The 276,467-nt window shown below is 40.4% G+C and overlaps 3 protein-coding genes, 1 long non-coding RNA gene and 3 other non-coding genes across 8 annotated transcripts; 4 read left to right on the top strand and 3 right to left on the bottom strand.

Moving 5' to 3' along the window:
• Positions 1-19,341: 19,341 nt before the first annotated feature.
• On the bottom strand, positions 19,342-23,232 carry LOC144381571 (uncharacterized). Its single transcript, XR_013446950.1, has 2 exons — positions 23,151-23,232; positions 19,342-22,187 (listed from the first exon to the last, which is right to left on the bottom strand). It is a non-coding gene; the product is annotated as an uncharacterized LOC144381571 (long non-coding RNA).
• A 99-nt stretch (positions 23,233-23,331) lies between these two features.
• TPT1 (tumor protein, translationally-controlled 1) lies at positions 23,332-27,231 on the top strand. Its single transcript, XM_036071695.2, has 6 exons — positions 23,332-23,501; positions 23,774-23,847; positions 24,400-24,590; positions 25,012-25,117; positions 25,916-26,032; positions 27,018-27,231. The coding sequence occupies exons 1-6, from the start codon at positions 23,474-23,476 to the stop codon at positions 27,018-27,020; spliced, it is 519 nt and encodes a 172-aa protein (XP_035927588.1). The 5' UTR covers positions 23,332-23,473; the 3' UTR covers positions 27,021-27,231.
• On the top strand, positions 26,821-26,950 carry LOC118522596 (small nucleolar RNA SNORA31). Its single transcript, XR_004910701.1, has one exon. It is a non-coding gene; the product is annotated as a small nucleolar RNA SNORA31 (small nucleolar RNA).
• A 786-nt stretch (positions 27,232-28,017) lies between the features above and the next one.
• LOC118522597 (small nucleolar RNA SNORA31) lies at positions 28,018-28,151 on the top strand. Its single transcript, XR_004910702.1, has one exon. It is a non-coding gene; the product is annotated as a small nucleolar RNA SNORA31 (small nucleolar RNA).
• A 27,945-nt stretch (positions 28,152-56,096) lies between these two features.
• LOC118522598 (small nucleolar RNA SNORA46) lies at positions 56,097-56,227 on the bottom strand. The gene has a single exon (XR_004910703.2). It is a non-coding gene; the product is annotated as a small nucleolar RNA SNORA46 (small nucleolar RNA).
• Positions 56,228-61,448: 5,221 nt separating this feature from the next.
• GTF2F2 (general transcription factor IIF subunit 2) lies at positions 61,449-210,476 on the bottom strand. 2 transcript variants are annotated; one of them, XM_078070336.1, is made up of 9 exons: positions 210,238-210,476; positions 197,277-197,350; positions 186,591-186,609; positions 184,623-184,767; positions 143,914-143,952; positions 128,199-128,280; positions 91,760-91,859; positions 78,469-78,612; positions 61,449-62,115 (listed from the first exon to the last, which is right to left on the bottom strand). In XM_078070336.1, the coding sequence occupies exons 1-9, from the start codon at positions 210,301-210,303 to the stop codon at positions 61,996-61,998; spliced, it is 789 nt and encodes a 262-aa protein (XP_077926462.1). In that variant the 5' UTR covers positions 210,304-210,476; the 3' UTR covers positions 61,449-61,995. The 2 variants fall into 2 exon arrangements, with proteins under 2 accessions (XP_077926462.1, XP_035927591.1); XM_036071698.2 differs by lacking the exon at positions 143,914-143,952 and having other exon boundaries at positions 61,552-62,115.
• On the top strand, positions 132,764-142,863 carry KCTD4 (potassium channel tetramerization domain containing 4). Its single transcript, XM_036071697.2, has 2 exons — positions 132,764-132,895; positions 141,248-142,863. The coding sequence occupies exon 2, from the start codon at positions 141,433-141,435 to the stop codon at positions 142,210-142,212; it is 780 nt and encodes a 259-aa protein (XP_035927590.1). The 5' UTR covers positions 132,764-132,895; positions 141,248-141,432; the 3' UTR covers positions 142,213-142,863.
• Positions 210,477-276,467: the final 65,991 nt, after the last annotated feature.

Genomic DNA, 276,467 nt, shown 5'->3' with positions numbered 1-276,467 from the left:
TTTCAGCCTCAGCCCCCAGATTCGACACTCGTCCATCACCCTACACTGCCCTCTAGGCATCCCTAAGGAGTTTGTGGTTTTATTCCAAGCGCAGCGAGCCATCTCCATCAGCTCTTACGCAGGGGCTCTGAGCGATCTCTTATGTTTTAGCAAGATTGTGCTAAATGGATAACAGATCACAGGAGGGCAAGAGTAGAGGGGCAAGGTGGAAGGCACGTGCAGCGATCCAGGCAAGGAATAACTGTGACTTAGACAAGGTGGGGCGCGGTGGAGATGGGGGAGAAGAGGGCGGATTTAATACAGAAGGGACAGGACTGGGGACAGGTCAGGTGCGGGGTGCACTAGAGGAAACTATGAAAGATGGCACCTGAGCTCAGGAAACTGGACATGGACCACTGACTGGGATGGAGGTGCAAGCAAATGTAGGAGAGTGAGTACGGTTCGGTTTTGCACACATTCAGTTTGGGATGCTGGTGATCCATCTAAGTGAAAAATCAAGTGGGCTCTTGGAGACTCACAGGCATCTCAAACTTAGTGTGTGTAACCGAAATTCATTCTGAAATTCAGAGAAGACATCTAGGTTAGAAATGGAAATGTGTTGTTTTTAGCATAATAGGCGCTATTTAGAAATAGATGGTGCTGCCTAGGGAAGGGAGAGTTCCAAGGACCAAGCCCTCTGGAACTCATGCATGTGGAGGCTGGATCTGGGAAGAGAAGGAGGTGGAAGGAGGGAGATAGTCAGTGATTGAGGAGAGCCAAGAAGGAAGAAAGAAATGACAAAACAAAAGCAGCCTAGGACTGCCCTCATAGTGTCCTCTGAAAAAGAAAGAGACCCCTCCTTCCTGTTTCCTTACACATGGGGAAGATTTGGCCCAGACCTAGAGACAGTCAGCAACTGAGTGTAGGCCAGCGTGTAGGCAGCCCATGTGCTTGGGTAAGTCCAGGCATCAGTCTACACTAGGAAGCAGTAGGTACACCCCGAAATAGACCCAGTGTCGCGTTCCCTGTAACTGCTCAGTCTCCTGTTGGGCTCACAAGGCTACACAGAGCAATAGACAGGCTGTCAGCCCCGGGGGGGGGGGGGGGGAAGACGCCCACAGACCTCTAGGATTGGGATTCCACCTTGAGGCTGGGCAGGGCTCAGGCATTATTAGTCATATTCCCGTTGTCATTTCCTGTGGTGGTTAGCTTTTTTTTTTATCTTTCCCTGCCACTGCCCCTGATTTCACTCACTTCTCTTTCTACTTTATTATCTTCACCCAGAAAGCATTACGATTTTGTCATAACGACAAATCGTCGTAAAAAAATCGTTTTGTCCCCATAATCCCATGATCATAATTTCATCATTAATTAATATGGTGATTAAAATGTTCTCTTTTATATCCCTTTTGGGTGCTGAGAATTGCTGCCATAAATGTTTAAGAGGTTCTTGTCTCTAGTAGGAAGAAAGGCAAGATCAGTCTTCACCCCGAGGCCTCACCCTGTGAAGGAAACACAATTCTACACCGAGTGCTCTCCAGCTTCTAAACTGACAGCCCAGAAATAGGGGTAACTAAGAGCCACTGGGGAAGCTCTACCATTTTTTTTAAAAAAAAAAACCTGTCATTTTCTTAATTACAGAAGTATATTTTACCAAGGAATTGGGCTTCTCAAACTTTAATGAGCCTATGAATCACCTGGGGACCTTGCTAAACTGCAGCTTCTGACGTGGGAGGTCTGGTGGGGATGGAGATGCTCCCTTTCTAACAAGCTCCCACGTGATGCTGAGTGCTGGCAAATGGACCACATTTGAGTATCAAGGATTTGCCAAATAAACAACCAGAAAATAGGAAAACACAAATGAAGTGTGAATGTGTCTCCCTGGATGAGACATTCTGCTTCCCATTCGTGCCCCCGTGCTGAAATAGCGCAGGGCCCAGCTCCTTCCCCAACAACATCCAGAGAACCTAGAGAGAGGACAGATCAAGAGGAGGCCAGGAGCCCCTGGGGAGGCAGGAGGCTGTTTGGAAGGTGGCTACAGGGTGGGGAGAGGGTGGCCGGGGAAGGAGTCTAGTCCTGCCGCTGCCCCCCCCCACCACCACCGCCTGAGAGGACTGGGGCTTGGCCTCCTCACCAGCTGCGTCAGATGCGGGGATCCTCAGGTTCAAGAGGAAAGTCAGTGAAGGGCAAGAAGCTGCATAAACAGGTGGGACTGACCAGACCCAGGGACTCACCCCCCCTCCCACCCCGCCCAGGCCCGAGCAAGGCTGGGGGACTAGATTCTAAGGGATGCCGCCTCCTAAGACTGCCAGCACTCAGTGTGGGTGGGGAGAGCCTTGACCTTGACTCAGGAGTGAGAAATCCTGTTCCTCAGGGCCTGGGATTTTCCACCCTAGGGTGCATGTGCCCTCACTTATCTCCTCACCCCCGACCCCGCTGGAAACCCCTAACAAAAATGAGGCAGCTACCCTCCTGAACGTGGGATGGTTAAGCTAGTTGACTGCTTTGAGCTCAGCTCACAGCCCTAGAGAGATGGGACAAGCTGAGAGCAAACCAAGGGCTACGAGTGAACCAGGAGACAGACAGAGAGAGTTGAGCAGGTGCATGGCGGGGAAATCAGCAAGAGGAGAGCTGCTACAGCTCTGCGGGGGGCTGCAGGAGCACCCCCAGCTCATCAGGAAGGAGGTTGCCCTATCCCATCTGTATGTTGCCTGCCACTCTAGGCTCTGGAAATGCCGTGCAAAACCCGGTGGTCGGGGACTCCGCCCTCTCGGAGCTCCCCTTCCAGGGGAGCCAGAGAAGAAGGGAACACACCTGCGAACGGTGAGGTCACGACAGGCTGGCTTAACAGGCCAGGGAGCAGCCTCAGTGGAGGGGGTGGTCAGGCGGGCGGCCCGGAATAGGGAGCGTCTGCGCTGTGAGCTGGTGGTGAGGAGCAGCCCGGGGAAGGAGCCTGCACACCAAAGGGCCAGGGCACGCCGCGGTCTGCGGGGAACCAGAACGTGGTGTGTCTGGCAAACAGACAGGAAGCAGGGAGGCAGGGAGGAGCAGCTGGACGAGAAACGAGGAAAAACACCCACTTATCTAAGTGATGGTGAATTCAAGACGATCCAAGACCAAGAGGGGTTTGGAGAGAAAGAGCAGGTCACCGGCACAGACGTAATGTTGGAGAGGAGCCCCCCCATCAGAAGGGACCTGTGAGGCCACGTGAGGAAGCTGGCTCTTATTCTAAATGAGGCGTGAGCCATGGAAGGAATTTATTTTTTTTATTATTATTATTATTTTTTTTTTAGAGAGAGAGAGAGAGAGAGAGGCAGAGGCAGAGGCAGAGGCAGAGGGAGAAGCCGGCTCCCCGCCTAGCAGGGAGCCCGATGCGGGACTCGATCCCAGCACCCTGGGATCATGACCTGAGCCGAAGGCAGACGCTTAACCATCTGAGCCACCCAGGCGCCTCAGGAATTTATTTTTTTAAGTGTACATTCAATTCTCAATTCAGTGGGAAGTCACTTGGAAAGCTGTGAGTAGAGGCGGGACTTCGGCACACTCAGGTTTACTAAACAAGCCGCCGCTACCGCACCGGCCGCAGTGATGGAAGCGATGGACCGCGCAGGGGCAGCCCCGGGGACCGCACGCGCTCCGTGACGGCTGGGCTGCGGGCCTGGCGGGCAGCGGCGGGGACCTCACCAGGGCGGCCGGGGCAGCGCGCACACAGAAGACCGTGGCGCTGAGATACACGTCCGAGGCATAAGCAACAGGACACGCTGAAGCCCCAAGACGTAGGCAAGAGAGAGAGGCCATCCAAGGACGACTCCTCATCGAGGGCAGGTGCAACCGGAGGGGGGGGGGGTCAGGGAGGGCTGTAATGCCATTGACTGAGATGGGGAAGTTCGGGGGCGCCCGTTTTGCTGCTTATTTGTGGTATCATTTCTCATCAATTACCTCCTGGACTGCTGGCTGGGCCACCGGCTAGGCTATTAGGCTTCCAGCCACACTCTGGTGAATCTATAAAGAAAAACGGCCGACAAAAAGGATTGTTTGTGGGCGCCTGGGTGGCTCAGTCGGTTAAGCATCTGCCTTCGGCTCAGGTCATGATCCCAGGGTCCTGAGATCGAGCCCCGCATCGGGCTCCCTGCTCAGCGGGGAGTCTGCTTCTCCCTCTGTCTACTGCTCTTTCTCTCTGACAAATAAATAAAATCTTAAAAAAAAAAAAAAAGTTGTTTGCTGTTGTAATTGTAGAATTATTCATCCCTTTGAGTCTTTTTTTTAATTAATAGACTTCAAATAAGAAAACTTCAAAAAACATAAAGCTAAGCAAATTTATTTCAGAAGCTAGCATTTTAGCCATGTGCCTCCTTCTGCTGTGCTTGCTGGTTGGCTTAGTTGTTTATTAATCAGGAGACTCACAGCAAAGATGGGCAGGGAATCTCCCAGGACACGGAAGGCTTGCACATCAGACCAGCTGATGCCCACCTGGCCTCCTGAGTTACACCTGCCCTGACCTACAGTGAGCCTTTGTGGGCCTATTTCCACCTCCGTGGGACTTAGACGTGGAACTGCCAAGGCCACAAAGAGGATGAAGAGGACTTTGGTTCATTTTAACGACTGAATCTGGAAAGTACCAGGCAGGGAAAGCCAGAGGAGAAGCAGGCTACCTCCATCTGGCAGCAGCCAGAACTGTGTGGCTCTTTAGCAGTGCTAATGAGCAGAGCGTTCTACTCCCACCCCGGCCCGGAGCCTGGCAGGAAGTCAAGCCCGTGTACCCACGGTTGTCAGCTTGGCCTCCCATGGGAACAAACAAAACTTCCCTGCAAGTGTGATTCAGAGCTCCGTGTTTAGTGAGACTCCGGTAGACCTGATAACAATCTGAGAGGGGGACACCTTACTTGCTCTCTCTTGTGAACATCCCACCAATCATAGGAAGACATGCGCTTTTGACAAATGTGTCAGCACAGGAATTCTAAACATAGGAGTGAGTCATGGTTAAGATAGTCCGTAAACATTTAATATTGTGTGCAAAATGTGTGGGTATGTGCGCTTTTCTGGGGGGAAAGATCTATATCTTGAATCAGATTCTCACAGTGGGCCAGGATCCAAAATATCATGAACCATGAAAGGAATAAGCCCTAGGCTACTTGGCTGCTCTAACAAAAATCGTAGACCAGGGGGCTTTACACAACATTTTTTTCTCACAGTTCTAGCGGCGGGGAAGTCCAAGATCAAGGCATTGGCAGGTTTGGTGTCTGGTGATAGCCGACTTTCTGGTTCAAAGTCCTCACCTGGCAAAAGGGGCAAGGGGGCTCTCTGGGGTCTCTTTCATGAGGACACTAATCCCAATCACCCTTATGACCTAATCATTTCCCAAAGACCCCACCTCCTAATACCATCACACTGGGGGTTAGGATTTCAACATATGAATTTTCAACACAAACATTCAGTCTATAACAGAATCAATTCCTGAATAGTATGACACGGGGCTCATTTAACTGAACACCAGGCATTTCCTGAGTGAGTAGATTCTCTTCTACCTGCACCTTAATTGAGCCTCTGTTCCCCAAAATGAACACATCATTTTAGGAATATACTTGGCCACTAATTCAGGAGTCAAGGCCATGTACCATGTGTTTAAAGTTTGCACATTAAGCCCCGCTCATCAGCCCTGAGGACCCAAACACTCATATGGCACACCAAAGCAGAGGTCCTCTCCAGATTGCCCCTGGTCACCTGGCTGAGGGCCCTGGAGCGTTAAGTCAGGACATTTTGGTTTTTTGGGTTTTTTTTTTTTTTTTAAAGATTTTATTTATTTATTTGACAGAGAGAGACAGCGAGAGCAGGAACACAAGCAAGGGGAGTGGGAGAGGGAGAAGCAGGCTTCCCGCCGAGCAGGGAGCCTGATGTGGGGCTCGATCCCAGGACCCTGGGATCATGACCTGAGCCGAAGGCAGACGCTTAACAACCGAGCCACCCAGGCACCCCAAGTCAGGACATTTTGATAATAAGATATGTCACAGATATCACTGGTAGAGAAAACCAAATGAGATAGTCTGAGAAACTAAAACCTATACCTTAGATTTAACTAAGTAAAACCCCATAAACGCATGAACTGGAAAGGCCTTTGATATACCCTTCAACGAGCAGCCGAACTGGTATGTGTGTGTGTGTGTGTGTGTGTGTGTGTGTGCATGTGTGTGAGTATGTGTGTGTGTCTCCTTTGTTAAAGTCAATAAGGAAGATTCTGGGAAAATGGCAGCGGGGGTAGGGTAGTTTTTTTAATCTCTCTGAATCCCCAAGTGAAAAAATAGAGCAACTTCAACAAAGCCAAAATCTTATGGATGACACTTACAACAAAATTAGGAGTAAGAAATCTCCATGACGGGGCGCCTGGGTGGCTCAGTCGGTTAAGCATCTGCCTTCGGCTCAGGTCATAATCCCAGGGTGCTGGGATCGAGTCCTGGGATGGAGTCCTGCATCAGGCTCCCTCTTCTCCCTGTTTCTCCCTCTCCCCCTGCTTCTGCTCTCTCTCTTTCTCTCTGTTAAATAAATAAATATTTTTTTAGAAGTGGGGGAGGGGAGCAGAGCCAGGAAACCCCAGATAGGAAGTTGCCTACGTATTTGAATCCTACCCAAAAATACCAGAAGAGGAAACCCTGTGACCACACAAGCTACTCTAGAGCACACCTCATTCCAAAGGCTGAGGGAAACGAACTTTCCCACAATAATAGACAATAGCAAAGCACTGAAGATTCAATACATTATTTGATGATATCAAAAATATAAAAATTTTAAAAAGAGCAACAACCAGACAATATGGGCCCCCTGATGAGAGAATTCAACCTTGCTATGGTCTTGCCAAAGGGATGGAGTCTCCTTAAGCCCCTGAATCTAGCAAGACAACTTTGGGGGAAATACAGAGGCCAGAGGAACATGAACCACACAAAATCCAGACCATGAGAAACAGGTCAAATGATGTGAAATCTCCAACAGATGAAATTGAGGGAAAGAATTGAGAGGAACCGTACAGACTAAAAATAAACTTAGAAGACCAAGCAAATTTTTCAAAAAGGCAACACTAAACTCTTACATCTAAGGATGCTATTTGGCTGAGAAAGCTATAAAAAAAGGAAGGACATGATCAGTATAAAATCAGGAGAGTATTTACTTTAAGGAAAGGGTAGGGTTGAAATGGGATAGGACTCATTTGAGGGCTACAAAATGGTGATACTCTAATTCTACGATTTCTTTTCTTATATAGTGCTAAAATATACATAGATAAAATTAACCATTTTAACCAGTTTTAAGCACATAATTCAGTAGCATTAAGCGCATTCACAATGTTGTACAACCATCACCACTATCCATCTCCAGAATTTTTGTATCATCCCAAACAGAAACCCTGTTATCTACCACTTCTTTTTAAAAATGTATTTTTACATTTCTAAAAAGATGCTTTTCTGCATCTATGATTTGGTTATCCGGGGGTAGGGTTCATATGGAAAGGCAGGATAAAGGCTTGATGGGGATGGGGCATGAGGGGCAGCTTCTGGGGTGGCCCCAGCCTGTTCTGTTTCTTGTCCTGGGAAGTGATGACAAGCATGTTTGCAGGGCGCTGAGATCACTATATAAGTCTAAGGATGAAGAGAGGGAGGTGGGAGAGCCAGGCAAAAGAAGGAAGGAAATTTTCTGCTGCCACAAAAAAGTACATACGATATGATAACATTTATGCATCTCCTCAAATGAATTATGTGTGGTTCTGTACCCGAGAAATAAATTTAAAAAAAGGGAAAGTGTCCATCTATTAGGTGGATTTAGGCATAGGCCTACTTACGGGCAGATGGATGTATAAAATAACTTCTTAGAGGTCCTTCTGGGAGCAAAAGGGGCCTCTGGGGTGCTGGCCATGATCTGATTATAGATCTGGATGTGGCTGCATGCATGTGATCAGTCTGTGAAAAATTATTGAGCTGTATACTCACAATATACGCATTTTTCGGTATGTATGTTATATTTTCATAAAACCTTTTCTTAAAAAAAACCTTTTCTTATAGTCCTAAGATCCTATAGGACTTTAGGGAAATACCCAATCCTTATTTAGGTTGTTAGAATTAAAAGAATGCATTCCGACATGTAAAACTGGAATTGTAGTCCTTTCTACTCATTAATTATCCACAAAGATGAAATTAGACCTGACTCATCAGCCTGCTTGTTCTTGACTGAAGGAGGGAGCCTACACCTCTGGTCACTGGGCCTAGGAATGGCTTAGCAGCACCCACACCTTGGTCCACTGCATAGGACCCAAGCATAGCATAGGACCTATAGCATAACTGATGGCTGAGTCTGGTGCCAATGAATGGGCCCAAGATGGGAGTTGAACAATATCTCACTACTGGCAGACTCTGAGAAGAAATGGAGGGAGGATGAAGAGGGGAGAATGAAGAGAATCTAAATAAAAGTGTTTCTACTTCATGCCTACTATAATAATGATCTTTGGGCTATAGGCTACAATAATCCTACAAAGCATAGATCACCCTGTGTTTTATACCTGATGGAAATGAAAACTAATACTTGAATGAGATTTCCTCCTAAATTCTCTGGTTCCCATGAGCTCTGAGATTCTAGATTCTCTTAAAGAAATATTTACCTAATGGGAATTGCTCTAACTACCATCCTTGATTCCTAAAGACTAGGAAGCCTGCCTGGAAGGCGGTGGTAATTCTTGTTCCCTGAGAACATTGATTGGTACAGTCATTTGAGCTCCTTGGCCAAAAAGTACTTTGGAAATACCAAGTCTCTTAAACAAATGACTTGTAAGAAGATGATGTCCCCTTACTGTGAAAAACTGACTGCTGTTTTTCTACAACTATGAAGTATTATTCTACCACAAAGCTCTAGACACAATGTTCTGGCAAATCATCCTACTGAAGGAGAAGAGAGTATTGGCAATTTAAAGGGAGAAAGACATAAAAATATACAGGACTCGAGGCACCTCAGAACTTGTCACTTTACAAATGAGCTTCACAGAAGTTCCTTTTAGATGACAGGCACTTTTCTGTATGTATATTAGTCAATAAAGCAAAACAGTGGATGATCCCCGATGCAAATTCACTCACAAAAGCAGGGAGGGAGCCAGCATTGGATGAACGCACAGAGTAAGTCAGGCAGCGTGGTAGTTGCTGGGTGTTTTTGTTTTACTTTGGTAAAGTATACATAACATAAATTCGCCGCTCACCACCATCAATCTCCAGAACTTCGCGTCATCCCAAACTGAAATTCCATACCCAGTAAACAAGAATGAGGCAGAAGGGACACCTTTACTGTGTGCCTTAGAGCCCCCGGCAGGGTCACATAGGTAGTATTAGCAATTCTAGGTCACTGCTAAAAGACAGTTATTAAAGGTAGTGTACAAGTTATAAAACTTGCTTTGGGTATTATCTTCAGAAACTTTTGTTACCCTTTAAGGAAACTGATGTTTTCATTGACTTACCTGCCTTAGGCGCTACCCGCAGCATTCCCATCTTCCCCTGGGCGGGGCTTACCGCTCTATTGCAATTCGCATGTTTAATCTCCCATCTGTTCCACTTTCCTTCCGGGGAAGGGCTCTGTCCTGTTCATGTTGTACATCTAGCAGCTGCTAATGTGCCTGGCACATATTAATTGTTCCATACACATGTGCTGAATGAATGAATACAAAATTAATACTACTCAATTCTTACCAAAAGCTCAGGGGCAAATAAAATTTTTTTCCCTTTTGGGAAAGAACTGCCTTTGGGAAAATAATAAATCACCTTGTAATAGAAGTCAGAGACCTTGAAGGCAAGAAAAAGCAATGGTTAAGCTGCCTCTGTATGACAAAATGAGGGATTTGTCTTTTTTTTTTTTTTCCCTGATGGGGAAGGGGGGCACCAGGTCCAGGAATGGAGAAAAGAGAGGGCAGCCAGTGAGCGGGTGAGAGATGGGGGATCATGCAGAGTCGTGGTGGGTGATTAGGGGTACTTTAACAACAGGAACACCCAGACTTCACTCCAAAGCTGCATTGCTGTGATGTAATACGCGCTCTTCCTTCCCATGTATTGTCAGTGACTAAAATAAACATCGACAGAAATCTTGGAGAGGGTTTTGGATTTCCTCCGAAGATATGCGCCAAACTTATCTGGATTTCATGGGGACAGGAGAGCCCGGCAGACATTTGTGTTACAGAAACATACTTGTGCTAGATTGCTTGAAGAGAGTTCTAGCCATTCCAGATCATAATAAGATATTTTTTTTTCTTTGGATGGGTCCTGGCCTTGGAAAGCTGTAAGGCAGGATCCCTTTGTTCTGCCGACTACTAGAATTATTTTTATTGAGTTGAATTTGAAGATTGGGCCTACACTGAAGGAGGTCACACAAAATAAGCCCCAGGAAGCCCATTACTGAATTTACTGTAGGGGTATTTACTGATGAGGGCTTGTGTGTCTCATTATCAGACACTAAAAAAAAAAAAAAAAAAAAAAAAGTCTTCCCTAGGAAAAACACAAAAATGAGGGCGAGTCTTAGAACTAATTATATTCTCCCTTCTCTTCAGTTGTGAAAAAGCTCCTGACCAAATTCAGGGCCCACCTCTAATGACTGTGCAGGACTCGACACACCCAGGTTGATACCATCCCGACCCCTGGCTTCATATTCTTATTCTCATTTTCAGTTTGTACCTATGGCCTCACTAATTTTTGAAGGTGCTACATAGAACGTCATAAGTTGCTACCAGTAATTTTTTAAGTTTTTTTAAAAAATTTTTTAAGTAAGGTGAAGTGGAAAGAAAAGAAATTAATATGCTCTCCAAATTATATTCTGTCTAGTTCCCACCCCATCGTGCATCTGCACTTGAAAGAGTGGAAAGCAGAAGATAAGCTATCTTCCTCCCACAGCCTGATGGCAGGCTTGGCCCATCCCTCTCCATTCCTCCCTTTAAAGTACTGGCTGCCATTTCTAGCAAAATTATTTATGGGTCAGTTTTTTGGATCAAAATCAAGCTTTCTCTCAGGCACACACACACACACACACACACACACACCCCTGTGCCTATTAAGTGATCAGAAAACTCACTGCCTCCCAGCCACACAATCTAGAGGTAGAACTCCCTTCGCTCTTCTCAGGTGTAATATGCTTCTTATTTCTTTAGGGCATTTTCCTTATAAATTGTCTGTATATGACAGAAATATTTCCCCCATACTTCACTTGTGTTACTATAATACGATGTTAGGTAACTGCGAGAAAAAAGAGCTTTAGAAACTAAATGTGAAGTTGCACACGAAACGTCATTGGGATAAATCACAAGGCGAGTGATAATAGCACTAAAGTCTCCCTCGACCCCACTTTCCCTCGGCGCCCCTGCCGCCCAGAGTTAGCCACTGTTACCAGGCTGATGCACGTCCTTCTAGACTGTTGTCTGTGCTTTTGCAAATATATACACGTATCCACAGCAATACACTGCTTCTCTTAGGCGTGTCTCTGTGTTGAATGGGTGGTATGCTATATGTGTTAGCTGCTCTGCAACTTGCTTTTTTCACAGAACCGTATGTCTTCGAGCCCATTTCCTGCTCGGAGGGAAGAGCTCTTGTCTCTGTTAACTTATGCAAACAGCCTCTTCTAGTCACGAGAGGCTGGTCTCCATCTTTACTGTTCAGTGACCAGCACGGCCAAAGACCTAAGTTGCAGGTCATAAAGGAATTCAGAAAATCTAACTATACAAGGAGGACCACCTCATAGCTGCTGGGCTGGACTATGGTGCTAAACCTATAATTTGTCTCAGTCGCAAGCTCACTCATTTAACAATTTTTGACTGGCTGTCCACTACCCACTGTTCCAGGCACTGGGGATTTATCTGTGAGCAAAAAGACAAGCTATACCTCTCTGGTGCTTACAGAAGATAAAATAATAAGTAAAAGAAATAGCGTGTAGGGGCGCCTGGGTGGTGCAGTTGGTTAAGCGTCTGACTCTTGGTTTCGGCTCAGGTCATGATCTCAGGGTCATGAGATCGAGCTCCGCCTCAGGCTCTGTGCTCAGTGAGGAGTCAGCTTTGTATTCTTTCTCCCTCTCTCTCCCCCCAATCCCCACCACACCACTCTCTCACACTCTCAAATAAATACATCTTTTTTTTTTTTTTTGTCAGAGAGAGAGAGAGCACAAGCAGGGGGAGTGGCAGGCAGAGGGAGAGATAGGCTCCCTGCCGAGCAGGGAGCCCGATGTGGGACCCGATCCCAGGACCCTGGGATCATGACCTGAGCCAAAGGCAGACGCTTAACGCACTGAGCCACCCAGGCCTTCCAATAAATAAATCTTAAAAAAGAAAAAGAAAAAAATAATGTGTTGGTTGCTGGTAGGTGCCACAGAGAAAAATTAGGGAGAAAAGAATAGGGATTTCCAAGAGGAGACCAGTGATTGCGATTTTAAACATGGTGGCCGTGGAGGGCCTATGGAGAAGGTCACAATCTGAGCCAAATTATACCTTTAATTTGTGCAGACAGGAGCTTCTTTTTCAGAGAGAGAGAAAAGGCTTAAATGAGGCATTTTCAGCAGTATCTTTCCTATCATTCGGCCCTCCCACAGCCGGTTCACCTTCTAAAACTTGACTGTTGAGCGATGCCCTTGTGAGAGGGGTCAGGAAGATGACACTTCCGTCAGCCTGCCGACAGCACACCAGAAAACAACCTGGCTGTTTTCTCTTTCTGGCTTCCTTTATCCGGCACCTGCACTTTTAAAAGGTACCAAATTGCAGGGCACCTGGCTGGCTCAGTCCTTGGAGCCTGCGACTCTTGATGTCTGGGTCATGAGTTTGGGCCCCATGCTGAGTGTAGAGATTACTGAAACAAAATGTTTAAAAGGCATCAAATTGCTTCTCTTCACTACTATTTTGAAAAATCCTCTTCTTGTTAATCGGAGATTAACGGAGATTCTGGGGGCGCCTCGTGGCTCAGTTGGTTGAGCGTCCCACTGGGTTTCAGCTCAGGTCATGGTCTCAGGGTTGTGGGATTGAGCCCCGATGTGGCTCTGTGCGCAGCAGGGAGTCTGCTTGAGATTCTCTCCCTTTGCCCCTCCCCCCAGCCCCACGTGCGCGCTCTCTCTCTCTCAAATAAATAAATAAATCTTAAAAAAAAAAAGACAAAGATTCTCAATCTTGACTGCATATTGGCATGACCTGGAAAGCTTTAACAATTTCTGCTGCCTGTGTCCCACCCAAGAGGTCCTAATATCTTTGATCAGGAGTATGCCTGAGCATCAGGATTTTTTAAAGTTTTCCAAGTAATTCTAATGCACTACCAGGGATGAGAACCACCGTCTTACAGGCCACTGGCCCTAGTGATAACCTGTTCAACAAATGACCACAGGTTTCCAACTGAAGGCCCCGTCAGCCAGAAACTAAGACCGGGGGATCCTATAATTAGCCAGATGTCGGTACTACTAATTATTCCTTACTTCCTTATACACAATTTCACACTTTTGCAAAGTGTTTTCCAATATATTATCTTTTTTGAAATATGTATTGTCGTCCTTAGCTCCTAAGATCTTTGTAATTTCTTGAGCGATAGGAGCATCTGACACAGAGCTCTGAAATCCCTTAGAATTTCCTGGGTGGGGCGCCTGGGTGGCTCAGTGGGTTAAGCAACCAACTCTTGGTTTCAGCTTAGGTCATGATCTTGAGGTTGTGGGTTCGAGCCCCAAGTTAGGCTCCCAATTCAGTGCAGAGTCTGTTTCAGATTCTTTCTCCCTCCCCTTCTCCTTCCCCCCCACTCATGTACTCATGCACACTCTCTCTAAAATAAATAAGTAAAAACAAAATCTTAAAAAATGGGGGTGGGGTGTGCCTGGGTGGCTCAGTCGGTTAAGCGTCTGCCTTCGGCTCAGGTCATGATCCCGGGGTCCTCGGATTGAGTCCCACATCAGGCTCCTTGCTCAGTGTGGAACCTGCTTCTTCCTCTGCCTGCCACTCCCCCTGCTTGTATGCTCTCTCTCTGACAAATAAATAAAATCTTAAAAAAGAAAAAAAGAATTTCTGGGGTGATTAGGAATGTCTTCTGAGCTAATGAGGCAACTCCTGATGGGCTGGATAGCTTCAGCATGGAGGGTGGTCATCAGAAAAACCAAGCTATGATTAACCATGGAACTTTCAGCCCCACACCTCATCCCCCGGGGAAGAAAAGTGGTAGAGACTGAGTTAATAATCGATCATGCCTACATGATGAAGCCTCCATAAAAATCCCAGAAGTACAGGGTTTGAGAGCTTCTGAGTAAGTGAATGCATTTACGATGTGCTGGGAGAGTGACATACCCCAAATCCATAGGGACAGAAGCGCCTGCACTTGGGGCCCTTCTGGATCTTAATCCTATGGATCTCTTCATCTGTCTGTTCATTTGAATCCTTTAAAATATCCTTTATAATAAATCAGTAATAGTAAGTGAACTGTTTTCCTGGGTTCTATGAGCTGTTCCAGCAAATGATTAAACCTGAGGAGGGAGTTGTGAGAGTCTCCAGGTTACAGCCAAGTCAGACAGAAGTGGTGGGTAACCTGCGGACCTACTACTTGCGATTGGCATCTAAAGGGTTGGTGGGGGGTAATGTTGTGGGACAGAGCCCTTAACCTGCGGGATCTGAGCAGTTAGTGTCAGAAGTGAACGGAATTGTAGGCCATGCAGCTGGTGTTGGAGAATTGCCTTGCTGTGTGGGGAATCCGGTGTCAGAAGTATCGTGTGAGAGTAAATGAAAACACAGTCCGTTTTTCCGTGGGCGCCTTCACAGAACTGTGAAGAGCAAGGTTTCTTGGAAGTATATTTCCTTATCAACATAGAAATATTTGTTTCAAATCTAATTCTCATCATATGGGGACAGTTTTTGAAAATGGTAGCCACCTCCATACCTATACTAAAAGATACACAATACAGGGTAGGACAAAAAGTGGGCCAATAAAAAATTATATTTGCATGTTCATGTATATTCCTATAAACATATTTATATTATATATATGATGTGTACAGGAATATACGTGACATATTTATATTTTATTGTTATAATTATATTTCACATATTTATATATTTCAGATTATATTTTAAATATATTTTATATTTATATTTACATCATATATACGCCTATATCCCTTTCTATAATTTTATTTTTTTTTAAGATTTATTTATTTATTTGAGAGAGCGAGAGAGCGAGAGCACGAGCCGGGCGAGGGGCAGAGGGAGAGGGAGAAGAGAGAGAGAATCTCAAGCAGACACCCTCCCACATCCACCCCTGCCCCCCCCCACCCCGGGGCACAGAGCCCAGCTTGGGCTTGATGCCAGGACTCTGAGATCATGACCTAAGCCGAAATCAAGAGTGGGTCGTTCAACCCACTGAGCCACTCAGGCGCCCCTCCATTTCTATAATTTTGGTTCTTGCACTTTTGAACAAATGTTTACATATCTGATGTCTCAAATAGAATGAACACTTTGCTCTAAAAGCAATAATAAGTTACTGTGCACCAGCATGCCCTATGAGATCTGAGAAAAAAATTCCTTCCTTTTCCATACTTAACATTCCAGTGACCCCGCTAAGGCAGCCCTGAAAAATAACTGTTGCCATACCAACAGCTTAATGAAGAAAGTCTGCCATCGTTTTCTTCCCTGTTTGTCCTCAACTGTGTGATAAATTTCAAAGATGAATTAGAGCAATTAAATTCTGCCTCCAAAGGGTACCACTGGTTATAAAACTAAAACTAAAAATCTTTCTAATTCTTATCTCCACATTAACCCCAATCACTATTCCCACAGTAATCACTGTGAATAATTTACGAAACTTCGGAAAAGTTTTAAACAGACACAAACAGATGTATATTCTTTGCCTAAAAGGAATACTGATTCTATCTACGTGACTCTATTTGCTCTGTTCTCATAACAAAATTTAATTATCTTCAGGCTTTGTATTTCAAATTCTAAATTTTCTTTGATATTCTGAAATTGCATTCAGTTCCTACTCTAAGCTAATTTCCATGACTGTTATAGGGAATGGTAGGCAGCTGGGCAAGATGCACCAGCAAAGGAGAAGTCATGTAGAAAAGAAGAGTAAGCCAGCCAACAAGTCAGCAATCTGGAAGGGAGATAGAAATAAGTATAGAGATAACTCTAATATTTATTTATTCATATGTTTATTTATTCATTCCTTCATCCATGATGATGAAGTATTTATACATCCAATAATAATTCCATAGACAAGATGGAGAAACTGAGGCTAAAGTCAGTCCTTACTTCACAGCCATTAAATTTTCTTTGACTCAATTCTGTGCTTTCTCTCCTCCCCTATGCCACAGAGCATGGAAGTACTAATATAGCTGTGACTGAGACTGCTCACTCTTCCAACTCCCTATCCATCTGCCACCCTGAATAAAGAATATACTTCCCAGCCGCCCTCAGAGTTAAAGGCTCTGTGATTAGGCTCTGGCAATAAGATAAAAGAAGTGATAGGCATGACTGCTAGGGCCTGCCCTCTGATTTCTGTTTATCCCTTCCTTACTGGGATGTGGACATGGGTGGTGTGGGTACCTGAGTGGGTGTTGGTGGGGAGGGTGGATGGACCTCTGGATGTCCACAAAGGAGGATAAAGTGGACCTCAATGTGATCAGTCATATTTTTTCATTCATTGAAAAAAAAAACTTGAAGCAAATATGAAAAATGTTAGCAGTTATTTATTGTGATTGGTGGGTACCTAAATATCTTTAAAATGTTTATTTTCCAATGTTTTGGATCTATGATTTAAAAATAAATTCCAACATTCATCAGTTGGACTATTTATAATAAAAATTTTTTAAAGTAGTTTCCATGCCCAATGGAGGGCTTGCACTCATGACCCTGAGATCAAGAGTTCCATGCTCTACTGACTGAGCCAGCCAGGCATCCCGGAATATTTATAATCATTTTTATTTTTTATTTATTTGTTTGTCAGAGAGAGAGAGAGAGCACAAGCAGGGGGAGCGGCAGGCAGAGGGAGAAGCAGGCTCCCTGCTGAGCAAGGAGCCCAACGTGGGGCTCCATCCCAGGACCCTGGGATCATGACCTGAGCCGAAGGCAGACGCTTAACTGGCTGAGCCACCCAGGCGCCCCTATTTATAATAATTTTAAATGACATTTTAGATGAACGGTTAATGATATGGGAAAATATTCATGATAAAGGAAAAAATACTTGAACAATTTTCTGAGATTAAGAGTTGCCCACCCAGCTGACTGATTAGTCTAATCATCTTCTACTCATTTTTAAAATCCAGTCTAAAAATGATTAAAAGTAGTCCCAACCAAGAAATCTTCAAATTGGCTTGTTTATAGATCTGTTAGAGCAGTCTTAAAACAATAACCTATGCTTAAAAGTCTTAAAAGATGGAGAAGTCACTTAGACATTAGGATTCCTTCCACCCTGTTTTTTGTTTTTTAATATAGGTAATATGTTTATTTATTTTTTTAAAATAAGCTCTACACCCAATGTGGGGCTTGACCTCATGACCCAGAGATCAAGAGCTGTAGGCTCTACTGACTGAGCCAGCCAGGCACCCTTCCCTCTACCCTGCTTTTTAAAAAATTTACGAATATTGATGGGGAGAACATTAACGTGAAGATTAGTTATCTGTGGTTTTCTCTATGGTTTATAAATGCTCTTTTATGTGTATTATGATTTTTTAAATCAGAAAAAAGCCCTATTTTTCAAAGTTAAAAGAAATATTCAAATATCTAAAAGTATCTTAGATTCTAATGATCACTTTACATTCATCAAAGACACTACTGGAAGTTATATTAGTTATGTTGCTTGGTTTCACTTAAGAGAAAGGGAACGGGTATTCTCAGCTAGACCTAGATATTGCCAACAACTGGCCTGGCAGTCCCAGTTCCAGGTAGGGCTTGGTATTCTGTTGAGCATAAACAAACGCATAGAACATTAGCACCAGATAAGGCTACTTTGTGACTAAAACATGAACCTTGTCCAAAAGGGCTACAGAGTCAAAGGGGCACATTAAAAAAAAAATAATAAAATTATCCACTGAAATTGACCAGTTCATGCTGCCAAGAAATATATTTGAAGAGAAAATTTGCTTAAGTCAATGGCTTTCAAACCTTTTTGAACTAGATCCACATGAAGAAATACGTCTTATGTTGGGATCCAGTACATATATACATGTGTAAATCTAAAACATAAATTTCATGAAACAATAGTCACCTTTACTACATATGACTCTATTTTCTTTTTATTCTGTTTCGTTTTTAATTAAGTTGGTCACTATTCACTAAGTTGTTTTTCAGCTCTCAGTTTGAAGAGCACTGTTACACTAGGTCTTGAATATATACTGAATCCTATTAATTGAGATGGGATTTGACTTAATTCAATTAAGAGAAATGAAAACTTTTTTCGTCCATTCATTTATCAACAATTATTGAGTCAGGCCCTGTTAGGACTCCTGAGGTATAGCAATTAACAAAACAAAGTCCCCCACTCATAGAGTTTACATTATAGGGCTCTGCGGCCATGGATATTTAAATTTAAATTAATTAAAATTAAATAGAAGTACATACTCAGTTCCATTGCCACACTAGCCACATTTCAGGTACTCAATAGCCACTTGTGGCCTAGAGGCTACTGTATTAGAGCTGATACAGAACATTTCCATTATCAAAGTAATGCTCTTTTGAACAGTTCTGCTCTAAAGGAAAGAATTTGCCTTGTAACTTGACTAAAGTAATGATTTGTTAGCAGAGTATGAAAAGTCTGGGTAAAAGGAGCAAGAGAATTCATTAATGGATCTCAGAATGAAGGGATTCAGACCATGGACCAGAAATAGTCCAGCTGGACTGGTTCATTCCGAAATCACCTTCTGTCACCATCATAAACCACATCCTAACCTCCCTGCCCAATTCCCTCTTTAAGTACATTTTCTGCAACTTGACTGTCTACACTATACGTAACCAATTAGGAATTCCTCATTCTACATTAATGATATTGTTTTGCAAATCAATCTCATATATATGAGTTTGGTAAATACTAATCAATTTCCCTGAACCTGACCCCCAGTGAGTAAAGGTGAAAAACGTCCAAGCTGAGAACCAGACCCTTTGCACTGTGAGTACAGCAAGGACTACTAGCTGCCTACATTCTTCCTTAAGAACAAAATCCTGATTTTTAGGGTGGCAGTCAACCAGTGTCCATGAGCTGGAAGACTAGTTTGCAGCCTTCACTGCAACTGGATAGATCCATGTAATTGTTCAGTGGGATTGTAGCCAGGGCACTGGGGTACAAGAGCACCTGGCCCTGGGGGTTCCAAACAGTCCAGGTTCGGCCATTCGCCACTGATAAAATCCGGAGGCAGAGAGATGAGTGGTGGTGAAACAAGAAAGTTTATTTCAGTGAGGCAGATGCTGGGAAGACAGAGGACTACGGTCTCAAAGACGGTCTCCAAAGCGCTGAAAATACTTGCAGGTATATATAAGGAAAATGTGGGCCAAAGGTGGGTGGGTAAGTGCAGGTGGGCAGTGAAGGTCAAATCCATCCTCTTGGAGTCAATCAAGGGTGGTGTCTTGCTAACTCAGGGCAGTCCTTATTGCTTGAGGGGGTAGTTTTGATTCTTATCAGGGGATGCTTAGCCTTCAGGCTCTTCCACCTGAGTGGAGACAAGCTGGAAAGACGAACCCAACTAGAAAAGTTTGAGGTCAAAATGGAGGCCGACTAAGTCCTCTTTTAGGACTTCTAGAATTGCTCCCTAGGAGGGAAACACATGCTAGAATGTACCTCTGTTGTCCTTCCCCTTTTCTTGCAGCCTGCAACGTGGATGTGATGGTTGGAGTTCCAGCCTCTATTGCAGACCATATAGGTGGTGAAGAAAGGAAAATCCTAGGCCCCTGATGCCCATGAAGCTACCACATAAGTCTGTACTGCATATCCCTGAGTTTTATTTATATGAGAGAATGAATAAACCCGTTTAAGCTATTGTAGTCAATCTGAAAGTGATAAAAGGGGGAACTCTTCTGAGGTGCTTTTCTCATGTGAGGGCCTGTGTGCAGAGGCCAGAAAACATTGTCTTTTAGACCTCTTTAATTACAAGAGATACCAAGTCATATTCAGCTGTAAAATTTAGGACAATCTTAGATTTTGTTAGAAAACACTGAATAAGTAAGAAATAAAATGTTATAAAAAAATTTCAGCAGCGCCTGGGTGACTCAGTCAGTTAAGCATCCGACTTTTGATCTCAGCTCAGGTCTTAATCTCAGGGTTATGAGTTCAAGCCCCACACTGGGCTCCACCCTGGGCATGAAGCCTACTTAAAAAAAAAAAATTCAAATGATGCCAAAGTAAGAGCTAATTAGCTGAAGACCAAATCCTTTCAATTTTGTCAGTGGCTTGCAATTAGTAACTTTCCCTATTTGCATTGCTGGTGTTCTAAGTAGGTATTTTCAAGATACAGCACAAATTAAAAAAAAAAAATTCATTCATTCATTCATTCATTCAGTGAGTGAGTGAGTGAGTAAAGTGATAGAAATTTATTAAGTGAAGATACAGAAAAAGCTCTCAAGAGTGAGAGGAGTCCTGACAGGGTTGCTCCAGCACAAATTTTTTATTTTTTTAAAAACATTTTATTTATTTATTCATTTGAGAGAGCGAGAATGAGAGAGACAGAGAGCACACATGAAGAGGGGGAGGGTCAGAGGGAGAAGCAGACTCCCTGCTCAGCAGGGACCCCGATGCGGGACTTGATCCCGGGACTCCAGGATCATGACCTGAGCCGAAGGCAGTCGCTTAACCAACTGAGCCACCCAGGCGCCCTATTTTTATTTTATTTTTTAAAGATTTTTATTTAATTGACTAAGACAGAAAGCACAAGCAGGGGGAAACAGTAGAGGGAGCGGGAAAAGCAGACTCCCCTCTGAGCAAGGAGCCCATGATCTCAGGACCCTGGGATCATGACCTAAGCTGAAGGCAGATGCCTAACCAACTGAGCCACCCCTCCCCGCGCCCCCCCCACAAATTTTTTAGATGACAGGGTGGAGCTTACAAAATATCTTGAAGTTCAAATCAGACTTTCCTAAGATTTTTTTTTTAGGATTTCTAGTTTCTGAATTACCATGAGCTATTAAACATGAACCCAAGACAGACATCTCTTGACGCAACTCGAATTCTTTCAGTGAACAATTAGTGTTGTGATTAAACAGAAGAACGTCTTTAATACAACACATATCCACTAAATCCCTACATATTTCCAAATAACGTAATTAGAGGATTAATGGAATAGTTTCAGGAATGTTTTGCAAAGTAATAAAATGTGGGGAAAAAAAAGTAATAAGATTTGGAAAGAATTATGCATCCAAATTCAACCAATATTTATTAACCACCTACTGAGGACACCAGACATTTTTTCATTGCCTTATTTAATATCCCCAAAACCTTTTAACTCACAAAAATTCCGTTTTATGCTTAGGCTTAGGGAGCCTGGCTTTCCCAAGGTTAAAGGACCAGTAACAGACAAAGCCAAGATTCAACCTAGGGTCCTTTGACTCTTAACTTCAGTACTTTTTTTCACTATGGCTTTTATAAAACTTGAAAAAGTTTTTAATTGAACATAAAACTAGAGAAGAGTGGAGAGAGCAGTTTAGGGATACGATATCAGCAGATGGAAATATTTCTAAAAAATTTGAAAATGTTGGGGCACCTGGGTGGCTCAGTCGTTAAGTGTCTGCCTTCGGCTCAGGTCATGATCCCAGGGTCCTGGAATCGAGCCCCACATCAGGCTCCCTGCTCAGCGGGAAGCCTGCTTCTCCCTCTCCCACTCCCCCTGCTTGTGTTCCCTCTCTCGCTGTGTCTCTCTCTGTCAAATAAATAAAATCTTAAAAAAAAAAAAATTTGAAAATGTTAAAGCTAAGGAAAATAATTGAAGATCTTCCTGGGATAACCTGTTCCACTCATATATCCCAGAAATAATCAAGAGGTTTGAGAGATCCTTCACAGACATTCTGTCAGAAGATGTCCATTTGTTTTCAAATTCCCTTCATGCCATTTTTTAGCTTCCTCCCAGTTACCGGGGGTCCTCTAGGGTGTCCGGTGCAGCCCGGGACGACATCTTTTTGGGAGCGTACTATTTCCTGGCTCTTTTCCATTTTGACTTCTCCATCATCTCAATTCAGTTTTGCGCTCGGCTCTTTCCCAAGTTGCTTTCTCTTACTGTGCAGAATGCTTCGTTATTAGATTTAGAAAAAACCAAAAACGTTGGATGTATTATAATTGCCTGATTCTTAAGAACAAAAATTTATGTGATGATAGGACTGGTTTTAACTTGTTCACGACTGGGAGATCCGTGCAAAACCCGGTGCTAGGGATCCCGCAGAGCATAAAAATATTTGTTGAATGTAACAAGCTCTCCGGTTTCACACAAAAAGGGAAACTGTTTCCTTTAGTGTTTGTTTTGGACCTAATAACTGGGTCTAAAGCCCACATAACATTTAGGCAGGTAGGAAGCTCCCTATTTTTAACTCTCTAGCACTTAGGACATAATTTCATTGTCATCTTAAAGTGACACTATATCCCTTTTTTCAAACAGAGGACATAATTCAAGACCAAGTGCAAAACAGAAGGGAAAGTTCTTCAGCTGTTTGCCTGAGGAATCCGCAAGCTTTCAAATACGAACTCCAACTGGGAGATGGGAAAGCTGTGCAAACTCCAGAGACACCTTACGTCCTCCCCAAGACCTTGCGCCCCCCACGACTAACCCCAGAGGGCAGCGGGACGACCTGTAGCCCCGTCCCCGGACTCAGCTCTGCCCCACGAAAGCGTCCGAAAGCTACAGCTGGGGTAGCGCCTGGGCCAAACGCTAAGAAGTCCTCCGACGCCTCCCGAGAACCCAGAGCGAGGCCAAAAGCCCAGTCCCCTACCCTCATCCTTTGTGGACAGCCTCGCGGTCCCCCCAGGCCCCGACCCTCCGTAAACGCGAAGTTGACATTTTTGTTCCCAGAAATGGGTGGGAGCTGCGCGGCGCGAGGCGTAGGGCGGAAGCTTGAAAAGATTTCATCTAAGCCCCACCCAGGCCCAGCACCTCCCAGGGCACCCCGGCAGGGTAGGGAGGGGGCAGGAAGCCTGCCCCGCTTCCCCCACTCTCCGCACTAGAGGCCCGGGAACCCCTTCCTCCCCCTTTCCACCTACCACCCCGTCGCGAGCACCGCGCAACGCGGCATTGTGTCCCCGGGCCAAGTCCCCGGATGCTCGCCTCCCCTCACCGGCCTGCGCCGTGGCTCCACCCCTCGCGCGGCTTTGCGTGCCACGTCACCGCTTGCGGCGCTTCCGGAGGCGCAGCGGGCGATGACGTAGGGGGACGTGCCCTCTATATGAGGTTGGGGAGCGGCTGAGTCGGCCTTTTCCGCCCGCTCCCCCCTCCCCCCGAGTGCCGCTCCGGCTGCACCGCGCTCGCTCAGAGCTCCCGGCTTCTGCTAAGGTAGTGCCGCCGTCGTCTCTCTCCAGCCGTCGTCATGATCATCTACCGGGACCTCATCAGCCGTGAGTCGTGACTGCACTACCACTACTGCCGCGCGCAGGGGACAGGGGTGCGGGTGGGGGCGGGGAAGAAGGACGCCGCCGCTGTCGTGGGCCTAGGGGACGCTGGCGGCCTTTCCGGGAGCGAGGAAGGGTCGGTGCCTGGGGCACGCCTCGGGGTCTCGAGCGCCCGGGGAGGAGCGGGGGCCGCGTGCGCCTGGCCCGCGCGGGAAATGGCGGCGCCGGTTCCAGACCTTCGGGCGCGCCGTGACGGGCGGGTCTGTGTCCCCGAGCAGATGATGAGATGTTCTCCGACATCTACAAGATTCGGGAGATCGCGGACGGGCTGTGCCTGGAGGTGGAGGGGAAGGTGAGTCGGTCGGGCCGCGCGGCGCGGGGGAGGCAAGGCCGGGCAGGCTCGGGTTTCCGCCGCTCCCCCGCCCAAAGTTGTGCAATCCTCTCCGCTGCCTCCTGGCGGAGGAGACGCTCTTTCCGGGCTCGGGTTTTTCTAGAAAAGTGGAGGCGGAGCTGAGCCTGGAAATAGGTCCGCCGCCTTGGCGCCCATCCTCCTCCCGGGCCATCCGGGACAGGTAGGCTCCGGTTAGGGAGCCCCAAGCCCTTCAACGTTTGCTCTACATGTACTTGCTTATCCCAAAAGCCCACATAGAACCTCTACTTGGATGTAAATGACCCCGTTTTCCTTCCGGTCAACAAAGAATTCTTAACTGAGTTAACGATGTTTCAGGAATTGCAGGCGGCTTGAGTTTTTTCTCCATAACAGTGTTTTAGTGGTTTTGGCAAGAGTCAAAAGTGTTTTGGTGGGAGGATGATGGATATGTGAACTGCTGACACAAGATTTGGGGGATTCCTTTAGCTAAGGTCAAAAACGTCTGAAACCGAACTATTTTCTTTCTTAATGCAGATGGTCAGTAGGACAGAGGGTAACATTGATGACTCGCTCATTGGTGGAAATGCCTCCGCTGAAGGCCCAGAGGGCGAAGGTACCGAAAGCACAGTAATCACTGGTGTTGATATTGTCATGAACCATCACTTGCAGGAAACCAGCTTCACAAAAGAAGCCTACAAGAAGTACATCAAAGATTACATGAAATCGTAAGTGCTGCTGGCGCCGCCCACCTACTGCCCGCAATCCTGTGGGATTCGGGGATAAGTTGCCTTGGAGGGTCTTTAGCAGCAGGCTTACTTGTGAAAGGCCTTAACCTTTTCTGTTGTGAGCTCACAAGGACAGGTGCTTTTCCATAAATAAACTAATGTGAACATACTGGAGCATGCAGTGTGGTTTTAGCTTTTTAGAAGTGTACTTTGGGAATAACATGAAATCCAAAATTTGAAGAGTCTTGAAACTTTGATCCTGTGAGCTAGTAGTTTCTTGATTGTGCCATGTTAATCTGGCCCAGTGACAGCTAGTTGCCCTTTTCAGTGCTTGCTTCTTTTCCTTTGGATTTTTTTTACTGAAAAAATTCGTTTTGCTGAGAACTGAGTACTTTAACCTATTAATAAAATACTGTTTTAGAATCAAAGGGAAACTTGAAGAACAGAGGCCAGAAAGAGTAAAGCCTTTTATGACAGGGGCTGCAGAACAAATCAAGCACATCCTTGCTAATTTCAAAAACTACCAGGTAAATACCGTAAATGTTTGTGTCAAAGATGTGTGCAATTTAGCTGCCAGAGCAACAAATTACTTGATGAATCGTTGGTGTAACCTGGCTGTCTCCTGGGTCTTTTGAGCAGTTTAAATACTTCATAGATTCAATTCCAGTAGCCTAGGCTGTGGAAAGTAGCCTTCCCTGCTCCTAAGTTTGTTTCTAGATCTTGTCTGCTTGATTCCAGAATCTCATCCCTACTCACTTCCCAGAGGACATTTTTCATTTCTCCCTGTCTAGAATTGCTTGTTAATATCCTAAGTGGTCTTCCAATCTTCTTTTTATTTCCAACTCCAGTGTCTCATTGCCACTGGAGTTCTTTCTACACTTGTTCTGTTGGGGAAACTCAGTGACTTTCCCTTACCTCTATAGGAATAAAGAAAAAACTCATTACAGCCTGGCTCTTTGATTTTCCAACTTTCACATGTCCTCTGGTCATAAAGATAACTTTATCCATATGATGTTCTCTCTTCGTTGTATGTTCCCTATGCTTGATGATGTAAACAGGCTTTTACAGAGTTTGGAATTGTATATGTGGGGTTGAGAGAGTGTGTTTCCAGAAAGTCTAAAGTGTTCTGGATTGCTCTGTACTTTGGTCAATTGTTAGTGTTCTCATTCGGTGAACAGAAGTTTGGTTAGAATTTTTTTTTTTCTCCTGGTGAAAATCTCTTAAATTTTGGTGTTTTGAATCCTCCTTTGATTGTTTTATTGTAGTTTGTTTTGATACGATCTGTATATAATGGTCTAATTCTGGGTATTTGTTTGCTTCCTAAGTTCTTTATTGGTGAAAACATGAATCCAGATGGCATGGTTGCTCTGCTGGACTACCGTGAGGATGGTGTGACCCCATATATGATTTTCTTTAAGGATGGTTTAGAAATGGAGAAATGTGTAAGTATAAGGAAGTGGGTTGAAATCCGTAATGTAAAAATGGAGACCTCTTTGGTGTGATTCCTTGTTTCCTGCCCCTGGGATAGTTAGAATGGGTTTTACAGCAGTCTTTGTAAAGCGTAGGTCTAGTTCTTGTTTCTTTTTGGAAGTCTAATAGAGTTGTGTTTCACATGTAAAAGATTTTTATGGGACAGAAAGGGACTTAGAATTTTTATATACAGAAAGTTTTTCTCGTAGGTGGCTTAAATCACTAAGCTGGAGATGAGAAACAGCACCCTGTGTTGATCTTCCCCCCTAGAAATGGTCCTTCTCTTCATATTTTGCCAAGCATACGTGAATGGCATGTATGGCATGTGAAACCTTTTTCACTTTGGTTTACTGATAATTGACAACTGGTCATTGAAAGCCTTGATGTTACTAGCTTTTAGTAAATAAAGTTAGAGGTGGCTGCTTACCCAATATGCAGAATCCTTTAGTAAAATTAAATGAATGTCTACTATGCAAGGAATTTCTGGAGGCAATACAGGAATGAAAGCATTCATTATCCCAGCTTTCAGAGGCTTCCATGTAAATTAGGAGTAAGATCAAGTTAAGGCTACACTAAATAAGATCAGAGGCAACAGTGGACAAAAATGTCTTAGGATGGTACGGATGATTTGCTAAGGGGATTATTCCAGGAATATCTGTGGTTTTTGTTAGTAGAACAGAAGTATATGTAGTATGAGTGGGGCTTGCTTCAGAATGAGATTTCTAGAAAATGTGCTACCCCCGCTTTGGTAAGGATGGTTGTGCATCCACTGATAGACCTTGAACAATTGGCTGTTGTTCTTTTGGTTTGCACTAGGATGCGAGAGAAGAAAATCCCTGCGCTTTCTGTCTGTCTTTGTGGCAGCCCAGATTGAATAGGGGAATACATCTGCAGCATAGAAATGTTAAATATTTTCATACCGGGTAAAAGTGTTAATACAGTCTCTCGTTTTTACAGTAACGAATTCGGCCATGACTTTGGATGTGTCACCTGTTGCCGTAATGGGCTGCTCCTCTTCATCCACACGACACCAGGACTTAGACAGATGGGACTGATGGCATCTTGAGCTCTTCATTTGTTTTGACCCTGATTTATTTGGAGCGGAGGCATTGTTTTTAAGAAAAAAAACATGTCATGTAGGTTGTCTAAAAATAAAATGCATTTAAACTCATTTGAGAGAATGCCTCTTAGTTTAACACATATTTAAATCCATCCGGTGTAGTGTCCTGGAGAAGCTAGAGCCTGGTCGTAGACAACTGCTAGAAAGCATAAGACTGCCTGCAGATAACTTCTACCGTGAAAAACTACTTCTGGGACTGGAATATAAAAAACAAGAATCCAAAAATCGTAATTCTGAGTTCAAGTAAAGGGAAAGACCATGCTCATAGCTGGGCCAACATTTGAAGTGGATTCCTTACACATTTCATCACCTACCAATGGAAGTAGTTAACTCTGGAGGAGATTACCAAAAGAATGAAAAGAGACTAATGACAGTTGGAAGCAAAGTATTGTGTGATCTTATTTGGCATAAGTCAAGTAGAGCCAAGTTCTAGAGAAACCTAGACGTCTCCTGGAATGCTTGTGTCAAACACCCTGGAATGGCTTGTCCTGCCACCTATTTTTGTGACTTCAAGGTGGTGGTTACATTTTTGAATGGTTGGGAGAAAATAGGTTGTGGGATGTGAAAAATACGAAACCTAAATTTGTGTCCAGTTTTATTGAGCCCTGCCATGCTCATGTTTTTATGTATTGACTGGCTCTTCACTGTTAAGAGCAGAGTGTGACAGAGACCTTAAGGCCTACAAATCCTAAAACAGCTATGTGGCCCCTCACAAGACAGGTTTGCCTGCCCCTGCTTCCAAAGATGAAGTTCTAGATGGAGTGTGGGCCGAGGAAAATGCTGCTGTTGTGTCCTGTCGTGTCTGAAAGGGCTGTGGGTGTCAGGAGAATAAGAAAAATGCATCCGTTTGACAGACCTGGAGCAGTTCCTGTCTGCTGCTAAGGTTTCCACTAGAGATGCAAGAAAAAAGTGTCCTCGCGCTTTCTGTCTGTCTCATTATGGCAGTCAAGATTGAATGGGGGAGTACACGGAAAAACCAGAAGAATTTCTGCAACTCAGAAGTAACCTTGTCAACAATGAAATCTTGTTTTACTCCAAAGTATCTGAAATTTGAGTTTATGAGAAGTGTTGCAAAAGGATTTCCCAGACCCTTGCCTTTTGATTAATTCCACTTTTAAAAGCTTAAGGGTTAAAACTAAATAGAAGGCAAGCCAGTGAGTCATCTGGTCCTATGACAAGTGAACCCAGGGCGAGTCCAGTGATTTGGGAATTTGCCCTAGAGGTTTCAGAGTTAATGCTGTGTGATTCAGAACCTGAGACACTTAAGGTTGATAGTGCCCCCTGGTGATGAGTGGAAGTAAATCCAAATACTGGAAACTAGTCAAGCTGGTGGCAATTTTAAGCATTCTGATCTGACGTTAAAATAGAAAAAGTGCCAGTTGCTGGTCTGGGAGGCCACTTGGCCCTCTGAAACATTAGTGGGGAAAGAATTTTGGGGCAGCGGTCAGTACTATGAACATGACCACCTGATTGTAAAGTCTTGTACCATCTATCCTGAAACCTGATTGAGCAAGCCATGGAAAAGACTGGAAGAATAGGAGGTGCAGAGGCTTTGTAGGAAGTGAGTCCAGATCAGTCCAGCCTAGGAATGCTTATTTTCAGTCTTTCTGGTTACTCCCAGTTAAGAGTCTAGTTAAGATACTCTGTGCAAGAATAACAGGTGATGTGTACTTTGTGGGCATGTCATTTTATGTACTTAATTGGTGTTAAACTTGATGAAGTCTTGTTCCTAGTGCCCTTTAAGCTCTAGGCTTTGTTACACGTTTGGACAAAAATTGTAAAAGGACTCTGATGGTGTCTGGGAAGGCCTTTGTAATGTGATTTGAATAGGAAAGCAAATAGGCTATGTGATACCTGGGGGCAGAACAGTCCAGGCAAAGAATAGCAAATACAGAGTCTGAAGTGGAGTGTGTTGACATGTTCTAGAGACAAGGTGGCCGGTTTGCTGGACCCACGATGACAAGAGAAAGGGTTAAGGCATAGAAGAGTATCCAGGAAAAGAGAAAACCAAGTCACGCAGGAAGGCCATAGGGTTTTGAGCAGAAGGGTGACATGATCTGACCTAATGAACTGTACCCACTTGAGTATTTTACTTGGAAGGAGAGGTCTAAAGATTTAAAGAACTATTGGGAAAATCTCAGTGCATGACGTTTGAAGCCAAAACAGTGGGTGAGATCACCTAGAAAGGATAGACTCAGCCCTCTGACTTGGAGCTTGAGATGGTCAGCATGATGACCTGGCAAAGTGATTCAGAGGAACTGTCCCTGAGATAGGAAAATCCTGGGAGTGGTCTGGAAGTCAAATGGACAGTGTTTCAGGATTAGTCTAGATGAGGACCAAGTAGGCGAACTTGACAAGTGTGTGAATAGTAGAGGAAGAAAGGAAGACTATAGTATATAACATATAAAATATGTGTTAATAGGCTGTCTGTAAGGCTTCTGGTCAGTAGGCTATTAAAATGGGGAGTGGAAAGTTATGTGCAGAGTTCTTACTGTGGGGAGTTTGCAGATAAAGTTAAGAATCATAATGATGGTAGTTTATATTTATCCCACTGAATTCCTCCAAATCCATCCCTTAGTGCAGCAATGGTGTGTCTGATTATAATGCTTGGCAGTCCAAAGCAGGTTTTTTTACTATTGTGGGGGCATGTTTTTAACTACTGGAACATTCTAACATACTTTATGAGAGCTTGTAGATTATGGATTTGTACTATTACACATGGTTTCCTATTACAGCCTGGAAATTGGCATACAGGATTCCTCCGTACACTGGGCTATGTGAACCTCAAGTGGATGTTTTAACAGGAGTCATACAATTCAGTAGAAAAATGTCAACCATGGGCCTAGGGGAAAATTCTTTCCAAAATAATTACTTGTTCAATGAGGTTCCCTTCAATTACGCCTCCTTCACCCCCTCCAGGATACACTTGACATCTCCCTTTGTTCATATATACATAGTACTGAGCTAGTGGTAAAGCAGGAAGCATGGAGATGGGGCAATACCTTACGGAGTGCTTTTGCATGAATGCATCACAGTTTGAGGTGAAAAATGAGAATTCAGACATCAGGTGACTGACTAGAGGGGTCCTCTGGGGGGAGGACACAGACCACAATTGGCTAATCAAGAGTGCAGTACTATTAATAGTATTGTAGAACTACTAGACATTCGGTCCTGAGTTTCTAACAGTTTGATGCTAGAAATCTAGTCTTGTACTTGGTGATTTTCTTTGTATGTAAAGACAGCAGATAAGTTCTAGTTTATTTTCAAACGCTACTTGCACATGGCCTCACCTAGAGCATAGGAAAATAAAACCACTCTACCCAGAGTGGTAGAGAGCTGGTAAGTCACAGAGAAAGTTAGTACTATGAGGACAAGTATTCAAAACAGCTATACATGTAATTTCCATTTTCTTAGGTACATTAATTTAGAAGTCTCCCTCAAGAACTGCCAATTTGTCCTGTAAGTCAAATAGCCAAACTAATAGTCAACCTTGGGGGTGGGGGATTGGCAAGTGAAACGAGGAAGATTACTACACAAGAAATTTAAAACGTGAACACCTCTTTTGACTACCTTAAGGTGGAATAATGCGTATCAACAAATGGCAAGTATAAAATCGGAAGCTAAGGAAACTCCCCTCGGTGGCCTGCAATCTGTGTTTCTCCCCATCACTTTCCTAGCATTCCACCCTTCCAAAGTGTACTCTGACAAATCAACGTGATGGCAATCCACATTGATGGATTTTGTGAAGTGGAGCATGGGCAGGGTGTCCCTACCCTTGGTGACTGCCATGAACCAGCAGGACGGTAAATGCCACCTGCTGGCATCTATTAAAATCAAAAGTGACTTAGCTTTTGAAAACTGGTTAAGTAATGTGCAAACTGTTCCACTCTGTTCTACAGACAAAGGAGGAGGGCTGGGTGTGAATGTGAGAGCAGCTGATTTTAGCATCCCAAGAGCAATGTGAAGGCTTCCTTTTCTAAGGCATTTGCTAAACCCTCTAGTTTATGGGGTTGTGAGAGTTGTGCAAAACTCCCAACTACCGTTTAGCTTCCCCTATCACTAGCCTGTGGTCGTTTTGCGGACTATTTTCTAACCCCTGGGGTTGCCTGCATCTGAAGCCCCTTCCTACACCTGCATTTAACCTGGCAGCCCTAACCATGCATGCTTCTGCTCCACAGCCTTTGCCCTGGCTGTTTTCTCACCCCAGATGCTTTTCCCATGTAGCCACGTGGCTTGCTCTGACAACCAAGTCTGCTCAAAGGCCATCTGGTCAAAATCAGAGAGGCCTTTTCTGGCCATGCCATTGAAACCTACACATCCCCCCACCCTCTTATTTGATCTTTTCCTCCATGGCACTTCTCACCATCTAACATACTATGATTTTACTTGCTTACTGCCTTATCATCTGTCTCCACTCCACGCAAGCTCCAAGAGGGCTCAGCTTTGAGGCTCAGTGCTGTATCCTGAATGTTCAGAATGGTGCCTGGCGCTCAGCACTGAGGTGTGTTGGTCACAGGATTAAAGGAATCGTGGGAGATCCTACACACGCTGCTGAGCTTGACCTGGATATGCTTCTTTTAAAAAATATTTCATATCCTAGTCTAAACTGATACATTTAGTGATCACAGCGAGAACATCAGTCCCTTGCCCCACCTCATTCCTGCCAGGCTATTTTTACTCTCCCAAGACACATTCTGCATATTTGCTGTTTTTCTTTTTTAATCCTTATTTCTAAATAACTTTCTTCAACTATTATTTCTTGTTTTTTTCAGTTTCAGAGTTTAAAAATTACCTTCTGACTTTCTCTATGGAAGATGAAGATTACGCTTTCTTGGCGCTGGTAACTCCCACCTCTTCTCTCCCTTGAGCCCTGTCGCTTCTCTTTCTGCATCCTCCCATGCAGTTATTTCCCAATTTAAGTTAATAATTATGGTATGTCTGTGTATTTTTTCCAAATTGAGCCATATAGTACAATTTCTAATTTTTATTTGTTTTATATTTTGCTGGAGTTAATTCATTCCCTACTGCTTAGTTTCCTAGGTACTCATCATTAATTCATCCCCTAAAATCTAGAAAATAGAACAATTCTCCTAATTCCAATGTGTGGAAGTTTCCCCCACACCAAGCAGCTGGTTGTTCTACAATTTAACTCGATTCTGACACTATCTGGAGACAGCATCAGATTCCACAGGTGAAGGAATCAGTCCTACTGTACTGCGCCCACCTCCCCATTTCAGATGCCAGTCACAAGTCCAGGTTACCTGTGCTTCTAGAAATTGGAGATTCCCACACCCCCTCCTCAAGTTGGATTAATTTGCTAGAGCGGCTCACGGACCTCAGGAAAACATTTTACTTACTAGATGACCAGTTTGCCATGAACGGCTAGGACTCAGGAACAGCCAGATGGAAGAGATGCATAGGGCAAGGTATGGGGAGGGAGTACAGAGCTCCCATACCCTCTCCAAGCTTGTCACCCTCCCAGCATGTAGATGTGTTCCCAACCCAGAAGCTCTCCGGAACCTGGAGGCTTCATTACATAAGCCTCATTGACTAAATCATTGACCATTGGTAACTGAACTCAACCTCAAATGCTTTGCCCCTTCCATGGGGTATGGAACTGAAAGTTCCAACCCTTTAATCACGTGATTGGTTCCCTTGGCAACCAGCCCCTATACGGTGGGACTTTCCAAAAGTCACTCCATTAACAAATCAGATGTGGTTGAAAGGAACTTGTTAGGAATACAAAAAACACACATTTCATTTTATCTTCGGGAACTATTTCAGGAGCTGGGAACAAAAGAAGCCCTTATAACTCTTATCGCTTAGGAAATTATAAAGGTTTGAAGTGCTAAGTGCTGGGAACCCAGGATAAAGACAAAAATATTTTTTTTTAAGTTTTATTTATTTAACTAATCTCTACACCCAACATGGGGCTCGAACAAGAGTCAAGAGATCAAGAGTCACATGCTCTTCCAACTGAGCCAGCCAGGTGCACCCCCCCCCCCACTTTTTAAAAACACCTATTTCTTATTATGAACCACATATCACAGAAAAAAAACCCAAAAACATACATACTACAGTTCTAAACTCTTGTTTATTAGATTTTTAGATTATACTTTATACACAACAAACAAAATTATTCTGTTAAATTGCCTTTAAAAGTTTCTAAATCCTTTTAAATTAACTAAGCAATGAGGCCAGTAGACCGAAGTGGCTCTAGCACCTTAGCAGCCGACATAAGCGAAGCGAAACCTACCACCTGTCAATGCCTCAAGGCGAGGAAATCAAACCGTAAGGCCGACCAATCACAACCACCCACCTAGGCTTTCCCAGAGCGCACAACCACCCAAGCTACAGCTGATCAAATAATTTCCTTGCTTCGTTTCCACCTTCCCATAGAAAAGTCTTTCCCTGAGCTCCTGTTGGTGGAATGCTCCCAACCACTTCTGGTTTGGCAGTGCCCAAGTCAAGTCATTTCTTCACAAATAGACTCCAAAATTTGTTTAGTATGCCTCGGTTTATCTTCTATCAACTCTCAGTTTCTGCCCCAGGCTGTGGACCACAGGTTGAGTAACTGTGCTCCAGGCAACACTGGACTGAATGTGACCTGGTTTTGAATTCTGAACATTGCGATCCAAGCGTTTCACCCTTTCTTTTCAAAATCTTACAACACTCTTTAGCCTTTCAAAAACCTCCACAGTGTGTCCCAAATGTACTTTTTTAAAAACACCAAATTTTACTGAGGTATACTTTATACACAAGCAACGGTATCCTTTTCAGGTGTACAATTTGATGAATTTTGATGGATGTGTATACCCTTGAAACCACCACCACAATCATGATACAAAGCGTCTCTGTTACCTCAAAGAGATTCCTTGTGACTCTGTGAACCCAGTTCTAGGGCCAAATTCACACTACTTCTGTCACTAGAGATTCGTTTTGCGTTTTCCTTTCATTGTAATGATTCTGAGATTCATCCACGCTGTGGAGACAATCAGTAATTTTTTCCTTTATATTGCAGTGTGATGCTCCATTTGGATCCTACTGGTGTTTCTAGTTTGGGGTTACTGTGAATAAGGCTACTGTGAACATTTGTGTATTAGCCTGTAAGTGGATATATGTTTCCAAATTGACAGCTCTTGGATAAATACCTAGGCGTGGAATGGCTGGGATGTACCATAGGTCAATGTTGAACTCCACACCCACTTTTCTCACTATTTCAATTTCCTACCATTCCTCCTACCCACCTTGGAGCCAAACTGAACCACTTTCTTTTTCTCAGACGTGTTCTAAGATCTGCCTCCGAACCTTTCTTCAGGTTAATCCTATGGCCTGCAACAGCGCTTTCCAGATCATTCCATCTACCTTAGCTGGGTTCAAGCACCAACTCCACAAAGGCCTCTTTATTCTTCTTGATTAGAGGTGACTGCTCCCCCTTGGAAAGCCCACAGAGCTACACCATTCTTTTCATCTTAGAGCTTGTCTCCTCTACTAGATCCTAAGTGTCCTTGATGGCAGGGTCCAGTTTGGAGGCTCCCCACCCCCACAGGGCCTATTCAGTTCTTTGCATAGGGTAGGCACTCAGTAAATATCTGTTGAATTAAGGAACATAATTTGTAAAGCAGGGAAAGGCCAGCGTATATGGTGTTTGAGAAAAGGGAATAGATAATTACTTGGGGAGAAGAAAGCTAATGGTGGTTACAGTAGCTCCTTTGCAACAACCTTATTTGAAAACAGACTCAGAACTTGTCTACCTTATGTGATGTGAGGTGTTATTCCGAGGGTGGCAAGATATCCTGGTTCTCTGTACCCCAAAACAGCCCTCCTCCAATTGACCTGCTTGCAGATCTGAAATTCCATCATTAAATATCCACTCCTATCTAGAAATTGAGTATCAACAATTGGTAAGATCACAAAAAAGAGACAACCGGACATTAAGTGCCTCCTGATGAAAAGACACAATACCAGCTACGAAATGGTCTTGTGAAAAAGATCAAACCTGAATCTAGTTGTCAAGCAACTACCAAAGTACCACCACTCCAGGGACAGAGGTTGTATTAAACTCCATTACAGTGATGCCATCCCCCAAATCCTGGCTGGTGGTGGTGATGGTGGTGGAGAGGGGGGACTCTAAAGAACACATAACTGGGTTTCTTTTTAAACAAATAAATTGAAAGAAAAAAGAAAGAGGCAAACTATAGATTAAGAGACTAAAAAAAAACAGATCAGCTCACTGCAAGTTATGGACCTTATTTGGGTCCTGATTGAAATAAATTATAAAAGAAAAATTATGACATTGATGATATTATGGGATTTTTTTTTTTTAGTCTTACTCTTTTAGAGAACATTACAGAGCAAGGGAGAAGTGGATGGTGATAATGATGAAACCAGATTGGCAATGAGTTGATAATTCCTGAGGCTGGATAATGGGTACAGGAAGGTTCGTTATATTATTGAAATTTCCATAATCAAAAATTAAAAAAAAGACTGCCTTTGGGTCAAATTTTGGGGGCTCCAAAAGGTCTTTTTTAAAAATGTAAGTCTTGGGACGCCTGGGTGGCTTAGTTGGTTGAGTGTCTGCCTTCGGCTCAGATCATGGTCTCAGGGTCCTGGGATCAAGTCCCTCATCAGGCTCCCTGCTCAGCAGGGAGTCTGCTTTTCCCTCTCCCTCTCCCCCTCCCCCTGCTTGTGCTCTCTCTCTCTGACAAATAAATGAATAAAATCTCAAGAAAAAAAAAAAGAATATGGATTTAAAAAAAATTGTAAGCCTTCCCAGTAGGTTACCACATTAACAAATGATACATCATTAACATTTTAGCCCTTGATGGTTTCCTGTAGCTGACATGAAATGTTCACCTTCCTCAAGCCAGCCTTTTACCACCTCGGCCCCTACCTTCTCTAGCTTCTCCCTCACTGAACCCCAGCCAGCCCCCCACATACCCTCTACCTTCCTGCATCCATCCCCTTCTGTTTGTCTCCAGGAATGCTTCCTTCTCCATCCTCTACTTGGTCAAACCCCCCCATTGTGAAAGATCCAGATCAATGTCAGTTTCCCGGAGTGCCCCCTCATCCTCCTCAGTCAGAACATATCACTGCACCCCCTGTGCACCCCGAAGAGCATCGATGAAACTGCTGTTTCCAAATACTCAGCATATTGTGTTCAATTGTAATGGAGAATTCTGGGTTCTTCTCTAACTCGAATCAAGATAGATGTTTTTGGTGGATTAATTATTTTGGTTCATCTCTTCTACCAATTCTAATCCCAGTCAGGGCTGGACAACCTTCCTTGAGAGGCCCCATTAAGGCCTGTCCTCTAGCCAGAGGTAAGCAGGCCATACTCAGGTGTGACGCTGGGCACGGCTGCCAATTCAGATAGCTACAGGTACTGACGGGTCATAGGTCTGAGGAGAGCAGGCTGCAGAGAGACTCTGGCAAAATGGAGAGCATGTGCCTGGTTGAAAAGCGTTTTTATCACCTAGCTCCAGTGGACTGTGGTCCCCAGGGCACGAGGGCCCAATATTATCAGGTCATCTGATTTGTCAAAATCTAGGAGTCTTCTCTTGCATAGGCTCCTTCCAAGGCCCACATGTTTTTGTTTGTTGGGTTTTTTTTTTTTTTAAAGATTTTATTTCTAAGTAATCTCTGTACCCAACATGGGGCTCGAACTTACAACCCTGAGACCAAGAGTCACATGCTCTACCGACTGAGCCAGCCAGACGCCCCCCAAGGTCCAACTGTTTTTATAAAATTTGCAAAAATAAGATATTGTATCTGTAATCAGTTAAGACTGCTGTCTCTTTCCACTTTGATTTCCTTTCTGTCTCCTTCTATAATTGGGTGGCACTGGAGTGACTATAGACATTTTTAGAATCCAAGTACAGTAGAGGGAAGCTGACTTGGGGGTACATACAGGATGCTGGCATAGGAATAACTTCCAGAAATTCTTCTACCACCCACTGCACAATTCACCTGGAATTGTGATGTGTGACTTAGAGATGAAAAGTCAGAGGTGATACGCTATAACCTTTGAGTGACCAACATTAGAATATGTAGGTGGTGGAAAAGAAACAAGGTATAAAATGAATGGAGCCAGAAGCTAGTCTATGGAAAAGTCATCTACTCCTTAGATGAATAAAACTCTTTATGAAATTATGTTATAAAGCCATTTTGTATCAGTAGTGGGATGAGAGTCCAGCACTGACAGATCTTTTGCTTTTTTTTCAAGAGTAATCAAATGGCCCATATATTTTGGTAAATATCTGAAGAATGAAGAGGTAGCCAATAAAAAATATATATTTTTGCAATATATGTATATATTGCAAAAATATATACTGGGAAAATACTGAAATTGACAGGCAATTAATAAAAATATATTATTTTTCTGACTATCAGCTTTTTGATTTTTAATTTTTAAAAATATGTTATTTATTTATTTATTTATTTATTTATTTATTTATTTATAGAGCATGCACAAGAGTGGGGGGAAGACAGAGGGAGAGAAAGAATCTCAAGAAGACTCTACTGAGACTGGAGCCCACATGGAGCCTGAGGCGGGGCTCGATCCTACAACGCTGAGATCATGACCTCAGCCAAAATCAAGTCAGATGCTTAACCAACTGAGCCACCCAGGCACCCCTGTCAGCTTTTAAAAATTAGAATATTTTAAATTTATTTTTTTATTCTAAATCATGGGTTTTTAGCCTTTTTTTTTTCCTATGGCCCTCTGTGGCAGTCTGGTGAAGCCTATGAACCTCTTCCCAAAATAATATTTTTAACACCCAAAGAACAAATAATCCAATCAAGAAATGGGCAGAAGACATGAACAGACATTTCTCCAAAGAAGACATCCAAATGGTCAACAGACACATGATAAAATGCTCAGCATCACTCGGCATCAGGGAAATCCAAATCAAAACTTCAATGAGATACCACCTCACACCAGTCAGAGTGGCTAAAATTAACAAGTCAGGAAACGACAGATGTTGGCGGGGATGCGGAGAAAGGAGAACCCTCCTACACTGTTGGTGGGAATGCAAGCTGGTGCAGCCACTCTGGAAAACAGTATGGAGGTTACCCAAAAAGTTGAAAATAGAGCTATCCTACGACCCAGCAATTGCACTACTGGGTATTTACCCCAAAGATACAGATGTAGTGATCCGAAGGGGTACGTGCACCCCAATGTTCATAGCAGCAATGTCCACAATAGTCAAACTATGGAAAGAGCCCAGATGTCCATCGACAGATGAATGGATAAAGAAGATGTGGTGTATATATGCAATGGAATATTACACAGCTATCAAAAAAGAAATCTTGTCATTTGCAACGACATGGATGGAACCAGAGAGTATTACGCTAAGTGAAACAAGTCAATCAGAGAAAGTATCATATGATCTCACTGATATGTGGAATTTAAGAAACAAGGCAGAAGATCATAGGGGAAGAGAGGAAAAAATGAAACAAGATGAAACCAGAGAGGGAGACATAAGAGACTCTAAATCTCAGGAAACAAACTGAGGGTTGCTGGAGTGGAGGGGCGTGGGGCGATGGGGTGGCTGGGTGATGGACATTGGGGAGGGTATGTGCTATGGTGAGCGCTGTGAATTGTGTAAGACTGATGAACCACAGACCTGTACCCCTGAAACAAATAATACATTATATGTTTGCTTGCTCTCAGGTGCTTGCCCCTAGGACATATTTCAAGACCTTTGTGGGGAAAATAACCATTATTATAGTGATATGTAAAGGTGTTTACCTGTCTGCTTTTGGTGCAGTGCCAAATCTTCTGGAAACATTCAGCGGACACACAGACTTTTTGGAGTGACTTGTGGTTTGGACCCCCCTGCAGATCATCCTAGGGAAAAATCAAAGACCGCTGTTCAGAAGCACACCCGCGGCCCTAGAGAGGACTTGTGTGTGCCGGAGATGGCTGGGCGCCCCTCGGAGACGGCCAGACACCCACGACCCGCGGCCCCCCGCCCTCTGTTGCGGCCCGGGGCGTCCAGGAGTCCCCGGCGCGCGGCCGCCCTCTCCGCCCCGGGACCCCCGGCCGTGCCACCTGTGCCCGCCGCGGAGAGCACAGGGACCGGCTCCGGGAGCAGGGGCCCGGAGGGATCGGGCTTTCCCCGGGAGATGAGACGGCTCGGCGCCGGGCTCGCCTCGCCCTGGAAGGCCGGGAGCGCGAGGCCGCCGGGAACAGGGACGCGACAGGAGTCCCCGGGGACAGCAGCTCGCTCCGCGCGGTGGCTTTTAACCGGAAGGCGACTGCCGCTCTGGAGGCGCCTCATCTTTCCAGCCTCTCCCGATCTGCCTTTTCCTAGCAGAATGCACTCGAACTTGCCCAAATTAAACAACAAACTCCAGCAACTCATCCGCATGACCCATCTCCTGCCCCGCCCCCCGCCCCCCAGCCCCGTTTTCCAGGGACTGTGACGAGAAGCGGCATTTCCTGATGACACAGCGCGGGGCATCGCGGTTGCAGCGATCGGGTGAGCCGAGCGGCTGCTCGCGTTAGCTTGGGAGAGTGAAACCGAAGGGCCTTGCGTCTGGCCTCTCGGTGCGAGCACGGGTGGGAGATGTCGCCTGGAGGGGGCGCCTGCTGCGCGGCTGGGACTCCGCGGGGTGAAGGGCCAGCGTGCCCGCATCGGGAGCGGTCCAAGGAAAGAAACGGCGCGTCAGAACCCATGAAGAGTATCTTTCTGCTCTGGTGAACTTTCCTTCGGAACCAGGACTAAGCAGACATTTGTCTAGCCTCATGGAGAAGAGCCCAGACTCGGCTCATTGCTTAGCAACATAAAATGTTAATAAAAATGCAGAATAAAAGGCAGGTGGTACAGAAGTCCATGCATACTGCTGCATCTCATTATTGAAATGCTTAACGGCTAAGCGTAGGGGGGAGAAGTAGTTTTGCTTCTAGATGTCTTTGCAGAAAAGATACAAAACATTCCCTTGGGAATGAGTGGAAATGACACTGTTGGTACATTAAGTTCAGTCTAATTCTGTAATTAATTTATGCTGTGGGCATTCTAAGGTGGCCAAAGTGGTTAGCCTGAGGTTTTATGAATTTATTCTTTCCGAAGATAGTAAGTACTACTGTGCAAAGTTCATGTGCATCACCATGGAATTTGATTTATAGAAAGCTCTTCATATACACATCTACTATCACCCTTTTGTATCTTTTTGTGACTATTTTGCCTCCTCTATTCCTGCCCTTTCCTAACCCAAAGAAAGGCAAAGGCAGGTAAAATGATGACATGGTGGGGGTGCAGAGTGGGAAGGTAAACAAACTGATAGTTAATATCTGAATTCTTGCCCCAGGGTCTTCTGGAACCAACAAAAATTAAAATATAAGAGCAGCTGAGTCAGTCATTGTTATTCTAGCTCTCAAGAAAAATTTAACCAACTTTGCAAGAACTTCTCCAAGACTTGCCAGGGGAATTAGATGGGGCGGTGAGATTGCTATGCTTTTATCAAAATTTGTACAACCGATAACCATAACCCATTAGTTGCTCCACTAAGGTATACATACATGTGGGAAAGAATGAAAAATATCTGCAACAGGTTAAAAAAAGGATGTAGGTAAAGTTTTTCTTTTTTTTAAGTTTTTATTTTTGTAAATCACACTGCCCAGCTGCTGCATCCATAGCATATGTATAGAAAAGGGACTTGACTAGATTAAACCCCTATATGGCCAATGTACTTGAAGGGCCCAGTAATGTTTGGGTGGTGTAATTCCTGGTAACGCCACCAGAGGGCGGCCAAGTTTGCTTCCTACAAAACTTCAAGTTGTAGTTCAAAAGACTCGTGAAACAGCCCAAGACTATTTCAACATCGCCTTCCTGGAAAGCGGTGTGGGATGCAGGGCTGGTAACCCTAGACCCACTAGTGTGAACTGGAAGATGTCTGTGTCCTGTCTTAAATAATATATAATATATGATATCTCACAACTATAAAAACTGATGTGTTAGGGAGAAGTTGTCCACTTTCTGGTTGGGAATGTTCTCATTTTTGCTGCATTCAGACTTTCTAGCAAATGACAAGTTATACTAATAAAATTCAACTCAAGTCATTTAGGGAGTTGCTGGATCACTTTGCTTCATAATTAACAATCCCACGACTTTTTTGGTTTGACCTGACATTAGCCATTCCTGAATGGTACCTGGAATGATTCTTATATTCTCTTTTCACAAATAAGGGCTCTAAGGCAGAGAGGTTTTAAGCAACCTCAGAAGTGGAGAATGGCTGAGAACTTATAGCTTCAACTCACAGTGACCCTGGATGCCATTAAAAAGTTAAGAGGAGAATGACTCTCATGCAGCAGAGAGCCTCCATTTCTGTCAACAGCAGAGGCTGTGCCCAGGTATCAAATAGCATGTCACTGATCTTCACACAATATGGATGCTGCGACAGTTCCAACAGAGTGTCTCTTGGCTTCAGACACATACTTGTGTGCAATGCCCTTTGCAATGACCTTTAGTGGGAAAGGGCCTGAAAGGGTAATCCAAGAGTTTTATGTGTGTCAAGAAAGTCAAACTTAATATCCAGGGAATCTGGTTGTTTCTTCTGAGGATGAAGAATAGACCTAAATAAAGGCTAAAAGCAAAGCGACCTTCTCAACACTAGGTCCCTACAGTTTCTATACAGGGGCTCCTGGCTGGCTCAGTCAGTAGAGCACGTGACTCTTCATCTCGGGGTTGTGAGTTCAAGTCCCATGTTGGGAGTAGAGTTTACTTAAAAAAAAAAAAAAAGACTAGTAACAAAGATCCTTCTATAGGGGTTAGGGGGGAAGCCTTTGTACCCATTTTACTGGATCATCCAGGACAGTTTATCATAGTGGTTAGGAGCATATGGCTTTTGGAGTTAGAGAGACCTGAGTTTAAATTCTCCTGTCACTTTTCATTGGCTGTATGACCTGGGGCACTTTATTTGTCTCTCTATGGTTCAATTCAATCCTCTGGAATACAGAGATAATTGTATTTACCTTCCTGGGTAGTTGTGAGGTGACGATCCAACAGTCAATTGATCTATATAAAACATAACATGACATTACATAGCATTTTTCTCTTTAAAAAACTGAATAAACTCTGGGGGAAAATTAGGGCAGTGAGAATATGTGATGTCCCAAGTTTAGGTCCTCCACATGCTGGCATTTCAGGATCCCAGAACCATGGCCAGGTTCCCACCTGCTCACCACAAAGCAAAGTCTGTTAGTTGACAAGTCCTGCCCACACATAGAGCTTCTAATCAAACATCCAATTCCCTCATTTAAAAAATGTGAACAAATAGGCAAGAATCATCAAGAAAGCCTTCAGCACAAAAGAGAGAGAATTCACAACAAACAGAAACCAGAAATAATTCAGGGGACAGAAAAGAACAACAACAAACAATACCCTCTAATTAGTATCCTCAGAGAAAAGAAATTCACAAAGGTAGAGCATCTAAAAAGGATGCCATGAAATAAAAAATCAAAGAACAGAGCTTTTGGAGATGGAATAATTTTAATTAAAAATCTTCTTAGGGGTGCCTGGGTGGCTCAGTCATTAAGCGTCTCTGCCTTCGGTTCAGGTCATGATCTCAAGAGTCCTGAGATGGAGCCCCGCATCGGGCTCCCTGCTCAGCAGGAAGCCTGCTTCTCCCTACCCCACTCCCCCTGCTTGTGTTCCCTCTCTCGCTGTCTCTCTCTGTCAAATAAATAAATAAAATCTTAAAAAAAAAAAAATCTTCTTAATTGGGGGTGGCTGGCTGGCTCAGTTGGTAGAGCATGTGACTCTTGATCTCGGGGTCATGAATTCAAGCCCCATGTTGGGCCTAGAGCTTACTTTAGAAAATTTTTTTAAAATCTTCTTAATTGAAGGATTAGAAAATAAAAATGGGGCCATTTTTTGGAACAAATTTTATTATAAGGCAAAATGAAAAATTGAAAGAGAAGATTAGACACTTAAACAATCAATCTAGGAACCAACCTCTGATCGATAGTAGCTCAAAAGAGAGAGAATAAAAATATTTGAAAGAAATATAACAAATAATTTCCCTGAGAAGAAGGGATGTCTTCAGACTGAATGCAATATTGAGTGTTAAGTCCAGGAAACGTAAAAAGGCCCACACTAGGACACTTCAGGTATTTCACTATTACATATCAGATATGACGATGTGTCCCAGCATGGGTCACACTTAGTAATAACGTCAGAACACTGAAGAAAAATAAAAAGCTCCAATAAAGAAAAATATTAATATTAGTCCCAGGAAGTATACACTATGTACCAGGAATTCTTCGAAGCACTATTCTATTAAATCACTGCTTCATTAACAACAGCCCTGTGAGTAGGTGTTATCATCATTCCTACTTCACAGACAAGGAAACTGAAGTCACAGAGCCAGCAAATAGCAATAGAGCCAGGTTTGGAAACTCGGGCAGTCTGTGGGTAGAGCCTGCACCCTAACCGTTACACACTCTGCCTCGCAACACTTCACCCACAAGGGAGGAGGTGCAGATTTCTCCGGCAATACTGGATGCTGAGACAAAATGGCTCAATGCCTCAGTATTTCTGAAGGAAATTACTTCAACCTGGAATCCTATCTCCAGCCAAATTATCAATGAAATATGAGGGAGAAAAAAGATATTTTCAGGCATTTCAGATGGGGAACACTTTCTTCCTATATATCCTTTCTTAGGAAGTTATTTGAGGGCGGCTGGGTGGCTCAGTTAAGCATCTGCCTTTGGCTCAGGTCATGATGCCAGAGTCCTGGGATCCAGTCCCACATTGGGATCCCTGCTCAGCGGGGAGTCGGCTTCTCCTTCTCCCTCTGCCCCTCCCCCCTGCTTGTGCGCGTGCTCTCTCTCTCTAATAAATAAAATCTTAAAAAAAGGAAGTTATTTGAGGATGTAATCCTCAAAAATGAAGGAGAAAAAAAAAGAGTAGTAAGAGAACTCCCAGAATGACAGACATATAATCCAGTTTAAAGCAAGATGACTGAAGTTTCCAGAGGGGAAAGAGGAACTCTATAGTATTGCTAGCATTATTGAGAACTTGAGAAAATTTGAGTGTATGTATGGACAGCTATGGACAGCCAGCAAATATAGGTACACCTAGATAAATGTATAAATAAAGGTATGGCTACATAAAGACACAGAGGGGAAGAAAGGTATATTTAAACAGGAGGGACTCTTGGCTGGCTTAGTCAATAGAGTGTGTGACTCTTGATTTTGGGGTTGTGAGTTTGAGCCCCATGTTGGGTGTAGAGATTACTTAAAGATTTTAAAAAATCTTAAAAAACAAACAAAAAACTCCAGGAAAACAAAAAACTCTAGAAGAAAGTCATGGTCTAGATGAAGAGAGACTGGAAAGGAGGAGGTAGACATGGCATAGGTAGTTTTCGCTTTTCCTCCTAAGTCCTCTCTGCTGGTTGATCTGTTAGCCACAGACATGGTGCTTTGATGTCAATATTTATATCTGTATGTATGTATAATCTTTTTAGGGAGTTCAGCGTTCATAGTTGAGTGGGTTGAAATAGGGAGAGGCTGATTTCTTCATGCAGGAGTTGACTCTACAGCAAGATTCTGAAGCAAAACAGAAACAGGCAACCAGGAATAGGAAGACTTAGAGCACATTTAAACTCTGAGAAGAAAATTCACAAAGTAGAAATCTGACCTTGAATAGGTAGAAATAAACCTGTTCAGTTATCAGAAAAAAAAAATCTTTAAAGGCAGAGAAAATTCACTGCATGTGTATTTGAAACAAAGGTAGGCACACTGGGGGTAGGGGGGCTGGTGATCCCTCATGTTTACGGAAGCCTGGCTCCTCATGAGTTTTCATAGATTTGCACGCTGTATACACGCCAGCTCTGGAAGTACGAGTGGAACCAGGGTGGACATCAGGCCTGCACACACCGTGACTGCCGTGGCCTGACACTCATGAAGACGCTGGCCCCTCCCTCAAGGCCAGGGCCCCCTAACCAGGTGTGGTCGCAAAGAGCACAGGGATCTACAGGCAAGGATGCTGGGGGCAGTACTGTATATAAAGTGAGGCAGAAGAAAACAAAACCCAAGCCCGGGAACACCCTACGTGTATGTTAGTAGTGGAATATTTCAGTCAAATCAAGGTACAGCCATATCGTAAGTCCCATGAAGCTGTTAAAAGGAGGAGCCTGGGCAGTATCAGTTTATTCACTTAACATTTATTTATTTATTCAAGATTTTATTTATTTATTTGAAAGAGAGAGAGAGGGAGAGAGCACAGAGGGAGAGGGAGAAGCAGACTCCCCGCTGAGCAGGGAGCCTGATGCGGGGCTCGATCCCAGGACCCTGGGATCATGACCTGAGCTGAAGGCAGATGCTTAACGATTGAGCCCTCCCAGGCGCCCCCTTAACAAATACTTATTGAACATCTCTTGTGTGCCAAGCACTGTGCTAGATAAAGAGTCAAACACTGATTCCAAACTCCACCTTGGCAGGAAGAGCAGCAGACGTGCGGCCCTCACACATGGCAGCATGGGGTCTCCCCACCAGCTCCCTGCCTCCCGCACCCCGCTGACCGGCCAGGCCAGGCAGTCCGCGCTTCACGAGCAGTTCCCACCATACACTTCTTCTCAAGGGCCTGAGAGCTTTAACAGTGCCCTCACTGCATAATTTTCATGTTCCCTCTGAATGGTTACTCTAGCACCTTTCTTGAAAGAGGAAACTCAAAATATCAGCAAGAAGGATTCTCACAAGTCCCCTTAAAACCTGTTTGCTGGCAGAGCAACACCACTGGACATGGGGCTCCTAAAGCTCAGAGACTGGAGAAAGACAACGAAAGAGACACAATAATCACCAGGTCTACAGGTTCTGCAAACTCGGTACTTGGACTGAGTCAGTCTCAGAATGTGGAGTTCTGCAGAGGATGAGCTTAGTTCCTGACTGATAAGCCTTCAATAAATCATAACACCGCGGAATGAGTGCTCAAGAAATGGGTCTCTCAACCACAGCATTACACCACTGCACTTTTATCCCTTATATCTGGCCCCATGGGGCAGAGTCATTCAATTTTTTGTTCAGCCAGGTTGACTTTCTGTCATTTGCAACTTCGAGGGCCCACAGTAATAAAATGACATTTGCATATTATTTTACAGATTACAAAGTGGTGTTTTTACGTCTACAATAAAGAATGCAAGGCAGGCACTTTGGTCTTACCCTCTATCAGGAAGAAGAAATGAAAATGCAAAGAAACAGAAGCTGTCCCCAAACAGCTGAAGTCTGAGCCCATGTTCCCATGGAAGAGCCTATGCTCCTTCCAATCAAACTCCCTTCCCCTGCACGGGAAGCTTTAAGTCATCCTGGATGGTCTGAGAATGGGTGTGGTTCATGTTGTTTATACATGATACACGGATCATGCATAAATGGCACAAAAGACCAATCGCATGAATCACAGTGGATTAAGAGTTCTGTTTTCGACAATCATTAATTTGAATACTTCCATTGTCCAATTTCTTTTTTTTTTTTTTTAAAGATTTTATTTATTTATTTGACAGAGAGAGACAGCGAGAGAGGGAACACAAACACGGGAGTGGGAGAGGGAAAAGCAGGCCCCCCGCGGAGCAGGGAGCCCGATGCGGGGCTCCATCCCAGGACCCTGGGATCATGACCTGAGCCCAAGGCAGACGCCTAACGACTGAGCCACCCAGGTGCCCCCATTGTCCAATTTCTTTAGGTCCTTCTAATTTCTTTCAAATTCTAGACAATGGGGCCTGAAGAAACGTTGCAAGACCTCAGACTTCCCTTCATGCAAGTGGCCAAAAGCCTTAAAGGTGATGGCTAACTTCTCAGCTCAGCAAACCCCTCCCTCCCTCCTTTCCTTTCTCCTTCCCCACTCTAAGGAATGAGCTGTTTCTTCACCAATTATCAAGTCTCTGAGCAGCCAAGTGAGGGGACAGTGCCAGGAGAACTGGCTGACATTGCTGCAGGTCTGACAGAGCTACTAAATTTCCTTTGTCGGGTCCTCGAAAAATACGCTTAAAAAGACCGCCTGTAGGCTGACCCCACTGCCTGCTTTCAACTGTATAATGCGATTTTTCGCCAACCCGGGGTCCGAAGTCAGTCCCAGTGTGTTCAGCCAGCATGCTAGAATTGCTATTCAGCCCAATTTAAATTAACTTGGCAAGGGAGCCTTCATGAGCTATGGCATCACCACCCTCTCCAAGCCCAAAAGTAGATCTTGAGTAGGTGTAGTCTCCACTTTGATAAATGACAGAGTTGTGCACTCATTTTATCTGAGGATGGAAGGCAGCGAATAGTTGTTTTCAAAATAAGGTTTACTCATCATTTAAAAAAATCTGGAACAAGTTCTCCTATCAAGCTGGCTCAAGGTCTGAGAAACCAACTGTTGCACCAAAACAAAAATGTGCCCAGACTCCTCGTTACCCAACAAGGTGAGGGTCTCACTGGTTTAGAGAGGTCTACATGTCGTGTGTCATGAAAGCTAATTAAGGCACAGCCCAGTTAGAACTCTGAGCGTCACACACCCTTCTACTTTACCCCAAACCGTGTAGGACTCAAGGGTGCAACTGGTGTGACCATGAAGAGGCATTTTGTCCATCCATTCTTTGCGTTCTTACCTCCTCAGATGCAGGAGCCAGACCTCTCAGGGCAAGGAAATCAGGGCAGACACTGTAAGAGAAGAAACCAAGGGACCTAAAATCCCGAGTGACTGGACTGGTATTTTGAAGGTAAGTTTACGCACACTGGGGTGAAAAGTGCTTGCTTCCTCCTCTCATAGTCTACACCAGGACACTCACCCCAAGGACTGGAACCTCATCGGGAAAACTGACAGGGGGTGGGGGGGGGCGGCGTCTAGGGCTTGCTGGGCTGGGGGTGGGCAGCACAGCTTGCCAGCTCCGGTGACCTGGGGGTGAGAGACCTGGTGTTGGGTCTGATCCCACAGCTCTAAAACAGTTCAAGGGCTTTAGGGCTGGCCAATATTTACCTTTGTTTTTTCCCAAACTGGAGTTACTATTTGGTCTGTTTGATAAAAGCAATTTGCCATTATTCCATATTGGCTTTCCTCTGTTCTCAGCTTTTCATCCCTGTTAACAGCTTTTGGCCCTTTCCTGTGAAATGGCTAGCAATGGAAGATGAGAAATGCAGGCTCCTTTTATCAGTGACAGCCGCTCTGGAAACACGGTCAACAAGAAACTTTTATTGAACATATACTACGTGGCAGGCATGGGGCCACTTTACAAACGCTTCTCACTTAACCCTTCAGTCCCTATTGGGAACGTGCATCCTCATCTTCGGGCTTCGGGGGACGGCAGGGAGGCCTCACAAGGTGTCTGGTCACGCTGTTGGTGTGGACTCATTCTCGGGTTCTCAGGGTAGGCTGTGGGGTGCGATGCGTGAGAGGTAGATACCACTGTGTATCAGGAAAAGCCTGACACCTTCCTTCACACTATTCATGGCCAGGAAAACACCACCATCCTTCTCAGTTACTTTTGCAATTGAAAATTTTGACGAGTGCAATTGTTCCCAGAAATACCTTGGAGCTTTAGAGGCACCTGGGTGGTTCAGTGGGTTAAGCACCTGACTCTTGATTTTGTCTTGGGTCACAGGATCAAGCCCCGTGTTGGGCTGCTCACTCAGTGGGGAGTCTGCTGGAGATTCCCTCTCCCTCTGCCCCTCCCCCGTAAGTTCTCTAATAAATATATTTTTAAAAAAGGGGGGGGTGGTGCCTGGGTGGCTCAGTCGGTTAAGCATCTGCCTTTGGCTTAGGTCATGATCTCAGGGTCCTGGGATCGAGTCCTGCATCAGGCTGCCTGCTCAGTGGGGAGCCTGCTTCTCCCTCTGCCTGATGTTCCCCCTGCTTGTGCTATCAAATAAATAAAATCTTAAAAAAACATAACTTGGAGCTTTATAAAAATACAGAGCTAGGGCTCCCTCCCAAGGGCTATGTTTCCGTTCTCCCAGGTACTGCCTCGCAATCTGCTTTTTACCATGTCTGACACCACCACCCCCCTATCCCCTTGACTCCGATGGATGACTAGGTGGGTTTGAGAATCCTGAGAATCCTGGGGCAGGAGAGAGGTTGTGGTGCCGGCAGTGAGTGCACACTGGCCCCAGCTCAGCCACTATCAGGCTGCGTGGTGTGAACGTTTACCTTTCTGTGCCTTTGTTTTCTGTCGGCAGAACGGCGATGGCACTCGCTGTTGAAGTCCTTGATGCTAAAAGTGCTTTCTCCGTGCTCGCTGCCATGCGGAAGTACAAGCATCGCCTCAGCTTTCTCAGAACTGGAGAGCAAATCTAAATTGTTGCTGGTAGTATGTGTAAAATGGTAGATCACGTTGTTCTCTCTGCAATGTAGGTTCTTTCCCCTTACGATGCACCCGATAGAGGAGTCCTTTATACAGCCGGCTTTGTGTATGAGGACGCTCTTCTTTTCTTCTATAGGCTCAGTATTCTATCTTTCCATGGGAATCCTAGGAATTTTAGAACCAGAAGGGCCTCTTCCTCCTAATTTTCACCATTACCTTGAAATCCCTTGGTGGGGCTTTTCCCCAGTGCTCTATTTCTTTAGTTGTGGAACTCAAGGCCCAGAATCTTAGAGAAATAACACCGAAACGATGACCTCAGGATTCTTTTATTCCCAGATGTGCATTCGTGAGTAACTGAGCCAGTTGGAGGGTACTGTGGTTACTCTCCAGAGTGCTCAGCTAAACGTCAGCCCTTCCGTTGGAACCCCCCGTCCCTGCAACTACGGCTGCCATTCATGCTTCTCCCCACTGATCAGATTAGGGGTGGATGCCTGACCAGAAGGCAGCCATCAGATTTTTCTGGGAAATCTGGAGATGGGATCCAGAATTAGAGTCAGTCAGCTGTGAGCAGCTGAGGTGGAAAGTCATGTCAAATTGACGCCAAAGCCGGCACTGTGTTAAGACAGAGCAAAATGCATGCTGAAGTTCTGGGGGACATGACCTTGTGAAGCCAGGGGAGCCAATCTGCAGAGAACAGGATGGAGCAGATGCACAGAAGCAAGCCAACAGCAAGGACCATGTGGCTTCTGAGAGAGGAACGGAAGAAGGGCCAGTCCCTGGGAGGGCTGTCCTTTCTGCCTTTGAGCAGACTTAAGTGGCTTTCTCCTTCTTACCACTGAAACAGCCTTTAGTAGGAGGGAGCCGGGTAAGAACTGGATGACAGACAAGTATTTCCGGGTGCAGGCAAGAGCGTGTGTCCTGCAGCAGGGGCAGGTGATGCTGGGAAGCCAAGAAGTGAACGGTGTTTCCCCAGAACACACAGGCCTGTCCACAGCGGGATGCTTATGCGTACAACTCAGCTGTGCGTTGTAGCTGGGTCTGTGCCAGGTACAGAAGTGAGAACAATAAAAGCAAACCTCCAAGTGAGAACAATAAAGCAAACCTCTGTCCAGTCTTGGGATATGGACAAGATGAACAGGCAAGCCTGGCCAGGCTCATGGCTTAGAATTATAGAATCTTAAAACCAGAAAGGACATTAGGGCTCATCCTTGCCAACGTCTCACCTAGTACAGATACTCTCTTTTCTGCCGACCAGCCTCTCTGCAGCCACCACCCCTAAACCGCAACAAATTTCTCCACCCTAGATTACTGGTGACAGCAACTGCCTACAAAGACCTGGCAAAAGTAAGTATTAGGTGTGATGGAGAATGTGGAACCCAGTTCTAACATGCTGACTCGTACTTTTCTAACATATGCGATGCCCTCGCCGATCGACATACTCAATTTTTTCTGAGGAAATCAACCTGGCCCAACTGAAGATTTATTTATTAAGTAATCTCTACCCCCAACTTGGGGCTTGAACTCACAACCCCGAGATGAAGAGTTGCGTGCTCTTCCTACTGAGCCAGCCGGGAACCCCAACTGATGGGGTTTTGTTTTGTTTTAATGTGATTTGAAATAATCCCGTTTTTCTTTTCTGTCCTTTCTCAGTTGATTACTTGGTATCCATCTGCAACCGCATGCAACTTGACATCCACAGGCTGAGATGCTTTCATTTCAGCATACTAAGCTTGCAGGCTAGGGTTTGTGGGCTTACAGGTGAGTCTCTGTGTAGGTGGTTAACAGAACGTGATCTCAGAGATGGCCGACACGTTCAGGTTCACTTGACAATGCTGTCTGAAGGTGATTAAGAATTTTAGTTTCTAAGAGGATATAAAGGCTCGGTGAATAATAAGGACTCCCTGCCTCCACAAGCTGCCACTGAAGGTCCATTTGCCCGAGTTCAGCGCAAGGCTGGCCCTCGCCCAGCACAGCACACAGCCCAGGAAAGGCACACTCACTCTCCTCTCCAATCTTGGCTCCATGAAGAATAAGACTCCTCATCCAAGGGCAGGAGACTGAGCCAAGGAATGTGGGGCTAGCAACATTAGCAAAAGCTGACTTGAGTTCTAGCCACAGTTCCAATGTGACACAGTTAAGAACTTACCTTGGTTTTCTCTGCTTTAAAATAGAGATCTCTTACCTCCCCTACTCCAGCAGGAAATCGTTGTTCAAACTGGCTTTCTCAAACATTTAGCCAATCAGTGATGGGTTTCTCATTCCTCAGGGACACTCACTTCCCGAGTTTGTTGTGGGTATATAAATGACTCAGTCCACTGTTGGCTTTTTGGGGACCCTCTGCCAATGGACTTAATCCAAGGCCTCCAGTGCTGTACATACTGGGTTTGCTTCTCTTTCAGAGATGGACTTTACCTCTGTTAACGCTTGGAGATTTGTCAGGGCAACAGAGCAGGCCTCTAGCACTGTTACCGGGCTCTGAGCACAGTCCCACCTTTCCCTGACGGGAGCAAACTGCACACTCCTGGGCTGTGTGGTGCAGGCAACCAGACCCCAGCGCCTAGGGTGGCGCCCCGGATGCAGCGGGGTGACATTCATTATGGCCTGATACAGTCTATCCTCTCCCACACAGAGTCCTCTAGGGAGAGGCTGTTCCTTGCCGGCAGGACTGAAGGTGTTTCCTAACACCAGTACCCAGGGGGTAGAACTGGAGCATTATGCATCTTTGGAGTGGCCTTAACTTCATAAAAGGTGTGCTCTCCCTTTGGGCTTGATTTTCACACATATATATTATATATATATTTCACATATGTATTATAAACATTCGAATCATTAACATATCGTCCTTGTAAAAATGTACACATAAGGAGAAATCCCCCCTTGCCCTGCCTCCCTATCCTAGTCTCCTCCTGATGTTTTCCTGTGTGTTTATAGATGTATGTGCTCATGTAGGAATACCTATTTTGGGGGCACCTGGGTGGCTCAGTCTGTTAAGCGTCTGCCTTTGGCTCAGGTCACGATCTCAGGGTCCTGGGATCGAGCCCCACGTTGGGCTCCCTGCTCAGCGGGGAGCCTGCTTCTCCCTCTCCCTCTGCCTGCCGCTCCCCCTGCTTGTGCTGTCAAATAAAATCTTAAAAAAAAATACGTATTTTGTGGGGTGCCCAGCTGGCTCAGTCAGTAGAGCATGCAACTCTTGATCTCAAGGTTGTGAGTTCAAGCCCCACATTGGGTATGGAGCCTACTAAAAAAATGTATTTTGTTTTTATTAATATAAATAAGACCTATTAAGTTTTGAAACTTGTTTTTTTTTTTTTTTTTTAAAGATTTATTTATTTATTTGACAGAGAGAGACACAGCGAGAGAGGGAACACAAGCAGGGGGAGTGGGAGAGGGAGTAGCAGGCTTCCTGCCAAGCAAGGAGCCCGATGCGGGGCCTGATCCCAGAATCCTGGGATCATGACCTGAGCCGAAGGCAGACGCTTAACAACTGAGCCACCCAGGCGCGCCTGAAACTTGCTTTTTATATTTAATGAAACCTTTCCAGTCAACATATTCATCTAATTTTTAACTGTTGCAGACATTCCATTATACAGATGAGTCATAGTTTATTTACTTTTTCCCTGTTGGGACATTTGTTTCCAGTGTTTACTCTAATTTTTTAAGCTAGGTTTATTGATGTATATTTTATATACAGAAGTCACTTTTTTTTTTAAGATTTTATTTATTTGAGATAGAGAGCAGGTGAGCACGAGCTGGAAGGAGAGAGGGAGAATCCTCAAGTAGACTCCCTGCTGAGTTTGAAGCTGGACTCGGGGCTCGATCTCACGACTGGGAGATTATGACCACAATCAAGAGTCAGCTGCTTAACCATTGGAGTCACCCAGGTGCCTGGAAGTCACCTTTTTAAATGTGCAAGTTTCAACACACACACACACACACACTCCTGTAACCACCACCACAGTCAGGACTGCCATCACTGCCAAAATGTTCCCTTGTGTCTGTAGTCAATCCCCCCCCCACCTGTGTTTTTATCCCTCTAGTTCTGCCATTTCTGTAATGTCCTACAGATGGAAGCATACAGTATGTAGCCCTAGGAGTCTGGCTTCTTTTACTTGGCACAGTGCAGCGGCAATTCATCCAGATGGCCGTAGCGGCAAGCCCTCCATTTTCATGGCCAAGGGGCATTCCAGTGCAGGACGGCACCACTGTTTATCTGCTCACAAGCTGGTGGACACTGCTGGGGTGGGGGGCGGGGTCCAGTCTTGGGCTCTTAGGATTAGAGCTGCTACAGACATCTGTGTACAGGCTTTTGTGTGCACATATGATTTTCATTTCTTTGGGGGGAAACACCTATGAGTAAGATTGCTGGGTTGTAGGGTGGTATGTTTAAGTTTACAAAAAACTGCCCACTGGTTTTCAAGGTACCTGTATGATTTTGCATTCCTGTGAGCAATGTGAGAGCGTTCTGGTTGTTCTGCAAGCTCATCAGCCTTGGGACTGTCAGGCTTCGGAAACTGTAGCCGTTCTGATAGGTATATAACATTATCTTGCAGTTTTATTTGCATTTCCCTCAACTAGTGATGTTGAGTAAGTAGCTTTTCATGTGCTTATGTGACCATCCGTATCTTCTTGATGAGGTCTGTGTGTACCTTTACTGCCATTTTTATACTGCCTTGTTGCTCTGTTATTGAACTTTGAGAGATCTTTATACAGCCTAGATACAAGTCCTTCATATGTGTTTTATAAATATTTTCTCTTCTGTAGGATTTTTAAAGGCTCCCTTTCAACATCACTGATGATCGTTATTTCTGAAGTGCTATCAGGAGTTTCATGCTACCCTGGTATCTCTTTGGAGATCCACATTTGACAAGTAATTTTATTATTATTCTTTTAACTGCAATATATTTGACGTCTAATATCTTATTAATTTAGGTATACAACCTGTTGATTTGATACATTTATATATTGTGAGATGACTGTCATTGTAGCAACAGCACCTCTTACATCACAGAATTATTTCATTTTTTATGGCTGGATTATGATTTAATGTCTTAGCAAATGTGATGATTATAATATTGTTGTCTACATTCACTACACTATGCATTAACTCTAGGACTTATTTATTACTACGTGCAAGTTTGTACCCTTAAACATTTCTTCTATCCCCCCACTGCCCCCAGTTCCAGGGACCGCCATTTTACTCTCTGCTTTTATGAATTTGACTTTTTTGATTCCACATAAAAATGAATGCCACATTTAAGACTATTTGTCTTTCTCTGATTTATCTCACTTAGCATAATGTCTTCAAGGTCCATACATGGCAGGATTTTCTTTTTTCATGGCTCAATAATATTCCTGAAGATATTTTTCTTATCAATATATATGTATCTCACATCTTCTTTATCCATTTATCTGTTGATGGGTACTTGAGTTGTTTCCACCTTAGCTATTGTAAATAATGCTGCAATAAAATGGGCATGCATATACCTCTTTGATATCCTGTTTTCATTTCATTTGGGTACATACCCATAAGTGAAGTAGATTTTTAATTTTTTGAGGAACCTCCATATTGTTTTCCATAGTGACTGAAACAACTACATTCCACCAATAGTGTACGAAGGTTCCCTTTTCTCCACAGCCTTGCCAACGTTTGTTATCTCTTGTCTTTTTGACCTTAGCCATTCTAACAGGTGTAAGGTGGTATCTCATTGTCATTTTGATTTGCATTTCCCTGATGATTAGTGATATTTAGTATCTTTTATGTACCTGCTGGCCATTTGGATGTCTTCTCCCAGCTGTTCCAGGTTTTTCACCTGCACATGGTAAGTTAGGCCAACTGCCTACCAGTGGTCAGCCAGTCATCACCAACTGAGGAGAAGGATAAGGAACTCTCTCTTCAGCTCTTAGCTAGGTCCTCTAGTCCAGCTGGGAGTTACCGGGCCTCTATTAGTAAGGTGCATCTGACCTCATTTAGCTCCTGCTCCCTATTTATCTCTACTAATTAGAGTTTGCAGTGGTGGAAGGATAAAGGATTGGGACTTCAAACCTCTAACATGTAATTCACTAAGGTTGGTTTCCACTGTCACTTCAATTGGACTATATTAAAGAAATGTATTCACGGATGAATCAAAGTAGAAAAGCATGCTGCAAATAGGGAGCAATTAGGTTATTTGCATCACTGTGAACTTGTGTGTACGACCAAAGGAGGCTAGTCCTGCCTAGCTGCTCACCCATTCCACCTGGTCCCAGGCAGCGATGACTTGCCCTCCACATTCTTCTATCAGACTAAGACTGGATGCGACATGTCGAGCCACACTCCTATACTACACCAAGTGGTACCTAGGAGTACACTGAAGGTGTGTGTGGGTTCTCACTCCAACCACCTTGTGAAGTAAGACCCATGCACTTGGTCTTTCTGTACATTCTGCCCCCTGAATCTTGCTGAACTCCTAGACCCCGTTCAAAACCCACTTCAGGGGCTGCTCGAGGAACACTTTCCTGACTCCCCAAAGATGTAATTAATCATTTCATTCTCTGTGATACTTCCATATTTTACATATTTTGTATATGATAAAGTACTTTCTACAGGTCACACAGTGTTCTAAGTGCTTTACATATATTGACTCTTTTTAAAAAAAATATAGTTATGTTCCTTAACCCCATACAGCAACAGCAGAATGGCACAAAGTCAGCTGTGCAACAGAAAGAGCCAGCAATTCTTCTGCACTACAGCCTCACCAAGACAATTCCCATCCACAGGTCTAAATACAGCGCGGACATACTGACTCATTTAACTTTCACCACAGTTCTGTGAGGTAGATACTTTTAACTTATCTATTTCACAGATGATGAAACTAAGAGGCACACAAAGCAAACAACTTGCTCTAAGTGACTTACTTTGAATCCATGTAGCTCTTAAAACATTCTGCCATGTGTTTCTATTGCTGCACTTGATACACTATGTTGGCTATTTGTTTGCCTCCAAGTCCTCTTCAATACTGGGAGTGTCTGGAAGCAAGGGCCTGTTCGTATTGAGCTCTGTATCCCCATTACTCAGCAGTCCCAAACCGATGGGACTTCCTTTGTGCTTACGAGGCCATGGCAGAGACCCTCAACTGTGACCAGCCAAATCACCAACTTTCTCATAAGCCTGGGTGGTCTAGAATGTAAGTAAATCAAGTACACTGGCCATCTGCAGTCATTCCTGGGAAATATCTCATCTGCATCTAGAGCCAAGAAAAAAAAGGAACATCATTCCGTAAGAAACTCCAGAACCTCAACAAAAATTGGAAACTAGGGGCGCCTGGGTGGCTCAGTTGGTTAAGTGTCTGCCTTCAGCTCAGGTCATGATCCCAGGGTCCTGGGATCGAGCCGGCATCGGGCTCCCTGCTCAGCGGGAAGTCTGCTTCTCCCTCTCCCACTCCCCCTGCCTGTGTTCCCTTTCTCGCTATGTCTCTCTCTCTCTGTCAAATAAATAAATAAAATCTTAAAAAAAAAAAAAATTGGAAACTAACCTCTAAAGGCAAAACAACTCAGGTAGAATCCAGAATTAACTCTCTTTGGATTCAAGAAAGATAACTTGAGACTTTGCTACCCATTAGTAAGAAGTCAAATACAAAAGAGTTATAGGTCAGTTACACCTCAATAATATTAATAACAATAAAACAAACAACAAAAAACCAAACAGGAGACTCTGGGCAGGTGAATTACAGCTAAGGGCAATCAGCAGCATGGGACCCATAAAAGTACACTTAATACACATAATAGTAACTAAGAGCCTGCACTGCTGTGTTCTTCTGGGATTTGAATCTGGCTCTGCCCCTGACTACCTTGGTTATGACCTTGGTTAGGTTCTTCAACCTTTCAGGACCTGATGTTCCACATCTATAAAACAAAGGCAAAAAGAGACCCATATTTTAGTGCTGTTGTGAGGATTAAATGAGGAATAGCAGTCAAATGCTTTTAGCACAGTGCCAGGCATACAGCAAGGGTCCACTAAACAAAAGCTATTATTCTTCCTGCTTTTTTAGTAACATAGGCAGAGAACCGCTGGCATGTAAGGCACATTATTACAGACACCCATCAACCTTTGCTCCTGGTGCCTGGCACACAGGGGGCATTTTAGTGGGTTTTCACAGAATGAATGAATGAATGGCCAAAGTGCTTCCCAGGCTTTTGTTCAAGGACAGAAAATAGAATATAAGAAGAAGAAATAAGAAGAAGTAGAAATGTAAGTAAGAAATATAAAGTAGAAATAAGGCTTACATGTCACAAGGACTAGCCCAGTGAGCCCTTCAATTTAGTATTCTATTAACGAGATCGATGTATTACAGACATCCACTGTATGTGTTCATAATAATGATCCTTAGGCATTGTACAAATCCTCTTGTGTTTTAGGAATTTTCAATGGTTAAATTATATTCAAAGAAGTTAAAATTAGATATATATTACTGCATTCAAATGCTTTAAAAATTGGAAATTCATGTAGAGCATAAATGGCAACAATGAATTGACTGGAATATTCTGATTGATTGCAACACTCAATTCACACTTCTCTACCCACACAGTGTTGTATCCGTCTACATTCTCTATTTCCCACTAGACTGTGAACGCCTCTTATGTCTAGCACTTTAGTATCCACAGTGCCTGGGATATAATCATGGTCAGTAAATACTTGCCAATAAACCACCACTGTGCTCCATGACCATGCCACACTATGGTGTTTAGTCCAGCAACATATCTTCTGGTGTACTTAGATTTCCACAAGACAATAAAAATCTCATATCTTAAGATTTTTAAATACAAATTTCAACATTTAAAAATATGGTGCACTTCAAGAAAATCGTTCTTTAAAACCCTAAAATTTGGGGTGCTTGGGTGGCTCAGTCATTGAGCGTCTGCCTTCAGCTCGGGTCATGGTCCCAGGGTCCTGGGATCGAGCCCCGCATCGGGCTCCTTGCTCTGTGGGAGGCCTGCTTCTCCCTCTCCCACTCCCCCTGCTTGTGTTCCCTCTCTTGCTGTGTCTCTGTCAAATAAATAAAATCTTAAAAAAGAAAAAAAAAACCCTAAAATTTAAGACTAACTGATCTGACAGAATCTAGTTTAAACTGGAAGCTAAGGCATCTAAAATGTCCTTGTTAATTTAGATGATTTCTTTCTTTTTTTTTTTTTTTTAAAGATTTTATTTATTTATTTGAGAGAGAATGAGAGAGAGCACATGAGAGAGGGGAGGGTCAGAGGGAGAAGCAGGCTCCCTGCTGAGCAGGGAGCCCGATGCGGGACTCGATCCAGGGACTCCAGGATCACGACCTGAGCCGAAGGCAGTCGCTTAACCAACTGAGCCACCCAGGCGCCCTAGATGATTTCTAATAAAGCCAGATAAAAGCTGTTGATTTTCTTATAATAAACTATTAAAGGCTTATGCCGCCGTCTATCAGATTTATATGGTACTACTGTACTATGGATGGTGGTACTTGCTCAAAGACCAGGAAGTAGGAAGAAGAAAAGATGGAAATATGTGAAGAAAAGGAAGATTAAAAAGCAATCTCTGATTCCTCCTACACATGAAAATATTAGGCTTAGGAACCTGCTCTGACCCACTTCAGAAAGAAAACTGAGTTGAAAAGAAAACGAGCTTATCATCTCCTGGACTCTGACACAAATGCTAGGGAAAATGGCCAATGTATTGGGATGAAAGGTGGGTGCCCAGCCCCCATGAAGGCTGACTATAAGGCAGTGCCCCTTCAGCCCAGTGCCCCCACCTCCTATCACCTTCCACAGGGGTCCTTAACTCCTATGGAGGTCGAAGAAGGCCACTCTTAAGCTGTGCACCCTACCTGGGTACTTGAAGTGTAGCAGGGATGAAAATTTTAGCAAGGGGATCTTGACTTTAAAGGAGGGAACTCAGTTTTCATCCTGTGTTTGTATTAGAGATGCCAAAGACAAACTCCTTTGCTCTCACAACTTCTTCTGGGGTCTGCATCATTTTCCTGGAGGAGAGGATTTGTGTGTGGGGGGAAGATTTCTGGAAAAGTAAACTCTGGTATTCACTTTGGCCAAAGGTAGAATTCTCCTCAAAGAGGGATCAGGTCTCATGACAGTGTGTTGGGAAGGAAATGGTTCTATAAAATGGTCATTGTCTACCTCTCAGAGCTATTTCTGAGCATAAAATGAGATATTTTAGAGCATTTAACACACTGCCAGCCACATAAGGGCCTGATAAGTGTTTACTCTTATTTCACTGATAAGTACCAACAATGATGAAAATAAGCTCCAAAGAAAATTTGTTCATAGACCTTTAGGAACAACTCCAACTCTGCTCAACTCCTTTAAGGGCTGCTTATGATACAACAGAGCAAAACCTGTTTTCTTTTTTAAGATCTATCATTTTAGAAGTTACTGTGGCAACACGTAATTTCAAATCTTTCCAATGCCCAGCAACCATAATATATTTATTACAATTTGTTGGTTAAAGCATCCCTTAAGTGTGTGTAACCAGCGGAGTAACTAAATCACCTATGAAGCATGGCCCTCCTGTGCTCTTATGATGTGACATCTTACCAGATGTGTATCTTTCTTACTAGCTTTCCTCTCTCGATCTCACAGTGGTTATAAGGGCTTAGGACTCCTCCTTCCTGATAGTTGGCTGTCGAAAGCATGTTTATAGAGCAAGAGAGTTCTGAAATAAAAGAATAAAGGAACCCAGAGAGAGTCTCATTACCAGTAGCCATATTTTAGTATTAAATAGGAAAGCAATTTCAAAAAATCTAATCAGGAATGGTACCAGTCTACCGCCTAGATTAGCTATGCCACTGAACGGGTAACAAGTGTTTAAGAGACTCGAGCAGATACTGTCAGGTGTGATGAGGTAAAAGATACCTAAACTAAGCTGAAGACACCAGATCTGCAGAAATACCAGAGCAGAGCCTCAGAGGAGACACAGCTCGGCTAGCAGCTACACAGTTCAATCTGGCAGCCACTGTCACCATAAAAACTAAAGACAGAGGGAGAGCACACAGAGGTCTGTTTCAGGGCAGGACCAAACATCAAAAAAAGACAAGGTTTTGGGGGAAGATATATGCTATGAACCAAGCATATGACAGATATCCAAGATTCTCAGTTCTCTACAGATTTGTCACACCATTATCCATCTGCTTCCTGACACTCAGTCTCCGTCAGAAACTGAAAGGTAAGGGGGATACATTTGGTTCCTGCACCAGAACAAAGTAGAATAAGACCACCCTCCCTCACCAGAATTTTATTTCACAGTGGGAATGCAAAGATAAACATTTTCTCAATGCAGTAGTACTCAACCTCAGCATGGTGTTCTCCTGATGAAAATCAAATAATACGGGAAAATATTTATCTCAATGGATAGGTTTCTCCTTGATTTGCTTTAATTATATAACATTTTCTTAAATTTTTGGCATTTGCTACTTCTTGGTTGCAAGCATACAGAAGCAACTGACAAAATGAACAAATAAAAGCAACTTTTTGTGTTTAATTTGTTAAAGCTTCTTTTGTTTTGGTGGTCTCGCTTGTGGGGATGCTTGTTTCTGTGCCCGCCTAACACATATCAGCCTCACCCCTACAACCTCTGTTAGTCTGTCAACATCATTTGTCAGGCGAGTCAATACCTGCCAACTGAGTATGCAGCAAAATTCTGGAGCAAAGTTGGTTTCTGAGAAGCTTATAATCTGGACGGGGGAGACATATCTTGAATTACTGGAAAAATATTTAATTTCTAATTCTTTTAAAAGCAAAATTAAAGAGGGGCACCAGGTTGGCTCAGTCGGTAGACCATGCAACTCTTGATTGCGGGGTTGTGAGTTCGAGTCCCGTGTTGGGTGTAGAGATTACTTAAATAAATAAATCTTTTAAATACATTAAATAAATAAAAGCAAATAAAAGAAATACTTATTGGCCAAGATTTTGTCCATTTCTCATGTCACTAACACTAGGGTAAAATATGCAAGCTAATGATGAAAACTGCTATCTTAGGTACAAACATAAATGCTCTCTTCTTTATTAATGGGTGTAACTATGAAACATGATCACCTGTAAAAATAAATAAATAAAGACAGCTTTGTTCTTTGACAATTTCAGAATAAGGAACTTTGGCTTTTTATTCCTTTTAAGACTTTCTGTAGTTGACTACTTTTTTCTTGCTTTGCCATTCACTTTGGATTTGTATCACCTCAGATCCTCAGAGATAAAACAAGGACAGAGAGTCCTCATTTAGAAAACATTTCCTAGTTTTACATTTAAAAGTCAATAAAAAGAAAAACCTTCTTAACCCCCCCAACCCCTCACCCCATTCTGAATAATCTAGTTTAATGAAAGCCTATAAATAAATTTTTTTCCCTCAAAAAAACACTTGAGTAACTTTACAAGAATTATTGTTTAAAAAATTTACCTAGGGAAATTAAAGTTCCAGTCATTTTACCCCTACAACAGATGGTACTCAAGTATTTGAGTATCAGTGGTGCTTCCTCAGCTCATCACCCTTTAGTTGTTCTGTTAGCATGCTGGTTAAGAGTCTTCTTAATCACTCTTTTCTTCTCCTTGATAATGTCTATACTCTGGCTTCAGCTCCCATGTGTTTTTGTGGGTCCCTTTTACATTCTGAACGCCAATTTCTTTCAAGATTTCCTTTAGGTACCCCTAAAAACAAAACAAAAACAACCCAAGATGAGACCATGAAGGTGAAACAAAATTTAAAGTAAAACCATACACCAAACCACACTCACGAGTAATACAAATTATGATCTTGAAAGCTCAACAAGATTTCTCTATAAAGATGTTCAATAAACTGCCTCTTGGTTCTATACATGCAGTACATGATAACTGTGTAAAATATACACTCATTTGCATTAAAGGGATTGGAAGTCTGGAATGCCAATGACCTGAGAGCTTAAAAAAAAAGTCTAGAGAAAAATACACTAGAAAGTTACTGGTGCTCACTGTTTACTAAGATGACACAGTATACCACATGTGATCTTCCCTTGAATTCAGTGGCCTCACTCAGTTCACAGTTGGATAGGGTTATTCTTGGATTGGAGCCAGTCATTCCAGAAGCAGGAGCATATATAAAAAAATAACAAATATTTTTGGGACGATAATATTCTAGAAAGCAAGCACATGACAGGCATCCAGAATTCTCAATTCTAAGGTGACTTTTCAAATTTGCTATCAGGCCACTTGTTTTTCCTGTGTAATAAGGAAGGTTATTACTCATCTTTAGTATTGTTTTGATCTTGGCCAAGCTTGCCAAGACAGGGTAAGAAATAAGAAGTGATAATAAGACATACTAAAATCCATGGGGCCTGCAGTTTTCTCATGCTTGGCTCCTCCAGAGGAAAGAGGTGAGCAATGACATAGGGCAGAACTCTGTTTTATGTCATTTTAGGTCCCTCCAAATTCAATACACACTAACCAAATGATTACTATATTCAGGGAAATGATGGCTATGACAAATATAATACCAAACCCTACCTTTACTTGCCAATGCCCAAGGCCAAAAAGCATTCCACTATAAATTAACCCATTAAATTATAGTACTTCCTTCTTGGCGATAGAGAGAAAAGTTAATTATTTATAAGTGTTTTTTGGGGCTCCTGGGTGGCTCAGTTCATGATCTCGGGGTCCTGGGATTGAGCCCCACATCCTCGTGGTTGGGCTTCCTGCTCAGTGGGGAGTCTGCTTCTCTATCTGCCCCTGCCCCTGCTTGTGCCCTCCCTCCCTCTCTCTCTCATGCGCTCTTTCTCAAATGAATAAATAAAATCTTTTTAAAAAAAGTGTTTTTCCCCCTGCAGAACCAATCTAGTAATATTTTGTGTATATGCTTCAGAGAACCAGTTAAAGTACTAGTGACTCACCCTGTTGATGTAATGGAGATTGTAATATGTAAATATGTAATATGTAAAGGAGATGTAACATTTTTTTATTTATTGAAATGAGGCACTGATTAGAAAAATGGTTGAGAAGCTCTTACAGAGATAATGTTTAAGGCAGTGCTCTTCCTGGGGCTGGACTACTTGCCCTAGAACCTCATGGGAAACTTGTTAAATAAACCTCTCATCTTAGGCCTAGTGAATCAAAATCTCTGGGGCCAGGCCTGGGAAGCTGCATTTTCACAAGCCTCTAAGAGACTCTGATTTAACTACACTAAAGCTCCAACGCATTTGCTTTAAGGTTCATCCAGCTCTAACACTCTAGGATCTTGAGTCCTCAAAGTGTTGCTTAGTTCTATGAGCCTCACAACTGCTGGGGATTCTGTGTTAATGAACACAATCGAATACCACCTTACACTGACTGGTATAATGCTCTACTGTTTAGATCCTTTCATTTAGGGGTGGGTTTTCACCTAGCTGATTAACACTGGAACTACATGGCCCTGGATGGCTTAGCTTCCCATTCCAGGGGCCACGGCCCAGCAGGTGGCAGCAATGAATCAAATGAGGCCTGGGTTTCCCCAGGAAGAAGCCTGCTTGCCTCCCACACTTTCTGCAGTTGCCCTCACTAAGGGATCTGTGCCAATGAGTAAGCATAAAGGCTCAAGCCATCCAGGTAATATGCACATCTGCTATCTGCTACTTCAAATCACATTTTTAAAATGAGACACTGTTCATAAGCTACTTTCTAATTAAACAGTATTCATAAAGGGAAAATGATGTGCTGGACACAAAGGGTTTTCAGTTTAGATGCCAAGAATGACATCTTTGTAAAATTCCAAAGGATGAATTATTGTGAGGCTGGCTACGAACCTGCACACAAACAATCGAACAACTGGCTGCACTGCTCTGGGTCAAAACTGAAAAGAGCAATTGCTGGGAGTGCTGTGGTTGTGAGACAGGAGCTCTCTGGACTCCAAGTCTAGCGTGCCCATTCGGAAGCCAGATACAGAACACGAAAAGCCTCAAAAGGGTTAAACACAAAATAGTGAAGTCTCAAGTGTACAAATTCAGCTGCTTTCATGTATAGTCCACACTCATTTTGTTAAATTAGTATAAGGCTATGGAAATTTTGTTTTCTTAATGAAAAGTCACTATTTCCTTTTCAACAATAAGAACAGAATGAGATGATTCAGTCTGTCAGTTTGTCAGGTAACGAGATGGGATTAGGGTCACAGTATCTAGCCATGGTACAGAATTCTTTTTTTTTTTTTTTTGGTGGAAGGTGGGGAAGGGGACATTTCTGGAGTTTCAGAATGTTCTAAACTGCAACCTAAAGTCATTTTACTCTAACCAAATGAATTAATTTGGCACAACTCATTAGTAGAGAAAGTAATAGTAATGATAGGGTAACACAGGTCACAAAAGTCCCTGAAGGAAAGACACAGGTAGGGAACAGTGAGACCATGTCATTCTCTGTTGAAAAAAAAATTTTTTTAAAGATTTAATTTATTTGAGAGAGAGAGAGAGCATGTGCACAAGTGGGGTAAGGGCAGAGGGAGAGGGAGAAGCAGACTCCCCGCTGAGCAGGGAGCCTGACACGGGGCTCATTCCCAGGACCCTGGGATTGTGACCTGAGCTGAAAGCAGACACTTAACCTGTTGAAAATTTTTTAATGACTTCCCCTTTGGCCTACAGGTTAAATTCCATACTCCTTCACAGGCATCCATTCAGGCCTGCCTTTTTCCTTTGGCCTCAACTTCTAAGAATTCCCTGAACATGTACTTGTCACTTCTGTGTCTACACGCTTCTAGTTTTCTCTATATGCTATTCCCTTTCCCTGTCATGTTTATCCCCTTCCCTCAAATCTGAACTTCTCATCCTTGAAGACTCTGCACGAATGTCACTCTCTCGGACCACCTTTCCCTAACAGTCCCACCTCTTAGATCTATATTTCACACTGTATGTACTTCAGTGATAGCCCTCATACTACACTATAACCCTTGACTCACATGCCTCTCTCCCATCAAACCATGTGCTCCTATTACAGTGGCTGCCTGCACATCAGAGTCTCAGTGCACTTACACTGAATAAATAGGGTATGCTTAAGAGTAAACAAGGGAACTAAGAGGATTTAGTGGGGGAGGTATTTGAGGTAAGATCACTTAGAAGGTCCATAGGACTAAACTCTAGTTCTTTTCATTTTTAGAACTCAGGCTCTAATTAACTTACAGGGCAATGAGAAATACAAGTTGACTGATTAAATTGTATTATCTGAATCTGAATGACATTTATTACTAAAAATCTTATTATAGTGGTAAAATATTGTTGGGAACAAAGCCATCTGAGGGGGAAATTTTAAATATTCTAACAGGATTGAAGATCAATTGGCAATCTAACTTTCCTTCTATAAAAATTCATATACTCTAGAAATATTTATTTTAGAACCTACTACGGGCCAGACAGAGTGGCAACACAGTCAGTCTTCATCCTCAGGAGTTCATGATTTAAGAGTAGGGTGTGTGAGCGGGGAGGCAAAGGCACAGGGCCGGCAATCACAAACTCAAGCGCAGAAATAAGGACATATATATACAGGATATCATGGGAGCACTGAGAAGGGGCATTTAAGCCAGCTGCAGTCATGATCTTAGGTTTTGAGGATGTGTATTTGATCCTTTGAATTGAATGGCAATTCTGTGCGGAGATCAGGAGATACTAGTTCTTCTCCTCTCATACTAAACAATGACTTTCCAATTTAGTCTTTTGCCTGACCACCTGCATTTTAAACAAAGGATTCTAGACCTCGGTAGATCACCTTTATGTGACACAGGATTGGAGAGATTTCTCATTACTGCTATGTGCAGCGCTGCAGAACAAGATCTGAAATAATAAACTGGCTCAGGTCCAGCAACCCTTCGTCAAAGGCATGTGTGGGAGAGTATTTACAGCAAGTCTGAATTGCAGAGAAAAAAGGGTAGAGCATAACAGCTTCCTTGGAAGGAAAAGGCAAAGCAAATACTGGACCAAAGAGGTCAAGTGATTAGGATGTGATTTGCATATTTGTGGGTCAAGATTAACACTGTGGTGGCCCAAAAGCCAGAAATCCACAGATCAAATTCCTACCCCCCCCATCACGACAAACCTACGTAGAGTCACAAGGCACGTAGCCTACTACTGCAGTCTTTCTCTTTCTCCTCCCCCCACCCACCCTTTCCGTCCACCCCCACCATTTCTCGTATCATCTTTTCCTCTACTGCTCTGCCAACCAATTCCCAAACCAGGAATTTCGGTTAAGTGTTATGTATATAATAATGAACTAACTGTATCTAAATTCCTAGAAATTGGTCAAAAACATGTACCTTTGACAAAGAGCTGATCACCAACTATTAATGCTTTAGGTGAGCAAATAATATGACCCTGTTAAATGTCTAGTCACAAAATCTCCCCAGAAAGGTTGGACTGAATAGACAATATGCAATCTATACCAAAGATGGCACTGGTTAATGCCAGTCACTAAAGGAAGTCATTATATGCTTTTTATAAAGTGATCCAACAAGGCAAGAGGGACATTATCAGAAAACAGTGTGGAAGTTCCTCAAAAAGTTGAAAATAGAGCTACCATACGATCCAGCAATTGCACTACTGGGTATTTACCCCAAAGATACAAATGTAGGGATCCGAAGGGGTATGTGCACCCCAATGTTTATAGAAGCAATGTCCACAATAGCCAAACTGTGGAAAGAGCCAAGATGTCCATCGACAGATGAATGGATAAAGAAGATGTGGTATATATACACAATGGAATATTATGCAGCCATCAAAAGGAATGAGATCTTGCCATTTGCAGCAATGTGGATGGAACTGGAGAGTGTTATGCTGAGCGAAATAAGTCAATCAGAGAAAGACATGTATCATATGACTTCACTGATATGAGGAATTCTTAATCTCAGGAAACAAACTCAGGGTTGCTGGAGTGGTGGGGGGTGGGAGGGATGGGGTGGCTGGGTGATAAACATTGGGGAGGGTATGTGCTATGGTGAGCGCTGTGAATTGTGCAAGACTGTTGAATCACAGATCTGTACCTCTGAAACAAATAATACAATATATGTTTAAAAAAAAAAGAAGAAGAAGATAGCAGGAAGGGAAGAATGAATGGGGGGGAATCAAGGGGGAGACGAACCATGAGAGAGGACGGACTCTGAAAAACAAACTGAGGATTCTAGAGGGGAGGGGGGTGGGAGGATGGGTTAGCCTGGTGATGGGTATTAAAGAGGGCACGTTCTGCATGGAGCACTGGGTGTTATACACAAACAATGAATCATGGAACACTACATCAAAAACTAATGATGTAATGTATGGTGATTAACATAACAATAAAAACCCAATTAATAGTACCAAAAAAAAAAAAAAAGAGGGGCATCATCAGTTCTGTATAATTTCAAAGTATCATTTCAAGTGATTTGTGTGATTAAAACACAGGACTTCTTGATAAAGATGTTAGTGGCTCCAAGGCACAAAATTCTTTCATTAAAAAAACAAACTACACATTAGGCATAAGCTGTTAACAAAGGCAACATATGTTTTCACTCCTTTAGATAGAGAAAACTGCAAACAGGATAGGGAAGGGGACATTGGGGATTCTCTGGGACATGCGCCATATTCGTATTTTTATCCTCTTTTCCTTCTGGTTTCATCCCCACCTTCCTACTAGACCCCACTCCCCATCCGTCTCTCCGTTCACACAGGCTGCATTCCTCCCCATGTAAAACTCTGAGAAGCAGAGACAATGGGTAATGAAGTGGTTGAGGCACAAGCCCTATCTTATGGCTTAATCCAAATTCTGGAAAAGCAATTTATTATTGCATGAATATTTGTGTGCTGGTAAATCATCTCACTCTTATTAACACTTTATCTGCCTAGCATGGCAAATGATTCCTGTTTGCATATATCAGATGAACAAAGTTTACCTCCTATGGGCCAAAACTTTTAATTTAACTATTTGTTTAAAGATGTGCTTTCTAAACTGTTTTTTTTTTTTTTTAATGGCACCTGGGTGGCTCAGGCGGTTAAGCGCCTGCCTTCAGCTCAGGTCATGATCTCAGGACCCTGGGACTGAGCCCTACATCAGGCACCTGCTCGACAGGGAGTCCGCTTCTCCCTCTACCCCTCCCCTCTGCTTGTGATCGCTCTCTCTCACTCTCTCAAATAAATACATAAAATCTTTTTAAAAAAACCCTGTATTTGTTTATTTGTATGCTAAACATAACTTAACCTTGGAATACTGCAAGATATTCCAAGGCTGAGATATGATGACTTTCAACTGGGAAAAGTGTATACATATATAGCTAATGTTGAAACTGTTATAATTAGGAAAATACAATCAGAAATATCCAAAATGTAACAAAGTAGCAAAAACTAAAATTCCTTTTGAAATTTAAATATGTGGAATTTAAGAAACAAAACAGATGAACATAGGGGAAGGGAAGGAAAAATAAAATAAGACAAAAACAGAGAGGGAGGCAAACCATAAGAGACTCTTAATTATAGGGAACAAACAGGGTTGCTGGAGGGGAGGTGGGTGGGGGGATGGGGTAATTGGGTGATGGGCATTAAGAAGGGCACTCGAAGTAATGAGCACTGGGTGTTGTATGCAACTGATGAATCACTGAATTCTACCTCTGAAACTAATAATACAGTATATGTTAATTAAATTGCATTTAAATAAAAAATAAAATAGAGGGGCGCCTGGGTGGCTCAGTCGGTTAAGCGGCTGCCTTCGGCTCAGGTCATGATGCCGGGGTCCTGGGATCGAGCCCCGCGTCGGGCTCCCTGCTCAGTGGGGAGCCTGTTTCTCCCTCTCCCTCTGCCTGCTACTCTGCCTACTTGTGCTCTCTGTCAAATAAATAAATCTTTTAAAAAATAAAAAATAGGGCGCCTGGGTGGCTCAGTTGGTTAAGCAACTGCCTTCGGCTCAGGTCAGGATCCTGGAGTCCCGGGATCGAGTCCCACATCGGGCTCCCTGCTCAGCTGGGGGTCTGCTTCTCCCTCTGACCCTCTTCCCTCTTGTGCTCTTTGTCTCTCATTCTCTCTCTCTCAAATAAATAAAATCTTTAAAAAATAAAAAAAAATAAATAAATAAAATAGAAAAAGTGAAAAAAAAAATTTAAATATGAATTCTTGCATTTAGAACCATGGCAACTATCTATTAGTGCATTTGGTGTGAAGTATACTTTCAAATGTACAAAAATAAGAAGATATCAATTGGCATAGTTATTATTAGTCTATTTGACTAATAATATGGCAAGCAAAGAGACCTTAGGTATATATTTTACCAACAGAGAATTTTCTGTAAATTAGCTAGCACTCCCAATGCTGAAGTATTATTCATCCTTAAAATATTTGGAATAGAGAGTAAAGTTTTACCTTAGGACAACAGCAGATAAAAGTTTTTGCTGGCTAAGGATTAAAAAAGGATTGATGACAATCTGGCAGTTAGTTCCTCAGGTTAAACAGAGTTATGAAGTGACTCAGCAATTCCACTCCCAACAGAAAAAAAACAACAACCTATGCTCACATAAAAACTTGTACATGAATGTTTACAGCAGCTTTATTCATAATAGCCAAAAAGCGGAAACAACTCAAATGTCTATCCATGAGTGAATGGATAAACAAAATGTTAATGTTGTATATCTCTCTGTAACAGTATACTAGTTGGCAATAAAAAGCAACAAAATACTTATACGTGCCACATTGGGATGACATCTGAAAATATTATGCCTAGATGAAAGAAGCCAGTCATAAGATATCACATAGTATATGATTCCATGTATATGAAATGTCCAGAGTAGGCAAATCTACATGGATAGAAAATAAAATTAGTATTCACCTAGGGTAGGGGTGGGAGAAAGGGAAGTGACTGCTAATAGGTATGGGGTTTCTTTCTGAGGTGAAGAAAATGTTCTAAAATTGATTGTGGTGATGGTCATACATCTCTGTGAATGTACTAAAATCCTACGAACTGTAATACAGTAACAATAACTGAAAATACAGATTTTATTTTATTTTTTAAAAAGATTTTATTTATTTATTTGAGCTTAACTGACTGAGCCACCCAGGTGCCCCTGAAAATAAAGATTTTAAATTGGTGTGGGTGGTGGGGGGAGACCTACCTAGCTCATAACAACAAATTAAGATAACACCATTTTAACTCAATCAGATATAGACAATTATCATATGATCTCACTGATATGTGGAATTTGAGAAACAAGGTAGAGGATCATAGGGGAAGAGAGGAAAAAATGAAACAAGACGAAACGAGAGAGGGAGACAAACCATAAGAGACTGTTAATCTCAGGAAACAAACTGAGGGTTGCTGGAGGGGGGTGGAGGGGAAGGGGTGGCTGGGTGATGGACACTGGGGAGGGCATGTGTTGTGGGGAGCTCTGTGTTGTGTAAGACTGATGAATCACAGACCTGTACCCCTAAAACAAATAATACATTATATGTTAATAATAATAAAAAAAGTTTTTGGGAAACTGGAAAGTAAACTAAATTCCATAACAAAGTCCGTATAGAATATGACATTAAAAAAAGAAAACACCATTTTTTATTACCAAATTATGATGGTAACATTTCCAATAAACAGGGGCTAGCTCTGTGTATCGGTCCATATGTACTGGAAAATATGATGGAATTAGAATATCTATCTTGGGACATTCTAGAAGGAATGCCTCTGTAAAGCTGCAATACAGAACTGACAGTACAAGGTTTTCTGCCAACAGGCTTATCCTCTGGTATCTCAATTCTCCTGTGAGATAGAGAAACTGGGATGCTGTGAACACTTATCTTAATCCACAGAGTCATGCTTTCTCTAGTGCTGAGACCAATGCAAAGAAAATTACCTTTCCTGAGATAATTTCCATAAGGATGGCAAGCCTAAAAACAAGTCCTCCTAACTTGTTCAGGGACTAAATAAAGAAATCAGAAGGCAGTTAATAAGCTTAAAACTTACTTTAACCTTTCTTCAAATCAAACGATGCTGGAAGGTAGGGAAGATTTTATAACTAATGACATTTTTCAGATTAAATATAAATTTTGTGGCCTACTGCTTAATTAAAAATTCTGGGGTGCCTGGGTGGCTCAGTCGGTTAAGCGTCTGACTTGAGCTCAGGTCATGATCACAGGGTCCTGGGATAGCCCACTTAAGGCTCTGCACTTAGAGGGAGTCTGTTTCTCCCTCTCCCTCTGCCTCTCCCCCTGCTTGTGTTCTCTCTCAAATAAATAAATAAAATCTTAAAAAAAAATTCTATGTAAACTTTGTATATAAATAAATGCCCAATTTTATCTGGTGCTTATGTTAAAAATATTGCTTTTATCTACATAATATTTCATGTAAAATCTGGACTCAATTGGTTATGTTAGTAAATTCACCTCAAATTTTACCACATTTAGAAATATGGTAAAAAAGGTGAAACAAAGCATATAAGTTAAAGGAGGAAATGTTACTATCCTATATTAAACTTGGTAGTAGATCTATTATTAAAATCTTCTACAGGTAAGTATTAAAATTTCATATGTTTACATTTCATCCATCATTCAATACAAATAGTTAATTTATTTTAGTATGACATTTCATATCCTAAAGCATAACAATAAATTAGGTTCTACATCATTAATTAGCAAATAATTATTTTTTTAAAAATTTTATTTATTTTTCATTTTTATTTATTTATTTGACAGAGAGAGACACAGTGAGAGAGGGAACACAAGCAGGGGGAGTCGGAGAGGGAGAAGCAGGCTTCCCGCTGAGCAGAGAGCCCGATGAGGGGCTCGATCCCAGGACCCTGGGATCATGACCTGAGCCAAAGGCAGACACTTAACGACTGAGCCACCCAGGCACCCCGCAAATAATTATTTTTTAAGACAGAAGTTTCACAAAAGGCTGTCACTAATATGCTCTGTTGAGAAATTGGTGGTCTTTTTTTTTACTAGTATCATTCAAAAATAAAAACTTCCATTTATAGGAAAAATGAACTAAAAGGGATTAAGTGAACAGAAAGGAAACGATAAAGATTTCAGAAAAGAAAAAAAATGAAGAAAGGAAAGTGTATGTCAGAACAAAACATCATATTAAAAACACCACTTATTAAGTAGTAAATTAGGGAATAAGTTTCAAACATTAAAAATACCTATTTTGGATTAGGAACTGAATGAGCTAAGATAAAGCTTAGATCCCATTCTCTTTAATTTAAAGATTTTATTTATTTATTTGAGAGAGAGAGTGAGTGAGTGAGCATGAGCAGGGGGAGGGGCAGATGGAGAGGGAGAGGGAGAGGGAGAATCTCAAGCAGACTCCGCACTGAGCACAGAGCCCAACTCAGGGCTCAAGCTCACGACCCTGAGATCATGACCTGAGCTGAAATCAAGAGTCAGATGCTTAAGTGACTGTGCCACCCGGGCACCCCAATGATGATTCTTAATGAGAAAGCCTGCTGAGAGAGACATTAGTTTTTTTTTTCCCTATTAAAAAGGGGTTTCTATTGTCAGAAAAATATTTTCCTTGCTTGTCTACGTATACATGCACATGTCTGAATACATAAGAGGCAATGTGGTAAGAGATATTCCTAGACTGAAGTCAGCACAACTGGGGTCAAGTCACTAGGCAACTCCTTCTCTGGGTTTACAAGTGAGAGAGACTAGATAATCTCTAAGATCACTTGTACCTTAAGATCCTGAGTCAGATATACTCACATACACAGATATATGTATATATGCATATAATTTATATGATATATATGTATCATAATTTGTAGTATCCATGTCATGAAGAGGAAACAGGAATACAGTTGTCTGGCTTGAACAATTTAGGGAATGATGGTGTCACTTACTGAAATGGGGAAGTCTGGGGGAAGTCTTTGGAAAGGAAGAGAAATTAGAGTTCTGTTCTGAACATACAAAATTTGAGATAACAATGAAATGACTAACACTGACTAGGTGCTAACTCAGGCGGCACGGCACAAATGTGGGCAAGGCAGTGGGCCCTGGCTGGCAGTGTACCCCTAACCCCATCTCCTTGGTTCAGGAACGGGCATACCAACCCCTACCAGGTCAATTAAAATCTTCCCCGGGGTTTTTATTTAAAAAATCAGGACAAATACTCTCTTTTTGCTTAGGGGTTGCTAGCTGTGAGGTGTTTGAGGAGGTCATTTTGGCTACCACATGGCAAGATCCTGCCTAAAAGTAAAGACAACACACAAGAAAGAATAATGAGGAGAGATATGGAAAGATGGGAAGGGACAGTTCTAATTAAATAAAATTAGCAGCTGGATCTAGTCATTGCTAAAGCTAGATGCATTCCTGAACTCCCTAGCTACACGAGCCAATAAATTTTATTTTTTCTTTTTATGAGAGAGACAGAGACAGAGCGGCGGGGGGGGGGGGGGGGGGAGGGGGGGAAAGAGAGAGAGAGAGAGAGAATGAATCTCAAGTGGGCTCCACATCCAGCGCAGAGCCCGATGTGGGGCTCAATCTTATGACCCTGAGATCATGACCCGAGCCAAAATCAAGAGTCGGACACCACCCAGGCGCCCCACAATAAATTTTATTTTTGTCCAAGTTAGTTTGAGTTGCATTTCTTTTTTTTTTTTTTTTTTTAAGATTATTTATTCATTTGAGAGAGAGAGAGAGAGCATGAGCAGGGAGAGAGGCAGAGGGAGAAGCAGGCTCCCCACCGAGCCAGGAGCCTGATGTGGGGCTCGATCCCAGGACCCCGGGATCATGACCTGAGCCGAAGGCAGACGCTTAACCATCTGAGCCACCCAGGAGCCCCGTTTGAGTTGCATTTCTATTCTCTGCAACTGAAAGAGTTTCAACCAATTCACAGATCTATAATAGCACATACTTGTGTGTGTGTGTGTGTGTGTGTGTGTGTGTGTTTTAAAGTAAGCTCTACGCCCAACATAGGGCTTAAACTCATGACCCCAAGATCAAGAGTCACATGCTCCACCAAATGAGCCAGCCAGGGGCCCTTATAACAGCATATACTTATAAATAAAATTTTGTTTTCTGACAGGGGAAATATTCAGTAGGTCAAATTGTCTAGCCATTTTATCCTTTAAAAAAGCCTATCTTCTTGTATCTTACTGAAGCCAAATTTTGCTTAAATTATTTCTACTCATGCCTTTATTTAAGTCTATCTGGAAACAAATTCTGAGGATTAGGTTAACATTGCCTTATTGCTGCAATGGCTTTGTTTATTGAAAGCCCACTTTGTGCAAATAAAACTGCCTATTGAGCATTATTTAGTGCTGAGGAACTTGAGATATAGATACTAATTGCTTCAAAGTCAAAGCCACCCAAATCTTTGCCTAGTTCTTCCTGTTAATTTGAACTTACTTTAATAAAAAGCATGCAAGTTGCTCAATTACATATTTGAATTAAGCAATGGATCTGAGGGACTCACATGATAGGGGATTGTTCATTTAAAAGGATCATCAATAATTAAATATAAACTTCCCTGGATCATGCCTAGAAATTGGGGGGATACAAGGAAATTAGTGGTTTGCTTATAACCAGGACTAATTTTCAATGACACTTTTAGCAGAAAGATGTGGTTCAAGAAACACTGGAAATGGCTGCTATGCCAGAGAACAGGGTGTCAGGGCTCAAAGTGGTCTTGGCAGTTTGGTGTTTCAAAGGGAGCAATTAGATAAAGTTTCGAATGATTTAAGTTTTGAAGGAAATGCTGTGTATGCTTCTATTTTACAGATACAATAAAATATAAAGACTAGACATAACAAATTCAAGGTGAAAGATCAAAGCCTGCAGGGGAGAAATAATGGGCTTCTTCTGGTATTTCACATTAAGGAGGGCTTAAAAGCCCAAATTTAAACCACATAAACCCCCCCCCCTTTTTTTAAAGATTTTATTCATGTATTTGACAGAGAGAGACACAGCGAGAGAGGGAACACAAGCAGGGGGAGCAGGAAAGGGAGAAGCAGGCTTCCCGCCAAGCAGGGAGCTTGATGCGGGGCTCAATCCCAGGACTCTGGGATCATGACCTGAGCAGAAGGCAGACGCTTAACGACTGAGCCACCCAAGCGCCCCATAAAAACACCCCTTTAAATGGGTATCATATTTCTGACTTTACATCAGTTATCAGAGCTTGGCCTTTTAAAATCAGCTTATTTGCCCTTAATGAGTAACTTTAATTCCTTGATTGTTTATGCAAGTCACATACTGACCAATGAGAGAAAAAGTCTGCCCATAAGGACAGTTTCTCTGATCAATAATAATTTTGCTTATAGAAGTGAAGGTTTTTAGGAAGAATACAGAGAGGAAAGAACTGCAAAAACAAGAATAATACCTCAGGTTCCCTCAGAAAGTGTCAAAAATGACATTCTAGGGACACCTGGGTGGCTCAGTCGTTAAGCGGCTGCCTTCGGCTCAGGTCATGATCCCAGGGTCCTGGGATCGAGCCCCGCATCGGGTTCCTTGCTACGCGGGGAGCCTGCTTCTCCCTCTGCCTGACGCTCCCCCTGCTTGCACTTACTCTCTCCCTCTCTGACAAATAAATAAATAAAATCTTTAAAAAAATTGACATTCTAAAGGTCAGAAAGCAGATGGTAACTTAAGAATATAGTAGTCGTGTTAATGACAAAGAGGATGTGTTAAAGTGATAGACTTCATGGTTAGAAATCTATTACCAAAGGGGGCACTGGGACCATCAGAAAATGAGAGAAAGTCTTTAAATACATATACTAAAGAAGTGTTTAATACAAACAAGATGTTTTTTTTTCCTCTTTTACACGGGGGCTCAAAAATTTCTTTGTATTAAACATTAAATGTATTTAAATACCCTGTTCAGGACTATTTGTCTAACTGGCAGGGCTGGGACTTGAACTGAGATCCCATTAATCCAAATCCACTGCTCTTTCCATCATACCAAGAAGCCCCTTTCCTGGATCACTGATCTTCATGCTCTACTCTCCTTCATTCTCCTGGTATTGCTCAGATTAAAATCAAATTAGTAAGGGTGTACTGATGACCAGGAGTATAGACTCACTTATGTCCTGAGAACGTTTTAAAGGGGATAGTTACCTACACAGAGGAGAGCTGGCCTTGGGCCACTTTCTAGGTGAGATCTGCCAATTCAATTCAAAACAAGAGGAGATGAAACAGGAGAGGGAGAGAATCACACATTTAGGGCTGGAAGGGAGCAAAACAATTATCCAGTCCAATTTCCTCAATTTCAGGAATGGAAGGAACTTTCTCAGATTCCAATGGGGTAGGTAAATGGCAGAACTGAACCCATGCTGACCACTTCATGCCCCCTCCTCTAAGGGGAGGTAACTGTAACCCTGTCATTCCACACTTCCTTGAGACTGGCTCTCTGTCCCCCTCTCCTGCCATAAGTGATATGAGGCCTGTTGAATCCACCCAAGTAAAAATGGTAGTCCTTGGATAATGAGGATGGGGCCATTTCCTTTTTATCAAATCAATTCCTCTAATATTTACTGAATTTCTACTATGTTTATGATGTAGAGTGTATAAATATTTAAGGATATGACTAATATACAACCCTGTCTTCAAGAACTTTATGCTTGCTGAGGCAATTTAGTCTCTAAATAATAAGACTATTATAAAATAATTTAGTTTGTAGATTAGTGGTTAATAAGCTCCTTGAGGTTCCCAGGCCCTCTATGAGAATCTGATATTAACTATGGATTTGCTCCCCAGAAAAACTCACATATTTTTGCACATATTCAGGAGATTACTGGATCTCATAAAACCCACCTACTGACCATGAGTTAAGCTCTGTTTTGAGAGATTCACTGTGTACCTCTACATAAAAATTATCTGAAAAACCAAATCTTCAGTATCAAAGCCTTTAAACAGCATTTCAAACTAGATTTTAAAAAAAATTGAAATAGAATAATTCATTAGGTAAGCCATGTTTTTTCTGCCTTTAATGAAGTTTATCCCTGTGAATGTAAACTTCATATATATTATATATATGAGTGTGTGTCTGTGTGTATGTATGTGTGTGTGTGTGTGTGTGTATGTCTGTGTATGAAAAGGCCATTCTGGAAACTGAATGCAAACAATATATTCTCACGGAATAACGTACACACAAAAATTAGATTTGGGAAAATAAGTATTTGTAGAAGGGACATTTAGATGACATCAGAGAAAGCAATTTCTTTGCTTTCCAATTTCTTAACAGGGAACAACATATTGTTTTTAAAGTTTATTCATTTTGCATCAAAGGAAAGGGATAACTAGTATTTCTCTCAATTAAGAAAGTTGAATGGAAGGGAATGTGACTTGGAGCTTGGAGAAAAGGGGTTTAGATCCCTTATTTGTTACCCGTATTTTAAATGGATTAGAAATAACAAACTGTTAGCAAATAGGCACAGAAGTCTGGCGCAGGGATAAAAATTGATCATTTATAGAACAACCATAAACTTTCTAAAACATCAATTTATTAAATTTTTCCTTAAAAATCCCAACCACAACCTCAACAAGCACTGTGGGGCAGTGCAGCTCAAGTTGAAAAGGACCTAATGCTAGGGCTAGGAAATTCTGATTAAAAAAAAAAATCCATTAGAGAATAGCCCACATGACACGATAAACACCCTCATCATGACAGATCAGTATGGCTCTTAAAAGAATACAGTTCTTTTAGGGGGCACATTTTCAAATAAATAAAGGAAGTTCTGGAGGGAGCTAGGGGAACAAAAGAAAGACTAGAAATGATATCAATACAGACTTCAGGCTTAATGTCAATGATCAGTATTAAGACATCTTTTCTGAGTGTTGAAAATAAACCCTGACGTTAGCACAGGTGCATGTGAACTACTTCATATATGATACCCTTCTCTTCAGTAACATCCTCTAAATGAAGGACTTATTTATTTATTTATTTTTTATTATTATGTTATGTTAATCACCATACATTACATCATCAGTTTTTGATGTAGTGTTCCATGATTCATTGTTTGTGCATAACACCCAGTGCTCCATGCAGAACGTGCCCTCTTTAATACCCATCACTGGGCTAACCAATCCCCCCCCAACCCCCTTGAAGGACATATTTAAAGGATCAATGTGAGCAAATACATACCACAGGCTGTTTTGTGATGTCCACCAAGTCCTTAAGATTATAATATTGATGTTTCTCAAATGCAGAAAATAGCATGTCTAAAACGTGTTGTTTATCAGCTCGAGCTCGTTTTCCATCTTCTTTCTTTTTCCTTTCATATTCAATCTAGGTGCAAACAGCAAAATAATAAAGGCATCAATCCAACATGCCCACTCTAAAATACAGGCATTCTGTTTTTAGTCACCCCCCCCAAAAAACGATTAATTTCAAGTTGCAAGGCAGCAGATTAAAGAGCAGTCAGTGGGTTCAGAACCTGGGTCTTCACTGCTCCCAGGGCTCCTCAGACCTTGAAGGATCTTGAAGGTATTAACAAGCCTACCCATAAACCACCTTCATTCTTTTCTCAGGCTTTATATATAATGTCTCCATTTGCCCCCAGATAGCTTTTGTTTGCCAAATTAGAACAATTCAGTGTGGCTACTGATTAGGTCATGTTGATCAGAAAGTCCAACTTGCAGTTTCTTTTGTTTTTGATTACCCCAAATACAGTAAAATAGTTTCTCTAACAGATGCAGTTTGGTAGGTGACATCTTTCAAAATTAAGGTTTTTTTGGGACAGGCAGGGAATTAAAAGGAGGGCAGGTTATAAAAAAGGTTCTCTAGGAAGTGCAAAGTTTGAGAAGCACTGGTAAAAATAAAAGAAGGAGGGCAGTGAGGCATATTCCCCTCCCGACTCTGTGTGACCTTGAACTTGTTTCTTCTATAACATGGAGCTTACTAATAGAAAAGGGTAAATACATACTCAGTACTCAGGCACAAGCAAACTGTTTTTCCAAAATCCCCATTTTATCTTAAAATTCATGTGAACTCTAAATTCACCTGCATAATACACCTTTATTTGTAATACAAAAATAAGGGGTGCCTGGGTGGCTCAGTCGTTAAGCGTCTGCCTTTGACTCAGGTCATGATCCCAGGGTCCTGGGATCGAGAGAGACACAGAGAGAGAGGGAACACAAGCAGGGGGAGTAGGAGAGGGAGAGAGAGAAGCAGGCTTCCCGCTGAGCAGGGAGCCTGTTGCGGGACTCGATCCCAGGACACTGGGATCATGACCTGAGCCAAAGGCAGACGCTTAACGACTGAGCCACCCAGGCGCCCCAAATAAATAAAATCTTTAAAAAAATAAATAAAATATCTCTCATTCAAATAAAAATGACACTCTAGGAGCAAGTGGTATTTGTCCTGTAGTTTTGTGTACCTCTATGCACCCCAGTTTGAAAGCAGTGGCACTTTTCAAAGAGTGTATAAACCCTCTCCTAGAGATGTGATCCAGAGATTTGATCATTTGAAAAAAAAATTTACTTTTTATTAAGGCAACCTATTGAATGGGAGAAGATATTTGCAAATTATATATCCAATAAGGAGTTAATATCCAAAATATATAAAGAACTTTTACAACTTAACACCAAAAAAACCCCACCCCAATCTGATTAAAAAATAGGAAGGAGACCTGAGTAGACATCATTCCAAAAACACATGGTCAACACACACAAGAAAAGATGCTCAACATCACTAATCATCAGCAAAATATAAACTAAAACCACAATGAACTATCACCTTATACCTGTCAGAATGGCTAAAATAAAAAAGGCAAGAAATAACAAGTGTTGGCAAGGATGTGGAGAAAAGGGAACTCTCACGCATTGCTGGTGGGAATGTAAATTAGTACACTGTGAAAAACAGCATGGAGGTTCCTCAAAAATTAAAAATAGAAATATCATATGATCCAATAATTCCACTACTGGCTATTTACCCAAAGAAAAGGAAAACACTAAATCAAAAAAATATATGCATCTCTATGTTTATTGCAGCATTATTTACAATAGCCAAGATATGGAAGCAACCTAAGAGTCCATCAATAGACAAATGGTTAAGAAAAATGTGGTGTGTAATGGAATATTATGCAGCCATAAAAAGGATGACATTGTGCCATTTACAACAACACAGATGGACCTAGAAGGCATTACTGCTGAGTGAAATAAATCAGACTAAGACAAATACCATATGATTTCACTCATGTGGAATTTAAAAAACAAATGAGTAAACAAATAAAAAGAATCAGACCTATAAATACAGGAGAGCAAACTGACGGCTGTCAGAGGGGTGAGGAGATGGGCAAAGGGGAGTAGGAGATACAGGCTTCCAGTTACAGAATAAGTCATGGGAATAAAAGGCACAGCATAGGGAACACAGTCAATGATACTGTAATAGCGTTGTATGATGACAGATGGTAGCTACACAAGTGGTGAGCTGAACACAGCATAATGTACAGAGAAAGTGAATCACTATGCTGTACACCTGAAACTAATGTAACATTGTGTGTCAACTACACTAAAATAGAACACTTTTTTAAAAACGTACTCTTCACTGCAAACATGCAACTTATATTCACTCCAGTTGGTTAAGCTTTTAATTTTAAAAGAAACACTTCATTTTGATAAAGCATAAAGTATATTAGAGGAAATACATATAAACCGAAGCAGCCCACCTGATAAATAAAGCATCAGAAGGCTGGGTGAAAGCTGCCAGAGAACAATCTCCTGTGCATCAAATGGAATTAACTATAATCTAGGGACTAGCTTCAAAAAAAATTAAATGCACTTCAAAACCTAAATTACTGCATAAATTCCAGCCTGATAATTAGGCTTACTCTCTATATTTTAACAATAGAGATTTGTTATAAAAGAGATAAAATTTAGTTTCTATTGATGTTAAAACTAAAAATATATCTTATACATAATCAGAGACTTTCAAATTAGTGGCACAGATAACGGACAATGGTGAGTATCCTTCAATTAAAATTAGGAGATAGGGAGAAAGAACTTAATTGTCTTGATTTTTTGGATATGTGATTCTTGGGAATAAAACTCAAAATCCATTAATCTCAACAGATTAAGCATGGACTGTGTGCTCGGATGCACTAAAATATAGGTGAAATAAGATTGTCTCTTTTGAAAGGCAGCCCTTTCTTAGGGTTCTTATATTAAAATATATAGAGGGGACAAACATTGTAATAGCAGAGCACAGAGCCACCTTTGGACAAGATCATGATGCTGAGAAAGGTGCAAATGCATGACAAAGGGCTGTGTTGTTGGGGAGGAATGTGGGTGGATTCAAGATTCTCTGGGTGGCATGAAAGAAACAACATGGACAGCTCCAGGGGATTTATTAGAGAAATGCAGAGTGACTACAAGAGCTAGAAGCAAGACTGGAGAGGAGAGAGACCAGAGCAACCCATGACCGAGGAGAAAATCCAAGTCTTCCCAATGTGGGGAAGATGGAAAAACAGATGAAAACATGCATTTAAGTACGAAGGCAGAAGTAGAGTGGCTGTCCCAATTCAGTGAGAAAGGAGGCTAAAGAGATAGCAAAGACTCAAAGGGATGGACCTGAGGTCCATTCAAGAATTTTCTCTCTCTAGGGTCAAAAGAAGGATAGAAGTGGGGTGGCCGGCTGGCTCTGTCGGTAGAGTGTGTGACCCTTGACCTTGAGGTCATGAGTTCAGGCCCCATGTTAGGTGTAAAACTTACTTTAAAAAAAAAAAAAGAAAGAAAGAAAAAGAAGAAGGATAGAAGCAAGAGAACATCAGGGAGAAAGTAAGCATGATAGGCCAGGACAAAACCCACAAATCCAAGCAGGAGGGTCTTTGAATTAAATACAGAAATATCATGGAATGCCTTAAGGGATTAATATTTTAAGCCCTGCTTTGCTGACCAATATCTAAAATACATATTTTCACTGTTTACAATTGTACTTAGTTTGCATTCTGAAACCTCCTTCCACTGTTGCACCTCATTTGAATAGTTTCATGTTTTGTATTAAGATGAACAATCCAGAAAAGGCGACTGCTAAAAAAGAGAGAAAGAGAAAGAGAAGTTTGGACCAGGAGGTAAGTTGTTACAACCCTTTACTCTAGTCAGATGTGGGATAAGAAAAACTTGGATCTGGAAAAATAAAGGGAGCCAGAATCAGATTAAGGAAGGGTGAGGAAAGCCTACAGCCTTCCCACAGGCTTAAGTGGGATGTGGGCCAGAGGCCACAGGTCCTCAAGAAAAATAATACAAAGGAAGTGAGGACCTCACAAAGGTCCAGTGTTAGGCTTTTATACTCTGCATGAAGCCACGGTTGTATGATATTCTGTGTGTCCTCCCGTCCCAGCTTTAATTTATGCTGAGAGAAAGAGGAAGAGTTAAATTCAGGAAACAGTAAAGAAAACTGATGGTATATTCAGCTTCCACCCTTAGTAAACTCTTCCTTGTGTGAAATGCTTGGAGAAGCTAGGAAGATTAATAGGAAAAATGTTTTCGAATACAGATGATCCCCAACTTCCAATGGTTCAATTTAGGATTTTTCAGCTTTATGATGGTGCGAAAGCAATATGCATGCAGTAGAAACCGTAATTTGAGTTTTGAATTTGGATCCTTTCCCGGGCTAGCAATGTGCCGTACGATGCTCTTCCGTGCGCGTGGCAGCCAGCTGCAGCTCCCGGACAGCCACGCTGCCACCAAACAACCCGTACACTTAAAACCGTTCTGGTTTACTTTCAGAACAGTACTCAATGCATGTCGTGAGATCTTCAACACTTCATTATGGAATGGGCTTGGTGTTAGATGATTCTGCCCAAATGTAGGCTAATGTAAATGTTCTTACCACATTTCAGGTAGGCTAGTCTAAGCTATGGTGTTTTGGTAGGTTAGGTGTATTAAATGCATTTTTGACTTACGATGTTTTCAATTTTGACTGAAACCCCACCAAAAATTGAGGCAGATCTATAAAGAAATCTGCTGATAAAGCAAGATGGCCTACTTCAGAGAGGGCATACACTCTAATTGGTAGTGGAAAGAAAAGCCTTCCAAGTGTTTGTTATCAAGTTGTCCAACCCGAGAGCCAGATGCCAGATCCAAGAGGGCCTGAATCAAAGGTAAGAATTTAGAATAAGTTGGAAAGGAACTTTGCTTCAATCTCAAAATTACTGTATTCAACACTGGTGCTTTCCTACTTTAAATCTGGGGGAAAGCAGACTAGAAATGTTCTGTGTTAACTGTGTTTGTTGATGGCTCAATTCCTGGGGGCAGTGCAACCTAACTTTACTTTTGATTAATGGAATAAAAACACTTAAAAGTATAATATGAAAACCCAGGCATATAAAATAATAACAGCAACAACAAAATGGCAATATTATTCCTTATTAGAGAAACTGAAGTACTAGAAATTTAATTCTACACTTATTTAAAAACAAAAGGCAAATGGCAAAATTTGATGTCCTCAGGGCCCATACTGCAGGATAACCTAGACAACTGTTTTAAAACAAAATTTTTTATAGTATAGCATTAGTTAAATCTTTTTTGATAATGTCCAAGGCAGACTCATAATTTAAATTCTGCTCTGTAGTAGCAAGTAGTTCCTTGCTATGGATATATGTATAATTAAAATTATATACACACACATACATGTATATATGCATAACTATTTAAAAATTGTCATTAAATTATCAATGACTAACCTTATACTTAGGAAAAAACTAAGGTCCTGAGGTAGCTTTTCTTTTTAAAACTAAACAGTATAGAAATGGTCATCTTAATATTGTACTTACAATGTTGTACTACTGATAAAATTAATTCTACAAATAAACTACAAATGATATGAACTAGTTTATTAAGGAGAAGATTACAGTGTTGCAATAATGTTAATTCTCTTTTTAGCTCTTTTCCTTTTAGGCATTTTGTTTTGCCCTGGTGCACCAGCATGGTAGGGAAATGATGCTACTCAAAACAGTCACATATCTAACTTTTTAGCAGCCACCACAAAATATTAGTAGGATAGTTACTGGACTAGAAATGGCTATGTGAATTTTAATTATCGCTATTATATCTGCCCCAGTGACCACAGATCAACTGCATAATCAGCTGCACAGAAATAATTGTCAATTCACAAAGGACTTTAAATTTAGTCTCCACTTAAAAATTTTACAATCCAAAAAAATCTATCATACACAATAATTTTTCTTTCACAACAGAAAACAAATTATTCAGGACTAAGATGCAACTAAATGTTGAAATCCATTGTGGTGTGGTATAGAGATACTCAACCATCATTACCGAAAACTTAATCATTGACTAAAATTATAAAAGCCACCCACCGCCAATTAAAATATTATATTACAGATGTCTGTAAATTTCTAGATTGTTGTTTGTAGAAATACTTTGATTGCTTTGTCAAGGCAGTCCTTGTGGAAGCTTTTAACTTTTGAAAGGAGCATGACAGCCTTGAGTATCATGGTTTGCATTTAAATTCTTACAAAAGATCCTCCTCACCCCTAATGCTTCTATTTCTGCCTAGTGTGTTGTTATATTTTGGGAGGAAATTAATTCTTTAGAGTCACTCAGTTCTTGGTGTGCAAATTCAAATGGACAAAGCACGTAGCATACTTCTACTAATACTAGGCAAATATTGCTGAAAAGCCTTTATGATCTAGTCCTGTAGGCATCTATTATTCACTGATCAAAATTCCAAATTTATACATACATATACTAAAAAACCAAAACCACCACAACAAAAACAAACCCAACAACCTTTGTTCTGAAGACTAACAAAGTTGGTTGCCACACTGGAGGAAACAGTGTGTGCATAAAAATAAATTTTCTTTCAGGGCGCCTGGGTGGCTCAGTTGTTAAGCATCTGCCTTCAGCTCAGGTCATGATCCCAGGGTCCTGGGATCGAGCCCCGCACTGGGCTCCCTGCTCAGCGGGAAGCCTGTTTCTCCCCTTCCCACTCCCCCTGCTTGTGTTCCCTCTCTCGCTGTGTCTCTGTCAAATAAATAAACAAAATCTTAAAAAGAAAAAGAAAACCTCCCTTAAAAAAAATAAAAAATAAATAAATTTTCTTTCTAGTTTCTGGAGATTTACCTCAAGATTTTATATAATCATTCGACTCCCTCCAACAATAATTTTCTAGTTAAGCTCTTCTAATTCTCTATCACTTTCTAACCAAGAGTTCTTGCCAGGAAAAGGAAGGGAAAGAGAAATCTTTTTTAAAGCTAGGGGACAGAAAGGATGATAAAGACAAGAAAATATTAATTCTTTTTAAAAACCTTAGGTTTAGTGGAGACTTTCTGGTCTCCTCTCAGGTATCATTTTTGCCCCTACCCCCAATAAGATGGCAGAGAGAACTATGAAGTTCCCATTTCTGTCAGTGGCTGCATGCTACAATTACCCAGGGAACGTGAAAAATTTTAAGATAGTTGGCCTTCACAGATAAAATCAATCTCTGGGGACACCTGGGTGGCTCAGTTGGTTAAGCGACTGCCTTCAGATCGGGTCATGATCCCAGGGTGCTGGGATCAAGTCCTGCATTGGGCTCCTTGCTCAGCGGGGAGCCTGCTTCTCCCTCTGCCTGTTCTGCCTGTTCTGCCTGCCACTCTCCCTGCTTGTGTTCTCTGACAAATAAATAAAATCTTAAAAAAATAAAATAAAATAATAAATCAATCCTGGAGGTTATTTTTCTCTTTAAAAAGCTTCCCAGGGGATTCTAGTGTATAGCTAGTACTACCAAACACTATCTAGATAATAGAAGATAGAATTCCTTATGAGTAAAGTCCTAAGAGTGTAGACAACGTCTGAGAATGCTTGTGAAATTTACACATGCTAGATGATGATGTACACAAAGCCAATAAAACCACATACAGAAGTACCTTTACCTGTAATCGGAGATGGAGGGAGTTGGAAGGAATCTTAAACATCAGCTAACTCTATGTATATCAATAGGTAAACTGTAAAAAGGTACTTCTATATTTATATGCACAGATATTTTAAAGCACACACAAACAAGAAATTTAAAGAGATGAAATAAAAATAAAACATTATTTTAAGATTAAGTTTTAATTTGTCAAAATTACAAAATACGTTTTAGTTTTGTTCTCAAAATACAGCAATCTGCTTCACATTCTGGATGCTTAGTTTTTAAGTGAACTGCAAACCGTAGTAGCTTTGTACCAGCAATAGCTAATATGACTTAAGGTCCAACACACACAAAAGGTTAAGGGTCACTATGTCAGTTATCTCCAATAAGCCAAGCCTCCAGGCCTTGGCGGTGGTGGCAGCAGGGGACCTGCAGGCTATATTTCCAAGAGTCCCTTCCTAGCTGGTTTCCAGCTGGGGTTCTGCCAATGGGAGAATGAAAGTAGGAGGAAAGGCGATTTTTTTTCTTTTTGTGTGCATTCTGTACACCTCCGGCAGCAGCAGCTTCCTTATCTCTGGTAACCAATCCCCCTCTCCAGCCCTTCCATTTTGTATTCGTAAAGCATGTGTAACCAATTCCCTACAGTTAATCCCTTTCTGCTTGAAAATCTAGAGTTGTTTTTGTTTCCATGATAGACATTAACTGAATCATCACTAAAGATGGGGGATGACAAGCCACATTTAAAATGAGATTGCTAATTTCCCTTTTGGAAGGGCCAAGAGTACTTGTCACATCAGATTACATCATCACTGCTTCTACCTCACACAATGACCGAAAAAGAGGTCATTTTAGAATAGAAGTGTCAGTTTTTCCACTTTCTTGTTCACATATATTTGCTTTATTAATATATTTACAGTTTCTTTGCAGGAACATTTAAACCATTTGTTCATTTTTTAAGATTGAATTTAGCTAATAATAGGTACTATAATCTATAAACCTCTGAATTTAGCACCAAACCTAAAAAGCTGAAGGCAAATGAAAACGTGAGGTGTTGGAAGTACCAATGTCAATCCATCAGTGCTGCAAAATTTCTACTCTTCTGTTGAAAATGGCTGACTAGCACAGGGGCTGCATAAGGGTGCTAGGGTCAATCCACACAGTATTTCTAAAGCTCAATTTCCTTCTTTTATTATGTGAAAAACAAGGTAAATACAAGTTTCAATATTCCCCCCCCTCACTCAATGGGTCCTCCTGAAAAATCCTACTTTGACAACCCATTATTTCCCAAAGTTTGCTTTTACTACTACAAAGGACAGGGGAAGGGGAATTTAATGTTCAAATGTTTGCAAAATACAGGATTAAACAAATTCCAAGGTCCCTAATTTCAATATATTAAAGTGTCCATTTTGAAGAGGATACAATCAGAATCTACAAGTTTTTTTTTTTTTTTAAAGATTTCATTTATTTATTTGAGAGAGAGAATGAGAGACAGAGAGCACGAGAGGGAAGAGGGTCAGAGGGAGAAGCAGACCCCCCGCTGAGCAGGGAGCCCGATGTGGGACTCGATCCCGGGACTCCAGGATCCTGACCTGAGCCGAAGGCAGTCGCTTAACCAACTGAGCCACCCAGGCACCCTCTATGAGTTCTTTTAACTCCTTTTTTCAAGAAGACTCTCATAAGATTGGTGTTTGTTTGTTTTTTTAAAGATTTTATTTATTTATTTATTTGTTTGTTTGTTTGTTTGTTTGAGAAAGAGAGAGAGCGCATGAGCACAACCAGGTGGAGGCAGAGGCATAAGCAGATTCCCCACTGAGCAGGGAACCTGACCTACCCAGGGCTCAATCCCAGGACCCAAGGATTATGACCTGAGCCGAAGGCAGATGTTTAACTGACTGAGCCACCCAGGTGCCCCAAGATTAGTGTTTCAAAACTTACTTTGGTAAATGCTGACCTAGATGAACCAGTAGTTTCAGAAATGTAATGAAGATTTAAGACAGAAGAAAACCATTTACAGAGAAACCTAACAGGTCATATCCTATAGGTAAGGCAAGAATTTTCAGGGCCAAGCTTTCAAGGAAGGAGCATTCTAAAATAAAATGCTAATCATATATTCTGTTTGGTCCAATAAATACTTTCTGAATGGCAAGTATGGTAGGTATTACATCCCAGATAGTCTGTGAACTAAAGAGATAAATTTGAATTTAATGCTTAGAAGAGCTCCATGTACAAAGTGGGAGTTCAAATATTAAGAGATGATTACATATATATTCTACATACAGTTGACCCTTGAACAACACAGGTTTGCACTGTGTGGATTTTTTAAGTTTATTGCCCCAGCGTGTTTTTTTTTCAATAAACACAATACAATACTATAAATGTATTTTCTCTTCCTTGTAGAAGAGAATTATTTTTTAATAACATTTTATTTTCTCTAGCTTATTTTATTGTAAGAATATAGTATATAATGCATATAACATTTAAAATGTGTTAATTGATTGTTTATATTACCAGAAGGGCTTCCAATTAAGTTAAGTTTTTGGGGAGTCAAAAGTTATAACATGGATTTGACTGTGTGTGTGTGTAAGCGGGGGGGCCAGAGACCCAAACCCCCGAACTGTTCAAGGGTCAACTGTATATGTAAATTTATTTATGTGCCATAGGTGGGTGGAAAAGGTTTTGGGGGTAAACGCAAGGTGGGTTCTTTCTGATCAAATGCACGGATATAGTTTTACAAATACATATGCTATTTTCCATGCCCTCTTTCAATTTTTGTAGAAATTTTTTTCCTTACGTTTATCCTAAACATTGTATTCAAAGAACCTCAACTGTTACAATGAAATACCAGGCTTTATATATTTCACCTGGTAAAACTGAAAACATTTCAACATTTAACGACTGAGCCACCCAGGCGCCCCAGATTTAAAATTTTATAGAACGTCTTGATTATGTAACCTCTAAGTCATCCTCATTGAATTATGTTGATGTTTCTCGATCTTTTAATAAATCAAAGCCTCCTTCTGATAAAAATAACAAAAGCTTTATACTCTTTCTATAGTTGATATTATACTATAATAGTGAATATGTTTTTAAAAGCGATGCAGGTGCCTCCATTCATTCTGATACACTCCCATGGTGGAAAAAATTCACAAAACATTCAAATAATGCAATATGATAAATTATAGTCAATCTTTATTTTTATAAACAAAATCTTTTGAAAGATTACTGTATGGCTCATTGCTAATAACTACATTAGTATAATGACTCACTGATGCAATGACAACCTTAACCTGCCACTTAATGTTAAAAAATCTTTAGGGCGCCTGGGTGGCTCAGTTGGTTGGGTGACTGCCTTCGGCTCAGGTCATGATCCTGGAGTCCTGGGGTCGAGTCCCGCATCGGGCTCCCTGCTCGGCGGGGAGTCTGCTTCTCCCTCTGACCCTCTCCCATCTCATGATCTCTCTCTCATTCTCTCTCTCTCAAATAAATAAATAGAATCTTTAAAAAAAAAAAAAAAATCTTTAAAGTGGATGGTACAGCGTTACATCCTAACATGGAGTTCAGAATACAATGTATTCAAACTTGTTTTAGTAGTAAAAAGAAAATATAAAAACATCCTAAAAATATGAGATTTGGAGTTTATCTTCTACATCTGCCAACTGGATATAGTGCGAGGATCACTAAGAATATGACTCTGATACTAGCTAATGCCAGCTTTGCTTGACCCAAGACAGATTTTCCTTTTGCCTCATCAATGGTGGGAGCAGCTCATCATGGCCCGGCACTACCACTCTTTCCTAGCTTTCTTACTTTTCTTATTCCAACAAAAAAGCTTTACTGCCCACTGTAATGATTCGACAATACATACTCACTATGATGATTCCAACAGTTCAAAAAGACTTTATAAAGAAGAAAATTAGGATAAAATAATTCTAGCTCCTATCATCCAAAAATACTGTTAAAGTATTTAATCTTAATTTTGGACATTCGTTTCCAATCTTTGCCTGTCTTAAACAACAGAGAGAAATGCTACTGTATATCTACCTTTGGGCCCTTGTCTTTCTGTGATACATTCTTAGATACAAGACTGCTGGGTCAAGGATATATTCTTTATAGTGCTTTCGACACAAATTACTAAACTTCTCTCCAAAAGGTTGTATCTCTTTATAGTTTATGGAAAGTATGGTCTTTCTTGTCCTCACTGTGATAAAGAAGAAGCCAAAAAGGTAGACTTTTATCTTTACCAGAGGCTGTAAAATGAAAGCCTGGCTGGATGCAAATGAACTTTGATTTACTTTATGTAATCCACATAGCATAGCAATTTAAAAAAATCTGAATGTTTTTAAGAAGGGGCATGTGCACTCCAGTTCATCATTCACCAGTCCCTTCCATTTTACCTTCTTAAATTTCAGCACTCTGCTCACCAAAGATGCCTGCTTGGCTCTGTAGGCATTTGCTCTCATGTAAAATAACCATAAGAAACTCAAATATCATAAAGTAGTGGCCTGACAAATACTAATCTGTGACACCTAAATCTGGATACTCAAGGCCAGTCTTAAAAAGGGATTATTTCTTCCTAAACATTGTTTCAAGAAGAATATTAAGCAACAAAATAGGACACAAGATATTAACTGTTAATTGTTACTTGACTTAACTCAGGTTTCATTGTATTTTCAGAAAATCATCGCATTTTTCCTTACATTACAGGTATTTCAAGACCCCAAATCCTTAGCCCTTTTAGTATTTCTAATGACCTGCAGCAACGCACCATAGTGGTTAATTAAGAGCATGGCTCCTAAACCAGACTACCTGGGTTCAACAATTGGATTGGTTAATTACTGGCTCTGTGACCTCAAGTAAGCTAACCTCTTGGTGTCCTTATTAGTTACTCCATCTGTAAAATGAGGATGACAGTGGTAGCTACTTCATAGGATAGGTATGAAGACTAAATGCATCATATGAAGCACTCAGAACAGTGCCTGGCACATAATATGTATATATGTGTGTATTGTATATTATAATATATATAGTTATATGTAAGATATACTTCAATAAAAATGGTTTAAATACCTATACAGGCAGTCCTCACTTTGCATGGTAATGTGAGACCACAAAAATGCCTGTGAAAGTTGAAACTATGCAAAGCAATCTTAATAATCACTGGGAAAAATCACTATTTTTCCAGGAAAAATTACTATTGTTCCAGACTTACAAAATTTGTCAATACATTAAAAATCCCCAGCTATAAAGGTATGGAAAAATGAAAAAAAGTATTAAAACTAGTATTTATTAAGGACATCATAATTTAAAACATTAAAAACACCGAAAAATGAAGTGTTTTATTTCTTTGAAAAATTTATCAAGAGTAGTTTGAACAGTGGTTGCCTTCTTCTCATTGTTTAACTTAGGATACAGAGTGAACTCTTCTCCACGCTTGGTAAATCATCAGATTCCTTACTTAGTCTAGATAACTCAAGCATTTAATAGCAGGTGTGTGGCTAAGGTCCTTTTAAAACCGAAGAGTCTATGAAACAGAAAAGAATAAAGATATAACAGAGTGAAAAAAGACATGAAGACTTACATTGTACTGATGATTAGCAACAGGTTTATAATTGGTTGTCACAACTTTGTCCAGTTGTTGTGATAACCTTACAGGTTTGGAAGATTCTTCTATTTGCAATCTGAAAAACAGAAGGCATTATTAACAAACTTATTTATTAGAGTGAAACCTGAAGAGTTATTCCTATAATTCTTCTTACTCAATACTTAACATATAAAAAGTAACCTCAAAAGCTCTACCAATCTTAATATAATACTTCAAAAAAACACTGAATGTATATGATTATAATGCAGAAACCATAGCATAAGCTAAACATATAACTATCTCATTATAATTCTATGACTTGTTTCTAATCCTAGCCTACACAGTCAAGTCTTAATTACTAAAACCAATGAAGCTAACCAGCCTTAAATTTCTGGAAAAAAAAATCTGCATGTAAAAATGAATTATCTTAAATTATATGGTATAAACCTAATCAAGTTATTAATTTAAAATTCCATTTGCTTGATAAGAGATAAAGATAAAAATAATATGCTGACACTCAGGTCTAATGGTTTCTGTATTGGACAGCACAGATACAGAACATTTCCATCATCAAATAAACTTCTACTGGACAGCATTGGTATGGAACTATTGCAGACCTCCATCTAAATTAAAATGTAACTCGGGGCGCTTGGGTGGCTCAGTCAGTTAAGCGGCTGCCTTCGGCTCAGGTCATGATCCCGGGGTCCTGGGATCGAGCCCCGCATGGGGCTCCCTGCTCAGCAGGAAGTCTGCTTCTCCCTCTCCCACTCCCCCCTGCTTGTGTTCCCTCTCTCGCTGTCTCTCTCTCTAATAAATAAATAAAATCTTAAAAAAAAAAAAATCAAAATATAACTCAAAATACTACCTCCAGGGAAAAGCCATAAATGTATTACTTTAAATTCTCTTGTTCAATAGAACAGGAACTAAAAATAATTTTCATTTAAAATTCCTTTAAAAAGCCCAACTTGCAGTATAAAAAGTACCTTTTTAAATTTTTTAAAATTTATTCATTTGAGAGAAAGAGAGAGAAAGCTCCTGTGAGGGCAGGAGCAAGGGGGAAAGGTCACTGGGAGAGGGAGAAGCAGACTCCCTGCTCAGCAGGGAACCTGAAGGGGGGGGGGGTTCGATCCTAGGACCCTGGGGATCATGACCTGAACTGAAGGCAGACACTTAACCGACTGAGTCACCCAGGCGCCCCAAAAGTACCTGTTTTTATAACATTATTATTTTATTCCTTGCATGAAGCTAATTATCTATTTGCTTCTGCCTATTTTTAGGTACGTAACACCAAAATACTCAGATGAATTTAGATATATAGCAACTGCTTTTTTAAATGTAAAAGTTATAAATACTATAGGTTTTGGTTTTACTGTGATCCCCAAATTCAGTATAGTCATTCCTGTGTTGAAACATATTTAAATTCTTCTAATTATTTATAAATCCGTAACATTTCAACATATGATGTTGATTGTAAGTATAAAATGATAAGTACTCTGGAAATGTCTTCAGAAACTTACTGTATATGTAACCATAAATCATACAGATAATGTTACTTTGCTTTTCATGAGCCAAATATCCTTTCTGTGAACCACAAAGAAAGTACTAGCAAGAGGTCTTGGGGACATCTTGGGGATGTCCACCCAAAGATGGACTTGGACTTATACTCCTTCAGTGGTCTTTTAACTGTTCTTGGATGAAGCACAAGCTCATTCATGACTTCATATCCCTCTGGAATCTAGTCCCTGCTTATCTCTCCAGCTTTATCCACCATTCTCCCACATCTGCTTCAGATTGCAGCTGTGCCATGACCAGATTTTAGTAGAAGCCTCTTGTTGGCAATCATCCAGCAAATGTTTACTGGGTGCCTATCTCTGCCAGGCACCGGGTCAGAGGTTGGGAATGCAGCAATAAAGAAAAGACTTGCTTTAGTGGAAGACAAACATTAAACAAATGCTTATCTGTAACTAATAAACTGCAGAACGAAAAAAGAGCAGGGGGTTGGTATTATGACAACTGACGGCATACTGCTATGAAGTAAACATTAACCCTGGTGTGTGCACTTCAGGATAAGCTGGAGCAGGACTGCCCATGCTTTTAACAGGTGGGGCGAAAAAATCAGGTGGAAATGACTCCTCCAAGCTGAGAAGACATCTCAAGGTGACTAAGAAAGAAACAAGTGAGTGAAGACAGGTGTAGGAATGTTTACAAAGGATTAGAACTAAGCATGTACAACTACAACTCCCTGAGGGGAAAAAAAAAATCAAGTGGCAGCCTGTTTCTGAACACCTCTTTGTGTTCTAATCTTAGCCCTATCCCCTATCGGAATCAGTTCTCAGGGATTTGGCCTTCTAAATGGTAATCTATCTGTTATGCTTCCACTAAATTATCTTCCCTGTTTCAATCATCGCACTCCATAATTTGATCTTATGAGACATTCAAGGAGGGAGGCATGTACTAGCTCCTTCCTCCCACATTAAATGATTGTTCCTATTACTTCACAATTTGAAAATTTCTTGGGGTTTCCGTTTGTTTCGGTAAGTGCATCTTTATAAGCGGTAACTTATTCTTGTCATACTCTTACACTTGAATTCATCTGCAGGCACTGCATCCTGATTCAGGTTCAGGTGGCATACTTTCATTTCCTTTCAATTCTAGTGCAACAGCTCTAAAAGCCAATGCTGTCATCCATAGTGTCATGCCATTTTTATCCTCAAAGTAGCTCATCTTTTAAATTTAGAAAGGAAAACACTGAATTAACTTTTTAAAAAATAAAGAGCTCATATAAAAATGTAACCTTTGTATTATGGATTTAAAACATCAACTTCAAGAGTTTTGTTTTAACTAAAAGAGGATACCTTATGATTCAAAACTCAAAAGGTTAATCTTGGGGCTGAAAATTATGACATTTTTAAAGAACTAAATCTTTTTTTTTTTTTTTAAGATTTTATTTATTTATTTGATAGAGAGAGCACAAGCAGGGGGAACAGTAGAGGGAGAGGAAGAAGCAGGCCCCCGCTGAGCAAGGAGCCTGAAGCGGGGCTCGATCCCAGGACCCTGGGATCATGACCTGAGCCGAAGGCAGACGCTTAACCATCTGAGCCACCTAGGTGCCCCAAAAGAACTAAATCTTAAAATACTTTAATAAACTTTGAATAGTTTAAAATAGGTTAGCAGGGATCTTAACACAAATAAATTCATTTAACATTATCTCATGAAGTGTCAGAACAATTTGCAACTCCATTTCACCACTGAACAGTGTACTTAATTAAACATCACTTACCTCAACATGCCTTCAAAGTCAAAATAAGGTTTATCTGCGTTTGTGCAAAATAATAAAATTTTGAAATATTTGGTTTGTAAAGCTGAACAGCAAAGTACATACAGAGGTTGTAGGCTGGACTGAGAGCAATCTAAAAGTTTCACTGTCCAGACCATTTAAAAAAAATGGGTCTCAACTTTTTCAGAAAAAATTTTAAATATGGTGTTATTTTCAAGAAACTGTAACACAAAAATCATATCCTGTGATTATTTAGGTGCAGCCAAACACCTAAAAAACACCTAAAAAAAAAAAAAAAAGGTGTTTTACCTTTGTTTTATAAACCATTAAAAAAAAAATACTTATGGGATGCCTGGGTGGCTCAGTCGGTTAAGTGTCTGCCTTCAGCTCAGGTCATGATCCCAGGGTCCTGGGGTAGAGTCCTACGTCAGGCTCCAGGCTCAGTGGGGAGCCTGCTTCTCCCTCTCCCACTCCCCCTGCTTGTGCTCTCTTTCTCTGACAAACAAATAAATAAAATCTTTAAAAAAAATACTTAGTGCTAATTACTATCATCACTTCAGGACAATTTAGACTATACTTCCATCTCAGAAATTACTAGTCTTTCTGGAATTATTATCTAAAGAGCCAATTTTATCTCTTACTTCTTCCCATCAAAGAAAAAGCTCAAAGGCTACGTGACCTAAGAGCTGAAATACTAACAAAACAGTAACAAATTTATACAGACATTTAAAGAGCACTTACTATGTGCTGGAAACTGTGTTAAAAGTTTTACCTATATTATCTCAATCTCACTTCTTCCCTATCTCAATCCCACTTTTTCCTTATAGTAAGCAAAAAGAGAACTGGAACTCAGATCTTCCCCCCCCCCCCCCCCGCTTTTACCTCAAGTTTCAAGCAGTTAATCTATAAAGTCCTTAACAGCATATGGTCTCTTCTATACAGTCTCCTAAAAGGCCATATAGCAGAATCAAACCTCTAATTAAAATCTCATTGATATAAAAATTAAAAAAAAACTCATTGCATTTAGTTCAAAATAAGTAATTCTCCTTAACACCCATCAATCTGCCTACACCTAGCCCAATTACATACATACAGAAGGGCACACTTTCCTTTTCAACACTGAAAAAAAGATTCCTATTAAGTTAATGTCACGAGTCATTAGGCTACAATCATGGTCCATAATCACTCTTATCAAAATCACTTAAAGATCTTCTTCATTATACTTTATTAAGATTTATGTACTATACTGGGAATTTGATTTTTAAATTATTTAGAATATTTCAGAAATACAAAATCCATGTAAAAAAATAAAAGAATAGTAGCATAAGCAACTCCAAAATACTTTAAAGGATGAACACTGGTAAAATCTAACAAAAAGGGAAAAAGTCAAATTCTCTTGCTCTAAAGATATTGGCAGATTGCAGAAGAGAAGTCTACAAATTTTAGTCAATAGATCCTCCATTCACCTCCTTGGTAAGTACAGTGCATCCCATGTAAAAATAATTCAATAAATATTTGTTAAGCAAATGAACAAATGATACCACTATTGGACAATTAGATCACAAAGGAAAAGGGCAAAACCCATATTAAAAAATCCCACATTAATGCCTGACTTTATACATGCAGGCTATTTGCTTAAGCAGAAAACCCTAAGTAACACTGCCTTGACTAATCTGGTTATCAACTATAGAATTACACAACTACAAAAAAACACTGAACAACAAATGTTTCCACCAGCAACTGCCAATGTAGGAGTCATTTGTGTTACAGCTGCATTTGATTGCAATTTATGCTATTCTTAAAATGACAGGTTTCACAAAAGAATGTGTATTTTCTTAAGATTTTGATTTCATTTTTAAAGGGAAAAGTAAAGCAGTGAAAGAGGTAAACAGTGCCTCCAGGGGGGAGAAGGAGGCTGACATTTTGTAGGGTGAGAGAAAGAAAGGTCTCAAGGCAAGGAGAAGCAGGAACAGCAGTGGAGCAACGGAACTGCCTATGAGCGAGAGCACGTACAGTTGGCCCAAAGTCAGGTGACAAAAGAGAAGTTTCAGAAGAAAGCCCAGCTTGGGAGCAGGCAGACAGAAGGCTGGGAGAAAGGCCAGGTGTGGTAATAACAAGGTGCCCGTGGAGCTGATTTACTAATATGAAAGGTTCTGGTGACATCTAGTTTTAACACAGTCCACTTACAGGAAGTTTCAATGTTCTGAGACTAGGACAGGAGAGCTCCTTGGAGGAACTGTAACAGCAGCACACGTTAATCTATTAGAATGTGGATCTGAGTGGCAATGAGGAAATTTTACATCTTGCAATTGACGAGTAATTGAATTATATCCTTATCTGGCAGGGCAATTGGAAGGATTAAAGATAGCAAATATGAAATTAAGTAATTTAAGTGTCTCTTACAAATATTTATTATTTGTAAGCTTCATGAAAACAGGAACCTTGCTCATATCCCTAGGGCCTAGAATAGGCATGCAGTATAACTGTGATGAGTAAATGAGAAAATAAAAGAGAAGAAAAGTTTTAGGCTGCATTCAATCGGAGAATGGCAATCTGGTCATCAAATCATAAGATTTGCAGCAATATACGCTAACATTTAGATTTGGCATCTGAGAGAAGAGACTGTAAAATATATTAAGGTTTAATTTTCACTCTGTAGGAAACAGACTCTCCATATCTACTTGCACTGCCTAATATAGTAGCCACTCGCACAATGCAGTTATTTAAATTAATTTAAATTAAATTAAAGCTTAGCTCCTCAGGCACACCAACCACATTTTATATTGGACAAGACAGATAAAGAACACTTCTATCACTGCAGGAAGTTCAATCAGAGAATGACGAACCCAAAAATCTACAGGAACTTGTCAAGTAAAGTAGGAAGTACCAGTGAGAGATGGGGGCTGTGGTGAACTGGAAATGGAGCAAATGCTCCATCCCAAGTGGGCAATAAGTCCTTAGCACTTACTTGACTGTTAGTCCGTAGGAATACAGGCAGAGTATTACCAGATCTTCTTTTTTTTTTAAAGATTTTATTTATTTGACAGAGAGAGACACAGCAAGAGAGGGAACACAAGCAGGGGGAGTGGGAGAGGGAGAAGCAGGCTTTCCCGCTGAGCAGGGAGCCCGACACGGGGCTCGATCCCAGGACCCTGGGATCATGACCTGAGCTGAAGGCAGACGCTTAACCGACTGAGCCACCCAGGCGCCCCCAGATCTTCTAATTACTCAAGAAAATGCAGAGTCAGGTTTTGGTGTGAAAGCATTTATTTAAACACTGCCAAGTAATTCAATTTTTATAAAAGGCAAACCCCAACCCCCAAACAAAATTAACCCTCAGTACCAAAAAACATATACCAGCTATACCAGGTCACTAGTTTGCAGCCCTCTGACCTCTAGATCCCAGGAGTTTTGTTTGCTTTTTGTTTTAAGCAAAGCAGCAGCAAAGAATTAAGAATTATTACTAGAAGTAGGAAAGTCATGACAGAAGGTGTAATAACCACCTGCATCAAGACTCTAGTCTTGGGGCGCCTGGGTGGCTCAGTTGTTAAGCGTCTGCCTTTGGCTCAGGTCATGATCCCAGGGTCCTGGGATTGAGCTCCACATGGGGCTCTCTGCTCAGCGGGAAGCCTGCTTCTCCCTCTCCCACTCCCCCTGCTTGTGTTCTCTCTCTCTGTCAAATAAATAAATAAAATCTTTAACACCCCCCCCCCCCAACCAGCAATTCCCTCCAACTCCAATCCCATGTTCCTATCCTAAGGAGAATCCCTGAACTGGCTGATAGACTCTCCTAGTTTGTTCTTTGGGGAGTGCATTCCAGCCAGTAATCAGACTAATAATCAAAAAATAGCTCCTAAACAATACAGAAATTAGATAGTTCTTTGGCTTTTTATAAAACTAACAATTTCATATGATTCAACCTAACAGCTCCCACTAGATGAAAGACTTAACACTGAGTTGAATTCTTCTACAGGAAAATAGAACTCAAATTGCTAATTAAGTCCTATCATAATGGTGACTTGCCCATGATCATACAGTCTGTCAGAAGCAGGGGGAGAAGGGGTGATTCAAGATTCCTTGTCCAGTGTTCTTCACTTATATCATAATTACATCTTAAATATAATGAAATAATCCAGATGTCTCAAGTTGGTAAGCATATATATACTATCCCAATTTAAAATATTTATAGCTATTTGAGAAAATATACTATGTCCCAAAATACATCCATTACATTAGCTAGCAAGGTATTCAGAAGGGGCCTACACTCAGCAAGTGAATGATTGACACTTGGACTCTGTTTCCTCCTAGATTCTTATAGGAACAACAGCCACTGACAAGTTTTGGGTATGTGTTGAGTAAGGTAAAATAAATGACACTTAGTGTAATGAAGACATTTTGTAAGGGTCTTGTTTTTGTAATTACTGCCTAATTTCTATTTTTCACTGGAACACTGTAAGACTGTCAATCTATTACCAAATTTTCACTGCTCCAGGAAGAGTGTGTCACCAGCATTTCAGAGAGTATCTATCTCTGCTAGCTAACCAACCCAAAATCCCCACTCAACAGTCCAAAATATAAATATCTTGCCTCCTGCCAAAACACCATTATCTTACATAGTTTCTCCTTTCTCTTATATTCTTTCCTTATGTAATATACTTATTATCTCGAACTTGAAGGCAAGTTCGTTCAGTGGATACCTTTACCCAGAGCAGTGGCATTACTTCTAAGTCACTGGGGCTCTGGTTGCATGGAAGTACAGCAGACACCCACATTGGAGGAAGGGGGCCAGGAAGACAGCACACACAACAAGTTCTTATGAGTCTAGAAAACAACAGGATGTCTAAGGTATGCAGTGCCTGAAGGTTTTGTTCAAAAAATTATCAATTTTGGTCATCTGAAACTTATCCATGATAATTTTTTTTTTCCTTAGTCCAAGTCAGGCATGCTTTTTTATACCATCTCATTAAAGCAAATTTCTTTTCACCTTGGAAAATTTGGATTCCAACTTAAGTGTGTGTGTGATGGGGAAAGGGAAGAAGGAGAGGGGCAGGCAGAAAGGAAAGAGGGGGCAGAAAGAAGGGATGGCATTTATTGGAAGAAACCCTTTGCTGCTTATGCTTTTCCTGTTAATCAGATACTCTAGTCATTATTTTAGTATAGGCATAAAGTAGAAATACATGAGAGGAAAAAAAGGTTACCTAATCAGGGACCATTTATTACTTCTCAATACATGACCAGCTAGCTATTCTTCCTATGCTAGAAATGAAATTATCCTAAACTCCAATGGATGATGAATGACAAAAATACTTAAATTTCATTCTTTAAAAAGTTTTCATTTTATTTCCCTTCTCCAAATTCCAGTCAAAGTAAAAAGCCTAAATAACTTGGTATAGTTCCCAGGGGTGTGGGCGAAAGCTTATCTATCAAAAGGACCACTAATATTTATAATGCAATATATAAAAGAGCAATGAAGAACTACCTTTTGTATTCAGATTCATGCCAATATTTTGCATTTAAAAAATCAGAGATTGAAAGCAAACCTATGGCATACTGCAAGACCTTGAACAATGCTTAGTCTAGAAAGAATGTATCATATCATGCATGATATGGCAGGGTCTGAAACCAGACTAGTCTGAAGTTCCAGTCCTACCACCAGGTATGACCTCAGACAAGTTAGTCAACCTCTTTAACACTTTGGTGCCCTCATGGGAAAAACTGAGGATTATAAGAACAGAAATAAGGGAGATGATCTTTATAAAACCCTGTCCCTTCGTGTATATTCAGTACACTGTAGCTATTATTATAATTATTACTCCTCAAGTAGCCACACTGAACAGAAATGTATGGGAGTTATTTGAAAACAACTTTTAATAATTATCTGGTTTACCAAATGGATTTTAAAATCAAGACTTATGGAATCTGTGTCTATCCTTTATTCTAATAGGGGAAATTTGGCTACATCAGATTAAAAGCACTTTCTCTGATCTCCTCTGATGTTTTCAAGGATAAGAAAATTTCTTCCTAAATGCCATTCGGCATCAGGTAAAACATGTAATGCTCACAGAAGTGCTAATTTTAACTAATTGTAACTTAACCGCAGCACCAAAAGACATAAAAATATGGTAGCTTACAGTTTTGGGTAACTATACATCTGATTTGAAAAATTCACTAAATTATTAGATTAGTCAAATATTTTTGGATTTAATCTTCAGGGCACTCAAATAAATGTCTCATATATGACTTTCACCCAGTAGTGACTAGAACATGTACCTAAGTAGAAAACTACATTTGAGCAGAACATCTCTTTAAGTTATAAAGATAACTCATAGCCATTTTTAAACAGTCTCAAAAATTATCTTTCCCCATCTTACTCATCATATTAAATGTGATTCAAGGAGGTTTTCTAATTTTCTTCCCAGAGGACAGGGCCACCTTTAGAAAAACTGCACAAGGGGTACAACTGCATGGAGTAACGATTTTATTCCTCTCCTTCCTTTAACATCAGTGTCTATTTTACTTTGGCTAGTGTCCCTGTTTTTTATTTCCTTGACCTTTTTAGCTGATTTTCTCTAGATTTTTTACCTAGCTCTGGATTATTTCATATACATTATTTTACCTTGATGACCAAATAGGCTAATGCCTCAGGAACATGAAACAATAACACTTAGGCCCCTTTCCACCCTGTAATCTCTAAGGATTAGTTTAGATTTTTGTATCCTAAAGGATTCTTTGCCCAACGCTTAACTACACTGACCGTCATAAACTTTTGTGTATGCGGTGGTTAACTTAGCTCTTAGAAATCTTCTTGACATCACCATTTTACTCAAGCAACTCAGGTTTCACTATCCATTTCTTCTCCCAGATTACTTTCATAAATAGAAACTGAGTTTTCCCTAAGTAATAATTCTAGAGGCTCGTGCTGCTTAAACTCTCCCACCCAGCTAAGTAACAGGCTCCAGCCTTCTGCTTCCTTGCGATTCCCCACGTACAAGAGTCCACGGACTCCCACAATGACGTATGACTCAGAGGACTGACTGGATGAGAGAACTGCAGGCCAAGCAGTCACTGTGGCAGTTCAATGTGATATACTGGGACTGCCAAGCCCCTGAATATTCTTGAATCACATCATACATATCTTGATTGAAAATACTTAAAAATATAGTTTTTAAAGATTTTATTTATTTATTTGACAGGGAGAGACACAGCGAGAGGGAACACAAGCAGAGGGAGAGGGGGAGGCAGAGGGAGAAGCAGGCTTCCTGTTGAGCAGGGAGCCTGATGCGGGGCTCGATCCCAGGACCCCAGGATCACGACCTGAGCTGAAGGCAGACGCTTAACGACTAAGCCACCCAGGTGCCCCGAAAATACTTAAAAATATTTAATCAATAGGATGTGAAAGCTTTTTCTTTCCATCGAAGATTGAGATGTATTCATTAATTTAAGGCTGCAATTTGATTTTAAGAGCTTCAAGCCTCACACAGGTTTTACCTTTGTGGATAAAATTCTTTCAAAACTAGAAGAGAAATAGCTAGAAATTACCATTAATGTAATAACATTAACTCAGTTTCACAACAGAAACACTAATGCTTATATGTTCACCATTTTGAGAAAGTGCTGAGAGTAACTATTACACTAAGATTTTCTATTTTCATAATTTTATCTGTTCAAGTTGCCAGCCCTCTCAATAGGCATTCAACTCCAACTACTTTTTTGGAAGCTCCCGAAACTGTTTATCCATTGACTGATAAATAGGTTTCTGATTTGCTATTGTTTGGTGGGGTATTATACAACACTGACATAAAGTTACCTGGCCATCAAGCAAATTTTCTTTTATATAAAGCCTATGGATAGATTTATTAAGAACTGAATATATCATTTTGAATATAATATAAATTCTTTTTCTTGCTATTAGTAGAGGGAAGAAGGCATTATAGAAATGTTTTAATCTGGGTTTTCTAAATATATAAAATACTATCTGGTTCAATTCAAACCTAGGATTTTTAACAGCTGGTAGTACAAAGTACAAAGACAACAAACTTGGCATATAGGGAAAGGGTTTCTAAACAACGTGAGGGTGAAAACAGTCCTGATGCTTTACGGATTTAGACTGTGTGTTATTTTATTTGCATTGTTAGCTCTACTTGAAAGCAGCTTCATCTTTTAGTCATTCATTTTATAGCCTGTAATTCCTACAAGATGTTAGGGATATCAGACTATTCTTCATGGAGCTCTGGTTAGTCACAGAATGACTACTATTAGAGCCCAAAACAAATGTATCAAAATGTTTTCCACATCATCAACACGCATGGATGGCACAAATTATTAGATACGCTACTTGGCCATGATGCATATTTGAAAGTGATGAACAAAATTCACTTCATTTTGCTAAGCTTTTGATATGATAATCTGGGTCATTTATCTTTGTAAACGTCACTTTGGTAGACATCTTTGATGAGGCCAAACACCAGTAAGATGATGATGAGGATGAATACCAGTAAGAAAGCATAAACTCCTATGTTATTTTTTCCAGTTGTGGTAATGGTTTTATACCAAGCTCTTTCCCCCAGTTCCCTCTAGTATTGCTAGCTGAAAGCTAGCTGTGTCCATGGAACAGTCCAAGGTAATACACTCAAATGGCAACGGACCCTATGACTTTGGTCTCTCAGCACTATCCATTCAACAACTGTGGAACAGATGAAAAAATCGGTACGTATGTATGTATGTATCTGTACATATATATTTGGATGAACACATTCTAAAAACACACCCATGTTATGTTTCTCCCAGTTCAATATTTAGAGCCAAGAAAGAAATTAATAGGATTTGAGCTTGCTGTATTTTTATACAGATCAAAATAAGAATATAGATGACTAAAGGGAAGTAGGCGTCTGTGGGTTTAATTCATACACAAGGTAGGGGTTAAAGTATGGAGTATGTTTGATAAAAGCAATTTAGATGTGAAATGAACCTGATGGTTTAAAGGAGCCTTTACATATTTTATAACAGATGGTACAGCAACAATCTTTATATTATTTAAGATTAGATCCGATTCTTAAAACTGCGAACTCTATTACCACGAACAGGCTATCCTATCTTCTCCAAATAAAGTACATTATAGAACATGTATTTTCTGTAAGGTACATGTTCACATTATGTGAAATCGGAAGGAGACACATCTTAAAAATGAAAATAAATTTATGTAACTGTTATTTTAAGTAGTGAGTAAAGGAACTTAAAGTGAGTGTGTAGAAGGGGAAATGAGTGAGGTAATGTAGTTCGAAGAGGCTGACCTAATAGAAATTAGACAATAAAAGATTGGAAAAAAGACTGTGACAAGAAGTACTTCCCAATTTTCATATTTGTTTTACTATAAATTGAAGGCTTATAACCCGAATTCTTTAAAATAGTTTAAAGCTAAGCACCCAAGATTATCAAGCAGCCCCAACTGCTCACCTTCTGATCAATTTCTTTGACTCCTAAAAATATGCAGGCTAGGGATTAAATAAGCTGTTCATGGTGACAGAAGCAATGTTTCTCTAGCCAGCCACTGTGATATATACTGCAAGTATGAATCATTCTTCCAAATTAAAATTTCTATGATCCTATGACTACGTGATGGGTGCTAAGAGAATATACCAGTGGGATCAAACAACTTCTATTCAGCAAATTTAAAAATTCCATTCTGCAAAATTCCAGTTGCCTTGGAGTAGAAATCAGAATTATTAGCAGCATATCATGTCAAACTGTAGGAAGCTACCCAGGCGTACGCCAACCAAGACACTGTTGCTATGGTGACTAAGCAAATATAGCAAATGGCTACTTCATTAGTGACTCCATGAAAAGTATAAATGCTGGAATAATGGATGGGAAATGTCTAACAGGGTGTGGCCACAAACGTGTGCTGAGATTCAGAAAGACTTTTTTAAAAGATAAGGTGAATTTCAATATGCTATTTTAGCAACCTTCGAAAAATTAAGAAGAGAGATTCTGGTGCTAATTAAAACCAAATCAAGCCGGGGCGGGGGCGGGGGGGAAGATTACAGAAGGAGTGATAAGGCTCAAGGGAGAATGCTCCATTTTGGACCAGCTGCTGTGATACTGATACTGATATTAGAGACTGTAAGTCATTTAGACTGTCCTTTAGGACAGCAAAGAGAGAAGGAAGGACTTCCGATCGATTCACTGCTTCAGACTTTCCACTGTGAATGGGGTTTCAGGCCATATGGTCTCATTTTCCCTCCATCAAGAGGATGAATAGAGGGGTTGAAAGAAGAATTCTGCACATGTTTCAACTTTGAAGAATTCAAACTTTACATTCAAGAATGATAATGAAAGCTAGATACAAACTTCTGTGGTACAGTGACAAAAGATCAATGCTAGAATTAGACTTCTCTCAAAGACGTTAAATTTATCTAACACTCCATATACTCTTGCTCCAACCTCATAAAATCAAAGGCTAGAAACTAAAAAAACCCCAAATGCTATCTTCTCCTCATACATTTACACTGCCACTAAGAACTTGTAGCTGACACAAACCATATAGGAACTAACCAAAGTTATGCTTAAGTTTTAGTATCTACTTAATGTTATTAATTAAATATTATGTTAATATTGTTAGTTATAAAAATGTCAGTTATGTTACTGTTATGTTACATAATTATGTTATATAAATGATGCTAGTTATTTTGATGACACACTGCCACAACAATGAAGTCCTAGTTCAAAGTAAAGTATTATAATTACAAGACATGTAGCTAGTTGTGTATAGCATATTGTTATGGAACAATTACAGCAGTTCAAGATGCACAAGGACCCTGGCAATACTGGCTCCAGTTAGTTGTTTTTTGTGTGTTTTTTTTTTTTTTTCTTGGCAAAACTACCATTATAAGAAAAAAGACTAGCAATATACAAAACTGTTTGACTTCTATTAAATATTAAATGCTATGCTTGTTTTTGTCCTTGTTTTGATCAGTATAAACATCAGAGTGTTAAAAGCCATGCTTACTAAGCACCTCAATTTATCCTCCCAAATTCCTGTTAGGATCTTTTAACACACTATAACCACAAAAGACTCTTCTCTTACTTCCTACCTGAATGGTTTGCTTATCAGCATTGGTTAAGACATACAAATTCTTACTGGAATTACCTCTCCTACCATACTCAGGTACCCAACCACACACACATTGCCATTATTAAACTTTTTACTCCAATTTCTTATGTATCTATCTTGCTTGTCAAATTGAAAGTTGTTTGTTGGGGGGGGGGCCAGCTAGCCTGTATCCCACACACCTTTCTTTGTACAGTTCAGAAACCTACCTAATTAGGTGCTCTTTTTCTAAAATAAGAGATGACCAAAAAAATTCCATACATCACTATGTTTGCCCTTTTGACCAGGTTCCTTTCCACCAATAGCTCTCGAACATCTTCTCACCTTCAACATTCTGATGTTAACACATAAATCTCTTTCTCACCCCTCCTTCATTCTTCCTCACACTGGATTAATAAACAGTATCTCCAACTTCTGCTAAATATGTATGTTTACACTATCTTCTCACCAGCCACCTTCCAACCCCAACAAAAGCCTCTATTTCAAAGTGATATCACATCCCTATCATCTCTCAACAGACTGTGAGAGGCAAGTCACCCTGTATCCTACAAGTGCCTGCTCTTAATTAACGGAGAAGACAAACATACAGAGAGGTAAATAACAGTGTACAGTAAAAGCTAGAGTAAAGTACATGGGGAAGATAGGGCAATTGCCTGGAGGAGCAAGGAAAGGCTTTTCTGGGGAGGTGAAGGCCTAGCTAGGAGTTTGTTGTACAAAGTGGGGCAGTTTGAGGGGCAGAAAAGAAGGTGGCAAATTCCAAGAATGGAGAGGATGTGAGAGGAAGAGTGGGAGGGAGAAGGAGGAGGGAAGGCGGAAGGGGGATAATGAGGGAGAGGAGGGAGGAAGAAGAGGTGAAAAATAAGTGGTAAAAAGATGGTTAGGTCAGGCTACAGCTCTCTTATGCCAAACTAAGCTATTAGGAGTCAGCTGTCAAAACTGGGGAACTATGGGAAAGGGCTCACTTTAAAATGAAAACTAACTCTGACCACAAAAAGGAGAATGAACCAGGGTAAGGAGAGACTGGTGTCAGGGAGAACAATAAACAAGGGATGAAGAGAAGCTACACAGTACCCGGTACCAGTGAGTAGAAGGGCAGAATGATATGTGTGTATGGTAAGTATACCTCTGATGCTGAATTCCAGAGGGTTCTGGAGACCTAATACAAGCCAGACCCAGAACCAGGTACTGTGAAAGAAACCAACATGAAAAAGCTACAAGCTGGTGGAGTGGGCAAGACAAATACCAGAACACAAGAGCTTCTTGAACTTCTAAGGATTCCTCACCATTCCTGGAATGTGCCACCTTCTTTTCTATCCTTCATTCCCAGTGTACATGGCAAACTCCTCCCTGGGCCATCACCTCCCAAGCAAAGCAGCCCCTTACTCCCTACGTGGTTGCTCTATTTCCCTCATCCTTCACTCATTTCTCTCTCCAGCGGCTCTCACTGGACTACAGTACTCCCACAGCCACCTAAAGCCAGTGCTGCAAGCGTCGTGTTCAAGAAGGAAAACAATTCAATATGTTACTCAATTACAGGCCATCGAAGACATTCAGAGTGTCTATTACCTGTCAGGTACTATGTTAACTACTCACTCCTTTTAAAGCCCACTAGCAAAAACTATAATAGAAATCCTCAATGAAAGCAAAAAAAGGCAAGACTATCAGAGAGGAAACCTAACTCAAGCGAAAGTTTTGTGATATTTTAAAACAGTTTTACTGAGGTATAACCGATTTAAAGGAAGCTGATCTCTATTGTGTACAATTTGATAAGTTTTTACATATGCCTTGCAACCATGTGACACTTGTTTTAGAAAAACTGCCCAGCCTTATAACCTAGGTTCCTCAATGCTCAACTTTGTTTTTTCCATGGAAGAGTTTTAATAAACCCAAACTGAGTATTTTTTTTTAAAGTTATTGTGTGTCTCTGATCAATAAGCTCAGGAACTTAAGGACACATAAGTTTTATTTCACATTTTTAATAGGATAACAACTATAGATATGTACATTTATATAATACTTTTCTAAATTTCATATGCTAATTAAGTACTTTTTAAATATCTGGATACATCTGCAAACAATACAATTATGTACTTTAAAAAAAAGAAAATGATAGATTAGAAATAGTGCAAATATACAAGAGTAGCCTTCCTATATTCCAGCTACATTTTTTTGAGAAAAAGCATTTACCGTAGCAACAAAAATATAAATACACAGGGCAACCCTTGCCAAAAATGTTCAACCTTCTAAGAAGAAAACTACAAATTATTATCGAAATATATAAAAGAAGACTTGAATAAATGGAAGAAGACAACTGTGTTTTCGAACGGGAAGATTAACTATGCTAAGAAGCTGATTCTTCCCAAATAACAGGTTTAAAATAAAAAAGGATTTACCGGAAATTGACATGAAAGAACAAATGGGTAAGAAGAATTAAGAAAAAAAATTTTTTTGAAGATTTTATTTATTTATTTGAGAGAGAGAGAAGGAGAGACAGTGAGAGAGTACAAGCAGGGAGGAGAGGTAGAAGCAGGCTCCCTGCTGAGCAAGGAGCCCCATGGGGAACTTGATCCCAGGACCCCAAGATCATGACCTGAGCTGAAGGCAGACGCTTAACCGACTGAGTCACCCAGGCGTCCCAAATTAAGAAAAAATTTTAAAGGAATAGTGCAGTTCATAATATTCTAGGCATTAACATACACTATTAAGCCACAATAATTAAAATGGCACCTTTCTCATATAAAACTAGAACAATGAAGTAGAAACAGACTCTAGGATGTGTAAGAATGAAGTTTATGATAAGGTGGTATCACAAACCTCTGAAGAAGGGAGAGTTATTCAAATAAAGAGCTCAGCAGAGGAAAGACTCCACCCTCTAGGATATGCTGATAGGGAAGGTATCAAAAAGAAAGGTAGGCTCAAGAGACATCTATAGTGAAATAGTAACCAACAGTATACTTTTAGACCTATGGTAACACCATGACATACACTCTCGAATTTATTTTGGATTAGGTAATACAGTCACATGGTATAAAATGTGTAAGGTACAAAAGCATACAGGATTAAAAATAAGTCTCCCCCAGACATCTAGATCTTCTCCCCGGAGGCAACCACTGACAAGGATTTCTTGTGCATTCAATGACATTTCATTTTTAAAGAAGTTGTTGGGAGGAAATGTTTTGCCTTTGCTGTAGCTGTCAAATATCCGCGGTCTTTGGGAGACAGCTTGCCAGAGGGCAATGTTATTCTTATGGAAAAGATTAATTTGTTGGTGGGTTATTTAAGAGATAAGAAATTACCATGCTTAGATTTAATCATAGTTTCCAGTCATTTCATCTCAACATAAAGGTAATAAGTAGAAACATAAGCCAATGATTTAAAAAATACTTTTGAGATAGTTTACAGATGAAATAGCAATCAGGTTAAATACAGCATTATATTGTTTGTGTCCATATGTTATTTGAAAACTGTACTCCCTGTTAGGAATTCCTCATCTGCGAGACCAGAATTTCTCAAAATGTGCTCGGAGGACCATTACCTCAGAATCATCAGGTTGCCCGTTAACAGTGCTTATTTCTAGTCCCAACTCAAGACCTATTGAGGCAAAAACTCTGGGGCCTTGGCCCAACATTTTTAATGAAGTTCTCAGGTGATCTGTATACACATGTTAAAGTTTAAGTAAGACCGGGTACTATTTAAAGTCATAACTACAGAAACCCTGTCTTTCTTATTCATCGTAGGCATAGTACCTAGCACAATGCCTGACAAAGAAGGTATGACAGAATATATGTTGAAGGTTTAATGAATGTACATTGGGACTGACTGTATAATATATTGCTATGTTGTTAACACTCGACTGATTTTTAAACTGTACGCTTCACCTGTGACAGAAATTTGAATAAAGAGCAGAGAAATAAGCTTTGGCAATTAACAGCTTAATAAAGTTCATTTAGTTGCATGACTCAGTTTCATAGCAAAGCACTTGGAAAGATGTCAGGGAATTTAATTAGCAATACTTGATTATATATCTGAGTTTCAGATAGATGCTACAAGTATCATGTTAACAAAGACGAGTGACCCAAAGGAAAGGTCCCAAAATGAGATATTCTACATATTTTCTATTTATTAAGTAGTGACATCTGCCCTAACCAGAACTAGGAAAGATGCAAAAAAGAACATCTGAGCAACCAAAACAGATGTCACAAGGCCAAGCATGACAGCTCTGGGCACTTGACTCATAGTCAAGCCCATTAGACCTTCACTCAGAGTCTATTCAGTCTACTTTTGCACACATTATTCATTTTAATAGAATTTTAAAACTGGTTTCCTGGCTCACAGGAAATTAAAAACACTAAATCAGAATGGAGAGAGGGGCTGCAAGAGATAGTAACACCATTAACATGACAAAATGAGAGCTGCTAAGAGGGGAGTGAAGAATATATATAAAACAAGCAAAAGAACTCACAAAGCATAATACTTTGTGGTCATCTTGTGAAAGGGTAAATAATCCCACTCTTTTTGACAGGATCTGAAGGCATCTACTATAGAACTCAAAACAGGTGTTCAAAAGAAAAACGAAGTTAAACAGAAGGCTAGATTACATTCCCAATAGACTTTGTATATGAGGTATGGATGTAGATATAATATGTAACATATTTCAGAAAGATTTTCATTCATTAAAGTTAATCAAAAATTGTTTAAAGTGGGGCACGCTGGGTGGTACAGTTGGTTAAGCATCCGACTCCTGATCTCAGGTTATGATTTCAAGGTCGTGAGATCGAGCCTTGCGTCAGGCCCCATGTTCAGCGCAGAGTCTGCTTGAGATTCTCCCTTTATCCCTCCCCACTAATGCTCTCTTTCTCTCTTCAAATAAATAAATCTTTTAAAAAAATTGTTTAAAATCACAAACTTTTCAAAAGAATGGAGTAGTAGCTATTTGGAAAACTCAACTATTAGAAGCAACTCATTCCTCTAGCATTCCATGAAGGAAAAAGAGCAAACTAACAAGAGACAATTTTCAAAACAATATGTTCTTGAAAAAAAATAATTTCAGTTACCCGTTTGTTGGTATATTAGCAATATTCTTATTTTCTATATTCAGGGGACTATATAGCACAGTACACTGTCCTTTAGTCACCATTTAGAATCCACGTGGGGACTATTTCTAGAAAAGTCATGGTGCTCTATTTTATAAATTATGTTCATCTTGAAAGATAATTTTTTTAAAAGATTTTATTTATTTATTTGACAGAGAGAGAGACAGTGAGAGAGGGAACACAAGCAGGGGGAGTGGGAGAGGGAGAAGCAGGCTTCCCGCTGAGCAGGGAACCCGATGCAGGGCTTGATCCCAGGACCCTGGAATCATGACCTGAGCCGAAGGCAGACGCTTAATGACTGAGCCACCCAGGTGCCCCGAAAGATAATTTTTTTTATGAAAAAGGGGTATCTAAAGTATATAGTATAAAAAACAGTGCTACTGAACGGCACTAAAGAGAACACAAATAGAAGTATAAACTTCTTGTAATTTAATGAGCTGCAATAAAATGCCATATGGCACTCAATGTAATTATGTGGTAAGTATTGCAAATTCTGTGAACAATAGCATTTGGCCGTCACCACACCCACCCTCTCCAAAACTGTTGTGTGTACCAGACAGTACTGGTAAACAACAGATTTGTAAATTAATTTTACAATATTTCATATTCATGTTAGCGTCAAAAAATTTATGTGTATGAGTGTTTCTCCTATAACAAGTGAATTATTTTGGTTATGTGTTAAAGTTTTAAAAGCTAGAAGATCAAGTATAGTTCATGAAGCAGACTGAGTAATTTTTTCTTTTTAAAACTACACAGAATGCTACATATCAAAGAACAAATTATCTACAAAGAGCAACTCAAGGGCAGGAAAAATGTCTTACTCACTTTTTGTTTCTGAGTGTGTGGTACATAATAGGTGCTCAGTGGTTACTGAATGAATGGATTTACAGACATTTGTGAAGCTCTGGGCTGTGAAACCTTTGGTATTATGGTGTATTATGGTGTAAAATATTGATTGGGAGGGGAGAGGAACTCTGCTTACTCTTTAGTATTAACTTCAGTTTCAGTGGGCAATAGCATCTTTATTGTCCAAGCTACAATACATGTAAGTATGTGTCATTCCAGAAGTATGCCATTTTAAAGAGAAAATAATTTGGTATTTTAAAATTAACCTTGGAATATTTGTAAATTAAATATAAGTAATTCAATTTTATAAGAATTCAACAAATAAAAGATTACTAGAATCTAACAAAGGAAAAATAAACCCCTGTCACTCTTCAGATAAATCTCCAAAATATAAGAGGCTAAAAGGATTATGAAAAACATTTATTCATGAAACAACCATGCTAGGTGACAGGAATACAGTCAACAAGTAATAATTAATGATTAATAAAGATAGTGCCACACAGTAATAAATGCTAAAAATACAATAAAACTGAGTCACGGCATGCCAAGTAACTAGGCAGTGGTGGTGGGTGGGGAGATGGCCCTACTATTTCACCTAGGAGTGGTCAGGAGAGGCCCATCTGAGGAGGTGACATATGACCTGAGAACTGCCTCATGGAAAGGAGGCTAAGATCTGGTGAAAGACTTGTACTTAGACTGAAAGAGGAGCCCAGAGATGGGGCCGTTCTTGTTCTGAGGGACCCAAAAGGGGCCATTTTGGCTGCTGTCTAGTGAATGAGAACAGGAGTGTGGTGGGAGAAGAGGATGAAGAAGCCTCAGGGTCAGAGCGCACGCAGTTCAGATCCTGTAAATTCTCAGTAGGGAAGGGGTATGATCTCATCTATGCTGATGACCGCTGTGTGAAGAATGGCCCAGAGGGGGATGCGGGGAGCCATCAGTTAGGAGTGACTGCGGTAGCAGAGCCAGGGGGAGGGGCAGGAGCAGTCTACAGTGCACTGGGCCCACACCCTGAAGGGTCTTACACTTGATCTGATGCAATGCTGTCACTGTTTTGAGATTCTTAATCTATTAATAAGGGACTGTGGAATTTTGTTTTGCAACAGGCCCTACAAATTATGTAGTTGGTCCTAAATTTAGGTGAGTGAAGAAGGCAGCTTAGACTTGTGTAGTAGTGGCAGTGATAAGTAGGTCAGCATGTGTAGTGTTGCGACAGCTGACAGAATGGAAGATGGACTGGATGTGTCTCGTCATGAAAAGTGGAATCATGGATAATTCCTAGGTTGTTTTTATACCTGAGTAACTGAATGGAAATGGGGAAGACTGGAGAAAGAACTGCATTAGGGGTGGGAAGGTGGGTAACAACCAAGAATTCAATTTCAGCAATGTTAAGAGGCCTGTGAGAAATCCAAGGGGAGCTTTCAAGTGAACTGTCGTAAATATATGGGTATGAAGGTCCAAAGAGAGGTCTGAGCTGGAGATACAAATTCCAGAGTTGTTGTGTATATATATTTTTAAAGGGTGGGATCACTTAGCAAAACAACGGAGGAGGGCTAGAGTTCAAGAGATAAGCAGAAGCTACTACTAAGGCCAGAGGAAAATTAAAGAGGATCACAGTAACCAAGGGAGGAGAATGTGCTAAAGACAGAACCCTGAAGGACACCTACGAACCTCCCTCAGAGTGAAAGATGCATAATCTGTGACTCATTGGATCATCCACCTGTTCAGTCTAACACTAATATCCTACAATCAGCCCTCTGTCTATTCAGCCTACCAGGCTGATTGACTGCGTTTCCTAAAACACTCCTATTAACTTATCCCAGATTGTGATGTGCCCATTCCTCCTAGAATCTCTCCCTCCTGCTCTTTATCTATTCAAAGCCTATGACTCTTTTCCCTGACTTCACCAAATCAGCATTTTCCAAATCTTGGTATTTACCGCCTGTGACAACCTCTCAGATTGTATACCATAATATACTACCCTAAATTATTATTTAATACCCATCTATGATCCATTTCCCAAAACAGATAAACTCTGGTTTCCTTTTAATGCTACACTGCTTAGTATAATAGATGCATCAGATGCCGAATATAGATCTGTTGAACAAATGAGTAACAAATAACACCTTGAAACTATGAAATATGGGGAAGTAACAGAAGTAGATAAATCAACTTGGCATGTAACAGCTTAAATAGAAATGACTCATTGTGATCAAAGTCCTGGGCAGCCTGCACGACAAAAGGCATAAAACCTAAGTCTCTTACCTTTCATTCCTTCTTCATTCAACAAATATTTATTGTGCACCTACTAGGTGCCAGGTACTCTTCCGGTTATTAGAGATACGCCAGCCAATAAAGTAGACAAAAAGTCTTGTCCTCAGAGAGCTGCAGTTTAGTGGAAATACCATTCACTGGCATGTTTTGTTTTATATAAGCTTATTAAGCCCACACCTTCCTCTCCTGTTTTCCCTACATGCCTACTATTTTTCAGTCTGAAAAGTTTTTGCCTGAACATTATCATTATTATTATTAATTCCATCCTTCCAGTTTTCCTCAAATATATAACACATTATAAAAAAGAGGTTTTAGACAGTCTGAGGCCCTCAAAGGCCTAAAAAAAAATCAGTACACAGTACGTGACAACTGTCATACTAGGACATATTATAGAGAATTACATCTTCAAAACAGCACAACTATTAGTGCATCAAAACTACCCAAGTAGGGGCGCCTGGGTGGCTCAGTTGGTTAAGCGACTGCCTTCGGCTCAGGTCATGATCCTGGAGTCCCAGGATCGAGTCCCGCATCGGGCTCCCTGCTCGGCAGGGAGTCTGCTTCTCCCTCTGACCCTCCCCCTCTCATGCTCTCTCTCTCTCTCTCATTCTCTCTCTCAAATAAATAAAATCTTTAAAAAAATAAAATAAAATAAAATAAAATTTAAAAACAAACAAAAAAAACCAAACAAACAAACAAAAAAAAACTACCCAAGTATTACAGATTTTACATAAACTTCCCAAAAGTAAAATAATAAACTCCACGGACATGTAAAATCATTGAATATTCCACCTCTCTCCTGCAGATATATGGAGCTTCGAAATTAAATTATGCTATCAAAGTTCATTTTTAAGTTGTAGGATCTGAAGTTTGATAAAAATTCTAAAATGAAACAACAAAGCAGTTACATATCTTATATAAATCCTGAAAATGTTATCCTATTTATTTTATAATGTAACAGAACCATGGTACTAATAATATTAGTTTAAGTAGCAGGGCATTAGGACAAAGATCATCCTATACAAGAGAGAGAGAAAGAGAACAAACTCCCTTCCCTTTCCTACTGATAAGCCAGGCAATCTCTTGAAAATATCAAGGCCGGAAGAGGTACCCTGTCATCTAATGCACTGGAATCAACTGAATCTGGGTTCAAATTTCAGCTTTGCCATTCACAAATTGTGAGCCTGGGCAAATCACTTAACTACAACTCAGTTTTTTCATTTGTGAAAATGGAAAGAAGATTAAAAAAAAAACAAAAGAATTAATTTGAACATCTAATAGAAAGTGAAGCCATTTAAGAGTGGGAGGCCTAGGGTGCCTGGGTGGCTCTGTTGGTTAAGTGACTGCCTTCAGCTCAGGTCATGATCCTGGAGTCCTGGGACTGAGTCCTGCACTGGGCTCCCTGCTCAATGGGGAGTCTGCTTCACCCTCTGACTGTCTCCCCTCTCATGCTCTTTCTCACTCTCTCTAAAATAAATAAATAAAATCTTAAAAAAAGAGAAAAAAAGAGTGGGTGGCCTACCATGCACGCTGAGCTGTCCTGCCTGAAAATCAGTTCCCCTAGGCAGACTTTTAAAAAAAAAATTTTTTTTTTTGAGAGAGAGAGGGAGAGAGGAGCGACCAAAGAAAAGAAAAGTGCATGAACAGGGGAGGGGCAGAAGGAGAAAGAGAGAGAGAGGGAATCCCAAACAGGCTCCATGCCCAGCGCAGAGCCCAATGTGGGGCTAAATCTCATGACCCCGAGATCGTGACCTGAGCCAAAATCAAGAGTTGGACGCTTAACCAACTGAGCCACCCAGCCATGTCCCCCCACCCCAGGCAGTCTTTTAAAAAATTTTTAAACAGTCTTCTCTTTCTCTACTTATATCTAGAATTCTTTCTTAAATCTCAAGTTTTCTTTTTCTTTTTCTTTTTTTTCTTTTAAAGATTTTTATTTATTTATTTGACAGAGAGAGACACAGCGAGAGAGGGAACACAAGCAGGGGGAGTGGGAGAGGGAGAAGCAGGCTTCTGCCAAGCAGGGAGCCCAATGCGGGGCTCGATCCCAGGACCCTGGGATCATGACCTGAGCCAAAGGCAGACGTTTAACGACTGAGCCACCCAGGCGCCCCAAAACTCAAGTTTTCTTTACAATACATCCCATGGCAGCTTCATTAGAGTCTTGAGCAAGAAGGATAGTCTATAAGATGTTTATAAGTAAGGTCTTCTTGTACTTTACAAACTATTAAGAATATTTGAAGCCTGGTCATCCCAAAGTCTAAATTAGTCCCTCCTAGTAGTAAGTTAGACTTATCATCATTCCTGCTGATTCAATGTACTAAATGGTAAGTGGGACCCTGGTTCCCTAATAAAGAAACATGTGATATCTTTTCTTATTCTTGAAGTGCTTCAGGAAACCACAGACCAAGGGTTGAAAATTTCAGTGCCTACAAGGACCAGACAAGCAACTTAGATTTTAAGCCAACTCATAAGAAAAAAAGACATCTAGGCCTGCAGCAAACAAGGGAATGCAGTTCATTCCCAGGCTGGTCTCATTTTGCAGTGCACCATAGTGTCACACTGACAGAGCACATTCAAAGAGATGGCAAAGATTTGTATAATTCTTGTGACAATTTTCTGGCAGATGGCAATAATGTCTTGTTCAACAAAATATGTAAATCGCCATGATTCCCTGACAGACAAAAATAAAAACACTTAAGGAAGGATCACCTTTTACAAGTTTGTACAAAGACACTATATGGACTAGTGATGGTCCTAATCCTGGCTAAGGGAATTTGACCAGTTCTGTGGGTCGCATTCAGCAGCAAGTTTTAAATCCTTGGAACAGATCTTCAACAAATGTAGGCAGGCCAGATCTACCCACTCGGCCCAGCAAGCAGAGATGGTTGTCCTGGTGACAAGTCCCACCACAAATTAAAAGGACTACTCAAATTTTGTGTTTAGGGCCAACCTATACACGGTGTAATTTCAACGACTTTTCTTCCTTTCCCATTAAAAAAAAAAAATGTGCCTGCTCAAATACCTTGAACAGGTAATCTAATGGCTATTATTCACATGTAGTAATAAAAGGTTTAAAATCAAATACCCAGTTTGACTGATGCCTATTCATTCTTAAAATGATTCAGAACTGAGAGAACAGAAAAGATCAGAATATGATAAAAAGTAGGTGCCTAAAGATAGACATTACTAAGGGGGAAAGGAGTGATAAAAGGAGATGCCTGGATAATAAAGATAAACTTTCCCTACTTCACAGTTTCACCTAAGGTTAGCCCTGTTGATTTTCAACTGTGAGTGAACAAAGACAAATTGTGTACTGAGGTATTTTTATCCTGCAAAGCTGTGAGGCTTTGTACAAACATCACCACATGCCAGTACTGCTTCTCGGGACTTAGAATTTAAATTTAAACACAGCTAAATGCATTTTTAAAAGAGTATTAATTCTTAAGAGATTCATTAATCATGGTATAGCTATAAATCCGTAACTTCAAAATTTTGATTTTTGGTCACTTATGAGAATTTACTGAACATAAAGCTGTTAGAACAAAGATAAATGAGATATACTCCCTGACCTCAAGAAGTTCACTATCTAGTAGAGATAAATAAAAGTAATGAAAAGTAAAATAAAAAGCAAAATGTGATCAGTGGTTTATTAGAAAAAAGCGTAGCAGGAGCTTGGTAGAGATGGTGATTATCCTATGTGGAGAAAAATGGTTGGTGACATTTCACATTTGAACTGAATCTTAAAAGGATAAATAGGGAGTTTGGCAAGCAGAAAACCAAGAACAGAGCACAGCAGACAGTGGGAGAAGAATGCACAGAACACATTTGGGAAGCGTGAAAGTGACCGGTTTTGATACAGTGCACACTTGAGCTGGAATGGCAGAACACGAAGGGGCCGGAACCCCAAGGAACACCAAGAGAACAGGCAGAGGGGGTATGGAACTCCAAACACAAGAGATGCTTAGGGTGAGACAAGACCCAGATACTCAGAAAGTTTCTCTCCTCTTTCTTCCAGTGAAAATGCCAGAGAACTTGAAAGAAAGAAATCATATGAAAACTTTGTTGTTTAATTTTGCCAATGCGGGGGCGCCTGGGTGGCTCAGTCGGTTGAACGTCTGCCTTCGGCTCAGGTCATGATCCCAGGGTCCTGGGATCGAGTCCTACAGGGCGGGCTCCCTGCTCAGCGGGGGGCCTGCTTCTCCCACTCCCCACTGCTCATGCTATCTCTCTCTCCCTCCCTTCCTCAAATAAATAAATAAAATCTTTATAAAAAATAATAAATAAAATAAAAATTATGCCAATGCTTTAATTCTTTATATGTATTCCCAATAGCTTTTTACAATCATTCGGAACTCCTTCTTTCATCAGAATACTAAATCTTCAGGTGTAGTCTATAGCTCAAGGGCCGTGGAGGACAGCTGTTCTGGCTCTTCAGAGGAAATGGAAGCATCCTTACCATCAATCTCCCTAAGATTTTTTTTTTTTTTTTTTGAAAAGAAGATTCTTATGATGGACTAAGAAGTCTTCCTGCACCAAATAACATTCCCTATGAGGAACTGTTTTAGTCTTTTAAAAAATTCTAGGTAAAACACCTTGCCTAGCTTTTTAGGGTAGTTTTATTATTGCACTGGTATTTTTGCACTTTTACTACAGCTATCTATTTATAATGCATTTAAAAACTGTATTTAAATGATGACCTCAGCCCCTTTCACATAATGCTTTACTTAAAGTGATAATTAAAAAGGAGCAGTACAGGGGTAACAGCATGCTTAAGGCAAAGAAGGCCAGCTGCCTTCTTGGGTTAGCTCTTCAGAAGGACTTCCTGTTCCCTGGCCCTTTAAAAAAATCTTTGATTAAAAAAGATATACAGTTTCACATTTTAAAAATCACACATCTGGGTGTCTTAGGACAGTCAAGCTGGAGAAAGACCCAAGAACATTAGAAGCAGAGCTACAGCACTGACGTTGAGGACTTCTAGATAAAGCATGGCTAAAGCCCACAATACCACTGGATTTTATTTATGTGAGTCAATGAATTTCTTGTATCTTTAAGCCAGTCTGCACTGGGTTTTCTGGTACCTGAAAATGAAAGTATCCTAACAGTATCCTGATACAAGTATATTAATCATTAACCTCAATATTCACCAAAAACTGTTTCAAATGAGACTACCAGAAAGCTAAAAACTAATATTATATTTCCCTGGTCATGAAATTATCTTTATAGAATTCTGAGTTGCTGTTATGACCTCAAATTTTATTGAGGATTAATAGAAAAATGGCTTTTAATAAAACTATTTTTAGCTTATTACCGATTTTCTGTTTAATAAACTTCATATAAAAATTTACATGAAAACATTATCACAGCACCATTGTATGCCCAACTTTGGGTGGCTTCTGGAAAGCACACACAGTTTTGCTCAGCCATAGCAGTTTCACCTAGTCTAGAATTCCTGGTACTGTACACATTTCCTAACTGCCAGCACTCTCATTATTTGACTCTAATCTTTTAGTTCCCATTTTAAAAGGTTAGCATTTCAGTGTATCCAGGCTATTCATATTGACCTTACATCCCAATTATATCTGGGACAGTTTAGACTGCTGTCTCAGGGTGTCATCTTCTCTGTTTAGTGGCTGCTTTCTTTCCCAAAAGTATCCTGTTTTAAATGATAAATTATATGATTACCCTATCTGTCATTCATCCTGTATTTATTTTTTAAAGATTATTTATTTGACAGACTGAGAGAGAGACAGAGAACAAGCACGGGGAGAGGCAGAGGGAGAAGCAGGCTTCCCGCTAAGCAGGGAGCCCGATGCAGGACTCGATCCCAGGACCCTGGGATCATGACCTGAGCCGAAGGCAGACGCTTAAACTGAATGAGCCACCCAGGCGCCCCATCCTGTATTTATTTTTTAAATATAAAGGGACACAGTTATAAGATAATCATCCTAATATATAAGAAAAATCACTTAAAAATAATTATTCTTTATGAAATTTATATACAGAGAAGAGTCAAAATTACAAGTACTAAATATATCCACATTCAGTGCTGTAATTGCATTGAGCAAATATTTTATTTGCAGAAACTTCTTTGGGCCTGAATCTAGTTCACCCACATGAATCACATCACCCATAAATTACATAAAGATCTACTGAGTGAGGAAGTCCTTTTCCTCTTCCCTTATAATAACACATTCTAAGACATCTTTTACCATAATATTAAACATCAGAGGGGCGCCTGGGTGGCTCAGCTGGTTAAGCGACTGCCTTCGGCTCAGGTCATGATCCTGGAGTCCTGGGATCGAGTCCCACATCGGGCTCCCTGCTCAGCAGGGGGTCTGCTTCTCCCTCTGCCCTCTTCCCTCTCGTGCTCTCTGTCTCTCATTCTCTCTCTCAAATAAATAAATAAAATCTTTAAAAAAATAAAAAAAAATAAAAAAAAATAAACATCAGGAATCTAGGCAGGTATAGCCTGGTAACCTCTCCCCAAGAAAGAAAGTGAATCACAACTTGCTTCCTACTATCTGGTGTCTTTGCATAGAAAAAAGACTGATTTTTCTCTTCTCCACCTTTCCACAGTCTATGTTCTGTTCCCAAAGAGAATGGCTTTTCTTAGGTTTTTGATGAAATCCCACAAACACTGAAAAAATTAAAAATAAAAACTTTTGAGACAAGTATTTTGAGATGAGTTGGTGACATAAACATGTAGAAGTTAAAAAGCCACATATTTTCCCATTACTAGGACTTTCCTACAAGAAAACACACATTAGGGTGACTGTCTTATCTTTATGTCCCTTTATATTTTAAAGAGTACAACATGACAGGGCACCTGGGTGGCTCAGTTGGTTGGGCGACTGCCTTTGGCTCAGGTCATGATCTCAGGGTCCTGGGATCGAGCCCCGCATCGCATCGGGCTCCCTGCTCGGTGGGAAGCCTGCTTCTCCCTTTCCCACTCCCCCTGCTTGTGTTCCCTCTCTCACTGTCTCTCTCTGTGTCAAATAAATAAATAAAATCTTTAAAAAAAAAAAAAAGAGTACAACATGAATTATAAGTGGGGTGAATGTATATAATTTATCATTTGACTACTAAAAAAGCCTCAAGGGGGCACCTGGCTGGCTCAATCGGTGCAGCGTATAACTTGATCTTGGGGTCATGAGTTCAAGCCCCATGGTGGACACAGCGATTAGTTTAAAAAAAAAAAAACAAAACCAACCCTCAAGATGCTTAAAGTTACACTTAATAAAACACAAATTAAATAATTTTAAAAATTTTTTAGAGAGGGAAAGGGAGGGGGAAAGGGAGAGGGATAGAATCTCAAGCAAACTCCCCACAGAGCACAGAGTCCAAAACACAGTGCTTGTTCCCAGGACCCCTGAGATCATGACCTGAGCCAAAATCAAGAGTCAGACGCTTAACCAACTGAGCCACCCATGTGCTCCATAAATTTTAATCAGTATATCAAATGTGAGTTGATATTGAGTATATTTACATTTACCAATTCAAAATAAATTTCCTCCTAATAAAATATCATTAGATCCAACCAAATTTATAGAGATAAAGAAAAAGTAATAGAAGCAACGCAATATTTTTTCCCTTTTGTGTTTTAGGTTTTCTTGATGGCTAAATGGATGCTTGCAGGATTTTATATTATGTGATGGGATTGGACTAAGGAAAATTACAGCATAGGATTAATTTCTTTCTTGGCCTGAGTTTTATTGACTGAAGGGTTCACATATTCCTTGTGTTTACTGCAATACTTATTTCCACCTTTATCTAAATGAATAACAGAATCTTACAAATTAACAGAATCTTACTTATATTTGATTAATATGGCAGTTATAATTCTCATAATATGTGGCTAATTCATCAGCTAAAATTTAATAGCAGACAGCTATAATAAGCACTTATTACTAAAATCAAATTCCCACTAAAGTAGCACTAATCATTCTTAAAGATTATTATATATAAATACACAATACACTTTGTAAATATACCCATTTATGTTGCTAAGAGTGTAGTTCAGCCACTATCTGCAAATATAATACAGTAAAAACACATTGGTTAAAGAAAAAAACCTCACTGACTTAGGGAAAGGTCTTCTTTGATAAAAAGGCTTTCTCTTCCAGTCCTCTGTAAATGGAAAACTATTTAATTCTAACTTTATATTTTGAAAAACTTTGTGTTGTTGATGAAATGTTTCTGTATTTGTTTTATCAGCACGTTCCCCTTCTCAAAGGAAGATACATATGTATGTATTTATGAATGTGCATGTGTGTGTGTGCACATATATATGTGCATATGAATTGAAAAATCAATTAGTCCACGTTTCAAGTGCAGCTCTGAGTAAAAAAAAAATTAAAGAAGCTGAATGCTGCGGATTCCTACATTTCTATACCTAGTTTTGCCATTCCTTTCTATTTCAACCCATCAAATACTTCTGGGTATTTATCATTTGTAACACACTATGCTAAGTGCTCAGAATACAAACAGGAAGGGAGTAAGAGAGAGTGAAAAAGAAAGAAAAAGAAAATAAAACCCACAGTCCCTGTTCTTATGAAGTTCATCATCTTGTAGAAGATGCAACCATACACGCTTAAACAACAGAAAACATAGACATTTATATGTACTGTTAAATAGAATAAATAAGTATGTGGGAATGTAGAAAAGGGAGTAGCAGATCCTAACTGGAGTGGGGAGTGGAAGACAAGAGAAAGTTTCACTGAGTAAGTAACACCTAGGTTGGTTTGAAAAGCTCAGAAGGATCCTGGCAGAAGGTAGATGAGGTATTCTAGGTAGAGGATGCAGCATAAAACTTGAAAGTGCCCAGCACATCCAGGATAACAATGTGTAGTGTGAAAGAACTAGCTGATGTCTGTCAAAAGGAGAACAGCTAAAAATAAAGCCAAAAAGTGAGCCAGATTATCCAAAAACTCAAATATCATTAAATGGGATCAGGCAATCAGAAGGAGGCCCTGAAAACCCTGGAGCGTATGTGTGAAATATCCAGATGCTGGATATCTTAAGTACTGACCTGCCAATTCTGTTTTCAAACACTTCTACTTTGATGTCACCTCCATCGGGAAATCTGCCTTTCCATTTGATCAACAGCACCACCCTATTTCTATTTCTTCTACTATATGGTCAGTAAATAGATGTTTTGGACAATCTGGTGTGTGTGCTTTCCTTCAGGTTCAAAAACTGTAAACTCTCTGGAGCAAGAACAGTAACTAGTGATGGTGTGTGTGTGTGTGTGCGCGCGTGTTTTCTCCTTCATGGTGTGTGTGTGTGTGTGTGTGTGTGTGTGTGTGTGTTTTCTCCTTCATGTTCAAAAACTGTAAACTCTATGGAGCAAGAACAGTAACTAGTGATTTTTTTAAAAATTGAGCCTTACCTCAGTGATCACATTAGGCATGTGAAAATGCTGAATAACGACAAATAAAATACAGGTTGATCCTTGAACGGCACAAGTTTGAACTGCACAGGTCCACCTATACGTGGACTTTTTTTTTTTTTTTTTACAGTGGAGTACCATAAATGCATTTTCTCTTCCTCTCTGATTTTCTTAACATTTTCTTTTCTCTAGCTTACTTTATTGTAAGAATACAGTAATAATACATATAACATACAAAATATGTGTTAACTGTTTATTGGTTAAAGTTTCCAGTCAACAGCAGGCTATTAGTTTTGGGGAGTCAAAAGTTATACGTGGAGTTTCAACTGTGCAAAGGGTTGACACCCCATCCCTCTTGTTGTTCAAGTGTCAACTGTACATGAGATACAACTTACGGCTTATATTATTTTCCTATTTTGATTAATTTACCCATCAGTACTCTTCTTGCAGTTTAAGTACTGTCTGCTTTTTTAAGTTTTAATGTAAACTGTCAACCAGGATTTACATTAAAGTGGACATGGGAACTATAAGGCCTCTCCTATCCCTCTCCTTTTATCAGTCTGAGGATTCGTAACAGAATGCACCCAGGCCACAACACAAGAGCCACCACCATCAGTCTGGTCCTAGAGAAATCCCCTGTCCCACAACCACTTAAGTAGGAGATGAGTTCATTAAGTCCTATTGATTCTATCCTCAAAACCTTGTCTTTCGTTTCCCTTCTGACTAGAACCACTTTGTTTAGTCATTTAGACATTTTGTACCTGGGTTATTACATCAGCCTCTAGCTTATCTCCCTGCATTCAGTCTTACATTATGGCCAGGATGACCTACCCAAAACAGAAATCCCTTTGCTTTCCATAGAGCTTAGAAGTCTTCAGTGCCTCCCTAACAGCCAAAGCACAGAGTCCAAATTTCTTACTAAAGCATATTAAGACTCTAACAGATAATTTAGCAAGAATATAAAGGTCTTTAATATTTTAAACCTTATCTCCTGCCATTTATTCACTCAATAAATACTTACTGACCACCTACTACATGTCATGAACTATTCTTTAAAAAAAAAAAAAAAAGATTTATTTGAAAGAGAGAGAGAGAGCATTGGTGGGGGGTGGGGGGAAGGGCAGAGTGAGAGGAAGAAGCAGACTCCCTGCCAGACAGCCAGATGCAGGGTTCATCCCAGGACCCTGAAATCATGACCTGAGCCAAAGGCAGATGCTTAACTGACTGAGCCACCCAGGCACCCTGTCGTGAACTATTCTAAACACTTGGGTGTGTGTGTGTGTGTATAAGTGAACAAAATAGATGATTGTGTGCATGCACACACATACACACCAAAGAACCAACCACAGAAGTTTAAACTAACACTAGGGCAAAGCTGGCAATAAATATAAGTAAGTTATATAGTCTATTAAGAGTGATATGGTCTATAAGAAAATACAAGTATAGAAAGAAGTAGGTTGGTCAGGATAGGCCTTATTGGAAAAGTAGAATCTGAGAAGAGACTTGAAAGAGGCAAGGAGTGAGCCATGCAGTTATCTGCAGAAATGATGTTCCAGGCAGAAAAGAAAATCTGGTGTAAAGGCCCTAATATGGAAGTGCCTAGAGTGCTCAGGACTGTTGGGAGCTCAGGGTGGTTAGAGAAGAGTAAGTAAGGGGGAGTGAGGGGAGAGGAGGTAAGGATGGGGAGAAGTGGGAAAGAGTAGGAGGGTGATCACGTAGATCCCTGCAGAGAACTGGAAGGACTCGAATTTTACTCTGAGTAAGAAGGAAGCACTGCACGTGACCGGTGAGCAGAGGAATGGCATGACGTAACCGATTTTAGAAGAACTGCTCTGACTGCTGTGCTGGCAGCAGACTGGAGTGGGGCAGGGACAGAAGCAGGAATGCTGCTAGGAGGCTACTGCAGTGACCTAGGTGAGACTTCATGGCGGACCACATGGGTGGTGAGAAATGGTCACACTGTAGATGTGTAATACTTTCAAGGTACAGTCAGTAAGATTTTTCTGACGCATTGGATGTGAGTGTGAGAGAGGACTCAAGAATGTCACCAAGATTTCTGGACTAAGAAAACAGGAGAACAGAGTTTGTACTAACTCAGATGAGAAAGACCACTGGTAGAGCCAGTTTTGGGGGAAAGCCTGGGAGAACAGTTTTTCATATATTTAAAATGTCTATTGGACATTCAACCAGGTTTTTGAATATACAAGTTTGGAGCTCAAAACAGAGGTCTAGACTGGAGCTTCTGTTTGCTCTGCCTCAAACAAATCCCGCATTCCAGGCTCGCAGAGCTACACACAGGTCTCCAATGTCTTCCCCAAGTCTTTATGCGTGCATATCTCTCTCTGTTTAGAGTGTTCTTACTCCTGTCTTTTTCCACTTGGTCAAAAAAAATCTCAGGGCTCATGACATGTCACGGATCATCTATTTTATGAAACTCACATGATTATCGGTCTCCTGAATCACCCTGTTTCCTTAAGTCACTTAAGTAACTGAAATATGTAATGGCTGATCTCTTAGCACATTCAAAAGACTAAACATTTTTTTTATCTTTTGGTAAGAAAAAAAAAGCAGCCATTTCATTAACACAACAGGCCAACTTGCCTAATCTCATCATCAGAAATCTTTAGAAACCTTTAAAGAAAATTAGGACCACAAAAAAAGATCTTGGCAAGTAGCTCAATAACCAGATTTTGCATTTTGCAATTTCAGTGGCTATCTGAAGAAGGTAAGTCTTCAAAAACACACATTGTATGATCAACTTTATAGGCTAAACACAAAGAGAGAAACACCTCCTGACTGTGTTCCAAAGTTATTTTCAGTTATAAAAAATTTTCATTTTGATTATCATCCTTTTCCTTGCCCTGGGAAGCCATTTAAATGAGAAGAATTACTGGACAAGAAAAGAGTCTTTTTGTTTCCTTCCTGAGAGACACACTCTAATCTAACTGAGAAAGGAGGGAAATTAAAAAGATGATGTGACATTAGAGAGGATCCAGCTCAAGCAGCCACTTTTTTTTTTTTTAAGATTTATTAATTTTGGTGGGGGAGAGCATGTGCACATGCATGGCGGGGGAACAGGGGCAGAGAGAAAGGGAGAGAGAATCTTTAAGCAGACTCCATGCTGAATGGGGAGCCTGATGTGGAGCTCGATCGCACGACCCTGAAATTACCGTGGAAACCAAGAGCTGGATGCTTAACTAATTGTACCACTCAGGTGCCTCTCAAGCAGCCACTTCTATCTGTGAGAACACTGATATCCAGGCAGGCTACTGCTACCACCTGAACAGTGTGTTCCCCATTATGAACCCTGTATAGGTATAATCCGCTAAAATGTAAGTTCCATGAGGGCAGAGAGTTTTGCCTGTTTTGTTCACTACTCTTTCACACAGTTAAGTGCTGAGTGAATGAACAAACTTGTAATTCTGAAGTACATAGGGTTGAAATACATTCAATATAAAGTATAAAACAAGGGGTGCCTGGCTGGCTCAGTCGACAGGGCACGTGACTCTTGATCGTGGGGCTGTGAGTTCGAGCCCCACAGGTGGTGTAGAGTTTACTTAAAATAAAACATTTTTAAAAAGCCTTTCCTCAGGATTTAAATAAAGTGCTCTTTTAAAGTCATAAAATTTGGAGTATCAAGAATTTGCAATCATCAAATTAATTACAAAATGCTGACCATGTACAACAGTGGCGGAGGAGAGACCTTATGTGAAGTCTCTAACAAAGTAGTAAGTTTATAAAAAGTTCTCTGTAAATCAAGAGAAAAGGATGATATTCTAGCAACTATACTTGCTTTATACTGTAGAGTATTTTAGAAATGTTCATTATGGGAAAATTACAGCCTTTAAAAATAAAATAGTACAAATACCTTATTATAGGTCTTTAAAAAATCATGATCTATAAAGATGATTAGAAAAAGAAGTATAAAAAGTTTGACTACAGGTTTTAATAAGAGAGTAGCTTCAAACATCCCAAATAAACAGGCCAGGTTCTGAAAGTTCCCTTGCCAAAGAAACTCTTACCTGGGGTTTTTTTTTCTTTTAATTGAAGTATAATTGACATATACCATTATATTAGTTTCAAGTATACAACATAATGATTTGAAATATATATACATTGCAAAATGATCACCGTAATAAGTCTAGTTAACATCTGTCACCATATTTACAAATTTTCTTCTTGTGATGAGAACTTTTATGATCTATTCTCTTAGCAACTTTCAAATATGCAAAACAATAATATTAATTATAATCACCATGCCGTACATTATATTCCCGGGACTTATTTATTTTATAACTAGAAGTTTGTTCTTACTTAGTTTTAAAACAAAACAGCCTTTGAAGAAAACACTTGCAACATAACCACAGTTTTCATACAGTTAATAAACAATCTAATACATGCATTTCAATCCCCAAAAGGAATTATCAGGTATTATTTTAAAGTTAAAGAACACTAACCTCTTTAATCTCATGTAGTTTTCACTGGCAGCAGGTCGGCATTCAGCTCTTTGTACCACTATTCCTTCCAATGAAAGTTTATCTTGAATGGAAAAGAAAAAAAAATTAATATATTCAGAGATAACACTGATCATTTTCAAGAATTTACTTTGACATATGAGCCACAGTAATAATGATTAGAATTAAATGTAATAATAAAAATCAAGGAAACTTGTAAGTTTATAGTAGCATCATTAGTCAGAATAGAGAAAAACCTTACTCTTGGCTAGTAAAAAAATTGAGCTTGTCAAGTTTGTTTACTGGGCTGCTGCAGCCCCTTGCCAATAACAACTTTTATATACTATCTCTTTCTAAAGAGGGTGGCCTAATAGGGCATAAAGTCAAATTTCAAAAATTTGAAGGGAGTGGAGACTACATATCTTTGGCAGAGAAGTAACTTCTGAAAACCCAGCTAGTCTAACCCACTAAAATCAAAGATAATACATATCTGTATGTGTGTGTGAGGACACACACACATATGTATGCAAATAAAATACTAGGATACACTGTGACTAGAATAGCTAGTCTAGAAAATACTATAAACTGGGCAGGTCATTGTCTAGGCTCTACTGTGTACCACTTCTGCCTGCTAGTTGCTCTGACTTCTATTTTCCAGCAGATTTATTAACTTGGGTATGTCCAAATTAGAACTTTAACTGCTATGGATATTTGTCCAAACAGAAGGGCAATTTTTCCTACCATTAGTAAGAATTCTTATGGTGACCCTGACACAAAATTCAAGAGAAACCAAAAAGGTAAACAAAAGTTAGCACTTACTACATGACTACTAGGCACGAAACATTGTGGTAAAGTCACTTTACAGACCTTATTTTGATAGTACATATATTATCCCATGATGGCACCAGCTTTCCTATAGTCTGGAAATGTACAACTATGGTTAGGAAGCTATGGTTCAGTCTTAATTCCATGAGAATTCACCCAGGTTTTGAGAAGAGATTCAGGAAATCCTTTGGCTCATCAGCAATGCATTTATGACTAATCTCTTCAGGGCGAACGACTTCGTGCATTCCCCTAACATTAACTAAGTGCCTACTATGTAAAGGGCACCATTTAAGCATTTGGAATCAAAGATGAGTAAGACATGGTACTCTTTTCAAGAAGCATACAGTTTGTGTGTGTTGGGGGGGGGGATAAAGATAAACAGATAAATGGACCAAAATGTAGAGTACAAATAGTACCACACCCACATGATTTATATTAGAAAATCTTCCTAATGGTGACTGTTCTTGATTTTGTCTCTAAAGTCCAGGAGACCCCTTACTGTAGCCCCTAACTGTGAATGCATGGGTAATCCAATTGTTGAAGAGGCCCTCAATGCAACATATACAACTAATCTCAATATATGCTATCAGAGGTCTGGAAAAAGCAATGATGAGAAGCATGCCTACCTTATACCAAAATGTCAGGAAGGAAACAAAGCCATAATTATTTTATATTAAATTTAAATGTCTAAAAATAATTTCATCTTGTTAATCAATTTAGTAAGATTGAGATTAAAATTTGACTTTCCCAAATCTTATATTTGAGTTTGCCTTTCCACTGAAGCTGAAAGTTCTATCTAGAAAAATTATTGTCATAACAATAGCAAGATATGTATAAAGTATCTTAAATGCATGCGAAAGTCCTCTATTAAAACATAAATTAATCCTTTTTAAAGAACTAAACAAACTTAGAATACCATACCATCCCTGAAAATAATTTACTTATATATCCAGGTGTTTCGTTGAATACTAAAAGAGCTATCTGTTAATACCATCTGTGAATGTTTCCCCACTTATTTAAAGCAGTATCTCCTTCAGGAAGATAGGTTGAATTTAATTTTTAGTTAAAGGATTCTGCTGTCAATGTTCTCCATATAATACCTAAAAGAGTAAGAAGTTTCCAAAGCACCTGCCTATATCAACTTGGCCACTACTCTCATCACTATTCTTCAATCAAGGCCACTCTCACAAAGCAATAAAATTCACTTCTCCAAACCATAATTTCCTGTCCATGACATTCCCTTTTCAAGCCTAAAATAGCTTTCCAATGCTTCTCAAGTGAAAGAAAAGTCATAATCATCTGCAATGAATTTTCCCACTGATTGGCTGCTCTTAAATAACCCCACATCTCTGTTAGCTCATTCCCCTTCTCCTTTTAAATAAATTTTAAAAAGCCAATTTACTTATGATAAAGCCTCCTATTCAAGATTTAAAGCCTTCACACACTTTTTAAAGCCTCATCAGAAAATGTTTTCATATTCTTTCCACTAATCATGCTTCTTTTCTTCTTCAAAACGTTGCTTAAGATTTCAGGGGAAAGGTATTAAATACTGCATTATACCTTAAAGGCATCTGAAAGCACCCATTTGCACACCACTGCTGTTTATTACAGATCATATTCATTAATAGGGGAACTCTCACTTAAAAGCACTTTGTTGGCCCAGTTTAAAAGACCACAAATACTTGAAACACATCAGGAATAACAAAGATGAATAAAACATGGCTCCCATCCTTAAGGAGTACAGAGTCTAGTGCAGCCATTCAAATGATTTCTGTGACAGAGATTCTTAAAAAGTACTGAGGGCCCCCACAGAGCTTTTATGTGGGTTTGGATCTCTTGCTATTTATCATATTAGGAAATAAAACTAAGAAATGTTTAGGAAATCAGAACTGAAAAAGGCAAAAAGGCTTGGTATTATTATGAATAATAGTTTTGATTTTACAGACCCCTTGACAAGGTCTCAGGAATCCCTCTACCCAAAAGTGTCCAGATCATGTTTTGAGAGCTGCTGGTCTAGTAGGAAGCTATGACAGGTATATAAATCATTTTAATACACTAGAATCACTTTTAATAGACCTCTGCTTACCCCACTTCTAGATTACCAATGCTCTCAAGTCCCCTCTTTTAAATATAGTGACAGATGCCCATAGCTTGCCCATAGTGGGTAGTTAGGTTCATCTCTAGTACTCCCACACACTTCTGCTCTAACTATATTAGAACTTGTTTATGCTAGTTTTACTGTTAGTAATTATGCAATTTGATTATATATTATATAATCCCATTAATTATGAGTACCAGGGAAGGAGATGTTTCTATGAAAACCAGGTTTAATGCTTTGGCAAGACTTAATATAAAAGTAAGTTGCTAAAAAAAAAAACTGTCAAAGTAGGTACTGGAGAGATAACATGAGACTAGAAGAGAAACATAAAAGTCTAGAAGGATTCTGCATTCGTGTTGTTTCCGTGTCTAAATTCTTGCTCCTTTCTAAGAAGCCAAAATTGTAAATCTAGATTATGGGTTGAATTTTCTCAAGAAAGAGAAAGCAGATGCTCAATCAGCATATTATACTGAAATCAAAGGCCTTATCCTACATGTACACTGGTAGCTAAATGTACATCTTAACTCTTAAGGTAAAATGTTTAAGGCAGTAGGAATGCATATTAATATCATTTTATGATTCTCTACTTTGAATCTACCTGACAGACTACTGGTCCTTCCCTATGGGCTGTGGGACTCCACTGCACAAAGAAAAAATTTTTAAGGGTTATAAGACAGACACACAGGTGAGGCAGAAGGACACTGAAGGTGGTGGGAACAGAGTGAACAATAGCTTTTGTCTCCTCCCTCTTTCTCTCTGTGTGTTTATCCCTCTCTCTGAATTTCAAACTAAGGGACCCACACCAGAATTGGATTCTGGGAATTATTCCAGAATCTTTTCTAAATTTTCTCTCCCCTCCACCCCCGCCTTTTTTTTTGCTAGATCCATTTACTTACTGGTTTCTGTTACTTGTAACCAAAAGAATCTTAATGAGTATGAACACACACCATTGGTAATAGTATTTTATTTATCTATACCCTACCCCCTACTTTCAGAAAAAAATTGAGAGAAAATTTTAAAGGGCAAGTATACAAAACACATACCATAAAAAAAGAGTTTCTAGTTCTGATTCTGTCTCTAAATAGTGATAGCATTTTGGCGAGTCTACTTCATATCTCTCAGCATTGGCATCTACATAATGAAGTTACTGGGATATCTCAGATCTAGTTCCAATTCTTTCACTTAAAAATCTGGCCTTCTCTTCCAACTGGAGATGTTTTATCATTTCATTAGTGTTTACTTTGCACTTATATTTTCTAAAAGACTTAGATATAATTAAATTTTCTTTGAAGAGAAATTAGAAACTGTTTCTGGGAACAACAACAACAAAATGTCGAGAAACTTCTGCTCTAAGCTAGACCTTCCTGCTCTTTATCTCAACTGAGATAGACTATGTTGAAGAAGTCAAGAAAAATAACAGGCACTTTTTACAAATTTAAGGGCATGCTTAGTTGAAAACAAGTTATACTAATAAACAAGCAGGGAGGGTATTTATCAGCATTGGCATGTAATTAATGATAGCAGGTATGTTAGGCATCAGGAAATTATAGGCATTCATTTCCACAAGGCCAATCTGGATCCAGTTCAATGTGGAGGGCTTTAAGAACACTTCCAACTCCAGTTAAAACACAGATAAGTGGGCTAGGACCAAGATTTTGGACTGTTCCTTATGACTTTTGAAGCTACTTTCTTGGTTCTTATTTATATCACATCTGTGTCTATCGTCTGGAAAATGACTGAAGAAAAAATATTTCCACAGAGCAGGTGAATTTAAAAGGTAAACCATTTTTAATATTCCTACTAGTTTCCAATCTTTTCATTTAAGATTTTAAATTCATGGAAGTTTTTTTGCCTGTCCTTCACAGGCAAGTAAGGCCTATCAATATAAACTACTTGGCATCTTAACAAACCAGTTAGGCAAACTTGCAATCTCTTTATTATTAAGAAGGTGATCCTTATTCTATTCAAATTTGTGAATTGATGTTCTAATCTCCATTTAACCTTCAAAAATTTTAGGAATAAAAGATCATGTTCAGATTTCAGTAAGACTACAGAGTTAGGATTTGGTTATCTACCTCAAAAGTAACAAATGAGCAATCATATAAATATTCTCCAAAGTTATCTCTTTATGTAATATGTTTTCATATAATAATTCAAATTACAAATATGCCTAATACACTGGAAGTTCCCAATTCTAACCAAATACTGAAACCATATTTTGAGGACTAGACCTAAGATTTAGAAAACATCTCAACTTCCTCACTCATAGTACTACTCAACTGTTCACCTATGGACTAGACGAAAGAAGGCTGTATTACATTCCTATACAAGGGACACTGTAATGCTGATAAAAAAGTATCTGTGAATGACAAGAGTGGTTGCCCAGGAGTAGAAAGAAAACTGGTTGGCTAAAGTACAAAATCAAAGATGAAGGCCTTGGGGCACCTGGGTGGCTCAGTCAGTTAAGCCTATCTGACTCTTGATTTCGGCTCAGGTTATGATCTCAGGGTCATGAGATTGAGCGGCATCAGGCTCCGTGCTCAGCGGGAAGTCTGCTTGAGATTTTCTCTTGCCCTCTACCCCTCCCTGCCACCCCCACTCTCTCTTTCTCTCTCAAATGATAAATAAATAAATCTTTAAAAAAAAAAAGATGGAGGCCTTAAAGGCACAAAGGAATCTGGACCGTTCTATCAGTCTACAGAAGCCATAACAGACTTAATTAAAGAAATAACTTAGTGAATGAGCTTAAGAACAAATATTTTTGTTTTAATGTTTACAAAGCAAGTCCACAAGTTATTTATTGCTCCTCCCATACCTCAGATTACAGTGTCCTTTACGATTGTTACATCATGTATATAATTAGCCAATATAAAAACCTCTTCAATACAGATGTGGGCATGACATTTTAATGTAAAAACAGACATAACCCCTAATCTCAAAGTTGCTTTCAAGAATAAGGGGCTGGATAAAACCTGGAAATAAAATACAGCTTTATAAAAAACATGAAATAATGCTGTGTTGTAATAATGGAAAAGGGCAGGAAAATCCTAATACCATAACATTTTATTTTAGTTAGACTTTCATCAAAGGGTGCAATCCAGCTTTGGCTGCTGCACTTGAAATTAGGGATAATTTAAAAACAATAGCAAAAGTGATTAAATGGATAAGAAAAACAAATCCTTCCAGGAAAGATTAAGTCTCCAAGAGAACAGACTTTCACTATAATGCTCTATTATTAAATAGTGCCAAACACTGTACTGGTTAAGATGAGTGATACCAAGAAAGAAAAATACAGACCCTTGCACTTAGAAAGACTGCAATATATGGTTGAGGGATACAATATTAATGAAATACTTATAGACAATCCAATGGCACATATTTTTAAATCAACTAATATGATTCAAGTTTCATTAATTTCAGCTTCAATAACTCCTGTTCTCTTCACTATGTTTAATTGGTAACAGTAGTGATGCCATACACTAGTTTAGTTCTTTATGAATTTCAAGATACTTTGTTAAGTATCCTCACAACTACAGGGTAGAAATTATGTCCCCACCACTAAGAACTCCTCTGAGATAAGTTCCCTTTCCTGAACTCATTGATTTCCTTAATATGGTGGTTCTTCAACTCTGCTTGATCATTAGAATCACCTGGGGAGCTTTTTAAAAACTACTGGGCCCAAAGCCAGAGATTCTATTCTAACTGGCTTGTGAGGAGGGCAAGAGATGGTGATGTTTTTATGTCAGTAGATAATTCTAATATGCAGTAGCCAGAGTTTAAAACTGCTGCCCTAATATTGTTCCTCACCTCCAGGCCCTCTTTCTTCCTCTCCCTGCATCTCTATTATAATTTTATTTTCTGGTGGTATGAAGATAGTAGAGCTCACAGAACTGCTCAAATATTTCATCAACTCTAAGACAGCAACAGCTATAATATACATTATTTTATATGTCACTAAAACAAACCACTGCCATGATTTTAAGACATAAGATTTTAGAAATGTTAGGGTGCCTGGGTGGCTCAGTCGTTAAGCGTCTGCCTTCAGCTCAGGTCATGATCCCAGGGTCCTGGGATCGAGTCCCACCTCGGGCTCCCTGCTCGGCAGGAAGCCTGCTTTTCCTTCTCCTACTCCCCCCGCTTGTGTTTCTGCTCTCACTATCTTTCTCTCTGTCAAATAAATAAATAAAATCTTAAAAAAAAAAAAGATTTTAGAAATGTTAGATGGGAAAAAATGTGCAACATGGAAGACTTCTCCATCCCTAATTTACAATCACTGTACTCTCTAAGAAACTGCATTTGCTCGTACGAACCATCATATCCTGTCCTACTGTTCAGGCCCCCGTCTCTTTCCTCCACACCATCTCACCAATAAAGACACAAGAGGATCTAAAGAAAAAAGGAAAAAAAAAGGAATGGTGACTGGTAGGGGACAGCATTTAGGAACAGAGATTTTTTTGGTCACGGATTTCTTTTCTTTTTTTTACAGATTTGTTCATTTGAGAGAGAGTGTGTACAAGCAAGGGGAAAAGGTAGAGAGAGAGGGACAGAATCTTCAGCAGACTCCCCACTGAGCGGGGACCCTGACAGGGGGCTCCATCCCACAACCCTGAGATCATGACCTGAGCCAAAATCAAGAGTTGAACGCTTAGCCCACTGAGCCACCCAGGCACCCCTGGTCACTGATTTCATAAAATATTACCTTTACAAGTTTTCAAAGTCATGTCCCTCATTTTGAGATTGTAGACAGTGGTTATTAACATTTTAAAAAATATCTTCTTCCCAAAGAGAAGGCAAAATTCCATTTTGCCAAACAGCACTATAAAAATGAGTTCTATACAATAATATAATTTCAATGTTCATTTGATGGCTCATGAAAATGCTTTTTGCTCATCTGGTTACAAAAGAATTTTCCAGTGAATAATAATGCATAGGCTACACTTGAAAAAAGAGAAAATTCATTTTAAAAAACTTAAATGACTTCTGCTTATGCAATTATAAAACACTGCTTTCCCTGAAACACTCATCTCTCAAAGTATATTTAAAATATAAATTAATAGGATTTGTAAGTTGTTTTCAAAGTCATCTCTGTAAATTAATGAAAAGCAAAGAAATGTGGGATGGAATTTTGCTTGAAGTTCTCATTTATTCTGTCATTTTTATTTGTGCTCCTTTTAATACATAGTTTTTATTCTTTTCTATACTCACAAATGAGGCTTAAAGGTTTGCCAATATAGCAAAGATTCCTGGGCTTCTCTGAAGACTCAGTTCAGCACTACAAAACATTCACAAACATATTTACCTGACTAGAATTACCTATCCACATCACCTTCCTATCAGAGGTTATATCCAATGATTCCTAGGGGGAGTCATGCACCCTGCATAGTTGGTTAGATACTGTGGCCAATCAGCTCCATAAGGCAGGGGAGGCAGCACTTGTATTAGTACAATCCCAGTACCAGACAACATCTAATGCAGATGATTTTGTATTTCGAAACTAAACTAAACTTTTGGCATTCAAACAGAATTAGATTAACATGGAAAAATCCTTGATTCTTAAAATGTTAATACATTACATTGTAGTTTATTTTTATTTTCAATTAATTTTTATTTTTTAACACAGAGGCTAAAGTAAAAGTCATAGCTGAATATCGAAACAAATGTTTCTCATATTAAATGCTATTAACAGAAGACTATGAAAAAGAGGTAAGCCACACATTAAAAAAGAGAAACTTAGCTTGTGAAAGCCACAGTTCAAAGCAAGGAGGAATCAGAGGACATAAAAGTAAGATGGCCAAGGGTTAACCAGATTTGGGAACATGAACAGATTAAGCTATCATCATGGAGTCAGGTAGAGGTGGGCATCATATTCAAGTGAGAAAGAAAGACCCAGATCAATAAGCTTGAAAAAATGTGGCAAAGTCCAGGACACAGAGTCCCAGATTTAAGTAAAAAATGACAGCAGCTGCACTAGCTGTAGTTGCTTTTACTTTCTTTCTAAGGTAATAGGAACTAATCTTTTTTAAAAGATAGGCAGAACACATGGAGGTAAAATCAACCAAAAAGATCTGGTATAGGTGGAGACTGTAGAGGCAGAAGCACAATGTTCCTATTTTATTTTATTTTTTTAAGATTTTCTTTATTTATTTGAGAGAGTGAGTGAGAGAAGGGTGTGTGGAGAACACGAGTTGGGGGAGGGGCAGAGGGAGAGGGAGAAGCAGACTCCCTGCAGAGCAGGGAGCCCAAGGTGGGGCTCCATCCCAGGACCCTGGGATCATGACCTGAGCCAAAGGCAGACGCTTAACTGACTGAGCCACCCAGGTGTCCCCAATGTTCTTATTTTAAAGGCAGCTCCTAAGACCAACCCTTTTCCTTAAAAAGGAATGTTTGAATTTCATAGAGGAGTGATATGTTGAGCTTAGAGGGGGATCATCAAATCTTGTATCTTCCAACCAAGAGAGATTACCTTCTTGGTGAGGTTCTACTTCCTTCCACGGCATATAAATGGAGCAAGCATATATTATGATGACATCCTGTGTCAATCATGGCAATGACAATGACCTCATTTTCCATCAGGAGCTGGTAGATAAGATGGAAACTCCTCCCACTGGCCTGGAGTAAGTTCTGCCTAATGCAGGTAGTGGAGGATTTAGCATCATCATATTAGTGGAAGATTTTGCTAGAATTTGATTAGGCACTGGCCCTAACTAATGGATTGACTTATACCAAGAACGTAACAATGGTACTGTTCAAATCCTCAAAGTTGGCTAAAGGGCTCTTTTATTTGTGTGATTATAGATGTTTAAGATAAAGGTGCTCTAATTCTAATAAAGGTCTAGGATGCTGAGTGAAAACAGGGCCCCCCTACTCTTAAAAAACAAAAAAACAAAAAAACCTTCTGTCTGCAAAGGAGACGCAATCCTCAAGTCCAGCGGTCAAGTGGATCTAAGTGAGCTAATCTTTGACATGTGGGTTAAGCCTTTTTTTTAAAAAAAGATTTTATTCATTTGAGACAGAGAGAGCAAGCATAAGCAGGGGAGAGGCAGAGGGCGAGGGAGAAGCAGGTTCCCTGCCGAGCCAGGAGCCAGACATGGGGCTCGATCCCAGGACCCCGGGATCATGACCTGAGCCGAAGGCAGATGCTTAACCATCTGAGCCACCCAGGCGCCCCTGGGTTAAGCCTTTTGCTGAAACTGTTGAACTGATTAACTGCAGTTTATATCTGCAGCAATGTGGAGAAAGATGATCACACCACGTTTTCCCTGGCATAGGTACTAAAGCACGATTTTTATAGTCTTAGGGCTATGTGGACCTGACTGACAATGTCCAGGACAAGCTTTCCCCACCCTCCACCCACCCAAGCAGGCAAATACAAACTTAGAATAGAATAGAATAAAGAAACAACATGGCTTTCTTGTAAGGGTCAGGTGTACCACAATAGGCAGCAGTGATAACAAGCCCCTGCCACTTCTGTAAGATGCAATCATGTTACTTTAAAGGGGATGATGTGGAGTAACGGGGATAAAGTGAGGCCTACCGGGAGCCATTCTTCTTTTTCTAAGACTGCAAGTTGGGGGCAGCAGTACACAAAAGAAAAGTGCGATGGATTCCTATCAACTTCTAGTCAGGCACTAAGACAAAGCCTCTGTTACACTCTTGTTGCCTGGCCATGGGGGTGGCAAACAAATCATACATGTCAGGTGTGCAGAAGCCAAGAACACCAGAGTGAAGTCGAGTGAGAAACAAGGGTCAGGGGCACACACGGGTGGTTCAGAGTCTGTCAAGGCAAGCCAGCAGAAACAAAGAATAAAAATCAGGGAGCAGAAGCCAGAAGTGAGTTAGCAAGTGTAAGGCAGCCCTGGACTGATGACTGTAGAGGCAGCAGTCCAACCTGCAGCAGCCCTGCCTCACCTTCCCATCCTGGGAAAGCCCATCTTCTGGCAGCACTAGCTTTATTTCCCCATGACGGCTTCTACAAACGGGCCAAAGAGGACGTAAGGAAGGCCTAGTATTACATGGTATTCTACTACATCACTTGATTTAAACACACAAAACCTGGGTTCCATCACTATACTAGTTATGTTCTATTGATTCTGATGTTCATAAAGTTCATTTAAAGAGGACTAGGTCTATCATTGAAATTATTATGCCTTTGTTGATTCTGCTTATAACATGGTGCAGTGACTATAAACATATGAACCCCATGCACTTCCAAAGTTGTACCAAAAAAATATATTCAATATTTCTTAAGTCTGATCCATAGAAAAAGACTTGAATCCAAAACAACACAATCAACACACACATGAAACTGTTAGAATATGGGGCTCCTGGGTGGCTCAGTGGGTTAAGTGTCTGCCTTTGGCTCAGGTCATGATCCTTTCGGGCTCTTTGCTCAGTGGGGAGCCTGCTTCTCCCTCTCCCTCTGCCTGCCGCTCCCCTTGCTTGTGCTTGCTCTCTGATGAATAAAACAAAATCTTAAAAAAAGAGAAACCGAATATAAGAGTAAACTCTTCTTAAAAGATGCAGGACTGAGAGGAAGGTTTAGTTCAAGTGCTGGCTTACCATTAACAAGCTGTAAAGTTCTAGATAAAACACTAAATAAAAACTCTCTAGAGTGTAATTTTATTTTTGGTAAAATGAAGAGGTTGAATTTTATGGTTTCTAAGCAAAAACTCAGCTCTAAAAATGTTTATGCATTAGATTTCTAGTTTAATTTCAATGGACTTTTGATAATCTCAATGATCAAGATATTACCTGCTATAATTAAGGATATCATTTTTTATATCTGAAGAAAATCTAACATTGTTTAGAGAAAATACAAGGTAATAAGCATTTTTAGAAGACTCTGCTCCAATATTTCCACCAACATACAGCTGAATAATTTAAAAATACCTTTAATGTAATAGAAGTCAATTTAATATTAAATCTAATTTAATTCTGATAATAATGTAGTTCCTCAGAATAATTTAGCAGATAGACCAGTCAAATAATAGTGTACAGGGGAAAATGTTCACATTTCTTACCACTGGGCCTTTAAACTCTAGAAATAAAAGCTCAGATCTCTAAAATGCTTTGGAAGGCAAGTTACAAGGGAAGGAGGAAAGAAAAAAAAAAAAAAGAAAGAAATGGGAAAAACACCAGACTCAACACTGTTCCAGTTCCCAAGTTAAAAAAAAAAAAAAAAAAAAAGCTGTCTTTGGCCCTTTCTCTTGCCTTTTGTGAAGACTGGGCGGGGAAGGGAGGGGAGAGACCAACAATAACGAAAAAAAAAAAAAACAGTGAAATTTACCATGACACTGTTTTATAGAAGGTATTCTGAATCTTTTATCTTCTGAAACACATGCACGTGTGTGAAAGCACGCACGCACGCACACATGCACGTGCACACGCGTACACACGCAGTTACAGTATTTCCTACAGCAGCCCAAGTCTTTGTTCAGCACTGGAGCAGCTTTAGGGCAAAAGAAGCTTATGAATTTTCCATAGGAAATCTTAACCAAAAAGAAATGTAAATGATTACTGCAAAGCCTATATATTTGATGTTTTCCCTTTAGGGTAATAAATAAATAAATTAACTAATTAATTAACACATTAATTAACTGACTCTTCTGTTAAAGGGCTTTAAGAAAATTTCTTCTCACATGCTAAAAATCCCCAAATCAGAATTACATGCAAATTCAATTAAATTCAAGTGCAATATCACAAATAACAGGTTTAAATATTCTCATTTGGGTCTCTAAAATGACTACACCACTGTGAAATATGTGACTTTTTATAGGAGAAAAGATTCTATACACCTACTTCCTTTCTCTTTAGATTTCCTGTTTATGATTTACTTTAAAAGATGTTACTAATTCAATATACATTACTCTCCAAAAGTTAACAATATTATTCAATATTAACCTTGCCTGATTGAGCAATAACTTTAAAGACATTTAGAAATGGAAACACACTCAAACTCAGCTGGAGAATTAAATGTTTGTAATTGCTTAACTGCTAAGAGGAAATTCAATTTATTCTGAGTAACTTTTATTATTTCAAAGAATATACATGAAAATCTTTAAACAACAAATTCCTTCCCCCATACAGTTAAATGCAAATTATCTTTTTTTTTCCCCCTGTCTTACTCCAGAAAGCTCCCGCACACGTAGCTGATACGCCACCTACTGCAAAACCGAGCTGACAGCGCAGGCGGCGCTGCCCGCATTTCCATTCCATCACCAGGCTGGGGCTGAATAAAGGCGTGCTTGTGTGGTAGTGTTTCTTTTTTAAAAATCTCAAAGCCAAGAAGAACAGGCTGAAATAGCATTTTCAAAAATGGAGCGTAAAATAAACAGAAGAGAAAAAGAAAAGGAGTATGAAGGGAAACACAACAGCTTGGAAGATGCTGACCGAGGAAAGAACTGCAAATCCACACTGATGACCCTCAACGTTGGTGGATATTTATACATTACTCAAAAACAAACACTGACCAAGTACCCAGACACTTTCCTTGAAGGTATAGTAAATGGAAAAATCCTCTGCCCGTTTGATGCTGATGGTCATTATTTCATAGACAGGGATGGACTCCTCTTCAGGCATGTCCTAAACTTCCTACGAAATGGAGAACTTCTACTGCCCGAAGGGTTTCGAGAAAATCAACTTCTTGCACAAGAAGCAGAATTCTTTCAGCTCAAGGGACTGGCGGAGGAAGTGAAATCCAGGTGGGAAAAAGAACAGCTAACACCCAGAGAGACTACTTTCTTGGAAATAACAGATAACCACGATCGCTCACAAGGACTGAGAATTTTCTGTAATGCTCCTGATTTCATATCAAAAATCAAATCTCGCATTGTTCTGGTGTCCAAAAGCAGGCTGGATGGATTTCCAGAGGAGTTTTCAATATCATCAAATATCATTCAATTTAAATACTTCATAAAGTCTGAAAATGGCACTCGACTTGTACTAAAGGAAGACAACACCTTTGTCTGTACCCTGGAAACTCTTAAGTTTGAGGCTATAATGATGGCCTTAAAGTGTGGTTTTAGACTGCTGACCAGCCTGGATTGTTCCAAAGGGTCAATTGTTCACAGCGATGCACTTCATTTTATCAAGTAATTACCTGTGTCATGAACAAAGGCAACAAGCATGCAGCCAGCAAGCTTCGGAAAACCACAGCATCAAAGGCATCCCGAATAACGTGTGCCGGGCCAGCTCTGTACTCAGAGCCCTGCTGCTAATCAATTACTGTGAGCTAACGGTATGTAAATTCTATCACTAAAGATGTCCTTCTCAAGGGTGTTCCTGCTGATCAGACTCTTATAATGAAAACAATAATGTTCTACATATTGTAAATAAAGACTGAATGCTTTGCTATTTGTTTATTTCTCCTGAAGCTGTCTTTCAATCAGAATGTCTTGGGTACTTGCACAATGAACAAGCATGTACATTATCTATGATTCATTTAAGTAAATGGTAATAAAATATGTTAAGGGGCTATAAGATTTAAAATCTTTTCTATAAAACTACAAAGAAACTGAACTGGTAAAAATTAACTACTGAGAGCAAAAGAAATGTGCAGATGTACTAAGAGCTATAGTGAAACCAAATGTAATTGTAAGAAGGTATTAAAGTTATTGATTTAATTTTAATGGCAGGCACCAAAAGCTTATTCATAGTTCCTGTATTTCATACTAGAATTATAGCTGAATTGACATATTGCTGAACATTCCTAGAAAACTGCGTAATGACAATAAAAAATAAATAAAAGCACTACTAGCTTCTTTGCTTGTATTAATAGTTACAATAAAAAGTTACATGTATCACTTTCAAAACAAAGAGTACCACTTGATGATTTCACACAGTACTATGCATTGATGTAGTCAACTGGCAGGCTACAGTAACCCTCGCTGGTCTTGCAAGTGACAAAAATCAGTAAATTCATTTCTTTGCAGGCTGAGCTCCAACACAGCATGGATAACTTAGCCTTAACAGCTTATGTGGTATCAAAATAATAAAGGAGTTCATTTTCAGAACCATCCTATGAATCTATTTTTCAAGCTCAAAAATATTAAATGAGCATCACTAAACATTATTCTTATGAAAGAACTTTATTCTTTTCAATACCTATTTTGATGCAAATCTCAAACTCACTGAGTTGTGTTAATTTCTTTAACCTCATGCTAAATAGGAAGTTGTAATTGTTTTATTTTGGCTTCTCAATGAAATAATGCAGAAACTTAGCTCTAAATGTGAGTGCATTTCTTCCCTCCCAAAGAGCAGCTAAATAATTTCTACACCTCTCATTTTCTTTAGCTTCTAAGAATAAATTATATCTTAAATTTGCTCCTTTAAAATCTAACCATTAAAACAGGTAACTAAATCTTAATCTTAATAAATTTAAATCCTAACTGAGGTTACATAAATTAGCATATATGCCAAAAGTTTGCTTACACATTAAAAACTTAGAATAAATTAGCAGCAAAGCTAATATTCATTCTCAGAACTCTGACTTCCACTTACAAAATCAAAGGTAATGCAAAAGTTGGCTGCACATACTAAAGGAAATATTTTAAAATCTATTATACAAAGAAGTCCTTTAAAAAATCCACATTAAAAAAAAAACAAACAAACCAAAATTCCATATTAACCACACAATCTTCTTTTATGTATAACGGGAAAAATGTTTCTAATAAAACATCAAATTATCTCTTATGTGCTTTAACATGGCTTAATCAGGCTTTAAAGGAACTATGAAAATGGAAAAATATAGTAAAATCTACTTCAGAACAGTTCACTGTAACTGAACTGTTTACATACCTCTCCAGCTTGTGAGTTGACTTTTCCTTGGCATTTGGACTTTGGTAATGAAAAAAATGAGAATGATTTAATGTCAAAGCAAGATTTTCTCTAACAAGATTTCATTACAGATAATGAAAATAGCCCTGACATATCTTTTTACAGGAGATATCACTGAACAAATCTCCTTAGAGGTAGTGTAAGTTTTTGCATGAATTCACAAAAAGAATTTAACTGTCGTAACAAATTATTACTGATGGAAACTACTACTTAAAGAAATCTGTCATTCATTTTAATGCATGTCTCTAAAAGAAATCATAGCTGGATGCATTTAACTCATCCTCACACTCTTGATAGATCATAATATTCTAAAACAATTTAATAATCTAGAAGGATATTTGACTAGATTAATTACTCCTGTATAACTCTTTATACATGTACCTTTTTAAATTCAGTTAGTTGCATTTGGACTTACATAGCCAAGTGCATAAATACTATATTGTTAAGTATACAGAAAATATCATTTTCAATTTACCCATTTCTTAAAATATTTAGAAATACTTTCCATTAAAAAAGACTCAAGAAATCATACAAAATGCCAACCATAAGTCAGAGTGATGTTGTCATATTTTTCTTTGCAGTCAATGAAGAATTTCTTCCTTAAAATTCTTCTCACAGAAATTCTCATTATTCTCATTGCTTTACAGAATAAATCACAAAGTGACTCTTAATCTTCTTTTTCAAAAGAAAAGTAATAAAAAAATAGTTTACTTGCCACAAGCCAAACATACACACTCTTGTATTTGGAATTATCCCATGCAATGCCTCTAGCACTGTCTTTAAAATACGAAAAATAAAAAAAATAAAATACGAAAAATAAAAATATAGTGTACTATATTTCTAAAATGTATATGGCTGTGTGCAGAGCAAATCAAACACTTACTGAGACTTTGCAAGTAAGAAAAGATGACTACCATCCCAGACTGAAGCTAATAATACTAATGAAGCTTGTTATTTTTTAAAAGAAATTTCTTCATAGTTCAATCGCTATTTTAAAGAGGATATTAAAAAGTAACGCTTATTGTTTCATTACGTGCCTGATACCAACACTACGAACCTACGTGATCTCAATTAATCCTCACAATGACCCTAAGAAAGGTGCTATAATTCTTTCCTTCTTTCAGGTGAAGAAACAGAGACTTACGAGGGCTAAGAACCTAAGGTCATACAGTTATTAAGAGGTAAAAGTGGAACCAAGACTTGAAACCCAGGTATACTAGCTCCAGAGCCAGCAGGAACTGTGTCTGCTTTTGCCAGCCACTGACACTCTAACACTTGGAACCTGGCGTAAAACAGGCGTTCATGAAGTATGTGCTGAATACAGAGGGCCAAAACCCAGGTCTGCCTCACTTGATAAAATCTCACAACGCAGGTACTCGTAAATGTTGAGTGACAAACTGAACTATGGGAAAGCAAATAATATTTTTAATGTCATGTTGGGTCATTTAAAGAACATGAGATGAATCATCTCACAAGAGTAAAGGATATCCCAAATTTGTCTATTAGTAAATCTAGATTTTCATCAAGTTTGCGGAAAAGGAGGTTAACTTTTTAGGACTTGTACAGTCCGCAGAATGGACATATTATGAAGAAAAAATACGGCACACATGAGCACTGGAGTCAGACCTGGATTCAAATCCAATTAACCTCCACTAACCTGCTTACATGATGTAAGCAAGATTCTTAACTTCTTTGAACTTCAACATCCTCATAACAAAATGGAGATAATGATTAGTTGACACACCTTTTATAAGACTTAAATGAAATTCTAAATTATACATAAAGTGCCTCACCCACTATAGACTTTCAATAAGCACTGGTTATTATCTTATCCAGTATAAAGATATCTTCATGACATAACCATGAATACCATGCACAAAAAGGCACATTTACATTAATTAGGCTTTCAACTCAGACACGAACAGAATGCAGAACTTTTAACAAATGCACGCTTAATACTTTGATGAATACTATAAATACAAGAATACACTTTAGATTGCTACAGGCCAACACAGTTTTCATTTGTATTGGTTTAAAAATACATATGGTGAGTTTCCTGGGACTTTTATATTCTATCTTCATTTATAAAATCCTCAAGAACAAAATAATCATTGCAGCTGTTTCATCAGCAGTATAAAACCAGTCAGCAGTAATATATGTGATAACACAATCTTAGAGATACTCCTATCTAATAAATTCTGGTTAAATGTCTTGAACTGCAATGATGTCAGTCAAGGTTAAAATTAGAGCATCTGAATCATAATTATCCTTCCTAATAAAGCAGAGATGTAACACGGACTATCCAAAACAGCATGTAACTTAGAAATTATTTGTATTTAGCTCTGAAATATATATGGCTACTTCCTCAGCAGACTGGTCTTCCTAATCGTATTTTGCTTAAGCTAATACTAAAATTAATTTGCTTCTGTTAACAAGCACCAAGGGAGTGGTGATAAAGGAAAGTGTGCTGGGCAGAGGAAAACATCTAGGATGAAATTTTAAATTTACCTAAAATAATTTATGAAAAGGTGACGGTGTTCCTACTTCTTGATCAAAACACGCAATGGTTCAAGAGTTTCTCTCAAACAAAAATCACTGATATAAATCTTATAAGCTGCTATAAATGACCTCCATTTAATTAAAAATTTCCAACAATGCAAAAAAAAAAATACAATGTTAACGATATTGTATATAAAATGTGGAACCTCTAGCTTTATTTAGATCACTATTTCAGAAAAAAATACTGAATTGGATATGAAAGAGTGAGGCAATCATAATGCACTTCTTTATTACAGGTCTTAAAAAACTGTTCCCTACCATAAAGTATAACAGTCAACCAAATAGCACAACAGGTTTTCCCAAACCCAAGATTCCAGAGTATTTAGGTACATTTAAAAGCAACATTTAGTAGTTTGGTTTTTGTTTTTTGAGTTTTTTAAAAATCTAGTTAACTTTGGAAAATTCCTTTTTGAAGACAGGCCCAACTTTTCAAAAAGCAATTTTGATTACTGTCCTCTAAGATGTTTAGACATATTTCTACATCATTAAAGTGTAAAACCGAACAAGTCTGGTTTCTTCCTAATTCCACTCCACTAATTCTGCCTTGTAATAACAGATGTTTGTAACTAATTTCTAAGGTTAAGAATTATTGAATGATACTAACTTTAATTTCAGTGGTTTCTTGAATTTAATAACCTGACTTTATGCAGTTGCATAAAAAACTAGACCATTTAGCATTTACTTTAGGCATATCATTTGATGAACTGTTATTTTTATTTATATATTTATATATTTATTTATTTTATTTTATTTTTAAGTAATCTCTACACCCAACGTGGAGCTCAAATTTACAACCCTGAGATCAAGAGTCACGTGCTCTTCTGACTGAGCCAGCCAGGTGCCCCATTACTTGTTTTTTTAAGAACATTAAAAATAAGTATGAATGCAGATACCTATGATCCTATAACCTAACAAAAAAAAATTTTTTTAAATAGGCTCCACACCCAGTGTGGAGCCCAACGAGGGGCTTGAACTCACAACCCTGAGATCAAGACCAGAGCTGAGATCAAGAGTTGGATGCTTAACCAAGTGAGCCACTCAGGCACCCCCTTAAAGAACTATTTTGATTTTTATGTATTTTTTCTATCCGTGTGCATGCATATATATATATATATATATTTTTTTTTTTTTAAGATTTATTTATTTATTTGAGGGAGAGAGAGAGAGCGCACGCACACATGTGAGCAGGGCAGAGGGAGAGAGAGAGAATCTCAAACAAACTCCCCATGGAGCATAGAGCCCCACCCAGAGCTCAATCTCACGACCCTGACATCATGACCTGAGCCGAAATCAAGAGTCAGACACTTAACCAACTGAGCCACGTAGGTGCCCCATATCCATGAATATTTTTATAGAAACCCCTACAGAAAGAAAAAGGAAAGACTATATATAGCTATGTGCAGGAATAATTTATTAATAAGGGTTGGGTGACTACTGGAGAGAAACACCAAACAAAGAATCTAAAAGTCACAGGTGATTAATTTATAAAACAACAAAACCAAAATATACAACCACAGGCATTTATGATACATATATGTTTACTTGTTAAACGCAGCCTTGAAAATGGGCAAGATAATGTTGAAGGATGGTTAGCAGCTCCCCTCATTAGAGTAGGCCAAGACTTGGCTTAAGATACCGGAAGGCGCCGAAGTTAACCAAAAGGGAATCCAGCCAGTCTGGTGAGTTTGCTGCAAGAAAAACCTAGGATAGAGAATCCATTTCTGAGACATGTTGAGCCACAACCACAGAAAGGAAAGGAGGTGACTGATAGGTCAGGGAGTAAGTCTAACCAGGAAAGAAACCTCTGTGAGCCAAGGAGATTTTCCTCATTCAGGTACAGAATAATTACTGAATAATTCAGAAGAATAGCTAGCTCCCTGGGAATAACCACCAAACTGATTGCTAAAAATGAACTAAAAATTCTTCCTTGGGAACATCTAAGAAAAAGTAGAATATCTTTAAACAACTGGGGGGGGGGTTGGGAGGTGGAGAGGGTATTTATATAAAGTAAGCAAAGGAACAACTTCACAAATTTCTGAGTAAAGTCAACTTTTGTACTATACCCTCCACCCCCACTTAGGGGGTAGAGGAGGAGTAAGAGGGTGGACAGAGAAAAGCATAATTCTCTTCTGCTTCCCAGTAGTATCAAACAATTAAAAAAAATACTTAGGATTAAAAAGCTTCTTGTATGCTCTGTTTTAGAGTCTTGAGAGGAAGTGAAGTAAAAAAACTGGGAAGGAGAAACACAGTCTAAAAAACTGAACTGGTGGAAGCCGGCAGACCAACATGGCCAATTTCTTAGGAGCAGTAAGGCATGAATGAAGCGTTACATAAGAAGCTATCTCCAGACAGGGGCCTGAGGCTTTAACCAGCAGGGCAGCCATTTATTCCCTAAGGAGCTAGTATTCTTATCTTCAGTTTTCCAAATTAATAAACTTGTGGTAAACTACTCAAATAATTAGACACTTCCCCAAGAACGTGTCAACAGAAGGATCAAGAAGAGCAACTGCTGGCTTTTTTTTACACTGAAAATACTAGAGCACTGATGCTAAAGCTCACATACTTTTTCTTAAAAAATCAGATAAAAAGTGACCCAAAGGCCAAAAGTGGTGCATTTCTGTTCAGGTCATACAACATGATCTGTTGATCTTTAAAGAGCAACACCCACTCACCCACATATTAATAGATTTTATATTTACTTCTAACTACATAGAGTTTTTGTATTATACAGCTTTAAAAGATAAAATATGAAGTTATTGTTGCTTAATACCTTATTTTACATAGCTATCTGAGAGGCAAATTACTAATAAATCCTTAGAAGATTTAAACACAAGAATACACATGTTAAGATTCCACTGGAAAAAGTATTTTGAAAATTGGCAAACTAATAAGCAAAAGATGTCAACTAAGATTAATACAGTTAAACAGTCCCAAATACTGCCTTGAAACCCAGGCATCTTTTAGCTTCTGGTCACTTATATGTACTAAATATAACCAAACAGGATGACGACAGATTGAGAAATATTCTTATTATAAAGCAATCAAGGAAAATGCCTGCTAACGTAGTCCCCACCAATCTTCTATAAAATCAAAGAGAAGGATAGGATCAATGGCATTGCTTGGTCAATCTTTCTGAACTGAACACACACCTAACTAAAGCTGCTATTAATAATATCTTCTGCTTGGCTTCATATTAATGATAGATTTCTTTTAAATTTTATTTTAAGTTACATTATAATTTAATTACCATAGCAATTCACTTTCTTAGACCCTTAGTTTAAAAACATGTTTACAATGGACATTTATTTAAAATTGTCTCTGCAGGGGTGCCTGGGTGGCTCAGTCGTTAAGCGTCTGCCTTTGGCTCAGGTCATGATCCCAAGATCCTGGGATCGAGCCCCGCATCAGGCTCCCTGCTCGGCAGAAGCCTGCTTCTCCCTCTCCCGCTCCCCCTGCTTGTGTTTCCTCTCTCGCTGTGTCTCTCCCTGTCGAATAAATAAAACCTTAAAAAAAAAAAAAAAACCCTGTCTCTGCAGCCTAAGACTCTCACCTTTGAATCTACTGCTCATCTCTATTCAAATTCCTAGCTCATATTACAAATGAAAAATAGCAACAATAAATAATATAAAAATAAAAGAATAAAACAAGGAAGAATAAAAGGACTGTTTACTAAGCATTAACTTATGCCAGGCACTTTTCTTATTGCTATGTCTAATGTACAAACGGAGAAACTGAAGTTTGGCCAAGTATGTCTAAGATTTCAGAGCTCCTAATGAGAGATTTTCTTTTCTTTTTTTTAATATTTTATTTATTTATTTGAGAGAGAGAGAATGAGAGACAGAGAGCATGAGAGGGAGGAGGGTCAGAGAGAGAAGCAGACTCCCTGCTCAGCAGGGAGCCCGATGCGGAACTCGATCCCAGGACTCCAGGATCATGACCTGAGCTGAAGGTAGTCACTTAACCAACTGAGCCACCTAGGCACCCAGAGAGATTTTCTTTTTAAAGATTTTATTTATTTATCAGAGAGAGAGAGCACAGGCAGGGGGAGTGGCAGGCAGAGGGAGAAGCAGGGTTCCCACTGAGCAAGGAGCCCGAAGCAGGACTCAATCCCAGGCCCTGGGATCATGACCTGAGCCGAAGGCAGATGCTTAACGGACTGAGCCACCCACCCAGGCATCCCTCCTAATGAGAGATTGAGGAGGGTTTTAATTCAGCAGTCAGGTTCCAGAACCCACTCTCAACTACTACAACATAACATTGTCAATCTAAATTCTCCCCCTAGCTTTGAAAAGTAGAAAATTGTTTTTTCCCCCTCCATCTATGAAAAAGAGTGTTCATCAAACAACCTTATAATGTAAATGTGATTCAGAGGTAAGATGTTCAACTCACCTGGAAATTTTTAAGAACAGCAGAGGGGCATCTAGGTGGCTCAGTCAGTTAAGCATCTGCCTTCGATGCTTTAATGATCCCAGGGTCCTGGGAACGAGCCCCACATTGGGCTCCCTGCTCAGGTCATGATCCCAGGGTCCTGGGAACGAGCCCCACATTGGGCTCCCTGCTCAGCAGGGAGCCTGCTTCTTCCTCTCCCTCTGTCCACCTCCCCCCACTTGTGCGCTCTCTTTCTCTTTCTCTCTCTCAAAGACATAAAATCTTAAAAAAAAAAAAAAAAAAAAAAGAACAGTAGAAAGAAATGTTTACATATGTAAGTAATTGATACATTTAAAACACTCAGCTATTCATTCAAAGATTCCCCAGAAACCTCTCTGGGCCAAGCTTTTTTCCTCTGATTTCTTATTCTGAAGTAGTAACAACTCTCCTTAAAACCACTACTAATAAGAAAATAAATTCCAAGCTGTCATTAGTTGAAATACGTGACCCTTTCCTTTTTGAGGCAGCCAGCAAGAAGGGAAGGAGGTATATAAAGAACTGATGGCATATCTCTTTTGTTTTTTAATGACTATATATGGCAAGGACCATTAAAGAGACTGACAATCTACCAATACAAAAATATAATTTTAAAGAAAAAGTCATGCTTTCCACATCACTATATCCTTCTAAAGAAAATATTAAGATGTGAAAAAACAACTGAATAATTTTATTGAATTTCTTAAAGCAGTACATTAAAGTAATTAAGAGGCTTCAATTATATAAGCACACAGAAATAATAATTCAATCCACTTCACTACAAACACATAAAACTAAAAAAAAAAAATGATGAATCATTTTTCACATGATTTAAGCCATACTGACCAAATTAAATCAGAGCTTATAAATTAAGACAAAATGTACTTATTAAAAATTATATTTCAACATCAGAGGAAATCAAGATGCATGGAGAGAAAACTGGTCCAATAAGTAAATCAATTCTTCCATAAAAGTGTTTAGTCAGCTTAAAAGTAAACTTTCATTAATTGCCTAGAACTCTTTGAGGAATAAAAAATATATGTAATTTATCTTCTATATATAAAATTATAACTATATATCTAAAACAGACACATAATCTTGAGTCTAAAACGGAGACAAAAATTCTACAATGAAACTGGAAAAAAAACTGCATAGTTTTTAAAAGCCATGCATGAACCCTTTTTAAAAATAAAGGGATCTAATTTGGAAATCTAGACAATATACAGACACATGAAAATAGATAATTCAGGAATAATATGGCATGATCAGAAAACTAGAAAAAAGCACAAAATCTATTTACAGCTAATACTAAGGCTAAACAGCAGTGGAATTAGCTGTGGAACAGAATGTTAACCTTTAAAGCCTCAATAAAGTGAAAAAGTAAATGATAAAAATTGAGAAATTGCGTTTTGAGGGAAATAACTTCCTAATTTTTCATAAAAAGGAAAAACAAGTTTGTCAAAAAGTGGCACCTGGAGTTAAAAAAACAAACATAATGACTCGAACCCCTTAATTCCTCCCCTCTCACACCCACAGCCTCATTCCCCAACTACAGAAGCAGCTCTTGGGAACTCATATTTTTTTTGTGGAAAAGAAGCATCTGTTTGACATTGAACAATTCTTTCCATTCTCTTTCTTCTGTTACTTCAAGTAAATTAACCACAATTGTTTCTATTCCCTATAATGGTGGCCTAAGTTACTTAGATCAAAGCTCCCACTGAAAACAACTATAAAAGCTGAACAAAATCTTAAAAGTATCAAAAAGACCACAAGATAATAAGTAATCACCAATCTCCAAATATAGGGAAAACAAGAATCTGTGAGGTCATAGGTCAATCCAGAGAAAATGAGACACCCTATTTAGACAATCTCCCAAAGAAAGCAGTGGGGGAAATAAACAGAACTCAAAATCCAGAGCTGCACAAGGTGGAAAGCGTAACAGGAGTCTCTTACCATAAAAACTTAAAATCCCAAAGGACCATACCCTCAAGGTGAGGGTAAACAGGACGTGGAAAAGTCCACGATGAATCATAACTAGGATGACCACAGGTCCTAGTTTCCCAAGACAGTCAGGTTTATAACAATTTTTTTTACTCTCAAAAATGTTCCAGTTGGGCGGTACGTTACATGGTCACCCTAAAGATCAACTGGTTTCAATCCTCTGGCGATCCTACCAGAAAAATGTCAAGCCTTGAACATGGTTTAAATGTGGTCACCTGTCTCTGCAGCTGACTGTCAAAAACTCCTCCATCCCTATATAAGGAAAATTCTCAGGGTTTCAACAAGAACCAAACAGGATATCTAGAAATAAAAAAATATAAGTAAAATTTAAACCTCACTGGATGAGACTAGACATAACTGAAGAAAACTTCAGTGAGCTGAAATATAGCACAACACAGCATGAAAAGAATAAAGCTGGAAAAATCAGAAAAGAGACATAAAAGGTAGAGTGAAAAGGCTGAACATCTATTTAAAACATTAGTTTAATCAGAATCTCAGAAGGAGGGTAGAAAAAGAAATGGAACAGAGGCCACATTTTAAAGGGATGGTGTCTGAAAATTTTCAACTGCAGGAAAATAGCAATCAACAGATAAAAGAGGCTCAGTGAATCCCAGGCAGCTTATGTAAAAAGAAATCTCCATTTAGATATCAAATTAAAACTGTAGAAATTAAATATAAAGAGAAAAATTTTAAGTAGCCACAGAGAATAAAAAGATTACCTTCAAAGAAGCAGCAGTAAAACTAAGCAGAATTCTCCATGACAAAAACAACTGAAGGCTGTGACTATCTTCAATGAGTTGAATGAAAGTATCTATCAGCCTAGAATTTTATACTCAGCAAAAACACAAATTACCAGTATCAGGAATGAAAACGAAGGCATTATTACAAATTTTAGGGACATTTTAAATGAAAACGAGTGGAAATTCATTCCAATAATTTTGACAACTTAGATAAGATGAAGTCAAAATTCACCAAAAGACACCAGAAGATACAGGAGATACAAATAGTCCTTATAAATAAATCGACTTCATGTCAAGAACAGAGAAGGGCCTGACATTTCACCCAAGTTACTCACAAACTAACAAGTTATCCTGCCACAATTTCATAGATGCCAACAGAAGACAGGAGACTTCCTAGGCCAGGGGAAAAGGATTTTATTATTCACCACAAAGCAGACAGCATGATTTTTACATTTGTATCCAGTTCCTTTTGCCCCTGCTATCTGCCCATGGCAGCAACCTAGAAGAGGCTCAGGTAGATAATATATACACAAAGGGTTTGTGTCACAGCTGAGGAACCCCAAGCTTAGAAAACCACCAATCTCATATGGAGGCTGCCCGCAAACCTAACAAACTTTTGCCCTGTAGAGAGACCCTATTTCTGTATTTCAAGGCTTTTTGTTATACATTCTTAAAAGGATAGTCTGAGATAAAAGTTGTCACAAGAGGTGTAGAAATGCTATACAGATTTGCTCCCCAACTTCACAATTTAAAAATTGCCCACAAAGAAAATTCCGTTTCCAGTTAGACTAATCAGTGAATTCTGCTAAATAGTTAAGGAAGAAATATACCTGGTCTTACAAAAAATCACCTTCGTAACAAGAAAAGGATCACTTCCCCAACTCATTTTATGAGTACAGTATAACCTCAATACCAAAACTTGATAAAAACATTAGGTGAGGGGCGCCTGGGTGGCTCAGTCGTTAAGCGTCTGCCTTCAGCTCAGGTCATGATCCCAGAGTCCTGGGATCGAGCCCCACATTGGGCTCCCTGCTCGGTGGGGAGCCTGCTTCTCCCTCTCCCTCGCTCCCCCTGCTTGTGTTCCTGCTCTCGCTATCTCTCTCTCTGTCAAATAAATAAATAAAATCTTTAAAAACAAAACAAAACAAAACAAAACATTAGGCGAAAGGAAAATTATGGGCTAATTAAATTCATGAACACAAATGTAAAAATAGAAACAAAAGATAAGCAAACTGAATCTAGCAATATTTGAAGTATTATAAATCAAAGCCAAGTTAGAGTTATTCCAGGAATGGAAGTTTGATTAGCAATTTTAAAAATCAATATAATTTTCCACATAAATATATTTTATAATATCAACAGATCTCGATACAGAAAAAATATTTGATTAAATTCATCATTCATTCATTGGCATGCTTAGCAAATCAGGAAAAAACAGGAATTTCCCTAATCTGATGAGGAATGCCTACCCAAAACAACCAACTAACTAGAATCTACAGCAGACGTAAAAATGAAATGTTAAACAGACATGACCCCATCACTACCCCCAACTAGTACAATAAGGCAAGAAAAAGAAAGAAAAGGTACAGTATTTGGAAAGAAAGATGCAAAACTGAGATTTTATTTGCAGATTTTACGATTACATAGGTATGAAGTTTTTAAAAATTTATAGATAAACTATTAGAATGAATAAGGCAGTTGAACAAGGTTGAAGAGTACAAGGTCAATATTAAAATTCAATTGTATTTCTATATACCAGAAACAAAGTGATGACAATCTTTTAAAAGAGATACTTTATACAGTAGTGTCAAAAATATCAAATATCTAGAAATCATAAAAGTATGTAACTCTTGGTTTCAGCTCAGGTCATGATCTGAGAGTCCTGAGATGGAGCCTGTGTTGGTCTCTGTGCTCAGCAGGGAGTCTGCTTGAGAGTCTCTTTCCCTCCCCCCTGTCCCTCCCCATTGTGTGCTCTCTCTAAAATAAATAAATCTTTAAAAAAAAAATTAAAGACCTCACAAATGTTCATATATTGCAAAAGTCAATAAAAGATGTTAATTTTTCGTAAGTTGCTATACAGAATGATACAATTCCAATAAAAAATAAACCAATCAAGTGCTTATGCAAGGTAAGCTGATTCTAAAATCTACATAGAAATGTAGACAGGCCAAAAATAAACAAGATACTCCTAAAGAAAAAGATGGCAAGGGGCTTCCTGTCCTGGATATCAAGACTTAGTATAAGGTACAATTGTTTGGTATAGCATAAGGATAAATGAATCAACTAATGGAACAGATAGGGGAGTCTAAAAACAGACTTCTGCTTCAATAAATACCTATGGCAAAGGTGGCAATGCATAACAGTGAGAAAAAGACAGTCTTTTAAAATGTACATGATATTCGTCAATACTGAGGAGAAATAAAATTTGACCCCTATCTCACACCATACAGAAAAAACAATTCCAGGTAGACTATAGATCTAAATGTGAAAGACAATACAAAAAAGCTTCTGGAAAATGATGAGAATACCTTTATGATCTTGGGCACTGCAATGGGACACAAAAAGCACAAATCATAAAAGAGTAATAAAGTGGAATGCACCAAAGATAATAACTTCTGTTCATCAAAAGACACCTTTAATAGAATGAAAAGGTGAGTCACAGAGTAAGACACTTGCAACCCATATAACTAAGGGTTATACCCACAATTTATAAAGAATTACAACTCAAAAAGAGAAAGTCAACCCAATAAAAAATAGGTAAGAGATCTCAACAAGCATTTCATAAAACAGGAAATCCAAATGGACAATAATGAAAAGGACTCAACTTCATTAGAAATCAGGGGAATGTCATATCAAACCACCATAAGAAATCACTACACATCCATTTTTAACAGTTAGCCTTAAAAATAAAAATTGGACTATACTACTGGAGAAGAGTTAAAAAACTCACACTGTTGATGGGAATATAAACTGGTATAACTCCTTTGAAAAACAGTTTAGCATTATCTACTTGAAGAAAAAATAAATATGTCCTGTGACCAAACAAAGCCCACACTTAGGAATATGCCTTTTAAAAATGTATGAACCGGGACAACTGTACAAAAATGTGATAGCAGCACTGGTAATGAGCCACAAATTATAAACACCTCAAATATCCACCAACAGTAAAAATGGATAAACTATGTTAAATACACACTTTGGAATACAGAAAAAAAATTAATAAGCTACTGCTATATACAACATGAATCAGTCTTAGAAAATAGTGTTCAGTTAAAAAGCTATGCTAAAAATGAGTGCATTTTGTATCATTCTTTTTTAACAATCAAAAATGAAGAAAAATATATTGCAAAGGAATGAAGACTTAAATGCTAAGAATTATGAAAGAAAAATAAAGTGATTATCATAAATGTTAATGATAATGGTTACCTCTGTGGAGGAAGGAGTGCGTTACGATGGAGGAAGGATACGATACCCAGCAGCTTCTGAGGGGCTGGACATATTTCCTGTATTTGTTAGTGCTCACTTTTTAAAATATTTTTAAAATTATCTATACTTACTTTTAAAAATAGCCATTCTGGAAAATTTTCGCAGCTTCTTATAAAATTTAACATGGAATTATCATATGACCCAGCAAATGCACTCTTGGGCATTTATCCCAGAGAAATGAAAACTTACGTTTACACAAAAATCTATACACAAATATTCACAGCAGCTTTATTTGTACTAGCAAAAAATGGGAAACAACACAGAAATCCTTCAATGAGTGATTATACTGTGATGCCTCCATACCATGGAAATACTCAGTGAGAGAAAGAAATGAACTATTGATACATACAAAACCTTGGATGAATGTCCAGGGAATTTAAGTGGAAAAAAAGCATTTACATAATATTTTTTTAAATGATAAAATCATAGAAATGGCAAATAGATCAGTAGTTACCAGGGGTTAAAAATGGGGTAGGGGAAAGTAGGGGATGGGACTGGTAGGAAGGGGCATGGTTACAAAAGGCTGAAACAAGGGATCCTTGCGGGAATGGAACTGTCTGTACCTCGAGAGTGGTGGTGGGTACAGGAAAGCACACGTGATAATAAAATTGCATGGAACTAAACACATGCATGCATACACATCAGTAAGTACAAGTAAAACTGGGGAAATCTGAATACCAGTGGACTGAATGGATGTCAATACCGATGGCAGTGGACTGTACACTACTACAACGGATTGTACTATAGTTTGGCAGTATGTTAGCGTTGACGGAAACTGGGTAAAGAAAACAAAGGGTCTCTGTATTATTTTTCAGAGCTGCACATGAATCTACGATTATCTCAATATAAAAGTTTAACCAAAGTAACTGAAAAAATAGAACACACATAATTTCTCTCTCTCTCCCTACACCCTTATTTCTGTATCTATGTACCTTTATGATGTCTAGTTGCAATAATAACCAAATGATAATTATTTACTTCTTGGTGGTGGGAACTCTGGGTGATTTGAATGTTTCTGTACTGTTAAAATATATATATATATATATATATATTTTTAATGAACATCTCTCTCTCTTTTTTTTAAGGATTTTATTTATTTATTTAAGAGAGAGAGCACAAGCAGGGGGAGAGGCAGGCAGAGGGAGAAGCAGGCTTCCTGCGGAGCAACGGACCCGATGCAGGATTCGATCCCAGGACCCTGGAATCATGACCTGAGCTGAAGGCAGGCGCTCGACCAACTGAGCAACCAGGTGCCCAACATCTCTCTTTTTATACAAATAACAAGTCATTACTTAATTTTTTAAAAGAATATAGTGCAAATCTTATACTCTAAAATTAGAAAACACAGAAAAATTTTAAAAGAAATAAAGACATCCGTGTTCATGGCTTGGAAACAATACTGTTAAGATAATAATATCCTCCAAATTGATCTATAGACTCAATACAATCCTTACCAAAATCCCAGTTGGTCCTTTTTGCAGAAATTAACAAGCTGATCCTAAAATTCACATAGAAACTCAAGGGACCCAGAAGAGCCAAACAATCATGAAAAAGAACAAAGCTAGAGGATTCTCAATTTCCCAATGTCAAAACTTCCTACAAAAGCTACAGTAATCAAGACTGTGTGGTAATGGCATGAAGGATAGATATATGGAGTGATGGAATGGAACTCAAAGTCCATAAACAATTTCTGATCAATTGATTTTCAACAAGAATGCCAAGACAACTGAATGGGGAAAAGACAGTCTTTTCAATCAATAGTGCTGGGACAACTGGATATCCACATGTAAAAGAATAAAGCTGGACTCCTACTTCATACCATATACAAAATTAACTCATAATGGAATATAACTTGAATGTAAGAGCTAAGACTACAAAACTCGTAGAAGAAAATATAGGTAAATATCACCTTCAGTTAGGCAAAGCCCTTTCAAATATAACAAAAAAAATAACAAAAAGAAAAAAACAGACAAGTTGGATTTCATCAAAATTAAAAGTTGTATACTTTAAAGAATACCATCAAGAAAGTAAGAAGACAACCTCGAGAATGGGAAAACATGTTTGCAAATCATCTATCTGACAAGGGACTTGTACATATATACAACTCTTATAATTCAATAATAAAAAGACAAACATCCTAGCGAAGGATCTGAATGGACATTCTCTAAAAAAGATATACATGGGACGCCTGGGTGGCTCAGGCAGTTAAGCGTCTGCCTTCAGCTCGGGTCATGATCCCGGCCAGTCCTGGGATCACGTCCCACACTGGGCTCCTTGCTGAGCAAGGAGCTTCTCCCTCTGCCTGCCGCTCCCCTTGCTTGTGCTCGCGCTCGCTCGCTCTCTCTCTCTCTCACAAATAAAATCTTAAAAAAAAAAGGTAAAAAAAATAAAAAAATTAAGAAGATATACAAATGGCCAATAAACACAAGAAAAGATGTTCAACATCATCAGCTATCAAGGAAATGAAAATCAAACCCACAATGAGACTATTTCACCCTCACTAGGATGGCTATAATAAAAAGGACAGACTGGGGCGCCTGGGTGGCTCAGTTGGTTAAGCGACTGCCTTCAGCTCAGGCCATGATCCTGGAGTCCCGGGATCGAGTCCCGCATTGGGCTCCCTGCTCGGCAGGGAGTCTGCTTCTCCCTCTGACCCTCTTCCCTCTCGTGCTCTCTGTCTCTCATTCTCTCTTTCTCAAATAAATAAATAAAATCTTTTAAAAATAAATAAATAAATAAAAAGGACAGACTGTATCAAGAGTTGGTGAAGAGGTAGAGGAAATCGGAGCCCTGCTAGTGGGAATGAAAAATTGTGCAGTTGCTGTGGAAAACAGTCTGGCAGTTTTTCAAAAGGTTTAACAAAGTTACCATATGATCTAGCATTTTACTCCTATACTATATTCTGTATATATATTCTACTATATACTGAAGAGATTTGAAAATGAAAGTTCAAACAAAACAAAAAACTTGCACACAAGTGCTCTTAAACAGCATTGTTCTTACTAGCCCCAGAGTGGAAACAATCCAAATGCCCATCAACTGATGAATGGATAAAGAAAATATGGCATATCCATATGATGGAATATTATTCAGCAATAAAAAGAAATTAAGCATGATTAATGCTAAGTCACGGATGAACCCTGGAAACATGCTAAGTGAAAAATGCCAGTCTCAAAAGATCAAATATGTACTGTATGATTCCACTTATGTGAACTGCCTAGAATAGTTAAATATAGCTACAGAGACAGAAAGGAGATTAGTGGTTGCCTTGGTTTGGGAGACTGGGATGAGACTAACAGGTGACTGCTTACATATGGGGTTTCTTTTTGGGATGATAAAAATGCTCTAAAAAAGACTGTGGTGCTGGCTGCAGGTCTCTATGAATATACTAAAAACCACTGACTTGTACACTTTAAATGGGTAAATTGTATGGTGTATATGAATTTTACCTTAATAAAGCTGTTATATAAAAAAAGACAATATAATGCAAATACTCCTTTTCATTTTTAAGACCACTAAATAATATCAAGTTTACTCGTAGATAAATTAGGGAATTATAAGCTTCTCCCTCTCGCTCTGCTGCTCCCCCTTGCTTGTGCTCTGTCAAATAAATAAATAAAATCTTCAAAAAAGGGGGGGGCACCTGGGTAGCTCAGTCGGTTAGGTGCCTGCCTTCAGCTCAGGTCATGATCCCAGGGTCCTGGGGTCGAGCCCCACATTGGGCTCCCTGCTCAGTGGGGAGTCTGCTTCTTCCTTTGACCCTCCCCCCTCTCATGCTCTCTATCAAAAAATAAAATCTTTTTTTTTTTTTAAGATTTTATTTATTTACTTGACAGAGAGAGAGAGACAGTGAGAGAGGGAACACAAGCAGGGGGAGTGGGAGAGGGAGAAGCAGGCTTCCTGCTGAGCAGAGAGCCTGATGCGGGGCTTGATCCCAGCACCCTGGGATCATGACCTAAGCCGAAGGCAGCCGCTTAACTGACTTGAGCCACCCAGGTGCCCCAATAAATAAAATCCTTTTTTTGAAAAATAAAAATAAAATAAATGGGGAGCCAAACCATGACTCTTGACTCCAGGAAACAAACTAAGGGTTGTGGAAAGGGAGGTGTGTGGGGGGAATGAGGTAACTGGGTGATGGGCATTAAGGAAGGCACATGATGTGATGAGCACTGGGTGTTACATGCAACTAATGAATCACTAACACTACACCAAAAACTAATGATGTATTATGTATTAGCTAACTGAATTTAAATTAAAAATAAAATATAAATGAAAATAGGGATTTATGAAAAATTCAAAAATACTATGCTTAAGCAGAAAATAGACACTTTTTATTTTGGAGCTATTTATGATTTTATAATATTTTTTTTTTTAAACGGGAGAGAAAAGAGCAATCCATAAAGAGAGAGTAGGATCTGAGAACCATACTAACATATGCACAGATGAAGTGTTATACCTGGAATTTGCTTTAAAGGAATCCGGCAGTGGATAAGGCAGGTAGGAAAAGGAGTAATAGATAAGTATATAGAGATTCATATATTATTCTCTCTGTTTGAAAATTTCCATTTAAAAGACTCAAAGTATAACCTTATTAAGCACCAAACTTCCAAAGAACTATAACTTCCAAAGATTTAAAATATTATAAAATCAGTTTTACAAAGGTATCTATAGTTCTACAGAAATAGTATAACGATTGGGGTGCCTGGGTGGCTCAGTCGATTGGGCGTCTGACTCTTGATTTCGGCTCAGGCCATGAGCTCAGGATCGTGAGATCAAGCTCCGTGTCAGGCTCTGTGCTGGGCGTGGAGCCTGCTTAAGATTCTCTCTCTCCCTCTCCCTCTGCCCCCCACCCCTCCACTCACTCTAGTTCTTGCTCTCTTTCTTTAAAAAAAAAAAAAAGGAAAAGGAAAAGAAATGGTATAGCAATTGATTTTCAAATAAATCTGATTTTCTAAAGAGCTTACACAGCACTAGAGTATCCTTCAAAATAAGGCCGCGCATGGGGCGCCTGGGTGGCTCAGATGGTTGGGCATCTGCCTTTGGCTCAGGTCCTGATCCCAGGGCCCTGGGATCGAGCTCTGCGTCGGGCTCCCTGCTCAGCGGGGAGCCTGCCTCTCCCTCTGCCTCTCTCTCTCTCTGTCTCTTATGAATAAATAAATAAAATCTTTAAAAAACAAACCAAAACCAAAACAAGGCTGTGCACTTTATAACAGAAATTAACGATTTGTATCAAATATATATCACTTGACTAAATCTAAAGCAGATAAAATTTATTTCTCCAGAGAGGGAGACAAACCATAAGAGATCCTTAATCATAGGAAACAAACTGAGGGTTGCTGGAGGGGAGAAGGGTGGAGAGATGGGGTAACTGGGTGATGGACACTGGGGGATGATATGTGCTTTAATGAGCACTGGGTTTTGTTTTGTTTTGGTTTTTTGTAGGTATAGCCAACTTTATTTTTTCCCATGTTTTTAAATTTAAATTCAATTAATGAACATATAATGTATTATTTGTTTCAGGGGTACAGGTCTGTGCTTATGAAGCTTCTGTCTCATTCAGGATAATTTGGTTGCTTCCTCTTTCGCTTCCACTGAACCCCATCCCCTCCTTCCCCCGCTTTTAGACACTATTTGAGGATAGGAACTGTGTATCTTTTCAAAACACTGGATTCTCAGGGCATGGAGTAATAGTGATCCTATAGTTGGTGGCCAAATTAAATCTGCCCAACCCACATCATGTTACCTGTTTTTCCTCCCAGAGTTCTTGAGGGTCATGTGGTAGTACTACAAAAGTATTTTGTAAGACACCGTACAGTTGGCTGCAAGTGAGGACTAATAATTAATGCAACTGAAAAGACCTTATACAGAATTATAAACATTATTAAAGCTAATTCTTTCCACTGAAGAGTAACTGCATGGAACAATGATCACAAAATGCAAGATCCTTCACAAAAGTTATTTAAAGCAAATTAAATTTAGAATGACAAATATTCAAGTGCTAAGGTATGAGAAGTACTGTGTACTGTGTGAATAAAAGTAATGGGAGAGAATAAAAAAGTCACTAGTAGTGATTGAGGCATTTGCCTGCTAGAGTGAATAAAGCTAATAGCTGTCTTTTAAAAACTACTATACCCAGAAATGATCAAAACATTCCTCATTCTTCAGTATGAGCAATAAAAGACAAAATAAAAACGTATATAAAATATTTATAGCTGCGTGACAATTAACTTCAAAATGAAACGGAGTCTCTTATGAGAACATGGAAGCCCAAAAAAGATGAATGCCTGTCAAAGTCCAAGGATGAAATAATTACTTTTCTCCTCTCCTTTCCCCAAACCTTTATTCTAGTAGCACTGTCAGTCTTTGAGAGGCCCCGTACCCTAGCCCCTACCTCCCAGACGGTGAAATGCTGCCACTCTTCAACACTCCCAGAGCAGTTTCACCAAGTTTCACACACTTTCAGGAGTTACCATTTTCCTTTATCAAAGCAGTGGAAAGCAGTCATCATCATAGCGTGACTCCCTCTCCAGCCCGTACCTACATCTAGTCCCACATCGCCTCACTCTGTGCCTCAGCCTTTAAACTCTGGCAATGTTCCAAACCCATTAGGCTCTCAAACCTCTGCACATGCTGCTTCGGTAAGCAACAGGCGTGCTTTGCTTGCTTATGGCAGACGCTGAAATAATACTTCAGGTCTTAACTCCGATTCTAGGTTCTCAGTGAAGCTTCTGTCTCATTCAGGATAATTTGGTTGCTTCCTCTTTTGCTTCCACTGAACCCCATCCCCTCCTTCCCCCGCTTTTAGACACTATTTGAGGATAGGAACTGTGTATCTTTTCAAAACACTGGATTCTCAGGGCATGGTGTAATAGTGATCCCATAATTGGTGGTCAAATTAAATCTGCCCAACCCACATCACGTTACCTGTTTTTCCTCCCAGAGTTCTTGAGGGTCATGTGGTAGTACTACAAAAGTATTTTGTAAGACACCGTACAGATGTTTTATTATACATTTACTTTTTTAATTTTAATTCCACAAATGATGTTTTTACAGGCTAAACTTCTCTTTTAGATAGTGAATCACACTGCTTTTCAACTGAAACTATAGTTGGGAAATACAAACACCCCACAAATCTCTACCGTTGAATTTCTTAATTCCCTAACCAAATAAGCTATGAGATTCCATTCCTAAAATGCGTCTGGTAACCTTCAGGAATATTAAGATTCTCAATCTGGGAACTGTTTTTTTTTTTCCCCCTCCCCTAACTTCAAATGAAAAGGAAAATCTATAGCATTCCAATATGATTCCTTATTATTCGCTTAAGAGGTATACAATATCAGAATGCTTTGTAACAGCCATTCAGGACCCCCAAATTACTTAAACCTATTTCTTTTAGTTTTGTCTAGACTCCCAAAGCAAGAACTACAGAGCACATTATCATTCTGTCCTGTGTCCAAAGAAGTATAACTTGGCTTTTTAATCATGTCTTCACTTCTTTGCTATTCTTTCTATGGCAGGAAAGACATGGACAGAGAGAAAGGAAACTGGTCTCTAGTTCTATTCTCAAAATCATTCAGAGTACCTCTGCTACCTCAAAAAAGAAAACTGGACTTAAATCAGGCAGTCTTAAACCCAAAAGTTGTCAGGGATGGGGTAGGTAAAATAAGTATATGAAAAAACAAGTGAGTACGAAATAAGGAATAATGGCTACGCTACTAGTCTGGCCATCTGAAGAATGAATGCCCTGCCTAAAATCAACAATATGCATTAAAAAACAAAAAGCAAGCCAAATAAAATAGGACTGCAGGATGGATTTACTTTCTTACCCCAGCACTATTTTAGTAGCCATAACACACACAGATTCATGAGTTATACTCCTGAGTTCACTCCTAAACTTGATAATCCTTACACACTTCCTCTTCTACCTTTAAAATTAAACCCAAAGAAAAGAACCATGAGAGCCATGTTTTCCAAATTAGAGAACACTACATCTGGGAGACAGCACTTTCTTTTTTTTTTTTTAAGATTTTATTTGACAGAGACACAGCAAGAGAGGGAATACAAGCAGTGGGAGTGGGAGAGGGAGAAGCAGGCCTCCCGCCGAGCAGGGAGCCCGACGCGGGGCTCGATCCCAGGACCTGGAATCATGACCTGAGCCAAAGGCAGCAGCCCAACAACTGAGCCACCCAGGCGCCCCTGGGAGAGATCACTTTCAATAGAACAGAGTTTGCTAGCCCCTGTTTTACTCTAATAATGAACCACCATCTTTGAATATGCTGTCCTAAAACATCTTTGGTCTAGTACTTAAAACTCCACCTACAGTCTATGACTTTTTATTTTCCCAATATACTCTTTTATCTGTGCAGCAAAGTCACTATCTTTAATATCAGATTAGTAAAATGAGTTCTCTTCCAATCAATATCTCACCACACACACACTCTCTCTCTCTCTCTCTCTTTCTCCTCCTATTCAGAAATGATCTCGGTCAAAAGGCAAGTCTCCTCCTCCACTAATAATGTGAGTAAATTACTATTTAAACAGCACTCCTTCTAATTCTATAAATTTGGCCAGTACGATTCTACTGGCTGAAGTAGCCGTGTATGTACCACTCTCCAATGATACATAAACCATGGGACAGACGCCATCTCGTGCTGCAGAGTCATTCTCAGGTTCCCAATAAACATAGGGTGAGCTTCTGGGGAAATCCGAACCAAATCAGGGATAATAAGATGTAACTCTACAGTTACTGTACTCTACAGTTAGAGTAGACCCTAATCCAAATGACTGGTGTCCTTATAAGATGAAACCTGGTCACAGAGACACACAGGGGTATATGTGCACAGAGGAACAACCACGTGAAGAGGCAGAAAGAGGTGGCCATCTGTACATTAAGGAGCGAGACTTCAGAAGAAACCAAACATGCTGGCACCTTGATTTTAGACTTCTAGCTCCAGAACGTGGTGACAAAACAAATTTGTTGTTTGAGCCACTCAGTCTGTCCTTGTTGTTATGGCAGCCTCAGCAAACTAATACAATGTGATTTAATACCTATAATTAACTTTTTTGAATCAACTAAGAGATCTGGTAGATGGATTTTTAGAAAAATGTGTTTTCTTCTTGCGCTTTGCTAATAAAAGTTTTATTGAAATATAACTTACATCTAAGAAAAGTACCCAAGTCATAAGTTCGTAAGCTTTAATGAATTTTCACAAAGTGAACACATCCCTGTAACCATCACTCAGTTCAAAATACAGAACATTGGCAGCTGTGCTTTGATTCTGAATTCATGCATTCATTAAAGAATTTTCTATACAATCTCTTATATATACTGAGGAACCTTACTTCCTTTCTAATAATTGTTTATTTTAGCTTTCAAGCATAAGTCTTACAGTGCCACAACCACTATTATTTAGAAATACTGCAATATTAGAAATCCTAAACTTCCTAAGGACTAACATGTTTAAAATAAGCAAATCATGGTTCTAGCATTTTAAAATTTTACTTATTTTTCTTCTTAACACAGACTATGGTTATCTTTGTGAGACAGTCTGGTAAACTTACCATTATACAGGCTCCAATTAATTTTTCTTTCTCCCACTTAACATATTTTAATATTTTTTTCTGACAAGACTTAGAAGCAAGTAAAGGCTTTGGGGGAGGTGAATGTCAGCTGAATCAGTGATGCGGTTAATTTATGTGAATTACTTTTCATGAATTTTATAGTCTTGGAATGAAATGGTTTCTCACAAATGATAGTTTTTTCAGCTAATGAGGCACTGTGTATACAGAATATTTTCCCCTTCCAACTGTCTTCCTGAGTAAAGTATTCAGTGGAGAAGTTCTATTGCTTTGAAGCAGTTATTTCAAAAAGCTGGAAATAGAGAATCTGCATATATGAAAGATAGGAGGCTGAAGTGAGAAAAAGAATCAGAGGTGGTATCTAACAGCGCCTTCTTGAGATCGTAACAAGAGTTCATGGAGGCTTTGGGGACGTCCAAATGAACAGAGGGGCAGGGATGAGAGGACATGTTTACCCAGTGAGACTGAGTCCCATTAGTGGGACTAATGAAAGCCTACTGAAGGCAGTAGCAGCACAGTCAGTCATACTGGATGGGAGCAGAGACGGGGGGAAGATGATGATGGGTCAATCAGAATGTAACAGGCAGCTGACTGAGACGGCAGTAGAAACAAGCAGTGACAGGGGAGAGAAAGCAATGTCGGCAGTCACACAACCATGAAAAACACCAATGTGTTCTAAAACTACATCTTGGCTTCCTCTTTTAAATCTTCCTGAACCTCAGTCTTAGAATATTTGGGTCTATTAAAATATGCTTTATGTGCAGCGTCCCTAGGAATCACAGTAGGGTTTAAAACCATTTGGATGCACAGACACATAGAAAGCTGAGGATCAAAGAACAAACACATCAGTGCTCCCACAAAAATACATGTTTATAAGTGGTAGGTTGTGATGTATGGCATTAAGTAACTTAATAAGAATTATAATACCACATTTGGCCCACAATTCTTTTAAAAGGTGGGGTATATGTCAAGGTTATCTCTATAAAGACATCATTTTCACTTTCTGAGTAAAGACAGAGCTACAGTTTACTACCTCTATCTTGGTTTGGATTCTTCCAGAAGCTGACTTTATAAAAAGGTTTTAGGGCGCCTGGGTGGCTCAGTTGGTTAAGCGACTGCCTTCGGCTCAGGTCATGATCCTGGAGTCCCGGGATCGAGTCCCACATCGGGCTCCTTGCTCAGCAGGGAGTCTGCTTCTCCCTCTGACCCTCCCCCCTCTCATGCTATCTCATTCTCTCTCAAATAAATAAATAAAATCTTTAAAAAAAAAAATAAATAAAAAAATAAAAAATAAATAAAAAGGTTTTAAAGTTCATGTAATTTAGGGCGCCTGGGTGGCTCAGTTGGTTAAGCGACTGCCTTCGGCTCAGGTCATGATCCTGGAGTCCCGGGATCGAGTCCCGCATCGGGCTCCCTGCTCAGCAGGGAGTCTGCTTCTCCCTCTCCCGCTCCCCCCTCTTGTGCTCTCTCTCTCTCTCAAATAAATAAATAAAATCTTTAAAAAAAAAAAAAAAAAAAAAAAGTTCATGTAATTTATTTGTGAGATGATCCCAGGAAACTTTGGAAGAGGGCTGGGGAAAAGAGACAGGAAGAAGAAATGAGTTAATAAAGAGATGAGTTTAGAAAATTGGTACCAGCTACCTATCACTGTGGAAAACTGTTCTTGCTGCAGAGCTCTATAAGACATTGTAGGAATGTGCCCAGAGGGGACATGAGGGTTAAGGGAGCTAGGTATTTACCCACCAATTCCTGTCAGATACTGGTTGAGAGTGGTTCTCAGAGTGAGTGTTAATATCCTAGCATTTCTGACTTGTCCTTCAGGAGGGCAGAGTGGCTGGCAGCAGAGAGAGAGCTCAGACAGAGACACAGATGTTGACATTTAGAAGGTGGCCAGCATGCACAGAAATGGCAAGGGCAGAAAGACTATGGGCAGACACTGAAAGCATCCATGGTATTTATGCCACAATCCCTAATCCATGGGATTGTCGGCAATGTCGGCAGTCACACAACCATGGGAGTCTGTTCCTAACTCGGGAATAAAAGAAAAATCCTTCATTTAGAGGCTGCAGAAAAAACTGCCCTAAATCACCAGGCGTTTTCCTTTGCTGAACAGTATAGGTGTTCCTCTCAAGAAACTGTTTATGGTACGTAACAAGTTACATAGTAAGAAAAACTTACCAAATCCTCATAAGCAGTAAGGTTTCTGTAGTTATATAAAAGAAACCAAAACTGCGGGGCGCAGTCGGTTACGCAACCAGCTCTTGGTTTTGGCTCAGGTCATGATCTCAGGGTCACAGGACTGAGCCCCACATTGGGCTCTGCACTCAGTGTGGAGTCGGCTGGAGCTTCTCTATCCCTCTCCCTCTGCCCCTCCCGCTCATGCATGTGCTTGCCCGCTCGCTCTCTCACTCACCCTCTCTCTCTCTCGCTCTCTCTCAAATAAATAAATAAATCTTAAAAAAAAAAAGAAAAGAAAAGAAACCGAAGCTGTAAACAACTCTGCATGGTGTGTTGTTTTTCTGTATGAGCAGAGAAGGGTATAACTTCTAACCATAAAATATTCTCAAGACAAGACTCTTTTAGAGGGGGAGGGGGAAAATGTGAACACAGAATGTGTCTGTAGGGGTTTTTGCTCACTTCTTCTCTTGGAATAGCTAATGATACAATATAAGCAAGGAACTGTGGACTGATACACATACATAGAGCTTTTTTTTTTTTTTAAGATTTTTTTATTTATTTGACAGACACAGTGAGAGAGGGAACACAAGCAAGGGGAGTGGGAGTGGGAGAAGCAGGCTTCCCGCAGGGCAGGGAGCCCGATGCAGGGCTCGATCCCAGGACCCTGGGATCACGACCTGAGCTGAAGGCAGACGCTTAACGACTGAGCCACCCAGGCGCCCTATAGAGACCTCTTAAAAAAATAATAATAATCAGCTGCATTTCTTTTCAAACACAGCAGTCTTGCAGAGCACGCTGGCTCTCTTAGTATTTCACCTCTGGACAGGCCACAGTTGTCTAGTTCTAGCATCTGGTAAGAACATGGAAGAATGAGTTTTTCTTTCAGAACTTAAAAATGTTCATTAAGTTGTTTTGCATTAAAGACATATAAACTGATCTGACTTTCAAGAGATTTTAAACTTAACCTCAGAGGTCTCTCTATCCTTCTTGCTCAATTTATTTTATTTTGCAAGTAAGAAATATTGTAAATTGAGGTTTGTATACAAACTGTATATAATGTCCCCACTGTTTATACTGACATATAGTGATACAGTCCCTATCATATTAACTATCTAAATTAATGAATATTTTTTTTTTTTTTAAAGATTTATTTTTTTATTTATTTATTTGAGACAGAGAGAATGAGAGAGAGAGAGCACATGAGAGGGGGGAGGGTCAGAGGGAGAAGCAGGCTCCCTGCTGAGCAGGGAGCCCGATGCGGGACTCGATCCCAGGACTCCAGGATCATGACCTGAGCCGAAGGCAGTCGCTTAACCAACTGAGCCACCCAGGCGCCCTAAATTAATGAATATTTTTTATTCCATTCATCATATAAATTCTTATACCACCTGCTTTTATTTTATTGTTAACCTTTGTTTTAAAAGCCCTCTATTCTTTAGAGATTGGTCATATTGCATTAAAATTTTCTTCTTCATAAATGCATCCATTTACTAATGTTAACTATATATAATCTGAAAATAATCCAAATACATTCAGTAAACACAGCTCAGGAACCCCCCCCATCAACGACGACACAAGTTAGACATCAGTGCCTCAGTACAGCTCTAGAAATGATTTCTTTTTTGTCTTTTTTAGTTGACACCCAATGTTCTGTCACTTCTTTATCAGCCAAATTCCTTAAACAGTTCTACAGAGGGTGCTCACGCCTTCATAGTAATATAAATGACTTGATGAATCGTATTTTCTCCAGTGGTACCTTTACAAGTGAACATTGTGAGCTGTGCAACTGCAAACCACTGTGATTTCAGATAGAACTGAACCATACATCAGAAGAGGGGAAAAAATCAAGGAACGTTGGAATTTGAGCATGACAGCTCCCACTGACTAGATCTATGATGATACTGGAATTACTGGGGTTTTTTTTTTTTAAGCCCTGCACTGGGCTCTGTGCTGAGCGAGGAGCCTGTTTAAGATTCCCTCTCCCTCTGCTCCTCTCCCCCCTCCTTTCTTTCTCTCCTCTCTATAAATCTATCAATCAGTCAGTCATCCTGTGAGATACAAAGGGCAGCGGCTGTGGTATAGCTGAAACAAGATGAACTGTACTACTTCTCTACTACTGTATATGCTTAAAATTTTTCCACAATGAAAACTTAAAGAAAAAAATGGGGATGGGGGAAGGGAAAAGAAAGTTTATTTTTCTTTCCTGGTAAGCTTTCATTATTATTCTTTCTTTCCTTTTTTTTAGAGATGGGGAGAGGACAGAGGAGGGGGGTAGAGGGGGAGGGAGAGAAAGAATCTTAAGCAGGTTCCATGCCCAGCACAGAGCCTGATGCTGGGCTCCATCTCACGACCCTGAGATCATGACCTGAGCTAAAATCAAGAGTCGGATGCTTAACTGACTGAGCCACCCAGGCGACCGTTTCCTGGTAAGCTTTTACCATGAATAGCCCTACAGATAATTCTGCTCTACTAATATACTAATATATAGGTGAGAAATCAGCCACATTTCAACTTTATATTGCTTTTTCTCTTTACTAAATATGAATCTTTAAGCTTAAAGAATTAAATCAAGCTTGAATTAAAGTGGATGAGATAGGAGACAAGCCATATCTTTCTTAAATGTAAGAACTTTTTCATGAGCAATAAAAAGCCATGTGTAAATCACCGTATTTTTTTGCTCTAAGAGTTTTCTTCAGTCAGAACTTGTACAAAGAAAAATGTGCTTTTGTGATCATGGTAAACACCCCAAACTGTTTTAAAGAAGTAATGTGACAAACAATGGCTAGTGAAAAAATACGGTACTTAAGAGTAGATTTTTTAAAAAATCCATATAAAGATAAAACCTCAAGGGTAGTCTCCTAAAAGCAAACAAATTTCTTCTGACACAATAAGAGAAGAAAAGCAGCAGGAGGAGAGGGAGAGGAGGAGGAGGAGAACAAAAACAATTACTGGGGAGGTAAACAGGTTTTGGTCACTCCTGTTGGCACCTTCAAAAAAACCCCATTTATTTTATGACTTTAACATCACCAGTAGTTATATCAAATAGCTTGTCTGCTAAAAATAAAAATAGTTTCTCTTATATGAGACCATGGTTTCTCATCCTTGGCACTACTGACATTTTGGGCTGGGGAGTTCTTTGTTGTGAGGGGCTGTCCTGTGCACGTAGGATGTTCAGCGGCATTCCTGATCATTAGTTAGATGCCAGTAACAGTCAGCTGTGACAATCAAAAATGTCTCCAGAAGCTGCCAAAGTTGCCCCCAGGTAGGAACCGCTGCATATAAAGATATACACCTAGAAAGCAGCAGATTAAAAATATATTCATAATCTGCAGACAATGATTAGACAGATTATTTTTGTTTCTGCAAGGCAAATCCAATAGGGAATTTATGAAGGAACTGAGGTTTATAGTAGGTAAAACTATTTATCACTGTGATAAAAAAAAAACAGTAACAGTGATACATAGCCTTATAGAGCCTGGGGAGGTAAAATTTAACAGGGCAATGATGGGGGAGGAGTGCAAATATGTATGAATAAAGTGAACTTAATATCTTTTTACATAAGTAGTTTGCTCTTAATCACTGAGAGCATGTTAAAAAATCTACCATAATCCCTCAAACTGGGTGGTACATACAGGATTCCTTTTATTATTCTACTTCAGTGTTTGTGTAAAATCCAAAATAAAAAGTTAAATTTCTTCCATTCTCTTTCTCCCCCTCCCTTTTTTTTTTTTTGATGCTGCCTTTTAATCACAAAACTGATCTTGCATTTACACTGAAAACAACTAATATGAGGATCAAGGGCACAAGCTTATAAGCTGCACGATTTAGTCAAGTTATATCCTATGTAAACCCCAATTCTCTCATCAATAAAATAACAATGGTACCTACACCTCACAGGTTCATTGCATGAAATAAATGAAATAATTCATGTAAAGTGCTCACCATAGTGAACAAAATATGTCTCAGTGGGTTACCTATTTCTGTTAGCTATCACTGCTTAATGATAAAAGATATAAATGCTGTAAATATTTACACCTCGATAAGATGTTCCTTCAATTCTTCCAAATCAAATAGCTACGAAAATATAAAATGACACTAGGCACTTTGTATCATGGTCAGTGTAATCAAGAATATAGTTCAAATGTAGGCTTCAAACTCATTTTGGTAGCCCTTCCTATTCTGTTATGATGTAGCTTTTTGTCAGCACTGGGTACCCTAAAAGTGGGACTAATGAGACTGTAGGGAAAGGGGCTGCTACTTTTTTTTTTTCTTACATGGAAGCCTTCAGTACTCTATCCATGTTTATTTTTAAATATATATGCGACTTGCATCTTATTTCTACTGGACAGTACTTTTCGAAAAAATAAACTCTACCCCCAGCGTGGGACTCAAACTCACAACCCCAAGATTTAGAATCACATGCTCTACCGACTGAGCCAGCCAGGTGCCCCTCATATTCTTTATTTTGAAAATATGTATAAGGGGGTGCCTGGGTGGCTCAGTCATGATCCCAGGGTCCTGGGATGGAGTCCCATGTTGGGCTCTCTGCTCAGCAGGGAACCTGATTCTCCCTCTCCCTCTGCCTGCAGCTCCCTCTGCTTATGTGCGCTCACTCTGTCAAATAAATAAATAAAATGTTTAAAATAAAATGAAATAAAATAAAATAAGATAAAAACATGTATTCGGGCACCTGGCTGGCTCAGTTGGTGGAGCATGCGACTCTTGATCTTGGGGTGGTGAGTTCGAGCCCCACACTGGGTGAGGCGCCTACTTAAAAAAATAAAAATTAAAAAAAATATGAATTGCTTTTTAAAGTAATAAATTTTAAAGTCTCAGATTCTTTTTTCTGTGGGGAATTACTGTATTAGTACTATTACCATATCAACAGAATACAGTTTCAAGCAATAAAAGTATAAAGCCAACCAAGTAATGTGTCTTCTCTTTCTATAATGAGAGGCTGAGACGGAGAAAGAAAAATCAGCTACACTGCATTTTCTCCATTTTAAATTTTGATATAAGAATAACACACTTATGCTCAAAGAACTAGAGACAAAACCATGTCTCTGTGCAACAATCTTGGATGAGGTTTAAATAAAAAATAATGGCAATAAAGTTATTTGAAAGAGCCAAAGAAAATGACTTTCAAAAAATGAAGATAGTTTAAAACAATTAAGATAGTTTTAAATTAACATCGTTTCAAGACTTAGTTTTAATACCTCAAGTACTATACACTGTAAAATTGATTTTACCATATTGTATTTGTTTTGTTAAGAAGCCAAGGTCTTCCTAAGATCTTAAGTATACATGAATCAAAACAAAGAACCAACTTTAAACCCTGGAAGCTATAGAAAATCAAAAGGAAAAAAGAGAAACCTGTTCGTACAGCCTATCAGTCCCTCCAGGTATAATAAAAACCTCCTAAGTTCTTCTCAACGGCTTTACAAAACAGAAAATTAGGTTTGATGATAAAAAATGAGCATCACAGAATTTTAGGAATAGGCAAGTAAAACACACAATAAAGATAAAAACTCGATGCTTTCTAATATCCTCCATAAAAATCACAAACAAGGATACAGAGAAGACAGAGGTCCAAAATAAAGTTAGTTATTTAGTAGAAATCACAACCCAAACTTCCAGTAGATTTTAGGCAATAAAATTTAAGTGGAATTTATGAATAACGGAACTGGAAATTTAGGTTACTTTAACAAATTCATAGCAATGACTAAAACTGACAAAAAGCCAAATGTGTAATATTCCTTGCATAAATTATAGATCAATTCTTCTGAAGAATAATACTATAAATATTATCTAACTCATATTCAAAACATTGACAGCGTGATTACCACAATACAGATATAGAAGAGACTACATTACCAAAATAAAAAATGCATGGGTGGCAAGGCTAACACAAAATTTAAATGTCTTCTTTTATCCTTATACTTTTCACTGATCAATCAGTATTTCTCACATGGGATTGAATTTTTAAGTTTCTCATTCATAATTACTTTTTTTTTAAATTTATTTATTTTTTATTTATTTGACAGAGAGAGAGACAGCGAGAGAGGGAACACAAGCAAGGGGAGTGTGAGAGGGAGAAGCAGGCTTCCCGTGGAGTGAGGAGCCCAATGCGGGGCTCGATCCCAGGACCCTGGGATCACGACCTGAGCCGAAGGCAGACGCTTAACGACTGAGCCACCCAGGCGCCCCATAATTACTTTTGATCACATAATTTATACTAAATTCCAGGGAATAAAAAGAATTCACAAAGAAACAAAAGAAACAACAAAGAGGCTTGTCAAGATATATGCTACACCAAAAAAAGCTCTATTCAATATAAGCACTGAACTTTCCTAATTGCTACAAATTTGGACGACACTACTTAAACTATCTCTAAAGAATTTTGTTTTCTTCTAATACATACATAAGTCCTGGAGATCTAATACAGTACAGGGACCACAGACAACAAAACTCTACTGTAAACATTAAACTTGCTGAGAGATTAGATTTCAAATGTTCTCAGTAATAGAGGACATGTTAATTATGTGACATGATAGAGGTGTTAGCTAATGCTACAATGGCGGTCATACTGCAGTATAAATGTATCACTTCAATATGCTGTACACTTTCACTTATACAATGTTACATGTCAATTATATCTCAATTTTAAAAATTATCCTTATTTTCTACTTTCTCCTTTCTTTTTAAGTGATAATTTCTAAAATACATTATTGTGGGGTACTTGGGTGGCTCAGTCGGTGAAGTGTCTGCCTTCAGCTCGGGTCATGATCCCAGGGTCCCAGGATGGAGTCCTACATCGGGCTCCCTGCTCAGCGGGGAGTCTGCTTCTCCCTCTCCCACCCCCTGCTCATGCTCTCTCTCTCAAATAAAAATAAAATCTTAAAAAAGTAAAACATATTATTATGTATCAAAAAATAGAATTTTGTTTTCTTCAGTAAAACTGTTAAGATTTTTGTTGTAAGCGACTGCAGACTCTCACAATGAGTCACAATAATATGCACTAAACTCCAGGACAATGGTTACCTCTGGATAGGGAGATGGGATGGGACCAGGAAAAAGAAAATGGGATGTCAACTATACCTAAAACATTTTATATCCTTAAAAAAAATATGGCAAATATCAACAGTTACGAAATACAGCTGTTACACACTAGTTATACTATTCTCTAGTTTATTATAGGTTTGAAATATTTCATTAAAAAAAGTAAATCAGCCTTAATGAATTTAATTTGTGATTCCAAATCTAAATGTTATCCTTCAATTCAGATTTTTTCTTTTTCTCCTCACCTTCATCCCCAAATTATTAAATCTACAGTGTATACCAAACATGTAATTATGCATGCATACCTGAATATGAAAAGAATATAAACATGCCTTTTACTGTCTTTCTAGGCACTGAATAAAGGAACATTTTCTGCTATTAGATTTAACTTCAGAGAGTAGACCTGGCTCTGGCAGTTGGCAGAAATTTCAAAGCTGAACCAGCCACAAAACTTGGTGGCAGTTCAGGAAATACACAAAACACTAAAGTCATACATTTTTGCTTCAATCTGCTCTTCCTGAGAAGTATAAGACTGCCAGAAACTGGTATGATTCCAAATATTCAGTGGCATGGCCGTTACTCAAGAGTAAGCAAAAAATCTGGCTTCCTTACTCCTTCTACAGGGATTTTTGCACATAATGAGGAAGAGTGGAAAGCCTGGGGGCAGCCACACAAACTATGATTATCAGACTCAGGTATCTGGAAGATATTTTCTCAAAAATGAATGGAATAAGCCCAACCTTTCTTTTTCTTTCGAAGATTTTATTTATTTGATAGAGACACAGCGAGAGAGGGAACACAAGCAGGGGGAGTGGGAGAGGGAGATGCAGGCTTCCCACAGAGCAGGGAGCCCGATGTGGGGCTCGATCCCAGGACCCTGGGATCATGACCTGAGGCGAAGGCAGACGCTTAACGACTGAGCCACCCAGGCACCCCTAAGCCCAACCTTTCAGAGAAACAACCAAGAGTATTTGATGCCATTAATAAAATTCAACTTTCAAAATGAAAATCAGCAGTTTTGAAAAATGTATACCCACCATAAGCTTGACAGCTATCTAAACCTAAAGATTTTCTTATTCAATCAGTGATGCTAATGAATGCAAAATTTGGTATTATGTATCAACATGTGGAAGAAGTGCATAACTCAGTGAACCAACATTCTCCAAATGATGGACATATGATGTTACAAAATCATGCACAGGTAAAAGATCCATTCAAAGTACTAGATAAAACCTATGGATTTTTTTTTTTTAAAGATTTTATTTATTCATTTGAGAGAGAGAGAGAGACAGAGAGAGCACAAGCAGGGGGAGCAGCAGAGGGAGAGGGAGAGGCAGGCTCCCCGCTGAGCTGGGAGCCCGATATGGGACTCGATCCCAGGACCTGGAGATCATGACCTGAGCCGAAGGCAGACACTTAACCATCTGAGCCACCCAGGCGCCCCTTTTTTTTTTTTTAAGATTTTATTTGGCAGAGAGAAAGAGAGCACAAGCAGGGGGAACCACAGGTAGAGGGAGAGGGAGAAGCAGACTCCCCACTGATCAGGGAGCCCGATTCAGGGCTCAATCCCAGGACCCTGGGATCAAGACCTGAGCAGAAGGCAGATGCCTAACAGACTGAGCCACCCAGGCACCCCAAAACCTATGGATTTCAGTGTAACAAAGTATAAAAAGTTTACTGATCTGGTTTCAAATTCTATACTGCAACAAACCTTTAAGAAACTACCCCTTATAGAATTTTGGTGTGATATCAAAAGAATACGCAAAATTATCCGAAAATTTCATTAATTACTCCTCCCTTTTGTAACTTCATATTTGTAAGAAGTCAGATTTTCTTCAGTTACTTCAACCAAAATTAATATACCAGTATATGCAGAAGTGGACAGGGGAATCCAGCTTGTCTTTTTAAGCCAGACATTAATGTGATTTGCAAAATGCCACATTTCCCCCTAGTTTTTTCTTGAAAACAGGTTTTATTCGTAAAAATGTTACTTCCTGAAACCAAAAGTTCAAGAACCACTGCACTAAAGGGATACAAAATAATTACAATAAATTGTAAATTGTAAACAATTTTGTTTACAATAAATTGTAAACAATTACAATAATAATAATTACAATAATTACAATACAAAATAATTACAATTACAATTATGATACATAAGGCTAAATAAAATCTGAGTCCCATTGCATGGTAACTAGTAATAAGCATATGGTGCAGATTTAAGCAATAGAACGTAACTCATGTCTAAAGGCAATGATAGGAAAAAAAAAAATTCAACAAAAGAAGAAACAGCTTGGGACGCCTGGGTGGTTCAGTCAGTTAAGCGTCTGCCTTCGGCTCAGGTCATGATCCTAGGGTCCTGGGATAGAGTCCCACATCGGGCCCCCTCTGCCTGCTGCTCCCCTTGCTTGTGCTCTCTCTCTCTCTCTCTCTAACAAATAAATAAATAAAATCTTTAAAAAAAAAAAGAAGAAGAAGAAGAAACAGGTGTAGTTTGAACACGAAGAACCACATACACATCTAAGTAAAACTTAATCCAAACCTCTGCAAATTATACAACTAATATCCCATTCTCAACAAATGGGGGAAATGTATCAAGTTAATGTTTCCCACTAACAAAAATTCAACTTGAAATAAAAACACTACCTATATTTATCCTTCATTTACCATTCTTACAGGATAATCCACACAAGGCACATTATAAATTATACAGTATTTCCAACATGACTGGTAATTCAGCATCTTCAAAGAGCATTCCCACAGATATAACAGTTTTCTTCAAATTCAAACTAACACATCTAAGACAAATAGGTGTTGGTATATGTTACCAAATTCAGGCTTGAAAGTAAATAAGGCAGGCCACCACCAAATAAATTCTCACATACTTCCAATTATCTCAGCTGCTAGAGTATCCAGGGAATAGGGATTATTATTATGTGTACAGTGGTTAACCAACTGTTACAGGACACACTGCTGAACTACTCTGATTAGCAAAAAGAAAGTAAAGAAATCAACTGTGCCAAAATAAAAATATAACGAGCAAGAAATAAAGTGAGAAACAAAGAAGCCTGCTTCTCCCTCTCCCACTCCCCCTGCTTGTGCTCCTGCTCTCGCTATCTCTCTGTCAAATAAATAAAATCTTAAAAAAAAAAAAAAAAAAAAAGTAAATCAGATCAAATCTCTATTCTGCTCAAAACCTCCAGTGGCTCCCCCTTTCGCTCAGAATAAAATCCCAAATCCTTCCGGGTTTACAAATCCTTTCATTATCTGCCACTGCCAACTCCCTTCCTCTCTAGCCTACTACTACTTATTCCTCTTCCTGTTGGCCCATCTATTCCACCCCACACTGACCTCCTTGCTATTCCTGGAATGTGCCAGGCTCGCTCCCACCTTAGGGCAAATGTGTTCCCTCTGCCTTGAAAACTCCTAACTGGCTAACTAACTCCATATGGCTAAGTCATCTGAAGGAGTTCAAGGCTGTTCAAATACCATCTTCTCAATGGGCCCATGCTGACCACACTGTTTAAACTTGCAAGCCCCAGGGTGCCTGGCTGGCTCAGTCGGTAGAGCATTCAACTCTTGATCTCAGGGGTTGAGAGTTGAAGCCCATGTTGGTTGAGTACAGAGCTTACTTAAAAATAAAATAAAATATTAAACTTGATAGTCCCACCTTCAACCCAGTACTCCTGATCCCATTTTCTGCTTTTCTCCCAGATAATTCACCACCTTCTAGACTGCGATACGATTTACTCATTACATTTATTATTTGTTGCTGTTTCCTCTTACTAAAATGTAAGCACAATGAAGAGGCTGGGATTTTGCTCACTAAAGTATCCCAAGTCTAAATAAAAGAGGTCCTGCAAACAGTAGCTACAAATATCAGTTTGTTGAAAATGCTGCAGAGGGGTCAAAGATAATGAAAATTTAGAGCAAAAACGCCACTGTGGTTCTATCAGCTCTAATCCTGCCCATCTCCTCCAATATTGTCTAACTCAGTAATGGTCTCACCACTTACCAAGATGCTCAAGCCAAAAACGCCTGGAAACCATTCTGGACTTCCCACTCACCCAATTCTCCCGATTAATTCATCACCAAAAACTGTCTACTATCTCTAGAACCGGATTCTCTTTTCCACACCCACTGCACCAATTCAAACTTTTTCATCTCTAAACTAGACTATCAAGTACACAACTGAGCTATTTTGCTTTGACATAACCAGGACTATTTAATGGATTTTAGATAGATTATGACCAAGTATGACAGGCAGGAGAAAGCAAAGTGAAGAACAGGATATCTGAAGGCAAGAAAAATGTATTTTATCTTTACTTTCTTTCCTCCTATTCAAGGCACGCTTATCTCAAGGTCCAGCTCAAATATTATCTCCACTTTTGAAGTCTTTCCTAGTTCTTGCAATTAAAGTACTCTTTTTTCTTCTTTATACATAGCTCCATTAGAACACTTTCTGTAGTGAGTATTTTTTCCACATACCAGTTGCCCAGCTGAACAGAAGTCTAGTCTTATTTTTTTATTAAAGATTTTTATTTATTTATTTGAGAGAGAGAGAATGAGAGACAGCACAAGCAGGGGAAGGGGCAGAGCAAGAAGCAGACTTCCCACTGAGCAGGGAGCCCGACAGGCTTGATCCCAGGACCCGGGACCATGACCCAAGCCGGAGGCCGACGCTCAACCAACTAAGCCACCCAGGCACTCCAAGTCTAGTCTTATTCTAACACAGGACCTAGCATTGAAAATATCTGTTAAACAGATGAATGAACAACAACTTTTAGTCTAGAATTTGCAATTATAAAGAAAACCTAAGTTTGAACAAAGGTAGGGGTGTAAATTATTTAAAAAATCGAAGTTATTTAATTACCAATGGTAGATTAAAATACTAAACCAAAGACCCAAGGGGAAAAAAATAAAGACCAAACACATGAGGAATTTCTCCCTAGACAAGGGTAGAGAGATAAGGATACTAGCTAATAAAAATATTTAATAGGGAAATAGATTTAGAATTTCATAGAGAAATGTGGAGTAGAAAAAGGGCTAACCCCAAATAGTCCTTAAAAATAAAACATGTTCCCTCAGATAGGAATACTCAACTAGAAACAAACTGTGTTCATAAAACACTCATGAAATCCAGTTATAAGGAGACAATGTAAAAGATATCATCAGTCCCTCTAATTCCATCCCCACAAAGATACTCTAATATGTAGAACTGAATCATTAGAAAAACTGGCTCAAGGGGACCTCTCAAAAACCAGCGAAATGTATATTAATAGAAGGAATAAAGTTATTAAAATTAAACTCAACACACTGAACAAATGAGGTTTTAACTCTTCTTATCAAATTCTACATTTTATAGACCTATGGACTATTAAAAAAAAATGAAGAGCCTAAAAAAGCAATTTTTTATAAGCTCGTACAGCTCTATGCTTGAGGGAAAACATAAAAATATTTAAGATAATGCCTGCTTTATGTATATTTCATTGTAAAATAAATGGCTTTACTCACTGTAAAATGGCTCCGTTATTCATACTTTGGCCAGTTCCTGATCAACCAAGTTAATACTAGAGTGTGGACTCTGAAGCTTTTTTGGGTCACAGACCCCTCTGAGTCTCCAATGAAAGCTACAGGCCTGTCCCACAGAAGAATATGCATACATATATATCTTTTCATTTTTTTTAAGTAGGCTCCACACCCAGTGCAGGCCCAATACAAGGCTCAAACACAGAACTGTGAGATCAAGCCCTGAGCTGAGATCAAGAGTGGGATGCTCAATAGACTGAGCCACCCAGGCAACCCTATATCTAGCATTTTAAATATGTCATGCAGTCACCGAGCCTCTGCTGTCTACTCATGACTTCCTAGAGATTCAAAGAACTCAGCTGTGGAACTGAGACCTTAAAGATTAGAAATGGCAAATGACATAGTACTCCTCCGAAAAGGAAATAAACTGTTAATTACAACTCTACAGAGCTTTCTTCTCGGTCATCGAGGCAATCAAAAAACACCGAACATAAAAATCTCTACTGGCTGAAGTTCATCAAATGATATACACACAGATGAGCTAAAATGCACGCACATGCCTTAATAAACTTGAAACCTAAAGTGTTTAAAAATAAGATCTAATATAGGGGCACCTGGCTGGCTTAGTCAGTAGAGCATGCAACACTTGATCTTGGGATCATGAGTTCAAGCCCCACATTGGGCCTAGAGCTTCCTTAAAAAAAAAAAAAAAAAAAAAAATATATATATATATATATATATACACACACACACACACACACACACACACATATACATATGTGTACATATATCCATATGTCTATATATCTTAAAAAATGAGATCTGAAATTAATAACAGTAATAATAATAGTTATTGAGCATTTATTATGTAGAGTGCTGTTCTGTTTTAAAAATTACTATTTATACATAAATGTAAATAATTATTATTACATTTCACAAATAAGGAAAATTAAAGCACAGAAAGGTGCAAGGAGAGCCAAAGAAAAATGACATGAAACAGAAATGACAGAGATTAAGAAGCAAACAATTCCTTATAGTGTGCAGCATCTAACAGCAACTTAGATCTGCATTTGTACTACCAGAGTTCTACAAAGCAAGAACATATTGTCCAAACTCCAGAAAAAGGATGGCAATCTTGATCCTCTTCCATATCCCTGCCAAGGTAATCCTTATAATACCATATTCACTTTGGAGTACACTATAACCAGAAATGTGAACACAAAATGTTCAAAAAGAGCACAATACTAAAGGATTTATAAGATTAAAAATGGAAGATGAATTTTGAGGGTAAAAAAATCTTACCTTTCTAAATCACTGTCCTTTGTATAATAAACCACGCGTTGGAAAAATCAGCAACTTAGTAAAATGTAAAAAAGCTCAAATAAGGTACCTTTCTCTGCAAAGGTAGTTCAAACTTTGTTCAAGGCTCTGCCTCCTGTTTACTGTCTTGGTGCCATATGCCTCTTCTCCATGGACAACCACAAAAGTAGAGAAAACCTCACAGGTTCAATAGGTCTTACTGAATATTACCAATCACAAGACAAATTTGAGTCCTTGGATACACCTATGCTATGCCCTGCATAACGTGGCATACAATAAATATTTGTTGAATAGTTGAATCCTCTCCAAGAGAAAATGAATGTGTTTAACTTTTTCTACCTCCCATAATATTACACTACAAATTACTGTAGCATCAGGATAATGCAATAAAACAAAACTGTTACCTTAAACCACATGATAGAAAAGTTATAATTTACGATTTTGGTTTTTTAAAAAGATTCATTTATTTTATAGAGAAAAAGAGAGAGAGAGAGAGCAGGGGAAGGGGCAGAGGGAGAGAAGCCCCACTGCCACCAACGTGGGGCTCCATCTCACAACTCTGAGATCATGACCTGAGCCAAAACCAGGAGTCTGATGCTCAAACAACTGAGCCACCCAGGCGCCCCTATAGTTTACCATTTTGTTACATTCTATGTCTGGGGGGGGGAGACCGATTTATTTTTTAGATCAGTTTTTACAGCTCCTGGTAATCTAAGACACCACAAAAGATTTATCTGAACATATTTTTTTTAAAACAGTAACATTCTTAACATACTACAATTTTTTACAGCTTTCTTTGTAATGTTTAATGAAGATACATAATCACAAATCATTTTCTTTAGACAACCAATAAACTTAAAAAAAATTTTTTTTATGGTTATTTATTTATTTGACACAGAGAGAACAAGAGACAGACAGAGAGCAAGCACAAGCAGGGGGAATGGCAGGCAGGGGAGAAGCAGGCTCCCCGCTGAGCAAGGAGCCCAATGCGGGGCTCCATCCCAGGACCCTGGGATCATGACCCAAGCCAAAGGCAGCTGCTTAACCGACTGAGCCACCCAGGCACCCCTGAACTTTTTAAATTAGATATGAGAAATTAGTTCCATTAAAATGAGTTGCCCTGCTGTGTTAATAGTAATATTCTAAATTCAGGTAAGGTTAAAAATCAAATAACAATGAAAATAAACATAGATGTACGCTGCAAAAAAGCTTCCTCTGTATTTAATGCACAAACTGAAACACCTGCTTCTGATTTATTGAACTGGTAAAATATCTGAGAGCAAACACACAAAATTTACAAACTATACTTTTAACACAGAGCTTCTTGGAAGTCAAAACCAAAATACATTACAAATAGTTCATCTCTCTGCACTAAAAATGCCCTCTTAGTATCAAAACCCACAAAAGCAAAAATTTAGGCTAAAATATTCCCTAATATTAAGCAGTATTCTTTTTTTAAGCACAACTTAAAATTGCTGAATATCAATTTACCAAAACAGGCAAGTATGACCTTATCTTGGCAAAACTCACAATACTGTTTCTTCAACATCCTAGGAGACAGCTTGATGCACCACACTCTTCCATCTGCTTTGTTCTATTTCTTCATGCCCCAAATGGAAACTAAACCCTTCGAGTAATAGCCAAAATTTCATTAATCACAGGAAAGTACTTAGAGAAATAAGTAGCATGATATGAACAGAGGTAGACAGAACAACAGGTAGAGTAGCCTTGGTAATGACCTCAAAATATATGTTGAGACAGAACATCTATACAACAGGTACGGGAATCATATTAAATAATTCTATTCCCACTTACCTGATGAGCTCTCAGTAAAGACTGTTAATGTCTGTCCTCCAACACTTTGTAAGACAAACGGATGTTCTCTAGGAGTGCTGACTGAAGCTGGTTTTCCACCAATATCGTGAATATTTGCAAGATCCTCATTCAAAGTAAATGACACCTAACAGACACATTAACAAGAGCTTATTACAACAGACTTATGTATTCAAAGTATCTTTCACAGAAATTCTGATTAAATCAAATACTTCTTTAAAAATGTGAATCTTCATTTCTAGACATTTTATTAAACATTTACCTAAAACTTTATTTTAAAAAATCCTTAATACTTAGTCATAAAAAGAGAATCTGGGGCACCTGGGTGGAGTCAGTTAAGCATCTAACTCTTCGTTTGGGCTCAGGTCGTGATCTCAGGGTTGTGAGATCAAGCCTCACGTCAGGCTCCGTGCTCAGCGTAGTCTGTTTAAGACTCTCTCTGCCCCTCCCCACCCCAAATAAAATAAATAAATCTTAAAAAAAGAGAGAGAATATATTCCCATTTGTCCGAATAATGGGACTAATCTACCATTATAAAGATAGGAGACAGCTTTCGAATGTTTTCTCTGGTTTATGGCTGAAGAAATTCTATTTCCAAAACAGAAATAATTTTTTTTCCCTAAGGTCTGTGATTTCAAGGGATCATGTCTTGTTACATTTATATCCTTATGAATACATATACTTAAATATATATTTAAATATATAACAAATACAAATAAATATACAGCAAAATGCCTGGCACATAGAAGGAAAACAGTATTTGCTGAATAAGTGAGTATTTTAAGAGTATTAAAAAAGTAATTGTACTTAAAGGGGGAAAAAGTGAGCTATTAACTAAGAATGCTTAAACACTCCCATAAGCAGAAAATATATTTCTTTTTTTAGGTTTTAATGACTACTGTAGGAGTACATGGTACTGTTTCATTTTTGAATATTTTAACAAATACAACTAAATATTTATTTATATATTTTTAAAGATTTTATTTACTTGACAGAAAGAGACATAGCGAGAGAGGGAACACAAGCAGGGGGAGTGGGAGAGGGAGAAGCAGGCTTCCCGCTGGGCAGGGAGCCCAATGCAGGGCTCGATCCCAGGACCCTGGGATCATGACCTGAGCAGAGGGCAGACGCTTAACCGACTGAGCCACCCAGGCACCCCACAACTAAATATTTATAAAGATAACGCAACACTGGGCGCCTGGGTGGCTCAGTTGGTTAAGCGACTGCCTTCGGCTCAGGTCATGATCTTGGAGTCCCTGGATCGAGTCCCGCATCGGGCTCCCTGCTCGGCAGGGAGTCTGTTTCTCCCTCTGACCCTCCCCCCTCTCATGTGCTGTCTCTCTCATTCTCTCTCTCTCAAATAAATAAATAAAATCTTTAAAAAAAAAAAAAAAAAAAGATAACGCAACACTGAGGTTTAGAATAAAAACACATACTAGCAGTTGTTCTTTCAAAATGATTTTTAATATATACTAGATCTCCCCAAAGGAACATCACATTTTACATCAAAAGATTTATAAACATAAAATACTAATATCCCAACCACATAGGAAAGATTATGAAGCATTTGTTGAATATTTCTCTACTATGTGATAGGTACCACAATTATGTCCTGGACTTAATGGGTCAAAACCTAAAGCCCTGAAAAATCCAGACCAAATGCCTTTGCCATGCTGAAATAATGTTGAAGTATTACTGAAGCAACAATAAGCCTCACAGTACCGAGAGGGGATAGTTTAGGTCAAAGCAGAAAAATGCTAAGAATGAACAACTAAAAAGGAGTCCATTCATTCACACGAAAGTGGCATTTATGCTGTTATGTGCTCCTCACCATCAGCCACTAGTTTGATGTGGAGTTTTCCAGAATGCAAACACCACCTTCTCTTTACTATTACTAATACATAGTAAAATAATCTGTTTTAAATAAAATTTTCATAGAAATAATCTTACCTCAGTCCTTCCTTGATTCCTACAAAAGAAAGGAAAAATTTTTATTTAGATTTCATGTTTTCTTTAGATGTACACTAAGAACTAAAAGGAGTAACACTACATCATATTTACATAAAATAAGACATTTACATAGATCAACTAATATTTACCCTTGGCTCTCCTCAACTAACCTACTCATAAATCATGTAGTACAAACAAAAGTCACTTTAATCCCATGTGTAGATATTATGAGTTTGTATCACTTAACACTATTACAACCTGCCTAATATTTTAACCAAGTAATGATCTCATTACAATTCTTATCTTTATTTCTACACCCTATGTAATAGCCTAATTAAAAAAAAATATATTACATATCTACTATAAGCAAAGTACTGAGTGTAAGATCTCTGTCCTCCGCCAGAAGATACAAAAATTACATCCATAACGATAAGAGATACATTTTAACTAATTTTAAATTAAGAGAGCCCAATGTGCCAGGATCAGATAGGACCCCATTTTTTCCATTTTAAGAGTTGAGAGAAAACCTGAGGTAAGTCTTGAAGGGTTCTGGGATTTCAATAGGCTGAGACGGGAATATAATATCAGAACTATCAGCTGAGCAAAGCCACAAAGAGTCTGATCATGAACATGTAGTCACATTTGGCTGGGAGAATACAAACTAAGGAATAGTGGGAGATAAACTAGGAAGGAGAACTAAAGCTAGACCATGGAGTATCTTGAATATCATAGTACAGAGCATGGACTTATTAATTCTCAAGCAATGGAGAGCCACAAGTATCATTTGAAAAAAAAAAAAAAAAGGGTACAAAACATGCTCCTAGAAACTTGCACCAGAAAATATATATAAAATGGATATGAAGACCAGTTAGAATACTAATGTTTCTCCATAACACCAGGCTGAGTTCCAACCTGCCTTCATTCAGTGGCTTAACCACTCATTCTATCATTAAGTGTCTACTCTACAACCATTAGGCATTGTGCCAAGTGCACGGTACAGTATGAACATAGGTCTTTATCCTCAAGAAGGTCCTAGTTTAAAAAAAGATCCAATCCATAAACAACATAAACTGGATAATAACTTTATGACAGAGGTACAACATACTGTCATGAAAATGCAGATGAGAAAGCTAGCAAAGATTAACTGAATGAGGGATGAGGTCAACAACGTGGAGGCATTACAGGTTAAGAGAGCACACAAGCAAGGGGAGCGGCAGGCAGAGGGAGAAGCAGCCTCCTTGCTGAGCAGGGAGGCCGATGCCAGGCTCGATCCCAGGACTCTGGCACCATGACTTGAGTTGAAGGCAGACGCTTAACCAACTGAGCCACCCAGGCATCCCTAGCACATTCTTTCTAACATCAGTGAATGGCAGGCAGGAATCAAGTGGTAAAGAGCCTCTTAGGCCAGACTAAGGAGTCCAGAATCTTAAACAGAATTATTCCCGGCAGGACTTCTCAGTCCTTCACTTATTAAAATGCAATGTTGATTCTCTCTTTGTTGGGGAAGTACCTAGAACAGAAGTGAAGAAATTCTAAGACTTCCTATAAAAATATGCATTTCCAGCTTCTCTCAAAAGACTGGAAGATTTGGCAGCAATGCCCTCCCCTACCCCCGAATTCAGCATGACAACAATCCCTTTGACATGCACAGTCCAATGAATTCTCACCGCAGTCCCTTCCCTATCACTCCTGGACCTGGTTTCTAGAGGCATTTAGTTTAGCTACCTTTCATAGGTGCTGCAGTCAAAACAAAGGCGAAGATGCAGAGAAGGCACTTGCAGCATGTTTACTGAATTGGAATGAGGCTAATGCAAAAACCCACATAAAAAGTAATGAAGGCTTGGGCGCCTGGGTGGCTCAGTTGGTTAAGTGACTGCCTTCGGCTCAGGTCATGATCCTGGAGTCCTGGGATCGAGTCCCACATCGGGCTCCCTGCTCAGCGGGGAGTCTGCTTCTCCCTCTGACCCTCCCCCCTCTCATGCTCTCTATCTCATTCTCTCTCTCAAATAAATAAATAAAATCTTAAAAAAAAAAAAAAAGTAATGAAGGCTTGAACCTGGTAATGGTAGAATGGAAGGAGGAGGACTGTGTGGCAGGGCATCTGAGCTGTCAGAACGGACAGAAGCGGAAATGACTGCAAGGAGGCAGCAAGGGGGAAAGGACTGTTTAAAGATCATGCTGACATTTCCAGTCTGGGGGACTTGAAAATCACCCAGATGCAATTAGGGAACACAGGAGGGGATGACAACTTTATTTTCATATATTTATTTATAACATCATCTGAGCTGGAATGATAAGACATTGACAAACTCTGGATGAGTTCATTTTCCAGAATAAAAACTAGTCCTTGAAGACTTAAGACTTATTTTAAAAGGATTACATATTCTTTTGTCTTGGTGTATAAATGTATGAAGTATACATGACTTTTTGTTGTTCAATATTACCAATAAAATATATCCTCTTCATGATGACCTGTGGTTAAAATTATAAACATCAACTATTGTAAAACATAGTAATATCTTCAGAAATGAATGAAGCAAACATGTAGCTCATCCTTTCACTGAATGCCTCAGAAGGCTGTGCCATTAGTTTCTCCTTCATTACTCTGGGTCCATTTCTCAATACTCCACAGCTATTTCTTTAGACTCCAGCCCCACTCCTCTTGCCTTTTTAAAAAATTAATCATTTGTCTTTCCTTTTTGTTATTTTTAAATACTTCATAGATTTGTCACCAATGGCAGGAGACTTTTCACTATCACTGATCACCAATAAAACACCTCTTTTTCCAAGGTAAGAGAATCAATACCAAGTCTTTTAACTGTGCTCCAGGATTTTTTTTAAATTTTTTATTTAAATTCAATTTAATTAACATATACTGTATTATTAGTTTCAGAGGAAGAATTCACTGATTCATCAGTTGCATAGAACACCCGGTGCTTATTACTTCAAGTGCCCTCATTTTTTTTTTTTTTTTAAGTTTTATTTAAGTACTTTTACACCCAATGTGGGGCTTGAACTCACAACCCCTGCGATCAAGAGTCACATGTTCTTCAAACTGAGCCAGCCAGGCATACCTGGATTTGTTTGTGTTTTGTTTTTAATTCCTATTCATTCATCCGCTTCTTGAACAATTCAGCTCAAAAATCATTAGGTGAAGCCAAGCAAGGTAGGTATCTGCAGACCAGGTCGAGTAAGGTAAGCACAGCCCAAATGGGATGGAAAGCAAGTACCTGGGGCAAGGTGTCTGAGCCCAGGAGGGTAAGGAGGGCATCCCCACAAAGGAATGGCTCAACAAGAACTGTGTTAGAACGTAGCAGGGTCAGGACATCCACATGGGAAGAAAACCTGAAGCATGCTGTTGGGAGTCCTAGAGGGGTAAGTAGGCATGCGTATGAGGACCGGAAGGGATGACGATCTGAATGTGTTGAGGACAGCATCCCTGTGGAGGACTGCAAAGGCAGCTGCCTAATGGGGGATGCTATAGCCCAAGCCAGGTGCGGAGGGCGTTCATACACTGGTGGGGAAGAGGGGGGGTCTAACCAAATAAGAACAGAGGCCCAAACAAATAAGTGAATATATATTAAATATAACAGGAACCAGTCCAAACATGAAAAGGGAGAAAACTGGAAACATTCAGTGGTGTTGGACTAGAATTGGATATTGGTATAAATTTATTATTTGCAAAATATATAAATATATAAATTAATAAAGATGTAAATGTGTATGTGTACATACACTCCCTAACTCTGCTCCCGGAAAGGGTCTGGGAGCAACAATGAGCACTTGTGGTATCCAGATCTTAGTTTCTAAATATCATTCTCCTCTAGAAAGAAGTCGGATCCATAGAAAAATGCGTGACTTCAGGCTCAGACAGAAATATACAAGATAAGTCTAAACCTTTCTTCTATGACAAAAAAAGTTAAGTGCTCAAAGAATGACAAAGACAGGTCAGAAGGCCACAGGACTTACACTATTGAACTGTACACTGAGAAAAGGGTTAAGATGGTAAATTTTATGTGTGTTTTTACCACAATAAAGAAAAAAAAGGGCATGGGAACCAGCTTAGGAGAAGCTTCCAATGTCTATATTTTGAACAATTTGAACATCAGAATAAATGATGATAGTAACAAATTGTGACCCATTAACTAAAACTGGAATCCATGAATTCATACTAAAAAAATAATAAAGTGGAAAATTTGATGAGGAATGGAATATTTACACAGTCTCAAAGTACCACCTGACAAAATACTTATTAATTACAAAGAAGAGTAAATTTACAGTGAAAAAGCATAGAAGACTCTCCTTAATCAAGTGATGAAAGTTACCACCAGTAATGGGACAAAATGAAAACATGCAAACCTTACTAGAATACAGTAAGAACCCAGCTTCACCTTCATTGATATTCTTGCCAAAGATGCATAACTCCAATCTAATCATGAAGAAACATCAAACTAAAATTTCCATAAAATAATGGAGAGTGTTGATACTTACACAGTATACAAGTCAAGGAAAGACTTCCAAATGTTCTAGATTTAAGGAAACTAAGAGACCTGACAACAGAATACAATTCAAGATTGTGCACTGGATCCTTTTGCTATAAAACAGTATGGAGACAACTGGCAAACCTTGAATATAGTCTAAGGATTAGGTAGTACTATTTGATGTTAGTCCACTGATTTGGAGGGATGTGCTGTGATTATGTAGGAGAATATCCTTTTTGTAGTAAAAAAGAAAAAGAAAAAAGCCCTTTATACTGTTCTTCTAACTCTTCTGTAGCTTGAGATTGTTTTAAAATAAAAGTATTAAATAATTTCAAAATGTGCCCAGGTTACTTCATTATTCCCTTACTAAGGTTGAGAATATTACTGATTTTTCTCTATAACAATGCTGAAATGAATATCCTCAATCTTTGCATCACTAACTTATTACTTCCATGAGGTAAGTTCCATGAAAGTGCTGGGTCAAGAACATGAATATGTTATTATTAATATTTCTAGCCTTCTCATTATCCCAGTCCCACTCTGCTGGATGAGTTTGTCTGTGTCTTTCTATAAGGGCAGCACCAAGAACTGAACAAACTACATTGTGAGCTAACTGGCAGAGAAAACAGTGGGATTATTATTCTATTTTGTTCTAAGCAGTAATGCGTGTGTGAGTACATGTGACTGTGTTATGTATATATATGTATGTACGCATATGTATGTTGCCAGGCTGGTCTTCACAAAGTTTGCGCTGACTTAAACTCATCAGTATAAGATTGTTCTAAATTTAGTCAATTTTATAACAGAAAAATTATATCTCATTTTTTGTTTGCATATTTATTATGACCTTGAATGTTACATGTGTTTAGAAATAAAGCTAGATATTAAGTCTCTGAGAAAAGCCTTACTAGTACAGACTGCATGATTGTCAGTAAAATAGAGCATATATAAAGCATTTCAAAAACTGAAGTTTTCTGAGGCAGGATGGTGATGCAGAAAGGTTGTTTTTTTGTTTTGGGTTTTTTTTTTTAAGATTTTATTTATTTATTTGAGAGAAAGGAGAAAGAGAGAGAGGGCAGGAGCAGGGGGGAGGGACAGAGGAAGAGGAAGAAGCAGACTCCCTGCTGAGCAGGGAGCCCGACGCGGGGCTCAAACCCAGGACCCCTGAGATAACCGACTGAGCCACCCAGGTGCCCCAGAAGGCTGGTTTTAAAACTTACACAACCTAGGGGAGTGTGGGGGGGAAAAAAACCAAAAAACTGAAACAACCTAAAGCAAAACCATAAGCTAACTAAAATGCAGTACACATTAGATATCCAAAGGGATAAAAATAATCCAAGTACAATGGTTTAGAAACATCACATAAGCTGCCTAAGAAAAATGGCCCAAAACCAGCTGTTAAAAAAGGCTAGAGTCTCCTTTTTTCAGGTGTAAACAGAACCAAATTTGGGGAGAGCTGCACTCCCAGCTGCATGTTTTCTCCCCTTCCTCTGCCTCTCCCAATTCCTCTACTCCACAGCCCTGTCTCTGCCAGAATGAACCACCACACCACATAGATCTCCCTAGCTTTGGGCCACCTGCACAGCAAGCTGCTGCTGCTTATCTTTGGGAGATGTGCCAGGGAAGGGAGGCCCATTCCCAAACCACATCAAACCCAATGCTGGGCCAATGGTCTATACTGTGTAGTATGTGGCATGACTGTAGGTGAACACTACAGAACATTTTATATGCATTGAACCCACGAGGTATTAATACCACCTCCTTTTAATAGATGAGGAAACAGAGAGGGGAAGTAACACCTAAAATCACATAGCTAGTAAGTGACAAGGTTTGGACAAGTCCAGAGCTGAATAACTCCTGAGTCCATACTCATAACCAGTATGCCACACTAGCTTTTAAAAACCTTAGCTGTTTTCATGTTTTACCCAAATATACATTTTTTACCACACAGATAATATATAAACTGGTTAATCTGCCTCTAAGAATCAATAGTTAATTATGTATCTCCTAGCCTTAAAAATATTTGAAGATGGTTTCACCTGGTGTTCCTTAAATCTTCTCTCAACAGCCATAGTACCTTCAAATATTCTTCATAGGACACTGAGCTTTTTAGTTTTCTCATTATCCTAGTCTCACTCTACTAAAGGAACTTATTTGTCCATGTCTTTAAGTACAGCACTAAGAACTGAACATAATGTTTTCACCATACACTAACTGGCAAAAAAAAAAGAGTGGGATTATCATCCCACTTCATTCTAAACAACAAACATCTATTAATGGAGTCTTTTGTTTATAGCCACATAACCCTGATGACTCATATTTAGCTTGAAATCAACTAAAATCCTGATAACCTCATCACATGCACTGAGAAGCCATTCCTCATCATCCTACACTTGCTTAATAATGAATTTAGTAATTCAGTAAAAGGAATGAAAACTGGGGTGCCTGGCTGGCTCAGTCAGAAGAGCATGCAACTCGATCTCGGGGTTGTGAGTTCCAGCCCCATGTTGGGTGTAGCGATTAGTAAAATAAATAAGCTTAAAAAAAAAAGGGAATGAAAACTAAATGAATAGCACAAACAAATAGCCAGGAGACCTACTATGGAACAAGCTGTTTTTAAGCATTTCCATAGCAATCTTAGGGTGCTAATTATTATGAATCGGTTATCATTAAAAGGATCTAGATCTGTAAGACAAGACGATTACGTATCATGTTAGGTAGAAAATCTGCTAGATCTTTTATCTAACATAAAAAATACATGCACACCTGAAAACATTAAATGCAAACAGCTTATTGTCATGATCAGGACACTCTAGAAAGAAGGGATACTAATAATAACTGCACGGGGAAACATGTAAACTGGGACTGTTCAGGCAAACCTGGGGGAATGGCCACCCAATATTAGATGCAACTGTGTAAACCATCTGCTTTAAATAAGGAAAAAAAAGAGCTTGAAATTTTCTACCCAGCAAAGGATGATAAAGAAAAACTGTGGCACACCCACCACTGCTTATTTAGTATGCTGTCTTTATTCTACTTCAGGGATCAAAGGGCTCGCAGAGGTTTCCCTGAACCTCGGCGTTTACCCTATTTCCCATACTAGTCCCTTTTTCTCCACACCAAAAAAAAAAAAAAAAAAAAAAGATTTTACAGTCCTCAACCAGGTATTTTCTTCACACAGAGATTTTGAGGAATGCAATATGCATGGCAGAAAAAGGACATCTGAGTTTACAAAGCATTTTTTTTTAAAGATTTATTTATTTGACAGAGAGAAAGACAGCAAGAGAGGGAACATAAGCAGGGTAGTGGGAGAGGGAGAAGCAGGCTTCCTGCCGAGCAGGGAGCCTGATGGCGGGGCTCGATCCCAGGACCCTGGGATCATGACCTGAGCCGAAGGCAAATGCTTAACGACTGAGCCACCCAGGTGCCCCTACAAAGCATTTTAATAAATCCTAAGCTATTTCCTTTGTCTCATAAATACTCTATGGGTTGTGAGGCATTTTTATCCACATTTTACAAACAAGAAAGCTAAGGCTTAGAGAGCTAAGGCCAAACAACTTTCAAGAGACACTTAGGACTAGAACCCAGGTCTGGAGCTCTAGTCCAGTTGTTACATAAAACCACATGGTTCATCACTTAAATGCATTTTTCCTATAGTCTGCCTTTCTTCAGTGACATAGATTGCTGAGATTTTATCTTGATAGTGGCTACCACTTTCAGTAAAACCAATTATAAGTCCAAAACAGAAAAAATAGGTAATTATCTGCATTACAAAGGATTCCATGTTGAAAAAGAAAAAAGATCACAGATTTCAATTAAAAGTATGCAAAGTGTACATTCCATTTTTCTTTCATTAAAAGTACAACTCACAAAAAAATGTGATTTATCTACAACTTTCCAGAAACAGGCTCATTTTATAAAGTTAAATATACAAATAAATGACAACCATTTCTGTATTATCTCACTGGATTTATAAAAAATGCCTGCAAGGTGGGGAAGAATGAAGGGGGGGAAATCGGAGGGGGAGATGAACTATGAGAGATGATGGACTCTGAAAAACAAACTGAGGGTTCTAGAGGGGAGGGGGGTGGGAGGATGGGTTAGCCTGGTGATGGGTATTAAAGAGGGCATGTTCTACATGGAGCACTGGGTGTTATACGCAAATAATGAATCATGGAACACTACATCAAAAATTAATGATGTAATGTATGGTGATTAACATAACATAAAAAAAGGAGTATATGGGACTAAAAAAAATAAAATAAAAGGCCTGCAAAACAGGCAACTTTAGGGATAAGGAATCTAAACTCAAAAGATGAAGTGACCTGTACAAAGTCTCACTGATCATGAGTGACAGAGCTGGAATGGAAACCTACTGGAGTTTTCTTACCATTCAAAGGCCTGAATTCAAGCCTGGTTCTGCTATTAAACGTGTGGTCATTTCTTGAGAAAGTAAGATATTTCTTGTCTCTACCTAACTTTAGAACTTTGGATATAAAAGCATGCCTGTTTCCAATCAATACCTTGTTAAAACAAAATGAAGAGTTAAAAGATAAGTCAGAACAAAGGTAAGTAAGAAAAAGAACAAAAAAGAACTAGAAAGAATACCTTAGGGTCAAATAACATGTAGAGACTAAGAAGATGAGAAGGAGCCAGCAACAGACTGAGAAGGTACAGTCTGCTAGGGAAGATAATCAATAGAGTGGGGTCCCAGAAGTGAAATGAAAAAAAAAAAAAAAGGGTTTGAGGATAGGAATGAATGACTGCAAAAAAGGACTATAAATCCTTTGCAGTGACTCCCACCAACAGTGGAGTCTATTGCACCCCACTTGAATCTGGGCTTGGCTATGTGAGTTGCATCCTCAGTAGGACTTCAGCAACCATGATGCAAACACTTTCACCATCATGTGAATGAGCACCCTGGAGATGAAATACACATGGTGGGACCTAGTGGCTCAGTCAGTTAAGCGTCTGCCTTCAGCTCAGGTCATGATCTCAGGGTCCTGGGATAGAGCCCCACATTGGGCTCCCCGCTCATTGGGGAGCCTGCTTCTCTCTCTCCCTCTGCCTGCCACTCCCCATTTGTACTCTCTCTCTCTGTCAAATAAATCAATAAAAAATCTTAAAAAAAAAAAAACAAAACCACACACATGGCCACTGCCCCCGCCGATAGCAAGCCAACTACTAGATACATGAGTGAGGCCATTCTAGCCAGGAAGACCAGCCAGGTCAGCCCCAAATGGAACTGCCCCACAGAAAAATAAGCAAATAAAATGGTTTTTGTTCTAAGCCACTAAATTTTGGGGTGATTCGTTATGAAGCAAAAGCTAACTGATAAAGACAGTGATGACAAAACTAGAGCTATTTTCAGTGGAGTAGCATGCATGAAAATCTGATTAGAGTTGGGTCAAGAATGAATGGACAAGGGCACCTGGGTGGCTCAGTTGTTAAGCGTCTGCCTTCAGCTCAGGTCATGGTCCCAGGGTCCATGACCACACTGGGCTCCCTGCTTGGCGGGAAGCCTGTTTCTCCTCCCCCACTCACCCTGCTTGTGTTCCCTCTCTTGCTGTGTCTCTCTCTGTCAAACAAATAAATAAGATCTTAAAAAAACAAAAACAAAAAAATGAATGAATGGACAGAGTGGAATGCAAGGCTTCTGGCTGATACCAGCTGAGCTCTGGAGGCTTCCCTTTCTAACAAGACCATTTCTTCAACCAGGAAACTACACCATTACACTGCTTACCAGGTGTTCCCTACACTTTTCCAATGCCCCTACAGATAGACATGGTGGCACAATGGCAAAATCTTTCTACCGAAGCAATTAATGGGATGCATAACCAACCCAGCATACCGCCTCAGAAGATGTGGAGACAATTGGAGGGATGAGGGAACTACATATTCTGTTGCTTCATGGCCAATAAGTTTTGCCAGTAAATCTGACTTTATATTTACATCTATCACTAGAGAGGGGGCTGTGAGTGTGTGTCTGCAGAGGTATCCATCCGCGTATGCAGAAATACCCATGCGCACACATTACTCCTTAGAGCGCACCTAACCATCTCTTGGCAAGTCTTGATTTGCTCATTACTTCTCATTTTCCAGGTACATTCTCTATCTAAAAAAGAATTGCTATTACATTTTAAAGCACTTATAAAATTTTCAAAAAACAGCTTTTTAAGATGTCAAAACTACAGAAATAACTTACTTGGCAATCCGCAGTTTCCCAACTTCACCTCTTCCAGGGGCTTTAGCCCATTGCTGTGACAAATATTTAGGAACCTAAAAAATAAATAAAACACTAGTAAGACTATGTTTTAGATGCTAACCTCCTAAACATAAAATGATATACTGCTTCTATTTTACTCTCTGCCTATAGTAACTAATCACTAAGTATCACGCTCCCATTATACATTTTGCACTATAAGGGATACTAAGAAAATATTTTAAATTTCAAAGAGCTAGGGGCGCCTGGGTGGCTCAGTTGTTGCCTTTGGCTCAGGTCATGATCCCAGGGTCCTGGGATCGAGCCCCGCATCGGGCTCCCTGCTCAGCAGGAAGCCTGCTTCTCCCTCTCCCACTCCCCCTGCTTGTGTTCCCTCTCTCGCTGTGTCTCTGTCAAATAAATAAATAGAATCTTAAATAAATAAATAAATAAATAAATTTCAAAGAGCTTAAAGTCAATCAAGCTGGTGACACAATTCTAACACCAGTCAAATATCTTAACAAAACAAAGTGTTATGTTCCCAAGTAAGTCCAATGAAAGTTCAGACATCAGAAAGGCTACCAGAAAAGTTTTCTCAGAGGAGTACAACACTCTAACATATTATTTAGAGATACCACCAAGTTTAAGATGATTTCAAAAGTCAAGTTTTATTGTAAGATAAAAACTCTGACCAATGATAAAGGATCTGCTGAAATAAATGATTAAATATCACAGCTAACATTTATATAATACTACTTTCCTGACACTGTTATAAGCAGTTTCCACATATTTACACATTTAATCCTCACATCTCTATGAGGTAGGTACTATTAATTACCCTCATTTTACAAATTATGAATCTGGGATACCCGGGGATTATATAATTTAGCCAAGATTATATAATTTGTCAATGGAGCCAGGATTCAAACCCAGTGTGGGTAACTAGATACATATAATCAGAAGGTTTTTAATTCCCAAAAGAGAATATATGCTGAATCACTACTATTCTTCTAAGAGACAGTATGAACTGTGGAATCAGCACACACCTTCAAGGTTAGCCTATTGTGAGGAATGAGATACCACAGATAAAGCATGAAGCATAATACCTCACATAAGGCAAGTACTCAATGAATGTCAGGTGTCACTACTATTTCCCCCAGCAATCTTGGAATGGTAACATGAACATGAGTGTAGAACTGAGTCAGAGCTTCTAAAGCTGGAAAGAAAAAAAACATTCTATTTACCAAGATTTCATTTGCAAAAGAACCACTTGATTATCAAGTGGCATTGCTTTGTTTAGATATAGTAAAAATTCAGGAATAAAAGGTTTAAAAAAATTCTAATGTCATTTCTTCAATTACATATGCATTCTTTACACCAAAATTATTGAACACTAGTCATATTCCCTAATAAAGCCCACAGGAGAAAGATGGTGTCTTTTCTTCATCATATTCCAAGTTACTGGTTCAAATGAGTCCTCTACATATATAGACCCATAAGACTTTCTCCCTTTCAGTAAAGGTATCCCTTCCATAATTTTGTATTTCAAGCAATCACATTAACCACTAACTTCCTGGCTCTCTCCTCAGTACTTCAACAGTTTTTTCCATCCCTTCAAATCCCTGACTCTAACATCTCTGCACTTTTCCCTAGCTGTGTATGTCCTGTCTTCACAATCATTCCCTTGCCCGTACCTCCTTCATCATGCTGGCCTGGCAGAACCTTAATCCCGATTAAAGCCCATCTCTACTGCTACTTAATTAATTAGTTTGATTTCATTTTGTTACTTCTCCACACTGGACCTGAGCAGCTGGAGAAAAATTCACAGTGATGCTAACTAGTCTCACTTGAAATATATGGCTACTAACACCAAGTAAGCCCTTCACAAGATGCTCAACAATTGAACTCCACCTCCCTGGTCAATCTATTCTCCTGCTACAGCTGAGTCACAAGTTTTCTTCACTTCTCAAGCCAACAACACCTCTCCCTCCCTTCTCCTTCTGTGGTGATAACCTGACTTCTCTTCAAACTAGGGAAAGAGGGGAGCCTGGGTGGCTCAGTTGTTAAGAGTCTGCCTTCGGCTCGGGTCATGATCCCAGGGTCCTGGGATCGAGCCCCATATCGGCTCTCTGCTCAGCAGGAAGCCTGCTTTTCCCTCTCCCTCTCCCACTCCCCCTTCTTGTGTTCCCTCTCTCACTGTCTCTCTGTCAAATAAATAAATAAAATCTTTAAAAAAAACAACAACAAACTAGGGAAAGAGGATCAAAAGAGAACCTCTACAGCTACCATGTAGCCACAGCTAAGGCCTTTTACTCTGACTTCCTCTCTAAAAACAATAGATGAATGATGGTCAATCCCTCCACTGTGCACTTAATTTCTTCTCCTGTAGTCTAATCAAGAACATCTTTCCTTCAATTCTACCGTTTTTCTCCTCTCTCCTCTCCTCTACTTAGTCATCCCCCCATCAGAATGATGACCATGATGATGACCGCTAACACTAAAGTGCTTACTACATGTGGCAGGAACACTCTGAAGATGGCCCCCAATGATCCTCACCTCCTGATATTCATACCCTTGTGTAATCGCCTCTCCTTGAGTGAGAAGGGGATCTGTGACTTGCTTCTCATCAATACAACATGGCAACGGTGATGGGATGTTACTCCCCTTCCCTTTTGGCTAGGATTCTTTTATTTATTTCTCTTTTTTGGCTATAAAATTTGTCCAGGTCTTTTTTTTAAGTGGGTTCCACACCCAACATGGGGCTTGAACTCACGACCCTGAGATCAAGAGTCAACTGCTCTACCGACTGAGCCAGCCAGGCACCCCATTTTCTTTCTCTTTTTTTTAAGTTTTTATTTTCATTACCCAGTGCTCATCATAACAAGTGCACTCCTTAATCCCCATCACCTATTTCACTCATCCCCCCATTCACCTCCCCTCTGGTAACCATCAGTTTGTTTTCTATAGTTAAGAGTCTGTCTCTTGGTTTATCTCTCGTCCCCCATCTTTGCTCATTTGTTTTGTTTTTTAAATTCCACATATGACTCATATTGTATGGTATTCGTCTTTCTCTGACATATTTCACTTAGCATAACACTCTCTAGCTCTATCCATGTCGTTGCAAATGGCAAGACTTCATTCTTTTTTATGGCTGAATAATATTCCACTGTGTGCATGCCCGCGCATGCACGTGTGTGTACCACATCTTCTTTATCCACTCATCAATCAGTGGGCACTTGGGCTGCTTCCATATCTTAGTTATTATAAATAACGCTACTATAAACATAGGGGTGCGTATACCCCTCTGAATTAGTGTTTTTGCGTTGTTTGGGTAAATACCCAGTAGTGTGATTGCTGGTTCATAGGGTAGTTCTATTTTTAACTTTTTGAGGAACCTCCATGCTGTTTTCCAAGTGGCTGCCCAGTTTGCATTACCACCAACAGCGCAAGAGAGTTCCTTATTCTCCATATGGGATGTTACTTCTGTGATGAGGTTACATAAGATGGTGACTTCTATCTTGCTTCTCTTGTTTTTTCAGTCTGCACACTTTGATGAAGTAAGCTGCCATGTTGGGGAGGCCTAGGTGGCAAGAAACTAAGGACAGGCTCTGGTTAGCAGGCAGGTAGGAAACCTAGGCCCTGGGTCCAATAACCCCGAGAAACTGAATTCTGCCAACCACACATGCTTGGAAACAATCTTCCCTGGTCACGACTTCAGATGAGAATTCAGCTCTGGCTGACATCTTGATTGTAACCTGTGAAAGGCTCTGAAGCAGGAGACCCAATTAAGCCATGCCAGGGCTCCTGATCCACAGAAACCATGAAATAATAAATGTATGTTGTTTTAAGCTTCTAAGTCTGTGGTAATATAGCAACAGATAACTAATACATTAAATGACAAGCACTCTTCTAAATGTTTTAAATATATTAACCACTTAATCTTCACACAATCCTGTTATTTCCTCCATTTTGCAAATGAGGAAACTGAGGCATGGGGAAATTAGCAAATCTGCTCAAGATCACACACCTAGTAAGAGCAGAGTCTATAATTCTTTCCACACACTGTCCCATTTTCTTTTTTTTTTTTTTTTTTTTTATTTTTTTTTTAAAGATTTTATTTATTTATTTGACAGAGAGAGACACAGCGAGAGAGGGAACACAAGCAGGGGGAATGGGAGAGGGAGAAGCAGGCTTCCCGCGGAGCAGGGAGCCCGATGTGGGGCTCGATCCCAGGACCCTGGGATCATGACCTGAGCCGAAGGCAGACGCTTAACGACTGAGCCACCCAGGCGCCCCTGTCCCATTTTCCACCTCTCTTTTCAGCATAGCTTTTTGAAAGAGTAGTCCCTGCTGGCTGACTAGTTCCTCCTCTGCCATATTTTTTTTTACTCTAGACAGGACTTCCTCTCTACCACTCCATGGAAAGTGACGACCCTAGTTACCAAATATCTCTACATTGCCAAGTCAATGTACAGTCCTCATCTTTCATACCTATCAACAATATTTGAGAACTGTTTCCTCCTTCTTCAAACACTTTCTTCACTTGGCTTTAAGTCACCACAATCTCTCTTGATTTTCCTCATACTTCTCTGGACTCTCCTTTTTGGTCCCCACACATCTAGATTCTCGTCTTCCTGGCCTCTCACCTGTAGTGTTCTGGTTTCAGTCCTCAGGTCTCTTCTCTTCTCTACCTGCAATCAATCTTATGTAATCTCATCCAGGCTCAAGACTTTAAATACCATCTGTATAATAACAACTCCCAAATTTAGAGCAAGTCCAGGCTCTCCCCTCAAGTTCCAACTTATATATCCAATTGCCTACTCAAGCTCTCCATCTGAAAATTCAGTGGACATTTCAAACTTAAAATATCCATACCAGAACTCTAATTTCTCCCTCATAACCTGCTCCTCCTGCAAGTTTCCATATCTCAGTAAAAGTCAACTCCATTCTTCCAGGTACTCAGTCTGAAACTTTGTGCAGTTACCCTGAATAGCTACTTTTATCTCACATTCCACATCCAACCAACTGATATATCCTGTGAGCAACATCTTCAAATTATATCAGGACTCCAGCCCCTTCTCACCAATTCCAGGGTTACCATCCTAGTCCAAGCCACCATCATCTTTTGTATAATTTTGATAGCCTTCGGATTTCTTAACTTCCACTCTTGTCCACGTCTAGCTGATTCTTAATATAGCAGCCAGAGTCATCATCTTAAAACATAAGTCAAATAATCCTATTCTGCTCAAAGCCTATTTAATAGACATCTACATAGTGCTTACTACAAGCCAGGTACTTTTCTAATCACTTTACAAAAGTTACTTCACTTAATCCTCATAAGAACTCTATTACTGGGACGTCTGGGTGGCTCAGTGGGTTAAGTGTCTGCCTTCAGCTCAGGTCGTGATTCCATCGTCCTGAGATCGAGTCCCGCATCGGGCTCCCTGCTCAGCAGGGAGTCTGCTTCTCCCTCTGCTGGCTGCTCTGCTGTCTCTCTGACAAATAAATAAATAAAATCTTTAAAAAAAAAAAAAAAGAACTCTATTATTATCCCAGTTTTTTAAAGATTTTACTTATTTGAGAGAAGAGAGTGAGAGGGAAAGAAAATCTGAAACAGACTCCACACTGTGCACAGAGCCTGACGCACAGCTGGATCCCACAACCGGGAGATCATGAGCTGAGCTGAAACCAAGAGCCAGACGCTCAACTGACCAGCCACCCAGGCGCCCCTATTACCATCCCATTTTTGCAGATAAAAAAATGAGACCCAAAAGTTATTTGCCTAAGGTCTCACATTACTAGTGGTGAAGCCAGGATTCTAATCTAGGCAGTCTAGCTCCATAATCACCATGCCATGTTGCTGCTGCTCTAGGGCTACTCCCTCCCCATGTCACTCAGAGTAAAAATCCTATGATGTCTGACGTGTTTCAGCCCCCTCTAGCCCATGGCCTCATCTCCTACTACTTTCTCTCTCTCACTTGACTCTAACCACATTGTTCTGTGAACATTCCCAGCACCTCATATCTGAGGGCCTTTGAAATGCTGTTACTTCTGTCTGGAATACTCTTCCCCCCAGATATGTGGAGGGCATGCCCCCATAATGTCCTTCAGGTCTCTGATCACAGACCACCTTATCAGTGAGGCCCTTCTCCCACCCTATTTAAAACAGTATCCCCAGATACTTACTATACATTTTACCTTATTCATTTTTCTTAGAGCACTTATCATGGGCTATATATGTGTTCATTTACTGTCTATTCTCCTTCCCCGTTAGAATGTAATCTGCAGGAGGCAGATATATTGTCTGTTTTGTTTACTACCATATTCCTAGCATCTAGAATAGCCTAGCACATAGCAGGAACAGTTATCTTAATGACTGGATACTGAGGAAACATTAGCTAATGTTAATGTAATAACAATGATGACATTATTGGGATATATCTGGGATACAGAATTTAATTTTAATAAACCTCACTGCATTCTCAGAGAGAAACTTTATTTCAGAGATCTACCTTAAAATAAGGGGGAAGGAGGAAAATGCCAATAGTGGAGAGCATTATTTTCCAGTCTGCCTCCATCCACTTATTGCTGGTTCCTGGAGATGCTATTAAGATAAAGGAGAGACAAGAATATTTTGGAGCACTGGAACTCTTGAGGAGACTGCACTTCTTCACTACATTAACCAAGTCAGAAGAGTCTCTGATCAAACTGCTGGAGACTACAATTTTAGCTACCGAACAACGAGAAGTTCTAAGTAAAGTCTATATCATACACTAAAACAAATTTAAGAATCAAATCCACTACAATAAATTGTACCTAATACAAGCAACTGTCAACTTACAAAAAAGATTATGCTGCAGAAGTTAATTGATAAAAATAAGTTTGGAACTCACACTGCATTATCATCATTATAATAAAGTCATAAGTTCCCAGGGAAGCCTACCAGCTTATTTAATTCAAAAGGCTGCCAAAATACTATACTTTTTCAATGAAAAACTGAATACATTGAGGATAGTATGTCAATCATATACGTATAACTCTCTATAGCAAGAGCTTATGGAAATGAGCTTCCCAGAAGTTCCAGCCCATTAGCATTAAGTCTGAAAAAAGGGAGGGAGATGAGGAAGAAAAACTCATAGCATATATGGTCCCAAGCCTCCAAAATACCATTTTGAATGGCTGATATTTTTAATTAAAACATTTTCTTTTTTTAATAAAATTGTTAAAGTATACAACATGATGATCTACTGAAATGGTTACTACAGTCAAGCTAATTAACATACCTCTCCTCACATAATTACTTTTTTATAAGAATACCTGAATTCTACTCTCTTAGTAAATTTTCCCAAAACAGTCGTGTCAACATATCAGTTGTGAGATATGTGTTGTTTCCGCCATCTCCACAGTCATTAAAGAAAATCAGATGGAGACAAGATAATAGGTACAACGGGGTGTTTTCTCAGATTTCCGAAGACAGTAATAGAAAATGACTCACTTAAGCATTATTTCCTCAGGGAAACTTCCCTTGACCCCCTAGACTAGGTCAAGTTTATTATCCACACTCATAGAACAGTATTCCTGGCTTCCATGTCCAGACAGGTAAGTCTGTAACTGCTTTCATTAGGACTAATCTTTGATGGCTGTCTGTCTCCTGCAGTAGACTATAAATCCTAGTTCACAGAGCATGGGCCATGTCTGTTTCTGCTCACCATAACATACTCAGAGCCTGGCACAATGACTGGCAATCACTGAAAACTTGTGGGATGAATCAACCCACGCACCCGTTCACTCATGGCAGGCAGAGCAGTAAGGTCAACCACGACTTTGAAGCCAAGGTGCTAAGGTCATTACGTATAGACGTTATTCCCCTGAGCTTCTTTGCCAATTTTGCTTCAGCAAGTATCTAGTTCCCCAACTACTAGTCTCCAAACCCTGTTTCTCCCAGAATACAAGCAAATTAAGGGCACTGTAATGGACACTGTGATGTGACACCCATTTCCCCCTTTAGGACTGAAGGCCTTATTCTCCCAGCTGCTGGGAGTGTGGCCACAGAGAGCCCCAGCTGTTAGCCCCTCTTGGCATTGCCTTCACTGAAGAGAGGTGATGTGGGGGGCTTCATTTCTTTCTTTCTTCCTTCCTCTAGCCAAGATCACACTCTTCCTGGGACAAACAACATGCAATGATTGGTCAACATAGGGTATACCTCACCCCAGATCAGGACACCTGTAAGACTCCCTGTGGAAACATCCTCAGCTTTCCTTGAGACTGCATCATACCCTCTTACCAGTCCTGTTTAAGTCTTCTTCCTTCCACAGGTGATGATCCCAAGAGCATTCCCTGGTAAACTTAATCATCTCAGAATCAGCTTCCCAAGAAGCCCAATCTGTGACATGCAGCTTTTACTCCCATGTTTTCTTGAAGATCATCACCACATGGAACTGACAAGATCCAAGGTCACAAAAATGAAGTTCCCAGGGGTGCCTGGGTGGCTCAGTCGGTTAAGCATCTGCCTTTGGCTCATGTCATGATCTCGGGGTCCTACGGTTGAGCCCCGCATTGGGCTCCCTGCTCAGCAGGGAATCTGCTTCTCCCTCTCCCTCTCATTTGTGCTTTCTCTCTCTCAAAGAAAGAAAGAAAGAAAGAAAGAAATGAAGTCCCCACATCACCTCTATTCCTCAGGGAGATAACTCATGAAAGAGACCTAAGCTGGAAAAAAGACATTTCCTATTCTTGGCATAAGCTGTGTAGCCAAACAGACCTAAATTTGAAACACTGTTCCATACTTGGGTAAGATAACCTCCCTAAGCCTCAATTTCATCATCTGAAAAAATATAGACATTTAGTATCTTCTTCAAAGGTTTGCTTTGTATAAAATACTTGGTACATATGAAAGCTAAGTTCCTTTTCGCCTGTCTCCTGTCCTGATCCTCTCCTCCAACAAACAGTAGTCAAAATGCCTAGAAGAGGAAGGCTGATTGGGTTAGAAACAACTTTTTACTGGCTAGAAAGCTGTTGCTTAGACCTACCACAGCCCTTCTCAATACCTCCACTTTTCTTTCCCAAAAAAGAGGTAGCATTTGTTATAAATCAGGCCTCAGTATGATATTCATTACTTACAAAAATCCCACCACTCCTAATAACCTTGCTAACTTTATCTCCTCTTCCCCATCATATATGTACCTTACCCTCCAGCCAACCATAACTAGAGAAGATTTTTCCAGAAGTCTAAAAATTGGAAAGCAAACAACAGAACTATGCTAAAATATTTTTTTTTTTAAAGATTTTATTTATTTATTTGAGACAGAATGAGAGAGAGAGAGAGAGAGAGCACATGAGAGGGGGGAGGGTCAGAGGGAGAAGCAGGCTCCCCGCCGAGCAGGGAGCCCGACGCGGGACTCGATCCAGGGACTCCAAGATCATGACCTGAGCCGAAGGCAGTCACTTAACCAACTGAGCCACCCAGGCGCCCCTATGCTAAAATATTCTTTTTTTTTTTTTTTAAGATTTTGTTTATTTATTTGACAGAGAGAGACACAGCGAGAGAGGGAACACAAGCAGGGGGAGTGGGGGAGGGAGAAGCAGGCTTCCCGCGGAGCAGGAGCCCGATACGGGGCTCGATCCCAGGACCCTGGGATCATGACCTGAGCCGAAGGCAGACGCTTAACGACTGAGCCACCCAGGCGCCCCTATGCTAAAATATTCTTAAACATTCTACAATTTTGAAGGATTTGGTATAAGGTATGTAGTAACAGTGTGACCAGTTGGCAACCTAACAGTGGCACAGACTGAGCAACAGAACAGGGTAATGCAAACTACAAGGACTAGCTCCCTGACAAGGTAAAAACTGTGACTTTATGTTTTAGCAGATGACATCCACCATAAAAGTTAAATCCAATCATATCTATTCCTATCAAAACTCATTTGGATCATCAATCTCTTGTAGATTTAAGATACTCAAAACCCCAGAAATGGCATTTCATAAGCCAGTACAGGTACTGGATATTCTGGGACACAATCTTCTACTATATTTGCTTTTTTCTGAACACACTCTAGTTCTCCCCAGCCCTGTTGAGAAGTTTTTTCCTAACTAATTAACTCCATAGGCTCTTCTTAAATGTCACCTTCTCCATGAAGTCTTCCCTGTTCCAGCCAGAAAAACAACTATTTTCCTGCTCAAAACACTCAAGAGATCTTACATGTATATTACACCTTACTGTATTTCTCCTGTTTTATACCTTTCTAGTGATGGAATTAATATGTACAAGATGGCCCATAAACTTTGAGATACTCTAAGAAGAAATTTACACATTTTGCAGCAAATGATCCTCAAAGAACAGAACTCAAAGTATTATCTATAATGAGAAATATGGGGGGTTTTTTGGGGGGGTCTCCTTTAATTTTTTTTAAAGATTTATTTATTTGGCAGAAGGAAAGCACAAGCAGGGGAGTGGCAGGCAGAGGGAGAAGCAGGCTCCCCGCTGAGCAAGGAGCCGGAGGCGGGGTTCAATCCCAGGACCCTGGGATTACGACCTGAGCAGATGCTTAACCGACTGAGCGACCCAGGTGCTCCTACAATGAGAAATATGAACATATAGAGAAAAGACGTGAAATCAGTATGTAATTCTGTTCACAAATTCTGACTGGATAAGAACGAAGACACACTTTCTCATATGTTATATTTTAATATCATGCAAAGAAAGCCGAAAATGAAACTATTACAATTTGATGTTGTCCTATAATTTATTCCTATAATTCAGAGTTGAAAATCCAAGTATGCTCAAGTATGGGCATGAAAATCACACTCGATACTAAATCCAGTGCAAATGAAACAAGTTCAAGTTATCTGACAGCTATGCAAATCAAACCCCATTGTCTATCAGGTGTCCTTTAATGGAGCAGAAACAAAAGTTGTCAAAGAAAGAACAGGAGTGGACTTTAGGGCAGAAAGTATTTGCTAGCAATTCTTCTCATTATCTTTCAGAGATGAATTTGTCAAAGAACAAGAACTGGCAAGAAAGTCCTTTCACACCCTGGAAAGATCTATCTGCAAGTGTGTTATTATTTTTTTTTTGATACTTAGGATTAGAAAAAGAAGATATACTGTATGCCAAGCTGGTAAGAAGAAACAGTAATACTGTAAACCGTAAATAGTCTAACAACTACCTTTACAAAACAAGAACAAATCATTGGCTTGAGTTCTTTTCAAAGAGATAAAATGTATTCAAATACCCAGACATGAGAGAGAACTAAAATTTTAAACTTTATTTTTTAACTTCTTTTTAAATTACATTTTTTCACATTCTCATATAGTCAGTTACCAAATCCCGACAACTTTTACTGAAAAAGTTTCCCTAACTCCCCAGACTTCATTATCACATACCTATGATGCTGTGATCACTTTCTAATTTTGACTCTGGTTATCCTCCTCTCAAGCTTTTTCCCTCCCTTGAATTATTTGCATCCTTGCCTTACTCAAAACCCTCCAAAGAGTTCCTCACTTCTTGCAGACTAAAGTTAAGACATCCCCATTTCACAGTATAATATGAGTATATGGTTCCAAACTTTTTTTTTTTTTTTTTTTACACAAACCCTCTGCTCTAGGCATAATAATCTCCTTCGTTTTCCAGGACACACCATGTTAATATGCATTTCCAGTCTTGCATTTCTGTTCCACTCTCCATAATATACTATGCTAATGCCTCTGCCCACCCATCCAATTGTGTAAGGCAAACAATATTCACTAAGCATTTACTGTGCTCCAAGAATTAATGCAGCATCTCAAGTTTCACCATTTTTTCAAGCTCTTTCAACCTGCAAGGGAGATCTCCTTAATGATTCTCCTCCATTTGGCATGCAGTAGGAGAAATACCCTAGGAGAAATTCACCCCAGCCTTTTAGGTCATACTGATACAGCTGTGAGAAGTCAAATGAGTGCCAGAGAGTAAAGCTGAGGTTGAAGAATAATAAATAAGAGATCATTCATTCATTCATTCACTCCATATCTGTTGAGCAATTACCATGTGTCAAACACAATTCTGGTTGGGACAGGCAAGGATCTCATTCTCATAGAATGTGTGAGAGTGCACCCACACTAGAGAGAAGGAGGTAACCAACACTGAACACATGAACATACAATCACTTTAGACTGTGAGAAGTGCTTTGAAAAATATAATACAGGTTTGACATGCTAGCAACTGATCATAAGGGAGCTTTTTTAGAGAGGAGGACAGGAAGCGCCCCTCAGATTTAACTGATGAGAATTCAGCCATGTGATAAAAGTTAAAAAAAAATTAAAAAACCAAAGGTCCTAGTTCAAAGACTGCCATAATTACATTTTGTACACACGTCTCATGAAAGTCCCCTAAGAGACAACACTCCTCGATATGAAAAAGTAAGGACAAATACTGTGCTCACTCAGGGCTAATCAAAATTGCTGCCTTTACAAAAAACACTCTAAAAGAACACTCCAGTTCAATGACCTCTCCTTCTGTGAGTTCAGAGCTCTCTCAGCTCTCCTGAGAACTCCAATAAGGGCCACCGCCCTAAAAGAACACGTTAAGGGTACACAGGGACCCGTTCTACTTTCTGGCCGAGAATATTGTACAGGAAGCAGACACTCAACTTCTTTAAATAGACTCACGACTAAAATCACTTTCACCAAAAGGAGATACAGAAATTCTTCAGCCTGGGGTAAAACACACCACTCAAGTCGGAGAACACCATCACAGGACCCCAGAAAAACCACACAGTGGGGAAAGGAATCCGTTCCAGGCAGGTTCGGACTCTTAATTGTTTCAAAGACTGCGTCCCTCACCAACTGCCTCGCCTGCAAACTAGTTTGCACATGTGTAGCTCTAACGAGATAGCCGTAGAGAACTTTAAAAGGCTTACGGAGTGGGACAGTTTCAAGTCACTTAAACTACTTAAACTAGGAGGAGCGCAAGCCGGCGTCGCACGAACAGACCTTGACCAGCCACACTCCGGTGTTCTGTTTGGCGCCGGTCAGATCGAGTTCCCCACGCTCCGCCATGGGTCTGCTGCCGGTTGAGGCGAGCGAGCCGGAAGAGCGGCCCAGGAGCTGGGGGCCTGCGGTGCAAAGGATTGGAGAACAGCGTATACCGCTGCCGGAGGCTGACTATAAAGAAACCGCCTCCACCCGCCAAGATATAGGGAATTCCCGGAAACAGAAACACGCCTCTGGGAGGCGGGAACTGCGCCTGCGCGCTGCCACCGTCAGTACGGCGTGCCGGTACGGACAAACTTCCTAGTTAGGCACATTCTTGAGTGGGCGTGGTTACTGGTGGCCGGTTGCGTCTGAGTGATTAAGACACCGGGCAGGATGAAACAAAATGTCCACAATACATTTAAAGACCAGGTCGGCATATGTCAAAACAGAAAAATGGGGTTCAAAGAGACAAAAGCTGTCAGTATGTGTCCATCCCTGGCCAAGGAGAGAGAAACAACATTTTCGAGGACGGGGGGGAATAATAAAAAGAGTAAGTGAATTAGCCACCTGGGCATTGGGATCGGACAGTGTAGCGCTGGGAATACTGAAAACATGGTGTTTGTAGACCCGAAAAAAAAAAAAAGGAGTGTCTCAGGTGAGAGGCTATCTGGAGCACTACCAATTAAACAAGCAGAGCACACCCCTTTCAGACTCCAAAACGCAGAATCCACATAATTAGATCAACGACAAACTTTAGACCTGTAAGACAAACCTGATTGTCAAACTCCCGGGCTTAAACAGTTTCCTCTCTGTCTTCTTGCCTCTAACATAAAATTCTATCCTCTCTTCGAAGGCCCTCTCCATTTGATCCCTGCCACTCAATCACACATGGAACCACACCAAACCGTCAGACCTCCCCAAACACATCAGGATCTTCTTCCTCAATTATTTCAGAGCCTCTGCACACTGGATGCCCTTTACTCATAGATAGATGCCCTATTCCCCCCTTACCCTCCTTCTCACCTCTGTCCTCTGATTGGCAAACTCCTACTTGGGTTTCAAGACTTATGGAAATGTCACTTCCTAGGAAACCTTTTATTAAATTCCCCAGAGGAAGTTGGTTTTTCTTCACATCACAGTGTGATACTTATCACCCTGCACTGCTATATACATGTTTACATGCTGCCTTTGCTTTCTAGACTATGAGCTCCTCCTAGATGGAAATACTGTTTTATTCATGTTGTATCCACAACAGCTAGCACAGTACTTGACACACTGTCAGATTTCAATAGGCTTTAGCTGAATGAACATTTGCTGAAAGAGAAACAAATAGTAAAATATTGTAAGAATGGCAAGTGATGTATGAATCAAACATCAGAGCCATACACATAATTGAGGAAATTCCATGTCAGTGCAGCATAGAGCCAAGAAAAGTTGTCAGGTTTCTGTGCTCAGCTGAGAAAACTAATAGGAAAGACGGAAGACCAGGCATGGGTTGAAAAGGAAGGTTACAGTCTTGTGTCACAGCTTACAAAAAGGCCTTAAAACATATAAAGGGTGAAGAGAGCTGCTTTGAGCTGTGATCCAACAGAAGGAATAAATTGAAATATGAGACCATGGGAAAAGGGAATTAATGTAGCCTGGAGCACCCTAGTAATGGACTTTAAAGGATTATGATCTAGGGGTGCCTGAGTGGCTCAGACAGTTAAGTGTCTGCCTTCGGCTCAGATCATGATCCCAGGGTCCTGGAATGGAGCCCCGCATTGGGTTCCTTGCTCAGTGGGGAGTCTCCTTCTCCCTCTGCCTCTCCCCCTCCCCCACCCAGCTTGTGCTTTCTCTCTCTCTCAAATTTTTAAAAATCTTCTTTTTTTTTTTTAAAAAAGACCTTTGATCTATGGGTTATGGGAAGACTTAAAATGAGTGTGTGTGTGTGTGTGTGTGTGTGTATGTGTATACAGGGAATAAGAGAGAACAAATGGGTAAAGAAGAAAAGGCTAGAAGAAAGAGAAAAGGGCAAGTTTTTAAAGTGATTACAGAGGGTGGGGTGTTTGGCTGGCTCAATCAGTAGAGCATGACTCTTGATCTCCAAGTTCTTAGTTCAAGCCCCATGTTGGGCATAAAGCTTACTAAATCAATCAATCAATCAATCAACCTTTAGAGAGCCAATTCCAGAAACCCAGAACCAATTCAGAAAATTCATCCTGAACATACAGTTCCTCTAGAACCACTCTCAATACCAAAATCTGTATAAGTTGAGGTTTTCCAGAGAAACAAACAAGCATGCGCACACACGGTTAAAAAAAAAACAAACAAAAATTCAACTGAATAAAGTCAGTTGGCTTTATTAAGCAATTCATGAATTGAGCAGCATTCCGTCTAGCAAGTAGAGAGGAGCTCCTAGGAGTTGCACAAAATGGAAGGCTTTTTATAGGAAGGAGGGTAGAGCAAGGAAGTTACTAGCAGAAGAAAAAAAGAATCGTTCCAGGCGAGTCATTTCCCTTAGGGAGAAGGGCAGGAGGTCTTATTAGGTGGATCACCTGATCTTACTTTGGGGGCTCATGTGACAGATTACCTCATTGGTGCTGACGAAAAAATTCCTGACTGATCAGTTAAAACTACATTTCTGAGGGGGTTTGAAACTGCAATTAGGTGACGTATTCAGCCCCAGTTTGATAACTTAGCCTGGCAAAATGACTCCTTCTTGGGCCTGAAATTTAATTTAAATTATATAGAGAGACAAGGATAGAGACCTACCATAAGCACTTGGCTTATGTGATTATGGACTCCGAGAGTTAGTTCTAAGACCTGCAGTTGGCAAGCTGGAGACCAGGAGAGCTGATGGTACCCTTCCAGTCCAAGGCCCAAGGCCTGGGAGGCAGGAGAACTAATGGTATAAGTTCCAGTCTGAGTCTAATGTCCCAGCTTGAAGATCAGCAGAGGTAGGGAGTTCTCATCTACTGAACATTTTTTTTTTTTTTAAATTAGGCCTTCAGTGGATTGGATTAGGCCCACCCACACCCACATGAGAGGACAATCTATTTTATATAGTTTACTGATTCAAATGTTAATCCATTCATTAATACCCTGACAGACACACCCAGAATGATGTTTGACCAAATGTCTAGGCAACCCTAGGCTCAGTCAAGTTGACAGATAAAACTGATCATCAGAGATACAGGGTTCAGTGCCCAAAAAAGATAACTCCAAAGTCCTTTACTCTCCCAGGTGATTGACTAGTCAAGTTCTTGTTAAATCTTTTAAGGCACAAACGCAAGCCAAGGAGGGAAGGCTCAAGAATTCACTGCTGGCTGAAATTTTTCCCAAGAAGTCAGTAGGGAATTCTGCCGGACCTTGTAAATTCAGAACACCACAGTTCTATCATGTAGCCGCTACAGTATAATCACCACTCTCATTAGAGGAGATGCTACAAGTGAGTTGAGAGAATTAGAATATTAACAGCAGCTGAGTCTTGTAACCAAACTAACCTGAGTTCCTCGGTGAGTTACAGGTAGAGACCACACCAGGTAGAGTTGTTACACAATGTAATCTTTATTTGCAGCAAATATGGAGATCACAGGGAATAACTTCCAAAGCTGTGACTCCCGGAGCAGGGGTGAACGGGTTCTGTTTATTTAGGGTTTGGGATGAATATTCAGAAAGGGGAGCTTTGTCATTGCACGTAAAGGCGGGAATAAGTTTGCACAGGAAAACATGCCTATGCTGCAGGCATCCTATGTTATGTCAATGAAGCTTGTGTTCTTCCTTGGGCGGAGACTTGAACATTATAATGAAGCAGAGGTAACTGTGGGGCTTTGGACATGCTCTGAGAGTGGTACAAACTAGATGGTGTCTTGGCTCATTTTCTTAGGTAAGGAATGCAGGGTCTTGCTTACTTTTGAAACAGCACTGGGAGTTTTACCATTGATGTATTGTCTCTGATATGGTTAGGCTATATCCTGGCCTGGTAGAGACTGTTCACCTATGCGTTTCTTTTGTTCCCTTAAAAATCCTTAACTAGTGAGGTTTGTGCATTTCTTTGTAATTCTGACAGCTCCTAGGAAGTTCTGTAAGAAGTGTGCTAAGGCGGGCGCCTGGGTTGCTCAGTTGGTTAAGCAACTGCCTTCGGCTCAGGTCATGATCCTGGAGTCCCTGGATCGAGTCCCGCATCGGGCTCCCTGCTCGGCAGGGAGTCTGCCTCTCCCTCTGACCCTCCTCCCTCTCATGCTCTCTGTCTCTCATTCTCTCTCTCTCAAATAAATAAATAAAATCTTTAAAAAAAAAAAAAAAAGAAGTGTGCTAAGGCAAGTAGAGCCTTAAGGCATAGATCACAGAAACTAGCTGGGGACCTAAAATGACTTCTCTTGTGTCATGAAAGCTATGTCTCAAGTCTTTCTTTTTCTGGGGACCCTAACTCTTTCTGCTTGTAAGTCCACTCGCAGATATCGTCCCTGGCCATACCACATGGGCCCAGTGTTTTTCCAGGCCAGAGATTCTATTTGTTCATACACAAAAACATTCTAGCAAGGCAAAGAACACCACCATAGAACTCTTCTTATTAAACTAAACTTACTATGTATTGGATATTTTTTTTTAAGATTTTATTTTCTTTAAGTAATCTCTACACCCAACATGAAGCTCAAACTTACAACCGCGAGATCAAAAGTCGAATGCTCTACTGAGTCAACCAGGTGCCCCTGAATTGGTTATTAATATTAAGATTTTCATGCACCCTAATATTTATAGCAGCATTATCAACAATAGCCAAATTATGGAAAGAACCCCAATGTCTATCCACTGATGAATGGATAAAGAAGATGTGGTATATTGGGGTGGCACTGTTGGTTGAGCATCTGACTCTTGATTTCAGCTCAGGTCATGATCTCAGGGTTGTGGGATCCAGCTATGCACTGGGCTCATGCTCAACGTGGAGTCTGCTTGAGATTCTCTCTTCCTCTTCCTCTGCCCCTCCTGCTCATGCTCTCTCTCTCTCTCTCAAATAAGTAAATAAATCTTAAAAAAAAAAAAGGAAGAGGGCGCCTGGGTGGCTCAGTTGGTTAAGCAACTGCCTTCGGCTCAGGTCATGATCCTGGAGTCCCTGGATCGAGTCCCGCATCGGGCTCCCTGCTCGGCAGGGAGTCTGCTTCTCCCTCTGACCCTCCTCCCTCTCATGCTCTCTGTCTCTCATTCTCTCTCTCTCAAATAAATAAATAAAATCTTTAAAAAATAAAAAAATAAAAAAAATAAAAAAAGGAAGATGTGGTATATAAATGCAATGGAATATTACTCAGCCATAAAAAAGAATGAAATCTTGCCATTTGCAATGAAATGACATGGATGGAGCTAGAGAGTAGTATGCTAAGGGAAATAGAGAAAGACAAATTGCTGGAGTCCAGCTCCAGCCGGGGTGGGTCTCGTAGGAAAGGACGGCGTCGGCGAATGAGGAGACACAGACACAGGATCAGGTTGCAAGCATCTCCTCCTCAGCCTTGGAGGAACTTTATTTATATGTTAGTATATTTTTGTTTTTCCATACTTTCGTAACATGTGATTATGTTTTTTTTACAATTGATTGAGATAATCTTAGATCATTTTTTGGATCACAGACATAGCCTTCTTTCATTTTTCCTTTGTAATGATTAACATGACCTTTATTGATTTCCGCTTATTGGCTTTCGCTAAAACTAAAAAACAATTCGCAAAGAGAAAGGTGCTAGGCAGAGCGTGACCGTCTTGTTATTTTGTTCTATAGAAACTAATTCTTCGTGGAATTAGTTTCATTATGATTGCTTAGATAGGCGTAACTAAGATGAGTAGTCACTTTATCATGAAACCCCAGAAATATTCCCACAATTATAAAGATTGCCATAAACAAAATGAAAGAGAATAGCAGGAACCAGATGTGGAGTCTCCTGTTTTCAGGATCATCCCCCATACTTGGACTTTGTCAAACAGCATGAGTAGCTTGGCTCACGCCAACAAATACCATGTGATTTTACTCATATGTGGAATTTAAGAAACAAAACAAATGAACATAGGTGGAGAAAAAGAGAGAGGCAAACCAAGAAACAGAAAACTCTTAACTACAGAGAACAGTCTAGAGGTTGCTGGAGGGGAGCTAGGCAGGGGGATAGGTTAAATGGGTGAGGGGTATTAAGGAGTGCACTTGATATGATGAGCACTGAGTGTTCTATGTAAGTGATGAATCACTGAATTCTACATCTGAAACTAATATTGCACTGTATGTTAACTAGCTGGAATTTAAATAAAAACGTGGGGGATAAAATGTGATTCCAATTATCCAATTATCAAAACAAAAAAAGATTTTCATTCAAAATTTACAAATGAATTTTGAAATGTGGTAATTAATTAGATTTCCCCTCCAATAGTGATGTCATGGGTAGATAATTTTGTTTCAGTGTCATACCAAGCTATAAAACTCCATCTCTTGTTGTTTTTATTATTTTTTTTAAGTAGGCTTCATGCCCAATGTGGGGCTTGAAGTCACAACCCGGAGATCAAGAGTCACATTCTCTACTGACTGAGCCAGCCAGCTGCTCTTAAAACCCCATCTCTAAATTCTCCCTGTGCTTCCTTTCACCTCATCAGTTCTCTCTTCCACAGAATACCCATCTTCCCTGGGAGATTCCTTGTTTCCCCAGTTATGCACAATCAGAAAGAAAGACCCCCTAAAATAGTTTCCATATTGTTGAACGTGAGCTTCGGAGTCAAACATATTTCAAGTCATAGCTCTGCTGCCTACTTGCCTACTTATTTTATCATCTCTACACCTATTTCCTAGCTTATAAAATGGGGTGATTATACCTACCTCATCGAGTTCTCACATGACTAAATGAGAAAACAAATCAAAAGGATTTAACACTATACTGTGAAAACTATTGGGTAACTGCATTAATTATATTGGGTCAAATAACTGAAAGGAAGCACAAAAAGGATTTAGGACAGCAGTGGCGTGTCAGTAAATGTTTCACAACTGGCTTCTCCTAACCCCCGGAAAAAGCCCTGGTTTGTTGTGTTTGCCTGATTTGTAGTGCAGAGTTGGATGAAATGCATAGTAGCATGCCACTGAACAGTATTCACCGTATGGATCCATGAGACATAAATAAGTTCAAGAGCACAGATAATAGTAAAATCATTCAGAAGTGATGAGTTTGGGGTTTCTTATTAGCTTGGTGGTTAATGTATTCAATCATTTAGTGCTCTGGAAAAACGTAGTGGCATCTGCAGACCCTAACGGGAGAAGGACCTGTGTGTTTGTGTCTGTGGAACAGAGAGGATGTCCATGGGCAGGGCTCAGTGGCTGAGTGGGGAGGCAGTGACCATTGGAGAGGGCATGGGGGGGATCAGACAATGCAAGACCCTGGAGGCCTTGTTCAGATCAAATATAAACTTGCAGAAACATTTTTTTTATTTATTTATAAAGATTTTATTTATTTATTTGAGAGAGAGAGAAGGGAAGGAGTAGAAGGGGAGGGAGAGAGAATCTCGAGCAGATTCCATGCTGAGCGCGGAGCCCAACACGGGGCTCGATTTCATGACCCTGAGATCATGACCTGAGACAAAACCAAGAGTCAGAACTTAACCAACTGAGCCACCCAGGCACCCCAAACTTGCAGAAAAGTTTAAAGCTTGAATACAAAATAGTCAGATTTACATTTTTTTAAGTTTATTTTTTAAAAATAATCTCTATACCCATCATGGGGCTCAAACTCACAACCTGGAGATCAGGAGTCCCACGCTCTTCCGACTGAGCCAGCCAGGCACCCCTTAGATTTACATGTTTAAAAAGATTCCTTGAGCTGCTATGGAAAAAAGTGGATTGGAAGGGACCAGAATGGAAACCAGGAAATGAGCTCAGACATTTTTGCACTAATCTGAGTGGAAGAGGACAGTGGATTGGATTAGGAAGGTGGCCGCGGAGATGAAGAGAAGTAGATGAATAAGGACACATATTGATAGATTCAAGAGGTAGAACTGACGGGGCTTAGTGATTCCTTGCTGTGTAGCAGAATAAGACCATCTGACAAGTGATAACTCAGTACCAGGACATGAAACACACGGAGTGCACACAGAGTATTGTTCCTTTTGGGAGTTCAGACGAGACTCTGGATGTATTTTGCCTGACAGATGACATAATTCAGTTGAATTGCTTGTGTTAAGTGCCTCATGTGTGATGTAACATACGTAGGCTGCTGTGGCCTACGAGAAGCCCTCCTCTCAGTAAGTCAAGTTAATTGTCCGATAGGGATTACTCTGGGAATCAAGTGTTAAATAAAACATGACAAAATTTAATTTGTCATTGCTCTAATGAAATCTAATTTGTTTTCATATAGGTTTACCAAAACTTTTGTATCATACTTTACGTATTAAATAAAATTATGGTTAAGAAATAGTGCTGAAATACTTGGTCAAAGTACCCAGATAAAAATCTCAAATAACATTAAGTCCTAAAATACCATATTAAACAGATGGATCCTCACTAGTGTTCAGATTTCAAAGCCAGAGAAACCACATGTGCTGAATATCAATGAGGAATTATGTCCACATTCCTGCTAAGAGCGAGATCTAGGGGTTTCCATATTGATGCATCAGACTTCCTACACCCAATACATAAACATTATGGGCAGGGTAGTTTTCACAGGGAGGGTTAGGTGGCAATTTTAGCTAAAGCAAGCACACGCTTCCCCCATCAATGGGTAAAGTGGAGACAAGTTTAATTTAAGGCTCCTTTCTGGAAGGAGAGCTCTTGCTTGTTTGCCAACGTAACTTTTACTTCTCTTCCATGTAAACAGCTGAGTTGGTTCTGTTCCATGAAGTAGCTGGGGGCCAATGGTTCTTCCATCTTACTATTTCACCATCTCTTGGCTGTTGCCCTTTTCTACATGGTGGACCACAATGTCTGCATGTTCCAACCAATAGGAAAAGGGAAAGGGGAAAAAGATTATACAACATTTTGGCCAGAGCTTAAAAATATTTTTTCTCGGGGTGTCTGGGTGGCTCAGTCAGTTAAGCGTCTGCCTTTGGCTCAGGTCATGATCGTAGGGTCCTGGGAGTCTGCTTCTCCCTCTCCCTCTGCCTCTCCCCCTGCTTGTGCTCACTTTCTCTCTCAAATAAATAAATAAAATCTTTAAAAAATATAATTTTTTCTCATAGCAACATTATTCACAATAGCCAAAAGGTAGAAGCAACACAAGTGTCCATGGGAGGAAGAAAGGATAAACAAACACACAAAAATACACACATACACACACACACACACACACACACACACACACACACACACAGCATGATGGAATATTATTCAGCCTTAAAAAAGGAAGGAAATTCTGTCATATGCTACAACATGGATGAACCTTGAGGACGTTATGCTAAGCAAGATAAGCCAGTCACAAAAGGACAAATATATGCAATTCCACTTATATGAGGTACCTAGAGTAGTCAACTTCCTAAAACATGGTAGAAAAAAAGGTAAAATGGTGGTTGCCAGGAGTAAAAGGAGGAGGGAATGAGGAGTTACTATTTAATGAGTACAGAGTATCTGTTTTGCAAGGTGAAAGAATTCTGGAGATGGATGATGATGGTTGAACAATAATGTGAATGTACTTAATGTCACTGAATTGTACACCTGAAAATGGTTGAGATGGTAAATTTTGTGTTATATGTATTTTACTGCAATTTTTTAAAAGATTTTATTTATTTGTTAGAGAGAGAGAGAACAAGCAGAGGAAGTGGGAGAGGGAGAAGCAGGCTCCCTGCTGAGCAAGAGCCCAACACGTGACTTGATCCCAGGACTCTGGGATCATGACCTGAGCTGAAGACAGACATTCAACTGACTGAGCCACCCAGGTGTCCCTTTACGCAATTATGAAAAACACTTTAAAAACGCATTTTTAAGAGAAATCTTAAAAAATAAAAATAAAAAAATTTTTATAGTCTAGATTGAGATCCAAAGGCCATGCATTGTGATTGGTTGAGATGTCTTTTAGCTTTCATTTTCTCTCTCTCTTTCTCTCTCATTGTTATTTAAAAAAAAACCCAAAAAACTAGGGGTGCCTGGCTGTCTCGGCCTGAAGAGCAAACGACCCTTGATCTCGGGGTCCTGAGTTCAAGCCCCACGTTGGTGTAGAGATTACTAAGAAAATAAATAAACTTTAAAAGAAAATATTTTAGGGGTGCCTGGGTGGCTCATTAAGCTTCTGCCTTCGGCTCAGGTCATGACCCCGGGGTCCTGAGACCAAGCCCCGTGTTGTGTCGGGCTCCCTGCTCAGTGGGGAGTCAGCTTCTCCCTCTCCCATTCCCCCTGCTTGTGTTCCCTCTCTCGCTGTGTCTCTCTCTGTCAAATAAATAAATAAAATCTTTAAAAAAAAGAAAAAAATTTTATAAACTAGATTTTTAAAAACTAGATAAAAACTGTATACTTTTCTACATTCTGTATTTTATTGATTGTATCCTCCTCAGGGTATCATTTATGATATTTCTCCTTCCCTTTGATTTTCTACAAATTGGTAGTTAGATCTTGAAGTATAATCAGACCCAGGTTCTGTTTTGGTGGAGGTGAAGACTATTTCCTTCGTATGGGCTCTTGTGCACTTTCAGCATGAGATATATCATGCCCAGTTTTCTTTTTTTGTGTGTGATGTTGGCAGCCATTAATGATTACTCGTAGACCCAGCATTTCATTAGGGATTACAAAACTGTTCTATTCAAATTCTATCATTTATTCTTTGGAAAAAAATTCCAAGCATCATTCACATGAGATGAAAGATAAAAACTTGATTCTGGCACAGACCTGAGAGAAGGCCAGTGAGTGAGGTTTTCATCATGTGATGGCTGGGCAATAGGCCAATGAGTACTTGGATTAAAAAGTACATCTTGGGGCACCTGGGTGGCTCAGTTGGTTAAGCGTCTGCCTTTGGCGCAGGTCATGATCCCAGGGTCCTGGAATCAGGCCCCACATTGGGCTCCCTGTTCCACCGGAGGTCTGCTTCTCCCTCTCCCTCAACCTGCTGCTTGTGCTCGATCTCTCTCTCTCTCTGTCAAATAAATAAATAAAATCTTAAAAAAAAACCAAAACGTATATCCTGAGTACTGGAAGAGTACCTCAGGGAAAACAGCTTGCAATCCACCTGCAATACTCTGATTTCCAGGCTCATATCCTCTTAGTCCCTCAAGCCCAAAGCCATAGTCTTTTTTATTTTCCCCACAACATCCTCTGATCACCCATCAAGAAGAGCCTGCATGGCCCATTAAAATTGGAGCCCCCAAATTTGCAACTGGCTGATTGCCTAATTGTTTTTGCTCCTAGATATAATGATTTCTACAGCATTTGCCTGTCAAGCATCCAGAGAGAAAGGTGCCATCTTTCTTCTGTGATTGGTAAAGAGAATTAAGTGCCAAGTAAACCTGTTCAGTGTGCACACAATTTCAGCTCTGTGTGGGGATAAATGAGACTGGATCATGAGTCTTTGCTCTGTAACTAGCTGGCCCATGTGGACACATCTCTGTAATTCCTCGGGACTAGTAAACAAGCTAGACTTGGGAGGACAGAACTGATCAAGATGGAATGACTTCTGGGGCACCTGGGTGGCTCAGTCGTTGGGCATCTGCCTTCAGCTCAGGTCATGATCCTGGGGTCCTGGGATCGAGCCCCGCATCGGGCTCCCTGCTCGGTGGGAAGCCTGCTTCTCCCTCTCCCACTCCCCCTGCTCTTGCTATGTCTCTCTCTGTCAAATAAATAAACAAAATCTTAAAAAAAAAAAAAGATGGAATGACTTCTGAGAGGAGACAGTGGTGATATTTCTGCTCCATTGCTATCTGTTTTTCTGGCTTCAAGACTCAGATTTAACTGTGGCTGTGGAGAAAATCCTTAGCAGTTTCTTATCATTGTATATTTTTTTGTTCCTATGTACCCCCTCATTAATAAGATAATCAGAATTTTTCGTATTGCCTGAATTAAAGAGTATTATGTAAATCACACTTTAAAATTGATTTTATTATATTGATTCTTTTACAATTCCTCCCAGCTTTCAGAAACCTCGAGCAACGAATGCTTTGTGGTGAAAGGGATGTTAATTGCTTTCCCTGGGGTCAAGCATCCTCTTTGTAAATCATGAATCCAATGGCTGTTAAGAACCCAGAGGAAGAATTGACCGTTAGTATTACAAGAGTTATAATTGGGCATTTTTTATTTAACTCTGATGCAAATTTGTTTTCGATAGATTTTATTTCCCTCTTCTTCTGACATCTTCTAAATGAAGTGATTACTGCAAATCTTTGACTCAGCTTATTCATTATGTTGGTTAACTATATGAGGCTTTATTCCTTTTTTTTTTTTTTAAAGATTTTATGTATTTATTTGACAGAGAGAGAGACAGCGAGAGAGGGAACACAAGCAGGGGGAGTGGGAGAGGGAGAAGCAGGCTTCCCGTGGAGCAGGGAGCCCGATGCGGGGCTCGATCCCAGGACCCTGGGATCATGACCGGAGCCGAAGGCAGACGCTTAACGACTGAGCCACCCAGGCGCCCCATGAGGCTTTATTCCAAGAATCTCTTCCCTCAATGACTAAAGCCCCCCTCTCTCTTTTCAGCATAAAGTGTGGGTCGCTGAGGATTTACGAAGTGCACTTAACAGTGCTGACTTTCTGTACTGGTTGTGGTGGTGGGGTTGGCAGGTGGTGGAAAGAGAAATGCTAGGATAAAAATTCCTCTCCATATCCAGACAGATGTAACCAACATCCTCTCGTGTGAAGAGGCAGACTAGAGCAAATATGTTGCACCTGCTACAGTACTATTTGAATCTAGATGAACTTTCTATATGATATTTAAATTCCACCAGGCAAGAAAAATTAAAACTATAGTACTACATGGAGAGTATGCCTGAACAATCTACTGTTGGGTATGAGTCACCGCCTATCTTCCTGGACATCTCCCTCTGATGCCATTACTCCCTCTGATGGCTATAACTCTGGGGTGGTTTTAAAATCTTTCTTTCCTTCCTTTCCTTTCCTTTCCTCCCTCCCTCTTTCCCTTCCTTCTTTTTCTTTCTTTTCTTTCTCTTTTTCTTTCTTATATTCCAATTCTTTGATACTCTTGCCTTCAAAATGCAAAGCCTAGTGCCCCTCCTCCTTGACATAGGATATAGGCTACACCTATTGATTCACTTTAAACAAATAGAATGTGGTTATATGATTACCATGGCTAGTTCATAACAAGAATAGCTTTCCACCTGTTTCTCTCTCCTTCCCTCCCTCTTCCTTCCCCTCCTTCCCTCCTCCTCTCACTCTCTCTCTCTCTCTCTCTCACACACACAGACATAAATTATTTTTTTCAGGCTATTCGACAGGGGAAGCACCCTAAATCTGAGATCAGAGTGTCTCAGCAGGATGGTTTTACCTTAGACTTTCATAGGGAGGGCTAACAGGTTACAGATTTAGAGTTTGGGGGTTTTTTTGCCAACAGAAGAAGTCTCAGTTATCTGAAAAGGAAAAGTTTTTCTATGGCGAGCTGGTAACAGGGGGACAAAGCCGTTCTAATTATAGCGAATCAAACATGAGACAGAGAATGGGAAGCTGAAGGATCGTGTTGAAAGGTCTGCCTTGTCAGCAAGCTCAGGAAACCGGGGAAAGGTCTGTGTTAGCCTTTGTCAGCTCACTCATTCTGGGCAAAGCTAAGCACCACATCAACACTGCAGCAGCCCTGTTGCGATGTCCTTGGGTAGAGATGTCCATGCACGAGGAGGAGCAGGTGAGCAGCGCCAAGCAGCCAGCTACCTGAGCGAGGCCCCTTGGAAGCAGTGCCTCCTGCCTCGGTCAAGCATTGAGATGGCTTCAGCCGTCTAGTCTGAATCCTCCAGCTGAGGCCCCAGACATCATAAAGCGGAGGCAGGCAGCGATAGATCCAGGCTCCTCCTCTCAACGTGCAGGCATATTGGTGTTGGTGAAAACACCCCCCAGCTCCATGCTCCTTCAAAATCTCTTCTTAACCCTCAAAAGGTGAATGAGATAGTATCTGGGAAAATAAGCTGGTCTCCTCGAGTAGTATGCACCTTGAGAAACTAAATCAGTCATAATTTTGTCGTATATGAAAGAAATGACAACTTCATGAATGGAAGCAGATGAAAAAACTCTTCGTTTAACTATGCCCTTAGCAACTAGATAAGTCCGTTTCTTTAGTATACAATCCCCCAAATTGTAATGCAACCGGGCCAATTATAACACAATCCAATTTTCACATTGCCAGTCTAATGAATAAAACAAAATAGCTCTACCACAGGAAAATTCAGTGGTGTATGTTTTAAGATGGACATACCAATGGGAAGTTTGAAATTTAGGGTTTAGAATCTTGCTATTCAAAGTGGTCCTCACAAGAACAATATCGCATCAATTTGGAGCTTTGTTAGAAATGCGGAATTTAGGGGGCGCCTGGCTGGCTTGGTTGGTAGAGCAGGTCCGAGCCCCACGTTGTGAAATCACTTAGAAATAAAATCTTAAAAAAAAAAAAAGAAATGCAGAATTTAGAGCCCTACCCTAGACCTACTGAATCAGTCTGTACTTTAACAACATCTCCAGGTGATTCATATGCACATGAAACTTTGAGAATGGGGGTGGTTAATTCATACCTTCAGTTATTCAATAAATAGTCCCTGAATATTCATTGCGCTGGGAATAGAGCAGTGAACAAGGCAAATCAGACACTTTCCATTCCCTTCCAGCACTCAAGTTTTATGTTTTTTAAATCTAATTCCTTGACAGGTAGAATTATTGTTCTCTGGCTTTTTGCTACCATTATATGTTAGTAGTTGCAGAATCATTCAACTTCTCATGGGAAGGCAGGTGCCAGAGAAAGGGGGGCGCTCCCCTAAGATCAGAACTTCCCATACCTAAAATGGGAGAGGTATGTGCACATACATTAAAACATCCACTGCTCACCCTGACAACTCGGTACAAACTGCCTGCATGAGGATTCCAAGGTTCTCTGACTTGACTTTCAAAATTGCTCCACAAATCCCTGGGAAATTTCACAGTATTTTGGAAACAGTAAGATTCTGACAGCATGTCAAGCACCCACTATTGTGTCTTCCAGTGTTGCATCTCTAACAATAACCCATGGAGCATGCTAGAAAAAGTGGCAGAGGTTCATCTAAAATGATATTTGCCACCAGCCATGGAGTTGGAAAGATTTTTACCTTTTAAATTCCATTAATAAGGGGGCGCCTGGGTGGCTCAGTTGGTTAAGCATCTGCCTTGGGCTCAGGTCATGATCTCGGGGTCCTGGGATCAAGCCACGCCTTGCACGGGGCTTCCTGCTCTCCCTGCTCAGTGGGGAGTCTGCTTCTTCCTCTCCCTCTGCCCCTCCTGCCTGCTCATGCTCTCTCTCTTGCTCATTCTCTCTCTCAAGTAAATAAATAAATTGGGCGCCTGGGTGGCTCAGTTGGTTAAGCGACTGCCTTCGGCTCAGGTCATGATCCTGGAGTCCCGGGATCGAGTCCCACATCGGGCTCCCTGCTCAGCAGGGAGTCTGCTTCTCCCTCTGACCCTCCTCCCTCTCATGCTCTCTGTCTCTCATTCTCTCTCTCGCAAATAAATAAAATCTTAAAAAAAAAAAAAGTAAATAAATAAATAAATCTTTTAAAAAATTTCATTAATAGGAACTTAGGCAGGAAAAAAGAAAATAAAAGAACATATAAAAGGAAAAGAAAGACGAAACGGAGAAGTATAATACCACCGGGACAAACCTCCTGTTCCTTTTAGTGGTCCCAGGTGCCTCAGGCCTGCCTTTGGTCTAGCTCCTTCATTTAGCAGCTGGTAAAGAAAAAGCTACAGCTATTATTTTTAAATGTCATTTCCTTTCCCTCAGAGGTCAGATTTCCAAAGCAACTCTTTTTAAAGGCTGAAGGAAAAAATTGATTTGTAAGACAAGATACTTTGTCAACTTTATAAAATCGCTCTTTTTTGGACCCTTGCAAATAGTATTACTCCTTTAAAATTTTTTTTTTTTTTTAAGATTTTATTTATTTGCGAGAGAGAGAGCATGAGAGACAGAGCACACGGGAGGGGGGAGGGTCAGAGGGAGAAGCAGACTCCCTGCTGAGCAGGGAGCCCGATGCGGGACTCGATCCAGGGACTCCAGGATCATGACCTGAGCGGAAGGCAGTCGCTTAACCAACTGAGCCACCCAGGCGCCCGCAAATAGTATTACTCCTTTTCTGCATGTGAGAAACAGGGTGCTACTCTGCTATAACATCTCTAGTCCTGTAAATTTACATAAGTGTGATTAAACAATACGACTCACATGATTTGTTGGTGGAGAAATTGTGTTAAACGAATTATGCCACTGTGTATAGAACTTTTAAGTCTTAATGAGGGCCTGATACATACAAATATCAAGAGCACATCGATAAATATTTGTTAAATAAATAAATGAAATTGAGTTTAGAAAGACAACAGAAAATGTAATTTAGACCCCATCTGTCAAGGACTCAGCAGTCGGTTATATGACCAGTCACCACCGGCTACCTCAGCAAGGCTGTTTTAATGAAAAGGGATAACATTGATTTATATCCTTTAGCTTCAGTTCGACTCTAGGATTGCTCAATATTATGGTCTTTGGGGAGGCAAGATTGTTAAAAGCAATGCTGGCTGAGGCAAACATATAATGGTCAAGTGGCTATGTAACTGGAAAATTCTCCCAAACCAAACATTCACTTAATGAGCTTGGTTTGTGAGTTTAGAATTTTAATGAAGAGAAGGCAGTGTTTGAAGCCCTAAAGACTGTGTGTGTGTGTGTGTGTGTGTGTGTGTGTGTAAGCAATGGCTTCTGAAGCATACTTTACAAAAGCACATGCTTCAAAGAAGCTAACTGAATGTTTTATGTTCACTACATGCTCATTAGTAACTGCTCTCATTTCTCCACTTTACTTCTTTTCTTACTGATCTTAAGGATGCAATTAAAATCCCAGTGACTTGTGGTTTCTGCTAGAGAGATAAACAGTACCTGACCCCATGTGATCTGCTGCATGAATAGAGATCAGGATTTCATCTTCTAGCAATTCATGGTTGCTAAGGAGACTATGGCATCTCTATGTCCTAGGTTGCCATATTGCTTAGAAACAATTACAGCAGTTTCGCCTGTTACTTTCCCAAAGAAAAAAACCTGAAAACTTGTTAGGGGAGCCAACATTTTAAGATTCTGCTGGTCTCTTTAATATTTTCAGTGCCTTTGGCCTTGGAGTATAACTTGTGAACGTGTTGGCATCTAAATGAGTATACTCTCAGAAATGACAGTGCAGCTTTGTTACAGAAAATAGCATGAGTGGGGACCTGCGTGGCTCAATCAATTAAGTGTCCCGCTCTTGATTTCGGCTCAGGTCATGATCTCAGGGTTGTGAGATCTGGCCGCATAGGGTTCCGTGCTCAGCACTGAGTCTGCTTGTCCCTCTCCCTCCCCTGCTGCCCGTCCCCTTCTGTCTCTCAAATAAATAAATAAAATCTTAAAAAAAAAAAGAAAATAGCATGAGTAGTCAGGCTGCGGGTACCAAATTTTCTGATCTGGCCTGTGACAAAGGCTTATTTTGTAGTTTCGTTTTTCTTTCTTTCTTTCTTTCTTTCTTTCTTTCTTTCCTTTCTTTTTCTTTCTTTTCTTCTTTTTCTTTCTTTCTTCCTTCCTTCCTTTCTTTCTTTCTTTCTTTTTTTTTTTTTTTCAGAGTTACTCACCCCGCTAAAGGTCAGTCAGGAAACCACGCTTATATTCCAGCCCTGTTTCTAACATATGGCCCCAGGCAAGTACTCTCTCTGACCTTCAGTTTCCTTATCCTGAAAGCAGAAAAATAGTGATACCTCACAATGTTGTTCATGAGGACTAGAGGAGATAATGGGAACATGTGGTCAAAAGCTACTTGTAAAGTGCAAAGCCAGTCTAAGTTACTGTTCCACGGGAGGTTCCCCCTGGCCAACTTTAGGAGTTTCACCGCCATCTTGTCTATTAAGGAGCCTTGAGGCTCGGCACCTGCGGAAGGAAGCAGGCTGAGTAGAGCAACAACAACCGCAGCGGGTTCTATGGTGAGTTCTGAGGCTAGAATGGCCCTTCAGGATTGCCCCAAATAGGGCTAGTATGGCCAGTCCTTTTTTTCCCCTCTGTTGTGGACTGAATGTTTGTGTCCTCCCCAAATTCATATGTTGAAGCCAAACTGCCAGCGTATGGGATTTAGAGTTGAGGCCTTTGGCAGGTAACTAGGTTTAGATGTGGTCATGAGGGTGGGGCCCCAAGATGGGATTAGTGTGTCCTTGTAATAAGAAGAAAAGACCACAGCTCTCCCTTTCCCACCCCTGTAAGGATACAACGAGAGGGCAGTCATGCACAACTCAGGATGAGAGCTCTCACCAAGAACCTGACCATGGTGGCACACTGATCTTGGACTTCCAACTTCCAGAAGTGTGAGAAAATAAACATCTGTTGTGTAAGCCTCTCAGTCTATGGCATTTGTTATAATGGTCTGGGCTAAGACACCCTTCACCAACCAGTTATTGGATCTGGGCTCCCCAAGAAGGGGCATGACCATTCTCTATGCAGCTTAGGTAATTCTGGAAGGAACTGACGAGCAGAAGGCTGTCTCTGGTAGCACATCACAGTGAACATCACAATCACTATTATGACCTTCCAGTCTTCCCAAATGAGAAACCACTCTGTCCAGCTATGCCATGTCAGGTGAAAAAACAAGCTCATTACTGACATGTTTCACTTATTCACCTCTTCTTGGCTCCATTCCTCTCCCCTTTTGCACAAATCTCTTAAACGGTGGTTCCTAATCACCGTTTCATCTGCAATACATCCAGGGATACAACACATGTCTATTAGCAATGGTGGCTTTCTGCATCTGTGATTTTCCACAGGTGGGAATCCTGGGATGATGGGCTCATTCTTCCCTTCAGGGCAACATATTAGGACCTTTTTTTTTTTTTTTTTTTGGTGGGCAGCAAAGCAAGGTTTATTGAGGGATAGTAAAACAAAGTTTATTAAGCGATAGTACAAAGCTCCCAAAGAGGGAGGGGACCCAAGACGGTTGCCCGCAACATATTAGGATCTTAAAATAAATTGCTAATCACATTCATTCCATGTGGTGTTTAACTCTTATTTTCAAGTCTTAGGGCAACTCACTATTACTCTTATATAACGAAAACAAATAGATTTAAACAGATGAGAACAATGGTAAGATTTGCAATTTAGAAAGATTTCTCTCTTTTTAAAAATTTTATTTATTTATTTGTCAGAGAGAGGGTGAGAGCACACAAGCAGGGGGAGCGGCAGGCAGAGGGAGAAGCAGGCTCCCCGCTGAGCAGGGAGCCCGATGCGGGACTGGATCCCGGGACCTTGGGATCACGACCTGAGCCGAAGGCAGACGCTTAATCGACTGAGCCACCCAGACATCCCACAATTTATAAAAATTTCTAAAACTAGAATTTTTTAGTTGTGGGGGCAAGCAAGGTGCTCAGGGCTTGAAATTTAAGGACGCACTTAGTCTCAAGTGCAAGCTCAGCACCCCATTGCTTCCCAACAGGTGGGGAAGACCAGGAGCAGGGAAATAATAGGACTAATCAAACTACAGATTTGTTTCCTATTTCTTCCACCAAATTCCCACCAAATTAATTTGTACTTTCTAGAATTTTGTATATATGGAATCACACAGTATGTACTTTTTTCAGTCTCGCTTCTTTCATCCACCATAGTTATTTTGAGATCCAACAAAGTTGTTGCATATATTAATAATTTGCTTTGTTATATCTCAGAGTAGGGTTCTATTACATTATACGGATATACCTAATTTTGTTTATCCATTGACTGATTGATGGGCATTTGAGATATTAAAAATAAAGTGCTATGAACATTTGTATACAAGTCTTTGTTTTAAGCAAAGGAGTAAACCTGGTCACTGTTATTGCACTGCGGCCAGAACAGAGGAAGTCAGTCAGATTTTTAGTGCCCCACTCTTTATCATAAAGAGGATAGCTTGGGATCACCAAGTATTTGATTTGTCTCCAACATAAAAAACAGAGACCTAAACAAATAACTTTTTTTTTTTAAGATTTTATTTATTTATTTGACAGAGAGAGAGAGATAGCGAGAGACAGAACACAAGCAGGGGGAGTGGGAGAGGGAGAAGCAGGCTTCCCGTGGATCAGGGAGCCCAATGCGGGGCTCGATCCCAGGACCCTGGGATCATGACCTGAGCCGAAGGCAGACGCTTAATGACTGAGCCACCCAGGCGCCCAACAAATAACTTTTTTGAAGAGGAATTTAAGAGAAAACTTTAAATATTTTAATTAATATTCTCAGATTATCCAGTAAAATAAATATGAAATAGTACATACTGGAAACAGAAGAGCATTGCTTTCAACATTCTGTACAGACAATTTTCAATGCATAGTTCTATTCCCAGCCAAATTATCAATAAGATTCGATGATGAAATAAAAAACATTCCAGCCATATAAAGTCTCAAAAAGGGACCTGCTGGGGTGCCTCAGTGGCTCAGTCAGTTGGGCGTCTGACTCTTGATTTTGGCTCAGGTCATGATCTCAAGGTATGAGATCGAGCCCTGAGTGGGGCTCTGTGCTCAATGCAGAGTCTGCTTGGCATTCTCTCTCCCCCTCCTTCTGCCTCTCCCCTGCTTGCACATGCTCTCTAAACAAACAGACAGACAAACAAACAAATAAATAAAATCTTAAAAAAAAAAAGGAACCTGCCATGAACATTTTCTCAGAAAGCCTAGTAATACACCCAAAAGAAGAAACTCATGAGATCAGGTTAGAAGGGACCCAACACAGGAGAGAAGGTGTTGAAAGTCACACAATAACAACTGTACATGTGGCTTGAGACTAGTCCATATTGGAGCAGGAGGATGGAGGGCTACTAGAGGGAATAATCTAAGAGAAAAAAAGAGCTCTTGGGGAGCATTGGCTCACTCTCCCTTCTCATTCTCTGAATTTCCTTTTTTTTTTTAAAGATTTATTTATTTATTTATTTATTTATTTATTTATTTATTTGACAGAGAGAGACACAGCGAGAGAGGGAACACAAGCAGGGGGAGTGGGAGAGGGAGAAGCAGGCTTCCCCCAGAGCAGGGAGCCCGATTGGGGCTCGATCCCAGGACCCTGGGATCATGACCTGAGCCGAAGGCAGACACTTAACAACTGAGCCACCCAGGCACTCCATCATTCTCTGAATTTCTGCAAAGTCTTTTGTTCTACACACTTTCCCAGTAGTACATCCCTAGACTCTGCTGTAGGGTCACCTTGACCTACCACAGTAAGCCCCACAGAAGACTACCATCTTACAACTATGTCCCTGCTCCATGTATACTAATGGAAATTCAGAAGTGCTAACATAGGGTGAGGCAAGCAAGGTGCTCAGGGCTTGAAATTTAAGGACGCACTTAGTCTCAAGTGCAAGCTCAGCACCCCATTGCTTCCCAACATTTAGATCCCCATGGGTAGATGTCTGTCTACCACTCCCACATCTCTCTCACTATCTTCTGTCTTTACTACCTCTTTCTCATGTTACCCTTCTATAATGGGCTGATGCATAATGGCAGGCAAACGCATTTCCTTTAAGAATTTATATAATTTTTTGTATTTCATTAAGTTTAGGCCATGGTTTTTGTTTGTTTGAAGTTCTATTAGAGATTTCTTCACATTTTGTGAGGCTGCATTTTAATTTTAAAGTAGAGTATCAACTTTGCCACCTCAAAATTTCCCAAGCAAAAAACCCTCCAAAATCACATGGAGCATGACAGTCATTTGTGATCCATGAATAATAAAGAATAGAAAAAGTATGAAGAAGAGAAGAAGGTGGGTGGAGAAAACACATTTTGTTCTCACGAGTCAAATGAATTGTACTTTCCACTAAAAAATTTCTACTTCCAATATTTAAGGACAAAATTTTCTCAAGTGATTGTTTGAAGCTGAAAGTGCATGCTAAAATATTAGGAACAGAAGAGCACGAATCACTACTACAATCATAATTCTACTTCTAAAAATATTCAGCAAGCTTATCCAAACAGTGCATAGAGCTTCAGTGTGTGAGACTGCTCTAGGGAAAGTGCATTATCATGATCTACTGCTCTTCAAGGCCAGGAGTCGCAAATAAGGCAATTGTGATTAGAGAAGAAGGAAAGCTTTATCCTACAATGGTAACATCCCATCTGTCAAAGACTTCTGGCAAAGCTAGAAAAAAACAGTCTTGCTGCTTTTCCAACTACAGTTGAAAGCAAGTGATGATTTAGTATTCCTCATGTGCAGTATGGTGACCATGAGAGTAACCCAGGGCCTGAGAATGTTGTTCTGCACTATAGTAACTTTCAAGTGGGCCACTAAAATTTATAACAATAATTTAAACATTTTGATAATATTTTGGATTGATTCTTATATCTAAGGAGTCCATCCTATGCTGGCAATATTTAGCTTTGGTCTTGCCTTTGTCAAAGTATTTATTTTAACATTTGGCCACTAAGCATTCAGCCAATTTGTGTATTTGTTCACTCTGTTAGGCATATATTTTCATATGTATTAATATGGTTTTCCCTCCCCTGTCCTGCCCTATTTCTTCTCCTGCCACCAGTTTTCCTTATTGTTTATAAATGTGTTGGTTTGGGTTAAGTTTTAATTTAGTCCCCAGGTCCCAGGATATCAAGACGGGATGTGATGAAACTAGAAGGGGAATACAAATCCCCTAGAGACAGAGGCAGGGACTCATGTAGCTTTGGGCTTCCCACTTTGGGGAGAAGGAGAGAGATTTAGGTTATGAAGGTACTCTGTCGTTTGGAAATTGAAGTATGAGACGTTTCAGAGGTTAAGTAGCTACAGTTGTACTTTCCACACCCATTCCAACCACCCGCTGCGATGGCTGTCTATACCACAAGCCTGGAAACCAAAAACATATTCCCAGAATCCTTTGCAGGTAGGATCTAGATATATTTTAGGCTTCCCAAATTAGATGAACACAAACGAAATGTTGACTTGGAATGAAGACGATGGAGAGAGAGGCAGGCGAGGAGTCGTCTCTTGGCTGGTGTGAAGGATGGGGGAGACAGTACAGTCAGACGGCAGCTGTGTTTGTGGCTTCCTGCCTGCAGCCTCCTAGTGGCCGCAGGAGGAACAGCCATCTTGGCAGACCAGTTTGGTTAGTGTGGTTTTGGTTTGTGAATCTAGGATTTTGAGTTTTTGGGGTTTGGTTTTATTTTTTCCCCCCTCTCAGTGGTTCTGTGAGCTCGCTATACTCCTCAATAAATCTGCTTGTACTTAAACTAGCTAGAGAGGATTCTATTCTCCACTATTTTGGAAGCTGACAGTTCAATTTTTGTCTTGTAACATGGTAGTGCCTTTACCTACATAATCTAATTTAATCACCACATGACCAAGAGCTTAAGTACTATTATTTATATCTACTACCAGATGAGGAAGCAACTTTTCTGATCTTTTCTGAAGGTAGAGAAGGAAAACTGGGGGTAACGTTTATCATAGGAAGTTGCAGGAAGAGTACAAAGAACGCTTGTGTACCCTTCACCCATTTTATCACAGTTGCTTTATCTTTTATCCCTCCCTGTCTCTTTCTCTCTCCCTCCCCTGTCTTTCCACACACATATGGTAATTTTTTTCTTCTAATCCACTTAAGAGTAACCTGCAGATATGATGCCCCTTCTATGCCCTTTGATGTGTATTTTCTAAGAATGACATTTACTTACACAACTGCAGTACAATGATCAAAGTTGGAAATCTAACACTGATACTATACTATTTTCTAATCTACAGACTTTTTATTTTGCCAATTGTTCCAATAATGTTTTTTTATAGCAAAACAAAAAAATTTTTTTTATCCAGATGCAATTCAGACTCACAAGTTGCATTTAGTTGTCAAACCAATTTAGTCTCCCTTAATAGTTCCTCAGTCTGTCTTTGTCTTCCATAACCTTAACATTTTTGAAGTATACCAACCAGTTATTTTTTAAATGTCAATCTGGGTTTATTTTTATTTTTTTTAAGATTTTATTTTTTATTTGCGAGAGAGAGCACGAGTGGGGGGGGCAGAGGGAGAGGGAGAGAGAGAATCTCAAGCAGACTCCACACTGAGGAGCCCAAAGCAGGGCTTGATCCCACGACCATGAGATCATGACCTGAGCCGAAACCAAGAGTCAGAGGCTTAATTGACTGCGCCACCCAGGTGCCGCTCAATCTGGATTTATTTGGATGTTTCTTGAGGGAATAGCTTTAAATATATATATTACACGTTTGTTGCAAAGAATTCAAACTGAGAAGTATATAAAGTAAAAGGTAAAATTTGCCTTCACCATAAATAACAATTGTTAATATTTGAGTTTTAGAACTTCAAAATGTTGCCTAAAAATAATTGCTTTGTGGGGTGCCTGGCTGGCTCAGTCAGTACAGTACACGACTCTTGATCTTGGGGTTGTGAGTTCAAGCCCCATGTTGGGCCCAGAGCTTACTCAAAGAAAAAAAAAGAAGGAAAAAAAGACTTTCTTTGTTTATTTCAGTATGCATTGCTTTAAAGTTTAAGAACATTTTCCTATGTGACTGAAATAACATCAGCACCTTAATATTAAAAATAATTTCTTTATTCATTTGACAGAGAGAGCGAGAGCACACAAGCAGGGGGAGCAGCAGGCAGAGGGAGAGGGACAAGCAGACTCCCCACTGAGCAGGGAGCCCAGTGTGGGGCTCGATCCCAGGACCCTGGGATCATGACCTGAGCCAAAGGCAGACGCTTAACTGACTGAACCTCCAGGTGCCCCCCAAAATAATTTTTTAACATTATTTAACACGTAGTCTGCATTCATTTTCCCCTAATTGTTCCAGATATGCCCTTTATAGTTAATTTGTCCATATCCAAGATTCAATCTAGAATCAGACATTTGTTACTGGTTGTTATGTCCCATAACTATTTTTTTATCTTGAGCAGTCCATAATGTTGAATGATAAGAAACAGTGTGGTAAGAAAACACCACTTTTTAATGCTGTCCTTGGGAGTCTGTCAAGAAGAAATAATTGGCTCAAGTTCCAAAGGCCCCGAGGTCATTCTTCTGTCAGCAATAAGAGCCCTCAACTGTGTAGACCAGGACAGATGACTCAGAACCTGGCTTTTCAGGTAGATCTCTCTAGCCAGGCTCTAGCCAAGGCACATCACCTTTCTAGGCTTTGATTCTCTCTTTTGCAATGCAAATAAGAAAACATTAGTCCTGGGGGTTTGTGAGAAAAAGCCCTTTATCGATCAAATATAAAGTATTAAATACAAATATGCTTGTCATACAAAATTACATCTAAAGCAAACAGGAGGGACGCCTGGGTGGCTCAGTTGTTTAAGCGTTTGGCTTCGGCTCAGGTCATGATCTCAGGGTCCTAGGATCCAGCCCCGCATCGGGCTCCTTGCTCAGCGGGGACCCTGCTTCTCCCTCTCCCTCTGCCTGCCACTCCCCCGCTTGTGCTCTCGCTCTCTCTCTATCTCAAATACATAAATAAATAAAATCTTTAAAAAATTTTTAAAAATAAAGCAAACAGGAAAAGTCAAGTCATAGGGATTAGATAATGAATATTCAACTCATACAAAGGAAAAAAAGTCTGCAGTTTGAAGATGTTTTTTCTTTTATTTTTCCATTTTTTTCTTTCAGTGTTTTCTTTTTTTATATATCGTAGTGGCAGCAGGTGAGAGTTCATTACACCAGATATACTAATAGGACATAATGAAATAACATTACATTTATAGATCTTGGTGTAGGGGGAGTGAATTTACAGCCTGGACCCAGGGGCACAAACACTGAGCAATGTTTCATAAACATCCTTTCATGTCAACAAAATGCTCTGGCTTTTACTTCCAAAGGAGAGTTCAGTTTGTTTGGGGGTTTATTCCACGGCTTTATTATTTCCTGTTAACTCACACATGCTGGGCCCCTGGGGGAAGGAATCATTATCATTCCTTTGGTTGTAAACATGTTAAAAAGCCTAAAAATGAGACATATTTAATGATGACTTATGGACATTTGTACTGGGTTGAATAGTGTCCCCTAAATCATATTCACACAGAACCTCAGAATGTGACCTTATTTGGAAGTAAGGTCTTTACAGACGTAATTAGTCAAATTAAAGTGAGATCATCTGGGTTATGGTGATTATGGATTGTGGTAATCTAATGACTGGCGTCCTTATAGGAAAAGGGAAATTTGGACACAGGCCCATCGGGAGAGGAGAGCAGCACGTGACGATGGAGGCCGAGGCTGTGGCAATGTGTCTTCGTCTTCGAGCCAAGGAACTATCAGAAGCTGGGAGGGGGCAAGGAATGATCCTCCCTTCCAGCCTCCAGGGAAAGCATGCCCTGCTGACACGTTGATTTTGGTCTTCTGACTTCCAGAACTGTGAGAGAATAAATTTCTGTTGTAAGCATCCAAGTTTGTGGCCATTTGCTACACGGCCCCAGAATACCAACCTAACATCGCAGTATCCTGTGCGACTGAGCTTTGGGAAGCTGGCTCATTCTAACCCAAATCCACCGACTGTTTTATAAACTCAAAATTTCAATTTACTAACCTGCAATGCAAAATAGCTGGCAGAATAACAGGCATTCCCTCAGGGAGCACCAACCTGGTGTGTAGGCCTAAATGATGAAGCAGGAAGGAGAAGGAGAAACTAGTATTTATCAAACATCTGCTATGTTTCGGGTACCATGGGTGTCACAAGGATAAAATTACAACTGTGATCAGGGCTTTGCCGGAGAATTGAGGACAGCAAATTGCTCAAGGAAGATGAATCTGGGGAAAGGATCTGGAGGAATGACAGGAATTAACAAAGCGAAAGGGACACGGGAAGATGGCAGGTACAAAAGCCTTACATATTCAAGGAACTGAAAGAAGGATCATGTGCATTGGGATGGGGGTGGGTTGTACAGGCTGAGGCAGGAGAGAAAGTAAGGGGTGACCCATGTAAGGGCTCCTGGGTGGTGTTCAGGTTTGTGTCTTTCTCCTAAGGCAATGGGGGAAGAGGGGTAAGTTTTCCTATACAAAGGGACGGCATCATTAGATTGACATTTTTGGAAAGCTCACTGGGGCTGCATTGAAGGTATAGATTGGAGGGAAGGGCTTTGATGCCAGCAGAGGGCCCAGGGATTAGGAGTGAACACACCACACCTCGGCAGACACTCTATGAGCACCCACAAGAGCCAGCAGGAAGCCAGGCCCCTGTGCCCCCTCCCTGTGCCAGGAGGCCTCCCAAAACATACCCTTCCTCATTGATCCAGACCTCCTCTTGGAGAGAAGTAGGCCTGAGCATTTGCCTGAGTTATCCAAGCAGAGAAAGAGGAACTGAAATGGTTATGGAGGTCATGGGATTGGGTTAAAATTGTAGCTTGGGACTATATTTTTACCCTTGCTACCCCAAATGCTGAGAGTTCTTTAGAAGAGATCATATACATCAAAGGCATTCTTTGTCACAGATGCCACACCCCTTGTCTGTGTTCTGTCATTTATCTACTTCCTTTTTTTTTATGGAAGTACAGTTGACACACAATGTTACATTGGTTTCAGGTGCACAGCGCAGTGATTGGACGAGCCTATACATTATGCTGTGCTCCCCGCCCAGTGAGGCTCCCGTCTGCCACCGTTCAGCGCCATCACAACACCATGGACAGTATGCCTTGTGCTGCATATTTAACTATTTTCTTATTTATTGGGTAAAGAATCTCTCTGTGGTATTTTGCTATTACACCAGCATCTTGGACATTTATCCAAGTACACTTCTGAGAGATTTTTTTGTGGCATTAAGTCTTAGGAGGAGGATTTCCAGGTCTAAGAGAAAGCATATTCAAACACTGATAGATCCTGGCAAACTCCCTAAAAGATTGTTCTGATGCCGTAACTCTATCAACAGGACGCCAAGTCTTAATCACACTCATTTCTGTCTAGGTAGGATAGTCATACTTTCACACCTGTTATTCTTTTCTTTTTTTTTTCGGATTATAAAAGTTGCATGTTTTGGGAGATGGAGAAAATGTCTTTCACCTGACCTAGGAAGGTGGCACCGTGGATGTTTGAATCCCATACATGGATGGCTGCTTTGGATGAGAGGCGATTATCATCCGGGATGTTAGGGCTTCTGGTTTGGCTGAACTTGCATTTCAGAATAAGCCCCGACTTGGAACCGAACCTTCTGCACTACAGAGGGGGAGAATTTGAAGTTGGCGGGTGGGGTGGGGCCTCCGAGAGGAAGACCTCAGAAGTCAGTGATGATAAGCCTGGGATGGGGAAGGACAGGGAGGGAAACTCCAGACGCAGTGCAAGTAGAAAGGGGTTTTGGAAGTGAATGTATCACTTCCTAGAGTTCACGAAATTCCATTCTCTTTGTGTGAATTGTGCCTCAGAATATGTATTTAACCTCTTATTAGAGATGTTGTGAGTCAATTAGTTCTGGCCCTTCTCCCAGGAAGGCAGCTTTGCGGCCGTCAGGAGTTGTTTCAACACCGTGAAGAGAAGCCAGGAAGCCCGTTTCTGACGGCGGGAACGGGAGAAGGGGAGGGGAGATGCCACTGACAGAGAAGAAAGCCCGCCCGAAGCCCTGCTCTAGGGACTGTTTTTCAGTAACAAAGCAAAATCCGTTTTTACCCTCACTTCAGATGTGAAGCTGCATCCCAAGAGTTTATTCACACTTCTGGAAAGCCGTCTGGGAGTCCTTGCAGACAGGCCCTGAAAGGTCTAGGTGTCGAGGGGAGGAGGAGACCAAGGATGGCTGGGTGTCACCAGACAATGAAACAAAAGCAATAGGAGAAATGACAGGGGGAGTGTGACCAAGCCGCTGCGGGCAAAGAGAGAACCTGGCCTGGCCAGAGCGGGGTGGGGGGCTGCACAGAAAGCACAACACCTGAGCTAAGTCTGAAAGGTAGAGCTCCACGAAGCCCAGAGTGTGGACAGATGTGTCTGTTTCCTAGGCTGAGGTCACAAAGGACCACCACCCGGGTGGCTTACAACAACAGAAATTTATTCCCTCACCATGCTGGAGGCCAGGAGACTGAAATCAAGGTGTTGGCAGGGCCACACCCCCTCTGGAGTTTCTGGGGGAGACGCCCTTCCTTGCTTCTTCCACCTTCGGATGATTGCTCGCTTCCTTGGCTTGTGTCCCGTCGTTCTAATCTCTGCTTCCATTTTCTGTGGCCTCCTCCTCTTTGGTTGCTTTTAATGACACTAGTCATTGGATGTAGGACCCACCGGGATAGCATAGCATGATCTCATTTCAAGGTATTTAAATCAATTATATTGGCAAAGATTCTCTTTTTAAATCAGATAGCAGGGGCGCCGGGGTGGCTCAGTCGGTTAAGCGTTTGCCTTCGCCTCAGGTCATGATCTCAGGGTCCTGGGACCAAGCCCCGTGTCGTGTCGGGCTCCCTCTCAGTGGGGAGTCTGCTTCTCCCACTCCCTCTGCCTCTCCTCCCTGGCTTGTGCTCTCTCTTGCTCAATCCCTCTCAAATAAATAAATAAAATCTTTTAAAAATCAGATACCATTCACAGATTCCCGGGGTTAGGATGTGAGCATATCTTTTTGGGGGACACCATTCAGCCCATTCAGAACAAACTTCTTAACAGAAGGACTTTGATGGTGTCTCCACCATCTTTGACACATTATTCCTCTGCCCTCAAGGTGGGATTAATTGCTTTCATTTCCACAGATGAAAGGTTTGCCAGGCCTCCATGCTTTTGTATATGCAGTTCCCCCTTTTCAGTGTTTTTTTTTTTATTTTTATTTTTATTTTTTTTATAGATTTTATTTATTTATTTGAGAGAGAGAGAATGAGAGACAGAGAGCATGAGAGGGAGGAGGGTCAGAGGGAGAAGCAGACTCCCCGCCGAGCAGGGAGCCCGATGTGGGACTCGATCCCGGGACTCCAGGACCATGACCTGAGCCGAAGGCAGTCGCTTAACCAACTGAGCCACCCAGGCGCCCTCAGTGTTTTTTTTTCTAAAGATTTTATTCATTTATTTGACAGAGAGAGAGAGACAGTGAGAGAGGGAACACAAGCAGGGGGAGTGGGAGAGGGAGAAGCAGGCTTCCCGCTGAGCAGGGAGCCCGATGCAGGGCTTGGGCTGGATGCGGGGCTTGATCCCAGGACCCTGGGATCATGACCTGAGCTGAAGGCAGACACTGAAAAACTGAGCCACCCAGGCACCCCCCCCTTTTCAGTTTTAATCAAGTTGGATGCTGGAAGGACATCAGTAGGATAGAGTGGTTGTTGGAAACAGGTTAAGGGAATCAAACAGGCTCTCTGGTTCCAAATGTTTGTATTTCATCAGTAAAAGCTTCTTTTGGACAATCCAGCTATGTTCTGGAAACCCCTTTACCATTTTGTCTGGCTTTACGTAAGTAGCAGTTAGAAGGTTTATTTGTGTGTGAAATGTAAAATTTCCTCTCTGAGATTTGATTCCATGTTTACTCATGAGTAGCAGCTGCTTGTAAAAGTTGTTCACCTTTGAGTAAATTATACATTTGCCTCTGAGCACATAAATATCCTGAAGTTTTATTTTATTGTGTGTCTCAGGAGAAGGAAGCAGGACAGAATGAGCTGGGTATTCATAAGTCTGCAGATAATTTGTTTTGAATGCTCTCTGTAGACTGGAGAACAGGGCTAAGGAGAAGAAATGCTTGAATTTCAATGGGAGTTGTCAACATGAAGTGAATTAACAAAGGTGCCAGCCACAAGATCAATGTATTCATATCTCTTTTATTGTCTCGTTGTAATTAAAGCCTAAAGTGGATTATGAAAACATACAAACAAACATCTTCCACCTTGGATTTATGCCTGGCATGCTGTGAGGTTATGTGTGGTGGGATATGATTGCCTATGCATTATGCATATTTTACTATAATGGAGGGACTTTAATATGAAATATGGAGTTTCCATGAGGCAAAAATGTAAGTCTGTCAACACAAAGGCAGATGCAAGGGTATTGCTTATTAAAGATCACAAATAGACTAGAAAAAAATTGAGAGGCAGGGAAGAAAATAAGCCATTGTGGGCCAGACACAATGTGGGTGTAGAATATTTGGTGCACAGTCAAAGGTACATAGTGAAGGGTTGAATGGGAAGCAGATGAAAGAGGAGTCAAAGGGGCGCCTGGGTGGCTCAGTCGTTAAGTATCTGTCTTTGGCTCAGGTCACGATCCCAGGGTTCTGGGATGGAGCCCTCAGCAGGGAGCCTGCTTCCCCCTCTCCCTCTGACCCTCCCCCTGCTTGTGCTCTCTCTCTGTCAAATAAATAAATAGTCTTTAAAAAAAAAAAAAAGAAAGAAAGAAATGAAAAGCCTAATCTGTTGCTGTTTTCCCACAAATTATTTTTTTTAAGGTTTTATTTATTTACCTGAGAAAGACAGAGAGCATGAGCAGGGGGAGGGGCAGAGGGAGAAGCAGACTCCCCGCTGAGCAGGGAGCCAGACACCGAGCTCAATCCCAGGATCCCTGGATCATGACCTGAGCAGAAGGCAGACGCTCAATTCACTGAGCCACCTAGGCACCCCTCTTTTTTTTTAAGTTTATGTATTTAAGTAATCTCTACACCCAACATGGGGCTTGAACTCAAGACCCCCAGATCAAAGGTTGCATGCTCTTCCAACTGAACCAGCCAGGCGCCCCACAAATTCTTTACTTACATAAAACACCGTCATTGCTGTGCAAACTAGCCCCATAGCTGCTCCCAGGTATTCCCAGACTTCTCATCCTCTGTGGTCTGGAGACCACTGTTCACACTCCATTCCCACTAGAGAAAGCAGAGGGAGGCAATGAAGAAAACATCCCTCACCAGCTTCCCCTTCTCCATCCTTGGAGAGTGTTGGAACAAAAAGAGCCTACAGGTGCCATGGTCTGGGCGTGGACTGGAGGCAAAACATCTGGGCAGGAGCAAACGGATCTTTACTCTTTCTCAGTGCCCCAAAGCCCCAGCGTAGCCCGCGCTGGCCTCTGGAGTCTGTTGGGCTGCCCAGTGGCTGGGGAATCCATCTATGGCAAGGATGGCAAGTGTCCTGGCCCCGCGGGCCTCTGTCTCCACTTCATGGCCTGCTCTTGCCAGGTGAGTAGAAGCAGAGAGGTTGAACCTGCTTGTGCCAGGGCTCTGGCCAGAGACAGGGGGCAGGACTGAAGTGTAAGGGAGTGTTTTACTGCATAAACGGTAAGGACTCAGGCTTCAGTCTGGAGCCTCATCCTGCAATTTCGACGTCTTTGAACAAAAGCAAACCATTTGCTGTCTCTGAATTGAATGTCTTTCTCCATAAATTAATGGTGATACTACCTACACCCAGAGTTATTGTGAAGACAAATGGGATGCCTGCCTTCATTCCTTCCTTCATGCATTCACTTAACCAATATTTTTGGGTGCTGCATTAGGCAAAATTCTAAGATAACCTCCATTGATCCGTGACCATGTAAATCTCTCCCTTTGAAGGTGGGCAGGATCTGTGAATATGATGAGTGTTACTCCTGTGATGAAGTTGTGTATTGTGGCAAAGTTTAAGGGATTTTGCAAATCTGTGGATTTTGAGTTAATCAAAAGGGAAATTATTCTGGGTGGATCTGAATCAGATGAAAGCCTTGAAAGTGTCAGAAAAATTCTGCTGGCTTTGAAGCAGGCCATTGTGAGCTCTATAACTGCAAGGAAATGAATTTTGCCAACAACCATGTAAGGTTAGAAGAGGACCTGGAGCCTCAAATGAGACCCTCTCTCATGGAGCTGATACCTTGACTGCAGCTTTGTGAGACCCTAAGCAGAGGACCCAGCTATGCCATGTCAAGACTCCTGATCCATGGAAACTGTGAGATAATAAATATGCATTATTTTAAGCTATTACATTCCAGGTAATATGTTATGCAGCATCATGCTACGTGCTGGGGATGCAATGGTCCACAAGGCAAGCACAACCCTGCCCTGCTTAGAACACAGAGAAGGAAATAGATGACTAACTATTATCTGATGAATGAATAAAGGAATAGTACTTTTGAATTAAGTACTTCGAGAGGTTTTTTTTGTTTTTGTTTTTTTCGAGAGAGAGAGCATGAGGGGGATATGCAGAGGGAGATGGAAAGAGAGACTCTTAAGCAGGCTCTGACATGGGGCTCAATCTCAAGACCCTGAGATCATAACCTGAGCCGAAATCAAGAGTTGGATGCTCAACCAACTGAGCCACTCAGGCACCCCTGAATTAAGTACTTTGAATTAAGTCCTTTCACCACTCCTCCATCAGTGAGCATGATTCTTCAACTGCAGGTCTCCTGTCATTATACTTGTAGGGACAGGAAACAGAGAATGTGGGAAGGAGGAGGTTATGACAGCGGGGAATCCCTTCCAGGCAGGGAGGAAAGGGAAAACAAAGCCCATTTTGCTCTAAGAGGAGAGGCAGAGGAAGAAGAAAGAGGGGGTAACACTCATGGGCTTATCTTCCCTCACCCTCTTCCTTCCCTAAGCTGGGAGAGGAGGGAGGCTTTATTTTTTTAAAGATGTATTTATTTTGGAGAGAATGAGAGAGAGCACGTGCGCACACATGCACGTGCACTCGAGCACCCGTGTGCATGGATGCAGGTGTGTGTGTGGGAGGGGCAGAGGGAGAGGGAGAGAATCTCAAGCAAACTCCACGCTGAGGGCAGAGGGGCTCAATCTCACAACCCTGAGATCATGACCTGAGCCGAACCCAAGAGTCGGACGCTAGACCAACTGAGCCACCCAGGCGCCCCAGGAAGGAGATTTTAAATAACCGGGAAAATTTTAGGGAGATTTTAGAGCAAGGGGATGTTGTTCCTCTCTTCTTTGGGTAAACACTGGGAAGTTTTCAAGTGTCCTTAAAAGAATGCTGAGTCCAACACCTACCCAGCTGAGGCAGGAAGCTGAGTGGGTCTAGGGATCCTGTGCAGAGGGCGGACCTGAGATCGTAGCCCCAGGCCTCTTCTCCCCACTCCTGCCCAGCCCTCCTGTCTGCAATCTTACCAACAGCCAGCTCATTCGGTCCTATGTACTTCTCCTGAGGCACAAAACAAAATAAACCTTCAGGACGTTTATGTGTTCCGAGGCAAACTTATAATTTACTCAAAAGTGAACAACTTGTGGGCAGCAGCTGCTCATAAGTAAACACGAAATCAAGTATCAGAGAGTGTTTCATGTTTTACACAATGGATGGATAATGAGAAAGATGGTTTTAAACCAGAAGAGAATGGGTTTTAATTAGCAATATCAAGGGTTATCTCTCATGAGTGTGAAGGTGGCTTGAATGCAAGATCAGACCCCCATTAGCAAATGAAGAAAGCTTTTATTATTGTTGTTGGAGCATCTGACAGCATCTGAATATATCTGGAGTATAACTGGACCCAAAAAAAGCAATACCTTGGAGTAGTGATTTTCTGGTTCCGTTTTGCTCCCCAGGAGTTATGTGGTAGTATCTAGAGACATCTGTGGTTGTCACAACTTGAGGGGGATGCTACTGCTTTATCAGTGGAGAAAGGCTATCCATGCTGCTAAACACCCTACAATCTTAAAGACAGCCCCCAACAAACTCTTGGTTTCTGCTCAGGTCGTGATCTCAGGGTCGTGATCTCAGGGTCGTGAGATCAAGCCCTGCTTCTGGCTCCATGTTCCATGCTCAGTGCGCAGTCTGCTTGAGATTCTCTTTCCCTCTCCCTCTTCCCCCTCCGCTTGTGCTTGCTCTCTCTTAAATAAATAATCTCAAATAAAATCTTTATTATTATTATTATTTTTTAGATTTTATTTATTTATTTGAGAGAGAGAATGAGAGAAAGAAAGAGAGCACATGAGGGGGGGAGGGTCAGAGGGAGAAGCAGACTCCCTGCTGAGCAGGGAGCCCGATGTGGGACTCCATCCTGGGACTCCAGGATCATGACCTGAGCTGAAGGCAGCCGCTTAACCAACTGAGCCACCCAGGCGCCCTCAAATAAAATCTTTAAAAAAATAAAATAATCTCTAAAATAAATCTTAAAAAAAAAAAGCGCCCTCCCCTCCCAATAAAACTATTCAGCCCCAAATGTCAGTGGTGCTGCCGTTGCGAAATGCTTCCTTGGGGGGTGCCCAAGTTGCTGAAGCGAGGAGCAGCAAGCCCTCATGAGGCAAGAAAGAGTGCAAGCGGGGGTGGGGGGGGCAGCCCTGAGCAAAGGCTGGTGGGGAACAGCCAGTGAGGGATGTGAACCAGGTGAAGCCTAGAACAGGAGGTGGTTCAGAGACAGGAGTTGGCTGCAGAGGTGAGCCTGCTCAGGAAGAATCTTCAAGCCACGCACAGACTCTGGACTTTAGTCTGAGGTCCTGAGGGAGAGATTGGAGGGTTTTAGGCAAGGCTGCGACAGCCGTTTTGCCCTTTGCAGCTTACAAAGGAATTTCAACTACTTCTCATTGGATCTTCACAATAACACAGTGGGGAGGGAAGGGAGGCTGTTACTTCTATTTTTAAAATATATCTGTATGTCTTGATTCTCTTCACTATGTAAGGGGCCATAAGCTGCCCTCCTGCCTATGACAGGAGGAAATAAGGGAGTTGGGAAAGAGAAATGAAGAGATGCATTCCTGCCTCACATGCGGAAGAGGCAAAGTGCATAAAGAGGTCTTAACTGCCATATTCATCCACCAACCATCAGTGTGTTGGTTTCACTCTGGTTATTTTCCCTTTGATGAACCTTGACTATGCATCAGCTACTTAGAATCACACAATTAAATCAAGTTCTGCCTCAGCAACTGTCTGCACATGAATTGTTGTGATATTAGTTGAAATAAAAAGGGACTATAAGAAGAGTTCATACCTATGTAGGTAGTATTCTCCCTCTGGGAGCGTGATCAGCCAGTCAAAAGTCAATGGGCTATGAAACCTTATTGAAACCAGATGTCGGTTAAATACAGAAGTGTGGGAAGAGGAGCAGCATAGAGAGGACAGACTGCCTTCATAAATGGATTAGGATGAAATGCTGGCATTCAGAGAGAAGTCCAGCACAGTTAGAACATCTCACATAAAGTATGGCTTGTTCATGGTGCCTGGGTGGCTCAGTTGGTTAAGCAACTGCCTTCAGCTCAGGTCATGATCCTGGAGTCCTGGGATCGAGTCCCAGATCGGGCTCCCTGCTCAGCTGGGGGTCTGCTTCTCCCTCTGACCCTCTTCCCTCTCGTGCTCTCTGTCTCTCATTCTCTCTCTCTCAAATAAATAAATAAAATCTTTAAAAAAAAAAAAGTATGGCTTGTTCATATTGCTTACTTTCAGAGCATCTCCTACTCATGGTCCATCAACCGGCTGCCTGGAATTCACAATACGCTGACTTCCCGGGGGACACAATGAACCTCTCCATGCAATCTTTATTTATAACGTCCTCCAACCACGCTGAGAGTGAAGGTGCGGTGTTTTGCTTTCTGTTCTGCAGGTGGTGAGGAGGAGGATTCTGTGAATAAACTGCATATTTACTGGCCTGGGTCAATAACTGCTTAAGAACTTCTCTGATTTATCCTGGAGATATCTGCCAATACATAAACATGAAATTGAAAACCAGAATCAACTCAAGAAATAATTTCCATCAGCAACCATGATTGTTTTTAGGAGGTTAGCATTGGGGGCAATGCTAATGCTTTGCCCTCCGCATTTATTTTTCTAAGCTGTAGATGACACATGACACTCCTGTGCTCTAGAACCTTCAGTGGCTCCCTCTATTTTCAAGAGAAAATTCAAAGCTCTGGCATACAAAGCTTTTCACAATCTAACACCACCTGCTCTGCCTGCTTGTCTTCCCCCATTTGGGATCTTGATATGAATCTGCAACAGCCACAACAGGGGCCCTGCCAGTCCTCATTTAGGATGCCCATTTCAGTGCCTCCTTGTTTCTAACGATGCTTCCTCTGTCGAAACGGCGCTACCGCTCTGCCTGGAAAAGGTTTCTGGATCATTCCAAATAATGAATTGGTTGGGGCTGTAGACAAAATGATTCTGCTTGGAAACCCAGATTTTGGGAGTCAGAGCCAACCTCCCTGCCCTTTGACCTGTTCATGAATGTCATTGGTCATTTGCAAGTAGATACCTGCCTAGCTCACAAGGATTCCCCTCTTTTGGGAACTGCCACCCTGATCCATAGGTCTCAGGTGTAACAGGAGATGTTAAAATGGAACAGGCAAGCTTGCTAAGAGAGTTTCTTTTAAAAGAGGGTTAGGAGGCAATTATCATATGGTTTCACTTATTTGTGGAACATAAGGAATAGCATGGAGGACATTAGGAAAAGGGAAAAATGAAGGGGGGGGCATCGGAGGGGGAGACAAACCATGAAAGACTATGGACTCTGAGAAACAAACAGGGTTCTAGAGGGGAGGGGGCGGGGGGATGGGTGAGCCTGGTGATGAGTATTAAGGAGGGCACGTACTGCATGGAGCACTGGGTGTTAAACGAAAACAATGAATCGTGGATCACTACATCAAAAACTAATGATGTATTATATGATGACTAACATAACATAATAAAATTAAATTAAATTAAAAAAAATAAAACAAGTGCTCGCTTCGGCAGCACATATACTAAAAAAATAAAATAAGGGTGGGGTGGGAGGGATGGGGTGACTGGGTGATGGACACTGGGGAGGGTATGTGTTCTGGTAAGCGCTGTGAATTGTGCAAGACTGTTGAATCTTAGATCTGTACCTCTGAAACAAATAATGCAATATATGTTAAGAAAGAAAAAAAGAAGAAGAAGAATGTAGCAGGAGGGGAAGAATGAAGGGGGGGAAATCGGAGGGGGAGAAGAACCATGAGAGACGATGGACTCTGAAAAACAAACTGAGGGTTCTAGAGGGGAGGGGGGTGGGAGGATGGGTTAGCCTGGTGATGGGTATTGAGGAGGGCACGTTCTGCATGGAGCACTGGGTGTTATGCACAAACAATGAATCATGGAACACTATATCTAAAACTAATGATGTAATGTATGGGGATTAACATAACAATAAAAAAATTAAAAAAAAAAATAGGGTTAGGAGGGGCACATGGTGGCTCAGTCGGTCAAGCGTCTGCCTTCGGCTCAGGTCGTGATCCCGGGGTCCTGGGATCCAGTCCTGCATCAGGGCTCCCTGCTCAGTGGGGAGCCTGCTTCTCCCTCTTCCTCTGCTCTCTCAAATGAATAAATAAAATCTTTAAATAAAATAAAATAGGGCTAGAGGCCATAAACCAGGAGGAATTTATGCCCCCTCGGCAACCGTCAGCCTGGGTTTAACTCCTTCCTCACCAGGACACCTGAATCCTTAACATTCTTCACTTCAAAAGGAGCCAACCGGATTTGACAAGTTTCAACCCCTCGTTCGCGTGCTAACTCAATCAATCCCAGTTCGGCTCGTTTCATTGGGTATTTGGCAGAGAGGACTTAAATGAGAGCTGCACTCATGAACGTTTGCCTTTATAACCCTGCCGCTCTTTGTCTTCCTCAGAGTCCGGTTTCTCCCTGAATCTTCGTCTCCAGGACTGCAGTTCTAACTGCCCCCGTAAATGCCTGTTTGATTAAATCTTCAGTGACTTCTTTCTTGGTCGATACAGGAGGGGGCTTCTGGCAGCTGTATTTGTATCAGAGGATCCACAGATTTTAGAGCTAGTGCTTGACACCCTGTAAAATTCTCTTTTCTGGAAATTTTTGATTGGGATCCAGGAAGAATTAGGTCATCCTCATTATGTATCTGGAAGTGCACCTTATAAATTTAACAACTGTGAGGCAGCCATCTTCCCTGTGAATCTTGCAGAGGATGTGGAGGAGATAAGTCCATGGAGCGAGAAGAGGATAACAAACCCACATGAAGAAGCAGAGATGACAGATGGAGAAAGACACCTGGAAGCTTCGCTGGCCTTAATTACATTCCTGTTCTTACAGCCCATGAAATAATACTATAGCCTCATAATAAATCCTTGCCTTTCACCTTATAGTCTACTCAGTTGCAGATTACAGCACCCAAGGTTCATTCGATGGTGCAAACCGCCTCCTGGTTTTGTAACCAGACCACTGCCACATCTTCAGGCTTAGGTGTATGGCTTCTAGCAGCCTGTGGATTTCCTTGCCATGTTTAGTGTCTCTGTTCTCACTATTTAGCAGTCTTTCCTCTCCATATTGCTCCATGGGCATGGATTACAGAGAAGACATTTGTAGAATCGGTATAAATAGTTCACACCTTGTTTCACTCAGTTCTAATGCCCTGGGTAGTGCAATTGTTGATGTCTTTTGGGCTGAGGTGCCTGGGGCTGGTCTTTTAGCCTCTGTGAAAGCATTTAGGAATATCACTGCATACTCTGCCCTTCTTAGACCATTTCCCATAAAACTGCTGCCGTCCATCAACCAGATTTCCTCTGCACTGGACAGACGTTCTCTCTGGAGATCTTTGTTGTCAGAGTAAATTTGATCAAGTGCTTCATGATTGGGGGAGTAGAACGTCAGCTGTATCTGGGAGTATCTGTCAACACGGACTGATGTTGTAACATTTTGTTTTGGATAGCCACAGATGTCCCTAGGTTTCCCAAAAACCCTTGAAACCTGTTGTGCGATCCAAACAGGCATAGGTTGGCTCATAGTTTTTGTTTGTTTGTTTGGGTTTTTTTGCTTCTTTTATCAAGAGGCATGTAGCTGCTACAGCTCCCCTTGGCCACTGTGTCCAATTGTTTAGAAAAATAAGCTGTCGTTCTCTTTAAGGGCCCCAGCATTTGGGTTAACACCACTACAGCTATTCCTTGCCTTTCATGTCCATACAAATAAAACAGCTTGTCAAAATCAGGTAATGCTAAGGCTGGAGGCTTCCTAAGTAGGGTTTTATGTTACCTAGCTTCAATTTGCAGGGTTTCAGGAAGGCAGTGGTGGGGGGCAGTGTTAGTTCTCATTGATTCCAAGTCAAGAGAACGAAAGAAAATTGGAAACCTTAGTTTGGCAAGTCATAGTCAGAAATTCAAGGAAACTAGAATTCAGGATCCAGCCCAGTTTTATAGGCAAAGAACAAATACTAAGACAATCAGACCTAGAAGCTAACATCCACAAAGACATATTATTGAAACATAATTTTTCTCTAAAATCACCCTCATTTCCACCAAGGATGGCCAAATCAATGTTTGTAAAACAAGTCCAGTTTTAACAGCCTTGGCCTGATTATGTACATAAGCTCAGCAAGAATAGTGATTGTATAGATTTTTAAAACTTGCTTTACTAGAACTTTTCATAAGGAATTTCTAGATTCCCTAGCCTCTTGAGGCAAGAAGCTAAGCCAAATACTTGCCATCAGGCTTGCCTACCCTACCTATAGAAGTGGACGAATTCCTCTTCTCGAGGTCCCCAAAATATCCTGAGGTTCCTGCACCTGCCAGGAAGTAACATTCTTTACTCACCTGGTAAGGCTGCTGGGAACTCTGTAAGCAAGGTACCAGGCCAACATTTCCAAAGGGCTCCATTGTGTCCATAAAGTCAACCTTAATTCTTTAAGGCTCTTTGGACATATCTGAGTCTATGCATGTCTTTCTCAAATATGATATTCAAGTCAAAGCCTTGGTAAAATAACCAATGTTTCCAATGGTGTCCTGTTACAAACAGAACAGATTCTTACTGAAAGAAAGAATATTCATTGAGAGTTTCTGAATTTTGGAGGGCTTAGGTAGGGAGAAAAGTTAAATGCTTCAATTTGTTCACAAAGGAATAGTTTATCATACTTTTGTACATCACGGATACCTTTATTTTTTTAAGATTTTATTTTTAAGTAATCTCTACACCTAACGTAGGGCTCAAACTCACAACCCCAAGATCAGGAGTCACATAACCCACCGATGGAGCCAGACATCGGTGCCCCTATCATGGATATCTTAAGAGAAAGTTTCCTTAAAGTTGGAAAAGCAAACATTAGAGAACCAGCAATGTTTCAAACAAGAGTCACAAAAACTATAATCATCTTCCTCAGTTCATTCAGTCCCGTGTTATTAATTCATGTTTGTTTGAATGCAGCTTTTCCATGAGTTCCAGAAGCTTTTATTCAGCTTAGTTTTATGATCTTAAAGGTATCAAAAACATGTTTGTCAAAAAGCCCTTTTTATGAATCTCCTTGAAGATGAAACACATTTTGTAAGAGATCAGAACAATAACTATAAATGACCAAAAAAACCCCTCAAATATGGACATAATTAAAGATCGGATGAGAGTTCATTATAATGTAGTTGACAAAGAAATTCAGTTATTTCTATGACACAGAACATTTCAATAATTACAATGTCAAGTGACAACTTGACATATTAAAACTTTGGGGATTTCGTATAATTTCCAGAACAGTTATAGCATTTACCCAAACAACATAATCTAAGAAGGTTTACCATCATTTGTTTGACAATGCTTCCCATTTAATTTACCATATAAACAAGCCTAATTAGTCAAAAAGACTTAATTTAGAATTTGTATCTTAGGAATTTTGTTATAAATCTCAGAAGGTTTTATTTATTTATTTATTTAAAAAGATTTTACTTAGAGAGAGCGAGCAGCAGAAGGAGAAGAAGAAGCAGAGTCCCCGCTGAGCAGGGAGCCCGATGCGGGGCTCGATCCCAGGACCCTGGGATCATGCCCTGAGCCCAAGGCAGACGCTTAACGACTGAGCCACCCAGGCGCCCCAATCTCAGAGGGTTTTAAAGCAGATGCCTAAACTGGATTACAGATGATTATAAAACTTAATATTTAACGATCTATTTACCCAAGTTGGCAAAAGAGATTCTCCAGGTTATACAGTTGTTAGTGAAACTTAGCTCCTTTAATATTAAGAAATTTTACCTTTTTAAGTAATCAAAGACCTGATAAAGACAAAGCATGAAAACTGTTTTTTTTTGGTCAGGTAAAGAAAATTTATTTTTATTTATTTTTATTATTTGTTTCAGAGAGAGAGAGAGTGCACACATGCCTCCTGGCGGGGGTGGGGGCGGAGGTGGGTAGAGAGAGAGGGAGAGAGAGAACGGGCTCAATCCCATGACGCAGAGATAACAACCAAGCCCAAATCAAGAGTCCGATGCCTAACCGACTGAGCCACCGAGGTGCCCCTGGGCAGATAAAGAACATTTTTAAAACTTTGTTTACAATTTCTTATCAAGAGCTGACCAACAATCCAAGAAAACTTTATCTTTTTAACAGAGAAAAAGCAGATTTTCAAACTTATACCAGTGTATTTTTAAAATTCATTCCTTTCAGTCTTAGTCCTGATCACACATAAAATTCTTTTTCTTTTCTTTTTTTTTTTAAGATTTTATTTATTTATTTGACAGAGAGAGAGAGACAGCGAGAGAGGGAACACAAGCAGGGGGAGTGGGAGAAGGAGAAGCAGGCTCTCCCCTGAGCAGGGAGCCCGATGCGGGGCTCGATCCCAGGACCCTGGGATCATGACCTCGACTGAAGGCAGACGCTTAAGGACTGAGCCACCCAGGTGCCCCCACACATAAAATTCTTTCCCCAAGTTTCCCCTTACAAACATTCTACAAGTTTCTTTTTCATTCAGATTTTGTTCTAAGCCTTTTCTCTCTAAATAACCAGTCTCATTTTAGGACAAAAGTACTTTCTTTTTCCCTCAACAAAATATATTCCCATTCCTTATATCTTTCTTACCAAAAACACATCTTTTCTTGCAGAGTTGCTTTCCTTATTGTTTCTAGCAGTCTCAATTACATTGATCAGAATTTTTACTTTTAGAAACCTTAGTTTCTAGTGAAACTAAGTAGTAACCAATTGTGAACTATTACACTAGAATTCTTTAGATTGGCAAATTTATGAATATATCTTGCATTTCCAGAAACATGTTTTTTTAATAGCACAACTTTCAATAAAGCATAAATCATATTTACTAACAGACCCAAGTATCCTCAGTTTCTCTACAATAAGAAGCCAAAAAGTAACCTATATTCAGTAACCAATGCTGTAGTATTTTATCTTATTTGAAAAAAAAGAAACCCAAACTTAAATATCTGATGAATTCAACCCAATGTATCATTTAACTTGGCAAAACTTCAAAGTTTCAGGTTACCAAAGATTTTGAAAGCTACTTATAAGTTTTACTTACAAAGCTTTTTATCTATTCAAACTACTTGTTCTTTTTATTTTTTGTTTTATTTTATTTTATTTTATTTTATTTTATTTTATTTTATTTTTGAGTAATCTCTACACCAAGGTAGGGCTTGAACTCAAAACCCCAAGATCAGGAGTCACATGTTCTACTGACTGAGCCAGCCAGGTGCCCCCCAACCTACTTGTTCTTAACAATTACCCATGAAAACTTCATGAGACAGACAAAAATCAACCATCGTTTTAAGTCATTTTTGCTGACAAATTGCAACAGATACAATACGAATTCAACTAATAAATTCAGGTAGATCAAAAGTTGGTTATCAATTATATTTGATATTGATAACTCCAAAAGACATGTCTATTTTAATTTACCCAAGATTATCCTAGATCACATGAACTTGAAAAACATCTGGGTTAGTTTTTATCTTTCTGAGTTTTAGAATGCCCATTTTTAAAAAAGATTTTATTTATTTATTTGAGAGAGCGCACGTGCAGGGGAAGGGGGAGGGGGAAGGGGAGGGGGAAGAGGAGGGAGCAAGGGAGAAACAGACTACCCACTGAACCGGGAGCCTGATGCCACTAGATCTCAGGACCTCAGGATCATGACCTGAGCGGAAGGCAGAGGCTTAACCAACTGAGCCACCGAGGCACCCAGAATGCCCAATTTTTGTAAGTGCTTATCTTTTAACCAATTAAATAGAGCTCTTACCTGTTCCCAGTGTGTGCTTTCAGGGACCCAAAGAGCTGTTGTCTCCTTCATCCAGGGTTGTAAGGGAAGGAGGAGGTGCACAAGAGCCAAACAGCCAGGGTGGAGATCTAAACAGGAACCAACCACAAACAGACCAAACCACTGGGTAGGGCAGAGATTTCTTTCAGTCTCCCAGACCCTAAACTCGTCTGTTAGATCACTCCTGTTTCACCAGGCTGGAGCATGCAACCCTCTGAATGGCCGGGGTTGAGTGATCTTTTGTCACCTGGGGATGTCTAGCTGCTAGACCCCAATCAAGTGTTCAGTGCTCCAGGGTGTTTACCAGAGGCCCCGTTTACCCAGAGTATCTGTCTGTTAGGCTGTCTGGCCCAGACTTTGCGAGACAACTCTAGTTTTACCTCTAAAAGCTGTGCCACAGACCTGGCCTAATTTATACCAACGGACATCCTCTGAGTAAAATCTGAGTCGGCCACTGGATTTCAAGTGAGGACAGAATGGCAGGCCGGTGGTCACAAGCACCAAGAAGGGAGAGTCCCCTCCGAGGAATCTGCCCCTGGTCCTTCTAGCTTGGATGGTTTAGCCCAAGAGAACTTCTGCTGCCCGCCACTCTGACCGTTGGAAACCAGGGAACCAGAGGGCAGAACCTCAGGACATCAGTCCCATCTGGGTCACCAAATTTGTTTTGTTTTGTTTTTGTTTGTATGTTTTAGTTTCAGAGGTAGAGTTTAGTGATTCATCAGGTGCATATAACACTCAGTGCTCATTACATCAAGTGCCTTCCTTAATGGCCATCACCTGGTTACCCCATCACCCCACCCACCTGGGTCGCCTAATTTGTTACTGAACCAACCTGAGTTGGTGAGTCACAGAAACACCACCAGGTGAGGTGTCGCACAAAGAAAACTTTATTTGGAAGCTGTGACTCCTTATTTGCTGCAAATAAAGTTTTCTTTGTATGACACCTCACCTGGTGCCTTTTCCGTGACTCACCAAGGAGCGAACTGCTGTTGGTTTGGTTATAGTTTTAATTACTTTTCTCTTTCATCTTCAATCCTTCCACCCTCACTTACTTACCTCCAACCCCATGCTGAATAGCAGGCTATTGTGTGATTATTACACAAGTTATTTATCCGTTTTCCTATGGATAGACACTTAATTTGCTTCCCCCTTTTTTCTTTCTTTCTTTTTTCAGTATTACTTTTTTTTTAAATTTAATTTTATTATGTTATGATAGTCACCATACATCATTAGTTTTTGATGTGGTGTTCCACGATTCATTGTTTTCATTTAACACCCAGTGCTCCATGCAGTATGTGCCCTCCTTAATACCCATCACCAGGCTAACCCATCCCCCCGTCCCCTCCCCTCTAGAACCCTCAGTTTGTTTCTCAGAGTCCATAGTCTTTCATGGTTTATCTCCCCCTCCGATTTCCCCCCTTCATTTTTCCCTTCCTTCTCCTAATGTCCTCCATGCTATTCCTTATGTTCCACAAATAAGTGAAACCATATGATAATTGACTTTCTCTGCTTGACTTATTTCACTTAGCATAATCTCCTCCAGTCCCATCCATGTTGATGTAAAAGTTGGGTATTCATCCTTTCTGATGGCTGAGTAATATTCCATTGTATATATGGACCACATCTTCTTTATCCATTCGTCTATCGAAGGGCATCTTGGCTCTTTCCACAATTTGGCTATTGTGGACATTGCTGCTATGAACATTGGGGTGCATATGGCCCTTCTTTTCACTACATCTGTGTCTTTGGGGTAAATACCCAGTAGTGCAATTGTAGGGTCATAGGGTGGCTCTGTTTTTAATTTTTTGAGGAAACTCCACACTGTTTTCCAAAGTGGTTGTACCAGCTTGCATTCCCACCAACAGTCTAAGAGGGTTCCCCTTTCTCCACAACCTCTCCAACATTTGTTGTTTCTTGCTTTGTCAATTTTTGCCATTCTAACTGCTATAAGGTGGTATCTCAGTGTGGTTTTGATTTGAATTTCCCTGATGGCTAATGATGATGAACATTTTTTCATGTGTCTGTTAGTCATTTGTATGTCTTCTTTTAAGAAGTGTCTATTCATGTCTTCTCATTTTTTGACTTGATTATTTGTTTTTTGGGTGTTGAGTTTGAGAAGTTCTTTACAGATCTTGGAAATCAGTGCTTTGTCTATAGTGTCATTTGCAAATATCTTCTCCCATGCTGTGGGTTGCCTCTTTGTTTTGTTGACTGTTTCCTTTGCTGTGCAGAAGTTTTTTTCTTGATAAAGTCCCAAAAGTTCATTTTTGCTTTTGTTTCACTAGCCTTTGGGGATGTATCTTTTTTTTTTTTTTTTTTAATTTGACAGAGAGAGACACAGCGAGAGAGGGAACACAAGCAGAGGGAGTGGGAGAGGGAGAAGCAGGCTTCCCGCAGAGCAGGGAGCCTGATGCGGGGGCTCGACCCGAGGACCCTGGGATCATGAACTGAGCCAAAGGCAGACACTTAACGACTGAGCCACCCAGGCGCCCCTGGGGATGTATCTTGAAAGAAGTTGCTGTGGCCAATGTTGAAGACGTTACTGCCTAAATTCTCCTCTAGGATTTTGATGGATTCCTGTCTCACATTGAGGTCTTTCATCCATTTTGAGTTTATTTTTGTGTATGGTGTTAGAGAATGGTCGAGTTTCATTCTTCTGCATGTGGCTGTCCAATTTTCCCAGCACCATTTATTGAAGAGACTGTCTTTTTTCCATTGCATGTTTTTTCCTGCTTTGTCGAAGATTATTTGACCATAGAGTTGAGGGTCCATATCTGGGCTCTCTATTCTATTCCATCGGTCTATATGTCTGTTTTTGTGCCAGTACCATGCTGTCTTGGTGATCACTGCTTTGTAATATAGCTTGAAATCCGGGAACATGATGCCCCCAGCTTTGTTTTTCTTTTTCAACATTTCCTTGGCAATTCGGGGTCTTTTTTATTCCATACAAATTTTAGGATTGTTTATTCCAGCACTTTGAAAAATGTCATTGGAACTTTGATCGGGATGGCGTTGAAATGAATGTTGAACCACCCTTGCATCCCAGGGATAAATCCCACTTGGTTGAGGTGGATGATCCCTTTAATGTATTGTTGGATCCTATTAGCTAGGATTTTGTTGAGGATTTTGGAATCCATATTCATCAGGGATATCGGTCTGAAATTCTCCTTTTTGATGGGGTCTTTGCCTGGTTTGGCCTCATAGAATGAGTCTGGAAGCTTTCCTTCTGTTTCTATTTTTTGAAACAGCTTCAGGAGAATAGGTATTATTTCTTCTTTGAATGTTTGGTAGAATTCCCCAGGGAATCCATCAGGCCCTGGACTCTTGTTTTTTTTTTTTTTTTTTTTTTTTTTTAAAGATTTTATTTATTTATTTGAGAGAGAGAGAATGAGAGAGAGCACATGAGAGGGGGGAGGGTCAGAGGGGGAAGCAGACTCCCTGCCGAGCAGGGAGCCCGATGCGGGACTCGATCCCGGGACTCCAGGATCATGACCTGAGCCGAAGGCAGTCGCTTAACCAACTGAGCCACCCAGGCGCCCCTGGACTCTTGTTTTTTGGGAGGTTTTTGATCACTGCTTCAATCTCGTTATTGGTTATTGGCCTATTCAGGTTGTCAATTTCTTCCTGTTTCAGTCCTGGGAGTTTATAGGTTTCCAGGAAGGCATCCATTTCTTCCAGGTTGCTTAATTTATTGGCATATAGTTGTTGAAAATAATTTCTAATAATTGTTTCTATTTCCTTGGTGTTAGTCGTGATCTCTCCCCTTTCATTCATAATTTTATTAATTTGGGTCCTTTCTCTTTTCTTTTGGATAAGTCTGGCCAGTGGTTTATTGATCTTATTAATGCTTTCAAAGAATCAGCTTCTAGTTTGTTGATCTGATATAGTGTGTTTCTGGTTTCTAATTCATTGATCTCTGCTCTAATCTTAATTATTTCTCTTCTAATGCGTGGCTTAGGCATCACTTGTTGCTTTTTTTCTAGTTCTTTAAGGTGTAAATTTAGTTGGTGAATTCGGGACTTTTCTATTTTTTTTTTTTAAGATTTTATTTATTTATTTGACAGAGAGAGACACAGCGAGAGTGGAAACACAAGCAGGGGGAGTGGGAAAGGGAGAAGCAGGCCCCCCACAGAGCAGGGAGCCTGATGCAGGGCTCGATCCCAGGACCCTGGGATCATGAACTGAGCTGAAGGCAGCCGCCCAATGACTGAGCCACCCAGGTGCCCCCGGATTTTTCTATTTTTTTGAGTGAGGCTTGGATGGCTATGTGTTTCCCCCTTAGGATCTCCTTTGCAGTGTCCCATAGGTTTTGGGCTGATGTGTTTTTGTTCTCATTGGTTTCCATGAATTGTTTAAGTTCTTCTTTGATTTCTTGGTTGACCCAAACGTTATTGAGCAGAGTGGTCTTTAGCTTCCAAGTGTTTGAATTTCTTCCAAATTTTTTCTTGTGATTGAGTTCCAGTTTTAAAGCATTATGGTCTGAGAATATGCAGGGAATAATCTCAATCTTTTGGTATCGGTTGAGACCTGATTTGTGACCCAGTATGTGGTCTATTCTGGAGAAAGTTCCATGTGCGCTCAAGAAGAATGAGTATTCTGTTGTTTTAGGGTGGAATGTTCTGTATATATCTATGAGGTCCATCTGGTCCAGTGTGTCATTCAAAGCTCTTGTTTCTTTGTTGATTTTTTGCTTAGATGACCTGTCTATTGCTGAGAGTGGAGTACTGAGGTCTCCTACAATTAAAATATTGTTATCAATATGACTATTTTGGTTAGCAGTTGGCTTATGTAGATGGCTGCTCCCATGCTGGGGGCGTAGATACTTACAATTGTAAGATCTTGTTGGATAGACCCTTTAAGAATGATATAGTGTCCTTCTGTGTCTCTAACTACAGTTTTTTAGCTTAAAATCTAATTTGTCTGATATAGGAATTGCTACCCCAGCTTTCTTTTGAGGTCCGTTGGCATGGAAGATGGATCTCCAGCCCTTCACTTTCAGTCTGGATGTATCTTTAGGTTCAAACTGAGTCTCTTATAGACAGCATATGGATGGGTCCTGTCTTTTTATCCAATCTACAACCGTGTGCCATTTTATGGGAGCATTTAGGCCGTTCACGTTGAGAGTGATTATTGAAAGATATGAATTTATTGTCATCATGTTGCCTGTGAAGACCTTGTTTCTATAGATTGTCTCTGTAAATTTCTGTTCTATATCACTCTTGGGGGCTTTCTCCTTTCATAGAACCCCCCCTTAATATTTCTTGCAGGGCCGGCTTAGTGGTCACATATTCTTTCAGTTTCTGCCGGTCTTGGAAGCTCTGCATCACTCCATCCATTCTAAATGACAGTCTTGCCAGATAAAGTATTCTTCAGTCTTGCCAGATAAAGTATTCTTGGCTGCATGTTCTTCTCGTTTGGTACCCTGAATATGTCTTGCCAGCCCTTTCTGGCTTGCCACGTCTCTGTGGATGGGTCTGACGTTATTCTGATGTTCCTCCCTCTGTACGTAAGGAATCTCTTCCCCCTAACTGCCCTTAAGATGGTTTCCTTGGTTCTAAGATTTGTGAGTTTTACTATTACATGCTGGGGTAATAATACATTGGCCTGTTTTCCTTGATCTTGGGAGGAGTCCTCTCTGCCTCTAGGACACGAATGTTTGTTTCATTCCCCAGATTAGAGAAGTTCTCAGCTATGATTTGCTCAAATATATCTTCTAGTCTAGTCTAGGCGACGTGCCTAGTAAGAAGTTGCTCCAGCCGAGGTCAAAGAGGTTTCAACCTGAGTTCTTCTCTAGGATTTTCTAGGATAGTTTTCTGTCTCACATTTAGGTCTTTCATTCATTTTGAATTTATTTTTGTGTATGGTGTAAGAAAGTGGTCCAGTTTCATTCTTCTGCATGTGGCTGTCCAGTTTTCCCAACACCATTTATTGAAGAGACTCTCTTTTTCCATTGGATATTCTTTCCCGCTTTGTTGAAGATTAGTTGACCATAGAGTTGTGGATCCAGTTCTGAGTTCTCTATTCTGTTCCATTGATCTATGTGTCTGTTTTTGTGCCAGTCCCATACTGTCTTGATGACTACAGCTTTGTAAGATAGCCTGAAGTCTAGAATTGTGGTGCTTCCAGCTTTGTTTTTTGGTTTTAAGGTTGCTTTGGTTATTTGGGGTCTCTTGTGGTTCCATACAAATTTTAGGATTGTTTGTTCTATCTCTGAAAAATGTTGGTGGCATTTTGATAGGGATTGCATTAAATGTGTAGATTGCTTTGGGTAGTATAGACATTTCTTTTAAAGATTTTATTTATTTATTTGACAGAGAGAGACACAGCAAGAGAAGGAACATGAGCGGGGGGAGTGGGAGAGGGAGAAGCAGGCTTCCCCCGGAGCAGAGAACCCGATGCAGGGCTCCATCCCAGGACCCTTGGATCAAGACCTGAGCAAAAGGCACCCCTAGACATTTTAAAAATGTTTGTTCTTCCCATCCATGGGCCTGGAATGCTTTTCCATTTCTTATGTCCTCTTCAATTTCTTTCATAAGTGTTCTATAGTTTTCAGAGTACAGGTTTTTACCTCTTTAGTTAGGTGTATTCCTAGGTATCTCACTGTTTTTGATGCAATTGTTAATGGGATCATTTCCTTGATTTCTTTTTCCACTGCTTCATTATTGGTGTATAGAAATGCAACAGATTTCAGCACATTGATTTTATATCCTGCAACTTTGCTGAATTCATGTATTAGTTCTAGCAATTTTTTGGTGGAGTCTTTTGGGTTTTTTACATAGAGTATCAGGGAGAGGGAATTTCTATATTAAAAAGAGACTTAAAACCTGTATCAACCAATTGCGCTGATTAAAAAAAAAGTATACACATTTTTATGGCCAAATGAGGAAATTTGAACATTGACTTGATATTTGATGATGTTAAGAACTTGTTAATTTTTAAATACCTAATAATAACGTGGTTATTTTTTTTAAAAGAGAATTCGCTTTTAGAAACATACACTAAAACATTTAGGTAGGGGCGCCTGGGTGGCTCAGTCTGTTAAATGTCTGTCTTCGGCTCGTGTCATGATCCCAGGATCCTGGGATCAAGCCCCACATCATACTCCCCAGTCAGCAGAGAGCCTGCTTCTCCCTCTCCTTCTGCCTGCCACTCCCCCTGCTGTGCTCTCTCTCTCTCTGTCAAATAAATAAAATCTTAAAAAAATAAAATAAAACACTTTAGGTGAACTATGATTATGATGTCTCTGATATGCTTCAAAAGAATCAGGGGAGAGGAGGGGCGCCTGGGTGGCTCAGTTGATTAAGTGTCCGACTATTGATTTTGGCTCAGGTCATGATTTTGGGGTTGTGAGATCAAGCCCCACATTGGGCTCTGCACTCAGCGGGAGTCTGCTTGAGATTCTTTCCCTCTGCTCCTTCCCATCTGTCCCCTACCCCCCCTCACTTGCACAAAACACATGCATACTCTCTCTCTTGCTCTCAAATAAATGAATAAATCTTTAAGAGAGAGAGAGAGAGAGAATCAGGGTAGGGGAGTGGGTGGAGCATAAATGAAGAAAGAATGGTTATGAATTGATTATTGTTGAATCTGCATGATGAGGAAGGTCATCATACTATTCCCTATACCTCTGGATATATTTAAAATTTTCTATTATAAAAGATTTTTTAAAAAATTCTTTATAATTACTGACTTGGAGGTCTAAAAACATAAGCGAGAAAAGGAAACTACAAAAACTGTTATGTAAAGATTATACTAATTACTATCATGGTCTAGTAGGGGAGATAAGCAAGTAAACATGCAATTATGATACAATGCAATTAACTTCTATAATAGAAGTATCACAGGGTAGTAGGTGTGTAGGTGAAGGTCACTCCACCTAGTCTGGAGTATCCGGGAAAGAGAAAGATTTGGAGAATAGTACTCTGCCCAGGGTTGAAATGTAATATAGCTCTGTTTGGCTCTGTTTGGCTCCTATGATGACAGACCCAAGTGTACCTCCACCTGCTCCTACCACCGGCCTCTGTTTTAATCATTCTCTTTATGAGCTCTGAGGCATCTGTTCATTTGAAAATACAGTCTCATCCTGTACCCTCTGCACCTTCTTGCCTTAACAGAAGCCTGTCTCTCCCTGTGGACCTTCCAGATAGAGGCCATCTATTTTCCCACACCGTGGTCCCTGTGGCTGAGGGCAGACATGACACTGACTTTCTTCTTCTGGATACCATCCCATCTCCTGCCACCTCCTGTTCCTCTTTCTCCTCTTATGTCCTCAATGTCTCATCTCCATTGGTCCCTTATTGTTCAACAATGGTCAAGTTTTTGCATCCTAGGGTGCCTGGCTGGCTCAGTCGGTAGAACGTTTGACTCTTGATCTCTGGGTCTTGAGTTCAAGTCCCACATTGGGTGTGGAGCCTACTTAACATAAAAAAAAAGTCTCTGCATCCTGAAAACAGAACCAGAAAAAAAGAAGAAGAAAAAGAAAAAGAAACCCTAACTCTGTGGGCCACACCCCCACTAGTAACCACAGCTCTCTTTCCCTTCATAGCCAGACTTCTTCAAAGAATAGTCTATGCACATCTGCCCTTCCTCGCCTCCCAAGCACCCATCAGGCTTTTAGCCTCACTGCTAGTTCTTCTTGAGTCAGTTTTGATAGTTTCTGTGTTTCTAGGAATTTGTCCATCTCTTCTCAGTTATCTACTTTGTTGAAATATAGTTGCTCATAGTATTCTCCTACAATCCTTCATTTCTGGAGGGTGAGTAGAAAAGTCCCCTCTTTCTTTTTTTTTAATTTTATTTATTTTTTTAAGATTTTATTTATTTATTAGACAGAGAGAGAGAGAGAGCGTGCACAAGTAGGCAGAGTGGCAGGCAGAGGAAGAGGGAGAAGCAGGCTGCTCTCTGAGCAGAAAGCCTGACATGGGACTCGATCCCAGGACCCTGGGATCATGACCCGAGCCGAAGGCAGACGTTTAACCGACTGAGCCACCCAGGTGCCCCAAGTCCCCTCTTTCTTCTTCTTCTTCTTCTTCTTCTTTTTTATTTTAAATATGTCAGTCTTTATTTTTATTTATTTTAAGTAAGTTCCACGCCCAACATTGGGCTTGAACTCATGACCCCGAGATCAAGAGGCACATGCTCTACCAACTGAGCCACCCAGGTGCTCCATAATATTCCCTCTTTCATTTCTGATTCTAGTACTTTGAATCTCTTTTCTTTTCCCTTGGCCACCCTCACTAAAGATTTGTCAACTATGTTGATCTTTTCAAAGAACCAATTTTTGAGTTGATTGATTTTCTCTATTGTTTTTCTTTTCTCTATTTAATTAATTTTTGTTCTACTTCTGATTATTTCCTTTCTCTGCTTGTGTTAGGTTTAATTTACCTTTCTTTTTCCAATGTTATAAGGTGAAAGCTTAGCTTAATAAGTTTCTTAATAAGGTTTCTTCTTTCGAAAAGGCGTTTAGAGCTATTAATTTCCCTTGCAGCAAATATGTGAGCTCAAATTTGTTTTCATTTTCATTCATCTCAAAGTATTTTCTAATTTCCTTGTGATTTCTTCTTACTGAAAGTAGTGCTGCAATTTCTAAATGCAATGGCCACATTAGGTGTACTCAGTGCACATTAGACACTAATTACTCCCTCTTTAAGATTCTCTCTCCTCCTAAAGTTAAACAAAAAAAATTTTAACTGCTTTTCCTCTACCTATTTATTCTTATTCAGGTACTTCCATGGACTCCTCTTCTTCCACTAATCCATTAAATATTAATGTTCTTTGTCATTTCTCAGCAGGACAAAAATAGACCGGTGTCCCCAAGAATCAGGATGAAGCTGAAGATGTCCACCTTGCTTCAGTCTATTGTGCTTTCTATGGGTTTAAACAAATGTATAATGACATATATCTATCATTATAAGATACAGAGCAGAGTATTTTAATTGCCAGAAAAATCCTCTGTGCTCTGATGTCATCAGATGTATATTCATCACTGCCCTCACTCTCAACTCTGGCACCACTGATCTTTTTACTGTCTCCACTATTTTGCCTTTTCCAGAGTGTCATATAGTTGGGATGGTACAGTATGTAGCCTTTTCAGATTGGCTTCTTTCACTGAGTGGTATACACTTAAGGTTCCTCTATGTCTTTTCATGGCTTGATAGCTCATTTATTTTTAGTGCTGACCAGTATTCCATTATCTGGGCGGACCACAATTTATTTGTCCATTCACCTACTGAAGGACGTCTTGGTTGCTTTGCAGTCTTGGCAATATAAATAAAGTTGCTATAAACATCCATGTACAGGTTTTTGTGTGGACATAAATTTTCAACTGCTCTGGGTAGATGCTAGGAAATGCAACTGCTGGATTTGCATGGTAAAAAATATGTTTAGTTTTATAAGAAGCCGCCAAACTGTCTTCCAAAGTGGCTGTACCATTTTGCATTTCTACCAGCAATGAATGAGAGTTCCTGTTGCTGCAAATCCTTGCCAGTGTTTCGTGTTGTCCATGTTCCAGATTTTGGCCATTCTACTACATGTGTACATTTCATTTACTTTTCACAATATCCCTAGATGTTATCTAATTTATGGAATATCAAACAACTTATAAGAGGTGAAGTCATGATTTAAATGTGGTTATTTAGATTTCAAAACCTGAGCTCTTTATTATGCAACAATACAGACTCTTGCAGAATCTTCCACATTATCTGCACATACAAATAGCTTTTTTAAAAAAGGATTATTTATTTATTTATTTATTTGAGAGCGAGAGAGAGTGTGTGTGTGTGAGCGGGGGGAGAGAGAATCCCAAGAAGACTCCTAGCTTCCTAGCTGCGCTCAGAGCCCGATGCAGGGCTTGATATCACGATCCTGAGATCATGACCTGAGCGGAAACCAAGAGCCGCTCAGACGCCCTTTATCTGCACGTATAGTATCTTGACAGAGACAGATGTAGCTCCACATGTGATTCAGTAGCATGTCTGGCATGAAAGCTTTCTTGTATTATTATTATTCCCTTTAAATGCACGTAGTAGGGCTCCTGGGTGGCTCATTCAGTTAAGCATCTGCCTTCAGCTCAGGTCATGATCCCAGGGTCCTGGGATCAAGCCTCACATAGGGTTCTCTGCTCAGCAGGGAGTCTGCTTCTCCCTCTCCCTGCTACTTCCCCTGCTTGTGCTCTCTCTCTCTCTCTCTTTCTGAAAAATAAATAAAATCTTTTTTAAAAAATAAAGTAAATAAAAGAATTTTAAAAAATAAATGCATGTAGTAGTTTTCTATTGCTGTATAACAAATTACCACAAACTTAGGAACTTAACCTTCATTTATGAGCTTAGAGTTGTATACTTTTAAAAAAGAATATTTATTAAGTTAAATTACTCTTTGCTAGAATTTCCCCTGATATGGTCCAGAAAACACTCTTCTTGAAAGACAGTTTGTGAAGTAAGGGTTCTACAATTTAAGTTGTTAGAGAAACCTCACATTCATTTCCCCTCTGAAGCACTATATTCATAGTGTTGCATAGCAAATTGTAGGCTCTGAGAAATCCTGCAGTACAGAAACCTGCTTACCTTTTTTTTTTTTTAAGATTTTATTTATTTATTGGGAGAGAGAGAGTGTGCACAGAGAGAGAGTGAGAGAGCGCAGGAGCTGGGGGGAGGGGCAGAGGGAGAAGCAGACTCCCCTCTGAGCAGGGAGCCCAATGTGGGGCTCGAGATCGCAAGACCCCGAGAGATCAGGACCTGAGCTGGAGGTAGATGCTTAACCAACTGAGCCACCCAGGAGCCCCGAAACCTGCTTACCTTTAAATCAGTTATTTATCAAACGTATTTGACCACACAACCATTCTGTGAGGAAACATACGTTATCATCTAGGAGGACAATTTCTGGGGGGTTTACTTTAAAAAACACAGATATAGACAATTCGCTCATTTCTCCAACAAACACAGGGCGGCCACTGTGCAGTACTCTGTTGGGCACTCATAGGAAGAGGCAGGACCAGAGTTTTTTTCTTTCTTTCTTTTTTTATTTGCATATCTTTTTATTTTTAGAAGTAATTTTCTTATTACAAAATGAGCATTGTTGTCAATATTTTATAAACTGTAGACCCTAAAAAAGAATATTAAAGTCATCCTCAGTCCCAAGACATCAACATTATTAATAATGATACGTATGTCCTTGTGGACATTTTTCTATGCATATATTGATTACTAAAAATTAGGATGGCATTATATTTTTTTGAATGACTTACTTAAAGTAACATTAACTCTAACAGCATACTATATTTGTGTTTATGATTGTAGGCATATGCCATCATTTACTTAACCATTATCTTATTGAAGGAAATGGGTCTTTTTTTTTCCTTTAAGTTTTTCGGTCCTCTTTAGCTCTCTGAATTCACCCCCCCACACCCCCACATTCCATGTTTGTAAGCCTTGGCCACTGTTCTGCTAGCCTTAGTGGGAGAGCAGAGGCCGTGGACGTGAGACTTCTCATCCCTGGCAGGGGGAGCAGCCTCAGGAGGGCAGAGGTGCACACAGGTCCTGTGCACACAGGTCTGTGGCTGCAAGGACCATAATTTCTTGACACCTTCACACTAGATGGGGAGCCAGACAGGACATAAATCGTCATCAAACATGAATAAAAACTGTGATAAGCACTATCAAGAAGTGTAGGGAACAGGAGAGAATGTCATTTAGACTGGGAGAGGGTCAGGGAAAGCTCCTTGGACACAGTGACATTTAAGCGGAAGTCTGAAAATTGGGTAGAAGCCAGTCAGGGATTGAGTAGGGAGAAGCATTCTAGGTGAGGAGGACAGCATGTGTAAATGCCTCCCAGAGTCCGCAAGATATTGGGTGGGTGGGTGGATATTGACAATATTAATTTGGGGAGAAAGATCAAGAATTTTCAGTTTTGGGGGGGCGCCTGGCTGGCTCAGTCAGTAGAGTGTGTGACTCTTGATCTCAGGGTCGTGAGTTCAAGCCCCAGGTTGGGCAAGGAGCCCACTTAAAAAAAAAATTAACTGAAAAAAAGGATCTTCAGTTTTGGATATGACTCCTTTGAGATGTTGTGACATAAAAAGAAATATGCATTTGGTGTCTGCTCCCAGTTCCTGGCACAGAGCTTCTAAAACCCTTGTAACTTCCTGAGTGATAGGGTGAGAGGTTATTATTCATAAGAAGCCTCTTTCAGCCACACCTGGTTTTATGCTAATGAGGTGTCTCTTAGAGGATGGAGGCTGGTTGCCAGAGGGTTGGCACTTTTAAATCTCCCCTCACCCCCAGAAGGAGGAGAGGGGCTGAAAATTGACTTTATCACCATGGCCAGTGAATTAATCAATCATGCCAATGTAATGAAGCCCCCATAAAAACCTAAACAACAGGATTTGGAGAGCTTCTGAGTGGGCGAATACATGGAGATGCTGAGAGGGTGGCATACCCAGAGAGGGCGCGGAAGCTCCCCCATACACTCCTCCCCGTACCATGTCCTATGCATCTCTTCCATGCGGCTGTTCCTGACTTGTATCCCTCCATAACAAACCAGTAATAGTGAGTAAAATGTTTCTGAGTTCTGTGAGCCATTCTAGCAAGTCATCAAACCAGAGAAGAGGGTCATGAGAATCCCTCTGTCAGAAATACAGGTGGCCTGGGGCTCCTGGGTGGCACAGTCGATTGATCATCCAACTCTTGGTTTCGGCTCAGGTCATGATCTCAGGGTCCTGAGATGGAGCCCCGCATCAGGCTCCCTACTCAGTGGAGAGTCTGCTTCAGGATCCTCTCTCCCTCTGCCCCTCCCCCTGCTCTCTTGCGTGCACTCTTTCTCTCTCAAATAAATAAGTCTTTTAAAAACATTTCTTGGTGTGGAAAAAACCCCACACATTTGGTGTCAGAATCCTGAGTCTAGACAAAATTTTTTTTTCCCTTTTAGATGCCCATAAGATATTTAAGGGGAGATGTAATAGATAATTGGATATGAGTTTGGAGCTAGAAAATAGATTGAGACTAAACAGCTAAATTATAATTTGGCTATATTTCAATAGAAATTTACTAAAATTATAGTAACTGGAAAAAAAAATCACTGGTGAGTATATGAGAAATTAGTCACCAAATTTTGTGCCTTTTCTAACCAGGGGGAGAATATCTGAGTGTGCCTTTAATTTAGTCTTAAAAGAACAAAGCTTTAGTCTGGTGATTAACACTCTTAACGCCCCGGGAGTCCCAGCTGGCAGCCATAGTAGCTGTTCCAAATCCAAGGAGGAAACGTGTTTGTGTCTGCTTAAAAATGGAGTAATTAATGATGTGGGAAGAAATTTTTCCTTTATTTGCTTCTCAGCGTGATGGTTTTGTATGAAAAGGGATAGAGTGTTAGGATGGAATATGAATATTGCTAGGGAAAACACATGTGAGCTGATATGTCTGTGTTATATGAAGAATGCTCAGATGTTCAGAAGATAAGCTGCAAAGATCGAGATGGCATTTTAAAATGACTAGAGAGTTCTAAATATAAAACTCCTAGAAAATGATAACATCCACATGGAGTTTTGGACACCTCAGCACATATTTTTTTTTAAAAAAAGATTTTATTTATTTATTTGAGAGAGAGAGTGTGAGGGACAGAGAGAGAGAAGTAGCAGGGGTAGGGGCAGAGGGAGAAGCAGACTCCCTGCTGAGCAGGGAGCCAGACTCAGGGGCTCAATCACGGGACCCTGGGATCATGACCTGAGCCAAAGGCAGATGCTTAACTGACTGAGCCACCCAGGCGCCCCTGACACCTCAACATATTAATAAGAATTGGGAAAGTAGGGTTATTGCAAGGGGGAGTGCTGGACAAGTTTTCCTGGTAACAAAGCAATGGTGGGAACTGTTTCTTCAGGAAGAGGACATGGGAATGTTGTGGACTAGCAGCATTGAAGAGAAGATGCAACTTCTTTGCCCATTGCCTTCATGCAGTTGCTTCACGTTCATCCTTGATCTCAGCTCAAATTTAAGGAAGCCTAGCCTGCTCATCTGCCATCCCCTTCCCCCCCCACCATCCAGATGAGGTCCCTGTCCTAGGCTCTCATAGAATCAGTCCTTCTTTGACAGTATGTAACACCATTGTGGTTACATCATTCACTGTGTAGAGAAGTAAAGATCCTAGTCCACAGCTTAGGTGAGCAAGAAATGTAACTTAACTTATACTTCAAGATCCCCTTCAACCATGGTGGTAGAAATGATATTTGGGGTCCCAAAGGGTTCTACAGTTATGTAGGATTAAGTTTCTATAGTTGGAGGGAGGAAGAGGAGGAAAAGAAGGTATTGGGGGATGATCACTTTGTCTTTGGTGTTATCTGTCCATGAAGTTGTCTTGTTAAGATACTTAGAGCCCAATCTGGTTCTATTTCCTTAAATACCTAGCCATTGGACAACAGAAGCCAGAGAAACCCTTGGAAAAACTTTTTGCCTTGCCATACCTCCTCTGGAGCAATAAACACAGCTTCACTATTTGAATAGGGACAAAGCAAGGAAAGGAAAGCTAGAGAGGGAAAATACTGGTTAATATAAATATATTTTTATTTTAAATATTTTATTTATATGTCAGAGAGAGAGAGCACAAGCAGGGGGAGTGGCAGGCAGAGGGAGAAACAGGCTGAGCAGGGACCCCGATGTGGGACTCGATCCCAGGACCCTGCGATCATTACCTGAGCTGAAGGCAGATGCTTAACCTCCTGAGCCACCCAGGCATCCTTTTTTTTTTTTTTTTTTTTTTTAAGAGAGTTTATTTATTTGGTTAATATTTAAAATAGTAGTTCAAACACATATTTACTCTGTCTGGGAATGTGTAGTGAAATTTATGTGGAAGAAATAATTTGCCAGTCTTTACCAGTCTAGTGCGGAAGCTTATTTGAGTCTAGCGTGGAAGCTTAAACTTCTTTAAAAGAAAAGAAAGTTTAAAAATATTCAAAGGTGGAAGCAACCCAAGTGTCCACTGATGACTAGGTAAACACAATATGGTCTGCACATATGATAAAATTTGTTCAGCCTTAAAAAGAAAGGAAATTCTGTCACTTGCTCCAACATGGATAAACCTTGACAACATTATGATAAGTGAAAGAAGCCAGTCATGAAAAGACATACTGTATGATCCACTTGTCGTCTAATACATAGAGTGTCGTCTAATACATAGAGACAAAAAGCAGATTGGTGGCTGCCAAGGGCTGGGGGAGAACGGGGGAGTTTGTGGTTAACGGGTACAGAGTTATGGTTTTGCAAGGTGAAAAGAGTTATGGAGATGGAAGGTGGTGATGGCTGCGCAACCATGTAGATGTACTTACTGCCACTGAACTGTACACTTAAAAATGTTTAAGGGCGCCTGGGTGGCTCAGTTGGTTAAGCGACTGCCTTCGGCTCAGGTCATGATCCTGGAGTCCCGGGATCGAGTCCCGCATCAGGCTCCCTGCTCAGCAGGGAGTCTGCTTCTCCCTCTGACCCTCTCCCCTCTCATGTGCTCTTTCTCTCCTCTCATCCTCTCTCTCAAATAAATAAATAAAATCTTTAAAAAAAAATTTTTTTTTAAATGTTTAAATCTGCATTCATTGGAATATAGGCAAATTTAATAAGAAACACAACATAGTGGCTTAACTAATTTTTATGTTATATATATTTGATCACAATAAAAATATTATCCAGGGGGTTTACCCGGCTGGCTCAGTTGGAAGAGCATGTGACTCTTGATCTTGGGGTTGTGAGTTCAAGCCCCACGTTGGGTGTAGAGATTACCTAAATGAATAAATAAAAACTTAAAAAAATATTATGCAAATATATTTTTTGCATATAATATATGCAAAATATTATGTGTAGTTAGTTGTTTAATATCTTTCTCCTCAGCTAGAAGAGAAGCTCTGTAAGAGTGGGATCTCGTCCATCTTATTCACTGCTCTATGTCCATCATTCGGCACAGTGCCTAGAATGTAGCAGTAACTCCATAAATATTTGCCAAATGAATAAATAGTCCTGGGAGTGGGATTTGGGGAGCAAGGTATACCTCAGGAAAGCAATACCCCATATAATGAATTACCTAAAAATCATTGGCAGGATATTGCATAATTTGCAACTGACAATATTTAGTTGCCATAGTGCTTGGGCATTTGTGAACATATATCTTGATTAAATATAGAAAGAGAGGAAAAATAAGTATCACATTACATACCTTTAGCCATACTTTTTTTTAATTTTTAAAAGATTTTATTTATTTATTTGAGAGAGAGAGAGAGCATGAGCAGGGGGAGGGGCAGAGAGAGAGGGACAAGCAGACTTCCCACTGAGCAGGGAGCCCTATGTGGGGCTCGATCCCAGGACCTTAGATTATGACCTGAGCTGAAGTCAGATCCTTAACTGGCTGAGCCACCCAGGCACTTTTAAAAAAGATTTTATTTATAGGGCACCTGGGTGGCTCAGTTGTTAAGCGTCTGCCTTCGGCTCAGGTCGTGATCCCAGGGTCCTGGGATCTAGCCCTGCATCGGGCTCCCTGCTCAGCGGGAAACCTGCTTCTCCCTCTCCCACTCCCCCTGCTTGTGTTCCTACTCTCACTATCTCTGTCAAATAAATAAATAAAATCTTAAAAAAAAAGATTTTATTTATTTGAGAGAGAGAGAGAGAGAGAGAGAGAGAGGAGATGTTGGGGGAGGGGCAGAGGAAGAGTATAGCCACATTCTTAATCACTCAATCCCTTGCCGAAGAGGGCTTCTTCCTGTTGAGGCTTTTAATATGATGATGATTCTTAAAATAATATTTATTGTATTTTCATAGATTAGCACAAATAGCTTACATCTTAGCCTATTAGATTAGACCTAAAATAAACATGCCAACTTTTTAATTAGGGAAGATAAAAGACAGGAAGAATATAACTGGGAAGTGAGGAAAGAGAAGAACTGTAGGGAGTGGAGGGGGGAGAAGTCTGGCTCTAGGGAAGCAAGCAACTGCAACTGAAAATAATATTTATTAAAATTAAAAATTCATCTCTCTTTTGAAAGCCTAAACCTGGGAATATCCCACAGAGACAAAGCTACTCGTTCAAGAAGACACATGTACATGGATGCCATTGTAGCATTACTTGTCGTGACAAAAAGCTGGAAACAAAGCCCATGGCTGAATAATTTATAGTACACAACACCATAAGTTATTATTCAGGCATTAAAGAGACTAAATTAAATCTAAACCAGTTGAGTTGGAGAGATTTTCATGAGGTACTGTTGAGTGAGGAGAGAAAGATGCAGAAAACATTTATAATGTGATCCCACTTCTGTAAAGCAAAGAAAGGGATAAAAAGCCTCCAAATCTCTATACCCAAGTTTGGGAGCATGGAGGAGAAAATCTGGGAGAACGCACAGTTGGTTGGTGATCCGGCTTGTGTGTGGGTTGGTGTGGGAATGTCTGGTGTCGGAGGGGAGGAAGAAGAAGACAAAAGGAAGGAGGAAACCAATTAGAAAAGAAAAAACATTGTACCAAAATAATAAAAGCATATACGATTTGCATTTATGTAAAATTATATGTGGCATAGAAAAAAATTAAGTTAAAAATTATGTAGAAAAAGCTAAATTGTTTCCTCTTCAGGTAAAGGTTCAGAGCCATTCTTCAGCTCTGAGCCTTCATCTCTGAAATGCTTGGTTAATGGCAGAAGGACAAGATGGCTCTTTGGTGATGGAGACTCAAGTTCTTTTCATTTCTTCGTCCCTGCCAAGGCGAAGGCCATTCACTATTGTATTTGCCTTCCAGCCCGTTAGAGGAAGACAAAGGAAAGGGGGGGGGGGGGCGTGCTCTTTCCTTCGAAAGGCTACGCTCAGAAGGTGAACTCGGTCCCATTGGCTAGGCGCTAGTCCTATGGCCACACCTAGCTGCAAGGGCCGCTGGGAAATATGGTCTCTGGCTGGTTTGTGTCCCGCTAAAACTTTCATTACTCAGGAAGACAGGGAGATAAGACATTTACCCCAAACTCTCAGAACTGTATCCTAATAAACTGTGACAAAATGGTAGAGTGAACTCTGAAAGTATAAAGAGGAATCCTGATGCATTCGGGGGGGATGGGGGGGCGGGGACAGAGAATTGACTTTTTCCTGAGGCAATGATTTTGAACAGAGGTCCAAGGGAGTTAACTACTTGAAGCAAGGACGAGGGCTCTAGGAGGGAACAGTGTGCACAGAGGCCCGGAAATGGGAGGGACGAGCATGTTTGAGGAACTGAAAAGAGGTTTAATTTAAGCAAATACATAAATCAGGTCTCTTCTCAAGGGCCCAAGGCTGGCTAGTGAAATATATTCTAACGTGCACATCAGCTCTCAAAGAGGCCATTTATTTTCTGTGGCTTGGAACTATTCCAGTGTGGTGCAGCTGACAGCCCAGAGAAAGCTGACATTGGTTTGGGAAAGTCGAACTATTCCTTATGTAAGACCTGAGTAAATGAGTAAAGTCTTTGTGTGTGTTGCCTTAGAAGAATTCGGCAAAGTGTGCCCTGTTTGTGTTATTTATGATTTTAAGTAACATTACAAAATAGGCCTATAATTTTCTATAATACATTGAAATGTGGTAGCTTTGAAAATCATTTGCCTTTTCACATCAAAGGAACACATTAGCAGTTGGGTAATGGATCCACCTTGCCATGTGGGAGGTGAGAGCTACAGTAATCGTTGACTCAGAAACTCATTTCCATACACAGCACATGAAAACCCATTTCATTATTTTATCGTTTCACCTCCTATTAAAGCTCTGTTAAGTGTGAGTCATAGTAAACTTGAGATCCTAGAATTCGAGAGAGCCCTGTATAAAAAATTCATGAAATCTTTCTGCACTGCTTACTCTACTTTTCCTTGTTGCTACTGGGTAATTGTTTTTATTTTTTATTTTTATTTTTTTTTAAGATTTTATTTATTTGACAGAGAGAGACACAGCGGGAGAGGGAACACAAGCAGGGGGAGTGGGTGAGGGAGAAGCAGGCTTCCCGCGGAGCAGGGAGCCTGATGTGGGGCTCGATCCCAGGACCCTGGGATCATGACCTGAGCCGAAGGCAGACGCTTAACGACTGAGCCACCCAGGCGCCCCTGGGTAATTGTTTTTAGAATATTAATGTGCTTCTCTCCTTCGCTTTCCCAAGGACATAATCTTCCCCTTAGTTGGTTCTAGGCATATATCTGATTTGGAGGAGATGAAACTCTGTTATGGGAGCAAAGCAAAGAGGAGGACTGGGTAATTTCCAATTTGGGCCATTTATAGCCAGGATTTGGCAATGATGCTCTTGTCTTGAATATGGATTTTGCATGTTAGCATTTTTAGTGAACTCAGTAACCAGGCCCTGGTATAGTAGAGGAAAGTGTGGTATCATATAGAAAAGATAGCCCTTAGGAGGGTTGCTAGATAAAATGGAGGATGCCCTGTTAAATTTGAATTTCAGATAAACAATGAAAACTTTTAAAATATAAGTATGTTCTCATTATTGCATGGGACATACTTACACTAAGAAATTATTTGCTGTTTATCTGAAAATCAAATTTAACTGGGCATCTTGTATTTTTATTTGCTAAGTCTGGCCTAATCCTATCCCTAATTTCCAGGACAGCCAGGCAAGTAATACTATGTAGTAGGAAAATAAGACGTGAGGGAAGTCTGGGGCGTGCCAGTCAGACCGGCCATACAAGCTTCGAAGCCCTTTTCCCTCTTTGAGCAGAGCCTGCCCCCTACTATAGAACTAGAAAATGCCAGGAGCACCTGGGTGGCTCAGTCAGTTAAGCATCTGCCTTCAATTTAGGTCATGATTCCCAGGGTCCTGGGATTGAGCCCCGCGTCGGGCTCCATGCTCAGTGGGGAGCCTGCTTCTCTCTCTCTTACCTGCTCGTGCTCTATCTACTCTCTCTCTCAAATAAATAAATAAAATCTTAAAAAAAAAAAGAATAAAAAAAAAGTCTGGCTAGACTCTCCACTGGTGTGGCTCCTCATCCGAATGATGAGCTTTCTTCTTTCTTCCAATCTTTGACCCAAACTGAGTCCCCTGTCTGAAAGGAATGTACCTGAGACCCTAAGGAGATTGGGGCCCTCTCAAAGGTGTACTTTTGTAATTTATTTAGGGTGGCCCCCAGGGCCTGAAGCTGCTCCTTTATCCCTTTATCTCCAGCCTGATGCAAGTTTCCTGGAAGGCTTCCCAAGCATGGAGGAGGCTGTCCATATATTAATTCGAATGGGGAGAAACCTGATGTCCCGGGTGTGCAGCGAGCACACAGGAGAGCTAGGGGGTAGCAGATCCGGCCATGGGAGGTTAGTCTCCTGACAAAACTTTGCTAAGGTTCCCTTGAGGGTGTGAATCATTCGCTCTACTGTTCAGAGACCCCGTCTCCTCTTGCCTTGGGTTCAATCAGAGGCTAGTGTGTCCAGTGGGCTCAAAGGTTATCTGAGCCCTAAGCTTGGAGAGTATGTCTCAGCCCAGGAGAGGGATGGGGCAATCACGCAGATAAAGGAATTCATGTCGGACCTTGTGGCCCCCGAGTTCACACTGGTGAGTCTGGCAAAAGGGCTGTTGTATCGCCCGCGTCCCGGTGGCCCCAAGGATGGTTGCAGTCCTTTTGCTGAAAGGGGCCACTGGGGAGGTGACAACAGAGTGCTTGGCCCCAGTATGAACCATAAAAGTCACTGGTTGGCCCCTCACCTTCATTCTGACCGTGGGCTCAGGGGGGCCAAGGAGGAAAGAGCCTGGTCCCCCTCAGTCTGAGTCCATTCCCTCAAGGCCTAGGAGGTCCTCCTTTTGGGGTTCTTCCTTGTAGCGGCTGGGCATTCGTTTTTCCACTGCCCTCTTTACAGTAGGCACATTGATCCCTTGCCAAGGGGGTTCTGGGCTTCCCCCCTTTCGGTGGTTGGGGTCTCCCTGTCTTTGTGTTGTCCTTTTCTTTCAGGGTGGCGGTGAGGAAGCTGACTTTCCTTTTCATCTTTTTGTTGGCTTCCCGTTCGGCTATGAGCTCCCTGTTCATGTAGACCTTATTGGCAATCTCTATCAGTTGGGTGATGTTCATCCCGGCAAAACCCTCTAGTTTCTGAAGTTTTTTTCTGATGTCTGGGGTGGCCTGAGCCATGAAGGAGGTGTTTACCATCTGTTGGCTTTCCTGTGCCTCGGGGTCAAATGGAGTGTATATCCTGTAGGCTTCACATAGTCTTTCGTAGTAGTCCCCGGGGGACTCCCCTGGTTGTTGAGTGACTGACGATACCTTACTCACGTTCATGGGTTTCTTAGCTCCTACCCAGACTCCCCGGAGGAGGGCCTCCCGGTACTGGTGGATGTGGGCCTGTCCCTCGGTTGTGGTGAAGTCCCATGCTGGACGCTCTTCGGGTGCAGCTATATTAGCCCAGGCAGCAGGGTTGATGACTCCTGCTGGTGCGTGCTTTTCCAGGTACTGCCGTGCACCTTTCATTATTCTCCTCCTT

This window comes from Halichoerus grypus, chromosome 4 (genome assembly GCF_964656455.1).
Source record: "Halichoerus grypus chromosome 4, mHalGry1.hap1.1, whole genome shotgun sequence".
NCBI classification, from domain to species: domain Eukaryota; kingdom Metazoa; phylum Chordata; class Mammalia; order Carnivora; family Phocidae; genus Halichoerus; species Halichoerus grypus.
This window is presented reverse-complemented; position numbering and strand designations above follow the sequence as displayed.

Bases quoted from the DNA above. Each gene is read 5' to 3' on its own strand.
- KCTD4 (XM_036071697.2), top strand. From the start codon at position 141,433: ATGGAGCGTAAAATAAACAGAAGAGAAAAAGAAAAGGAGTATGAAGGG.
- TPT1 (XM_036071695.2), top strand. From the start codon at position 23,474: ATGATCATCTACCGGGACCTCATCAGCC. The intron at 23,848-24,399 runs GTGAGTCGGTCG...TTCTTAATGCAG, and splicing joins GCCTGGAGGTGGAGGGGAAG to ATGGTCAGTAGGACAGAGGG. The intron at 25,118-25,915 runs GTAAATACCGTA...TTGCTTCCTAAG, and splicing joins CTAATTTCAAAAACTACCAG to TTCTTTATTGGTGAAAACAT.
- GTF2F2 (XM_078070336.1), bottom strand. From the start codon at position 210,303: ATGGCGGAGCGTGGGGAACTCGATCTGACCGGCGCCAAACAGAACACC. The intron at 197,351-210,237 runs GTCTGTTCGTGC...TTTATTTTTTAG, and splicing joins CCGGAGTGTGGCTGGTCAAG to GTTCCTAAATATTTGTCACA. The intron at 62,116-78,468 runs GTATGTATTTGC...TTTTGTTTTTAG, and splicing joins ACATCACAAAACAGCCTGTG to GGGTACCTAAAGGAAATCTT.